The sequence below is a fragment of the Scyliorhinus torazame genome, chromosome 9 (assembly GCF_047496885.1).
Source record: "Scyliorhinus torazame isolate Kashiwa2021f chromosome 9, sScyTor2.1, whole genome shotgun sequence".
In the NCBI taxonomy this organism is placed as follows: Eukaryota; Metazoa; Chordata; class Chondrichthyes; order Carcharhiniformes; family Scyliorhinidae; genus Scyliorhinus; species Scyliorhinus torazame.
The window spans coordinates 57,853,380-58,141,737 of record NC_092715.1 but is presented as its reverse complement, the minus strand read 5'-3'; the positions used below and the strand labels follow the sequence as shown (position 1 = coordinate 58,141,737).

At 46.8% G+C, this 288,358-nt stretch overlaps 1 protein-coding gene across 8 annotated transcripts; it reads right to left on the bottom strand.

Moving 5' to 3' along the window:
* Nucleotides 1-176,538: 176,538 nt before the first annotated feature.
* Nucleotides 176,539-285,952, bottom strand: pik3r1 (phosphoinositide-3-kinase, regulatory subunit 1 (alpha)). Of its 8 annotated transcripts, none has more exons than XM_072515954.1 (17): nucleotides 285,824-285,952; nucleotides 283,517-283,765; nucleotides 283,074-283,409; nucleotides 212,802-212,894; nucleotides 211,868-211,942; nucleotides 205,991-206,122; nucleotides 203,708-203,909; nucleotides 203,431-203,525; nucleotides 189,914-190,016; nucleotides 187,435-187,533; nucleotides 187,147-187,327; nucleotides 185,661-185,786; nucleotides 185,321-185,463; nucleotides 182,152-182,328; nucleotides 181,466-181,540; nucleotides 181,204-181,374; nucleotides 176,539-180,447 (listed from the first exon to the last, which is right to left on the bottom strand). In XM_072515954.1, exons 3-17 carry the CDS (start codon nucleotides 283,402-283,404, stop codon nucleotides 180,258-180,260), a joined length of 2,193 nt encoding a protein of 730 aa, XP_072372055.1. In that variant the 5' UTR covers nucleotides 283,405-283,409; nucleotides 283,517-283,765; nucleotides 285,824-285,952; the 3' UTR covers nucleotides 176,539-180,257. The 8 variants fall into 8 exon arrangements, with proteins under 8 accessions (XP_072372055.1, XP_072372056.1, XP_072372053.1 ...); XM_072515955.1 differs by having other exon boundaries at nucleotides 283,568-283,765; XM_072515952.1 differs by having other exon boundaries at nucleotides 283,074-283,765.
* Between the last annotated feature and the right edge of the window lie 2,406 nt (nucleotides 285,953-288,358).

The following is a 288,358-nucleotide window of genomic DNA, read 5'->3' as shown; positions in this document are numbered from 1 at the left end:
CTCCAGGAATACGCCACGCCGATTATCCACTGCCTCAGCCCATTGCCTGAGACCCGCCCCGCGATGCTCCGTCACCGACCAGCCGAGTTCCCGACGGCGTGCGTTAAGTGTGCTCACACCGTCCTGGAAGCTCGCGTGGTGGCTGCGGACTCAGTCCGGAACCGCCATAGTCGGGGGATGGCCGATCGGCGGGCAGGGGGGGCTTCATTTGGGGCTGGGAACTCTGTGGGCGGGCGCCCGGGGCTGAGTCCGCCATGGGGCACGACACAGCCACTGCAGGCCACCGTCGTGCGCGGTCTCGGAACTGGTAGTGCCAAGGGCTACGAGCTCTACACTGCCTCCTTGCTAGCCCCCAGCAAAGTGGAGAATTGGTGGTCCTTTTACCTCAGTTTTCCTAGTGTAAAAGACCACGGGCGAAATTCTCCATTATCGGCGGAAAGTCCGCCGATCGGCGCAAAAAACGGCGCAAATCCCACTTGCGTCACGTCATAAAAATGGGCCGATAGCCTGCGGCCCGAAATGGGCTAGCAGCGACGTAACGGGATCCGCGCTTGCGCAGTGGTTCACGCCGTGCAGCGTCATACGCACCGCACGGCGTGACGGCTCATAAGGCCGCGCAGCTCCCCCCCACCCGACCTCAACAGCCGACCGCAACAGCCGACTTGATGGCTGGCCGTCGCTCAGCCCCGAGGTTCGAGTCACGCGATGTGGAGGCGCTCCTGGATGCGGTGGAGCAGAGGAGGGACGCCATGTATCCCGGGCACAGCCGCAGAGTTGCCCACGCCACAGCCGGCGTCTGTGGAGGGAAGTGGCAGAGGCCGTCACCGCTGTGGCCCTGACACCACGGACAGGCACCCAGTGCCACAAGAAGGTGAACGACCTCGTCAGAGCAGGCAGGGTGAGCCTCCCCATATCCCCCCTCCCCCATCTCCCCCCCTCCCCCATATCCCCCCCTCCCCCATATCCCCCCTCCCCCATATCCCCCCTCCCCCATATCCCCCCTCCCCCATATCCCCCCTCCCCCATTTCCCCCCTCCCCATATCCTCCCTCCCCCATATCCCCCCTCCCCCATATCCCCCCTCCCCCATATCCCCCCTCCCCATATCCCCCCTCCCCCATATCCCCCCTCCCCCATATCCCCCTCCCCCATATCCCCCCTCCCCCATATCCCCCCTCCCCATATCCCCCCTCCCCCATATCCCCCCTCCCCATATCCCCCCTCCCCCATATCCCCCCTCCCCCATATCCCCCTCCCCATATCCCCCCTCCCCCATATCCCCCCTCCTCCATATCCCCCCTCCCCCATATCCCCCCTCCCCATATCCCCCCTCTCCCATATCAGCCCCCATATCCCCCCCCATATCCCCCCTCCCCCATATCCCCCCTCCCCCATATCCCCCCTCCCCCATATCCCCCCTCCCCCATATCCCCCATATCCCCAAGTGAATCCAGCCCTAACCTTAACCTCTGCAATGCACGCGCAACCGATGGCGTGCATTCATATACCTGCCTAACACTGTTGCCTTTTACCCCTGCCACCACCCCCCCCCCCCCCCCCCCCACAGGAGAAGCGCGCACACAACAATAGGGAGCATGTGAGGACTGGAGGAGGGCCCGCTGATGAGAGGCCACTGACCGTACACGAGGAAAGGGCCCTGGAACTGGCTGGCGGACCTGAGGACCGGGAGGTTGCTGATGCAGAGGTCGGGGGCCCACGAGCAAGTGAGCCATCAACAGCCCGTCCCCATATCCCCCCTCCCCTATATCCCCCTCCCCCATATCACCTGATCACTGCCTGATGTCTAACCATGCATGCTTCATTGTGTATCGCAGGACCAAACGTCCAGGCACCCATCCCCGCAGATGCACACCGCCCGCAGGATGCCCCTCGGAGACCACAGGAGACGGAGAGACCCGCACCCTCCAGCATGCGACGCCCGCAGGATGCCCCTCGCACACCACGGGAGACGGAGAGACCCGGACCCTCCAGCATGCGACGCCCGCAGGATGCCCCTCGGAGACCACAGGAGACGGAGAGACCCGGACCCTCCAGCATGCGACGCCCGCAGGATGCCCCTCGGAGACCACAGGAGACGGAGAGACCCGCACCCTCCAGCATGCGACGCCCGCAGGATGCCCCTCGCACACCACGGGAGACGGAGAGACCTGGAGCAACAGGGAGACGACACCCCCGTCACGTGCGGGAGCGACCACCCAGCGACGAGGGGGGCAGCCACAGGCCCCGTCACATCCGAGCCAGGACACCACTACCCAGGACACCACTATCCAGGACACCCCTACCCGGGACACCACTACCCAGGACACCCCTACCCGGGACACCACTACCCAGGACACCCCTACCCGGGACAGCACTACCCAGGACACCCCTACCCGGGAAGACGAAATACCGGACAGTGACTCAGAGTGGATGGGTGGAGACGAACCCCCACCCCAAAGTGCCATGGAGTCAGAGTGGGACGAAGAGCACGACACAACGCCACTGCTGTCACCAACACCCTCCACCATCGCAGAAACACTCACCACGGTTGGGCACTTTAGTGATGAGGCGTCTGGTACACTCACTGGTGCGCACAACACAGCCGTCCCGGTACAGCAGGTGGAGGTAGGAGCAGCAGAGGGACCGGGTGGTCGGAGGGCAGCCCAGGCCAAGCGAACATCTGCCGCCCAGATGGATCCCGGGTTCCTGCAGTTACCACACCCACACATAGATGCGATGCAACCACCGACACGGAGACGAGCGAATAGGGTGACGGGTGGCTTGCGGCGGCTGCGGTCGCAGGTGGAGGAGTCCACCCGCGTCCAGGAGCTGGGAGAGGTCCCGGTCATGCGTGCCACCCAGGCTGACACCGCACGGGTGGCATCCGCGGTGGAGGCAATGGATGCGACGGTGTCAGACATGGGGAACGGTTTGCGAGGCCTGGGGCCTTCCGTGCAGGCGGCGTCTGTGGCCCAGGAAATGGCTGCCCTCTCACAGGAGGCCATGAGCCAGTGCCAGCGCCAGATGGCAGATGCGCTCAACGCCATAGCCCAGTCTCAGCAGGCCATGGCCCAGTCTCAGCAGGCCATAGCCCAGTCTCTGCAGGCCATGGCCCAGTCTCTGCAGGCCATGGCCCAGTCTCAGCAGGCCATGCCCCAGTCTCAGCAGGCCATCGCTGAGGGCATCGGCGCCAGTGGCCATGTGCGAGCCGGCGTCGCACTGTCACAGACAGGGTTTGACAACCCCCTGGGCTCCATGGCTCCAAACCTGCAGACCCCTGTCGATACCAGCACGGGCCTCCAGGACTGGCAGCGCCAGATGTCGGGGGCGCGTCGGATGGCCAGTCCGTTCGCATCCCCCACCCATGTAGAGGCCTGGGGGCCATCGGGCACCCCGAGGGAGGAGAAGGTGGTGTGGTCCGTCCCGGCTCCCTCTGTAGGGGAGGTCCCGGTACACCGCGACACCTCGGACTCCCCCCCTTCCGTCCCAGGTGCATCGGGTGGGCAACGGGCAGGACAGGCTGGCAGCTCGCCATCCCAGTCGCCCGGGCCGCAGCCTGGCCCATCTAGGCCAGGACGCCCCAGGAAACGGCCGCCAAAGGGATCCAGTGTCAGAGGGCAGGAATCACAGGAGTCCACCTCCAGTTCTGCTGTACCGTCTGGGGAACCACGTAGACGTAGTCAAAGGGCCCGTAAGGCCAAACAATTAGACACTGAGTAAGTTGGCACGGGTGCAGGGCACAGATGAGTTTTAGGGGCTAGGGCACGTGCATGAACTCCTTTGGTTATTAAAGTCAATGTTACACCTACCGAAGCTGCCTTTGTGCTCTGTCCAAAGTGTGCGGGCGTGTCATGTACGTTGAGCGCAAGTGTGTGTGTGACGGGTGGTCTTACCTCAGCCCCAGGTGAGTCTGCCCCCTTCCCCCTGGGCCGCCATCTACATCCCCCGGGCAGAGGACGGGACCGTGCGCTGCAGTGTCACAGCCGCATGCAGGGATGGTCCGGGTGGATGGTGGTACTGTGGCCATGGGTCAGACATAGTCCAACGATGTAGAGCCAGGAGCTCATCGGAGGCGGGTTGTCATCATCCTCCATGGCCTGCGATAGACACGCGTCCACCCGCAACTGGGTGAGCCCGGCCCGTTGTGCCGCCGGTGGATCGGCAATTGGGGGGGGGGGTGGTGTGCATGTGGGTGGGGTGTGTGGGGTTGGGGAGGGGGGTGAGGGTGCTGGGTGGGTGGATGGGTGGGGGTGTGGATGGTCGGCTGTTGCCATGGTGTGCGGTCTGTGGCCATACTACCCGATTCCCACGCCCATCTAGTCAGTGAAGCGGGCGTCTATCAGTCTGTCCCGTGCCCGCTGGGCCAGCCGGTAACGGTGGACAGCCACCCGCCTGTGTCTACCCCGTCTGCCCTGACCATTGCCCCCATCCCCCTCATCTGGGGAGGACTGGGCCTCTTCCTGCTGCTCCTCCACTCCGCCCTCCTCTGCCTGCGGCACATCGCCCCTCTGCTGGGCTATGTTGTGCAGGACGCAGCACATCACAATGATGCGGCCGACCCTATCTGACCGATACTGGAGGGCGCCCCCAGAGAGGTCCAGGCACCTGAAACGCATCTTCAGCACGCCAAAGCACCTCTCGATCACTCCCCTTGTCGCTACATGGGCATCATTGTAGCGGTTCTCCGCCTCATTGCGTGGCCTCCGTATAGGCGTCATCAGCCACGATCGCAATGGGTAGCCCCTGTCGCCCAGCAACCAGCCCCTCAGCCGGGGATGGCGTCCCTTGTACATGCCGGGGATGGATGACCGCGACAACACGAATGAGTCGTGTACACTGCCTGGGTGACGGGCGCAGACGTGCAGGATCATCATGCGGTGGTCGCAGACCACCTGTACGTTCATCGAATAGGTCCCCTTCCTATTAGTGAACACGGCCCTGTTCTCTGCAGGTGGCCGCACCGCGACGTGCATCCCATCGATCGCGCCCTGGACCATGGGGAACCCGGCAACGGCAGAGAAGCCCACGGCCCGGGCATCTTGGCTGGCCCGGTCCACGGGGAAGCGGATGTAGCGGTGTGCCATGGCATAAAGGGCATCTGTCACTGCCCGGATGCACCGATGCACCGATGTCTGCGATATGCCGGACAGGTCCCCACTCGGTGCCTGGAATGACCCCGTTGCATAAAAGTTCAGGGCCACCGTAACCTTGACGGACACGGGGAGAGTGTGTCCCCCCGCCAGTGCCACGCGGTGACAGGTGTGCCAGCAGGTGGCAGATGTGTGCCACGGTTTCCCGGCTCATCCGGAGTCTCCTCCTGCATTCCCGGTCCGTGAGGTCCTGGTATGACTGCCGGGGCCAGTACACACGGGGCGCCCTCGGGTGCCTCCGTTGCCGTGGGGCCGCGACGTCCTCCTCGTCCTGTCGGTCAGGTGTCCCTCCAGCCTGGGCGGCTGCCGCCTGTCCCTCTGCGGCAGCCTGCGCCGCCTCTCTGGCACGCTCCTCCTCCTCCTCCTCATCCAGGGCAACATAGACATGAGCGGCTGCCACCACGGCGGCCAACATCGCTGGATGGTCTGAAAACATGACGGCCTGGTGGGGGGGGAGGGGAACGACGACATGTCATCATTGCCCATATCCCCTCCTCCCCCCAGCCAGGTGGCATGGACCGCATGGGTCCAACTGTTGGAGGCTGGCACCTGGCCAGGTGGACCAACTCATTTGCCCTCCCATCACCCACCCCGGCACGGACCCCCCCCAACCTCCACCCCGGCACGGACCCCCTCCCCAACCCCCAACCTCCACCCCAGCACGGACCCACCCCCAACCTCCACCCCAGCACGGACCCCCCCCCAACCTCCACCCCAGCACGGACCACCCCCAACCCCCAACCTCCACCCCAGCACGGACCCCCCCCCCCAACCCCCAACCTCCACCCCGGCACGGACCCCCTCCCCAACCCCCAACCTCCACCCCAGCACGAACCCCCCCCCCCAAACTCCACCCCAGCACGGACCCCCCCTCCAACCTCCACCCCAGCACGGACCCCCCCAACCCCCAACCTCCACCCCAGCACGGATCCCCCCCAACCCCCAACCTCCACCCCAGCACGGACCCCCCCCCAACCTCCACCCCAGCACGGACCCCCCCCCCAACCTCCACCCCGGCACGGACCCCCTCCCCAACCCCCAACCTCCACCCCAGCACGGACCCCCCCCAACCCCCAACCTCCACCCCAGCACGGACCCCCCCCAACCCCCAACCTCCACCCCAGCACGGACCCCCCCCAACCCCCAACCTCCACCCCAGCACGGACCCCCCCCCAACCTCCACCCCACCACGGACCCCCCCCCAACCCCCAACCTCCACCCCAGCACGGACCCCCCCCCCAACCTCCACCCCAGCACGGACCCCCCCAACCCCCAACCTCCACCCCAGCACGGACCCCACCCCCAACCTCCACCCCAGCACGGACCCCCCCCAACCCCCAACCTCCACCCCAGCACGGACACCCCCAACCCCCAACCTCCACCCCAGCACGGACTCCCCCAACCCCCAACCTCCACCCCAGCACGGACCCCCCCACCAACCTCCACCCCAGCACGGACCCCCCCCCCCAACCTCCACCCCAGCACGGACCCCCCCCAACCCCCAACCTCCACCCCAGCACGGACCCCCCCCCAACCTCCACCCCAGCACGGAACCCCCCCAACCTCCACCCCAGCACGGAACCCCCCAACCCCCAACCTCCACCCCAGCACGGACCCCCCCCCCCAACCTCCACCCCAGCACGGACCCCCCCCCCAACCTCCACCCCAGCACGGACCCCCCCCAACCCCCAAACTCCACCCCAGCACGGACCCCACCGCCAACCTCCACCCCAGCACGGACCCCCCCCCCAACCTCCACCCCAGCACGGACCCCCCCCACAACCTCCACCCCAGCACGGACCCCCCCCCCAACCTCCACCCCGGCACGGACCCCACCCCCAACCTCCACCCCAGCACGGACCCCCCCCCAACCTCCACCCCAGCACGGACCCCCCCCCCAACCTCCACCCCGGCACGGACCCCCTCCCCAACCCCCAACCTCCACCCCAGCACGGACCCCCCCCCAACCCCCAACCTCCACTCCAGCACGGACCCCCCCCCCCAACCTCCACCCCGGCACGGACCCCCTCCCCAACCCCCAACCTCCACCCCAGCACGGACCCCCCCCCAACCCCCAACCTCCACCCTAGCACGGACCCCCCCCCCCAACCTCCACCCCAGCACGGACCACCCCCCAACCTCCACCCCGGCACGGACCCCCTCCCCAACCCCCAACCTCCACCCCAGCACGGACCCCCCCCAACCCCCAACCTCCACCCCAGCACGGACCCCCCCCAACCTCCACCCCGGCACGGACCCCCCCCCCCAACCTCCACCCCGGCACGGACCCCACCCCCCAACCTCCACCCCGGCACGGACCCCCTCCCCAACCCCCAACCTCCACCCCAGCACGGACCCCCCCCAACCCCCAACCTCCACCCCAGCACGGACCCCCCCCCAACCTCCACCCCCGCACGGACCCCCCCCAACCTCCACCCCAGCACGGACCCCACCCCCCAACCTCCACCCCGGCACGGACCCCCTCCCCAACCCCCAACCTCCACCCCAGCACGGACCCCCCCAACCCCCAACCTCCACCCCAGCACGGACCCCCCCCCCAACCTCCACCCCAGCACGAACCCCCCCCCCCAACCTCCACCCCAGCACGGACCCCCTCCCGGCACTCCCCCGGAGCCCAGCCTACTCTAAACACCCCCCGCCCCTGCCGCACACACACACACACACAAGCCGAGACACACCTCTCCTCACGCAATCAGTCTGCGGCAACGCCATTTCCTGCCCAGAGCCAACCCCCCAGGCCGTCACTCACCTCCTCGCTGGTCGACGTGAGCCTGGAGCACCGGGTCACGCCGATGAAAAGGAGGTTTGATTCACGTCGACGTGAACGGTCATCACGTCGACGGGACTTCGGCCCATCCGGAAGGGAGAATATCGGCAGGCCGAAAATCGGCTGCCTTGCGCAGACCCGTGACATTCTCCGCGGCAGCGGCGCCATTAACGCCCCGCCGACTTTTCTCCCTTCGGAGACTTCGGCGGGGGCGGGGGCGGGATTCACGGCGGCCAACGGCCATTCTCCGACCCGGCGGGGGGTCGGAGAATGACGCCCCACAGTCTTCACGCCGGCGTCAGCACCTAGTCTCAAAATCGGAGAATCCAGCCCTATGTTTTGAGTTTTGCAAGCACAGACTGGTTGAGTACGGTAGGTAAGTTGCTTGTTCTGAACAGCCAAAGTGATATGCTATTTGATACAATCCACCAGTCACTGGTACATAGGTGGGTGCAATTCTCCCATCGGGAGACTAAGTCACTCCGGCGTCGGAGGCTGCTCCCAGCCCCCTATTCTCCCGCCTCCGGGGGGCTAGGAGCGGCGCCGCATCATTTACGCGCGCTGGGCCTTGGCGCCGCGTAAATGCGGCGCCGCGTAAATGACGCGGCCGGCGCAGCGTAAATAGAACATAGAACAGTACAGCACTGAACAGGACCTTCGGCCCTCGATGTTGTGCTGAGCATTGTCCGAAACCAAGATCAAGCTATCCCACTCCCTGTCATTCTGGTGTGCTCCATGTGCCTATCCAATAACCGCTTGAAAGTTCCTAAAGTGTCCGACTCCACTATCACAGCAGGCAGTCTATTTCACACCCTAACCACTCTCGGAGTAAAGAACGTACCTCGGACATCCCTCCCATATCTCCCACCCTGAATCTTATAGTTATGCCCCCTTGTAACAGCTACATCCACCCGAGGAAATAGTCTCTGAACGTCCACTCTATCAATCCCCCTCATTATCTTATAAACCTCTATTAAGTCGCCTCTCATCCTCCTCCGCTCCAAAGAGAAAAGCCCTAGCTCCCTCAATCTTTCCTCATAAGACCTGTCCTGCAAACCAGGCAGCATCCTGGTAAATCTCCTTTGCACCCTTTCCAATGCTTCCACATCCTTCCTATAATGAGGTGACCAGAACTGCACACAATACTCCAAATGTGGTCTCACCAGGGTCATGTATAGTTGCAGCATAACCCCACGGCTCTTAAACTCAAGCCCCCTGTTAATAAACACTAACACACCTTAAGCCTTCTTCACGGCTCTATCCACTTGAGTGGCAACCTTCAGAGATCTGTGGACATGAACCCCAAGATCTCTCTGTTCCTCCACATTCCTCAGAACCTTGGCGTTGACCCTGTAATCTGCATTCAAATTTTTTCTACCAAAATGAATCACCTCACACTTATCAGGGTTAAACTCCATCTGCCATTTTTCAGTCCAGCTCTGCATCCTATCAACAGCCCTCCACCTCTTCCACTACTCCACCAATCTTGGTGTCATCAGCAAATTTACTGACCCACCCTTCAGCCCCCTCCTCCAAGTCATTGATAAAAATCACAAATAGCAGAGGACCCAGCACTGATCCCTGTGGTACACCGCTGGTAACTGGTCTCCAGTCTGAAAATGTTCCATCCACCACCACCCTCTGTCTTCTATGTGATACACAGTAAGAAGTCTTACAACACCAGGTTAAAGTCGAACAGGTTTGTTTCGATGTCACTAGCTTTCGGAGCGCTGCTCCTTCCTCAGGTGAATGAAGAGGTATGTTCCAGAAACACATATATATAGACAGATTCAAAGATGCCAGACAATGTTTGGAATGCGAGCGTTAGCAGGTGATTAAATCTTTACAGATCCAGAAAAGGGGTAACCCCAGGTTAAAGAGGTGTGAATTGTGTCAAGCCAGGACAGCTGGTAGCCAGTTACTTATCCAATTGGCCAAATTTCCCTCTATCCCACACCTCCTTACTTTCTTTATGAGCCGACCATGGGGAACCTTATCAAACGCCTTACTAAAATCCATGTATACGACATCAACTGCTCTACCTTCATCTACACACTTAGTTACCTCCTCAAAGAATTCAATCAAATTTGTGAGGCAAGACCTACCCTTCACAAATCCGTGTTGACTATCCCGGATTAAGCTGCATCTTTCCAAATAGTGTTAAATCCTATCCTTCAGGACCTTTTCCATTATCTTCCCGACCGCCGAAGTAAGACTAACTAGCCTATAATTACCAGGGTCACTCCTATTCCCTTTCTTGAACAGAGGAACAACATTTGCCACTCTCCAGTCCTCTGGCACTATCCCCGTGGACAGCGAGGACCCAAAGATCAAAGCCAAAGGCTCTGCAATCTCATCCCTTGCCTCCCAAAAAATGCTTGGATATATCCCATCAGGGGACTTGTCGACCCTCAGGTTTTTCAAAATTGCTAATACATCCTTCCTCAGAACATCTACTTCCTCCAGCCTACCCGCCTGAATCACGCTCTCATCCTCAAAAACATGGCCCCTCTCCTTTGTGAATACTGAAGAAAAGTATTCATTCAACGCCTCTCCTATTTCTTCTGACTCCATGCACAAGTTCCCACTACTGTCCTTGACCGGCCCTACCCTCAATGACGTCACCCGCGCATGCGCAGGTTGACCAACGCCAGCCCGCGCATGCGCGGTTGCCGTCCTCCCCGTGGCTGCCCCGCAAGAAGATGTCGGATGGATCTTGTGGGGCGGCGGAGGAAAGGATGTCCTCCTTCAGAGAGGCCGGCCCGTCGATCGGTGAGCACCGATCGCGGGCCAAACCCCTTTTGAGGCCCCCCCCCCCGGTGCAGGAACATCCCTCCCCACCTCACAGGCCACACCCCCAGCATTCCCGCGCTGTTCCTGCCGGCAGCGACCAGGTGTGGACGGTGCCGGCGGGAACCTGTCGTGTTCAGCAGGCCGCTCGGCCCATCCGGGCGGAGAATCGCCGCTCGCCTGTTACAAACGGCGAGCGGCGATTCTCCCAGCGGCCAGCCGTGATTCTCGCCATGCCGGTTTGGGGGGGTGGGAGAATCGCGTGCGAGTGCCGGGGCGGCATGGCGGGACTCGTGCAGCACCCCGGCGATTCTCCCACCCGGCGTGGGCGGGGAGAATTCCGCCCATGGCCTACATACTTGTCATCGCATTGAAACTGAAATTCATGTATCACATTACTCATTCATGTGGACAGCAGAACATCTTGATGTTGTTCCCTTTGAGATTTGGTATTCTTGCGAATCTATCCTGATGAGTCTGAGACAAAAAGCTTTGACAGCATGTCTCTTTTTTCCAGCAATACTCAAGTTCTGTACTACCAACCAATTATTTATAGTATTTTTGTTAAAGTTCCAGCTGCATGTTTGCAAAAGCTGATGGAACAGTTATCCACTTGAATTAGACCTGTGCAATCCAGGCTGATTCAAAGGGTGTATATTACTTTGTTGGGGGATGGAATACACTTTTAAAAGGAGGGAACATTGCCACAGTATTTGGCTCACTTGGATCAAGATAAGGCAGAAGGCCAAATAAGTCATCGGCAAATGTTGAGAATGTTAAATTCATTATATTTAGAATATTATTTTCCCGATCTGGTTAAGAACAGTACATGAAGTTCTCGGAATAGACATTCTTTTGAATATCTTGGGTGAGGGGGAGGTGTGTAAATTGCCAAGTTTCCCAGAATGCACTCCCAGCTTGGCATGAGACCAAAATGTATCCCTGGTTGAGCATGGTGCATTCACTTTTCAACCCTTTCATCCGATTCGTAGCACCGCACAAGAAAATCCGATTTTCACAGCAGTAACTGTACTGTTTAACTAACTGGACCATGTTAGAGGGTGAGACTGGAGTCTATGAAAGACAATAAATCACATATTACTTTCTACTACTGCTGGATTCGTGGGAATTTGAGGCAAAGGTGCTTCATGAGAGGTGGACATGCATATTTAAGTCTGGGAGTGAGGAACCTCGCCCATCAGAAAATTCCAGGAAGCACACCAATAATTAGTTTATTTCACTGGGATAAACACCTCCGTTAAACAATGTTGGCAGAAGAATTTCATACAGACTATTTCTCACCTCATGTTTTTAAGAGTTTTAGAGGCAGAAAATATTGGAAATTCAAAGCAGGATGATTGACATCTAAGAGGGAGAAAGACAGGCAAGATCTTTATCAATACTCTATTCCAAGATGTGGGGTTCACTTCTGGCCTTGAGTGACTGTGTGAAGTTTGCACATTCTCCCCGTGTCTGAGTGGATTTCCTCTGGATGCTGTGATTTCCTCCCAAAGTCGAAAGAAGTGCAGGTTAGGTGGATTGGCCATGGTAAAATTGTCCTTTAGTATCCAGGGATGTGCAGGTTAGGCAGGGTTACAGGGATGGGGCGCAGAAGTGGGCCTGGGTGGTGTTGTTCTTTCGATATCGGGTCGATTGGCCTCTTTCTGCACTGTAAGGATTCTGTGGAATCTATGGATTGTATGGAAAATGAGATCAGGATGACTTCTATCCTTATGGCATCCACCTGCCTTGGCTCCACATCCCTTGGCTTGCAAAGGTCTATCATTCTCAGATTTAAAAGGATGGTTAGGCTGGGTCTCTAATCCCCTGAAATAAAAGGCTGAGTGGTGACGTACAAGAGGATTTTAATTGATGAAAGGTTTTGATAGCGTGGATACAGAGAGAGCGTTAAATGTTGTGGTGGCAGAGCATAACTGGGGGCTATTAATGTTAGATAGTCACTGGGAAATCCAATAGGAAATTCACAAGAAACTTTCTTTGCCCAAAGAGTGGTGAGAATGTGGAACTCATTACCACAGGGGGCAGTCAAAGCAAATAGTATATGGGTCGGTCTTCCTGTTGGCAGGTGGTGCAAACGCCATTTGCATCTGATGAATGCTCATTAAAAATGCTGTCTGCGGAAATCCCGCCAGGCTTTTCAATCTTGCATCGCGCCAGTGTGAAACCTCATCGATATCAAATCCATTCTCCCCATGTGTGCCTGGGTCTCAGCCCCACACCCAAAGTAGATGGATTGGCCACACTAAATTGCCCCTTAATTGGAAAAAAAAGAATTTGGTACTCTAAATTTTTTTTTAAATCTCAGCACAGGCGGATGGAACCATCAGGCTTCATAATGGGCACGATTGGCACAGCCCAATCCATAAATTGCACGGGGCGGATGATTCCCACCTTATCCAAACAGTGTAGTTCTGCATCAACCTTTGGTTTCAAAGAGTAGGGAATGGGGAGTACCCGAAAATAACATGGTTGGACCTCTGGATCTAGTGATATTTTGGTTAGAGGCCCCCTGGATGGTACTGAGGCTGTCATGGAATACCCCCGGGAAATGTGTCAGTACCACATCCAGCTCGTCGAGGTACATCCGACACACCTGCTGCCAGTCCACCCGGAGAGGTTTTGGCCAGTCACACCCAGCAAATTTGGGCTCGTACCTTTTACCACTACCAGTGGTAAGTTCGCCAGCTGAGCCCCGTATTCCATGGTGACTTCTGAGGTGCCAGGGATCTCCAATGGCTCCTCGGTATACGTTACCAGCTTGTGTCGGTATCTTGTGACGCCAAGACACGTATCATGGAGAGGGATTTGGTCGTACATTCTGTGGCTGATCACGTCAACTGACATGGTGCTTAACAGTCTCTCAGGACAGCAGGGTGTGCTAGGCTCTGGCCAAGCACCTCAACAGCCTATTTAAGGCTCCGATATCAAGTTCCATCCATATGGGAACCCGTTGATCCGGCCTGTCACTTGGATAGGCTCCACCAGTGGGGTTGAAATACAGTAAAGGCGGTAGGCCTCCTTCGGTTTGTTGATGATGAAATGCGTCCGCTCTCTGGAATGGTCCGCAGGGTGCCGGTGGTGGATGGGTGTAATTTCTTACTGACGTCTGCTCTGCCGACTGCCTCTGATGCCAGCACATTCATTCTGCTGGGCGACTGAGGTTCACGACAGCCAATCCTCGGAAACCCTGGACATCGCATTCTGTGCCCTCCCGGGACACAGCGATCTTAGTCGCTTTCTCCAGGTCCAGATTAGTTTTACCCAACAAACGTTCTTGAGTCACCCCATCTCTGATCCCACAAACCAAACGGTCTCTGAGTGCCTCAGACAACATTGGGCCGAACTACAGAACTCAACGAGTTTTCGCAAACGGCCCAGAAATTCCGTTACAGGTTCGCCCAGGTGTTGAGAAGCTGCATGGAAATGAAAACGGCGAGCGATTAGCGGCGGTTTGGGGTCAAAATGGTTTCTGACCAATGCAACGAGCTCCGCAAACTGGCGGGTGTCAGGTGTGTCGGGAAAAGTGAAACTTTTGGTAATGTTGTAAGTTTCCTCGCCGCAAACCGCGAGGTTTGTCTGCCATCTGTCTGCCATCCCCAACTATGTTATTCAGAAGAAAAGGTAGAGTATTCGCTCTGTACTGGGTCCAATCCTCCGTCTCAGCGCAAATGCCTCTAGCTTACCAATGTGTGGCATATCAGTTTCCTGAGTGGAGGCCGCCTGAGGCATAATCGAGGAGGGCCTGATCCCGAGGAAATGGCACCTCCTGCAACTCCACTTAATCCTTGTCGCCAGTGTAAAGTCTCAGGGAAGCGACCACTCAGAAGCGATGACTGTAGAAAAGTTTTGATTTAATCTCCTTACTATTTACACCTACTACTCCCCGAAGGATGTCCCGTTCCCGGCCCACATCCAGGCTGGTGTATTTATATCCCAGCATGCCGCCCCCCTCATCTGGGCAAATCGTACTCGGGGGAGGCACAGCAACTCTGAGGTTGCATCTCCCTGGGCCTCCTGTAGTGTTATAACAACTACATCCACTGGTTCCCCCTTATCCATCTTGCTAGTTACAACATTGGTAGGTTGGTTAAACACAGCTTATCTTTCTTAAATTGGTGTTCATTCTTGCCTGTTATGATTTTTCAAAGTGTCCTGTTACCATCCCCCTAATTATAAACTCTAGCATTTTCCATACTGCAGACATCAGCCGAACTGGCTTATAGTTCCGCTATCCCTCCTTCCTTGGGTTACTTTTGCTATCTTCATTTTGTTCAGCTGCCTGGGCTGCCTTGTCCTGCCTCCTACATGCTCCTTAAATAGGCTGTTGAGGTGCTTGGCCAGAGCCGAGCACACCCTGCTGTCCTGAGAGACTGTTAAGCACCATGTCAGTTGACGCCCGTCAGTCCACTGGCCTAAGATGGGTGCTGATCAGCAGAATGGCAGACCCAATCTCACAGGGTCCGAAGGACTCCAGCTGTGAAGGAAGCATTGACCTGTCCTTACCACTCTTATGAGATAGAAGCGTGAGGATCAGCCACAAATACATTTATGTCTCCAACAAGGAAACAATTCCCTAATATAATTTCACATCTGGACAAGTGATTCCACCATGACTCTTGCCAATTGCTCCCCACCCTGGGAGAGTGACATTGGTGCCTGCACATAAATGCAACATTCTTTGAACATTCATTTTTTCATAGTACGATCCATGAGCGTCTTCTGACTTATGTTCACGTTCTAAGATAATAGGGTAATGCCGACACCAATACCCATTCTTTTTTACTTGTTCGTGGGATGTGCATGTCGCTGGCTAGGCCAGCATTTATTGTTCATCGCTAATTGCCCTTGAGAAGGTGGTGATGAGCTGCCACCTTGAACCACTGCAGTACCCGTGTTGTAGGGACACCCTCAGTGCTGTTAGGGAGTTCCAGGATTGAAAACAAAATTATGTGTGTAAACAACGCAACAAAACTATAAAAGTCATACATCGCAGTAAGCAAAGGAAAACAGCTCAACAGCTCACCACACATGAATACAGAAGGGAACGGGAGAGCAATATTATAACTGGCTCGATGCAATTGTCAGACACAGCTAGAAGCTTCAACAAGCCCCACCAGAGACCATGGGAGAAACCGGAGGAAGCTATGGAAACATAGTAAAATGGTGCACACCCTCCCACAACCCGTCTGCTCACAATTACCACGAGAGTTCAGATTTACTGAGCCATCGTGCACCAATATATATCTCCCTCAACTCTAGCAGTACCAAAGGCACCAATGACACACCACAGCCTCCTCTCCTCTGATACCCAAACCCATCTGCACTCATGCAGGAACCAATCATGGATTCTTTATATCCACCCTTACAAGAAAAATAACAAAGGAAATATATGAAACACCCAGTTCTAAAGGGGAGTTACATATATACCACACAACACAACTTAACCCCAGTCTCAGGTGCAATGCAGAACCAACATCATTCCATACAGAGAGGTGCGGCAACAACATGCACGGATTATGATCAGCGTCTTCAGGGTCTGCTGAGAAAAAACGAAAGGACGAAGAGCTAGAGCTCCAGAAATAAACCACAGGATAACAAAAGATCAGGATCCAACCCTGGCTCCACAATTTCCTGACGCACGACAATCACCCATTAATGAAGAAGAGAGCAAACTGTTCATTCAAACAAGAACGTGTCCCACCCCTTAGAGAGGCAACAGGATATCAACCATAGTATGGGACTACATTAGAAGGGGCAATAGTGGATTATATTAGAAGGAGCAATAGTGAAGCAGGAGATAAAGGATGCGATTGGGAGGATGCAGTCAGGGAAGGTGGCAGGGCCGGATGGGTTTCCGGTGGAATATTATAATAAATTCAAGGATAAGCTGGCACCCCTGATTGTGGGGATGTTTGAAGAGGCGATAGGGAAGCGGGTGTTGCCACAAACCTTGGGGCAGGCATCGATCTCACTGTTGCTAAAAAAGTTAAGGATCCGACGGAGTGAGGGTCGTATAGGCCATATCACTTCTGAATGTGGACGCAAAAGTGTTGGCGAAGGTGCTGGCGGGTAGGCTGGAGGAGTGCGTCCTGAAGGTGATAGGTGAGGATCAGACGTGGTTCGTGAGAGGGAGGCAGCTTTTGTCGAACATTAGGATGGTTTTGAACATCGTTATGGCACCGGCGGAAGGGAAGGAAACGGAGGTGGTTGTGGCATTGGACGCTGAGAAGGCGTTGGACCGGGTAGAATGGGGGTACTTGATGGCAGTTCTGGAGCGGTTTGGGATTGGACCAAGATTTGTGAACTGGGTAAAGCTATTATATAAGGAGCCGAAGGCGAGTGTCCGCACAAACAACATCAGCTCGAAATACTTTTCTCACCATCGTGGGACGAGGCAGGGATGTCCTGTGTCCCCCCTGCTGTTTGCACTTGCGATTGAGCCGTTGGCCATCACATTAAGAAGTTCGGGAGCATGGAAAGGATTAGTGGGGGGGGGGGGGATAGAGCATGGGGCGTCCTTATATGCCGACGACTTGCTGCTGTATGTGTCGGAACCGAGTGTATCGATAGGGGGAATATTGGAGCTACTGCGAGTATTTGGGTCTTTCTCGGGGTACAAGCTGAACCTGGACAAGAGTGAGTATTTTGTGGTGTCTCGGCCAGGGGTGGGGGCAGGGGTGGGGGGGCTGCCATTCCGTAGGGCATGGACTCACTTTAGGAATCTGGGGGTGCAGATTGCCCGGGAGTGGGGGAGGCTTCGCAGGTACAACATCACTAGTTTGGTGGGGAGAGTGAAAACCGACCTGGCAAGGTGGGATGGCCTTCCTCTGTCACTGGCGGGTCGGGTACAGGCGGTTAAAATGAATGTGTTGCCACGATTTCTGTTCATTTTTCAATGCCTACCGATTTTCCTGCCAAAGGCGTATTTCAGGGAGATTGAGGGAAGGATTACTTCGTTCATATGGGGAGGGAAGGTGGCCAGAGTGAGAAAGGTGCTGCTACAGAGGGGAAGACAGGCAGGGTGTTTGGGTCTCCCGAACCTGATGTATTGAACTGGGCGGCGAATGTGGAGAAGGTGCGGAGCTTGGTCAGAGGGGTTGATTCCCAGTGGGTCAGAATGGAGGAGAGTTTGTGCAGCGGGTCAGGATTGAAAGCACTAGCAACAGCGCCGCTCCCGATAGCTCCGGGGAAATATTCAGGGAGTCCGGTAATAATAGCTTCATTGAAAATCTGGAGGCAGTTTCGCCAACACTTCAGGTTGGGGGCAGGGTCAAGGGAAATGTCGATTCGGGGGAACCACAGATTTGAGCCAGGGAGGTGGGATGGAAATTTTCGGAAATGGGAAGAGAAGGGGATTAAGACACTAAAAGATTTGTTTCTTAGGGGTCGGTTTGCAGGATTGGGGGAGCTGGAAGCGAAGTATGGGCTGGAGCAGGGAGAAATGTTTAGGTACATGCAGGTTCGAGATTTTGCCAGAAAGGAGATACAGAGCTTCCCGGAGGAACCGGCCTCCACATTGCTGGAGGAGGTGCTGACGACAGGGGGACTGGAGAAGGGGGCAGTGTCAGCGGTGTACGGAGCTATTTTGGAAGAGGATAAGGCACCACTGGAAGGGATCAAAGCAAAGTGGGACGAAGAGTTGGGAGAGGTTATAGAGGAGAGGGTCTGGTGTGAGGTGCTCCGGAGAGTGAATGCCTCCACCTCGTGTGCCAGGTTGGTGCTGATACAGCTGAAGGTGGTATACAGAGCGCACCTCACGAGGGCGAGGATGAGCCGATTCTTTGAAGGAGTAGAAGATGTGTGTGAGCGTTGGGGGGGGGGGGGGGGGGGGGGGGTGGCGCTAATCACGTTTTGGTCCTGTCCAAAGCTAGAGGATTGCTGGAAGGAGGTTTTTAGGGTAATTTCCAAGGTGGTGCATGTAAAACTGGACCATATTCGGGGTGTCGGACCAGCCAGGGTTGGAAACGGGTGCGGAGGCAGACATCGTAACCTTCGCCTCATTGATCGCCTGAAGGTGGATCCTGCTGGGATGGAGAGCAGCCTCTCCACCCAGTGCCCTGGCGTGGCGGGGGGACCTGTTGGAATACTTGACTCTTGGGAAGGTTAAGTTTGAACTGAGGGGAAGGACGGAGGGGTTCTACAAGTCATGGGCATTATTCATTATGCACTTTCAAGAACTGGATAACATCGAACATTAGTTGGGGGGGAAGAGTGGGAGGGTTGGTGGGGAGGGGAGCTGTGTGTATTAAGGGTGACTATGGGTAATCCCTGATTCCTTTTTGTCATTTGTTTATGTAAACATGCGGGCCAATGTTTGGGGATTGGTGGGAGGATGGGATCGTTGTTATTGTTCTAGGGATTGACATATTTGTTGCTGATTATTGTTTATTGTTGGTGGGTGTAAATTCGGGAGAAAATGTGCAAAAGGAGAAGAATAAAAATATTTTTTTCAAAGATCCATAGTACGGGACACCGCTCAATCCCAGGCCCACATGCATCGAAAAAGCAAAACCCAGCCTCTCAGGATGTCCCTATGTTGCTAATTGTGTTTCTCTTTATTTGGCTCTGAATATGGCGGTCAATATGGTCGCCTTCCTTAATTCTAATTACGTTTGCTCTAGAGTCGCCAGGTATCTTTTGATACTGCCACAAGGTTCAAACTGAATACTGATCAAAGACTCGATACACCAGCTAGTTAGTTCAAAGTCAAATGCTTATTTATTTACACACACATTTAAATATACTCATGCACAAATACTACAGACTAAACTATCACTACTGCTAAAGCCTATACTTAGCTTCGGGCACCCACTCAGTCAGAGGAACAATGGCCGTTGTTCGGTTCTGAGGCTGCTGGGGTCGAAGTAGTGAAGGGGAACAGCTAAGGTCGTCTGTCTGGTAGCGTGCGTTGACCTTGGACTACTTGTTCTGGTGCAGCTGTTGGACAGGTCTCTCCTCAGTGAGAGCCAGAGCCAAGAGAGCGATTCTCTCTTGGGGGATCCTTCTTCTACCCAAAGGGGCTTCGCACACTTTTGGGCGGGCCTTGAACTTGGCCCCAATTAATTGTGCCGTTCCTCGATCATTCCTATCAATTTCCTCCAATAAAGGGGTGGGTGCCCTGATGGCTGGGCGTGTCCTAGGTGGCCGTTGGCCTGTTTTGTTCTGGCCTCCTCTGGCGCCGGGGTGTTTGCCTTAGTATCAGTTACTCAAAAGTTACTCTTTTGTTCCCGGAGATGGGCCACTAGTATGCTAATGGGTTTGCAGTTTTGGTCTTGTCTGGGAGCTGCGGCTCCAATATGCAGACAAACCCTGAACCTGCTTGTTTTCTCAGTATTGTCCATTTTCCCTGCATTCTTTGCAAAGGGTCCATTTTGTAATCGGGAAGTGGCCATCCCAGATGGCGACACCTAATACGTGCCTTCAAGAAGGGACACCCCAAACTCCAGGGGGTAACAGTGTGGTATTATTGTATTACGGTACCTGAGAGGCTAAAGCACCATTGGTAGAACCTGTATGCTTTCTAATGGCTAGAGTGTATAATAGCTCCGCCCTGCTAGGCGGGGTATAAGAACCCGTGCCACCCCAGCAGCCCTCATTCTGTACCTGAGCTGCTGGGGGAAACATCTAGCTTATTAAAGCCTTCAGTTGGACTACAGCCTCGCTTTAGTGGTCATTGATCGTGCATCAAACAGGATACCAGACACAGCACCAGACCGGGCCTAGCCCAGCATGAAACCCTGGTACACAGTAATCAGTAAACCCAGGACTTCCAGTATGCCCCACAATCTACAGCCCAGCCAGTCCTGCAACCCTCCAACCACATCCAGGGCAGTGCACCACCCCCATTTACACAAAAATGGAACGATTTCACCAGCCTCAGCCGGGGAGACCCCCATCATCGAAGAGAAGAAGAATCGTCAAGACGCCCAACAATCCCCCTCCCTCGTACGACCAGGGGAACCTCCCCTGAACCACAGGACTGGATCAGGATTAACAACAGCACACTGCTCACCCAGCTGAGGAGAAGAAGAAAAAACCCTAAGGGACGAATGCCCGAACTGACCTAAAAATATTAACCACCGTCTTCAATGAAGGATACTAAGAAATACGGCAGCACTGCCTGAACAGAGACACAAACACTGCTTCCGCATGGAAAACCCAACCACAGCGGGAGAATTATCAGGAAACCACCATATAAGACCATTAGGAGGAGACGCCCAACTCCCCCATCAAACCTAGCTTCACACGACAGGAAGGGTTCTGACAACGCAAAACCATGGCAAACAATCACGTCAACAGACCAGCGAAGGCCTAACCAAACTCACTTCAGCATGGTATCACTTAGTTCCTCCCATTTGATTAGCTCTAAAGATAAAAGACCCAGAGGTAAAGCTTCAACCTCAAGAAAGAGTCAGAAGGAACCTGGTCCTTCCAAGGGTACATGGTCACTCGGGCCATCGAAGGAGACAAGCCCTTCTACTTAAATTGAAAATAACAAAAGCAAAATAAAGACCCAATATGATTAGCTTTAAGTATGTGCCTATCTTCAATCTCAATGAGGACTTTACTGACCCTATCACCTAAGTCCACACCAACCAACCACCCACCACCCCGCCCTAGCTCCACTCACCTTCATTATAAATGAGATAAGGGGTATCAAAAAGGCCCTCCCCTCCCATAACACATAATGAAAAAAAGGAGTAAAACTGTGCACAGACCACATTTCACAGAATTGGCTCAAAATTTTTGCGAGAACAGGATAACAGGCGACTCTCGCCCTCGTGCTCACCCTCACCGCCCTTACCTTTGGAGTGAGCTCCAAAGATCTGCGCCATGGAGCCGAGATCCTCATCTAACCAACATTCTCATTGGCGGCCATCACCCCGATACACACAGCACCGCCGGGGCGAACAGCCACTCACCACAGCACCGCCGGGGCGAACGGCCACTCACCACAGCACCGCCGGGGCGAACGGCCACTCACCACAGCACCGCCGGGGCATATGCCCGCTCACCACAGCACCGCTGGGGCGAACGGCCACTCACCACAGCACCGCCGGGGCGAACGGCCACTCACCACAGCACTGCCAGGGCAAACGGCCACTCACCACAGCACTGCCAGGGCAAACGGCCACTCACCACAGCACTGCCAGGGCAAACGGCCACTCACCACAGCACCGCCGGGGCAAACGCCCGCTCACCACAGCACTGCCAGGGCAAACGGCCACTCACCACAGCACCGCCGGGGCGAACGCCCGCTCACCACAGCACCGCTGGGGCGAACGGCCACTCACCACAGCACTGCCAGGGCAAACGGCCACTCACCACAGCACCGCCGGGGCTAACGCCCGCTCACCACAGCACCGCTGGGGCAAACGGCCACTCACCACAGCACTGCCAGGGTGAACGGCCACTCACCACAGCACCGCCGGGGCAAACGCCACTCACCACAGCACGGCCGGGGCAAATGCCCGCTCACCACAGCACCGCCGGGGCAAATGGCCACTCACCACAGCACCGCCGGGGCAAATGGCCACTCACCACAGCACTGCCAGGGCGAACGCCCGCTCACCACAGCACAGCCGGGGCAAACGCCCGCTAACCACAGCACCGCCGGGGCAAATGGCCACTCACCACAGCACTGCCAGGGCGAACGGCCACTCACCACAGCACCGCCGGGGCAAACGGCCACTCACCACAGCACTGCCAGGGCGAATGGCCACTCACCACAGCACCGCCGGGGCAAACGCCCGCTAACCACAGCACCGCCGGGGCAAATGGCCACTCACCACAGCACTGCCAGGGCGAACGGCCACTCACCACAGCACCGCTGGGGCGAACGGCCACTCACCACAGCACTGCCAGGGCGAACGCCACTCACCACAGCACAGCCGGGGTGAACGGCCACTCACCACAGCACCGCCGGGGCAAACGCCACTCACCACAGCACCGCTGGGGCGAACGGCCACTCACCACAGCACTGCCAGGGCGTACGGCCACTCACCACAGCACCGCCGGGGTGAACCGCCACTCACCACAGCACCGCCAGGGTGGACCCCCACTCACCACAGCACAGCCGGGGCGAACGGCCACTCACCACAGCACTGCCAGGGCGAATGGCCACTCACCACAGCACCGCCGGGGCAAACGCCAGTCACCACAGCACCGCTGGGGCGAATGGCCACTCACCACAGCACTGCCAGGGCGAACGCCACTCACCACAGCACAGCCGGGGTGAACGGCCACTCACCACAGCACCGCCGGGGCAAACGCCACTCACCACAGCACCGCTGGGGCGAACGGCCACTCACCACAGCACTGCCAGGGCGTACGGCCACTCACCACAGCACCGCCAGGGTGGACCCCCACTCACCACAGCACAGCCGGGGCGAACCCCCGCTCACCCCAACACCGCCGGGGTGAATGCCTGCTCACCACAGCACCGCCGGGGTGAATGCCTGCTCACCACAGCACTGCCGGGGTGAACGCCTGCTCACCACAGCACTGCCGGGGTGAACGCCTGCTCACCACAGCACCACCAGGGCAAACGCCTGATCACCACAGTACCGCCGGATCGAATGCCCACTCACCACAGCACGGCTGGGGTGAGCACCCGGTCAACACAACAGCGCCGAGGTGAACGCCCGCTCACCACAGCACCGCCAGTGTGAACGCCTGCTCACCACAGCACCACCAGGGCAAACGCCTGCTCACCACAGCACCGCCGGAGCAAATGTCCGCTCACCACAGCACCGCTGGGGTGAACGCCCGCTCACCACAGAACCACCAGGGTGAATGCCTGCACACCACAGCACGGCCAGGGTGAACGCCCGCTCACCACAGTACGGCCGGGGTGAACGCCCGCTCATCACAGCACTGCCGCTGGGGCAAACGCTTGCTCACCGCAGCACGGCTGGGGTGAGCACCCGGTCAACACAACAGTGCCGAAGTGAACGCCCGCTCACCACAGCACCGCCAGGGTGAACGCCTGCTCACCACAGCACCACCAGGGCAAACGCCTGCTCACCTCAGCACCGCCGGAGCAAATGCCCGCTCACCACAGCACCGCCGGGGTGAACGCCCGCTCACCACAGCACTGCCGCTGGGGCGAACGCTTGCTCACCGCAGCATGGCTGGGGTGAGCACCCGGTGAACACAACAGCACCGAGGTGAATGCCCGCTCACCACAGCTCCTTCGGGGTGAAAGCGTGCTCACCACAGCATGACTGGGGCGAATGTCTTCTCACCACAGCACCGCCGGGGTGAACGCCTGCTCACCACAGCACGGCCAGGGTGAACGCCCGCTCACCACAGTACGACCGGGGTGAACGCCCGCTCACCACAGCACCGTTGGGGTGAATGCGTGCTCACTACAGCACGACTGGTGCGAATGTCTTCTCACTACAGCATGACTGGGGTGAACGCCCGCTCACCACAGCACCGCTGGAGCGAACGCCCGCTCACTACAGCACGGATGGGGCGAATGCCTGCTCACCACAGCACTGCCGGAGCGAACGCATGCTCACCACAGCACGGCTGGGGTGAATGCCCGCTCACCACAGCATGACCAGGGCGAACGTCTTCTCACCACAGCACGGCCGGAGTGAACGCCCGCTCAACACAGCACCGCCGGGTTGAATGCCCGCTCACCACAGCACCGTCGGGGTGAACGCCTGCTCACCACAGCACAACCGGGGCGAACGTCTGCTGTTCACCACAGTACCACCGGGCTGAATGTCTGCTCACCACAGCACCACCAGGACAAACGCCTGCTCACCACAGCATTGCCAGAGCGAATGCCTGCTCACCACAACATGGCTGGGGTGAACGCCCACTCACCACAGCACCGCCGGGGTGAACGCCTGCTCACCACAGCACCACCAGGGCAAATGCCTGCTTACCACAGCACGGCCGGGGTGAACACCCGCTCACCGTAGCATCGCTGGGGTGAACGCCTGCACACCACAGCACGACCGGGGCGAACGTCTGTTCACCACATCACCGCCGGAGAATATGCCTGCTCACCACAGCACAGTCGGGGTGAACGCCTGCTCACCAGAGCACTGCCGGGGTGAATGCCTGCTCAATACAGCACTACCGCTAGGGCGAATGCCTGCTCATCACAGCACGGATGGGGCGAACGCCTGCTCACCACAGCACGGCCGGGGTGAACACCTGCTCACCACAGCACCGCCGGGGCGCACGTGTGCTCACCACAGCACCGCTGGTCTGAATGCCTGCTCACCAGCAATAGCGTCACTGCAAGGTGAACCCCATCCCTATCGACTCCGACCACCAGGGTCAAAGGAGGGTTGTCTCCGATTTATCTCGGCTCCTCTTTGCAAAACACCAATCAGGATCCTCCAGGGACGTAGCGCAAGATATATCTCCCAAAAAAAGACAACTATGAAATAAAGGATTACAAGATGAGCAGAGCCTGAGCTCGCAAAAATGCAGCTGCTCCCGCGCTCACATCACATGACCCCAATATAAGTGACAATTCAGGAACGGCGCAATAGATGATATTGCATAGTAATATGTATTTTGTGAATATTGAAGTGGTAAATAACTAAAAGTAAGCATTGCTCTTAGTAAACAGGATGACATGTGGGTCCTTATACTGGTCTGAGGTTTGTGGTGATGATGCAGCAAGGTGAAATTGTTCCAACAACTACAGCCCATCTGCAAGCTGCCCTTGTGATTGATCGTTTCTGTACTTTTGCAATGATTACTCGATTAACTGCCAGTTTCTGTCACTGTAACATTTTCGTCGCCTATTTTACATTCTTAATAGCAGATAATTAATGGCTGAGAATGAAAATGTTGATCAAAATCCCAATCTAAGGTATTGCAAAGAGATAATGTCGTGGAACATGCCAAACTACACATTAAAGTGCATTATGTGGCCCTGTTCAGATCAAGTTATGTTTCTCGACTAGATCTCTGTCCAGAAGGTTGAAGGTTCACGCTATAAGCCTGAAAAATATGCTGTGGAATAATATGGGGAAGTGTGAAACCAATCATATTGGTAGGAAGAATGGAAAAGCAGAATATATCTTAAAAGGTGAGAGGTTAGTTACCGTTAATGTTCAGGGATTGGGATACATGAATTATAAAGTTGACATGTGGGTGTAGGAAACAATCAGGAAGCTGTAATTTTACTCGCTGTGGATTCCCCCTGTCGTAATTAAAGAAAGCAAATGGTATGTTAGCCTTTATTGCAAGGGGTTTGGTCGACAAGAGAAAATAAGTCTTGTTGCAATTGTACAGACTTTGGCAAGAGCACATCTGGAGTACTGTGTACAGTTTACCACAAAGGATGACAAATTTGCCTTGCGACAACTTGCAACAAAAGTTGGAAGAAGATATCTTCCTAAAAGGAGAGATTGAGTAAAATGGGCCAACATTAATGCTCTCAATTATCAGTAAAGTGATGGAAAGGGTCATCAACTGTGCTCTCAAGCGGCATTTGCGTCGCAATAGCCTGCTCACTGATGCTCAGTTTGGATTCTGGCAGGGTAACTCAGTTCTTGACCTCATTTGGCCTTGGTTTAAACATGGACAAAAGAGCTGAACTCCAGAGGTGAGGTGAGAGTGACTGCCCTTGATATCAAGGCAACATTTGACTGAGTATGGCATCAAAGAGCAAAACTCGAGTCAATGAGAATCAGGGGGAAACTCTCCGCTGGTTGGAGTCATACCTGGCACAAAGGAAGATGGCTGTGGTTGTTCAACGTCAATAACCTCAGTTCCAGGACATCACTGTAGGAGTTCCTCAGTATAGTGTCCTAGGCCCAACCATCTCCAGCTGTTTCATCAATTAACTTCCTTCCATCATAAGGTCAGAAGTGGGGATGTTCGCTGTTGACTGCACAATGATCAGCACCATTTGCAATTTCTCAAATAGTGAAGAAGTCGATCTCGAAATGCAGCTAAACCTGGACAATGGGTGGGATTCTCCGTTTCTGAGACTAGTGTTGATGCCAAAGGAGAACCCGTGGACTACTCCGACAGAAAAACCGGTGCTGCAGCTGGACCGATTCTGCTACCACTGAGGGGCTAGCACCAGTGCCGTGTAGAACACAATCGATTCCACTGAAAAATGGTGCGGGATTCGCCGGGTCTGTAATCAACACTCGGGAGGCTGACAAGCTGCAGCCGCACATACACATTCCACTCCCTACACACACTTATCCCAGCCAGTAAGATGCCACTGATTGTGCTGCAGCGCGCCCACAACTGATGGGTCGTTTGTGGCCAGGGACACCTATACGACCTGTGGCACCAGGTTCAAAGTGGGCTGTTAGCCGTGTGCGCAGCTGCATGGCTGCCTTGCCGGCTGCGGCAATGGTGCTCCGTGCCCCTCCACTCCGACCCCACAGCCCACTTCCTGGCCACCCCCCCAATACCCCCCCCAGCCCTGGCAGAAGCCTGATGGCCAGCGGCACAACTGTCAGCGACCAATGGCAATGTTGGACACCTTCCGTACCCCTCTCCCTCTCTCTCAGCAGCCGCCACAGTAGTTTCACGATTTTTATGGCACAAGGGCAGCACGGTAGCACAGTGGTTAGCACAGTTGCTTCACAGCGCCAGGGTCCCAGATTCGATTCCGGCTTGGGTCACTGTCTGTGCGGAGTCTGCACATCCTCCCCGTGTGTGCGTGGGTTTCCTCCGGGTGCTCCGGTTTCCTCCCACAGTCTAACGATGTGCAGGTTAGGGGTTTGGCCATGATAAATTGACCTTAGTGTTGGGTGGGGTTACTGGGTTAAGGGGATAGGGTGGAGGTGTTGACCTTGGGTAGGGTGCTCTTTCCAAGAACCGGTGCAGACTCGATGGGCCGAATGGCCTCCTTCTGCACTGTAAATTCTATGATAATCTATGATAAGTGAACCATACCGTCGGAAGCAGAGAATCGCAGAGGCCTCTGAGAATACCGGGCTGAGCCCGCTAATGATATGCAAACGGTGGGTACTACGTGCGGACGGAAACGCAATGGCGCCCTTTCCTGGTGACGGAGAATCACGATTTGGTGTCAAATCGGCAGCTGCTGCGATTTTGGCGTCGGAAGCTATTCTCCGCCCAATCACATTTCCCGATTTCAGCATGGCTAACAAAGAATCCTGCCCAATATCGCGCCACACAAGTGCCAGGCAATGATCATCTCCAACAAGAGAGAATCTAACCATCGCCCTTTGACATTCAATGCCATTACCATTGCTGAATCCCCTACAACATCCTGGGGACTACCATTGACCCCATTTTACTCGCCATATAAATAATGTTGTTACAAGAGCAGATCAGAGGCTAGAAATCGTATGGTGAGTAACTCATCTCCTGACCCCACAAAGCCTGTCCACCTCTACAAGGCCTCAGGTCAGGAGTGTAATGGAATCCTCTCCACTTGCCTGGATGAGTGCAACTTCAACAACACTCAAGAAGCTCGACACCATCCCAAGATTTGATTTGATTTATTGTCAAATGTACTGATGTACAGTGAAAAGTATTTTTCTGCGGCCAAGGGAATGTACACAGTACGTACATAGTAGACAAAAAAAGAATAATCGGCAGAGTACATTGATAAATGGCACATCGACAAACAGTGATTGGTTATAGTGCGGAACAAGGGGCCAAAACAAAGCAAATACATGAGCAAGATCAGCATAGGACATCGTGAATAGTCTTCTTACAGGGATCAGTCTGATGGAGAGTCATTGAGGAGTCCAGTAGCTGTGGAGAAGAAGCTGTTCCTATGTCTGGATGTACGGGTCTTCAGACTACTGTATCCTCTGCCTGATGGAAGGGTCTGGAAGAAGGCAAAGCCTGGGTGGGAGGGGTCTCTGATAATGCTGTCTGCCTTCCTGAGGTAACAGGAGGTGTAGACAGAATCAATGGGACGGTGGCAAGTTTGTGTGATGTGTTGGACTGAGTTTACCACACTCTACAGTTTCTTGCGATCTTGGGCCGAGCAGTTGCCATACCAGCCTGTGATGCAGCCGGATAGGATGCTCTCTATGGACAAAGCAGTCCGCTTGATTGGCACTCCTTCCACAAACATTCACTCCCTCCACCACCGACGAACATTGGCAGCTGTGTGTACCATCTACAAGTTGCACAGCAGGAACTCACCAAGGCTCCTTAGACAGCACCTTCCAAACCCATGACCGCTATCATCTAGAAGGACAAGGGCAGCAGATACATGGAAACACCATTACCTTCACCTGGAAATTTCCCACCAATCCAAATTTCTCTCCCATCCTGACTGGGAGATATATCGCTGTTCCTTCAATGTTGCTGGGTCAAAATCCTGGAACTCCCTCTCGAACAGCACTATGAGAGTACTTACACCACATGGACTGCAGCAGTTCAAGAAGATGTCTCACCACCACCTTTTCAAGGACAATTAGGGATGGGCACTAAATTCTGCCCGAGCCAAAGATGCCCACATCCCACAAATTAACTTTAGAAAGGTAAGGAATAGGAGCAGGAGTAGATGACATGGCCTCCCGAGCATTCTCCACTATTCAATAAGACCATGCCCAACCTTCTCCCTTAGCTCCTCTTTCCTGCCTGCTTCCCATAACCTTGATTCGTTTTGAGATCAAAAATCTATCTATCCCAACCTGAAATATATTCAATATGATCTCTGGGATAAATGAGAGGTGACCTCAATGAAACAGAGCAATGACTGGGTCAATGAGAGGATGTTCTCCTGGCTGGTGAGTTTACAACTAGGAGTCAATCCAAATCCCAATTTGGGAGAAAGTGTTGCAAATCTTTCGGTTTTTTTGTTGGGGTGGAGGGGCGGGTGTGGGCTGGGGGTGGGTGGGGGAGGGGGGGGGGGTGGCGATGTTATCAAGATTCATCTGGTCCAGCACCCCACGAAACAGTGCAGATGCAGCTACAAGGCCTGTCGGATGTGGGATGGGTTTGAGGGGAGAATTGTGGAGCAGAATTGATGTGCCGAATGGCCCAATTCTGCTCCTAGCATATGGTTTTATGGTCTTAAAAGGACCACATTGGTGCTTTTGGCTTCATTCTAGCTGTTAAAAAAGAACAACAAAAGCAAAAATAGCCCTCTAACCCTCAACCCCCACCCATTCTCCATGCTCCATCCATGCTGGCTCATGCTATCTCATGCCCCCCACCCCCAGTTCAATACTCTCCTGGCCAACCTATGCCCCTCTTCCCATTCTCCGTGGCTCTTTATAGCCCCCATGCCATCTCATGCCAACTCATGCCCCCACTCACCACCCTTTGCCCTTACACGCGCCATACTAACTCACCCTGGGCATCCTGGGCAGACCTCAGAAGGCATTGAAATGTGAAATAAAATTCATCTATTTAAAAAAATACATTCTCATTGATAAAAATCCAGTCAATACATGTAAATTCTTTCAGATACTTAATCCTTTATGAAAAACACATTTGTATTAATATTCTTTTTAAATGCATTTTATTACAAACATGTATCAAAACAGGTTACAGCGAATAAACACCCTGGGAAACATACTTCCCAACAATCAACTATACAGTCTGCACAGATTTTTCCCCCTTTTTCACCCCCCCCTCCCCGCGATGAACTGCCCCTCAAATACGGTCACAAACATCCCCCAGCTTTCTTCAAACCACCCTGAAGAGCCCCTTAACTCATACTTTATCTTCTCTAATTGCAGGAAGTCGTACAGGTCAACCAACCAAACCGCTAGCCCCGGTGGACACATTTGTATTCATATTCTCACATCAAAATCTTGGATTTGTCAATCGAACTGCAAGGTTAAAAGCCCTCCCCCAGCCCCCACTGTGATAATGATAAATTGTGGAATCAGTGAAGCAGCACTACTGTACTATTCCTATAATGATACTCAAAGGCTTATGTCAAAAAATAACTAGTGAAATTGCAAGCATTGATTTTCTACAAATGCAGAACACTTTTTTGTAAAATTTAAAAAGCTTGGGCTCAGCTCCACTGAGTCCGTTTGTACTTACATTCATGTCTACCTTTAAAAATCCCAAAAGGCACTTGACCTCACCCAAAGAGGTACCTGGTTCTCCCCAAAAGGTACCTTGCCTCTCCAAATAATTCCAGCAGCTTTAGACCTTTTACACAAACGTCTAAAGCACAAAATTGTGTTTTGGACGGTCCATTAACAAAACTTGGATCTGTTAGAAGGAAGCTGCTCTTTACATGTGCAGCTGTCTCTGTGAATCATGGATGTGCAAACTGCAACCCGCCCCCATTCGCCCCTTGGCGAAAATGGTGGGCGCTGGGTTCGGGTGCATCCGGAATTAGGGCTCCGGCACCATTTTAGCTGAGGCATGGAGCATTTTCCAACCTTTGCAAATATGAAATGAAAATGAAATGAAATGAAATGAAAATGAAAATGAAAATCGCTTATTGTCACAAGTAGGCTTCAAATGAAGTTACTGTGAAAAGCCCCTAGTCGCCACATTCCGGCGCCTGTTCGGGGAGGCTGTTATGGGAATTGAACCGTGCTGCTGGCCTGCCTTAGTCTGCTTTCAAAGCCAGCGATTTAGCCCTGTGCTAAACAGCCCCTGCTGTTTAGTCTGCATGGTCCATGATCGCAGGAAAAGGGTTGCGGTGTAGCCATTTTGGATTATGGTGAAGAGAAATTTCTTCACTGAGGGTTCTGAATCTTTGGAATTTTCCAACCCAGAGGGCTGTGGATGTTTAGTCACAGAATATATTGAAGACTGAAATTGATAGATTTTGGGACACTAAGGGAATCAAGGAATATGGGAATAGGGCACGAAAGTGGCGTTGATGAGGAAGTTCAGCCATCGTTTTGCAGAATGGCGGAGCAGGCTTGAGGAGCTACATGGTCGACTCTTGCTCCTATTTCTTATGCTCTTAAGCTCTTATTATTGTACCATGTTTAATATTTCACAGCATAATTTCAGTGGTTGCAATCCCATTCAACAGGTTAACACCTCTACTAAAATAGCGAACAAAGGCATTTATCACAAACGTGTAAAATATTGTATGATTGGGATTTTGAGGCTCAGCCTGAGACAGTTTAGAATGGTGTGGCACCGACAGACCGAATTCAAGCTGTAGACAAGGAATATCTCAATTCACTGGTGTCCAAATGTTGGTCCCATTGTTTATGTTCGAAATGGTCTGGCAGGACAGTTTGCTCTCTTCAAACATTAAGGTCATAAAAGAATTCTTTCAAAAAAAGGTTTCAAGACATTCCGGTCAAGTAGCTGAGAATTTCTTAATCTTCATTTTGCACTGAATGCGTTAGGAAGTTCAATATAACTTAGGTTTTGCTCCACGGTTTCTGTCAATATTTTTGATTTTAAATAACAAATGTTTATTTAACAACAACATTAAAAAAATAATAAAGGAAACTTGTAGTGTACTTAACTAAGGCATAGTATCACTGATATTACACAGTTCCAAACAATATTTACTTCTTTACTACCTCCTAGAGCTAACTCTTCTCAAAGGTTCCACAACACCTTATAGATTTTGAAAACTACAATATTCCAGTAACAGTTACCACACCAGGTAGTTGTGGGGTTGCTTCTGAGGTGGAACAGCTGGCTTTTCAAGACAGGATTTCTTCACAGACACTGCTTGCTGAGAGTAAAACAGCTAGTCCTGCTGTTGGCTGAGGTCTTAAGAACAGCTCCCTGGCATAGGTTAAATAATCCTTTTCTGCCAAAATAAAGAAAACCTCATTGCACGGAACACAAACGTGTGCCTTATTATTTTAATTGTTAGTTTTAACAGAAGAGCTTGTCCATGTGTATTTTTGTCACATATATTTGTCAACAGAGTCAAAATCATTTCCACTTTGCTTTCTCCATCCGCAATGTCAGTACAATCTGGGTTGCAATATTTTTAAACAATCATTCACCAGAACTAACAGGCTTTGCGCGTGTTTCTGTTTAATTCCTTGCGGAGGGATTCATGTTGACTGATGACCAACAAGGCACATTACTGGGTCTGTAATCGATGGTGTTCTAGGTGCTACGACAGCCTCATCAAATCAGCCAGCGCTTTTCAGCCTCACAAATGTTGAAACCTTAAATTGAGATTCAAGGAATAAAATGAATCGGTGGCTTCACGAGGCAGACTCGCAATCCCCGGCATCATGGGGTGGGATTAACACCGACCAAGTGCCTGATTCCAGTCATGCCTGAGTGAAGAACAGTCAAGCATCTAAGAATAGATGCTTCTCCACAGTGAAGGAGGGAAATTAGAGGGGAAACATTCCAGACCATCATCTCCTGGTGGCTGGTTTCAGACTGCCACTGGGATAGTTTCTGCCAGCCAAACTCACTTGGCCACAGAAGTAAAATTGCTGACAAAGTGATCCAGGGAGCATTTTTGTTTAAAAAGAGGCTCACCGCACAAAAAAGTACTGATAAAATTGCACTTTTGCTGGGATGGATATCTGTCAGCTCCAGCATGTAAACCAGCCGGTGTAGGCAAGAGAACATAGAACATAGAAAATACAGCACAGAACAGGCCCTTTGGCCCACAATGTTGTGCCGAACCTTTGTCCTAGATTAATCATAGATTAACATTGAATTTACAGTGCAGAAGGAGGCCATTCGGCCCTTTGAGTCTGCACCGGCTCTTGGAAAGAGCACCATACCCAAACTCAACAACTCCACCCAACACCAAGGGCAATTTGGACATTAAGGGCAATTTATCATTGGCCAATTCACCTAACCCGCACATCTTTGGACTGTGGGAGGAAACCGGAGCACCCGGAGGAAACCCACGCAGACACAGGGAGGACGTGCAGACTCCGCACAGACAATGACCCAAGCCGGAATCGAACCTGGGACCATGGAGCTGCGAAGCAATTGTGCTATCCACAATGCTACCGTGCTGCCCTTAAGAACAAATAAATCTACACTATATCATTTTACCGTCATCCATGTACCTATCCAATAGCTGCTTGAAGGTCCCTAATGTTTCCGACTCAACTACTTCCAGGGGAGATTATTGAGCATCCTGTGTGCTGATTCATGAGGAGTCGGAAAGAACATTAGCGATCCCTCAAAAGTCACTTTTGCATCTGTTTCTGAGCAGGCTTCTCAGTCCTCTTAAAGGCCACATGTTCCATCCATCAAAACTGGAAATTGCTGATGGACTTTGAAACTATGGGTAGAATTTTCAGATGGCAAGCAATCGACACTTACTAACACGGGTCGGCCCTTCCAATGCACTCTCGGACCCCCGCCTCACTTGAGCATTGATTGGGGGGATGCGGAACTTACATCTGCCCTCGGAAGTAAGTCCTGCTATGTGACATCTGTCAGCCGGTCAGATTGGACAACGATTTTTGAACCCAGCCAGGCACAACGATTCAGTGGCCAGGAGCGGTACTGCAGTGCTCTGCCTGGGACAAAGTTCCAGCACCTTTGAAAAGGTAAGTCCCGGGAGCCCTGGAATTGTGAGGAGGAGGGCGATGATGGGGTCGGCTTGGCGGGGAGGAGTGCAGAGCTTCAATGTTTCGGAGGGGCCGGATGGAGGGCGCCTCAACTCCATGCGGCCTTCAGTGTGAGGTGCTCACACCATTCCCGCCAGAGATGGGGGATAAGTGGAAATGTCGCTTTTCTACCCTCCCCACACCTACTACCGCCAGACAAAAATTGAGGCTGAGAGGGATAAGGCCTTAAGTGATATTAAATGGGCCTTAAAAGGTGATCGGGCGAGTTCTCCGCCTGAAGCCCTACCTGTCTAAGCATGAAATTGCAACTGGGTTTAGGCTGGTTCCCGGGGGTGTGGTGGAATCCTATCCCTTCAATCTTAACGCTTCCCGCCGCCCTGCCTCAGAACCCCCCTTGGGAAGACTGTAGAATTCTGCCCCATGTAACATACGCTATCACTTGTTTTGGAGGGATTGCTGGATGCCCATTCCGAGTACCACGTGAAGATTACGTTGGGCGGATGATCATTTTTTCTCACACCAATTCTCAACTGGCACTTGCCCTGTTTACACTGACACACAGGGCGAGGGGCATCTGTTGGAACTTGAACATCTTGGGGCAGCACGGTACCATAGTGGTTAGCACAATTGTTTTACAGCTCCACGGTCCCAGGTTCGATTCCCGGTTGGGTCACTGTCTGTGTGGTCTGCACGTTCTCCCCGTTTGTGTGCGTGGGTTTCCTCTGGGAGCTCCGGTTTCCTCCCACAGTCCAAAGATGTGCAGGTTAGGTGGATTGGCCATGCTAAATTGCCCTTAGTGTCCAAAATTGCCCTTAGTGTTGGTTGAATGGGGTTACTGGGTTATGGGGATAGGATGGTGTGGGCTTGGGTAGGGTGCTCTTTCCAAGAGCTGGTGCAGACTCGATGGGCCAAATGGCCTCCTTCTGCACTGTAAATTCTGTAATACTATAATCCCCCCCCCCACACACACAGAAAATATAAAGCTTGGACATAAAGTTTGGATCATTGCTCATTGCTGCCTCAGGAACATAATCTGTCCTACAACCTCTGGGAACCGGCAATAATTGTGAATTCTCATCCAGATTGACCTCAACTCAATGACTGAACTAGTCTACTTGGAGAGAAAAAAATCAAACGATGATTTGTGTTTGTAATGGCAACAAGGAGAGAGTCTTTAAGAATTATGATCAGTCTGGGCTTGTCTTCTGCCAAACATTATTCATTAACCAGTAATTGTGAAATATCTGGTCATAAATGTCCATTTGTACCATGTACTTGTAATCTGCAGCTGGCATTTCCCAATAACTTCAGAGCTGACATTATTGTACTCTGGGACAAAGTGTGGCAAATTTCTCAAGGCCTTACAACAGGCGCAGTGATTGTTTAGAAAGACACCCCATACAATGCCCTTATGGTTTCAACCATCTTATCTTTATTATATGTCTGAATTATAATCTGTTTTTTTTCTCAGAGACGTGACACTGCGTTTGAGATAAACTGCAGAAGCTTTAAAAATAAATGATCAGCCTACCTCCGGTAAGGTTCTGGCGAGGCCATGGTGAATGGGTGCCCATGTCAGCCTTAGCTCAGTGAGACCACTTTCGCCTCTGAGTCAAAAGGTTGTGCGTTTGAGTCCCATTCCAGATATCCAGAGCATTAAAATCCAGCCTGGCTCTCCAGTGCAGGGCTGAGGGAGTGCTGTAATGTGGGCAGCACAGTAGCACAGTGGGTAGCACTGTTACTTCACAGCACCAGGGTCACAGGTTCAATTCCTGGCTTGGATCACTGTCTGTGCAGAGTCTGCCAGTTCTCCCCGTGTCTGTGTGGGTTCCCCCCGGGTGCTCCAGTTTCCTCCCACAAGTCCTGAAAGATGTGCTTGTTCGGTGAGTTGGACATTTTGAATTCTCCCTCTGTGTACCCGAACAGGTACCGGAATGTGGCGACTAGGGGCTTTTCACAGTAAATTCATTGCAGTGTTATTATAGCCTACTTGTGACAATAAAGGTTATTATTTTTTTTAAATTATTATGTCGAAGGTGCCATTGCTTGCAGGAGATATGAAACTGTCCTCTCAGGTGGATATGAAAGATCCATTGGTACCAATTCATAGAAGGTTAGGGAGCTGCCCTGGCCAATACTTCTGCCCCAGCCAATATTACAAAAACAAAGCAGATTATTGTGTTGTTATCACATTGCTGCTGTGAGAGCTTCCTATTTTCAAATTGGCTACCACTTTTCCTACATTCTTCTTCTGCGATCACTCGCTAACGAATATGATTTTCCACCTAAGAAGCTCCGTGTTACTGGTCATGGGTTCTGTGGGTTCTTTGGCTGCTGAGCTCGATCCTAGAGCCGCATCTTCGACCGCATACTTGGCAGGTGTTTCCAGGGGGTGCGATCGGTCTTTGGACTCTTAAATCGCTGGAATTCCTTTCTCAGGCTCCTTTTCTGGCCCTCCACTTGCCGTCGGATGTCCTCGAACAATTATGTCTCTTCAATCAGGAGTTCCTCCAAGCAAGTCTCTTCTGAGCAAGGGCGCCCAGGCATTGACGTCTATGTTGCATTTCTTGAGGTAAGCCTTCAGGATGTCTTTGAAGCACTTCCTTTGCCCTCCGCTTGTTAAGACAGTGACCACACTTCAAAGTACTTGGGCAGCACGGTAGCATTGTGGATAGCACAATTGCTTCACAGCTCCAGGGTCCCAGGTTCGATCCCGGCTTGGGTCACTGTCTGTGCGGAGTCTGCACATCCTCCCCATGTGTGCGTGGGTTTCCTCCGGGTGCTCCGGTTTCCTCCCACAGTCCAAAGATGTGCAGGTTAGGTGGATTGGCAATGATAAATTACCCTTAGTGTCCAAAATTGCCCTTAGTGTTGGGTGGGGCAACTGGGTTATGGGGATAGGGTGGAAGTGTTGACCTTGGGTAGGGTGCTCTTTCCAAGAGCTGGTGCAGACTCAATGGGCCGAATGGCCTCCTTCTGCACTGTAAATTCTATGATAATTCTACTTCACTGGCTGTAAAGCCTGTCTGAAGTTGTGAAAGTTACTACATAAATGCAACTTTTTTTTTAACAGTTCTGCAGCATCTTATCCATGAACCATGTTTGGTCATTGGCAGTGAATCTGGGTATTATTTCCCAATGGAAGTACTTAGTAAAAGAAACTCTGGCCTTTTTCTCCTTGTTAGCTCAGTGATACCAAGAAAAATTATGATGTGGAGATGCCGGCGTTGGACTGGGGTGAGCACAGTATGAAGTCTTACAACACCAAGTTAAAGTACAACAGGTTTGTTTCGATGTCACTAGCTTTCGGAGCGCTGCTCCTTCCTCAGGTGAATGAAGAGGTATGTTCCAGAAGCATATATATAGACAAATTCAAAGATGCCAGACTTGAATGCCAGGTCTGGCATCTTTGAATTTGTCTATATATATGCTTCTGGAACATACCTCTTCATTCACCTGAGGAAGTAGCAGCGCTCCGAAAGCTAGTGACATTTAAACAAACCTGTTGTACTTTAACCTGGTGTTGTAAGAAAAATTATGGCAGTGCTACCCTTTTTATGTATTTGTTCAGTGGATGTGGGTATTGATGGCTGGGCCAACATTTGTTGTCCATCCCAAATTGCCCTTTGACTGAGTGGGTTGCTAGGCCATTTCAGAGGGTATTTAAGAATCAACCACATTGTTGTGGGTCTGGAGTCACAGGTGGGCCAGACCATGTAGGGGCAGCAGATTTCCTTCCTGACCATTAGGTTTTGATGACAATCAACAATGGTTTCATGGTCCATAAGACCATAAAAATCAGTCATCATTAGGCTTTTAATTCCAAATTTTTATTGAATTCATATATCACCATCTGCCGTGGTGGGATTTGAACTCGGGTCCGCAGTGTATTACCCTGGATCTTTGGATTACAAGTCTAGTGACAACACCACTATGGCACCGCCTGCCCTAAATTGAGTTTAGTTTCTGCCACACAGAGATAAAGTTAAGATTTCCTCCCTCTGTATTTGTTTTATATGTTTCCTACAACTCCTATTAACCAATAATTCTATCACTGCATGTTCCATTAGTGATAGGGATCTAATAATGATCCTTTAATATGGCATATTGCTCTTGAGATCACATGGGTTCACTACCATGTTCTTCTTTAATCTCTGAAAGTGTTGGACTGGATTCTGCGGTCCTCCAGCTGCATGTTTTCTCGGCGGTGCGCCGTTCGTTGGTGGTGACATTTTCTCTTCCCGCCGCTTGTCGATGAGGTTTCCCACTGAAGCCATCCCACGCCACCAGGAAACCCGTGGGCGAGGGTGCGCTGGCAGCTGGAAAAGAGAATCACATTGGCCGGAGAATTCCGGCTATTATGTACAAAGCTGTCAGATCATTGCATTCAGGCTAATACTGGTAATCATATTTCTTTTTATAAAGTAAGACAACACAGAGCAGACGTATCATACTTAAATAAGTTTAAAGTATAATATTTAAAATAACAAGCAAAAATAAGTCAATGGTCCATTAGTCCACTTCCTGCCATCTATTGTATAATGTAAACGCGGCAGCTAAGAGCAGAAACGTACGGGGCTTTAATTCAGCTCACTTCATTGCTCGTCCTATTTTCTGCTATCATTTCCAGAATCTGAGAGAAGTGACTGCCCCCAAAATGGATGGACACATGCTGATGTAATGACATACCAGCTCACATGAGAGGTGGAAACCCTCATAACATTTCAAAAGTAGTTGAAGTGCCATCACGTACAAGGCTACTTGTGGACCGAGAGCCAGAAAGTGAGATTTAGCTGGATGGCTTCTTCTTAACCAATGCGGACGCTATGGGCTGAATGACCTTCTTCAGTGTTGTAAATTCCGAGGAATCTACGATTTTCGGCTTTATTCATGGGAGTTCATGATCTCGCTGCTACCAAGTAGCATTTGAGGTTGCTGTCACAGGAGAAAAGGCAGCAGAGGTCACGTCTCACGTCCGGTGAGCCTCACGTCTGTAGTGGGTAAAGTCTTGGAGGGGATTATAAGAGACAAGATTTATAATCATCGAGATAGGAATAATATGATCAGGGATAGTCAGCATGGCTTTGTGAAGGGTAGGCCATGCCTCACAAACCTTATTGAGTTCTTTGAGAAGGTGACTGAACAGGTAGACGAGGGTAGAGCAGTTGATGTGGTGTATATGGATTTCAGCAAAGCGTTTGATAAGGTTCCCCACGGTAGGCTATTGCAAAAAATACGGAGGCTGGGGATTGAGGGTGATTTAGAGATATGGATCAGAAATTGGCTAGCTGAAAGAAGACAGAGGGTGGTGGTTGATGGGAAATGTTCAGAATGGAGTACAGTCACAAGTGGAGTACCACAAGGATCTGTTCTGGGGCCGTTGCTGTTTGTCATTTTTATCAATGACCTAGAGGAAGGCGCAGAAGGGTGGGTGAGTAAATTTGCAGACGATACTAAAGTCGGTGGTGTTGTCGATAGTGTGGAAGGATGTAGCAGGTTACAGAGGGATATAGATAAGCTGCAGAGCTGGGCTGAGAGGTGGCAAATGGAGTTTAATGTAGAGAAGTGTGAGGTGATTCACTTTGGAAGGAATAACAGGAATGCGGAATATTTGGCTAATGGTAAAGTTCTTGAAAGTGTGGATGAGCAGAGGGATCTAGGTGTCCATGTACATAGATCCCTGAAAGTTGCCACCCAGGTTGATAGGGTTGTGAAGAAGGCCTATGAAGTGTTGGCCTTTATTGGTAGAGGGATTGAGTTCCGGAGTCGGGAGGTCATGTTGCAGCTGTACAGAACTCTGGTACGGCCGCATTTGGAGTATTGCGTACAGTTCTGGTCACCGCATTATAGGAAGGACGTGGAGGCTTTGGAGCGGGTGCAGAGGAGATTTACCAGGATGTTGCCTGGTATGGAGGGAAAATCTTATGAGGAAAGGCTGATGGACTTGAGGTTGTTTTCGTTGGAGAGAAGAAGGTTAAGAGGAGACTTAATAGAGGCATACAAAATGATCAGGGGGTTGGATAGGGTGGACAGTGAGAGCCTTCTCCCGCAGATGGATATGGCTGGCACGAGGGGACATAACTTTAAACTGGGGGTAATAGATATAGGACAGAGGTCAGAGGTAGGTTCTTTACGCAAAGAGTAGTGAGGCCGTGGAATGCCCTACCTGCTACAGTAGTGAACTCGCCAACATTGAGGGCATTTAAAAGTTTATTGGATAAACATATACAAACAAACAAAGAACAAAGAAATGTACAGCACAGGAACAGGCCCTTCGGCCCTCCAAGCCCGTGCTGACCATACTGCCCGACTAAACTACAATCTTCTACACTTCCTGGGTCCATATCCTTCTATTCCCATCCTATTCATATATTTGTCAAGATGCCCCTTAAATGTCCCTATCGTCCCTGCCTCCACTACCTCCTCCGGTAGTGAGTTCCAGGCACCCACTACCCTCTGCGTAAAAAACTTGCCTCGTACATCTACTCTAAACTTTGCCCCTCTCACCTTAAACCTATGCCCCCTAGTAATTGACCCCTTTACCCTGGGGAAAAGCCTCTGACTATCCACTCTGTCTATGCCCCTCATAATTTTGTATACCTCTATCAGGTCGCCCCTCAACCTCCTTCGTTCCAGTGAGAACAAACCGAGTTTATTCAATCGCTCCTCATAGCTTATGCCCTCCATACCAGGCAACATTCTGGTAAATCTCTTCTGCACCCTCTCTAAAGCCTCCACATCCTTCTGGTAGTGTGGCGACCAGAATTGAACACTATACTCCAAGTGTGGCCTAACTAAGGTTCTATACAGCTGCAACATGACTTGCCAATTCTTATACTCAATGCCCCGGCCAATGAAGGCAAGCATGCCGTATGCCTTCTTGACTACCTTCTCCACCTGTGCAGCCCCTTTCAGTGATCTGTGGACCTGTACTCCTAGATCTCTTTGACTTTCAATACTCTTGAGGGTTCTACCATTCACTGTATATTCCCTACCTGCATTAGACCTTCCAAAATGCATTACCTCACATTTGTCCAGGTTAAACTCCATCTGCCATCTCTCCGCCCAAGTCTCCAGACAATCTAAATCCTGCTGTATCCTCAGACAGTCCTCATCGCTATCCGCAATTCCACCAACCTTTGTGTCGTCTGCAAACTTACTAATCAGACCAGTTACATTTTCCTCCAAATCATTTATATATACTACAAAGAGCAAAGGTCCCAGCACTGATCCCTGTGGAACACCACTGGTCACAGCCCTCCAATTAGAAAAGCATCCCTCCATTGCTACCCTCTGCCTTCTATGGCCTAGCCAGTTCTGTATCCACCTTGCCAGTTCACCCCTGATCCCGTGTGACTTCACCTTTTGTACTAGTCTACCATGAGGGACCTTGTCAAAGGCCTTACTGAAGTCCATATAGACAACATCTACTGCCCTACCTGCATCAATCATCTTAGTGACCTCCTCGAAAAACTCTATCAAATTAGTGAGACACGACCTCCCCTTCACAAAACCGTGCTGCCTCTCACTAATACGTCCATTTGCTTCCAAATGGGAGTAGATCCTGTCTCGAAGAATTCTCTCCAGTAATTTCCCTACCACTGAAGTAAGGCTCACCGGCCTGTAGTTCCCGGGATTATCCCTGCCACCCTTCTTAAACAGAGGAACAACATTGGCTATTCTCCAGTCCTCCGGGACATCCCCTGAAGACAGCGAGGATCCAAAGATTTCTGTCAAGGCCTCAGCAATTTCCTCTCCAGCCTCCTTCAGTATTCTGGGGTAGATCCCATCCGGCCCTGGGGACTTATCTACCTTAATATTTTTTAAGACACCCAACACCTCGTCTTTTTGGATCACAATGTGACCCAGGCTATCTACACCCCCTTCTCCAGACTCAACATCTACCAATTCCTTCTCTTTGGTGAATACTGATGCAAAGTATTCATTTAGTACCTCGCCCATTTCCTCTGGCTCCACACATAGATTCCCTTGCCTATCCTTCAGTGGGCCAACCCTTTCCCTGGCTACCCTCTTGCTTTTTATGTAAGTGTAAAAAGCCTTGGGATTTTCCTTAACCCTATTTGCCAATGACTTTTCATGACCCCTTCTAGCCCTCCTGACTCCCTGCTTAAGTTCCTTCCTACTTTCCTTATATGCCACACAGGCTTCGTCTGTTCCCAGCCTTTTAGCCCTGACAAATGCCTCCTTTTTCTTTTTGACGAGGCCTACAATATCATTCGTCATCCAAGGTTCCCGAAAATTGCCGTATTTGTCTTTCTTCCTCACAGGAACATGCCTGTCCTGTATTCCTATCAACTGACACTTGAAAGCCTCCCACATGTCAGATGTTGATTTGCCCTCAAACATCCGCCCCCAATCTATGCTCTTCAGTTCCCGCCTAATATTGTTATAATTAGCCTTCCCCCAATTTAGCACATTCATCCTCGGACCACTCTTATCCTTGTCCACCAGTACTTTAAAACTTACTGAATTGTGGTCACTGTTACCGAAATGCTCCCCTACTGAAACATCTACCACCTGGCCGGGCTCATTCCCCAATACCAGGTCCAGTACCGCCTCTTCCCTAGTTGGACTGTTTACATATTGTTTTAAGAAGCCCTCCTGGATGCTCCTTACAAACTCTGCCCCGTCTAAGCCCCTGGCACTAAGTGAGTCCCAGTCAATATTGGGGAAGTTGAAGTCTCCCATCACCACAACCCTGTTGTTTTTACTCTTTTCCAAAATCTGTCTACCTATCTGCTCCTCTATCTCCCGCTGGCTGTTGGGAGGCCTGTAGTATACCCCCAACATTGTGACTGCACCCTTCTTATTCCTGATCTCTACCCATATAGCCTCACTGCCCTCTGAGGTGTCCTCTCGCTGTATAGCTGTGATACTCTCCTGAACAAGTAGCGCAACTCCGCCTCCCCTTTTACATCCCCCTCTATCCCGCCTGAAACATCTAAAACCTGGAACGTTTAGCTGCCAATCCTGCCCTTCCCTCAACCAGGTCTCTGTAATGGCAACAACATCATAGTTCCAAGTAGTAATCCAAGCTCTAAGTTCATCTGCCTTACCCGTAATGCTCCTTGCATTAAAACATATGCACTTCAGGCCACCAGACCCGCTGTGTTCAGCAACTTCTCCCCGTCTGCTCTGCCTCAGAGCCACACTGTCCATATTCCCTAGTTCTCCCTCAACGCTCTCACCTTCTGACCTATTGCTCCCGTGCCCACCCCCCTGCCATACTAGTTTAAACCCTCCCGTGTGACACTAGCAAATTTCGCGGCCAGGATATTTATGCCTCTCCGGTTTAGATGCAACCCGTCCATCTTATACAGGTCACACCTGCCCCGGAAGAGCTCCCAGTGGTCCAGATAACCGAAACCCTCCCTCCTACACCAGCTGTTTAGCCACGTGTTTGTCTGCTCTATCTTCCTATTTCTAGCCTCACTGGCACGTGGCACAGGGAGTAATCCCGAGATTACAACCCTCGAGGTCCTGTCTTTTAACTTTCTGCCTAGCTCCCTGAACTCCTGCTGCAGGACCTCATGCCTCTTCCTGCCTATGTCGTTAGTACCAATATGTACAACGACCTCTACCTGTTTGCCCTCCCCCTTCAGGATTCCCTCTACCCGTTCGGAGACATCCTGGACCCTGGCACCAGGGAGGCAACATACCATCCTGGAGTCTCTTTCACGTCCACAGAAGCGCCTATCTGTTCCCCTGACTATAGAGTCCCCTATAACTATTACTCTTCTGCGCTTTGACCCTCCCTTCTGAACATCAGAGCCAGCCGTGGTGCCACTGCTCTGGCTGCTGCTGTTTTCCCCTGATAGGCTATCCCCCCCGACAGTATCCAAAGGGGTATATCTGTTCGAGAGGGGGACAACCACAGGGGATTCCTGCACTGACTGCCTGCCCTTTCTGGTGGTCACCCATTTCTCTGCCTGCACCTTGGGTGTGACCACACTTACATAACTGCGATCTATGACGCTTTCCGCCACCTGCATGCTCCTAAGTGCATCCAATTGCTGCTCCAACCGAACCATGCGGTCTGTGAGGAGCTGCAGTTGGGTGCACTTTCTGCAGATGAAGCCATCCAGGACGCTGGAAGCCTCCCGGACCTGCCACATCTCACAGTCAGAGCACAGCACCCCTCTAACTGACATTGCGTCAATTAATTAAAATTAAAATTTGTCTTTTTTTTTTAATAAATACTTTTTTTAAAAATTACAAAGTTACTGTCAACTATCTGTTTCCTAGCACTAGATTTCTAATAGAAATGCGATAGCTAACTATAATATCCTCCGATCTCTGGCTTAGATATCCTCTAAATTATAATTAAGTTATTATGTTTAATTAGTTCCCCAATAGTCAAAAAAATTTAGGTTAGAATCCCAACCAGCCACTCAGGTCGCAGCTTTTCTGTCCCCCCCGACACACACAATTTGAAAAAAGGTATAAAAGTAAAAATCACTTGCTTACCTTCTGAGATGTTCTCAGGTTCTCTCGCTGACAGAGACTGCTCCTCCACCTCCAATCCTTGGATGATAAAGGCATAGTGTAGGTTAGATGGCTTTTGTTTCGATGCGACATCGTGGGCCGAAGGGCCTGTACTGCGCTGTATTGTTCTATGTTCTAGGTCAGCAGCTAGACTTGTACAGAACTTTATTTATGGTTTAATTTGGGTGATTTATTTATTTCTGTCCTGGGAGAGAAAGCAATTTCATCCATGACAATTGGCAGCTGCAAGGCAAGACATTCCAATTTTACAGAGCGCCAGGATTTCACAACGTTGCTTCAGCCTTTCACACACAAAGGGCTGTATTTCACACCTGGGGCTAACAGTTGGAGACAAGCCCACCTTTCAGCACGCCCGCCCGCAGACATTTAACAGCCATCCAGACTTTGTTTGGTTTGAGTCAGGACTTCTTCCCTCGTCCAAGAGGAGGTACTGCTTTCGGGATTTGCCGGACAATCAAATGGCAGGCAGTTCGCTGGTGGCCCCCCCAACCCCGCCCCCACCATGGCCACAGGAAGTGGTGGCCACTGGGAGAAACTGGGAGCCCTGATGAAGATGAATCCGGGATCTCACCAGGGCCAGGCTGACAGGCCGCTATGCCACCCAATTTTACAGCACCCTCCACCTTTCATCCCACCCTCGGGGGTTTGTAGCATTCAGCCCCTGCTGAACTTTGAGAATGGGAATGTTCAGGGAGCCTGCTCCTCCCATTAGTTTGTAAAACGTACAATACTATTTATACATGGATGAGGCAGGATTGTTGTTCCCAGGCTTGCTCCTCTGATTTTGGAATCGCTTAGCTCTGATCTCTGCTGTTTTAGTCTGGCGCCTCATTTCAGACATGTATGATGCTGCTGACAAACTCCTTTGTTCCTCAGTGAACCACGTTTGGTAATTTGGATTAATATAATTGATGGAATTCGATTCCTGGCTTGGGTCACTGTCTGTGCGGAGTCTGCACGTTCTCCCCGTGTCTGCGTGGGTTTTCTCCGGGTGCTCCGGTTTCCTCCCCCAAGTCCCGAAAGACGTGCTTGTTAGGTAATTTGGACAGTCTGAATTCTCCCTCTGTGTACCTGAACAGAATGTGGCGACTAGGGGCTTTTCACATTAACTTCATTGCAGTGTTAATGTAAGCCTACAATAAAGATTATTATTCAACCAGAATCTATTAATGCTTTGACCAAGAACACATTTGTGGGAACCTGGGGACAAAAGCCCCTGTATCCTGATTGATTTACAGATCAGACAATCTGGTCTCTGTGACTGCGGGCCCCCTGTCACTTTTAAGATAAGTGTTTTGAGAGTGTGGTAGTCTGTGTTAGGAGGATTACGGTACCAAGTAATGCCGGAATACCATTGGTGAAGAATGTACTTGTTCCATTGGATAAGCTTGCATGTTAGCTCCGCCTTGCAAGGCGGGGTATAAGAGCCTGCGCTGCCCCAGCAGCTTCCTTCTGTACCTGCGCTGCTGGGGGAAACACCAACTTATTAAAGCCTTCAATTGTCTCCATCTTGTTTCTGAGGCTATTGATCGTGCATCAATTTAATACGCTAGATTTAAAAGAATGGAGCTCCAAATCAAGCTCGCAGTGTCTGCAATTCAGCCCCCACGTGGCAAACTCAGCGGCAACCTTCAAGCACTGGCTGGCGTGTTTTAACGGATACCTCGGAATGGCCGAAAACACACCCAGGGGAGAACAGAAACTGTAAGTCCTGCACTCGAGGGTGAGCCCACAAATTTACACACTCATCGAGGACGCGGACGACTTTGATGCAGCAATGGAGCTGCTGAAAGGACATTACCAGGTCTACGCTCGACATCTGCTAGCGACAAATCCCTGGGGAATCGCTGGAAGAATTTTACCGTGCGATCCTCGTGTTGGGGAGAAACTGCAGCTGCCCGCATGTTTCGGCGAGCGACCACATAGAACCTTTGCTCCGGGACGCTTTTGTTGCAGGTATGCTGTTCTCCCAAATCCACCAGCGATTGCTGGAGAACGACACCCTAAGCCTCAAGGAGGCACGGGCCCTTGCCGGCTCCCTGGATGTTGCCTCCCAAAACGCCCGCGCTTACGTCCCCGACCGTGCGGCAGCCCCCTGGGCAGCGTGGAACCCCCCCCCCCGTGGCCGACCCTGAGACATCTCCCATCCCCCCACAAGCTTGTGCTAAAAGACGGCCTGGCAACCCCGGGGGGCCCCGCTGCTATTTTTGCAGGCAGGCCAAGCACCCCCGGTTGCGCTGTCCGGCCCGCGCATCCACCTGCAAGGGATGCGGTAAAAAGGGCCACTTCGTGGCGGTATGCCAGGCCCGGGCGGTCGCTGCGGTCTCCGGTGGCGAATGCGGACCGCCACCACAATCCTCTCCACGGTCCGCATGCGGCCAGCGGGCACCGCCATCTTCCTCCTCCAGGGCCACGTGCGGCCTCCGGGCGCCACCATCTTGTTCCGCGGATGCCACCTGCGATGGATGGGCGCTGCCATTTTGTGCACCCCCAGCCATGTGCGACCAATGGGCGCCGCCAAAGAGTACATTCAACTGCTGCCACGAGTCGCCTCGGTGACCCTGGACCAGTCTCGGCCCCGAACACTATCGACTGCTACGACGACGGTGCTAATCAACAGGCATGAGACGTCCTGCTTAATCGACTCTGGGAGCACGGAGAGCTTCATACACCCCGACACGGTAAGGCCGGGTTCTCTCCCCGTCCACCCCGTTAATCAAAAAATCTCCCTGGCCTCCGGATCTCACTCAGTAGAGATCAAGGGGTTTTGTATAGCTTACCTCACAGTCCAAGGAAGGGAGTTCAAAAAGTACCGACTCTACGTCCCTCCCCACCTCTGCGCGGCCACACTCCTAGGATTGGATTTTCAGTGTAACCTCCAAAGTCTAACTTTCAAATTCGGTGGCCCCCCTCACTGTTTGCAGCCTCGCGACCCTCAAAGTCGATCCGCCTTCCCTGTTTGCAAACCTCAGCCTGGATTGCAAACCCGTCGCCACCAGGAGCAGACGGTATAGTGCCCAGGACTGGATTTTTATTAGATCAGAGGTCCAACATTTACTGAAGGAAGGTGTCATTGAGGCTAGCAACAGCCCCTGGAGAGCTCAAGTAGTGGTGGTAAAGACCAGGGAGAAGCATAGGATGGTCATTGACTACAGTCAGACCATCAACAGGTTTACGCAGCTGGACGCGTACCCTCTCTCCCGCATATCCGACGTGGTCAACAGGATCGCGCATTACAAGATCTTCTCCACGGTGGATCTTAAGTCCGCCTACCACCAGCTCCCCATCTGCACTAGTGACCGCAAATACACTGCCTTCGAAGCAGATGGGCGGCTCTACCACTTCTTAAGGGTTCCCTTCGGTGTGACTAATGGGGTCTCGGTCTTCCAGCGAGAGATGGACCGAATGGTTGACTGGTACGGTTTACGGGCCACATTCCAGTACCTCGATAATGTCACCATCTGCGGCCACGACCAGCAGGACCACGACACCAACCTCCGAAAATTCCTCCAAACCGCAAAAATCCTTAACCTAACGTATAACAAGGATAAATGCGGGTTTAGCACCGACCGCCGAGCCATCCTCGGCTACGTAGTGCGTAATGGAGTGATAGGCCTCGACCCTGAACGCATGCGCCCCCTTATGGAGTTCCCCCTCCTGCACTGCTCCAAGGCCCTGAAGCGCTGCCTAGGCTTTTTTTCTTACTATGCCCAGTGGGTTCCCAATTATGCGGACAAGGCCCATCCACTGATCCAATCCACAGTTTTTCCCCTGTCGATAGAGGCCCGCCAGGCCTTCAGCCGCATCAAAGCAGACATTGCAAAGGCCACGATGCACGCGTGGCCACGAGTCCCTCCCTTTCCAGGTCGAGAGCGACGCGTTCGACGTAGCTCTGGCAGCCACCCTCAACTAAGCGGGCAGACCCGTGGCCTTCTTCTCACGCACCCTCCACGCCTCCGAAATCCGCCATTTCACAGTCGAAAAGGAGGCCCAGGCCATAGTAGAAGCTGTGCGACATTGGAGGCATTACCTGGCCGGCAGGAGATTCACTCTCCTCACTGACCAACGGTCGGTTGCTTTTATGTTCGATAATGCACAGTGGGGCAAGATAAAAAACGACAAGATCCTACGGTGGAGGATCGAACTCTCCACCTACAGCTATGAAATCTTGTATCGTCCCGGGAAGCTAAATAAGCCTCCTGATGCCCTATCCCGCGGCACATGTGGACTGCCTCCGAGCCCTCCATGAGGACCTCTGCCACCCGGGGGGTCACTCGATTTTTCCACTTCATCAAGACCTGCAACCTGCCCACCTCCATCGAGGAGGTCAGGACAGCCACCAGGAATTGCCAAATCTGCGCGGAGTGCAAGCCGCACTTCTACAGGCCAGAGAAAGCGCACCTGATAAAGGTTTCCCATCCCTTTGAATGCCTCAGTATGGACTTCAAAGGCACCCTCCCCTCCACCGACCGCAACACGTACTTCCTGAACGTGATTGACGAATACTCCCGGTTCCCTTTCGCCATCCGCTGCCCCGACATGACCGCAACCACCGTCATAAAAGCCCTCCATAGTATCTTTACGCTGTTCGGTTTCCCCGCCTACATACACAGCGATAGGGAGTCCTCCTTTATGAGCGACGAACTGCGTCAATTCCTGCTCAGCAAGGGCATTGCCTTGAGCAGGATGACCAGTTACAACCCTTGGTGAAATGGACAGGTAGAGAGGGAGAACGGAACGGTCTGGAAGACCATCCTACTGGCCCTGCGGTCCAGGCATCTCCCAGTCTCCCGCTGGCAGGAAGTCCTCCCGGATGCCCTCCACTCCATCCGGTCACTGTTGTGTACCATGACCAACCAAACACCTCACGAACATCTCCTTGTCTTCCCCAGGAAGTCCTCCTCTGGGACCTCACTCCTGACCTGGCTGGCAGCTCCTGGACCCGTCCTGCTCCGAAAACACGTGCGGGCGCACAAATCGGACCCATTAGTCGAGAGGGTCCATCTCCTCCACGCTAACCCTCAGTACGCCTACGTGGCGTACCCCGACGGCCGACAGGATACCGTCTCCTTACGGGACCTGGCACCCGCTGGATCCCCACCAGCACCACCCTCCCTTCCACCCACCGGCGCACCCCACAGTCGCCCCCTTCCCAGGTGGATCGGTTCTTCCACCGGCCCCGTCTAGGCCCTGCCCATCGGCGTACCCCACAGCTGCCCCCTTCCCAGGCCAGTCGGCCATTCCGCCAGCCACGTCTAGGGGTGATGAAGCTGCCGCAGAAGCCGAAACAACGCTCCCGGAGTCACGGACACCTGAACCTCCACCGACATCACCACCAAAGCTACGATGATCGCAGAGGACGACCAGGGCCCCCGATCAACTAATTGCTTCCTTTTGAAATGTACATTACTGTTGTAAATAGTTAAAAGTTGTAATGAGGCAAAACGCTGTACGGAGGTATTATGGTACCTTCATAACTATAACTTCTACCACTTCTACCACGTTGTAGTACGGAGCCACCCCCCCCCGCCGGACTCTTTTTTAACAGGGGGTGAATGTGGTAGTCTGTGTTAGGAGGATTACGATATCTAGTAATGCCGGAATACCATTGGTGGAGAATGTACTTGTTCCATTTGATAAGCTTGCATGTTAGCTCCACCTTTCAAGGCGGGGTTTAAGAGCCTCTGCTGCCCCAGCAGCTTCCTTCTGTACCTGCGCTGCTGGGGGAAACATCAGGCGTATTAAAGCCTTCAATTGTCTCCAATCGCGTTTCTGAGGCTATTGATTGTGCATCAGAGAGCCAGCTTCATTCTGGCCTAATTTCAAACACCTTTGCCCTGTTCAACTGGAGCTATATAAATTCCCCAATTTTGGATTGAACTTGGGGCACTCGAGGACAAGTAGACAAATTACATTAATGTGTCTGACATTAGAAGTGTTAACCTTGAAATCCCTCCTTCAAAAAAGCCCCTAAACAATAAGAAAATAGGAAAATCTGTCAGATTGCATAAGAATCTGGGTAATTTAGGTGCGTAAGAACTTCAACATTAAACGTGCTCCTTAGGCTGACGAAAGCTAATCTTCCCCCATCTAAACTATGACTCAACTGCAACACTCTCGCCTCTCAGCCAGTCGATTGTGGGTTCAAGTCACATTCCTGAGATGTAAACACAGCATCGTAGCTGGCCCTCCAGAGCTGCACCGTCAGAGGTGCTAGCCTTCTGCATGAGATGTTAAACTAAGGGTCCCCCATTTGTCCTCTAAGTTGGGCTTCAAAACAAAATGATGCCACTATGTTGAAAAAGAGCAGGGGAGTTCTCCCCGCTGTCTCGTCAATATTTATCTCTCTCTCAAAAAAGCAGGTATTTGGTCATTATCAAATTGCTGTTTGTGGGGCCTTGATGGAAATCAATTGCAACGTTTCCTACAACAGTGCTACAAATTCAAAATAAAATCTTCAGAATTTTGAGTCGTTGTGAAAAGCACCACACTAGTATCATTCTTTCATTACTCACTGGCCATATGTTTTTGGCTTAGAAATACTCGTTGGGCGGAATTCTCCGTAGCCGGACGCTGAAATCGGATAGGCGATTGGGCGGAGAATAGCTTCCGACGCCGGATTCGGGGCAGGCGCCGGTTTGACACTGGTTCACAATGCTCTGCCCCCTCCAAATTGTCATCATCGATACGCGCGCACCTGCAATGTTCCACTCCCGATAGGCCGAGTACCTGACGTACGGGCCACGTGCGATCCCAGTGGGCGGGAACTTGGCGTGCCGACTGCGGACAGTGTCCATCACCGTCACACTCATCCGGGATCCATGCCGCTGACTGGGGGGCTTCTGCTAGGGCTGGGGGAAGTGGTGGGAGTGGCCAAGGGGTGGGCTGTGGGGTCGGGGTGGGCGGGTACCTGGTCCAGCAAGGCCGGCGCCATGTTTTCCGGCGTGACCGAAGCAGGCCGCCAGCCCTGCGCATGCGCAGCCCGGTACCCGGTAATTCTCCGGCCATTTTCCACCTGATCCGCGAGTGGTCCATGCGGCACCGGTGCTAGCCCCTCACCAGTAACGGAATCAGTGAGAGGTTCGCGCTGATTTTAACGTCGTGAATCACCCGCGGATTCTCCATTGTCGCCGGCACATAGCCTCAGGAACGGAGAATTCCGCCGAACCTTTTTCTTTCGGGAGGGGAGGGGTTCAGCTTCTCTGCCAGTCTGGAGATGAGCGGCTCTTTTCCCTTTTATTTGAAGCTGATTTTCCAGGTTATTTATTGTAAGCCCAGGCAGCAAACAGTGACCCTGCTTTAATGTATGCTGCATCCCTCAGCTGATCTTCCCCAAGTTCAGAAAATGATAGAATAAATACTTATGCGGACTTTGTCTTAGATCATAAGCCTCTGATTGGTCAAGGCTACATAATGTGCCTTGCATTCTGTGAATCTCAGTGTGCAGTTCCTGCATGTGCTGCTTCCGATGGCTCTCCATGATTCCAATTCCAATTCCGTGGAATTCCATGAGGTTGGCCACACTCCGAATGGAAAAGCTCATGTGCTCATAGCCTTAAGCAATGGTGACGCACAGGAGCTGGCTGCGGACTCCTCATTCCTCTGTCCAGGACCTCACTGTGTCTCAAGGAACTTCTAAATGTGGGAGCTGGTCAGGGTAGAGCCTCTTTTCCTTTGACTCCGGAGGCCATGCATCTGTGCATTCTGATTGGATGACACTGGAAGGCCGGCTTCCATTTTGTGCTCAAGTTCCTGGAATGTGACTTGAACTCAACCTTCTGAGAGGTGAGAGTGTTTCTGCTGAGTCATGGCTCAGATGGGAAACTTATAGTCAGCTGAAAGAGTATAGTTACATTTAAGGTTTTTATGAGGAAAAGTACCTAACTCACCCCGAATCTTCAGGCTGCATCTGTCTTCTCCTGCACACTCGTGACGTGGTCATCACCCAATACCACCATGAGGACAGACTGAGGTCACTTATCTGTAAGGATGGAAGGTGAGTGTGTAAGGTGTGACAGAGTCCGGTCTGAATCTTGCTCTGGTTGTGCTTGGCCCACTAACGGTGCGAGAGTCAGTCCTATCTCTTTGACATCTGTGCCGATGGGATGCACCTCAGAGGGCATGAGAACTAACCTTGGAGAACAGAAGCCCCTGCATGTGCTCAGGCTTCCTAATGCAAGTCAGTCTTTGGTATACTGTTGCATGAACGCATCACACTCATTCATGACCATCTCCATAATGGATGCCCTTCTCACATTTCCCAACTTACATCGAGACACACAGAAAATAGCAGTAGGAAGCCAGTCGGCCCATTGAGTCTGCTCCTCCATTCATTACGACCATGGCTGATCATCAAGTCCAATACCCTGATCCCTCCTTCCCCCCATATCCCTTGATCCCTTTCGCCCCAAGAGCAGTATCTAATTCCTCCTTACAATTACACAGCATTTTGGCCTCAACTTCTTTCTGTGGTCACAAATTCCATAGATTCCCCACTCCTCACCTCAGTCCTAAAAGGTTTACCCCTTATCCTCAAACTATGACCCCCAAGTTCTGGATTCCCCCACCGTCAGGAACATTCTTTCTGAATCTACTCTGTCTAATCCTGTTGGAATTTTGTAAGTTTCTATGAGAGCCCCTCTCACTCTTCTAAACTCCAATGAATATAATCCTAACCGACTTAGTCTCTCCTCATATGACAGTCCCGCCATCCCAGGAATCAGCCTGGGAAACCTTTGCTGCACTCCCTCCATAGCAAGGACATCCTTCCTCAGATAAGGACACCAAAATTGCACACAATACTCCAGATGTGGCCTCACCAATGCCCAATACAATTGCAGCAAAACATCCCTGCTCTATACTCAAATCATCTCACTATGTAGGCCAACATACCATTTGCCTTCTTTACTGCCTGCTCTACCTGTGCGCTTTTAGCGACTGATGCATGAGGACACCAAGGTCTTGTTGAGTATCCACCTCTCTCAATTTACACCTATTCAAATAATAATCTGCCTTCCTATTTGTGCTACCGAAGCGGATAGCTCACATTTATCCACATTATACTGCATCTGCCCGCTCACGCAGCCTGTCAAAATCCTGCTGAAGCATCTCTGCATCCTCCTCACAGCTCACCCGCCTCCCCAACTTTGTATCATCTGAAAATTTGGAAATACTACATTTCGTTCCCTCGTCAAAATCATTAATATATAATATGAACAGTTGGGGTCCTAGCACAAATCCCTGCGTTTCCCCACTTGCCACTGCCTGCCAATTGGAAAAATACTCATTTATTCCAATTTTTTGCTTCCTGTCTGCTAACCAGCTTTCTATCCATCTCAAGACACTATCCGCAATCCCACGCGCTTTAACTTTACACAGTAATCTGCTATGTGACCTTGTCGAAGACCTTTTGAAAGTCTAAATAAACTATATCCACGGTTCTCCCTGGTCAACTCTACTAGTTACATCTTCAAAGAATTCTACTAGATTTGTCAAGCATGATTTTCCTTTTGGAAATCCATGCTGACTTTGTCTCATTACACAACTGCTTTCCAAATGTTGTGCTATGAAATCCTTGTCAATGGGCTCTAGCAACTTCCCTACTATTGATGTTAGGCTACCTGGTCTATAGTTCCCTGTTTTCTCTCTACCTCCTTTTTTGAATAGCGGGTTATATCAGTTACCCTCCAATCTGTCGGAACCATTCCGATACCAAAGAATTTTGGAAAATGACTATGATTTCCTCATGGTTCTTCCCCATGCGAAGTCCATGGCTTCCTCTCCCATTGCGATGATGATATGCACATTCTGGAAGCCCTCCTCCCATCTGGGCACATGTTACATTACTGTTAAGGATTTCATCTGATGATTTAAGGTCTCGCTGCATCCTTTGAACAAAGTCAAGAGGTTTGTCCTTCAACTCGCCATGCTTAGTCTTTATGCCTTTGAAGTTTTGAAGGTTTAAACTCTCATTTGCCAGTACTTTCTTGCATAACAAACACATGGGGCAGGATTCCCCGTCGGCTGATGCTGGAATCGGGAAACGTGATTGGACGGAGAATTGGTTCCGATGCCAAAATCATGGGTGCCGATTTCACGCCAAATAGCAATTCTCTAACGCCTCGACAGCGGCGTCAATGCGTTCCAGAATGCACGTATATTAAACACCATTTGTATATCATTAGCGGGCCCGACCCGGTATTCTCAGGGGCCTCTGCGATCCTCCGTCTCCAATGGGCCGCATTGCCGACAGCGAGGTCCACTTGTGCTTTAAGAAATCGTGAAACCGGCATCGTGGCTGGTGAGGGAGAGAGAGGAGGTGGGACATGTGTGTGGTGCGCACCAGAGAGTGTCCCAGGCTTCTCTTCACTAACATGCCCAACCGAGGTGGGTGTCTCTGCAATGGTGGAATGTGTTGGAGACAGCTGTGACGGAAAGTCGGTGTCATCCCCGGACTGGTGCTCCGGGGTGTCTCGGGCTGGTGTTTGGGGGCTTTCTTCAATGCCATTGCCGCCTCATCGCTGGAACATTCTTGGGGTTGGGGTGGGGTGTGGGGCACACCAGAAGGGCCCGTCTCGTTGCCAGATGATCCTGCAAGACACAAGACATGACACATGATTGGATCGTAGGTTGGGGTGGGGGTGGTGACGGGGAAGTGGGGTGTGTAGCCACCTGGTTGGCCACTTCCCGACTTAAAATGGAGAACCGCAAAGACTGAAGGGAAACTCAGCCAACACAGGCAAAGACTAGCAAGTACAGAAATCATGTATATTGAAACCTGTAAAAAAACAGACAGCACTGAAACCAGCAGCATCTGCATAGTAATGAGCATTTCCAAGGCACAATTGCAACAGTTAAGGTGAATAAAGCCAAGCCAGACTCCTCGGCGCCAGCAGGAGCCAAGACAAAGGAAGGCCAACGGACATTTAGGGACCGCCCAGCGATCAGGGAACCGCTCCACTATTGGAGAAATCGATCCAAATGATCGGAACGCAGTCCAATCATTTGGAACCAGGTACGGGGTCCGCCCCAAAGGGCGGGAAGCCCCTGGGGACGATAAAGTAAAGCCCCCAAGTTCAAATCGTCCTTCTTTGGCAGGGTCACTCAGCAACTTGAATCAACCCGTGACAGTGACCTGCCTCGCTGCCGCATCAACCAAGTAAGTCTCCAGTCAACGCACGCTACGAGATAGGCGCTCCCAGCTACCAGTCCATACCAGCTTTTGAATCCTGCAGACTCAGGACCTGAACAAAAGGCCATTTGTTCCCCTGACCTGGTGGGCCAGTCCGAAGCTAAGTATAGGCCTTTTAGTGATAGGAATAGTCTAGAAAGTAGAGTTTATGCGTGAGTAGTGATTTACTGTGTATAATAAATGTGTTTTGATTTGAATCTTACTAATTGGTGTGTTGAGTTATTGATCATTACTTGAACTTGAATTTCGTGGCGGTACAAAGATACCTGGCGACTCTAGAGCAAAGGTTAAACAAACAGAGCAAATTACGATTTAAGAGCCAACCAAAAGTTAGCAACATATTACTGGTGACATCCTGACGGGACCCGACTTAGAAGTGGCTTAACCACTCCGGGAGAACCCAAAAATCTGAATTAGAAATCCAATTGGGAACAGAAAAACCACAAGTGTTCAAGCAGTTCTGATCAATCCTCATAATTCGGAAGTGTGTTAATGCATGCGTAACTAACAGGGCTATAAGGTAATACTGATAGTTTTTTGTTGCGAAAAACTGTCGGGAGTTTGTATTCCGGAAAATAGCGAAAGACGTACCCGTAATTACAGCACCGCCTTAGTACCCCTCGTTCCAAATTTAAGAGAGTATTTAGAGAGGAAAAATGGCAATGCAGGCAAAGCAACGCCTCATGAACCCCGAAGAACTTGTGGTCGCAGCAACCAGCAGCAGAGTAGGACAGTGTCCGGTTTGGGAAGAGGAAATCAGGAAATATCTCAAAGGGAAAGGATGGCCCCTTTGGAGTGAATTCTGTGACAATGAGGAAACAGGACCCAGGAGTCGGACACACTTGGTGGGAGAACCTGTCAGAGATTCATAAGAAAAGCTTGCGAAAAGCTCGCAAGCCGATGGCAATCGTGTCCTGTTTGGCACAATTGCGAGGCACAGAGGAGGTCGTTCGGACGCTCCGTAAAGAGATAGAAGGAGTACATTGCATGAGCAAGGTCGATGTAAGTAAGGTTGAGAAAGAGAGCATAGAGTTGAGAAGGAAGTTAGCAGCAAAGGACGGAGAGGTGGATGATGCCAAGGGGGCACACCAGTCTTGTCTGGCGCAACTAAGCAGCTTCCAGACACAGTACGAAAAGGCCAATCAGGACACGCAACGTGCAGTCCTGGTAAGAGAGGAAATAGAGAAACAGGTAGAGGCATTGCAAAGGCAGTGTAGCGACCTGAAAGCAGCATTACGAGCACTCCATGCTACCACCATGGAGCACAGACAGAGCTCACTAGATCATGCGAAGTACAGGAAGCAGATTGCAGAACTGCAGTCTTTGCTTTCAGTTCAGAATGGATTCCACAGCACCTTTGGATCCCAGTTAGATGCAGAAGACGGCCCGGATTGGGAAGAATTAAATGAGACCGTGAATAGATATGTTCATGGAACATGCGCGCAAGGAAAGCCCCAGAAGAGAAAAGCACCCCAACCCCCCACAGAGCAGATAGTTCAAGCACCAATGAATCCAGTAACCACCCACTGCACAGTCACATCGGACGGAGATACTGAACTTCTTTATACCACCCCCTTAACCGTGACCCAATTACGGGACGCGTGCGACAAGATCACACCGTTCCTCCCCACCTCAGACCCCCACCACTTCTTTGCTAGAGTAAAGCAGCAGGCGACCATGTACGGCCTGGACGAGTGTGAGCGCGTGAAGCTCACAGTTTTGAGTTTAGACCCTTCGGTCGTAGCAGCCCTTCCCGACCCACAGAATGTAGGAGGAGGCACCTTTGAGGAAATGCACACAGCGACCCTAGACGCGATCGGCTACAACAGAGGTGACCGGTAGAAGGCCTGAATAAGTGCAGGCAGAAAAAGACAGAACACCCCACAGCGTTTGCTGAACGCCTGTGGATTCATTTCACTGCAGTTTTTGGTAATTCAGAACGTGCCCATTTGTCCCCAGGCAACATGGCCAAATGGACCCGCACCCTTATCTCCCAGGCCACAGAGGCAGGACAAAAAGCCTGTACGAATTATGACCCCGCAGAGGAAGCGCACAATGAGAAATGGATTTTTAAAAGATTGTCCTGACCCTGGGAGCAGTCTGTACAAAACAAACCCGCCGTTAGGAAACCTGAGGAATAGCAGGCAGAAGCAGACATCCAAGCGGTGAAAATGCACCAGAACCCCGCATGGGCGAACAAAGGCAGGAACAGCCCCCCACAAAAGCCACAGGAGTGTTACAACTGTGGACAGTTAGGACACTTTGCACGAGAATGCAATGCCCCACGAAAGCCACAGAGAGCCCAGCAGGCAGGCACTCTGAATAAGAATGGGACACCTGTTCAGACCAGACGGACCTGAACGGAACGGACTGACGGTGTTCGGGCTCCCCCAGTTGGGTCTGCGACACCCTTTGGGATAGGTCCGGCCGACCAGTAGTTGCAGCAAAGATACGGGGACAGCCCATCGAGTTTCTCTGGGCCACCACAATCAATTCATCCACCATATTCCAGAAAGACACGTGGCCCACTACAGCCACCATCACCCTCAGCGGCTTCACAGGCCACTCACAACAGGGACACATCACAGCCCCTGTACCCATTCAAATCGGCAACATCACCACCAAGCGCCCCATAGTTTTAGTCGATCTACCCCACACAGCAGAACACATTTTGGGAATTGACTTTGTGAACTCCCACCACCTTTCATTCGATCTGGTAAACCAATGTGTTTGGAGAATGGCAAAATCCGCAAGAGCCCCCGCAACGCTCACAATAGGTGAATACGCAAACAAGATTAGCGCAGTCGGCGAATTTTGGTTTGACCCGACCACGATTAGCACAGACAAGCAGCTTAGGGCAGTTCTGCAAAAGAACAGGACAGCATTCGCGACCCACAAACACGACCGTGGCCGGATGACTGGTTCCGTTCAAATCACAGGACCTGACCCTAGACCCCAAAAGCAATACGGATTTCCCCAAGAGGCAGAGGGTGAAATCGCAAAAGTGATCGATAGCTTATTAGAGCAGGGCGTACTCAGATCAGTAGCCTCCACTAATAATGCCCCGATTTAGAACATAGAACATAGAACATAGAACAATACAGCGCAGTACAGGCCCTGCGGCCCACGATGTTGCACCGAAACAAAAGCCATCTAACCTACACTATGCCATTATCATCCATATGTTTATCCAATAAACTTTTAAATGCCCTCAATGTTGGCGAGTTCACTACTGTAGCAGGTAGGGCATTCCACGGCCTCACTACTCTTTGCGTAAAGAACCTACCTCTGACCTCTGTCCTATATCTATTACCCCTCAGTTTAAAGTTATGTCCCCTCGTGCCAGCCATATCCATCCACGGGAGAAGGCTCTCACTGTCCACCCTATCTAACCCCCTGATCATTTTGTATGCCTCTATTAAGTCTCCTCTTAACCTTCTTCTCTCCAACGAAAACAACCTCAAGTCCATCAGCCTTTCCTCATAAGATTTTCCCTCCATACCAGGCAACATCCTGGTAAATCTCCTCTGCACCCGCTCCAAAGCCTCCATGTCCTTCCTATAATGCGGTGACCAGAACTGTACGCAATACTCCAAATGCGGCCGTACCAGAGTTCTGTACAGCTGCAACATGACCTCCCGACTCCGGAACTCAATCCCTCTACCAATAAAGGCCAACACTCCATAGGCCTTCTTCACAACCCTATCAACCTGGGTGGCAACTTTCAGGGATCTATGTACATGGACACCTAGATCCCTCTGCTCAGCCACACTTTCAAGAACTTTACCATTAGCCAAATATTCCGCATTCCTGTTATTCCTTCCAAAGTGAATCACCTCACACTTCTCTACATTAAACTCCATTTGCCACCTCTCAGCCCAGCTCTGCAGCTTATCTATATCCCTCTGTAACCTGCTACATCCTTCCACACTATCGACAACACCACCAACTTTAGTATCGTCTGCAAATTTACTCACCCACCCTTCTGCGCCTTCCTCTAGGTCATTGATAAAAATGACAAACAGCAACGGCCCCAGAACAGATCCTTGTGGTACTCCACTTGTGACTGTACTCATTCTGAACATTTCCCATCAACCACCACCCTCTGTCTTCTTTCAGCTAGCCAATTTCTGATCCACATCTCTAAATCACCCTCAATCCCCAGCCTCCGTATTTTTTGCAATAGCCTACCGTGGGGAACCTTATCAAACGCTTTGCTGAAATCCATATACACCACATCAACTGCTCTACCCTCGTCTACCTGTTCAGTCACCTTCTCAAAGAACTCAATAAGGTTTGTGAGGCATGACCTACCCTTCACAAAGCCATGCTGACTATCCCTGATCATATTATTCCTATCTAGATGATTGTAATTCTTGTCTCTTATAATCCCCCCCAAGACTTTACCCACTACAGACGTGAGGCTCACCGGTCTATAGTTGCCGGGGTTGTCTCTGCTCCCCTTTTTGAACAAAGGGACCACATTTGCTGTCCTCCAGTCCTCTGGCACTATTCCTGTAGCCAATGATGACATAAAAATCAAAGCCAAAGATCCAGCAATCTCTTCCCTGGCCTCCCAGAGAATCCTAGGATAAATCCCATCAGGTCCCGGGGACTTATCTATTTTCAGCCTGTCCAGAATTGCCAACACCTCTTCCCTACGTACCTCAATGTCATCTATTCTATTAGCCTGGGGCTCAGCATTCTCCTCCACAACATTATCTTTTTCCTGAGTGAATACTGACGAAAAATATTCATTTAGTATCTCGCCTATCTCTTCAGACTCCACACACAATTTCCCATCCCTGTCCTTGACTGGTCCTACTCTTTCCCTAGTCATTCGCTTATTCCTGACATACCTATAGAAAGCTTTTGGGTTTTCCTTGATCCTTCCTGCCAAATACTTCTCATGTCCCCTCCTTGCTCGTCTTAGCTCTCTCTTTAGATCCTTCCTCGCTACCTTGTAACTATCCATCGCCCCAACCAAAACTTCACACTTCATCTTTACATAGGCCTCCTTCTTCCTCTTAACAAGAGATTCCACTTCCTTGGTAAACCACGGTTCCCTCGCTCGACGCCTTCCTCCCTGTCTGACCGGTACATACTTATCAAGAACACGCAGTAGCTGATCCTTGAACAAGCCCCACTTATCCAGTGTGCCCAACACTTGCAGCCTACTTCTCCACCTTATCCCCCCCAAGTCACGTCTAATGGCATCATAATTGCCCTTCCCCCAGCTATAACTCTTGCCCTGCGGTGTATACTTATCCCTTTCCATCATTAACGTAAACATCACCGAATTGTGGTCACTGTCCCCAAAGTGCTCTCCTACCTCCAAATCCAACACCTGGCCTGGTTCATTACCCAAAACCAAATCCAACGTGGCCTCGCCTCTTGTTGGCCTGTCAACATATTGTTTCAGGAAACCCTCCTGCACACAACTGTACAAAAAACGACCCATCTATTGTACTCAAACTATATATTTTCCAGTCAATATTTGGAAAGTTAAAGTCTCCCATAATAACTACCCTGTTACTTTCGCTCATATCCAGAATCATCTTCGCCATCCTTTCCTCTACATCCCTAGAACTATTAGGAGGCCTATAAAAAACTCCCAACAGGGTGACCTCTCCTTTCCTGTTTCTAACTTCAGCCCATACTACCTCGGAAGAAGAGTCCCCATCTAGCATCCTCTCCGCCACCGTAATACTGCTCTTGACTAGCAGCGCCACACCTCCCCCTCTTTTGCCTCCTTCGCTGAGCTTACTAAAACACCTAAACCCCGGAACCTGCAACATCCATTCCTGTCCCTGCTCTATCCATGTCTCCGAAATGGCCACAACATCGAAGTCCCAGGTACCAACCCATGCTGCCAGTTCCCCTACCTTGTTTCGTATACTCCTGGCATTGAAGTAGACACACTTCAAACCACCTACCTGAACACTGGCCCCCTCCTGCGACGTCAAATCTGTGCTCCTGACCTCTATACTCTCATTCTCCCTTACCCTAAAACTACAATCCAGGCTCCCATGCCCCTGCTGCATTAGTTTAAACCCCCCCAAAGAGCACTAACAAATCTCCCTCCCAGGATATTTGTGCCCCTCAGGTTCAGATGTAGACCATCCTGTCTGTAGAGGTCCCACCTTCCCCAGAAAGAGCCCCAGTTATCCAGAAATCTGAATCCCTCCCGCCTGCACCATCCCTGTAGCCACGTGTTTAAATGCTCTCTCTCCCTATTCCTCATCTCAGTATCACTATCATATTTGGCCAGTGAGAAAGCCCGATGGATCATGGCGACTGACCATCGATTACCGGGAACTCAACAAAGTCACCTCCGCAGCAGCCCCCAAGGTAGCCACAAGTCCTGAGACCATGCACAAACAGGGACTCAACTCACAATACTTTACGGTTTTGGACATCAGTAATAGATTCTGGTCCATTCCATTGGCAAAAGCGTGTTTGCCTTCACTTTTAAAAATCAGCAGTACACGTGGACATGCCTTCCACAAGGATTCCACAACTCCCCCTCCATTTTCCACCGCCAGTTGGCAAATGGATTATCAAAATGTTCTCGCCCCGAATGTCTGGTCCAGTATGTGGACGACCGATTACTGCAGACAGACACCAAGGCAGAGCACATCGAGCTTCTGTCCGAACTCCTGGAACTCCTGCAGAAAATTGGTTGCAAAGTAGACCCCAAAAAGGCCCAGATTTCGGAAAACAAAGTGATATATTTGGGTACGATTATCACGCACGGTAAACCCGAGATCGAGCACAAAAGAATTGACTCGATTGCCAAATTGCCCCTTCCCCAGAACGTTTCAGCCCTCCGGTCGTTTTTAGGGCTGGTTGGCTACTGCCGAAACCACATTGACTGTTTCACCAGCAAGGCAGCGCCCCTCTCGGACCTCCTAAAGAAAGGAGCCCCGAGGGAATGGCTTCCGCAGCATACAGATGCTGTGGATGCTTTGAAAAGAGCCCTCATTGCAGCCCCCGCACTATAGGTTCCAGACCCGCTTTCCCCCTATGCTATAGAGATAGCTAGCACAGACCGCACCCTTTTGCCCGTGCTCCCCCAGGAACGGCACGAACAATTAAGACCCGTGGCTTACGCCTCCAGACTTTTAGATCCTGTGGAGCAGGGATTTTCGGCCTGTGAAAGGCACCTGCTCGCAGTTTTCTAGGCAGTTCAGTATTTTTCCTACATAACTGGACTAAACCCCATGACAATCCTCACAGAACACACCCCCACCCAACCTTTACTTGACAGACGACTTAAGGACGGTACAGTTAGCCAAATTAGAGCAGCTAGATGGACCCTTCTTTTGCAGGGACGGGACATCACCGTTAAAAGGGCCAAGACCCACACCTTCTTAGCCGATAACCTTCAGTACCCAGGCACCCCCCCATGAATGTGAAATCATCTCACCGCACCACAACACAGGCCCCTTTATAGCGAAAACCCCCCCCAGAAAGATAGGTAGTTCACCCCAGAGCCCCCAGCCCACAGACACGTGCGCACCTTTAAGGATTTTTGTGGATGGTTCTTCCACAGTATTAGAAGGGAAGCGCATTACAGGATGCGGCATGTATGTCGAGGATGCGCAGGGACACACCCTAGAAGAGATCTCCTTAAAGCTACCAGGCCACTTAGGCGCGCGGGCGGCAGAACTGGCAGCCGTTGCGTATATTATAGATCATCCAGATTCCTTCCCCAGCCCAGCAGACATATACTTGAACAGCCTTTATGCCTTCAACAGCCTTACAGAATTCCTACCCCTGTGGAAAGCAAGAGGATTTGTTTCCGCAGACGGAAAACCCCTCCGTTCAGCCCTATTGCTCCGCCACATTTTAGAGAAAGCACAGGACAGGATCTTTGGTATTGTTAAAGTTCGCAGTCACCATCGTTCCTCCCCCCCGGAAATGTAAAAGCCGACGCACTGGCTAAAGCAGGTTCCAGGCACGGATATTTTTGGACCCCCCCCCCCCCCCCCCCCCCCAAGCGCCCCAGTAAATGCAGTTCAGGTCTCGCAGACTAATATTGAGGATTTAGTGCAGGATAGCAATCTCAGGGAGATTTTAAAAGGACAATTTACAGCACCCTATGATAGATTTTAAAATGCACTGACCACACATGACGGTGTGGTGCTAAAAGACACCCTTTATGTGGTTCCTGAACAGGACAGGAATCAACATATTTGTTTGTTCCATGACAGTCATGGGCATCAGGGAATTGATCCCACTACAGTCCACCTCAGGCAGCTCTGTTGGTGGCCAAGTTTAAAAGAAGATGTAACGCACTACGTTGAGAATAGCCTTATCTGTGCCCAGAACAATCCGGACAGATACGCAAAGAAGGCTCAGCTTAGTCACACCCGCCCCATTAATGGCCCCTGGACTAACCTCCAGATTGATTTTATAGGACCATTGCCCCCTTGCAGGAATGGTTACATGTACGTATTAGTCGTCATAGACAGTTTTACGAAATGGGTAGAGGCATTCCCATCCAGAACTAACACGGCAAAGACCACAGCAAAGATCTTAATCCACCACATCTTTACGAGATGGGGACTCCTCCGCAGCATTGAATCCGACCAAGGTTCCCATTTTACGGGACGTGTCATGAAGAACGTCCTCACGATATTTGGCATTACCCAAAAATTCCACATCGCATACCAACCCCAGTCAAGTGGTATTGTGGAACGCATGAATCGGACCCTAAAAGCTACCCTCAGAAAAATGGTCCAACAAAACAACACCACTTGGGATTCAGTCCTCCCTTTTGCGCTGATGTTTTTGAGAAATACTGTCTCAACATCCACAGGTTACACCCCACACACTCTCTTGACCGGATACCCCATGAAAGGCACAGAATTTTCATTAGGATAGGACTTGACCAGCCCCGAAGTGACGGCCCTCACACACGAGAACGCAGTCAAACAGTTGGTGGAGAATGTGAAAACGGCTCAGCCAGCAGCCGCAGTAAGATTAGGCGCAAGAAAGAAACAGAGCAAGGCCTGTTTCGACAAGACAGTACATGTGACTGAGTTTGAGGTAGGACAGCAGATCATGCTCTCCATTTACAACCCCAGCACATTCCTGTCACTGAAGTATTCGGGTCCGTACTCCATTGCGGACAAAGTAAGCCCCTCAGTCTATAAAATTAAGTACCCCAACGGAAAGACTGCGTGGTTCCATATTAACCAGCTTAAGGCATATGGCCCACAGTCCAACCACGCACATCACGTCATGCTCGTGCAGCAGACCACACCCCGCCCACAGCCAACGTATCCCTGCCCACCCCCAACACGCCCACCACATCCACGGACTCGCCCTCGACTCCACCCCCGACCTCTAGACTCCGCCCTGGAACGCCCACAGACAGCAGCAGCAGCAACAGCGACTGTGACTCAGACAATAGCCACAGCACGCCTCCCTACTATCCCCATGCAACAGGACCCACACCCAGCGAATCTGACCACGATTCGAGTGATCCCTTCCTCATCACTTTCCTCAACAAACCCCACCAAAGACCACCGCCCTACGATGGCGATTCCGTCCCCACAGAACTAGACATCACCTTTTGGCACCGCGATAATTCATTCAGACTCGACGGCAATGACGAGATGGACCCCAAATCGCACCATGCAGTCCTATCAGCCCTTATACATTCGAGAGTATGGCATCCGGGAGAAGATGACGACTTTGAGTCTGACTCCCAAAGCGAGAACCCCTTTGCGACCCTGTTCGCAACTGATAACAGAGGTGTCCAGATGATATTTTAAAAAGGAACCGCTTGGGAGAAACGGTGTCCTTTCTCATGGAACCTGCAGCATGTTGTTCAATGTTGTTTGTTACTGTTATTGTTAAATGTTGTTTGTACGGCCACATGCCATATTTGTCGGCCGAAACCTATGAAAACGTGCCTGCACACTCATCAGCAGAAACCGCTGAGAGCTTGCCAGACCCCGTTCATAACTGCTCTTCTGATTCGAAGGTAGAACCTTTACGGCAACCCCCCATGATGACTATATTTCTTGCCCGTTCTTGTCGGTTGCTCAGGCAGTGGAGAAACGACATTGGTCTCCACCCTGCCTGAGGACCCCCCCCTCTGGTCAGCTACGCTCGGGTAGAGCACACACAGCATCGGTCGCCGTCCTACCCGGGGATTCCATCCAATTCTTACCCGTCGCGGCCCATACGCACCTCATTTCGGCACTCTTGGTTCAAAAAGTTTTGTTTTGTTTTCAGGCAACCCTTAGGTTGCCATCCCTATGCTATTTACATCCTCAAACATTTGGATGGTAAATCGCACAGCCTGCGAGACGGCCCGCACTGTTTCAGTAATTTTAAGTGTGTCTTGTCCTGAATATTCGGCTTTAAAAAAAAATTAAGGGATTCACACATGGTGACAAATTGTAAAGGGAGAATTGGCACTAAAGGACAGACATACTAACGCACGAGATATTCACCAAGATAGTAACAGACACTATGCTTGATCCCACAGAACCCCAGAAGCTCCAGGAAAAGAGACAAAACGGAAAAGAAGAGAAGAGAAAGAAGAAGAACAATGAGGACATCCTCCGTGTTGATCACCACCATTATGATGTGTATTCGGTTACGCGCAAACGCGAACCCCCTGACCCCAACCCCTCCGGCGTTAATGATTCACTTCCCCATAGCACCCAGAGCCCAGTAACAGGCAACACCACACCATCATGGTGTGATAAGCTCATAACGTGGTACTCCCTTTCCTACGTAGTCAAATCCCTATTAGCGTTGGCGATACTCTGCAGCATCGTGCAGACTATCCGCATGAGAAAATGGTGAAGGAGAGCCTACCACGCTCGCACCCCGGTATACAGGATAAGATTTCCTATGTTCAGTTATCACCAGGACCCCGAACCCCTCGATCCATAATAAAGGACATTCGTTTGCGTTCTTCTTGTAAATAAAAAAAAAGTGTTTCGTTTACAATGGAAATATTGTACACCCCTGTGCTTGACTGCCAAGCCAGGCAAAATGTAAATGCTGCTCTTATTTTGTATCGTTTAGGAAGTTAATATGTCCCTGTTTTGACATAGCGCCACTTAGAATGTTAGTTAAAAATTTTCATTGCATAGTTATGGTCAGTGTAGAGGCCATGGAAGAGTGCTCGCCGGGTCAGGGAATGAAGACAACACAGTTATGTGATCCTTCACGCTTTGCGTTAGGGATCACAAGGAGGGTGTGTAGCCACCTGGGTTGGCCACTTCCCGACTTAAAATGGAGAACCGCAAAGACTGAAGGGAAACTCAGCCAACACAGGCAAAGACTAGCAAGTACAGAAATCATGTGTATTGAAACCTGTAAAAAACCAGACAGCACTGAAACCAGGAGCCATCTGCATAGTAATGAGCAATTCCAAGGCACAATTGCAACAGTTAAGGTGAATAAAGCCAAGCCAGACTCCTCGGTGCCAGCAGGAGCCAAGACAAAGGAAGGCCAACGGACTTTAGGGACCGCCCAGCGATCAGGGAACTAGTCAAGAAGTAGTCAAGAAGGCATACGGCATGCTTGCCTTCATTGGCCGGGGCATTGAGTATAAGAATTGGCAAGTCATGTTGCAGCTGTATAGAACCTGAGTTAGGCCACACTTGGAGTATAGCGTTCAATTCTGGTCGCCACACTACCAGAAGGATGTGGAGGCTTTAGAGAGGGTGCAGAAGAGATTTACTCGGATGTTGCCTGGTATGGAGGGCATTAGCTATGAGGAGCGGTTGAATAAACTCGGTTTGTTCTCACTGGAACGACGGAGGTTGAGGGGCGACCTGATAGAGGTCTACAAAATTATGAGGGGCATAGACAGAGTGGATAGTCAGAGGCTTTTCCCCAGGGTAGAGGGATCAATTACTAGGGGGCATAGGTTCAAGGTGAGAGGGGCAAGGTTTAGAATAGATGTACGAGGCAAGTTTTTTACACAGAGGGTAGTGGGTGCCTGGAACTCGCTACCGGAGGAGGTGGTGGAAGCAGGGACGATAGTGACATTTAAGGGGCATCTTGACAAATACATGAATAGGATGGGAATAGAGGGATACGGACCCAGGAAGTGTAGAAGATTGTAGTTTAGTCGGGCAGCATGGTCGGCACGGCCTTGGAGGGCCGAAGGGCCTGTTCCTGTGCTGTACATTTCTTTGTTCTTTGTTCTTTGTTAACTCCAGTATTGGAGAAATCGATCCAAATGATCGGAATGCAGTCCAATCATTTGGAACCAGGTACGGGGTCCACCCCGAAGGGCGGGAAGCCCCTGGGGACTATAAAGTAAAGCCCCCAAGTTCAAATCGTCCTTCCTTGGCAGGGTCACTCAGCAACTTGAATCAACCCGTGGGAGTGACCTGTCGAAGCTGCCGCATCAACCAAGTAAGTCTCCAGTCAACGCTCGCTACGAGATAGGCGCTCCTAGCGACCAGTCCATACCAGCTTTTGAATCCTGCAGACTCAGGACCTGAACGAAAGGCCATTTGTTCCCCTGACCTGGTGGGCCAGTCCGAAGCTAAGTATAGGCCTTTTAGTGATAGAGGATAGTCTAGAAAGTAGAGTTTATGCATGAGTAGCGATTTACTGTGTATAATAAATGTGTTTTGATTTGAATCTTACTAATTGGTGTGTTGAGTTATTGATCAGTCCTTGAACTTGAACCTCGTGGCGGTATCATAAAGATACCTGGCGACTCTAGAGCAAAGGTTAAACAAACAGAGCAAATTACGATTTAAGAGCCAACCAAAAGTTAGCAACAGGTGGTTTGGGGGTGGCGAGGGTTGTTGTGGGGGAGGTGGGGGTGATGACTGGGCGGTTGGGTGAGGGCCATGCTTAAGTATGCCATAGAGACACCGCAACTCAGCGGGGACTCACTTGGTTGCCCGATGCAGACCTCGGCGACGGCCCTCTCTGTGGGCCCACAGACCAGGTCCAGTGCCCGCTGCTCCACGGCAGTGAGGGGCTGTAGGTCCGGTGCCCGCTGCTCCACGGCAGTGAGGGGCCGCAGGTCCGGTGCCCGCTGCTCCACGGCAGTGAGGGGCCGCAGGTCCGGTGCCCGCTGCTCCACCGCAGTGAGGGACCGCAGGTCCGGTGCCCGCTGCTCCACAGCAGTGAGGGGCCGCAGGTCCGGTGCCCGCTGCTCCACCGCAGTGAGGGGCCGCAGGTCCGGTGCCCGCTGCTCCACAGCAGTGAGGGGCCGCAGGTCCGGTGCCCGCTGCTCCACGACAGTGAGGGGCCGCAGGTCCGGTGCCCGCTGCTCCACGACAGTGAGGGGCCGCAGGTCCGGTGCCCGCTGCTCCACGGCAGTGAGGGGCCGCAGGTCCGGTGCCCGCTGCTCCACGGCAGTGAGGGGCCGCAGGTCCGGTGCCCGCTGCTCCACGGCAGTGAGGGGCCGCAGGTCCGGTTGCCGCTGCTCCACCGCAGTGAGGGGCCGCAGGTCCGGTGCCCGCTGCTCCACAGCAGTGAGGGGCCGCAGGTCCGGTGCCCGCTGCTCCACCGCAGTGAGGGGCCGCAGGTCCGGTGCCCGCTGCTCCACAGCAGTGAGGGGCCGCAGGTCCGGTGCCCGCTGCTCCACGACAGTGAGGGGCTGCAGGTCCGGTGCCCGCTGCTCCACGACAGTGAGGGGCCGCAGGTCCGGTGCCCGCTGCTCCACGGCAGTGAGGGGCCGCAGGTCCGGTGCCCGCTGCTCCACGGCAGTGAGGGGCCGCAGGTCCGGTGCCCGCTGCTCCACGGCAGTGAGGGGCCGCAGGTCCGGTGCCCGCTGCTCCACGGCAGTGAGGGGCCGCAGGTCCGGTGCCCGCTGCTCCACCGCAGTGAGGGGCCGCAGGTCCGGTGCCCGCTGCTCCACCGCAGTGAGGGGCCGCAGGTCCGGTGCCCGCTGCTCCACAGCAGTGAGGGGCCGCAGGTCCGGTGCCCGCTGCTCCACCGCAGTGAGGGGCCGCAGGTCCGGTGCCCGCTGCTCCACCGCAGTGAGGGGCCGCAGGTCCGGTGCCCGCTGCTCCACGGCAGTGAGGGGCCGCAGGTCCGGTGCCCGCTGCTCCACCGCAGTGAGGGGCCGCAGGTCCGGTGCCCGCTGCTCCACGGCAGTGAGGGGCCGCAGGTCCGGTGCCCGCTGCTCCACGGCAGTGAGGGGCCGCAGGTCCGGTGCCCGCTGCTCCACCGCAGTGAGGGGCCGCAGGTCCGGTGCCCGCTGCTCCACGGCAGTGAGGGGCCGCAGGTCCGGTGCCCGCTGCTCCACGGCAGTGAGGGGCCGCAGGTCCGGTGCCCGCTGCTCCACGGCAGTGAGGGGCCGCAGGTCCGGTGCCCGCTGCTCCACGGCAGTGAGGGGCCGCAGGTCCGGTGCTCTCCCTCCAGTCTGTATCTCCCTTCAGTTATGCGCCGCCTTCTCCTGGGGTTAGGGCGGGGGAGACAGAAAGCACACAGTTGTACGCAGTCAGACGCGTGCAGTACAGAGGGTGGGCAGCTGGTGGTCTTTGTGGCCAGGGCACCCAGCCATGGTGAGTGGTATGGGTGCTGCCATGTGGGGTGCAGAGTGGGGTGCGAGCAGACTGCCAGTGGGTGGGGTTCGGCCACCCTCCGGGTGTGGGGCGGCGTTACAGGTGTGTGGGACAGGGGTTGGTGCCAGCGGCCCGGTGCTGCCTTCTCACCCTGGCCGCCCTGACGCGGTCAGGCAACTCCTACCAGCACTGCTGCCTGGTCCTGGCGGTGGGTCCCACGATGCTCAGGGCCTTTGCCACCTACGCCCAGGTCCGGTGTACCATGGTGGATGGCAGCCTCTTTCTCACTCTGGGGGAACAGGGTGGCCCACCTCTCCTCCACGGCATCCAGCAGGGACTCGAGTCCTGCGTTCGCAAATCAGGGTACCGTTCTTCGTGCTGCCATCTTGTTGGCTGGGATGTGTGTGGGGAGTGGAGTGCTTCTATCCGGCTGCAGCTTGTCAGTCTCTCGAATGGCAATCCTGACCCTGTCGAATCGATTGGAATCGATCAATGGGTGCTAGCCCATTAACCGATCATGAATTACTCCAGGACTAGCGCCAATTTAGTTAGAGTCATAGAGGTTCACAGCATGAAAACAGGCCCTTCGGCCCAACTTGTCCATGCCACCCAGTTTTTACCACTAAGCTAGTCCCAATTGCTCGCATTTGGCCCATATCCCTCTATACCTATATTTCCCAAATAACTGTCTAAATGCTTTTTAAAAGACAAAATTGTACCCGCCTCTACTACTGCCTCTGGCACTCACAACCCTCTGTGTGAAACAATTGCTCCTCTGGACCATTTTGTATCTCTCCCTTCTCACCTTAAACCTATGCCCTCTAGTTTTTGACTCCCCTACCTTTGGGAAAATATGTTGACTCTCTACCTTATCCATGCCCCTCATTATTTTATAGACCTCTATAAGATCACCCCTAAGCCTCCTTCGCAACAGGGAAAAAAGTCCCAGCCTATCCAGCCTCTCCTTATAACTCAAACAATCAAGTCCTGGTAGCATCCTAATAATCTTTCCTGCACTGTTTGAAAAACAACCCTCTACAACCACCCTTTGTCTTCCGTCATCAAGCCAATTTTGTATCCAATTGGCTACCTTGTTGTAGAAGTCCACCGATTCAGTACAGGGTTTCTGAAAATGAGAATCCCGCCCTCTGTCCTCCGGCCAGAGCTGAATTGCACCAGTTTTGCGATCCCCTTGCGGTCATAAAACAGGATACAATTCAGTGTTCCACACCATGCAGATTTATGCATGGCTTGGATTAAGAGGGATTCCCAGGGAATCCCACAATCGGGCCGCCATCTTGAGCGGGCGGCCCGATAGTAAGGTCCCTAGGTCGACCACCCTCCTCCTCCCCCCCCACCCCCCACCCCCCGGAAGCTCAAATCGGTTCCAAACTGCAACCCCCCCCCTCACTGCACAGCAGCTCCACCACACCTGGATTGCTTTGGTGTCCCCCTACTGCATAGTATAGGCTTAACCGACCCCCTCCAGGGAACACTGCAATAGGGGACCCCCCCCCTACAGGGACCCCTGCAATAGGGGGATCCCCAGGAGCCCCTATAATAGGGGGACCACACCCAAGAAAAGGGACCCCTGTCTGGAAGCTAGAGGGTAGAACAGACAGGGACCGTGGGAAGCATTATAGCTGTAATAGATTTCATAGAATTTACAATGCAGAAAGAGGCCATTCGGCCCATCGAGTCTGCACCGGCTCTTGGAAAGAGCACCCTACCAAAGCCCACACCTCCACCCTATCCCCATAACCCAGTAACCCCACCCAACACTAAGGGCAATTTTGGACACTAAGGGCAATTTAACATGGTCAATCCACCTAAACTGCACATCTCTGGACTGTGGGAGGAAACTGGAGCACCCGGAGGAAACCCACGCACACACGGGGAGAACATGCAGACTCCACACAAACAGCCACCCAAAGCCGGGAATCGAACCTGGGACTCTGGAGCTGTGAAGCAATTGTGCTAACCACTGTGCTATCGTGCTGCCCATTACTTACCTTGCAGCTCCATGTGTCCATTTCTTGAAGGAGAGCAACTGTGCGTGCGTCTGGTTCCCACAGATCCATTATCTGCAAGCCATTCATAGTTTTCCAGTAGCGGTCTGTGATTGACAGCTCGTAAAAACCACCTGCAGCTTTAATCCATTCATCAGGAGCGGAGCTGAGCGAGAGAAATCTGGAGTGCAGTCTGGGAAATTAAGTGGTACAAAAACTTACCTCAGGGATCTGCGGCCTTCACATCGGAGCTGAGAGGGAGAAATCCGGAGTGCAATCTGGGAAGGTAAGGGGTGCTTTCTGCTGTGTCTCTCTGTGTTTTCAAATTGTGGGGGGACAAAACTGAGAAATGACATCTGATTGAAAGTGATGAGGACTGTCAAAGGATGCAGCAGGATTTAGATTGGTTGGAGACTTGGGTGGAGAGATGGCAGATGGAGTTTAATCCGGACAAATGTGAGGTAATGCATTTTGGAAGGTCTAACACAGATGGGAAATATACAGTTAATGGTCGAACCCTTAAGAGTATTGACAGGCAGAGGGATCTGGGTGTACAGGCCCACAGGTCACTGAAAGTGGCAACGCAGGTGGAGAAGGCATACGGCATGCTTGCTTCATCGGCCGGAGCATTGAGTATAAGAATTGGCAAGTCATGTTGCAGCTGTATAGAACCTTATTTAGGCTACACGTGGAGTATAGTGTTCAATTCTGGTCGCCACACTACCAGAAGGATGTGGAGGCTTTGGAGAGGGTGCAGAGGAGGTTTACCAGGATATTCTTAGAATGGAGGGCATTAGCTATGAGGAGCGCTTGGATAAACTCGGTTTGTTCTCAGTGGAGCGATCGAGGTTGAGGGGCGACCTGATAGAGGTCTACAAAATTATGAGGGGCATAGACAGAGTGGATAGTCAGAAGCTTTTTCCCGGGGTGGAGGGGTCAATTACTCAGGGACATAGGTTTAAGGTGCGAGGGGCAAGGTTTAGAGATGTTCGAGGGAAGTTTTTTTACACAGAGGGTAGTGGGTGCCTGGAACTCACTGCCAGAGGAGGTGGTGGAAGCAGGGACGATGGTGACGTTTAAGGGGCATCTTGACAAATATATGAATAGGATGGGAATAGAAGGATATGGACCCTGGAAGTGTAGAAGATTTTAGTTTAAACGGGTAGCATGATTGGTGCAGGCTTGGAGGGCTGAAGGGCCTGTTCCTGTGCTGTACTTTTGTTCTTTGTCTTTGCTCTCTATACCTTCATGCTTCCGTGGTCTAAGTGGTGAAACCTCAATGTCTGTGGGTGGGGGTTGTGTGTGGGTGGTGTCTGTGGGGGGGGGGTCCTTTAGGCTAGGGGTCCCTGTGGGGGGTCCCCTTATTACTGAGGTCCCCTGTGGGGTTCCCCCTATTACAGAGGTCCCTGTGGGGGTCCCCTTATTACAGGGGTCCTGTGGGGGTCCCCTTATTACTGAGGTCCCCTGTGGGGTTCCCCCTATTACAGAGGTCCCTGTGGGGGTCCCCTTATTACAGGGGTCCTGTGGGGGGTCCCCCTATTATAGAGGTCCCTGTGCGGGTCCCCTTATTACAGGGTTCCATGTGGGGGTCCTGTTGGGGGGTCCCTTTATTACAGGGGTCCCTGTGGGGAGTCCCTCTAATACAGGGTTCGCTGTGGGGGTCCCCCTATTGTAGGGGTCTCTGTTGTGGGGGGGGGGGGCATGTGTGGGGGTCTGCTAGAAGAGTAGAAGAGGCGTTAGCAGAGGTGCATTGCTGGAGGGACGGTGGCCATCGGGTGGGCTCGGAACGTCTCTACCAGCGTGGCCCTGTCCTGGACCTTGCGGTGGGCCAAGGGAGCACCCGTTGCTGCCTTGGCCCACCATGTGGTACGCCATGTCAGCTTCACAATTGCTGAGACCACAAGTGATCCGCACCCACGTATTTCCCGCGCGGTCCAGAGAATCACGGGAGGACAAGGCATAGGGTGTGGGCCCACTAAATAGATGCAAAAGGGTCATTCAGACCCACTTGCATTTATTTACCTCCCTCCACTGGCGCGCATCATGGATTTTGTCCATCACATTCGAATCGGCGCCGACTTCCCCCGATTCCCGATTCTTCGTCCCATCGGGCACACATTCCGGGGGTCCCGGGATGGAGAATCCCACCCACTATATTTTTCTAAGTTCATTGTTAAGACTTCCCTACTAATAGGCCAGTTACAAGTTGCGATTTTACTTCTGAAGTGATTGTCCGCAGACTTTAATGCATTCTATGGTTGCGTACAATAGAACATCTGTGTCCGATACATAGCAAAATATAGAATCGGATCAGATCAGGCTATTGCCTCAGATTTTCTCATACTAGGAATTTAGAATTGTAGATTCATCTCCATTTGTTAAAAGCCATAATTAAATGCTCTTATGATACAAATGAGTGTAAAAAAGCAGTACTAATTAACATGAATATAGAGTCAGATTTGTTGTGTATACTGTGGGGGGTCGGGTAGCTTAGTTGACTAGAGTATGACACAGAATTACATCAATGGTTGATGCACGATCAACTGGACAAAGACGAGAGTTGAATACAACTGAGGCTTTATTGCTCTGAGATGTGTGGCATCCCACAGCAGCTGGCGAAATGGCTGCTGCACGGAGGACACACATATTTATACTCCGCCTACTGGGCGGAGCCAGCAAGCAGGGACTACCGCCGTTCCTGTAGTACAGGTCCTACCGTACATCACCTAATATAGGTGCAACAGTGGTTTACCACAATGGTTCAACCCCTGTACTGGCTGTGGTTCTTCATGGAGGCCCTGCCTCTTTGTTTTGGCCTGTATTTGTGGAGTGGCACCCCTCAAGCTAAGAGTTGCCAACATTGTCTTTCTCTAATGGAGTGAGATGCCTATGATCCTTTGGGAGGTATGGCAAAATGAATGAGTGTTGTATATTCATTACTTGCAGTTGGAATTTCTTGAAAATAAATACATCCAATGTCTGCCAAAGACAATTTTTATGAAGCCAAGCGAATGAGAATTGTCGCTTATTACGACTGCCAGAATAAAAACAAACATAACAATCATCTCAAGGATTTAATAATGGTTCAGTCACACAAACATCCCTGACACTATCAAGTACTGCTTGCTGGGCCTCTCTCCTGGTGGCAGTCTAGGCTCAGCAGGCAAGGAACTGGTTAACAATCTCTTCATATGGCTCTGAAATGTATTACTGTATGGGCTCGGTGCCAAACACCCTCAGCTCAGTTTATGACTCTGGTTACTATGGGATACTCTAGCACTAGAAAAGATAAGATTGTCTTTGATTGTGCCGAGGCTCATTTGAAAAGCTTTGGGAGCCTCTGCTTAATTTCTTTAATAGCTCTTAATTGATGACCCAAATTTAAGATAATGTTAACTTGAGGAGGGGGTTGGGAATGAACACTTTCCTCCTTTACAATATTTACACAGAAAACTCACTACTTGACTAAATCTATGGGCAGCTGTCATTAATGTTACTCTGACTATTTTATTAACTGCAAATAATACTGCATCCCAACTAATACTGACTAATGGAAACCTAAACCAACCTAGTTAATTACCCCCTTGCAGCTTGCCACAAACAACATGACTAAAATAACTTACCACCAGACTTGCATTTTGCTAATTATGTACCTTTTATAGTGAGCCGTTTTTATGGTTTATAGCTTTTTTAATTGAAGACACGACTTTGATGAATGTATCTCTGAGATGAAGAAAAAGAGTGATTTGCATACATTTGAATGGAAGCTGCATAAATATATGAGAGTCGAGGAATTATGCAGGTGGTGTGAGATGAAGTAAGGTGTGAGGAAGCTTGGGCGGGATTCTCCACTCCCGCGCCGAAGTGCCCACGCCGTCGTGAACGCCGTCGAGGTTCACGACGGCGCGAAACGGCCCCTCTCCCGACCAATTCAGGCCCCGACAATGGGCTAGGATCGGGGCCGCATCATCTACACGTGCCAGGCCTTGTCGCCGCGTAAAGGCGGCGCCGCATAGATGACGCGGCTGGCGCCACATAACTGGCGTCACCCGCGCATGCCGTCCTCGCCGTGTCCGCCCCGCAAGAAGATGGCGGACGGATCTTGCGGGGCCGCGGAAGGAAGCAGGTCCTCCTTCAGAGAGGACGGCCCGACGATCGGTGGGCACCGATCGCGGGCCATCCCACATTTGAGGTACCCCCCGGTGCAGGATCCCCCCCCGCAGGCCGCCCCCCCCCAGCGTTCCCGTGCTGTCCCCGACGGCAGCGACCAGGTGTGGACGGCGCCGGGGGGAACCTGCCGCTTTGGGCTGGCCGCTCGGCCCATCCGGGCCTGAGAATAGCGGGGGAGCCGGAGAATCGCCATTTTGGGTGTCTCCGGCGATTCTCCGGCCTGCGGCCCGTGGAACTCGACGGGCCCGTTCCCACCGCTTGGGAGAATCGCGGGAGGGCGTCGGACCGGCGACCCAGGAAATTTTGGCGGCCCAGGCGATTCTCCCAACCGGCGCGGGAGTGGAGAATCTTGCCCCCAGTGTGGAGGATTAACACTGCGTAGCCCCTTTAGGCTGAATCATAGAATCATAGAATCCCTACAGTGCAGAAGGAAGCCATTCAGCCTATCGAGTTGGCATCGACCCTCCGAAGGAGCACCCTAGCTATGCCCACGCCCCCACTCTATCCCCGTTACCCGAACCTAACCTTTTGGATACTAAGGGGCCAATTGATCATGGCCAATCCACCTAACCTGCTTGTGGGATTGTGAGAGGGAACCGGAGCACCCGGAGGTAACCCACACAGACACGCGGAGAACGTGCAGCCACCACACAGACACGGGGAGAACGTGCAGACACCACACTGACACTCGCCCAAGAGCGGAGTTGAACCAGATCCATAGCACTGTGAGGCAGCAGTGCTAACCACTGTGCAACCCCATAATATTCTGTCATCCTGGGTAACTTTTTTGGGGGATGATTTTCATCTACTAGTGCAAGTCAGTTGTAAATGATTAATAACGGGAAGACCTCTAAGCAGGATGGTAACTTGCTAGGAGCACTCAATTGTCAGGTTTGTATCTCCAGGTGGTGATTTGGTTGGCCGTAGGGAGCTGATCAGTTATAAGATCATAGAATTTCCCCACAAAGCAGGAAATCATTCGGCCCTTTGAGCCCCTACTAGCTCTTTGAAAGGGTTTACTGACTGTTGAGGGTCAATCATTTCAGCTCTGGCGCCTTGTTGCAGAAGTTCCTCAGAGTAGTATCCTTGGCCCAACCACCTTCAGCTGCTTCACCAATGACTTTCCCTCCATCATTAGGTGAGAGCCTATGTTTGTGGATGACTGCACAATGTTCAACACCTCCCCAGCTTGGGCTGATAAATGGAAGTAACATTCGTGCCACACAAATGTTAGGCAATGAACATCTCCAACAAGAGAGAATCTCACCCTTTCCCCTTGACGTTCAATGGCATTACCAGCACGGAACTCCCCACTATCAACATTCCGAGGGTTACCATTGACCAGAAACTGGACTAGCCATATAAATACTGTGGCTACAAAAGCAGGTCAGAGGCTGGGAATTCTGTAGTGAGTAACTCGCCTCTTCATTTCACAAAGCCTGTCCACCATCTACAAGGCACAAGTCAGGAGTGTGATGGAATACTCACCCTTTGGCTGGCTGAGTGCAGCTCCACCAATACTCAATAATCCTGACATTATCCAGGACAAAGCAGCCCGCTTGATTCACCTCATCCACCACAATAAACATTCTTTCTCTCCACCACTGATGCACAGTGGCAGCAGTGTGTTCTATGTACAACATGTACTGCAGCAACTCACCAAGGCTCCTGCGATTGCACCTTCCAAACAATCTCTGTGATCTAGAAGGTTGAGGGCAGCAGGTACATGGGAACACCACCACCTGCAAGTTCCCCACCGAATCACTCACCATTCAGACTTGGAAATATATCACCGTTCCTTCACTGTCGCTGGGTCAAAATCAGGAACTCCCTTCCTAACAGCACAGTGGGTGTACCTGCACCACATGGACTGCAGCAATTCAGGAAGGCAACTCACCACCACCTTCTTAATTAGGGATGGTCAACAAATACTTGTCTAGCCAGTGAATCTTTTTGCTTCTGCACTCAATCTTCCTATTCATAAAACTATGAGCTTGTTTTTAAAAATGGCTTGACCAATTCATGGTGGGGGTGGAAAATTGCATGTAATTGAAATTTAAAAGGATCTGATGAATGAAAGCAAAATTGGAAATTGGGGGGGGGGCCAGAAATGCAGAAATTCTTAGAATTATTGGAAATGCTCAACGCACTGCGAACCTTTGACAAGATTAAAGGAAGAGAGTAAGAAAAAAGTGACCAGCAAACTGGGACAGAAAGAAAACTCAGGAGTCTACCGGCAAGCAAGGAGGATGTTCCTGCACCCGATTTCTGCTGAAGTAGAGATGATGCTGCCTAACGCAGTTTCCAACTGGGCAGTCCTGCATGGAGCTCTACCATCTCAATAGGTAATATGATAGCATACCTGTAAGCTGCTGTAGGCATGCTTGAGGTTACAGTTGACCAATACTGTCACCTGTTGTGCCAGGCCGATGCTGTACGTGAGCAGCAGGAATCCTTGCAACAGATGGCACAGCTCTGCATTTGACTTTCTGTTGACACGGACCCTGTGAAGACAGTTCTGTATATTATTGCCAGGTGGCATTGCCTGGTTGACAGAGTTTTGGTGGGTGTGGCTTGCTGACTGATAATCACTCTGACATATCTTCTGTCAGGCAGGATCACTGAAAGGTCACCAGCGGCTCAAACCCAAACAGCAGGGCAGCACGGTGGCGCAGTGGTTAGCACTGCTGCCTCACGGCACCGAGGTCCCAGGTTCGATCCCAGCTCTGGGTCACTGCCCGTGTGGAGTTTGCACATTCTCCCCGTGTTTGCGTGGGTTACGCCCCCACAACCCAAAGATGGATTGACCACGCTAAATTGCCCCTTAATTGGAAAAAATGAATTGGATACTCTAAATTTTTTCAAAAACTGGATACTGTTATTCTCAGACAAGTTGGTGGAAGATAATTAAATTTTGTGTTCAACATGGGGCCTAAGGGTATTGCTTGAGAATGGCAGTTTGTAAGTCGCGTTCCTGTGATGAGGCAGAAATACTAAACACAATATTAGCCGAAAGGTAATCTGGCATCCAAAGCTCAATGCCAAAAAGTTCCATTGAAGCTCAACTAAATCCAGATCACGCACATGAAAATGTTAACACTTGACCTCAATATCGGAGAATCGCCCCCAATATTTCCCCCCTGCCCCCCCACGGCAGGTGTGAGAATCGCCCGGGGGGGCCGCGCGAATCGCACCACGCCGCCCTGACCCCCGCACGCGATTCTCCCACCCTCCGGATACCAGCGGCGCGCGATCCGCACCGGGCCGCTCGGAGAACCGGTGAGCGGCGATTCTCCGGCCCGGATGAGCCGAGCGGCCAACTCGACCCGACAGGTTCCCGCTGGTGCCGTCCACCCCTGGTCGCTGGCGGCGGGAAATCTGCGGGAACGCTGGGGGGGCGGCCTGTGGGGGGGGGAGGGGGGCTCCTTCACCAGGGTGGCCTCCAATGGGGTCTGGCCTGCGATCGGGGCCCATTGATCGGCGGGCCGGCCTCTCCCCCCCCCGGGCCGACCTCTTAAAGCGCCTGGCCCCAGAAACCGGCTCCATGTTGGTGAGGGGCCGGCGTGCATAAGGCGTTCCCCACACATGCGCAGGATGGGGCGGCCCAACTGCGCATGCGAAGAATTGTCATGTCCGGGCCTTGTTTGCCCCGTCGTGAAACGCAACGGCGTTCACGACGACGCGAACACTTGACCTCAATATCGGAGAATCGCCCCCAATATCTTTCAAATTTAGGTTGCAGGCCAAGGCATTCAGGACAACTTGCTTCTTGCGGACATGAGAATTCAAGTAACTTGCGTTCAACTGTCCGTCGCACCTCGTGTTGTTCTATCTCAAGGTAAGTCGATTAACATCAAAAACCATCAGTCAGGCGCTGGCATCTACCACTGTCAGTGTCCAAGCTCATTCAACCTAGAATCTGGTTGTCAAATTACTTTCAAGTCTGTCGCCTTGAAACTCGCTTTGATTCCTGATTTTCTCGACGACCAGCAAGAACTCTTGAAGGGTCCAGGAAATTATATTGTAGTGTACGATGCATAACTTTACTCTGAAGGTCACCGATGTGGCCTATCTTCAGTCAGCTGCTGAATTGGATTTGTGACTTCCTCACAGGAAGTAAATACTGGGCAGTGATAAATTGATATTTGCCCCCTTATCTCACCACCTACACAATATTGTGTAGGGTTCCTCTCGGTTCCTGTTCTTTATCAAAGTCACTTTATCAAAGTCACAATTGCTGTAATCAAAAGATATGTTTTTCCTAATGACATTTTCTTCTGCAAAATGGTTTATTTCCCCAAGTGAAAGACAGACACCAACCAGATCACTGCTGGTACCTATGTATAGAATTGCAGTGACAAATTGTTTGCTATCTTCAGAGTTGAGACCGCCAAGTCAATAATACTGTCCGTGATCTTTACCACCCAGGCCTCCTCCATGAGGCATCATGTTCTCTTCAATCATTAAGTGTTCAGTTTTCTGCTTGCCAATCATATGGGAACTATGTTAAGGTATTCAGATGCTAAAGATGGACGGAAAGGGTGGCAAAAGAATGGGGAAAATATGGTGGTATTCATGCCAGTCAGTATTTTGAAATCCAAGATTTTGTGATAACAGTGTCATAGCCCCGACTGTCAGGTTGCAAAAGAATCACATTTCCTTGTAATCAGTTTATTTCAACTGAAGGCCTGTCCAGCGCTGGATGAACTAGGCTTCTAATCCTCTGTAAAACCAGGGCTGGAAAATAATAGATGCAGTTGCATCTTATTCTGAATTAAATCAAAATGTCTATTTGAAATTCTGTTGGGAAATCTTCAAACATAATTGCTCAGATCTCTTCTGAAACTGTTGTTTATGCTCCACCTTCTCGACCTTGCCCCTCGTCTGAGGTGTGGTGACCCTCAGGTTAAAATCACCACCAGTCAGCTCTCCCCCTCAAAGGGGAAAGCAGCCTATGGTCATCTGGGCCTATGGCGCCTTTTACCTTTACATAAAACTCCAGGGGTGTGATTTTCCGGTCCTTCCTGCTGGCAGGATCCTCCGGTCCCATCGAAGGTCACATCTTGCGAAGGGTTTCCCAGCAGCATGGCCGGAGAGTAATGCAAATGACCACTGACCTTGGCAGGACTGGAGGATCACGCTGGCAGCCAATGGCGCGTTGCCTCCGCTGCTACTGGCAATCCTGCTGTATGGGCTGGGAAATAAGTATATGCAGAACGTCAAATGGAAAGTTAAAAGTCACCTGTTGAACTAAGATTACTGTAACATATAAGAAGCAAGGCCGACATCTTAGACATTTATTAAGATACTTCTTTGCTGTCATCAAGTTCAATAGTCATTTTAGTGAGGAATTAAAACAACAAGGAACAAAGAAAAGTACAGCAAAGGAACAGGCCCTTCGGCCCTCCAAGCCTGCACCGACCATGCTGCCCGTCTAAACTAAAATCTTCTACACTTCCGGGGTGCGTATCCCTCTATTCCTATCCTCTTCATGTATTTGTTAAACGTCACTATCGTCCCTGCTTCCACCACCCCCTCCGGCAGCGAGTTCCAGGCACCTACTACCCTCTGTGTAAAAGATTTGCCTCGTACATCTCCTCTAAACCTTGCCCCTCGCACCTTAAACCTATGCCCCCCAGTAGTTGACCCCTCTACCCTGGGAAAAAGCCTCTGACTATCCACTCTGTCTATGCCCCTCAATTTTGTCGACCTCTATCAGGTCGCCCCTCAACCTCCGTCGTTTCAGTGAGAACAAACTGAGTTTATTCAACCTCTCCTCATAGCTGATGCCCTCCATACCAGGCAACATCCTGGTAAATCTCTTCTGCACCCTCTCCAAAGCCTCCACATCCTTCTGGTAGTGTGGCGACCAGAATTGGACACTATACTCCAAGTGTGGCCTAACTAAGGTTCTATACAGCTGCAACATAGAACATAGAATATTACAGTGCAGTACAGGCCCTTCGGCCCTCGATGTTGCGCCGACCTTGAAACCACTCTAAAGCCCATCTACACTATTCCCTTATCGTCCATATGTCTATCCAATGACCATTTGAATGCCCTTAGTGTTGGCGAGTCCACTACTGTTGCAGGCAGGGCATTCCACGCCCTTACTACTCTCTGAGTAAAGAACCTACCTCTGACATCTGTCTTATATCTATCTCCCCTCAATTTAAAGCTATGTCCCCTCATGCTAGACATCACCATCCGTGGAAAAAGGCTCTCACTGTCCACCCTATCCAATCCTCTGATCATCTTGTATGCCTCAATTAAGTCACCTCTTAACCTTCTTCTCTCTAACGAAAACAGCCTCAGGTCCCTCAGCCTTTCCTCATAAGATCTTCTCTCCATACCAGGCAACATTCTGGTAAATCTCCTCTGCACCCTTTCCAATGCTTCCACATCCTTCCTATAATGCGGCGACCAGAATTGCACGCAATACTCCAAATGCGGCCGCACCAGAGTTTTGTACAGCTGCAACCTGACCTCATGGCTCTGAAACTCAATCCCTCTACCAATAAAAGCTAACACACCGTACGCCTTCTTAACAACCCTCTCAACCTGGGTGGCAACTTTCAGGGATCTATGTACATGGACACCGAGATCTCTCTGCTCATCCACACTGCCAAGAATCTTACCATTAGCCCAGTACTCTGTCTTCCTGTTATTCCTTCCAAAATGAATCACCTCACACTTCTCTGCATTAAACTCCATTTGCCACCTCTCAGCCCAGCGCTGCAGCTTATCTATGTCCCCCTGTAACTTGTAATATCCTTCCACAACTCCACCAACTTTAGTTTCATCTGCACATTTACTCACCCATCCTTCTACACCCTCCTCCAGGTCATTTATAAAAATGACAAACAGCAGTGGCCCCAAAACAGATCCTTGTGGTACACCACTAGTAACTGGACTCCAGTCTGAACATTTCCCATCAACCACCATCCTTTGTCTTCTTCCAGCGAGCCAACTTTGCCCCAAAACTTTATGAAAATCTATTTGCTTGCTAGCTGACCCACTTGGCTCCTGGTTACACAACACCTTGATTTTAAACTTAATTCCTGTTTTCCAATCCTTTCAGCAGCCCCAGCCCTCCCTAGCCAGACGCAAAACCCTTTCATGATTTGGCTCCTCTTGTGCATCCCTGAGTGTAATCGCCCCACCATTGGTGGCTGTACCTTCAAGTGCTGAGGCTCGAAGCTCCAGAATTTTCTCCTTACCTCTCCGCTAACACCTGTTTCTTTCCTCCTTTAAGGCACTCTTTAAAACATAACTTCTTGATTAGGATTTCTGTCATTTTCTCTAACATTCCCTTATGTGTCTCAGTGTCAAATTTGGTTTGATAATCCTGTGAAGCATCTTGGGGTATTTCACTTCATTAAAGACACTATATAAATGCAAGTCATCATGCTTGCATGAGCAAGGACTGAGAAAATCTACCGTACACATTTTAAAAAGTCTTTTGGCCACTTATTTTAACCAGCAAATGTTATCCAATTGTTCAATTAGATTTGGGCATCATCACCAAGGTCAACAACTATTGCCAAGAAGGGTTATGGAGACTGGGCAGGACAGTGGAGTTAGGGCCAGGATGAGATTAGGCATGATTGAATGACTCTATGGGCCAAATGGCCTAATTCTGCTCCTATATCTTATGAACTATCCCTAACTGCACTTGAGATGGTGGTGGTGAGCCATCTCCTTGAACTGCTGCAGTCCATGTAGTGTGTCACAACGGGGGAGCGAGGCAAACCTGAACTCCTTTCTAGTTCCTGCCATCTGCAGAGCTGCTTTAATTTTTGAAATTGGCTGCGGCACTTCCCCGACCCCTCTGTGACGTCAATTCTAAAGTGAATCGCAGCAAACTCTCTTTAGGGTCGAATCAGAAGTCTAGTTTATTCGGTAGCAGGAATCTGCCAGAGAAACATGCTTTGAGGCGGCTTAGATGCAGGCTGTTGGTCAGCCTGGACTCCCGCTGCTGTGTTTGCAGGCTGCAGTTTAAACAGCAGACTGAGTTGTGTGTCTAGAAATGTAACCTGAAAGCTTTCCAAAGGCCATGTGATGTCACCCATTAATGAGTTTGTTGCAGGCTAACAAGCAGTTACAAGCTATTGTTCACTTAGGAGATAGATGGTGGCTATTTGTGCATTTTCAAGAATAAAGAGTGGTGATGGCTCTCCCTTTATTACAGGACCAGGCTGGGGAGACAGATTGGCTGCTGGTCCCTGGTTTTACTGATTGCAATGTGTCCTCACAATTAGAGGTGTGTGATTCCATGAGGATGAGGGTTGAGCTATTGTCCTCCAACCGTTGTTGTAAATCATCGAACTTTAGTCAATTTGTGAACCACCATCCTTTGGTTCAGCAAAGTCCGCATATTAAATAGCAAAAAAGTAAGGTTTGATTTAAACAGTTTAGGATCTCTTTCATGTCTTAATGACATGACAAGTGTAAGAACACCAACAGTACTGTTAGGAATGGAGTTCCAGGAGTTTGACTCAGTGACAGTGAAGCATGTCACTGAGTCAAACACGGTAGCACAAGTGGCTCGCACTGTGGCTTCACAGTGCCAGGGTCCCAGGTTCGATTCCCCGCTGGGTCACTGTCTGTGCGGAGTTTGCACGTTCTCCCCGTGTCTGCGTGGGTTTCCTCCAGGTGCTCTGGTTTCCTCCCACAGTCCAAAGATGTGCAGGTTAGGTGGATTGGCCATGATAAATTGCCCTCAGTGACCAAAAAGGTTAGGAGGGATTATTGGGTTATGGGGATAGGATGGAAGTGAGGACTTAAATGGGTCGGTGCAGACTCGATGGGCCGAATGGCCTCCTTCTGCACTGTATGTTCTATGTATGTCCAAATCAGAATTGTGTCTTGTTTCCATTGCTCTTGTTCTTCTAGAGAGTGGAGTTCCCAGTTTGGAAGGTTCTGTTGAAGGAGAATTTTGCAGCTGATACACTGCCTGCCACTGAGTGCTGGTGGTGGAGGGTGTGAATGTTTACAGTGGTGATGGGATGCCAATCACGTGGGCTGATTTGTTCTGGATGGTGTCGAGCTTCTTAAGCATTGGTGGAGCAGTATCCTTCCAAGCAAGTGGAGAGTATTCCACCACACCCCTGACTTGTGCCTTGTAGATGGTGGACAGACTTTGGGGAGACAGGAGGTGAATTGCTCGATGTAGGATTCCTAGCCTCTGGTCTGCTCTTTTAGCCACAGTAATTCTGCAGCTGGCCCAGTTCGGTTTCTGTTCAATGGTAACCTCAGGGTGCAGATAGTGATGGTAATGCAGTTGAATGTCTTGGGAAGATGGTTAGATTCTTTCTTGATGGTGATCATGATTGCCTTGCATTTGTGTGTTGCAAATGTTATTTGATTTGTAAATACATCATGCTTCAGGTGTCAGACTCAAATACCCTATTCTTAAAACAGCAATATGCTGGACTAGAGGGGCTGGGGGCCACCCTAGTCAAAAGTGAGGAATGAAGCTCATAAAACACTGTAGATATATGGATGGAACGACTAATGCAGGAGCAGTCAGTCAACAATACAAATGAGATGGAGGACCATTATAATTACTCCAAAAAAATGTTGACTGCCAATTTAATGTTCAATAGTTGCAAATTTAATAATGCAGTAAAAGTTGATCTCAAAGTGTAATTAACTTGTGGGAATGCTGGATTCAGGAGAAGGTAATTGAGATTTATTGCTTACAACTTTTCAAGAAGGCATTAGATAAATCCCTGGAAAATAAACCGTTCATGGATAATTCCTCGTGGATTGGCCTCTCTGGGCCTTCCCAGATTACTGATGGGGTCAGGGAAGAATTGCTGCTCTTGCTAAGCTGCAGATCTGTGCATTTTCACAGAAGGCGGAGAAGGGATATGCCCAACAGTATATTTAAATCTAAACACACACACATTCAGCATATCCCTGCCTGAATCTATACAAATCACCAGAACCTAAATGCGAAGCCTGAGGAAGGACTATTATAACAATATCTAGAAATTTGGTTCTCCTAAAGCTATTTCTGAAAGGTAGAGTTTGCAGTTTTGAGGTAATGTTCCAATCGGAAAACTTTTAAAGGTGTTGGGTGTGGTTTTCACACTGCAGCGTGGGAGAGCCCCACATCGGGCTCCACGCCAAGTGCGAAAACTTATATGAGACACCCGACCTGTACCCATAGCACCCAGTGCAATCTGGATTACATCCCCACTGGGCGTGATTCATATAATGATATTTAAATGGTGCCTGGGAGTCAAAGGCTGTGCCTGCGAAACCTCAACCAGACACCGTTTAGCACTGGTTTCCACAAGTGTGGACCAGGTGTGATGGCACCTCGGGTGGGTCTTGCAGGCCATTAAAGCCCTCAGGGTGGGCAGGGCAGGGCAGGGTAGCACCCTAGCACCTCCCTGGAACCCGGGCGCCTTGGCACTGCCAGCCTAGCGCCCTGGGTGACTCGCGCCCATTGTTTATTTGCAGATTTGTGATAGAGGGCCAGATTATGTGGAGGAAGAAATAGTGTGTAAAATATGTTGTGATGGAATGCATGGTTTGTAGGACCTGTAGGAGAGCGTGTGCAAGCTATCTGAACAGATGACTTCTCCGATGTTCTGTTTGGTGCATTGCTGTTGGTTTTAAAGCTTGTATTTTGTGAGTCAGACCCTAAATGAAAGGGAAACTGAAACTTCAGGTTTCTAGAGAAACTGAAGCTGAAACTTCAGGTTTCTGGGAGAACTGAAGCTGATTGAAACCATAATAAGAAACAGAGTCACCAGAGCTCACATCACCCAGTGGTGTAGTGCAGGCAGGCTGAAGAAAGCAAAGGCTGGGTCCAGGAGCTGGCAGTCGGTAAATACAAGGTTGCTGCTGCTGCTTCTGTTACTTAAAGTAAATGACTGACCAAACCTGTCCATACGGTGCATAGCGCTGTCACTGAGGGTTCGGACGAAGGTAATTCTGGGGGATTCACAGGGTAATTCTGGGCCATCAAGACCATCATGAACACAGCTGGGGAGATTCTGCCATTTTGTTGAAGATTATACCTGTGGAACTGAGGTTGATAGGGAGCTGCTGCTAAAGAGAATCAGTGGCGAAACCTTTGAAGAAAAGGAATTGGAACTCTATCTGAGAAAGACTTTGTGGTTGAACTTGGTGCCATATATGCTGAATGAACTGCCTAGTAAATCCATGAGATCTATTTAATGTGTAATTTATAATATGCATTGACCGTGATTTGTCTGTTAATTCATGTTTAAGTTAAGTTGATTTTGGTTTGATTGTTAAAGTAAACATCTCCACGGGGATTATAAAGTGTGAATATATGAGAGTACATGTGAAAAGTAGAGGTTGCTGTAACTATAGAAAATCTATGACAAACATGATCAGACTGCAGAATTTTCATAAATCTGCCCGTGAAGATGGACATTGAGAAAAGCCGGAAAAGTGTGAGTAGATAAAATGACATGAAGAGGTCAAAATTACATTGCACTGAATCTAAGGAAAACTCCTTGGGCGGGATTCTCCACCCACACGCCGAAGTGGCCGCGCCGTCGTGAACGCCGTCGAGGTTCACGACGGCGCGGAATGGCCCCGGTCCCAGCCGATTCAGGCCCTGACAATGGGCCAGTATCGGGGCCGCGTCATCTGCCCGCGCCAGGCCTTGTCGCCCGCGTAAAAGCGGCGCCGCATAGATGACGCGGCCGGCGCCGCATAACGGACGTCATCCGCGCATGCGTGGTTGCCGTCCTCTCTAAGTCCGCCCCGCAACAAGATGGCGGACGGATCTTGCGGGGCCGCGGAAGGAAGGAGGTCCTCCTTCAGAGAGGACGGCCCGACGATCGGTGGGCACCGATCGCGGGCCACCCCACATCTGAGGTACGCCCCGGTGCAGGATCCCCCCTCGCCCCCCCGCAGGCCGCCCCCCCAGCGTTCACGCACAGCCCACGACTGCAGCGACCAGGTGTGGACGGCGCCGGGGGGGAACCCGCTGTTTTGGCCTGGCCGCTCGGCCCATCCGGGCCTCAGAATAGCGGGGGTGCCGGAGAATCACCATTTTGGGTGTCTCCGGCGATTCTCCGGCCTGCGGCCCGCGAAACTCGACCGGGCCGTTCCCGCCTCTTGGGAGAATCGCTGGAGGGCGTCGGACCGGCGTCCCCGGAAATTTTGGCGGCCCAGGCGATTCTCCCAACCAGCGTGGGGGTGGAGAATCGCGCCCCTTGTGCTGGAACAGGTACCCAATCAAAATTGGGTCTTGTGCACACACTTTCGGGCAGTTGTATTAGAATCTGTTGTTTCAAAGCTTGTATCTCTTGAGACAAATCCCAACTGAAAAGGGAAACTTGAGAAAGGAAACTGACCGTTCCAGTTCCTCAGGAAACTAAGACTAAAACAGAGATCATGGAAAGCAAAACCTCTGGGGAGATTGAAACTGGTTGAAACCATATAAAAGAACACAGAGCCATTCAAGCTCAAAAGATGATCCCAGTGGTGCAGTATAGGCAGGTTGAAGAAGATGGAGGCTTTATATATAAACTGAGAAATGACAAATATGTGAACTTGCAAAATAGGAGCAGAAGTAGGCCATTCGGCTCCTTGCACCTGCTCCGGCATTCAATAAGATGATCAGTGATCATGAGTTTTGCATTCCATATTCCCATCTACCCCCGATACCTTTTAATCCCTTAACCAACAAGAATCTACCTAGCCCCACCTTAAAAATATTTAATGACCTCGCCTCCATTACCTTCTGAGGCAGAGAGTTCCAAAGTCACACAACCCTCTGAGAGACATTTTCTTTTTCACCATCTGTGTCCTAAACAGGTAACTCCCCTAGTTCTGGACCCACCCACAAGAGGGAACATCCTTTTTCACATCCACAGTCGCTGTGGCTGTATCAATTTGTTTTACGATAACATTGGCGGATTTAGCATCCAGTTTGAGTTGAGGAGGTTCTGCAGACATGTGTGTCGTTGCTGGCGAAATTATTTTGTTGATACTGTGGAATCATGTGGCTTCATTCTTTCAGTAAATAACTGAGAATTTCGGATTTCTGCTTTGTTAAACAAAAAGGGTGCTGGTCTCAATGAAGATCATGACACAGTGCATTATAGAGCCTAACCACTCGCTACTTAAGCACGTTTTCCCTCATGTCACTGTTGTCTCTTACCAAGCACCTTAAATTGGTCTTCTTTGGTTTTTGATCCTTCCAACTGGAGGATCAGTTTTTCCCATCTACTTGTTCAGGACCTCATAATTTCCTATTCAAATCTCCTCTTAATTTTCTCTTCTCCAAGATGGACAGCTCTCGTTTCTTCAATCTATCCACAAAACTAAAGTTCCTCATCCCCGGAATCATTGTAATGAATCTTTCTCTGCTCTCTCTCTAATGCCTTCACCTTCTTCCTAAAGTGTGGTACCCAGAATTGGATGCAATACTCCAATTGAGGCCGAATCAGTATTTTATGCTGATTTATCATAATTTCCTTTTGTACTCCATCAAAAAATTAAAACAAGTTAGTTAAACATGATTTTCCCTTAACAAATCCATGCTGGCTCTCATTAATTAACCCACATTTAATAAAGTGATTGTTCATTTTGTCCTGAATTATTGTTTCCAAAACCAGAGTTAAACTGTTGCCAGGAAGAATATTGCCCCTGGCCAATCCATTGACCACCAGCCAACCAACTGAACCAAATCCCTCCTATCTCTCAGGTGCCATAAAGTCTGACTTTTTCTGTTCAAAAGCTAAAACTTCATTGTACAGTGTACAATTTTGAAACTTTTGAGTTCCTCATTTCCTCTCCTTGACTTAAAGGTATATGTCCAATAAAAATCCCTGGATCAAAAACGCTAACAACAAAATAAAGAAATAGAAATTAAGGAAATCAACAGAAAGGGCCCCTACAAAAGACAGCTACAAAGTACTCATTCAGTAACTCACCCATGCTTCTTGGCTCCACGTGAGATTCCCTTTTAGGATCCTAATCGTCTTCACTCCTCCTTTAGCACCAATTTTCCAATAGAGGAGCTGGAAATAATTTAATCAGCTTCATTTAAGTAGATTGAAATCTGTGCGACAACACATTCTTGCATGCGATACCGAGTAAAACTAGAAACAATAATCAATTTATCAGCTGGCCTGTGCAATGCCTCTTTTCAAAGACCAAACTCATTAGTGTGCTTTTTACTGTAAAGAAGGTAGGCCTGTGCCTGGTGAGCCCTCATTTAAATGTCTACAATTGCAGATGTTTCAATCAAGGTTTATATGCACCAGGTGCATTTTGTCTTCAAAATGTAAAAGTTACATATTCTCTGTGGTGTCTAATTATACCAATTTCAAAATCTTTTCACATAATCCTTTTGTTTACTGTCTGAACCACAATGATCTCAGGGTTTAGTCATCTTTGGATGTGTCAAATCAAATCCATTGTTACTAATGTCTGTGTGTACGTTGTGATGCTTGGGATTTCTAACATATTGAAGAAGGATCTGATAACTGTTCAACAATAGACAGGATAATGGAATCTCTTGCTACAGTATAATCATAGAATATGAGTAAATCCATTACATAACTACCTATTTGCAGTCCAGAATTTCCCAAATGTCTGGCAGCGATTACAGGCTGATTCTATCCTGATGCCAGTTCATAAGGTAGATTTGGATGAGGAAGGTCCTGGCCAATGTGATTTCTTCTTAAATACGTTTTTTTAAAAAATTAAGCATGACTCGCCTAATCAAACGTTCTGGCAACTCCTTCAAACAGTTAATCAGCCTCCACACTGTGGAATATCTGTCTTCAACCCGCTCTGCACAATTTTGAGACTGCACTCTTTAATTACTGGGCATATCTGAAAATATTAAGCCATAATTTTCTGTAAAAGGGCATCTAGGTACAGCATCTGCCATTAGACAGACTTGCATTTCCATAGTTAGGTTTTTACAATGTTTGAATGGCAAATTGTTGGAAGTGTGAGCGGATAATGTTGATCAAAGAAAACTGGGCTGATACCAGAGTGTTCAGAGCAAACAACTGCTTATCTCCTGAGCCAATTAAATTGAAAGATTGTGAAACAGAGGAATAACACAAGAACATGTATAGAGTGAATCCAGTTTACAGAAAGAGAGAAAAAGAGATATGAAGAGGGAATTGATTAAGAGGGACAGAAGAAAAGTGATAAAAAGGAAAAGTTCAAAATATTTAGAATTTAAAATTTAACATTTATTTAAAAATCTCCAACAACAATTAAAAGCTGAAGATTAGACTCCCTACTTTCAAGAGTTAATTTTCAGAACCAGAACAGTTTAATTGGTATTAGTGAGTGTGTATCTCATCATTACAAAAGGTACTTTTGTAGAGGCACGGTGGCACAGTGGTCATTCCATTAAATATGACAAATATACTAATACCTCACCAAGTATTAATAGTCAAGCTTAAAATAATTGCTACTTCAATGAATATCAGACAACCGAAGCCATGTAGTAAAATTAGTCAAACAGCAGGTCCTCACCCTGTTCTTCTTCAAGCAGGTTGGCTGGTGCATTGGCATGTTTTAGCCTCTGAACCTGCTGTCTCATAGCGCCAGGGACCCGGGTTCAATTCCATCCTTGGGTGGCTGTATGTGTGGAGTTTGCACATTCTCCTGTGTTTGCGTGGGTTTCCTCCAGGTGGTCCAGTTTCCTCCCACAGTCCAAAGATGCACAGGTTAGGTGCACTGGCCGTGCTAAATTAGTGTCCAGAAGGTAAGGTGTGGTTACGGGGTAGGGCAGGACGTGGGCCTAGATAGAGTGCTCCTTCGGAGGGTTGGTGCAGGCTCGATGGGCCAAATAACCTCCTTCTGCACTGTAAGGATTCTATGATACTTAGTCTTGAAATTACTTGACTTTCTGTGAAAGATTGACTGTGTATCTATCATAAAAGTATTGCAAATTCACACCACTTTGTATATTTCATTAGTCAGGTAGAGAGAAAAGTTACATTTTCTTGACAGCAGTACGACTTGGACAGCAACACTTTGAATTTTGAGTCTAACTGTGCATCTTCCCCAAGACTGAAGTTGCTGTACCGTTGGCACATGAATAAGGAAATGCACCATTATTTTGGCCATTATTTTGACAGCAAAATCCAGGGCGCTGTTCTGGGTTTACTGTCTCTACCTAATTAGGTAATGTTAAACATACCCATAAATATTCCTCTGATCGATCTTATTTCCAGGTCTGAGAAGCTCAGTTTAACCAGCTATTATTTATAGCTCACCCTCTAACGCCAATGATCAGTTTCATTGTTGTCACCTGAGCCACATCTAAAATCATATTGGCCTTCATATGTGGCAACGAGAACTGTGATCAGTACTGTTATTAAAGCCAGGAATGCTGAATAGCTTCTGGATGACTTCTAGGAAGCAGGACACAGCAGATTTGATAATATAACTCAGAACCCTGTTCATATTGTTCAGTGCAATATCTAATTAACTAATACTTCTAGGCCAGAGGTCTTGTAGGACAGTGGGTAGCGTCCCAACCTCAGGCTCAAAAGCTCTGGGTTTAAGCCACGTTCTACGACTGGATGGCCATGGAAAGTATGTTTATAATGTGGTCAAACAGGTTGGTAATCGGCCTGTAATATGCCTACGGCAGCTGGTAAGAGCAGGAACGTCTTCTGGTCAGCTATGCTTGACATGGAGTGGATTCCCAAAGCTATAACCTCTGATAGCAGGTTGGTGACCTCTTCCAGGAAAAGGTAGCCCTGGAAACAGACTTAAGCACATGCTTCATCTGCCGCATGTTCCAATAGGCAATGGAGACACCTAAGGAATGCTTCTTGGGTGTTTCTTGCATATTTTTATTAATTCTTGAGATGTGAATGTCCCTGGCTACATCAACATTTCTTGCCATCCCTAATTGTCCTTGAGAAGGTGGTGGTGAGCTCACTTCATGAACTGTTGTGCTGTTACGGAGGACGATTCAGTGACAGTAAAGGAAGAACAACATATTTCCAAGTCAGGATGTTGTGTGGCTGCCACCATTGTCTTTCCAGGTGGTAGAGGTCGTGGAAGCTTTAGTGCACGTAGCAATTCGAGGCAGAGGAATACTGAAAGGAGAGCTTGAAATCCTGGATGTGGATCATTGTTGAAGGCACCTGAGAGAAAGTGTTGTTTGGGAGAAGATTACAAGCGTTTTCTTCAAGAGCAGAGTTTGGAAACACTTGTGTGGAAGGCAGAGTTCCAGTGGAACCAGTTGGATTTGATGAGAAATCCACAGAAATTGTATTAGGTAGCATCTGTCACTTGGTTTCAGAGTGTGGTTGTCTGACCACATACATCCTATTGGTTTACATGGACTGTGCACTTACTGAGAACATTAGAGTATAAGATATCTTGTAACTTGTATTATCCTTACAAATCTGTCTATTTCTGTAAATGTGTTGCCGGGTGAAGGAATAGTGCATTATAATTAATCTTTTCTTGTTTAATAAATGTTTTATTATTTTGTTAAGAATTGATTGGCAGTCCTGTGACTCTGTTCATCCATGTATCTAAACCAAAATTATAATCTATCAATTGAGATTCCGTTCTGGGACCTGGCTGCCCAGTATAACATCAGCAGGGACCGTAACAATTCAAATTTCACAATCTGCAGTGGTGGGATTTGAACCTGGGTCCCAAGAGCATTACTGCTGGTGCAGTGACAATACCAATACCACCTCCCCTACACCTCTCCTAAATCAGATACATGCTACTTCTTTTTATAATTGGAAATCAAGGCTGGTTTAACTCGATGTGCCCAAAGAATTGTTGGTCTTCTGAATTCTCCACCGCAGAAAGCAGTGAAGGTTGTGTCATTGAATATATTTAAGGCTGAGTTGGAAATATTTCTGATCAACAAGGTAGTCGAGGGTCAGGAAAGTGGGGTTAATTCCACAATCAGATTGGCCAAGTTCTTATTGAACGGTGGAACAAGCTTGATGGGCCAAATGGCCAACTGGTGCGTCTATCTAATGGGACGATAATGTGATGACAACAAAACATAACACAGTAGACAACTGAAGCTGTTACTCTGATATAATGAAGATTAAAAATGACAAAGCAAACTGGAGGAATTACATTTTGAACAAAAAAATTATGTTAGATTTTTGAAGGAGCAGTATATCTAAACCCAAAGGAACGGACACAAACCCCATGTAAAATAACATACTGTCAATAAGAAAGGATGCTGATTGACATTGTGGCACAACTAAGTAGGCACTATTGGATTGATAAATTGAGGGATGAATGGGCATCAATGATCAATACATTAATAGAGCAGTTGGCATCGGTAACTATATAAATTGATATTGCAGCAAGTGCATAAGAAAATTAAAAAGAAATCCATCAGTGGCAGATAAATGAATATAACAATTGGTTCCAGTGAGTTAAATGGTCAGCATTGAAATAATAAATTCATACAGCAGTGGGCAACCAATAATTCAATACATTAATGTACAATGAGTGTAGCAAGAAATCAATGAACTAATGATGCAGCAGGCACGAGTGAATTAATGGAAGAGTGCGAGCAACAACAAATCAATCGGGGCCCAACAAGTCAATATGTTAATGAAGCAGTGGGTAGATCAAGAAATCAATCATTTAATGGAGTGCTGGATACCGGAAAAGTTATACATTCATGGAACAGCAGGGACACCAACAAAACAATAAAACAAATAGCTCAGGAGGCCTTCGGTGAAGTATTGAATTAAAGAAATGATGAGATCACCAAGAAATCAGTGTTCATCGTAATCATGGAAATCATAGAAAATTTACAGCACCAAAGGGGCCACTCAGCCCATTGGGTACATGCCAGTACAGTGGATACCAGTGAATTGATAAATTAATAGAGGGCAGTCAATAGATGGTGGTACATCGGACACACCACAAAATAAATAGAGTATTGAGGCATGGTCATGTGTGGCCTTATCCTACCTTTGCGAGCCCCCAGATTTGACTTATGTTGGCCGTATCAACATTCTGCTTTTCAAAATGGCTTCAAAAATGTGATTGCAAGGATTCTTGCCATTTAAAATATTCATTGTTTGGCTTAGTTACCATGAAGGAAGGTCACTGGAGGAAAGCTCCCAGAATGCTGGTCAGAGTGTTATTAAACGATCTGAGGTAGTGACTTTGAAGGTGGTCACAAGGTTGGGTGGCCAGCCATTTACACCCACAGAGAAGATACTGATAGACTGCAGGCCTCAACAGGAGAGCTGTGGAAGGGATGTCCTGGGTCTCCTCATTGAGTACAAAGCTGAAATTCCCAACTCCTGATAAACAGGTGGGGAGAACTAAAAATACCTGTGGAAAAAACAAGATGGCGGTTGGAGTTGGGGGACAAAGTTAAGCAAGTGTGTCCCTGCATCACCTACTGGTTGGTGTCAGTAACTGCATCATGATAACACTGTTGACATACAGATTGGCATTGCAATGTTCACATAGGCAGCTTCAACTTTAAATGTTGACATGTAAAGTGTTACTGAAAATAATGAAGACAAGTTAAGAAAGGTGTGTGGACAGAAAATCTGCCATACTGAAAATAATGAAGACAAGTTAAGTAAGGTGTGTGGACAGAAAATCTGCCATATGAAAAACGTTTAACAGTATTTCAAAGAACTCAATAAAGATGGTCAGACAACATGGCCTGAAGTTTCAGGATGGCAAATGCCCACCATCCTGAGAGTTGGCGCGTAACCCATCCCTGCCAACCCCGTATGGCCCACTGCCAGTTAACTCTGAAATGAGCACTGATTGGTAGCAGGTGGGATTTTCGTCCACCCTTGGAAGGATTTTCCGCCTTGGAGAGCAGTCGGCCGATCAGATTGGCTTACAGGTCTCCAGCCCCTCCAGCACAGAGCTGCAGCGGCCAGAAAAGGTACGGAAGCGCTGTGCCTGAGTCTTAGCCGTGGGAGCACACTTCAGGTGAGTACCAGGGGTTCCAGGGACGAGAGGGTAGGAGATGTACAGAAGGGGCCGGGGAGGTGAGGGGTATTGTGATCTCGGTGTTGGGGAGTAAGCCAGGGTGGGACGGTAATCCTTTCCAGGTGTCGAGGGGAAAACATCCAAATCTAAAATTGAACCCCCACCACTTCCCGCCGGAGATGGAGACTTGTGACTTTTTCAGTTTCACACTGTTCTGATTGGCGCCCACCTGCCTAAAAATTGAGACTAGGCAGGAAAATGTCTTTAAGTAGCTATTGTTGTTATACGTTTTGTTACCATTGTATGAAGAGTCAGAAGTCCTGTTCCTTTTCACCAAACACCATTTATTTCACTTCCACAGCCTCTGCACAAAACTCCAACAACACACCACCTGACAGAGGCCACCTGAAGCCCCTTTACATATCAGTGTCAATTAATGGATAATTAACATAAATGAGACAACTAATTGCAATGTCTCTTAACCATTACTTAACAGTCTCCCCTTCCTTGGAGAAAAAAAATAATTAGGTGAAACAAAATTTCAAGAAACTCAAAAACACACACTAGGGGTGGGATTCTCCGCAATCGGCGCGATGTCCGCCGACCGGCGCCAAAAACGGCGCGAATCAGTCTGGCATCGTGCCGCCCCAAAGGTGCGGAATCCTCCGCATCGTGAGGGGTCAAGCCCTAACCTTGAGGGGCTAGGCCCGTACCGGCCTGATTTCTGCCCCGCCAGCTGGCGGGAAAGGCCTTTGGTGCCCCGCCAGCTGGCGCGAAACTGACTTTGCCGTGCGGCGCATGTGCGGGAGTGTCAGCGGCCGCTCACGGCATCCCTGCGCATGCGCAGTGGAGGGGGTCTCTTCTGCCTCCGCCATAGTGGAGACCATGGCAAAGGCGGAAGGAAAAGAGTGCCCCCATGGCACAGGCCCGCCCGCGCCGCCTTGTCCCGCCGGTAAGAGAGGTGGTTGATTCTCGCCGGCGGGACAGGCATTCCAGCAGCGGGACTTCGATCCATCGCGGGCGGGAGAATCGCCAGGGGTAGCCCGCCGACCGGCGCGGCGCGATTCCCACCTCCGCCGAATATCCGGTGCCGGAGAATTCGGCAACCGCCGGGGGCGGGATTCACGCCAGCCCCCGCCGATTCTCCGACCCGGCGGGGGCTCGGAGAATCCCGCCCATGATTTCCCCCCTCCTTTTTTTTTTGTTTGGACGAGAAAGAAAAAAAAAACAGTCACAGAAACAAGCGCCCTTCATTAACAATATCCAAAAGTTTCTGTGAACTCGCCCCTCTTTTCGTAAACCAGTCTGACAGTTGATAGCTCCTGTCGACCCATTTAATTTTTGTTATTTCCCCTCTGTCCAACATCTGCTGCAAACTTGCGATGTCTATCCGTAACCTCTTTTCATTGACACTTTTTGTAGAGTGCACATTTTCCCACAGGGATTTATTGTCAATGTGACAGTCAATAGGTATATTACCCAAATCCCCTAATCCCAAAACTGTCAATATCATTCTTATCTAAAAGGCCATATCCACCGCCTCTACAAGGCTTAATGTCTCAGCAGCCAAGGTGCTTTTTACCACACTCCTTATTTTCTTTGTTTCCCAAACAAGCGGGCAACATTTACCATTGTTCCCCAAAAGGAAAATTATAAAACCTCCTGCGCTTGAAACCCCATCGCATAAATTTGCGTAGCATCACTATAAACTATGAGTTTCAAGTGCCTAAGGTCACCTAAAACCGGGAACTTCAAAACATACTCCTGCATTTTTAGTTTGGCCAACGCTTTATTTGCTCTTATTATGTCTTCCACTTTGGGATCATTCATTTTTGTACTCAACTCTAAGACATCAAAACTCACGTCCGGTCTAGCCTGTCTACCTAACCAGTTCAGTTGCCCAATTAAACTTCGCAGTTGCTCTTTTACTATCTTTGAAACCATTGCGTCTTTTTGTGAAACTCGGCCACGACTAATTGCTATTGGGCTGATGCTTTCCAAATAAGATTGCTGACGTAAAGTTGCCCCTAACTTAGTCTGTCCAATATATTTAAATGCACCGGAAGCCTGACTTCCAACCCTGAATTCTTTCCTCAAACCAGAGATTACAATAGCTTCAAAATCACTAGTTCCACCCCACAAAAAATCATCGACATGCATCAGAAAGATTTCCTTTATAGTGCCAGTAAAACATTGCAGGATCTGCTTTCAACTGGCAACAGCCTAGCTTTAACAAAACTGACCTTACCGAAAAATACCAGACTCTAGATGCATCATTTAATCCACATACACATTTGTTCAACTTCCAGAGTACCCCTTCTGTGTTAGCTGCTTCTTTAGGAGGATGGAGAAAAATGTCTCTCTGGAGCTGATGCCCCTGCAAAAAGGCAGCTTTTATATCTATAGATTTGCATTCTAATGCTTTTGTGGCTAATAGAGCCAAGAAGATCTTTAAAATAACCTTTCCTGCTATGGTTATAGCCTTAAATCCTGATCTTCTAAGTTTTCTTCAAATCCCCTTGCCACAAGCCTGGCCTTTGCCTTATAAGTTCCATCCGGAAGAACTTTTCCGTGCAAATCCATCTGTGGGATAGAGTTCTTTGTCCCCTATCCGGTACTTCCGTGTATACCCCAAATTCACTTCAACTATGCAGTTCTTGCTGTTTAGCGTCTTTGATAACTTTTCATCTAATTTATTGGAAGCCACCAAAATCTCACGTGCATGTGGGCTTCTACTCCTATTAGTATTCGTTCTCTTACTCATGTTCCGAGACCTTGATAAACTACGTCCCCTCTCCCGCCTGGTAACTTGTTCTATACTGCTACTGCTTGATCTTTCCTATCTGCTGTGGGATGTCCTTTCAAAATTCTCGACCTTTTCCTGCGGACCTGTTCACTAACCGATGTACTATCTGAACTGGCACTGCGTTTCTGTGACCTCCATTTTTGTACTTCGTGTTCCCAATCCATTGTCTTAACTCCCTCCCCTGAATGCTATACATTCAACCAATGTTTATACTTTCCAGTGGCCTTCCCTGCTCTAATAACAGTTGCATCCTTCCATTGACTAGGCCCTTCAGGCAAGTATGTCACCTTTGTACCAACCTTTGGTAGTTGTCCTTTTGGAAAAATGGCCTTATCACAGATCTTAAGGTCCACAGCCACAATGTCGTTAAAATCCCTGGCCAAAGGTAGGGCTACTATCGGTCGTGCTGGTGTCCTTCTGTACTTCCTACCTACTTCACAGCAATCACTAACCTGTTCTATCAGTTTAGTATAGTCTTCATCCCTTACCCCTGCATCATTTAATAAATTTTTCAGCCTCCGAGGAGACGGATGTACAAATTGCCTATGCAGTTTTAATACAATAAGCTTTTTATCAGCGAAAGTCCCATTTTCAACTGCCATTAACACATCCTTAACCACTCTACTTGAAATATTATTTGTCAGTAATGGAATACAATAGTGTCCCGACTGTGTAAATTGTAAGTCCACCGTCTTTCCAAAAACTGTTGCCTTATCCTGTTCCATATCCAGTTTCATGTGTGCTTTCTTCACCGATGGTCTGCTCAGAAGCAAAGGTATCTCACTTGATACAACATCCGTGCTAATGAAATGATTCACTCCGGCAATATTGCAAGGGATCACCACTCTTTTCAGCGACTTCAGAGTATTATCATCCCCAAACCTGAAACTTGTGGAACTTTCAAATTCCTTAACCTTGTTACGACTTTCAGCATTCAAGGAGTCCAGGTAACATTTTAACCAGTCAATTCCGCACACAGTAGATGTGCAGCCACTGTCCAATACAGCACAATTGAAGGATTCTGCAATCAACACCCTCATTACCGGCGTAAACTGCTTGTCAATAGGACAATGCCTTCTCTCTGAACACTATCTTTTTCCTCTTCTGACTCTTCCGTGTCATGTGTCGCTTCAAACACTCTATCATAACGTTTTGGACAGTTGAAAGCATAATGGTATTGAGAGTCACATCGAAAACATCGATTTATCTTGCCCCGTGCATTTCTGGGGTTCATCTTCCTATTGTAAGATCTAACTGGGGTTCTGTCTTCATAATTTCCTTGTCTCGATCTCCTTCTATAGTCTTGGGCCCTGTTCGTAGCCGTACAATTTTGCCATCCTGTTAGTAGTGTATCTTTCATATTCTGCTTTATAGCAAGCTGACCTATTTGGGTCATCAGAGCCATCGGAATCGAATGTTTCCCCAGAAACTTCTTTAAAGATTTTGTCATCTGATCGAATAAGGTATCCTCATCCGTAAACTGAACTCCTGTCAAAACTAGGAGCCTATGCATGTTGCTCATTCTAGCACAGTCAAGTAATTTAAAGGCCAACACAGACTGTGGAAATTCCAGGTTGTGTTTCTGTAGCCTTTTATATAGTCTGCCAAATTCCCATTATTTAGTCTTCCATGGAGATAGCCTCCATTTTCCGGAACTTATCAAATTCTGACCATGCTTCATACGCACTTAACAAGTCATCTTTCTTGTAAATCTTATCCATATATCCAGACCTTCTTCTGAGTCTATCCCTTCCAATTCCAGCTCAGAAAGCACTTTGTTTCAGATTTTACTGTCATAAGGTAGAGAAAGAGCCAATGCCATACCTTGTTTCATCTTTCCCAAGGCAGTTACCTTAGTCCACATAACTACTGCACTTCTCCATTGGTCGTACGATTCCCTTTCAGAAAGTAAGGGAGGATAGTCATATCCAGCCATCTTTATCCTGGGTTCAGCCATGTATCTTTTTTTTTTCCTTCTCACTCACTCCTTGGTTTGATCAGGAAAAGTTGTATCTTTCAAACCTTCACATTTGCACAGCAACCATTCTCTGCTACCATTGTTATACGTTTTAGTTACCATTGTATGAAGAGTCAGAAGTCCTGTTCCTTTTCACCAAACACCATTTATTTCACTTCCACAGCCTCTGCACAAAACTCCAACAACACACCACCTGACAGAGGCCACCTGAAGCCCCTTTACATATCAGTGTCAATTAATGGATACTTAACATAAATGAGACAACTAATTGCAATGTCTCTTAGCCCATTACTTGACAATTGTGACTGTTTAAGGACCTTAATAGGAGCAAGGCTGGGCTTCCCACCCAAGGCCCTGCCCGCCCTACCGTGAAATTGTATCTGGGTAGGACGGGCTAATTCCCAGAGAGAATCCTGTCCATGTAATTTTATAGGATGGCACGGTGGCACAGTGGTTAGCACTGCTGCCTCACAGCACCAGGGACCTGGGTTCAATTCCGGCCTTGGTTGACTGTGTGGAGTTTGCACGTTCTCCCCTGTCTGTGTAGGCTTCCTCTGGGTGCTCCAATTTCCTCCCACAATCCAAAGATGTGCGATTTAGGTGAATTGGCCATGGGGTTACAGGGATAAGGCAGGGGTGGGCAGGGAGCAGATCTGGGTAGACCGCTTTCGGAGAGTTGGTGCAGCCTCAATGGGCCGAATGGCCTCCTTCTGCACTGTAGTACTTCTATGATACTCCCCTCCCGCCTCAGAGGGATGGAAAGAAAATTCTGGCCCATTTGTCTTTCACAAATCTGTGCTGATTTATCTTATTTTTTTATTATTTGTTAATAATTTTCAAAATGCCAATTCATTTTGCCCCAGATTACTGTCTCCACCACTGGTGGTAAGTTGCCAGGTTTCACCCTCTCCCCATTTTGAATAACAGTGTAGTGGACTCCGTATTGTTGGAGTATGCACAAGCTGTAAGTGCTTTCAAATCTCAGACTTTTTAGAGCTAAACCTACACTAAGGAATTTGATTATAGTGGAGGAAGACTGCATGCTGTTTCCCCCACTCTCTCAGCTGCTTTTGTGTGATCCTAGAGGTGAGTAGGAGCCAAAACATCTGTGCATAGCAACTGCAGTAGATGACCAGGACAGCGTTTTCTCCCCCACTTCACATGTGTTTCCTGTTGAGTGCACCCCACCCTTCCTCAAAACCCGCGGTGGGGGTGCACCGTATGGCCTGTGTAAATGGCCAGGTAATCCTGCCCAGTGTCTCTCTGTTGTCACCACATGCGTGTAGGATTTAAAATCTTGTCCTCTGCCACCATTTCAAAGGAGGGCTTATAGATTGTGCCCAAAGTCGCTGCAATTTCAATCTTTACTTCCCTGAGAACCTTAGGGAAAGAGGGGACTTTTCAAAATTCATTCTTGGGATATCCCAAGGTCAGTGTTTTGTTGCTCACCCTTAATTGCCCTTGAGAAGGTGGTGATGAGACCATAAGACATAGGAGCAGAAATAGGCCGCTCGGCCCATCAAGTCTGCTCCGCCATTCAGTCATGGCTGATATTTTTCTCATCCCCCATTCTCCTGCCTTCTCCCCATAATCCCCGATCCCCTTATTGATCAAAAACCTATCTATCTCTGTCTCAAAGACACTCAGTGATTTGGCCTCCACAGCCTCCTGCGGCAAAGAGTTCCACAGATTGAGCTTTGACAAAGAGTCATCTGACTCGAAACGTTAGCTCTTGTCTCTCCCTACAGATGCTGCCAGATCTGCTGAGATTTTCCAGCATTTTCTCTTTCGCCACAGATTCACTACTCTCTGGCTGAAGAAATTCCTCCTCATCTCTGTTTTGAAGGATCGTCCCGTTAGTCTGAGATTGTGCCCTCTGGTTCTAGTTTTTCCTACAAGTGGAAAAATCCTCTCCACTCTACCCAGGCCTCGCAGTATCCTGTAAGTTTCAATAAGATCCTCCGTCAAGAGACAACTTCTTGAACTGCTGCAGTTCATGTAGTGTAGTCACCCTCATAAAGAAGGGTGTTCCAGGATTTTGACCCAGCGACAGTGAAAGAACATCCAAGTCAGGAGAGCATGTGACTCAAGAGGGGAGCTTAATTGCGGATAGTGATGTTCCCGTGTGTTGGATAGGCTTTGGGGAATCAAGACGTGAGTTAATTGTGCAGAATTCCCAGCCTTTCCCTGCTCATGTCACCACAATATTTATATTGCTGGTGCAGTTAAACCTCTTGTCAACTTAACCTTCAGGATATTGATTCAACAATGATAATGCCATTGAATGTCAAGGGGAAATGGTTAGATTCCTTCCTGTTGAAGATGGTTATTGCCTGGTACTTATGTGGCATAAATGTTATTTGCGACTTGGACCAAACCTGAATGTTGTTCCGGTCTTGCTGCATGTGGATACGGACTGCTTCAGTATCGATGGAGTTCTGAATGAAATGGAACTCGCTTATTGTCACAAGTCGGCTTCAAATGAAGTTACTGTGAAAAGCCCCTAGCTCAACATTGTGTAATCATCAGCAAATATCCTCACTTCTGATCTTATGATGGAAGGAAGGTCATTGATGAAGCAGCTGAAGATGTTTTAGTGCAGGACACTACCCTGAGGAACTCCTGTAATGATGCTCTGGGGCAGTGAGATAATTAGCCTACAACAACCACAACCATCTTCCTTTGCGCGAGGTGTGACCTCTGATTTCCTTTTCCTTCAAATTTGCCAGGGCTGATTAATATCAGACTATTTTTAACCTGCCCAATATCACTACTGCCTCCTCCTTTACTGTTACAGTGTTGCATCCTCTTCTCTAGTCAGAAGAGATGCAGAGTGGTCATTTAATATCCCAGTCATGATCCCTGCCTCCACAACAATATCGCCTTTTTGATCCATAATTGGCTCCATGCACCCTTCCTTTAATGACCCTTTTACTACTCACTTGTTTTTGACAATGTTTGGGTTCTTTATTGTGATACAAATGTACTCATTCTCATACTCTCAATTTGTCCCTTTTATTCCCACTTTTAGATCTCCACTGTACTTTCTATATTCAACATGTGTTCTCCGTTGTATAATGCACTTTACTTTTGTCATAAGCCTCCTTTTCCTATTTTATTTTCATATCTTTTGTCGTCCTGGGAGCTCCAGCTTTAGTTGTCATTTGGTTCAGCAGCGTGGGACTGTGTCTCTTCTGTGAACAAACCATCATCTCTTTGAAGGTCTCCCATTGGTCAATGACTGTTTTTGCCAAACAATTTTTGAATCTAATCCACCTAGACCAGATCCCTGTTCAACTCCCTCAGGTTAACCCTCCATTCGACTGTTTCCTATCCTTTTCCATGACAATTCTAAATCTTATAGCGAAGACCAAAAATCCAACACACCAAATATTTAACCTTCATAACATTAAAATTGTCTTCTATAGGTGTTACATTAATCACAAATTGTTTATAAATGATCCATGGGGGGCAGCACGGTGGCGCAGTGGGTTAGCCCTGCAGCCTCACAGCGCCGAGGTCCCAGGTTCGATCCCGGCTCTGGGTCACTGTCTATGTGGAGTTTGCACATTCTCCCTGTGCTTGCGTGGGTTTCACCCCCACAACCCAAAGATGTGCAGGTTAGGTGGATTGGCCACGCTAAATTGCCCCTAAAATTGGAAAAAATGAATTGGGTACTCTAAATTTATAATTTAAAAAAAAAATGATCCATGGGTATTTAGATCATGAAGTAGGAGTTGCCAACTTTTAATTTTTACACCTTAAAGGATAAATGACTGACAATATTCAAAGATGCTTTGTAAAATTATATCGATAGAATCCCTCCAGTGCAGAAGGAGGCCATTCAGCCTACTGACAGCGCAGCGACCTTCCAAACGAGTGTCCGACTTAGGCCCAATTGCCCGCCCTATCCATGCAACCCATGCATTGATCATAACCTGTCTAACATCACACCTAATCAGCACATTCCTGGACACCAAGGGGCCATTTGGCATGGCCAATCCACCTAACCTGCACATCTCCGGACTTTGGGAGGAAACCGGAGCACCCGGAAGAAATCTGCACAGACACAGGGAGACTGTGCAAATTCCACACAGTCACCCAAGGCTGGAATCGAACCGGGGTCTCTGGCACTGTGATGCAGCAGTGCTAACCACTGTGCCACCATGCCGCCCGTTCATTTACATATTTCACTTTTAAACTATCAACCAATTCAAAAAAGTTCCTTCCCTCATAGGTTGGCTGATTTTGTCTGCTTTCTTCTCGCAAACTATTATGCTGAAACAATACTAATATTCTGGTAATAAACTCAATTGTCAGGGTTTTTATTACTGCAGGAATATTAAATTATTAAAACAAAACACATAATCTCAATTACAACACATGTAATTCTGCTTGTCTTCTTGTTTCTTACTCCCACTCTTGCCTTTCATCGGTTCTTGTTCCTATTTTTGTTTTTAATTTGATGTTTACTTTTTAGTTTCCTTCCCCCCCAGCTTTCAGAACCTGGACGATCAATGTTGATTGGATGTGGTAAGTTTTTTTTAAATTTAGCATTATTTGGGCGAAACTGTCTTTCACAGTGATCAGTTCAATTTCTGACACATAAAACGCATCAAGGATCTAGAACCATACAGGACCGGGGAGGACAAGGGGCTCTATGTGGACCGCCCGAGCCCCGAAGAAACATCATATCCCACATTATTTATTTTATTCCTCTATCAAAGATTTAGCCAGGTGCCTACCTAACTCAAAGATTTTGATGTGGCCAATCCCCAAGATTCTCTGATTCTAGAAGTGTTAAGCAACTTTGACTTTCAGGTGCAAAGAAAGAAATAACGAACTTGCATATATAGAACATGACCGAACAAAATTCCTAAGTGCGTCACGGGCCACGAAGTGCATTTAATGTGCAATCACTGTTTTAATATAGGAAAATGTGTGCCCAAACCCACATACCAACATGAGAAATGACCAGGGCCAGGATTCTGCCCTACCCGGCGGGGCGGGGGGTCCCGGCGGGGTGGAGTGGCGGGAACCACTCCGGCGTCGGGCCGCCCCAAAGGTGCGGATTTCTTCGCACCTATAGGGGCCAAGCCATCGCCTTGAGGGGCTAGGTCCGCGCCGGAGTGGTTGGCGCACCGCCGGCCGGTGGGAAAGGCCTTTGACGCCATGCCAGCCGGGGCCGAAAGGACTTCGCCGGCCGGGGGAAGTCCGCCTTGCGCGGGAGCATCAGCGGCTGCTGACGGCATCCCCGCGCATGCGCACGGGGGTGTCTCTTACACGTCGGCCATGGTGAAGGATGTGGCTGAGTGAGGGAAAAGAGTGCCCCCATGGCACAGGCCCACCCGTGGATCGGTGGGCCCCGATAGTGTGCCAGGCCACCGTGGGGGCAGCCCCCGGGGCCAGATCGCCCCACGCGACCCCCAGGACCCCGGAGCCCACCCGCGTCTCCTAGTCCCGCCGGTAAGAGAGGTGGTTTGATTCTCGCCGGTGGGACTGGCATTCCAGCAGCGGGGCTTCGGCCCATCGCGGGCCTGAGAATCGCCGGGGGTGGGGGGGGAGGCTACTGACCGGCGCGGCGGGATTCCCGCCCCCGCCGAATATCCGGTGCCGGAGAATTCGGCAACCGGTGGGGGCGGGATTCACGCCAGCCCCCGGCGATTCTCCGACCCGGCGGGGGGTCGGAGAATCCCGCCCCAGATATTTTTTCTTTTTATCGTTCATTCAAAGGTGTAAGGCCAGCATTTAGTGTCTATTCCTGATTGTCCTTGAGAAGGTGGTGTTAAGCTGTCTTCTTGACAACTGAATGACTTGGTAGACCACGTTAATGAGCAGTTAAGAATCAACCACACTGCTGTGGAGTCAAGTACCGACAAAATCAGGTAAGGACTGCAGATTTCTATCCCTTTAAAGGATATCTTTAACCAAAATCCAATAGTTTGATGGTCACCATTACTGATACTAGCTTTTTACACCGGATTTATTAAATGAAGTGCCGTGACGGGGTGTGAACTCATAGAATTATTTTTTTTACAGTGCAGAAAGAGGCCATTCGGCCCATCGAATCTGCACCGGCGTTTGGAAAGAGCACCCTACTTAAGCCCACACTTCCACCCTTTCCCCGTAACCGAATAACCCACCTAACATTTTGGACACTAAGGGGCAATTTAGCCTGGCCAATCTCCCTAACCCGCACATCTTTGGACTGTGGGAGGAAACCTGAGCACCCGGAGGAAAGCCACGCACACACGGGGAGAACGTGCAAACTCTACGCAGTGACCCGAGGCTGGAATTGAACCCGGGACCCTGGAGCTGTGAGACTGCAGTGGTAACCAATGTGCCACCGTGCCGCCCAGTAATATCTCCAGCTCATTAGTCCGGGCTCTGGATTACTAATTGAATAAATTAACCACTGTGCTACCATGTCTTGTGTGTATTTCAGTGATGTTGATTAAGAGATAAATGTTGCGTTTTGCTGAACATTTGACCAGCAGGTGAAGTTGGCGGCCACTGTACAACAATATCACGAACAGGATGCTGCCAACAAACCAAAAAGACGTTCTTAATTATTTTAGAAATATACTTTGAAATGCTCCTGGCCACAGGTATCTGTAAAACACTAACGAAGAGTGGAATTCAACACCGTTTGTTGTTTCAGTTCATTAAATGATTTTTATCTTAACCTCTAAAAAAATTACATCACACCACAAATCATCAGCTTTCATTGTCTTTGACTAAATTTTATAGGTTTAATAATAATAAATCTATGCCTTGAAATAGTTTCTGCAGATTATATCAATCAATCAAAACTCTGCAAGCTTAAAAACTATTAATGCCACATAGCAATAACCCGAGCACTGCAGAAATCCATCTAAATCATCCATTATCACTGAAGATTCACTTTAAGAGCCTTAAGATAAAAGCTGAAGCACAGAGGTTATATTACACAGCTATTTGTGTCACTCACTCAATCATACAGTTGAGTCACTGCAATGGTCAATCTTTTGCATTATCTGGAGACTATTAGTGGTGATAATTAGGCAGCCGACACAATGTCTGCAGAACTCATTTTCCTGCTGTACTGGACAGGACAGCATATTTAGTGTAGGGGAAATGCCGGCCAATTCTATCGGCTCTGCCAGACTATTAGATTCAAACCCTGCCCACCTAATTGCCAAAAATCAAATTCTTGCACATTATATAATGCGATATACCTACCAGCCTGATTCTGAAAATCCCATGGTCAGAAGGAATAGGAAGTTTGCAAAGTGCAGCTAGGCAGAACGAGATGACATCATTGAATGACCAATCCTACTTGGGTACCACGATTTTAATTAAAATGCAATTTTAGATCTCCTGCTTTTCTCTTTAATTAATTGCATGACACCATTTTTAAAAGAGATATTAATGTTTGCATGCAGGAATCAGTTAACGCGAGTTAGCAGGTGAATTGCCTCGTCGGGAGACTGCTTTTTAAAATTTCATTCATGGCACATGGACGTCGCTGGCAAGGTCAGCATTCATTGTCCAGCCCTAATTTCTCTTTAGAAGGTGAGCCATTCTCTTGACAACTGCATGGCTTGATAGTACATTTCAGAGGGTAGTTAAGTGTCCTGCATCTAGTTATAGGTCTGAGGTTACATGTAGGCCAGACCAGGTAAGGATGTTAGATTTCCTTCCCAAAAAGGACATTAGGGAACCGGATGGGTTGTATAACAGTCCAGCATGTTAATGGTCATCATTACAAATACTACACATTTGTTTAATGAACTGAATTTAAATTCTCCGGCTGCTGTGTTGGAATTTAAGCACATGTCTCACAGATCATTAACCCAGGGCTCTGAATTAGTAATCCATTACTGTGCTGCCCTTGCTCAATTGTAGTTTCAGATACAACATACAACTAAAAGTAATGTTGAATTTTACTCAGCCACGGTCAAATCGCCATCTTTTTGAATATTAAATTGAAAACCTATTGGGGGAAAATATGTTGCGTTCAATATATAAACCTCCAGACAAATTCTGGACAAGCTCTGTAGTAAAGAGATAATAACTGAAGGAATGTTCGATGTTCAAGAAATCAAATAGGGTGTACTATAACCAATAACTTATCCTTTGGTTCCTGGATGTATTTTGGTGCTGATAGTAATATTTAATGAAGGCTGACCATAGCCTGAACTGGATTATCCATATTAACATTGTGACCACAAGGGCACATCAGAGGCTGGGAATTCTATGGAGAGTAACTCACCTCCTGACTCCGCAAAACCCGTCCATCATCTCCAAGGCATCAGTTAGCAATGTGATGGAATACTCTCCACTTGCCTAGATGAGTGCAGCTCCAACAGCACTCAAGACGCTCGACACCATCTAAGACAAAGCAGTTGGCTTGACTGGTACTCCATCCACCACCTGCGTCGTCCACTCCCTCTAATACCAACACACACACAGTGACAGCAATATGTGTCAAGTACAAGATGCACTGCAGCAAGTCACCATAGACCTCGACAGCATCTTCCAGTCCCATCTACCATCTAGAAGGACCGGAGCAGCAGATGCACAGGGACACCAGCACCTGGAAGTTCCCCTCCAAGACACGCACCATCCTGATTTGGAAATATACCGTCGTTCCGTCACTGTCGCTGGGTCAAAATTCTGGGACTCCCTCCCTAACAGCACTCTAGATGTACCTACACCACATAGACTGCAGCGGTTCAAGAAGGCAGCTGACCACCACCTTCTCAAGGGCAAATAGCGACTGCAATAAATGCTGGCCTAGCCAGCAACGCCCACATCCCCTGAAAGAACAATTTAAAACAATGCAGTGTTATCCTATGGAGAATGGGTGTTGATGATGCTGATTGTTGAGAATGGACTGTAGCTGAATGTCAAGGCGGCAGCTCACTACCACCTTCTCAAGGGCAATTATAATTACTGAGAGGGATGAACAAGAAAATGCTGGCCTTGCCAGTGACACTTACATCCCATGAAAGAATTTAAAAAACGATCCGGGCTAGCAATAGAGTGCAGCCTCCAGGTACCAATGAGGGTGATAAAATTGGTCCAGCATTTATCAGGCTTAGGTAATTTAACTGTTCAGATGGAGCCGATGCCAGGACTTATTAAACAGTAGCTGGATTCAAAGTCTGGGTAATATATTTGATGGTTGAAAGAGAAAGATACAAGTGCGTTAGCAAATTCACTAACCATGTTAACTGGTGCACAAAGAATGCTGCTTGACCAGTACATATACAATTTTCTTTCAAATGCTCCAGGCAATACTTGCTGCTTATGCTCAATTGCATAACTGAGTTTTAGGTCCACTCAGCATAATCAAAGGTACTTATGAGGAATGAAGAGTTGAGCTACGTGATGCAGTCAGGGCAGTTTGACAGTGAATGAGTGGGTTATGCAAAGTCTTTTTGCTGAGTTCACAGTTTTGTTTTGTTGCTAACTTTGGTTGGCTCTTTATTCTTAACTTGCTCTGTTTCAATAACCTTTGCTCTAGAGTCGCCAGGTACCTCTATGATACCGCCACGAGGTTCAAGTTCAAGTACTGATCAATAACTCAACACACCAATTAGTAAGATTCAAATCAAAACACATTTATTATACACAGTAAATCACTACTCATGCATAAACTCTACTTTCTAGACTATCCTCTATCACTAAAAGGCCTATAATTAGCTTCGGAATTGGCCCACCAGGTCAGGGGAACAAATGGCCTTTTGTTCGATCTGAGTCTGTAGGATTCAAAAGCTGGTATGGACTGGTAGCTAGGAGCGCCTATCTCGTAGCGTGCATTGACTGGAGACTTACTTGGTTGATGCGGCAGCTTGGGCAGTTCACTCTCAAGGGTTGATTCGCATTGCTGAGTGACCAAGAAGAACGATTTGAACTTGGGGACTTTACTTTATAGTCCCCAGGGGCTTCCCGCCCTTCGGGGCGGACCCCGTACCTGGTTCCAAGTGATTGGACTACTTTCCGATCACTGGGATCGATTTCTCCAATGCTGGAGTGGTTCCCTGATCGCTAGGCGGTCCCTAAATGTCCGTTGGCCTTCCTTTGTCTTGGCTCCTGCTGGCGCCGAGGAGTCTGGCTTGGCTTTATTCACCTTAAGTGTTTCAATTGTGTCCGGGGATCGCTCATTAATATGCAGATGGATGCTGGTTTCAGTGCTGTCTGGGCTTTTGCAAGTTCTAATACACAGGATTTCTGCACTTGCTAGATTTTGCCTGTGTTGGCTGAATTTCCCTGTAGTCTTTGCGGTTCTCCATTTTAAGTCGGGAAGTGGCCAACCCAGGTGGCTACAGTTTCACTCTTCTGAAAAGCAATGCAACCGTTTAAAACAACAATGACAAAAAGGTGGAGTCGCTCCTGGTCCCCATTACAAATCCCGTTCACTCTTCAGCTCCATTCACTTAATTGGATCTGAATTCCAGTCGGGCAGCTCAATGGGGTGGCTCATGACTTTGGATCATTCGGAAGAATGAGTGATATTTGATTTTGTCATTTTGAACAGGGAAAAAAAATGATTTTGAATGGAAAACTAGATTAAAACAGCACCAGACCTGGATGGACCAAAATTAAGGCAGAGCATGTGTCAGTAGGTTTAAAATGGAGTTAATCTCCTTGTACTAATAAACTGTGAATACTCAATAACACTGTTCCCAGGTTAAAGTTGAAATACTGGACCAAATGTGCATTTGTAAACTCTGAAGGTGTTTGATGGGGTCTCGCAGATAAGACCAATGCGCATTCAGGCAGGTGACATTAAAAGGTAATAAAGATGCATGGATCAAAGGATGATCAGACAATAGAAAACAGAATAGGAGTTAAGCCACATTTTGGGGGATTGGCAGGATATGGGCAGTGGGGTGCACCAGAGATCTGTGCGGGATGTGTTGTTTTCCCTTTCATTTAAATGATTCAGACATTATTGAAGTTTGGTCATTAAACTAAATCAACCAAGAACATGATAGGGATGGAAATGTTTTATGTACCATGTTTATGTTGCTGTTATCGTTATCATTATAAAAACTACAAATACCCGAATAAATGTTTTTTTTTAAAACTAAACCAACCATCATGGTAAATTGTGAGGAATGGAGGAAGGCAGATGGATCAGCAAAGTGTTCAATCCGCTAAAACAATCTGCATGTTGTTTCACCTTTAACATGGTGAAAAGTCCCAAGGCATTACATCAGAGTGTAATCAAACACAGAATCATTGGGTTGGATGCGCGGTGGTGGGGTGAGGGGTGGTGCCTAATAGATAGGCACAAATCATAAGTTTTAAGCAGATGTGGAGAGGACAAGAAAGGGAGAGAATTCCTGATATTAGGGCCTAGTTGGTATTTTAGTGACATCAGGAGGACCTACTGCCATATTCGGGAGAGCACTGCATAAACCCAGTGATTTCCAGCTGGGGTACCCTACTTAATGGTTACTCCATGGACCATGGGGGCTTTCCGACCTTGGCAATGGCCATCACTGTGGCTAAGGTGTCACTGCTTGAAGATGAATCCCGCCTTCTCCTCCCTCCCCCAACCACCCGGATGGCCGGGTCTACCAGGCTAGGCTTGCTGAAATAAACTCACCTGAACGTCAAGGGTGCCTGGCCATGGAGGCACCTTCTCCTTCTTGCAGCCTCAGTAGTGACAGCTTCAATCAGTGGCCAGCCAATCAGAGGGCCAGTAGCTCTGGGAGGTGGGCTGCCAACTTCATTGGGGCGGTAGTCCTGTTAATTTGCTGCCATTGGCAGAATCTTGACCCCCGTCCTGCTGGCTGCTGGAGTGGGGTTAGAACTCACATTCAATTCCGAAGGCGGGAATTCTAATGGTGAGTGTGGTATGAGTCAGGATCAGGTGACAGATTTTTGAATGGGTCTAGGTTTGCGCAGGGAGAAATATGGAAAGCTGGTCGGAAGAGCATTGGAAAGTTTTCTGCCGTAACCGATTGACTCCCCAACTACCTAGGTGACAGTCTTCTCACCCCACTTCCTGTGGTCTCTATTCCATTCTCCCAGTTTCTGTCTCTGCTGTATCTATTCATAAGACCATAAGACATAGAAGCAGAATTAGGCCATTTCGCCCATTGAATCTGCTTCGCTATTCAATCATGGCTGGTATGAATCACATCCCCATTCTCCTGCCTTTGCCCCATAATCCTTGGCCCCTTATTAATCAAGAACCTATCTATCTCTGTCTTAAAGACACTCTGTGATTTGGCCTCCACAGCCTTCTGCGGCAAAGAGTTCCACAGATTCACCAGCCTCTGGCTGAAGAAATTCCTCCTCACCTCAGTTTTAAAGGGTCGTCCCTTTAGTCTGAGACTGTGCCCTCGGTTCTAGTTTCTTCTACTAGTGGAAACGTCCAATGACACCACATTCCACACCAATGTTTCCCATATGTCCTCCCTTTCCCTTACCTGAGGATTCCCTCTACCATTCATGACAGAACTCTGCGCGCTGGGCAGCACGGTAGCAATGTGGATAGCACAATTGCTTCACAGTTCCAGGGTCCCAGGTTCGATCCCGGCTTGGGTCACTGTCTGTGTGGAGTCTGCACATCCTCCCGTGTGTGCGTGGGTTTCCTCCGGATGCTCCGGTTTCCTCCCACAGTCCAAAGATGTGCAGGTTAGGTGGATTGGCCATGATAAATTGCCCTTAGTGTCCAAAATTGCCCTTAGTGTTGGACTGGGTTATGGGGATAGGGTGAAGGTTATCATAGAATTTACAGTGCAGAAGGAGGCCACCCGGCCTCGAGTCTGCACCGGCTCCTGGAAAGAGCACCCTACCCAAGGTCAACACCTCCACCCTGTCCCCACAACCCAGCAACCCCACCCAACACTAAGGCCAATGTTGGACACTAAGGGCAATTTATCACGGCCAATCCACCTAACCTGCACATCTTTGGACTGTGGGAGGAAACCGGAGTACCCGGAGGAAACCCACGCACACACGGGGAGGACGTGCAGACTCCGCACAGACAGTGACCCAAGCCGGAATCGAACCTGGGACCCTGGAGCTGTGAAGCAATTGTGCTATCCACAATGCTACCGTGCTGCCCAAGGTGTTGACCTTGGGTAGGGTGCTCTTTCCAAGAGCCGGTGCAGACTCGATGGGCCGAATGGCCTCCTTCTGCACTGTAAATTCTATGATAATCTATGAAACTCGTGATAGTATTTGCCCATTTCCAGGCATCCTTGCATTCCTCCAAGAACCACTAGTCTCCACATTCAACACATAATCTTCCACTAAACATATGTTCTCCGCTCCTTCAGCGTTCCAAAGAGACTGTTCCCTCCGGAACACCATGGTTCACTCTTCATTCACCGACAACACCAGATGCCCTATCCATAGCACCTACCGATGCAGGAGATGCAACACTTGCTGTTCTACCTCTTTCTTTCCTACCGTCAAAGACCCCCAAGTACCACTTCTGGGGGGAACAGCAATTCACTTGTGCCTCTTTCAAATTAGAGAACCGAAATCAGCTCACATCGATCCCTCAACCTGCAACTTCCAGCTTTCCAATGTCTTCATGACATGTCACTAACAACAACAACGTTGTGCAAATTTGCATATGAGGACGATCCTGCCCTGGCGGCGTAAGTAGCCACCTTCAACGATATCAAATCCACTTTGAACAGCGACATCCACATCATGCCTGAGTGCTTCCTGAAATGGGGACCCATTAAAACCCAAACCCCCATTAAACGACATTCACCACATTTCATCTTGATAACAAAAATGCTCATGCACCCTGTATGTGACCTTTTGCTGCTAACTTTTTTTATTCAATTTTTTACAGGATGTGGGCATCACTGGCTAGGCCAGCATTTGTTGCCCATCCCTAATTGCCCTTGAGAAGGTGGTGTTGAGCTGCCTATTTGAATCACTGCAGTTATGTGGTGTAGGTAGATCCACAGTGCTGTTAGGGAGGGAGTTCCAGGATTTTGACCAGCAACAGGAAGGAACAGAAATATATTTCCCAGTCAGGATGTTGAGTGACTTCGAGGAGAACCTGCAGGTGGTGGGGTTCCCAGGTATCTGCTGCCCTTGTCCTTCTAGATGGTAGTGGTCATGGATTTGGAAGGTGCTGCCTAAGGAACCTTGGTGAATTCCTGCAGTGCATCTTGCAGATTGTGCACACGGCTGCCACTGTTTGTCGGCGGTAGGGGGAGTGAATTTTTGTGGAAGGGCAGCAATTAAGCGGGCTGCTTTGTCCTAGATGAGCTGCACTCATCAAGGCAAGTGGAGAGTATTCCATCACACTCCTGACCTGTACCTTGTAGATGGTGAACAGGGGAGTCAGGAGGTGAGTTACTCATCGCAAGACTCCTAGCCTCTGACCTACTCTTGTAGCCACAGTATTTATATAGCTAGTCCAGTTCAGTTTCTGATCAATGGTAACCCCCCAGGATGTTGATAGTAGGGGATTCAGTGATGGTAATGCCATTGAATGTCAAGGGGCGATGATTTGATTGACTCTCATTGGAGATGGTCATTGACTGGTACGACATGACCCCTGACTTACCTCGGAGTGAAGCTGGACTGCATGTTAATCTTTCATGACCACCAGAAGAAGGTAGCCACAAAGACAAAGTCAAGAGTCAACTTGATCTAGAAAGTGGCAATCAGCAGCTGGGGAGCATCAGCACCAATGCTATGGATTTCAGCATTGGCCCTTGTGTACTCAATAGCTGAGTACTGTGCGGCATTATGGACGAGAAGTAACTGCACTCGACTGGTTGATGTCCAGCTGAACTTTGCAATGAGATGAATCACGGGAACCCTCAAGTTGAATCCAACACCCTTGCCACTTATGTTGGCACACATGCCCACTCTCCACCAATCCCCCTCCCCCACTCAAATGATCCACAGCAATGCAGTGACCCTCTGTGAAGCTCGGTGAATTGAGGACAGACAAAGCAAGGGAATACATGATAAACGGCAGGATCCTGGGATGCATCGAGGATCAGAGAGAGAGACCTTGGAGTGCATGTACACCTGTCTCTTAAGGTAGGTGGATAGAGCAGTTAAGAAGACATATGGCATACTTGCCTTTATTAGCAGAGGCTTAGAGTTTTTTTAATTTATTAATTTATAAATTTAGAGTACCCAATTATTTTTTCCAATTAAGGGGCAATTTTGTGTGGCCAATCTACCTACCCTGCACATCTTTGGTTTGTGGGGGTGAAACCCACGCAGACACAGGGAGAATGTGCAAACTCCACATTCTCGGGATCGAACCCAGGTCCTCAGCACCGTGGGCAACAGTGCTAACCATGTGCCACCATGCCGCCCTAGCAGAGGCATAGAGTTTAAGAGCAGGGAGGTTATGCTGGAACTGTATAAAACATTGGTTAGGCCACAGCTGGAGTATTGTGTGCAGTTCTGGAATCCACATTACAGGAGGCATGTGATAGCATTGGAAAGCGTGCAGAGGAAATTTACACCAGGATGTTTCCTGGGTTGGAGTGTTTTAGCTATGAAGAGAAATTAGATAGACTTGGAATGCTTTCCTTGGGGCAGAGCAGACTGAAGGCGCATGGTTAAGATGTATAAAATTATGAGGGGCATAGATGGAGTAGAGAGGAACAAACTTTTCCCCTTGGTGGAAGGGCCAATGACCAGGGTGCATAGATTTAAGGTAAGGGCAGGAGGTTCAGAGGGGATGAGAGGAAAAACATTTTTACCCAGAGGGTTGTGGGAGTTTGGAACTCACCGCCTGAATGGGTGGTGGAGGCAGAGACCCTCATAACATTCAAGAAGTATTTAGATGTGCATTTACGATTCCAAGGCATACAAGGCTATGGTCTAAGTGCTGGAAAATGAGATTAGAATGGTTAGGTTGTTGTGTTTGACCGGCACAGACACAATGTGCCAAAGGGCCATTCTTGTGCTGTATGACTCTATGACTCTAAAACAAATGCCTCTACGAGGACCTCACCAATGTCGCTCACCTTCGTTGAAGTTACATAAGCCTTTTGGGACCCATGCACACAACCTCAAGCAAGAAATTTGGAAAAACGAATGTTCCTCAACAAACACCTTGCAAAAGACCCGACACAGAAGGTCCTTGGTTTCTACCTCTCACAAAGCTCCTGGGCCTCCCTAAACCACATCCATGCGAACAATGGCAGATTTGGAAGCCTGATGTACAAATGGAAAATTAAAAATCTCCTTGTGAGACTGTGGTCATCCAGAACAGACCATATGGAACGCACAACAACTCCATGCCCAACTCAGAAATACGAAGGAGGCATTCCAGCGATACACACCGCCGCTCCTGACATAACATTCTGGCTTGACCACCTTGGTGTAAAATTACAGTTGCTCTATCTCCAGCGATATGAAAGAAGGAGGAGTGTAGCAGGGGCTGGTTTAGCACAGGGCTAAATCGCTGGCTTTGAAATCAGACCAAGGCAGGCCAGCAGCACTATTCAATTCCCGTACCAGCCTCCCCAAACAGGCGCCGGAATGTGGCGACTAGGGGCGTTTCACAGTAACTTCATTTGAAGCCTACTTGTGACAATAAGCGATTTTCATTCATTTTCATACGTGTTGTTTGTAATGTGATCTCCTCTACTGTGGGGGGGGGGGGGGGGGGGGGAGGGGGGTTCAATGCAGATTGAGCATGCTGCACACCTCCACTTAGCTTGCGACGGGTGACCCTGCGCGTTTCATCATTTGCCATTTTGAATCTCCATCTCACATTCACTCTGATTTCAACCTCCTACACTATCCCAGTGAAGTTCATCAAAAACCAGCGGAGCAACACCTCACCTGTCGAGGGATGCTTTTCTAATTGGAGGGCTGTGACCAGTGGTGTTCCACAGGGATCAGTGTTGGGACCTTTGCTGTTTGTAGTATATATAAATGATTTGGAGGAAAATGTAACTGGTCTGATTAGTAAGTTTGCAGACGACACAAAGGTTGGTGGAATTGCAGATAGCGATGAGGACTGTCTGAGGATACAGCAGGATTTAGATTGTCTGGAGACTTGGGCGGAGAGATGGCAGATGGAGTTTAATCCGGACAAATGTGAGGTAATGCATTTTGGAAGGGCTAATGCAGGTAGGGAATATACAGTGAATGGTAGAACCCTCAAGAGTATTGAAAGTCAGAGAGATCTAGGAGTACAGGTCCACAGGTCATTGAAAGGGGCAACACAGGTGGAGAAGGTAGTCAAGAAGGCATACGGCATGCTTGCCTTCATTGGCCGGGGCATTGAGTATAAGAATTGGCAAGTCATGTTGCAGCTGTATAGAACCTTAGTTAGGCCACACTTGGAGTATAGTGTTCAATTCTGGTCGCCACACTACCAGAAGGATGTGGAGGCTTTAGAGAGGGTGCAGAAGAGATTTACCAGAATGTTGCCTGGTATGGAGGGCATAAGCTATGAGGAGCGATTGAATAAACTCGGTTTGTTCTCACTGGAACGAAGGAGGTTGAGGGGCGACCTGATAGAGGTATACAAAATTATGAGGGGCATAGACAGAGTGGATAGTCAGAGGCTTTTCCCCAGGGTAGAGGGGTCAATTACTAGGGGGCATAGGTTTAAGGTGAGAGGGGCAAGGTTTAGAGTAGATGTACGAGGCAAGTTTTTTACGCAGAGGGTAGTGGGTGCCTGGAACTCACTACCGGAGGAGGTAGTGGAAGCAGGGACGATAGGGACATTTAAGGGGTCCCTTGACAAATATATGAATAGGATGGGAATAGAAGGATACGGACCCAGGAAGTGTAGAAGATTGTAGTTTAGTCGGGCAGTATGGTCGGCACGGGCTTGGAGGGCCGAAGGGCCTGTTCCTGTGCTGTACATTTCTTTGTTCTTTGTTTGTTGTTTGTAGAGAATACCAAAGATTCACAACTCGGAGTGAAATTTCTTTCCCTCATCTCAATCCTAAATGGACGACACCTTAATCCGAGACTATATAACTGTAAATTCTACAACTAGGGGAAACGTTTTCTCAGCAACTACCCTGTCAAGCCCACAAGAATTTTACCTCTTTCAATTCGATCACCTCTCATTCTTCTAAAGTCCAGGGAACCTAGGCAAAATCTACCTGATCTCTCCACACAGAACAATCCCCTCATTCCAAGAACTAGTCTAATGTAAATGTGCTGTACTCTTTCTAGGACAAGTGCATCCTTCCTTTTGTAGGGAGACAACACAGTGCTCCAAGTCTGGTTTGGAATGCCCTCTATGATTATAATAAGAGTAAAGAAGTCTTATACTCCAATCCCATTGTAGCAAAAGCTAACATACCATTTGCCTCATTAATTACATGCTGTGCCTGCACGTTAACTTTCCATGATTCATTGGCAAAGGTAATTTAAAAGACAAGGATTTTCTTTTGGACGCAAGAAGCAGATTAGAGAAAACAGAGACAGTAGATGGTAGCATACTTGAATTTTCAAAAGACATTCGATAAGGTGGCACTCTACCCTAGATCAGGGCTCAGGTAGTTTGGCCGGGGTAATAAAGTAACATGGATGGAGGATTAGTTGACAGACAGGAAACAAAGAGTAGGGGTAATAGGGGCATTTTCAAGTTGGCAGGTTGTAACTACAAGGATCAGGCATGGGCCAGGATTCACTGAAATCTTAGACAAGTGTTGACGCTGGCATCAAAACCGGCGCGAGCGACGCTGGCGTCAACGGGCCTCCAGGCCCAGGCATTCACCCCTTCCTAGGGGGCTAGTACGGCGCCGGAGTGCTGTACGCTTGAAAGCCGTACGACATGGCCGGCGCGTGTCCCACACGGGAAATATGGCGGAGCCCTACAGGGGATCGGCGCGGAGGAACATAGGCCCCCCCCCGGAATTAGCACGCCCGCCAATTGGTAGGCTGCGATCCAGGGCCTGACCACCGTGGAGGCCCCCCCCAGAGTCGGATCCCCCCCACCCCCTCACCAGGACGGTCCCCGCAGCCAGAACTGCAAGGTCCCGCTGGGTAGGACCATACGTAACCCATGCTGGCGAGACTTGGTGGAACCTGGCGGGCACTTGGCCCGTCGAGCGCGGAGAATTGCTGGGGGGGGGGGGGTTTCAACGGCCCCCCGACCGGAGTGGCGGTGACCCCGTGGGCGCGATTGCCGCCGATTTTCCTTCGGCCCAACTTGTCCATGCTGCCCAGTTTCTGTCACTAAGCTAGTCCCACTTTCTCGCATTTGGCCCATATTCCTCCATACCCCCCTGCCCATGTAACTGTCTAACTGCTTTTCAAAGGACAAAATTGTACCCGCCTCTACCACTGCCTCTGGCAGCCTGTTCCATATGTTCACCACCCTCTCTGTGAAGAAATTCCCCCTCTGGTCTCTTTTATATCTCTCTCCTCTCACCTTAAACCTTTGCCCTCTAGTCTAGACCTCTCTACCTTTGGGAAAAGATGTCGGCTGTCTACCTTATCTATGATCCTCATTATTTTATAGACCTCTATATAAGATCACCCCTAAGCCTCCTACGCTCCAGGGAAAAAAGTCCCAGCGTATGGGCAGCACGGTAGCACAAGTGGATAGGACTGTGGCTTCACAGCGCCAGGGTCCCAGGTTTGATTCCCCGCTGGGTCACTGTCTGTGCAGAGTCTGCACGTTCTCCCCGTGTCTGTGTCGGTTTCCTCCGGGTGATCCGGTTTCCTCCCACAGTCCAAAGACGTGCAGGTTAGGTGGATTGGCCATGATGAATTGCCCTTAGTGACCAAAAAGGTTAGGAGGGGTTATTGGGTTACGGGGATAGGGTTGAAGTGAGGGCTTAAGTGGGTCAGTGCAGACTCGATGGGCTGAATGGCCTCCTTCTGCACTGTATGTTCTATGTTCTATCCAGCCTCTCCTTATAACTCAGACATCAAGTCCTAGTAGCATCCTTGTAAATCTCTTCTGCACTCTTTCTAGTTTAACAATGTCCTTCCTATAACAGGGAGAACTGAACACAATATTCCATGTGTGGTCTTACCAATGTCTTCTACAACTTCAACAAGATGTCCCAACTCCTGTATTCTATATTCTGACCAATAAAACCTAGCATGTTGAATGCCTTCTTCACCACCCTGTCCACCTGCGACTCCAGCTTCAAGGAGCTACAGACCTGTACTCCTAGATCTCTTTGTTCTGTAACTCGCCAAAATCCCTACCATGAACTGAGTAGGTCCTGCCCTGATTTGATCTACCAAAATGCATCACCTCACATTTATCCAATTAAACTCCATCTGCCATTCATCGACCCACTAGCCCAATTGGTCAAGATCCTGTTGCAATCTTCTATAACCTTCTTCACTATCCACTATGCCACCAATCTTGGTGTCATCTGCAAACTTACTAGCCATGCCTCCTACATTCTCATCCAAATCATTAATATAAATAACAGATAACAGTGGACCCAGTGCCGATCCCTGAGGCACACTGCTGATCACAGGCCTCCAGTTTGAAAAACAACCCTCCACAACCACACTTTGGCTTCGGTCACCAAACCAATTTTGTATCCAATTGGCTACCTCATCCTGGATTCCGTGAGATTTAACCTTTTGCAACAAGCTACCATGTGGTACCTTGTCAAAGGCCTTGCTAAAGTCCATGTAGACAACGTCGACTGCACTGCCCTCATCTACCTTCTTGGTCTCCCCTTCAGAAAACTCAATCAAATTTGTGAGAGATGACGTTCCCCTTACAAAGCCATGCTGACTTTCCCTAATTAGCCCATGCCTGTCTAAATGCCTGTAGATCCTGTCCCTCAGAGTACCTTCTAACAATTTACCCACTACAGAAGTAAGGCTCACTGGTCTATAGTTCAAAGGCTTATCCCTACAGCTCTTCTAATTCAAGGGCACAACATTTGCTACTCTCCAATCTACAGGCACCTCTCCTGTTGCAGTCGATGATTTAAATATCTCACTAGAGGGCCAGCAATTTTCCTCCCTAGCCTCCCAATACATCCTGGGATACATTTCATCAGGACCCGGGGATTTATCTCTCTTGATCCGCTTTAATACCTCCAGCACCTCCTTCTCTATAATATGTACACTCCTCAAAACATCGCATTTCATTTCCCCAGTTTCCCTAACATTCGTATCTTTCTCAACAGTTAATACTGATGAGAAATATTCATTTAGGACCTCTCCCACCCCTTGTGGATCCGCACATAGATGACATATGTGTCTCTTAGTCCCTTTGCATCCTGCTCGCTGCTTACCTTGCCACCCAACTTCATATAACCTGCAAACTCGGCCCCCTCATCCATGTCATTAATAGAGATTGTAAACAGCTGAGACCCAAATACTGATTCTTGCCAAGTATCCCACTAGTTACAGCCTGCCAAACTCAACATGTATACTCGCTGTTTTCAATTCATTAACCAATGCTCAATCCCCACTAATATATGTTTCACCAATCAAATTATATCTAATTTTGTAGAATAACCTCATGTATTGCACCTCATCGAATACTTTTTGAAGACTCAAATACATAATAATAATAATAAGCTTTATTGTCACAAGTAGGCTTACATTAACACTGCAATGAAGTTACTGTGAAAAGCCCCGAGTCACCACATTCCGTCACCTGTTCGGGTACACAGAGGGAGAATTCAGAATGTACAAATGACCTCACAACACGTCTTTTGGGACTTGTGAGAGGAAACTGGAGCACCCGGAGGAAACCCACACAGACACAGAGAGAAAGTGCAGACTCTGCACAGTGACCCAAGCCGGAATCGAACCTGGGACCCTGGCGCTGTGAAGCAACAGTGCTAACCACTGTGCTACCGTGCCACCCTATCACATTCACTTGTTCCACCCTTACCCATCCAACTAGTTCCATTCTAAAAACAAAAGAGCAAATTTGCAACAAATGATTTTACTTTCAAAAGTATGTGTTGACTCTGCTTAATCTTATTATCCTTTTCTAAGTGTCCTTTCCTTTCTGCCTATTGATAGACTTTAGCATTTTGTCTCCTACTGATGTTAGGCTAACTGGTCTTTAGCTTCTCATTTTCTCTCTTCCTCCGCCCTTAACTAATCGGGGTTATGGGTAACTGTTCTAGAATCTAAGGAATTTTGGAAGATCAAAACCAACATATCCACTATCTCTGCAGCCAGCTCTTTTAAAAGAATGGGAGTTTAGAGTTTCCAAGCAGATGGGTTAAGGCAAAGATGGAGACGGGGAAGATACAGAGGCAGTTTATATGAAGTTGGAAGTTCAGCTCAGGGTCACATAGGACACCGAGGTTGTGAACAATCTGACTCAGTTTGAGATAGACAGGGGATTTGAAATCGGTGGATAGGGAAGGGCGTTTGTGGCAGGTGTCGATCATATTGGCTTCAATCTTCCCAATGTTTAATTGGAAGTAATCACACTGGATGTTGTACGAGCAGTTGTCAATGCAATGGAGGTGACTTCAGCATACATGTGGAAGCTAAAGTCAGGGCAGGATGGTGGCGCAGTGTTTAGCAATTAAGGGGCAATTTAGCGTGGCAAATGCACCTACTCTGCACATCTATTTGCGTTGTGGGGGTGAGACCCATGCAGACACGGGGAGAATGTGCAAATTCCACACAGCCAGTGACCCGGGGCCAGGATCAAAATCATGGTCCTTGGCGCTGCGAGGCAGTAGTGCTAAACACTGCGCCACCATGGTGCCCTGACTTTAGCTTCCACATGTATGCTGAAGTCACCTCCATTACCTCGACAACTGCTCGTACAACATCCACCCTAAATGCGCCAGGTGTGAAACCTAGTGCAAAGCTCTGATTCCCTGCCCCATGACATGGAATTTGATTAATGGGCTGGAAGTCCGACTCACAACCCCCACAACGGTAAATCCTCCAGGTGGGATTCGGTGCCCCTTTGTCCAAGCGTGGCCCTGGTACAGTGGATCTCGAGTTGGGTCAAGGGGATCAGTGCACAACTGGGGTGCCCCCAAAGTCCATCAGACGTTCCCCCCCCCAACAAAACAAATCATTCCCACCCCCCTCCTGCTGACAAGTAGAGGCATCCTCCCCCACTCAACCACAGGAATAATGGGTCACTCCTCCACAGCACACATGCACTCATGAGGGTGACCCGAACATCCCCCCCACCAGCCCCCCACTGTCCGCCCCATCAGAGACCCCCAACAGTCACCCCTGCCTGAAGCTGAACAGCAGTCCTGGCAATAGAGTAATTTTCACTTATCCTTCCCTAACACCTTGTGCCTTAGACAGAAGTGTTTAAAGCAGCAGCTGTGAGAAGTGCTTTTTGCTGTGAAAAGAGGAACTGAAACCACTTAGCTGCTTTTGAGGTGGTGAAGAGCTGTCATTAATAGCAAGATTATAACATTGTGGTTAGCATCAAAGCAGGGTACTTAAGATGCATTCAAGCGTGAAAAGGGAAGGATAGATAAACAATCGACCAAGCACCTGTCCCTGGAGTAATAAAACAGTCAATCACTAGCGAATGCATTGTATTGCTATGCGAAATTGAATGGAAGATTTGCATTTCAAAATCTGTCAAGGGATTTGCAGCCCTATAAAGTGTACCTGGCTTTTAATAATAATAATAATAATCTATATTGTCACAAGTAGGCTTACATTAACACTGCAATGAAGTTACTGTGAAAAGCCCCTAGTCGTCATATTCCGGTGCCTGTTTGGGTACACAGAGGGAGAATTCAGAATGTCCAAATTACCTAACAGCACATCTTTGGACTGTGGGAGGAAACCGGAGAACCCGGAGGAAACCCACACAGACACGGGGCGAACGTGCAGACTCCACATAGACAATGACCCAAGCTGGGAATCGAACCTGGGACCCTGGAGCTGTGACGCAGCAGTGTTAACCACTGTTCTACCGTGCTGCCCACTTAGAGGATGCCTCTTACACTGTGACAAATGCTGCTTGTCTGAGACAGCAGATTTAAGGGACGAGTAAGTGAAAATGCAGTGATTTTTCACCCTACTGTCTGATGAGGGCCATCTCTGATGGGGGCGGCATCTCTGACGAGGGTGGCATCTCTGATGTGGCCGTCTCTGATGGGGGCTTATCTCTGGTGGGGGGCATCTCTGATGGTGTGCTCATATCTGATGAAGGGGGATCTGATTGATGGAGGGGGGCGTCTCCGATGGGGGTATCTCTGATGGTGGGAGCATATCTGATGGAGGGTCTCTCTGATGGAAGGGTGTCGCTGATGGAGAGCATGTCTCTGATTGTGGGGTGTCTCTGTTGAGCGGTGTCTCTGATGGGACGGCACTCTGATGGGGGTTGTCGCTGATGGAGAGCATGACTCTGATTGTGGGTTGTCTCGGTTGGATCTCAGATGGATGGGCAGTCTGATGGAGAGGGTGTCTGATGGAGGGGGGTCTCTGAAGGAGGGAGATCTCTGAAGGAGGAGCGTCTCTAAAGGAGGGAATCTCTGTTGGAGGGAATCTCTTTTGGAGGGATGTCTCTGATGGAAGGGGGTCTCTGATGGCAGGGGGGTCTCTGATGGAGGGGGTCTCTGATTGAGGGTGGTCTCTGATAGAGGGTCTCTGATAGAGGGGGGGTCTCTGATGGTGGGAGGTCTCTGATGGAGGGAGGTCAGTGATGGAGGGGGTTCTCTGATGGAGGGAGGTCTCTGATGGAGGGGGGTCTCTGATGGAGGGGGGTCTCTGATGGAGGGGGGTCTCTGATGGAGGGGGTCTCTGATGAAGGGGTCTCTGATGGAGGGGGGTCTCTGATGGAAGGGGTTCTCTGATGGAGGGGGGTCTCTGATGGAGGGGGTTCTCTGATGGAAGGGGGTCTCTGAAGGAGGGAGGTCTCTGAAGGAGGGGAGTCTGAAGGAGGGATTCTCTGTTAGAGGGAGGTCTCTGATGGTGGGGGTTCTCTGATGGCGGGAGGTCTCTGATGGCGGGAGGTCTCTGATGGAGGGAGGTATTGATGGAGGGTGGTCTCTGATGGAGGGGGGTCTCTGAAGGAGGGGAGTCTGAAGGAGGGATTCTCTGTTAGAAGGAGGTCTCTGATGGTGGGGGTTCTCTGATGGCGGGAGGTCTCTGATGGCGGGAGGTCTCTGATGGAGGGAGGTATTGATGGAGGGTGGTCTCTGATGGAGGGGGGTCTCTGATGGAGGGGGGTCTCTGATGGTTGGGGGTCACAGATGGAGGGAGGTCTCAGATGGAGGGGTTCTCTGATGGAGGGAGGTCTCTAATGGAGGGGGTCTCTGATGGAGGGAGGTCTCTGATGGAGGGGGGTCTCTGATGTAGGGAGGTCTCTGATGTAGGGAGGTCTCTGATTGAGGGGGTTCTCTGATGGAGGGGGGTCTCTGATGGAGGGGGGTCTCTGATGGAGGGGGGTCTCTGATGGAGGGGGTCTCTGATGAAGGGGTCTCTGATGGAGGGGGGTCTCTGATGGAAGGGGTTCTCTGATGGAGGGGGGTCTCTGATGGAGGGGGTTCTCTGATGGAGGGGGGTCTCTGAAGGAGGGAGGTCTCTGAAGGAGGGGAGTCTGAAGGAGGGATTCTCTGTTAGAGGGAGGTCTCTGATGGTGGGGGTTCTCTGATGGCGGGAGGTCTCTGATGGCGGGAGGTCTCTGATGGAGGGAGGTATTGATGGAGGGTGGTCTCTGATGGAGGGGGGTCTCTGATGGAGGGGGGTCTCTGATGGTCGGGGGTCTCTAATGGAGGGAGGTCTCAGATGGAGGGGTTCTCTGATGGAGGGAGGTCTCTAATGGAGGGGGTCTCTGATGAGGGGGGGTCTCTGTTGCGGTGGGGTCTCTTACGGAGGGGGTCTCTGATGGAGGGGGGTCTCTGATGGAGGGGGGTCTCTGATGGAGGGAGGTCTCTGATGGAGGGGGGTCTCTGATGTAGGTAGGTCTCTGATGTAGGGAGGTCTCTGATGGAGGGGGGTCTCTGATTGGGGCAGCACAGTAGCATTGTGGATAGCACAATTGCTTCACAGCTCCAGGGTCCCAGGTTCGATTCCGGCTTGGGTCACTGTCTGTGCGGAGTCTGCACATCCTCCCCGTGTGTGCGTGGGTTTCCTCCGGGTGCTCCGGTTTTCTCCCACAGTCCAAAGATGTGCAGGTTAGGTGGATTGGCTATGATAAATTGCACTTAGTGTCCAAAATTGCCCTTAGTGTTGGGTGGGGTTACTGGGTTATGGGGATAGAGTGGAGGTGCAGACTCGATGGGCCGAATGGCCTCCTTCTTCACTGTAAATTCTATGATTCAATGATGGTGGGGTGTCTCTGATGGAGGGGTCTCTAATGGAGGGAGGTCTCAGATGGAGGGGTTCTCTGATGGAGGGGTGTCTCTAATGGAGGGGGGTCTCTGATGGAGTGGGGTCTCTGATGCGGTGGGGTCTCTTATGAGGGGGGTCTCTGAAGGAGGTTGGTCTCTGATGGAGGGGGTCTCTGATAGAGGGATGTCTCTGATGGAGGGAGGTCTCTGATGGAGGGGGGTCTCTGATGTAGTGAGGTCTCTGATTGAGGGGGTTCTCTGATGGAGGGGGTCTCTGATAGAGGGGGGTCTCATGCAGGGAGGTCTCTGATGGAGAGATGTCTCTGATGGAGGGGGATCTCTGATGGAGGGGGTTCTCTGAAGGAGGGGGGTCTCTGATGGAGGGGAGTCTCTGATGGAGGGAGGTCTCTGATGGAAGGGAGTCTCTGATGGAGGGTGTTCTCTGATTGAGGGATGTGTCTGATGGAGGGGGGGTCTCTGATGGAGGGGGGTCTCTGTTGGAGGGAGAGCTCTGATGGAGGGGGTTCTCTGATGGAGGCGCATCTCTGATGGAGGGGGTCTCTGATCGAGGGAGGTGTCTGATGGAGGGGGTTCTCTGATGGAGGGAGGTGACTGATGGAGGGGGTCTCTGATGGAGGGCGGTCTCTGATGGAGCGGGGTCTCTGATGGAGGGAGGTGGCTGATGGAGGGGGTCTCTGATGGAGGGGGTCTCTGATGGAGGGAGATCTCTGATGGAGTGGGTTCTCTGATGGAGGGAGAGCTCTGATGGAGGGGGTTCAATGATGGTGGGAGGTCTCTGGTGGATGTGGTCTCTGATGGAGGGTGGTGTCTGATGGAGGGGTTCCCTGATGGAGGGAGGTGTCTGATGGAGGAGGGTCTCTGATGGAGGGGGTTCTCTGATGGAGGGAGATCTCTGATGGAGTGGGTTCTCTGATGGAGGGAGAGCTCTGATGGAGGGGGTTCGATGATGGAGGGAGGTCTCTGATGGATGGGGTCTCTGATGGAGGGTGGTGTCTGATGGAGGGGTTCTCTGATGGAGGGAGGTGTCTGATGGAGGGGGCCTTTGATGGAGGGGGGTCTCTGATGGTGGGGGGTCTCTGATGGAGGGAGGTGTCTGATGGAGGGGGTTCTCTGATGGAGGGCGGTGTCTGATGGAGGGCGGTCTCTGATGGAGCTGGGTCTCTGGTGGAGGGTGGTGCCTGATGGCGGGGGGTCTCAGATGGAGGGGGGTTTCTGATGGAGGGGGTTCTCTGGTGAAGGGAGGTCTCTGATGGAGGGGTTGTGTGATGGAGGGGGATTTCTGACGGGGGGGGGGGGTCTCTGATACAGTGACTCTGATGGAGGGAGATCTCTGATAGAGGGGTGTCTCTGATGGAGGGGGTTCTCTGATGGAGGGAGATCTCTGATGGAGGGGGTTCTCTGAGGAGGGTGATCTCTGATGAAGGGGGTTCTCTGATGGAGGGGGTTCTCTGATGGAGGGAGTTCTCTAATGGAGGGGGATCTCTGATGGAGGGAGGTCTCTGATGGAGGGGGTCTCTGCTGGAGGGAGGTGTCTGATGGAGGGGGTTCTCTAATGGAGGGAGGTGTCTGATGGACGGGGGTCTCTGATGGAGGGGGTCTCTGATGGAGGGAGAGGTCTGATGGAAGGGGTTCTCTGATGGAGGGGGGTCTCTGATGGTGGGGTGTCTCTAATGGAGAGAGGTGGCTGATGGAGGGGGTTCTCTGATGGAGGGAGGTGTCTGATGGAGGGGTCTCTGATGGAGGAGGGTCTCTGATGGAGGGCGGTCTCTGAAGGAGGGGGGTCTCTAATGGAGGGAGGTGTCTGATGGAGGGGGTTTTCTGATGGTGGAAGGTGCCTGATGGAGGGGGGTCTCTGATGGAGGGGGTCTCAGATGGAGGGGGGTTTCTGACGGAGGGTGTTCTCTGATGGAGGGAGGTCTCTGATGGAGGGGTTGTCTGATGGAGGGGGATTACTGACGGAGGGGGGTCTCTGATACAGTGACTCTGATGGAGGGAGATCTCTGATGGAGGGGGTCTCTGGTGGAGTGGGTTCTCTGATGGAGGGAGATCTCTGATGGAGGGGGTTCTCTGATGGAGGGAGTTCTCTGTTGGAGGGAGATCTCTGATGGAGGGGGTTCTCTGATGGAGGGAGATCTCTGATGGAGGCGGGTCTCTGATGGAGGGGGTTCTCTGATGGAGGGACATCTCTGATGGAGGGAGATCTCTGATGGAGGGGGTTCTCTGATGGAGGGGGTTCTCTGTTGGAGGGAGATCTCTGATGGAGGGGGTTCTCTGATGCAGGGGGTTCTCTGATGGAGGGGGTTCTCTGTTGGAGGGAGATCTCTGACGGAGGGGGGTCTCTGATGGAGGGATTCTCTGATGGACGGAGATCTCTGATGGAGGGGGTTCTCTGATGGAGGGGATTCTCTGATGGAGGGACATCTCTGATGGACGGAGATCTCTGACGGAGGGGGGTCTCTGTTGGAGGGAGATCTCTGATGGAGGGGGTTCTCTGATGGAGGGACATCTCTGATGGACGGAGATCTCTGACGGAGGGGGGTCTCTGATGGAGGGGATTCTCTGATGGACGGAGATCTCTGATTGAGGGGATTCTCTGATGGACGGAGATCTCTGATGGAGGGGGTTCTCTGATGGAGGGACATCTCTGATGGAGGGGGTTCTCTGATGGAGGGGGGTCTCTGATGGACGGAGATCTTTGATGGAGGGGGTTCGCTGATGGAGGGGATTCTCTGATGGAGGGGGTTCTCTGATGGAGGGGGTTCTCTGATGGAGGGGGTTCTCTGTTGGAGGGAGATCTCTGATGGAGGGGGGTCTCTGATGGAGGGGGTTCTCTGTTGGAGGGAGATCTCTGATGGAGGGAGTTCTCTGATGGAGGGGGTTCTCTGTTGGAGGGAGATCTCTGATGGAGGGGGGTCTCTGATGGAGGGGGGTCTCTGTTGGAGGGAGATCTCTGATGGAGGGGGGTCTCTAATGGAGGGAGTTCTCTGATGGACGGAGATCTCTGATGGAGGGAGATCTCTGATGGAGGGGGTTCTCTGATGGAGGGGGTTCTCTGATGGAGGGGGTTCTCTGTTGGAGGGAGATCTCTGATGGAGGGAGTTCTCTGATGGAGGGGGGTCTCTGTTGGAGGGGATTCTCTGATGGAGGGGGGTCTCTGTTGGAGGGGGTTCTCTGATGGAGGGGGGTCTCTGTTGGAGGGGATTCTCTGATGGAGGGGGGTCTCTGATGGACGGAGATCTCTGATGGAGGGGGTTCTCTGATGGAGGGGGTTCTCTGATGGAGGGGGTTCTCTGATGGAAGGGGTTCTCTGATGGAGGGAGATCTCTGATGGAGGGGGTTCTCTGATGCAGGGGGTTCTCTGATGGAGGGGGTTCTCTGATGGAGGGGGTTCTCTGATGGAGGGGGTTCTCTGATGGAGGGTGTTCTCTGTTGGAGGGAGATCTCTGATGGAGGGGGTTCTCTGTTGGAGGGGGTTCTCTGATGGAGGGGGTTCTCTGATGGAGGGGGTTCTCTGATGGACGGAGATCTCTGATGGAGGGGGTTCTCTGATGGAAGGGGTTCTCTGATGGAGGGGGTTCTCTGATGGAGGGTGTTCTCTGTTGGAGGGAGATCTCTGATGGAGGGGGTTCTCTGTTGGAGGGGGTTCTCTGATGGAGGGGGTTCTCTGATGGAGGGGGTTCTCTGATGGACGGAGATCTCTGATGGAGGGGGTTCTCTGATGGAAGGGGTTCTCTGATGGAGGGAGATCTCTGATGGAGGGGGTTCTCTGATGCAGGGGGTTCTCTGATGGAGGGGGTTCTCTGATGGAAGGGGTTCTCTGATGGAGGGGGTTCTCTGATGGAAGGGGTTCTCTGATGGAGGGAGATCTCTGATGGAGGGGGTTCTCTGATGCAGGGGGTTCTCTGATGGAGGGGGTTCTCTGTTGGAGGGAGATCTCTGATGGAGGGGGTTCTCTGATGGAGGGGGTTCTCTGAAGCAGGGGGTTCTCTGATGGAGGGGGTTCTCTGATGGAAGGGGTTCTCTGATGGAGGGAGATCTCTGATGGAGGGGGTTCTCTGATGCAGGGGGTTCTCTGATGGAGGGGGTTCTCTGATGGAAGGGGTTCTCTGATGGAGGGGGTTCTCTGATGGAAGGGGTTCTCTGATGGAGGGAGATCTCTGATGGAGGGGGTTCTCTGATGCAGGGGGTTCTCTGATGGAGGGGGTTCTCTGTTGGAGGGAGATCTCTGATGGAGGGGGTTCTCTGATGGAGGGGGTTCTCTGAAGCAGGGGGTTCTCTGATGGAGGGGGTTCTCTGATGGAAGGGGTTCTCTGATGGAGGGAGATCTCTGATGGAGGGGGTTCTCTGATGCAGGGGGTTCTCTGATGGAGGGGGTTCTCTGTTGGAGGGAGATCTCTGATGGAGGGAGTTCTCTGATGGAGGGGGTTCTCTGTTGGAGGGAGATCTCTGATGGAGGGGGGTCTCTGATGGAGGGGATTCTCTGATGGACGGAGATCTCTGATGGAGGGGGTTCTCTGATGGACGGAGATCTCTGATGGAGGGGGTTCTCTGATGGACGGAGATCTCTGATGGAGGGGGTTCTCTGATGGACGGAGATCTCTGATGGACGGAGATCTCTGATGGAGGGGGTTCTCTGATGTAGGAGGTCTTTCATGCATGGTGTAGTGGGGGGGGTGGAGGATTTCCCTACTTGACAGCGTGAGGGTGGGGATAGGATTTGTATTGTGGAATGATGAGGGCCGCAGAAAACGGCGGCCCAATGACAGGTTTCCGGCGAGCTATCCTCCATGCATAAATTAGCAGGATAAAGGAGAGACTTGCATACAGGGCCGCATACCCAGCACCAGCGGAGACTAGTAATGATTCTCCACTGGTGGGCGCACACAGGCTCCAGAATGGAGAATCCAGGCCCAAGCACTTTTCCCCTAAGGGAAGAAGGTGATTATGGTAGATTTGAAAACATAATGCAGAGAATATTGATGTTTTGGAACACGGTGAGAGGAAGCATTCTCCAAGTGGCAGGAATTTGTCCATGGAGGAAGAAGTCTAAAAGTACATATAGATAAAGCTCTTTCTGTTGGGAATGCAAGCATAAAGCCCACACGCAGGCAAATTATTTCCTGAGTTTTATATGCAGGATATAGAAGTGACAAAGCAATACTGAATTTACACAAATCTTAGGTTAGACCAATTCTACATAAGGTGGCCACTAAATGTCGACTGACCAACAAATCATATATGGTTAAAATAATGTTTTTTATTTTTAAAATGCTCCCAAGACACATGCTAGCATTTGGATTTGCTGCATTAATAGAACAGCTTTTTCAGTGAATAATTTTCCTTTTCCATTGTTGATGTACACACTGTGTATATGCAGATTGGAACAAATAAGTGAAATGCATCACCTTGCATTTATAACTACATTAAAATCCATCTGCCGTTCCTTAATTTACCCTGTTCAGATTTGTCACATTGTAATGAGGTTAGGCTTTTCACATATGCTCTCTTTAAAACTGAAAGTTTTTCCTGGAGTTAAAAAGAATTGCTCGAAGGGGAACAAAGTAGGAAAAAAATACTGTGGTGTGTCACCGCTTTTAGGAATATAGAAACAAGTCCTTAGAGTCAGTTCTGTCATTCAGCCAGACTGGGGCTTTGTACCTCAACTGCAGCTACCCAGTCTTATTTTATAGCCATTGGTGTCTGCGCCCAACAACATTCTATCAATCTCAGTCTTTGAAAATTTCAAGTGAGAAGCGACCACAGTACCTTGGGAGAACAAGTTCCAGCTTTCCACCACCCAGTCATAAAGTGCTTGCAGATTTCATTTTGAAAATTTAGTGTTATTCTCTCTTGTCCTGGATTTTTTCTACCAGAAATAATTGATGTTATCTACCCTATTTAATTACTTAATCACTTTAAATACTTCAATCATATTACCACTCACTATCTAAACGCAAGGGAATTCAAGCCAATGTTATACAAATTATACACAAGTTTAAATGCTAGTAGAATTCTGGCGAATCAGCACTGTGCCACTTCCTGTAGGTGTGATGCCCAAATCTGAAATCTACTCCAGATGGAGCGTGACCAAGGCTTTGTACAACTGGAGTATTACTTCCTTTGTCTTGAATTCCTATTCCTTTAGATAAAACTCCATCAGGCGTTTTAATTATGTTTTGTTTGTGAACTAGATTTTAGTAATTTGTTTCCATAGAAACCCAAATCCTCTTGCTCCTAGTTTCCCATCAAGAAAATATTCCAAAGTGTCTCTTTCATTTACCCCCACGTTGAACTTCATAACTTCATCTGCCATAGTTTTGTCCATTCATTTAGCGCTTTTCCATTTGTAACCTCCTCCTCCAATTATCCACACTGCATATCCAAACTTTAATGTCATCTGCAAATAATTCATTTAAAAAAAAAATGTTTAGTAGAGTTTTACATCACAATCAATGCAAACGAGAATAAAGGAATGCATAAAAGCACAAGCAAATGTACCAGTAAATAGAACCCAACACATAATTAACTTAAATCCTAAACTAAACCCCCCTAACTAGATCCTCAAAAAAGGAAATAAATGGTTGCCATCTTAAGTAGAACCTCTCCACTGACCCTCTGCAGGTGAATTTGATGTTCTCCAAGTGTAGAAATTATATTAAGTCACTCAGTGAGTGACATGGGAGGCACGGTGCCACAGTGGTTAGCACTACTGCCACACAGCTCCAGGGTCCCGGGTTCAATTCCGGCCTCGGGTAACTGCCTGTGTGGAGTTTGCATTTTCTACCCGTGCCAGTGTGGGTTTCCTCCGGGTGCTCCGGTTTCCTCCCACAGTCCAAAGATGTGCAGGTTAGGTGGATTGGCCAGGGTAAATTTACCTCTTAGTGTCTCCCCGAACAGGCGCCAGAATGTGGCGACTAGGGGCTTTTCACAGTAACTTCATTGAAGACTACTTGTGACATGCGATTATTATTATTATTATTAGTGTCCAAAGGTTTAGCTGGGGTTACTGGGTTACGGGGATAGGGTGGAGCTGTGAGCTTAAGTAGGGTGCTCTTTCCAAGGGCCGATGCAGACTTGATGGGCCGAATGGCCTCCTTCTGCACTGTAGGAATTCTATTCTACTCTATTCTAATGAAGCAGAGGCACTGGGAGTGTGGGAGACCTCCAATTAAGCAATATTCGCCTCCGGGCTCTCAGTGAGGCAAAGGCGACAGCATCCGCCTCTACCCCCGACTGAATCACCGGCGAATCAGACACCACAAAAATGGCCACCAGCAGACATGGATCCAAATTCAAATGAAGTATCTCCACCATGATGCTAAAGAAGGAGGCCCAGAAGCCTACGAGTTTGGGCCAATACCAGAACATATGTGTGTGGCTAAAGCACAGCGATCACACCTATCCTCAACATTTGGGAAATACCCACTCATCCTTGCCTAGACAACTGCGTCATGTGGAACACATTAAAGTGAAGTAAGCTTAACCGGGCACATGAGTGTGGCCACCTAAAATGGTCGCCCGCGGGGATCGATGGGAAAATTAGCCAAAGCCAGAGCACAGACAGGCTGCAGCCTGCAAATATACAAAAGCTGCAGCTCAGACTTATGCAGAAACTGACACAGGAAAAAGGCCATTAAAAGGCCATCCTTGTGGTGATATACATCGCTGTAAGTACACAAAGGGTTAATGTGCATACACTACACCTAGCTAGACACTAGAGGGAGCACCAGAGACATGACACACAGTCAACCAATAGGTCAGTAAGATAGGACACGGCCAATGGGCATTCACGATACACACAGAGGTGACACTACCACAGGAGGGCATTACACCAACCCATATATAAGAACACAGCACACATGATCTTCCTCTTTCCAGTGAAGACACTCAGTGTGTACACAGGTTGATTTGAAACACATCACACCCACCACGTGGATTGTAGCAGACTGGTTCGTCAGTCTGAGTAGCTATAGCAGGACTAACAGTAGCGTTGAATCCAAGTAGGAGAATTGTTAATAGTTTAATAAACGTGTTAAAGCTATCTCCAAGTCTGAACCTTCCTTTGTCAGAGTGCACAGCAAGGAAGCAGCATATGGGACAATGGGCTCCAGGTAGAAACTGACAATAAGGGACAGACTCAGTGGCGCCTGCTTTCCTTATTTGGGAAGGCTTTCATGCCTCAGACACTAATGGCCATGGCCGAATGGGACCGGCTCAGTCATCAAGGTGTCCACCACCAATTGGTTGAGATCGATCAGGATGATCAAAATCTGATCAATCCATTAGACCTTCACCTGGGACTGCCGGCGCGCCAAATTCCCAAAGCATAAAAGGTGCTGCGCAGCCCACCATTCGCTCTCTCGACTGCAGCTTTCAACAGCCAACAACAATGGTGAACCCTTCACCAGCCAAGAAGACGACCATCCACACCAGAGCTGAGGACACAGACGACCAGCAACAGACATCCAGCACTGTGCATCCAGACATCCAGACATAAGCCGGTGCTTATGTAGTTACATTGTATATCTTGTGTTGCCCTATTATGTATTTTCTTTTATTCCCTTTTCTTCCCATGTACTTAATGATCTGTTGAGCTGCTCGCAGAAAAATACTTTTCACTGTACCTCGGTACACGTGACAATAAACAAATCCAATCCAATCCACTGCCAGACTACAAGATTACAGATAAGGCCATATCTGCTCTGTACTTGCCAGTCACCTGGAAGTTAAGTAAAGGTCTTTCTAATGTATTAGTTTCGAGTTCAACGTGCATGTGTGTGTGATGATTAATATTAACTTTGTGTGTTTGTAATAAACGATTATTGTATTAAGCAACTTGTGTGGTCATTTATCCACCGTACACGGGTTAGATACACACTGGTTTCGAAGATACAACATGAGGATATGGAGTTGACCCTGTGAAAGGCCTCTCTCCAAACCGCACCAGTAAGTATAGGGTCCATTTTCCCATTTCCCATAGGGTGACTTTCCCATTTCCCCCTCACCCCACTAAGCGAGGAGGGACCCGACGAGAGAATATGGCCATATAGGTGCAAAATAGACCCTTCGCCAGTTTGAGCCAGGGACAGAAGCGTCTTCAGCAAGGAAGAAGGTGGTGTCAAAGGAAAGGAACGAAAATGGGCAGAGGGGGTGGGATTGCATTGTTAGTAAGGAATGAAGTTAAATCGCTAGAAAGAAGCGATACAGGACCCAAAGGCATAGAATCTCTGTGGGTAGAAGTGAGGTAAAAAGACCCTGATGGGAGTTATGTCCAGGCCCCCGAGCAGTAGTCTGGATGAAGGGCAGAAAATAAATCAGGAGATAGAAAAGGCATGTAAAAAAGGCAATATTACAATAATCATGGGGGGCTTCAATATGCAGGTGGACTGGGAAAACCAGGTTGGTAGTGGATCCCAAGAAAAGGAATTTGTGGAATGTCTAAGAAATGGTTTTTCGGAGCAGCTTGTGACAGAGCCTACTAGGGAACAGCCAATTCTGGATTTGGTGATGTGTAATGAGGCAGACTTGATTAGGGAACTTGAGGTGAAGGAACCCTTGAGGAGCAGTCACCACAGTATGATCGAATTTACTCTGCAGTTTGAGAGGGAGAAGCTGGAGTCACCTGTAGCGGTTTTACAATTAAATAAGGGTAACTACAAAGACACGAGGGAGGAGCTGGCCAGAGTTCATTGGAAAGGGAGCTCAGCAGGGAAGACAGTGGAACAGCAATGGCTGAAGTTTTGGGGGATTATTCGGGAGGCACAGCAGAAATTCATCCCAAAGAGGAGGAAACATGCTAAGGGGAGGACAAGGCATCCATGGCTGTCGAGGAAAGTCAAGGACAGCATAAAAGCAAGATAAAGCATACAAAGTGGCGAGGATTAGTGGGAAGCCAGAGGATTGGGAAGCCTTTAAAATTGAGCAGAGGACAACTAAAAAAGCAATAAGTGGGGGAGAAGATAAAATTTGAGTGCAAGCTTGCGAGTAATATAAAGGAAAATAGGAAGAGTTTTTTTCAACATTTAAAAGGTACGAAAGAGGCAAAAATAAACATTGGAACACTGCAAAATGAGGCTGGAGAAGTAATAATAGGAAACAAAGAAACGGCAGAGGAACTGAATAGTTACTTTGCCTCAGTCTTCACGGTGGAAGACACCAGTGGGACGTTAGAGCTTCAGAAAAATCAGTGGGCACAGGTGAGTGTAGTGACTATCACTAAGGAGAAAGTTCTGGGGGAACTGAATGGCCTGATGGTGGATACATTTTTTTAAGAAAATATTTTATTGAGGCATTTATAATTTTAACATTTTAAACAACAGAGAGATCCAAAACATGCAAAAACCCAACAAAAGCACACCCAACACCCCCCCAGCCCTAAACCCTAACTACCCATACATTAGATTCCCTACCCTTGATCGTCACTTCCATGCCTCCCCTTTGCCCCCCCCCCCCCCCCCCCCCCCCCCCCGCTGCTGACGCCAATTTTCCTTGAAGAAGTCGATGAATGTCTTCCACCTCTGAGTGAACCCCTGTGACGAACCCTTTAAGGCGAACTTAATTTTCTTTAGCCTAAGAAACACAGGCATGTCACTGACACAAACCCCCAACTTTGGAGGCTCCGAGTCTCCCCATCCCAGCAAAATCCATCTCCGGGCCACCAGGGAGGCAAAGGCCAAAACGTTGGCCTCTCTCCCCCCAGGACTTCTGGATCTTCCGACACTCCAATTATTGCCATTTCTGGGTTCGGAGTAACGCTCCCTTCCAAAACCTCTGACACAACATCTGAAAATCCCTGCCAGAATCCCCTCAGCCTCAGACACGCCCAAAACATATGTACATGGCATTCAAGGCCTTCTGCGAGGAGCTGTATAGATCCCAGCCCCCAGGGGGAAAAGAGGGGATGCGACAATTCTTGGACTAACTGTGGTTCCCGAGGGTGGAGGAGCAGGAGGTGGCTGGTTTGGGGGCGCAAATTGGGGTGGAGGAGCTGGTTAAAGGACTGGGGAGCATGCAGGCAGGGAAGGCCCCGGGACCGGATGGGTTCCCGGTGGAGTTCTATAGGAAGTATGTAGACCTGTTAGCCCCGTTGCTGGTAAGGACCTTCAATGAGGCAAGGGAGGGGGGGACCCTGCCCCCGACAATGTCGGAGGCGATGATCTCTTTGATCCTGAAGCGGGATAAGGACCCACTGCAATGCGGGTCGTATAGGCCGATCTCGCTCCTCAACGTAGATGCTAAGTTGCTGGCAAAAATATTGGCTACGAGGATTGAGGACTGTGTCCCGGGGGTGATTCACGAGGACCAGACGGGATTTGTAAAGGGCAGGCAGCTAAATACCAATGTGCGAAGGCTCCTAAATGTGATAATGATGCCATCGGTGGATGGAGAGGCGGAGATAGTGGCAGCTATGGACGCGGAGAAGGCCTTTGACCGAGTAGAGTGGGAGTACCTCTGGGAAGTGTTGCGGAGGTTTGGGTTCGGGGGAGGGTTTATCAGTTGGGTTAAGCTCCTATATAGAGCCCCGGTGGCGAGTGTGGTTACGAATCGGCGGAGGTCGGAGTATTTTCGGCTGCACCGAGGGACGAGGCAGGGGTGCCCCATGTCCCCCCTGTTGTTTGCATTAGCAATTGAACCTTTGGCCATGGCATTAAGGGAGTCCAGGAAATGGAGGGGTGTGGTTCGAGGGGGAGAGGAGCATCTAGTGTTGCTGTACGCAGACGACCTGTTGCTGTATATGGCGGACCCAGTGGAGGGGATGGTGGAGGTCATGCCGATCCTAAGGGAGTTTGGGGACTTCTTGGGCTACAAGCTTAACGTAAGGAAGAGTGAGCTCTTTGTGGTGCATCTGGGGGATCAGGGAAGAGGGATAGACGACCTACCATTGAGGAGGGCGGAAAGGAGCTTGCGATACTTGGGGATCCAGGTAGCTAGGAGCTGGGGGACCCTGCACAAACTTAATTTGATGCGGCTGGTGGAGCAGATGGAGGAGGACTTTAAACGGTGGGACATGTTGCCACTCTCGCTAGCGGGCAGGGTACAGTCGATTAAAATGGTGGTCCTCCCGAGGTTTCTTTTTGTATTCCAATGCCTTCCAATTGTGATCACCAAGGCCTTTTTTAAGAGGGTAGGCAGGAGCATTATGGGTTTTGTGTGGGTGAGTAAGACCCCGAGGGTAAGGAGGGGGTTCCTGGAGAGTAGTAGAGATAGAGGAGGGCTGGCGTTGCCGAATCTGGGTGGCTACTACTGGGCAGCCAACGTGGCGATGATCCATAAGTGGGTGATGGAGGGAGAGGGGGCGGCATGGAAGAGGTTGGAGATGGCGTCCTGCAAAGGAACGAGCCTGGAGGCGCTGGTGACGGCACCGCTGCCGCTCTCGCCGACAAGGTACACCACGAGTCCGGTGGTGGCGGCAACGCTAAAGATCTGGGGGCAGTGGAGACGGCACAGGGGTGTGATGGGAGCCTCGGTGTTGTCCCCGTTCAGAGATAACCATTGGTTTGTCCCAGGAAGGATGGACGGGGGGTTTCAGAGCTGGAATCGGACAGGGATTAGAACAATGGGGGACCTGTTCATCGATGAGACATTTGTGAGCTTAGGGGCGCTGGAGGAGAAGTTTGGACTACCCCCGGAAAATACTTTCAGGTACATGCAAGTGAGGGCGTTTGTGAGGCGGCAGATGAGGGAATTCCCGCTGCTCCCGGCACAGTGGATTCAAGACAGGGTGATTTCGGGCGTATGGGTCGGAGAGGGCAAGGTGTCGGCGATATACCAGGAGATGAAAGAAGAGGGGGAGGCTTTGGTAGAGGAGCTGAAGGGTAAATGGGAAGAGGAGCTGGGGGAGGAGATTGAGGAGGGTCTGTGGGCTGATGCCCTAAGTAGGTTAATTGCTCTTCCTCGTGTGCCAGGCTTAGCCTGATACAATTTAAGGTTGTTCACAGAGCGCATATGACGGGGGCGAGGCTGAGTAGGTTCTTTGGGGTGGAGGATAGATGTGGGAGGTGCTCAGGAAGCCCGGCGAACCATGCCCATATGTTTTGGTCATGACCGGCACTGGAGGGGTTCTGGAGAGGAGTTGCGAGAACTATATCTAAGGTAGTGAAAGTCCGGGTCAAGCCAAGTTGGGGGCTAGCACTATTTGGAGTAGTGGACGAGCCGGGAGGCGAAAGAGGCCGGCATTCTGGCCTTTGCGTCCCTGGTAGCCCGGCGAAGGATCTTGTTAGTGTGGAAAGATGCAAAGCCCCCCAGTGTGGAAGCCTGGATAAATGATATGGCAGGGTTTATCAAGTTGGAGAGGATAAAGTTTGCCTTGAGAGGGTCTGCGCGGGGGTTCTACAGGCGGTGGCAACCGTTCCTAGACTATCTCGCGGAGCGTTAGATGAAGTTCGGTCAGCAGCAGCAGCAACACAGGGGGTGGAGGGGGGATATCTTTCTTGCGGGGGGGGGGGGAGAGGAAGGGATGGGGAAGGTTTTTTTTTTCTGGGGGGCATCTGAGCAAGAAAATATATGAATGATCCTAAAAACTGATATGTACGGGAGGAATCCAATGTACAAAGTTCTGCATCATATTGACTTGCCATGTTTATGTCTTGCTATGCGAGCTTTCTTTTCTTTATGTTACGGGGGGGGGGTTGTTTGTATGGTTGAAAATGTTGTTAAAAAATTCTTAATAGACATATTTTTAAAAAAACACATATGTACATGGTTCACAGGACTTCCCGCACACCGCCCACACCTGTCCCCCAGCTCCTCAAAAAACCTGCTCATCCGAGCCACAGTCAAAGAACAAAGAAAAGTACAGCACAGGAACAGGCCCTTCGGCCCTCCAAGCCCGTGCCGACCATGCTGCCCGTCTAAACTAAAATCTTCTACACTTCCTGGGTCTGTATCCCTCTATTCCCATCCTATTCATGCATTTGTCAAGATGCCCCTTAAATGTCACTATCATCCCTGCTTCCACCACCTCCTCCGGCAGCGAGTTGCAGGCACCCACTACCCTCTGTGTAAAAAACTTGCCTCGTACATCTCATCTAAACCTTGCCCCTTGCACCTTAAACCTATGCCCCCTAGTAATTGACCCCTCTACCCTGGGAAAAAGCCTCTGACTATCCACTCTGTCTATGCCCCTCATAATTTTGTAGACCTCTATCAGGTCGCCCCTCAACCTCCGTCGTTCCAGTGAGAACAAACCGAGTTTATTCAACCGCTCCTCATAGCTAATGCCCTCCATACCAGGCAACATCCTAGTAAATCTCTTCTGCACCCTCGCTAAAGCCTCCACATCCTTCTGGTAGTGTGGCGACCAGAATTGAACACTATACTCCAAGTGTAGCCTAACTAAGGTTCTATACAGCTGCAACATGACTTGCCAATTCTTATATTCAATGCCCCGCCCCGGCCAATGAAGGCAAGCATGCCGTATGCCTTCTTGACTATCTTCTCCACCTGTGTTGCCCCTTTCAGTGACCTGTGGACCTGTTCACCTAGATCTCTCTGACTTTCAATACTCTTGAGGGTTCTACTATTCACTCTACATTCCCTACCTGCATTAGACCTTCCAAAATGTACTACCTCACATTTCTCCGGATTAAACTCCATCTGCCATCTCTCCGCCCAAGTCTCCAAATGATCTAAATCCTGCTGTATCCTCTGACAGTCCACATCGCTATCTGCAATTCCACCAACCTTTGGGTCGTCTGCAAACTTACTAATCAGACCAGTTACATTTTGATCCAAATCATTTATATATACTACGAACAGCAAAGGTCCCAGCACTGATCCCTGCGGAACACCACTAGTCATAGCCGTCCAATTAGAAAAGCACCCTTCCATTGCTACTCTCTGCCTTCTATGACGTAGCCAGTTCTGTATCCACCTTGCCAACTCACCCCTGATCCGGTGTAACTTCACCTTTTGTACCAGTCTACCATGAGGCACCTTGTCAAAGACCTTACTGAAGTCCAGATACACAACATCCACTGCCCTACCTGCATCAATCATCTTTGTGACATCTTCGAAAAACTCTATCAAGTTAGTGAGACATGACCTCCCCTTCACAAAACCATGCTGCCTCTCACTAATAACGTCCATTTGCTACCAAATGGGAGTAGATCCTGTCTCGAAGAATTCTCTCCAGTAATTTCCCTACCACTGAAGTAAGGCTCACTGCCCTGTAGTTCCCTGGATTATCCTTGATACCCTTCTTAATAGATTTCCTTGCCTATCCTTTAATGGGCCAACCCTTTCCCTGGCTACCCTCTTGCTTTTTATGTACGTGTAAAAAGCCTTGGGGTTTTCCTTAACCCTATTTGCCAATGACTTTTCGTGACCTCTTCTAGCCCTCCTGACTCCTTGCTTCAGTCCCTTCCTACTTTCCTTATATTCCACACAGGCTTCGTCTGTTCCCAGCCTTCCAGCCCTGACAAATGCCTCCTTTTTCTTTTTGATGAGGCCTACAATATCTCTCGTTATCCAAGGTTCCCGAAATTTGCCGTATTTATCCTTCTTCCGCACAGGAACATGCCAATCCTGAATTCCTTTCAACTGACAATTGAAAGCCTTCCACATGTCAGATATTGATTTACCCTCAAACATCTTCCCCCCAATCTAGGTTCTTCAGTTCCCGCCTAATATTGTTATAATTAACCTTCCCCCAATTTAGCACATTCACCCTAGGACCACTCTTATCCTTGTCCACCAGCACTTTAAAACTTACTGAATTGTGGTCACTGTTCCCGAAATGCTCCCCTACTGAAACTTCTACCACCTGACTGGGCTCATTCCCCAATACCAGGTACAGTACAGCCCCTTCCCTAGTTGAACTGTCTACATATTGTTTTAAGAAGCCCTCCTGCATGCTCCTTACAAACTCTGCCCCGTCCAGGCCCCTAGCACTGAGTGAGTCCCAGTCAATATTGGAGAAGTTGAAGTCTCCCATCACAACAACCCTGTTGTTTTTACTCGTTTCCAAAATCTGTCTACCTATCTGCTCCTCTATCTCCCGCTGGCTGTTGGGAGGCCTGTAGTAAACCCCCAACATTGGGACTGCACCCTTCTTATTCCTGATCTCTACCCATATAGCCTCGCTGCCCTCTGAGGTGCCTTCCCGTAGTACAGCTGTGATATTCTCCCTAACCAGTAGCGCAACTCCCCCACCCCTTCTATCCCGCCTGAAACATCTAAATCCTGGAACGTTTAGCTGCCAATCCTGTCCTTCCCTCAACCAGGTCTCTGTAATGGCAACAACATCATAGTTCCAAGTACTAATCCAAGCTCTAAGTTCATCTGCCTTACCCGTAATACTTCTTGCATTAAAACATATGCACTTCAGGCCACCAGACCCGCTGTTTTCAGCAACATCTCCCTGTCTGCTCTTCCTCAGAGCCACACTGGCCCTATTCCCTAGTTCTCCCTCAATGCTTTCACCTTCTGACCTATTGCTCCAGTACCCACCCCCCTGCCAGACTAGTTTAAACCCTCCCGTGTGACACTAGCAAACCTCGCGGCCAGGATATTTATGCCTCTCCAGTTTAGATGCAACCTGTCCTTCTTATACTGGTCACACCTGCCCCGGAAGAGCTCCCAGTGGTCCAGATAACGGAAACCCTCTCTCCTACACCAGCTGTTTAGCCATGTGTTTAGCTGCTCTATCTTCCTATTCCTAGCCTCACTGGCACGTAGCACAGGGAGTAATCTTGAGATTACAACCCTAGAGGTCTTGTCTTTTAACTTTCTGCCTAGCTCCCTGAACTCCTGCTGCAGGACTTCATGCCCCTTCCTGCCTATGTCGTTAGTACCAATATGTACAACGACCTCTGCCTGTTTGCCCTCCCCCTTCAGGATGCCCGCTACCCATTCAGAGACATTCTGGACCCTGGCACCAGGGAGGCAACATACCGTCCTGGAGTCTCTTTCATGTCCACAAAAGCTCCTATCTGTGCCCCTGACTATAGAGTCCCCTATGACTATTGCTCACCTGCGCTTTGACCCTCCCTGCTGAACATCAGAGCCAGCCGTGGTGCCACTGCTCTGGCTGCTGCTGTTTTCCCCTGATGGGCTATTCCGCCCGACAGTATCCAAAGGGGTATACCTGTTCAAGAGCGGGACAACCGCAGGGGATTCCTGAACTGACTGTCTGCCCCTTCTGGTGGTCACCCATTTCTCTGCCTGCACCTTGCGTGTGACCACATTTATACAATTGCTATCTATGACGCTTTCCGCCACCTGCATGCTCCTAAGTGCATCCAACTGCTGCTCCAACCGAACCATGTGGTCTGTGAGGAGCTCCAGTTGGGTGCACTGCAGATGAAGCCATCCGGGACGCTGGAAGCCTCCCGGACCTGCCACATCTCACAGTCAGAGCACTGCACCCCTCTAACTGACGTTGCGTCAATTAATTAGTAAATTAAATGTAAAAAAAAATTGTTTTTAAAGTTACTGTTAACTATATGTTTTCTAGCACTAGATTTCTACTATAAATGAGAAAGCTAAATACAGTACTCTCCAATCTCTGGCTTAGATACCCCTCTAAATTATAATTAAGTAATTATGTTTAATTAGTTTAATTAAAGTCATATGAGCCCTGTGGACCACCTTGAACTGGATAGGCTAAGCCTGGCACACAATGAGGATGCATTGACTCTACTCATGGCCTTCTCCCATAACTCGACTTCCAACTCCCCCAGCTCTTCCTCCCACTTCCTCTTCACCTCTCCAATTGGGACCCCTTCCCACTCCATCAGTTCCTTAGATATTTCCGAGACCCTCCCCTCCTCAATCCTGTTTTAGACAAAAGCTTATCCTGTAGTCTCCTTAGTGGGAGGCGAGGAAAGCTTGGGACCTGCCTCCGGACAAAATTCCATACCTGCCGATACCGGAACCCATTCCCACCCGGACATTTAAACTCCTCCTCTGGCTCTTCCAGGCTCGGGAAACCCTTTTCAATGAAAGATCCCCAAATCTCTCAACCCCTGCCCGCTGCCACCTTCTGAAGCCCCCGTCCAGCCCCCCCAGAGCGAACTGGTGGTTATCATAGATCGGTGACCCCCTCCAGTCTCATGTGCTGCCTCCATTGCCCCCACACTCTTAGGGCTGCCACTACCACTGTGCTTGTGGAGTACCGCACCGGCGAGAACGGCAGAGGAGCCGTTAACAAAGCCTTCAGACTCGCGCCCTTGCAAGATGCCGCCTCCACACCGCTCCCACACCGACCCCTTCCCCATTACCCATTTCCTAACCATCGCTATATTAGCCGCCCAGTAGTAATTAATAAAGTTCGGAAGGGCCGAGCCCCCTCCCCGTGCCCCCATTCAAGAAGGACCTTCTTCACTCGGGTTTTCCCGGCCCATGTAAAACCCAAGATCGCCGCATTCAACTTTCTAAATAATGCCTTGGGGGTGAAAATTGGGAGACACTGAAACACGAATAGCAATCTCGGGAGGACTGTCCTTTTCACAGTCTGTACCCCCGCCAATGACAGCGGTAGCACGCCCCACCTGCGAAAGTCCCCTTTCATTTTCCCAATCAACCTGCCAATATTTAATTTACGAAGCTGACCCCAGTCCCTTGCCACTTGAATCCCCAGGTACCTAAAACTCCCTCCCACCACTTTGAAAGACATCTCCCTCAGTCTCCTCTCCTGCCCCCTTGTCTGGATCACAAAATTCTCACTCTTACCCATATTCAGTTTGTAACCTGAGAACCGACCAAATTCCTCCAGTATCCCCATAATTCCTGCAATTCCCCCCAATGGGTCTGTTATATAAAGGAGCAATGAAAAGATACCCAAATCTCTCAATCCCTGCCCACTGTCACCTTCTGAAGCTCCCGTTCAGCACCCCCCCCCAGAGCGAGACCCCATGTTCCATCACCCCTCTCACTATCCCCTGCCAAATGTTTGATGCTCTCAGCGCCTTGGCCAAAGGCTCTATGGCCAGGGCAAACAGTAGTGGGGAGAGTGGACACCCCTGTCTCGTCCCATGGCACAGACTAAAATATTCTGATCGAACCTGGTTTGTCCTTACATTCGCCACCGGTGCCTGATAGAGTAACCAAACCCAATCCACAAATCTCTGCCCGAACCAAAACCTTCCCAGAACACCCCACTCCACTCGATCAAAGGCCTTTTCTGCATCCATGGCCACCACCATCTCGACCTCGCACCCCTCCGCAGGCATCATTATTACATTTAGGAGCCGCTTAATGTTGGACGTCAGGTGTCGACCCTTAACAAATGCCGTCTGGTCCTCCCCTATTACCCCCAGAACACAATCCTCTATGCGTGTGGCCAAGATCTTTGCCAGCAATTTTGCATCACCACTGAATAAAAACTTATAAAACTCAACTGGGTATCCGTCTGGTCCTGGGGCTTTACCCGATTGCATCGCTCCCCAACCCGTCTATAACTTCCCCAAGCCCAATTGGGGCTCCCAAATCCTCCACCAACTCCTCGTCTATCCTCGGGAACTCCAGCCCTCCCAGGAATCGCTACATCCCCTCCTCCCCGGCCGGGGGTTCTGGTTTATACAATTTACTGTAAAACTCCCGAAACACATAATTTACCCCCGTCGGATCCAAAATCACCTTCCTCCCTGTATCTCTCACTTTCCCAATCACTCTTGCCGCCTCCTGTTTCCTTAGCTGGTGCGCCAGCATCCTTCTGGCTTTTTCCCCATATTCATAAACCACCCCCATTACCCTCCTCAGCTGTCCCACTGCCTTACCTGTGGACAGGAGCCCAAATTCCAGCTGCAGTCTCTGACACTCCTTCAAAAGCCCATCACCCGGAAAATCCGCATACCTCCTGTCCACCTGTAAAATTTTGCCTACCAATCTGTCCAACTCTGCCTGCTCAGCCTTTTCCTTATGGGCCCGAATTGAGATGAATTCCCCCCTGATAACCGCCTTCAGTGCCTCTCAAGCCACCCCTGCCGAAATCTCACCCATGTCATTGATCCCTATATATCCCCGAATGGCCTCACTCACCCACTTACATACCTCCTCCTCCACTAACTAGCCCCATATCCAACCTCCATTGTGGGTGCTGGGCCTTCCCTTTGCTAACTTGCAAGTCCACCAGTGTGGGGCGTGGTCTGACACCACTATTGCTGAATATTCAGCATCTACCACCTCAGCAGCGTATTTGTGGTAGTCCCACTGTTGTATTATATTGTATATATGGGTATTACGGTAAGGCCCCTGTACTACAGTTACGGGGGTAGATCCCTGCCTGATGGCTCCGCCCAGTAGGCGGAGTATAAATGTGTGTGCTCTCCGAACAGCAGCCATTTCGGCAGCAGCTGTAGGAGGCTACACATCTCTGTGTAATAAAGCCTCGATTACACTCCACTCTCGTCTCGTCGTAATTGATAGTGCATCAATTTATTACACAGAGATTTTTCAGAGATGGACCTCCGCATCAAGCCGGATCGCCTGCAGCTGCATCCTCAAGCAGACAACGCCAAAAAGGACTTCGCACCTTGGCTAGCTTGCTTTGAAGCGTACATCGGGTCTGCGCCAGACCCAATCTCAGAAGCTCCAGATTCTGTACACGCAGCTGAGCTCCAACATTTTTCCCCTCGTCCAGGACGTGCCTACCTACGCAGAGGCCATGGCGCTACTGAAGGAGAATTACGCTCAACAGACCAAAAAGATCTATGCCAGGCACCTCCTATCCACACGGCACCAACTTCCCGGTGAGTCTGTGGAAGATTTCTGGCGTGCCCTGCTCGCACTGGTGAGAGACTGTGATTGCCAGGCCATTTCGGCCACTGAACATTCGAGCCTGCTAATGAGAGACGCGTTCGTTACGGGCATAGGGTCTGACTACATCCACCAGCACCTCTTAGAAGGGGCCACGCTTGACCTCACGGCGATCAAGAAACTAGTGCTCTCGCTCAGGGTCACCTCATGCAACGTGCAGGCTCATGCCCCCTGTAGCGCACAAAGACTCCGTGAGATGAATAGAGTGAAGTCGATGAGGCTTTATTAAGCGTGTCTGTTCCCCCGCAGCTCGATAGTAGAATGGCCTGCGGGGGAGGACTCCGGCTTCTTATACTCCGCCTTCAGGGCGGAGCTAGAGGTCAACGGCCAACCAGGACCCGGGATCTGTCAGCCAATGACATTAGGGCTTCCAGTCCCACATGACCCCTAATACATACTACCACATTCACCCCTTGTCAAAAATGAACCCGGCGGGGTGATGCTTCGCCTGGTGGTAAGGGTTTACAGGGCTGGTCCTGGGAGGAAAACATTCATATGGCAATACAGTATGTACAATTTTGTCCTGTTTCAACTATTTACAGAAGGTATCGGGAGAAAAGCAAAATGTTCTTGTGAAAAGTCCATATATTGATTTAGATCGACGCCACAAGTCGGTCGGGCGGTCTGGTCGTCCGTGTCGATCGCCTCGGCCCCGGTGGTGGTGGTGGTGCTTGTACCGGTGTTGTCGTCTCCAGGAGCCTTACGGTTTCAGCTTGGGCTTTATTCTTGGTCGGGCCTGAGGGGAGGGGAACCGATCCTCCTGGGAAGGGGGCGGCCGCGGGGTGCGGCGGTGGCAGGAAGGGGGGGGGGTTGTGTGAATGGTGTCGGGGGGGGGGTGTGTGTGTTGCCGGCGGGCGCCAGATCCCGCAGGGAGACCGTGTCCTGTCGGCCGTCGGGGTACTCCACGTAAGCGTGCTGCGGGTTCGCGTCGAGGAGGTGAACCCTTTCGACCAACGGGTCCGCCTTGTGTGCCCGCACATGCTTTCGGAGCAAGATGGGTCCTGGGGCCGCCAGCCAGGTCGGCAGCGACGTTCCAGAGGAGGACCTCCTAGGGAAGACAAGGAGACGCTCATGAGGCGTTTGATTAGTGCTCGTACATAATAGCGACCGGATGGAGTGGAGAGCGTCCTGGAGGACCTCCTGCCACCGTGAAACTGGGAGGTCCCTGGACCGTAGGGCCAGTAGGACGGTCTTCCAGACCGTGCCGTTCTCCCTCTCTACTTGCCCGTTCCCCCGGGGGTTGTAGCTGGTCGTCCTGCTTGAGGCTATGCCCTTGCTGAGCAGGAACTGGCACAGCTCGTCACTCATGAAAGAGGACCCCCGTCGCTGTGGACGTATGCGGGGCAAACGAACAGTGTGAAGATGGTGTTCAGGGCTTTAATGACTGTGGCCGCGGTCATGTCAGAGCAGGGAATGGCGAATGGGAAGCGGGAGTATTCGTCCACCACATTAAGGAAGTATGTGTTGCGGTCGGTGGAGGGGAGGGGCCCTTTGAAATCCAGACTAAGGCGTTCAAAGGGGCAGGAAGCCTTAATCAGGTGCGCACCATCCGGCCTGAAAAAATGCGGTTTGCATTCCGCGCAGATGTGGCAGTCCCTTGTGACTGTACGGACCTCCTCTAAAGAGTATGGGAGATTGCGGGACTTGATAAAGTGGAAAAACCGAGTGACCCCGGGTGGCAGAGGTCCTCGTGGAGGGTTTGGAGGCGGTTAATTTGTACGTTGGCACATGTGCCGCGGGATAGGGCATCGGACGGCTCGTTCAGCTTTCCGGGACGATACAAGATCTTGTAGTTGAAGGTGGAGAGCTCGATCCTCCACCTTAAGATCTTGTCGTTTTTGATTTTGCCCCGCAGTGCATTATCGAACATGAAGGCTACCGACCGTTGGTCGGTGAGGAGAGTGAATCTCCTGCCGGCCAGGTAATGCCTCCAATGTCGCACAGCTTCCACTATGGCTTGGGCTTCCTTTTCCACTGAGGAGTGGCGGATTTCTGAAGCGTGGAGGGTTCGGGAGAAAAAGGCCACGGGTCTGCCCGCTTGGTTAAGGGTGGCCGCTAGAGCTACGTCGGAGGCGTCGCTCTCGACCTGGAAGGGGAGGGACTCGTCGATGGCGCGCATCGTGGCCTTTGCGATATCCGCTTTGATGCGGCTGAAGGCCTGGCAAGCCTCTGTCGTCAGAGGTAAGGTCGTGGTCTGTATTATGGGGCGGGCCTTGTCTGCGTACTGGGGGACCCACTGGGCGTAGTATGAAAAAAAACCCAGGCAGCGTTTCAGGGCTTTTGAGCAGTGCGGGAGGGGAAATTCCATGAGGGCGCGCATACGTTCGGGGTCGGGGCCTATTATCCCATTGCGCACTACGTAGCCCAGAATGGCTAGCCGGTTGGTGCTAAAAACGCACTTGTCCTCGTTGTACGTGAGGTTCAAGGCTTTGGAGGTCTGGAGGAATTTTTGGAGGTTGGCGTCGTGGTCCTGCTGGTCGTGGCCGCAGATGGTTACATTGTCGAGATACGGGAACGTGGCCCGCAACCCATGTTGATCAACCATTCGGTCCATCTCCCGTTGGAAGACCGAGACCCCGTTTGTGACGCCAAATGGGACCCTTTATGCCTTCCTTTAGTAGCCGCTGGACTTCGGACTGAATGAAGGTCTGGTCCTGGGCGCTGTACCCTCTGCTCCTAGTGGCGACGGGTTTGCAATCCGGGGTGAGGTTCGCAAACAAGGACGGGGGTTGCACCTTAAGGGTTGCGAGGCCGCAGATAGTGAGTGGGGGTATTGGGCTGCCGAATTTGAATGTAAGGCTCTGTAGATTGCACTGGAAATCCAATCCCAGTAATGTGGGGGCGCAGAGTTGGGGAAGGACGTGTAGTTTGTAGTTTTTGAACTCCCTCCCCTGCACCGTTAGGGTAACTATGCAGAAACCTTGGATCTGTACGGAGTGGGATCCTGCAGCTAGGGAAATCTTTTGTGCGCTGGGATAGGTGGTCAAGGAACAGCGTCTTACCGTGTCGGGGTGGATAAAGCTCTCCGTGCTCCCGGAGTCGACTAGGCATGGTGTCTCGTGCCCGTTTATTAGCACCGTTGTCGTCGTCGTCTGGAGTGTCCGGGGCCGAGCTTGATCGAGCGTAATTGAAGCGAGACGTGGTTGTAGTAGTGGAACGTCTTCCTCGAACCCCGTGAAGCCGTCGACACTGGGGTCCGTTGTTGCCGTCCAAGATGGCGTCGGGGATGAACAAAATGGCTGCCCCATACATCGCACATGGCTGGGGGGTCACAAGATGGCGGCGGGGGTGGACAAAATGGCCGCCCCCACGCGTCGTACAGGTCTGGGGTGGTCCAAGATGGCGGCGCCCTTCCTCCCCTCGTGGTGGCCGGAACCCAAAATGGCGGCGTCTGCGGGTCGCACATGGGGCGCTCGGGGGGTTGGGGAGCGTTAGGACCGCGCGGGGCTCCCTCATCTCTGGGGACAGCGGTGGTCGGGACCCAAATTGGTAGCGCCGGCGGGTCATACGTGGGGACGGGGGGGGGGGGGTGGTTGGGGAGCGTAAGCGGTGTGCAGGGCTCCCTGTTCTCCCGGGACCGCGGTGGTCGGGACCCAGAGCGGCTGCGCCTGCGGGGCGTACATGGGGCGCTGGGGGGGTTGGGGAGAGTAAACGGCTTGCAGGGCTCCCTGTCCTCCCGGGACAGCGGCGACCTCGCGGGACCGGCACACAACCGCGAAATGGGCCTTTTTCCCGCAGCTCTTGCAGATCGCTGCGCGGGCCGGGCAGCGCTGCCGGGGGTGTTTCGCCTGGCCGCAGAAATAGCAGTGGGCGCCCCCGGTGCGACTTGGCGTTTGGACCGCGCAAGCCTGTGGGGTGTCCGGGGGGGGGTGGGTTTGTCGCGACGGGTACGTACGGAGCACAATGGGCTGCCGCGCGGTCGGGGCCGTAGGCGCGGTTATTACGCGCGGCCATGTCTAGGGAGGCTGCTAGGGCCCGTGCCTCTGAGAGTCCTAGCGACTCTCTTTCTAGAAGTCTTTGGCGGATTTGGGAGGAATTCATACCTGCCACAAAAGCATCGCGCATTAACATGTCCGTGTGTTCATTTGCGTTCACCGAAGGGCAGCTGCAGGCTCGTCCCAAAATCAGCAGCGCGGCGTAGAATTCGTCCATCGATTCTCCGGGACTTTGCCGTCTCGTCGCGAGCTGGTAGCGAGCGTAGATTTAGTTAACTGGGCGGACATAGGGACTTTTCAGTGCTGCGAACACCGTCTGGAAATCCTCCGCGTCTTCGATGAGGGAGAAAATCTCCGTGCTTAACCTCGAGTGCAGGACCTGTAGTTTTTGGTCTTCTGTGACCCGGCCGGTGGCCGTTCTGAGGTAGGCCTCAAAACAAGTCTGCCAGTGCTTGAAGGCTGCTGCCGCGTTCACTGCGTGGGGGCTGATCCTCAGGCATTCCAGGATGATCCTGAGCTCCATAGTCCTTTTTAGGCACGCTTAATAAATTGTAGCGCACAAAGACTCCGTGAGACGAATAGAGTGAAGTCGATGAGGCTTTATTAAGCGTGTCTGTTCCCCCGCAGCTCGATAGTAGAATGGCCTGCGGGGGAGGACTCCGGCTTCTTATACTCCGCCTTCAGGGCGGAGCTAGAGGTCAACGGCCAACCAGGACCCGGGATCTGTCAGCCAATGACATTAGGGCTTCCAGTCCCACATGACCCCTAATACATACTACCACACCCCCGACCGCAAGGCCCCCCCACTGTGCATTGTGCACCCCGCCAGCGGCCACCCCATCGTGGACCCCATCTGCGACTGCCCACAGCCAGCCACATGCCTGCGCCGCGCGGCTGCCAACCAACCCCAGGGGACCCAAGTGCTACTTCTGCAGACAGACAAAACACCCCCAGCAGCGCTGCCCGGCGCGGAGCGCGCTCTGCAAAGCCTGTGGCAAGAAGGGGCATTTCGCTGCAGTGTGCCAGGCCCACTCAATCGCCGCTATTGTCCCGGCAACCCCCACGTGCGGCCAGTGGGCGCCGCCATCTTCCTCTCCTCAGACCACGTGCGGCACGTGGGTGTCGCCATCTTGCTTGCCTCAGAACCAATGGGCACTGCCACCTTGCCTGCCCCAGGACACGTGTGGCCCGTGAGTGCCGCCATCCTACCCGCCTCAGGACCCCTGCCCGTCGGGCACCTCATCGGGCCGCTCATCGCCTGCAACCGCCGACGACCAGCCGCGCCTCGCCTTGGTCACGATCGACCAGTCTCGACCGCACAACCTCGCGACCGCTTCGACAAAGGTGAAGGTCGACGGGCACGAGATATCCTGCCTTCTGGACTCTGGGAGCACTGAGAGCTTCATCCACCCCGATACAGTAAGGCGCTGCTCTCTCGCGGTACATCCCATTAACCAAAGAATCTCCCTGGCCTCCGGATCACACTCCGTGGTGATCCGGGGGTACTGCATCGCCACCCTCACCATCCAGGGCATAGAGTTCAGCAGCTTCCAGCTCTACGTCCTCCCCAACCTCTGCGCTGCCTTGCTACTCGGCCTGGACTTCCAGTGTAACCTCCGGAGCCTAACCCTGAAATTTGGCGGGTCCCTACCACCCCTCACTGTGTGCGGCCTCGCAACCGTTAAGGTCGACCCGCCTTCCCTGTTTGCAAAACTCACCCCGGATTGCAAACCCGTCGCCACCCAGGAGCAGACGGTACAGCGCCCAGGACAGGACCTTCATCAGGTCTGAGGTCCTGTGGCTGCTACGGGAAGGTATTATCAAGGCCAGCAACAGCCTCTGGAAAGCCCAAGTGGTAGTGGTGAAAACCGGGGAGAAAAACAGGATGGTCGTTGACTACAGTCAGACCATCAATCGGTACACACAGCTCGACGCGTACCCCCTCCCACGCATATTGACATTGAAAACAGCGCGGGAGGTGAGTGAGCCGGGACAGTGAAAACAGCGCGGGAGCTGAGTGAGCCGGGACTTTGAAAACAGCGCGGGAGCTGAGTGAGCCGGGACTTTGGAAACAGCGCGGGAGCTGAGTGAGCCGGGACTTTGAAAACAGCGCGGGAGCTGAGTGAGCCGGGACTTTGAAAACAGCGCGGGAGCTGAGTGAGCCGGGACTTTGAAAACAGCGCGGGAGCTGAGTGAGCCGGGACTTTGAAAACAGCGCGGGAGCTGAGTGAGCCGGGACTTTGAAAACAGCGCAGGAGCTGAGGGAGCCGGGACAGTGAAAACAGCGCGGGAGCTGAGTGAGCCGGGACAGTGAAAACAGCGCGGGAGCTGAGTGAGCCGGGACTTTGAAAACAGCGCGGGAGCTGAGTGAGCCGGGACTTTGAAAACAGCGCAGGAGCTGAGGGAGCCGGGACAGTGAAAACAGCGCGGGAGCTGAGTGAGCCGGGACAGTGAAAACAGCGCGGGAGGTGAGTGAGCCGGGACAGTGAAAACAGCGCGGGAGGAGAGTGAGCCGGGACAGTGAAAACAGCGCGGGAGGTGGGTGAGCCGGGACAGTGAAAACAGCGCGGGAGCTGAGTGAGCCGGGACAGTGAAAACAGCGCGGGAGGTGGGTGAGCCGGGACAGTGAAAACAGCGCGGGAGGAGAGAGTGCCGGGACAGTGAAAACAGCGCGGGAGGAGAGTGAGCCGGGACAGTGAAAACAGCGCGGGAGCTGAGTGAGCCGGGACAGTGAAAACAGCGCGGGAGCTGCGAGTCGGAGCGGAGATTTTAAAAGATCGCGGCCTAGTTTCGGGAGCCGTTCGGAGGAGGAGGAGCAGTCTCTGTCAGGGAGAGAACCTGAGAACATCTAAGACACTCAGAGGGTAAGAAGGTAAGTGATTTTTACTCATTTTAACTTTTATACCTTTTTCAAATTGTGTGTGTCGGGGGGAAACTGAAGTGACATCACAGAAAAGCTGTGGCCTGAGTGGCTGGTTGGGAATCTACACTAAATTAAAAAAATTAAGCATTGGTAACTAATTAAACATAATTACTTAATTATAATTTAGAGGGATATCTAAGCCAGAGATCGGAGAGTACTATATTTAGCTTTCGCATTTCTATTAGAAATCTAGTGCGAGGAAACAGATAGTTAACAGTAACTTTGAAATTAAAAAAAAAATATTCTTTAAAAAAGATTTTTAATTTTAATTTTAATTAATTGACGCAATGTCAGTTAGAGGGGTGCAGTGCTCTGACTGTGGGATGTGGCAGGTCCGGGAGGCTTCCAGCGTCCCGGGTGGCTTCATCTGCAGAAAGTGCACCCAACTGGAGCTCCTCACAGACCGCATGGTTCGGTTGGAGCAGCAATTGGATGCACTTAGGAGCATGCAGGTGGCGGAAAGCATTATAGATCGCAGTTATGTAAATGTGGTCACACCCAAGGTGCAGGCAGAGAAATGGGTGACCACCAGAAAGGGCAGGTAGTCAGTGCAGGAATCCCCTGTGGTTGTCCCCCTCTCGAACAGGTATACCCCTTTGGATACTGTCGGGGGGGATAGCGTATCAGGGGAAAACAGCAGCAGCCAGAGCAGTGGCACCACGGCTGGCTCTGATGTTCAGAAGGGAGGGTCAAAGCGCAGAAGAGTAATAGTAATAGGGGACTCTATAGTCAGGGGCACAGATAGGCGCTTCTGTGGACGTGAAAGAGACTCCAGGATGGTATGTTGCCTCCCTGGTGCCAGGGTCCAGGATGTCTCTGAACGGGTAGAGGGCATCCTGAAGGTGGAGGGCAAACAGGCAGAGGTCGTTGTACATATTGGTACTAACGCCATAGGCAGGAAGGGGCATGAGGTCCTGCAGCAGGAGTTCAGGGAGCTAGGCAGAAAGTTAAAAGACAGGACCTCGAGGGTTGTAATCTCGGGATTACTCCCTGTGCCACGTGCCAGTGAGGCTAGAAATAGGAAGATAGAGCAGCTAAACACGTGGCTAAACAGCTGGTGTAGGAGGGAGGGTTTCCGTTATCTGGACCACTGGGAGCTCTTCCGGGGCAGGGGTGACCTGTATAAGAAGGACGGGTTGCATCTAAACCGGAGAGGCATAAATATCCTGGCCGCGAGGTTTGCTAGTGTCACACGGGAGGGTTTAAACTAGTATGGCAGGGGGGTGGGCACGGGAGCAATAGGTCAGAAGGTGAGAGCATTGAGGGAGAACTAGGGAATAGGGACAGTGTGGCTCTGAGGCAGAGCAGACAGGGAGAAGTTGCTGAACACAGTGGGTCTGGTGGCCTGAAGTGCATATGTTTTAATGCAAGAAGTATTACGGGTAAGGCAGATGAACTTAGAGCTTGGATTAGGACTTGGAACTATGATGTTGTTGCCATTACAGAGACCTGGTTGAGGGAAGGGCAGGATTGGCAGCTAAACGTTCCAGGATTTAGATGTTTCAGGCGGGATAGAGGGGGATGTAAAAGGGGAGGCAGAGTTGCGCTACTGGTTCGGGAGAATATCACAGCTGTACTGCGGGAGGACACCTCAGAGGGCAGTGAGGCTATATGGGTAGAGATCAGGAATAAGAAGGGTGCAGTCACAATGTTGGGGGTTTACTACAGGCCTCCCAACAGCCAGCGGGAGATAGAGGAGCAGATAGGTAGACAGATTTTGGAAAAGAGTAAAAACAACAGGGTTGTGGTGATGGGAAACTTCAACTTCCCCAATATTGACTGGGACTCACTTAGTGCCAGGGGCTTAGACGGGGCGGCGTTTGTAAGGAGCATCCAGGAGGGCTTCTTAAAACAATATGTAGACAGTCCAACTAGGGAAGGGGCGGTACTGGACCTGGTATTGGGGAATGAGCCCGGCCAGGTGGTAGATGTTTCAGTAGGGGAGCATTTCGGTAACAGTGACCACAATTCAGTAAGTTTTAAAGTACTGGTGGACAAGGATAAGAGTGGTCCTAGGATGAATGTGCTAAATTGGGGGAAGGCTAATTATAACAATATTAGGCGGGAACTGAAGAACATAGATTGGGGGCGGATGTTTGAGGGCAAATCAACATCTGACATGTGGGAGGCTTTCAAGTGTCAGTTGAAAGGAATTCAGGACCGGCATGTTCCTGTGAGGAAGAAGGATAAATACGGCAATTTTTGGGAACCTTGGATGACGAGAGATATTGTAGGCCTCGTCAAAAAGAAAAAGGAGGCATTTGTCAGGGCTAAAAGGCTGGGAACAGACGAAGCCTGCGTGGAATATAAGGAAAGTAGGAAGGAACTTAAGCAAGGAGTCAGGAGGGCTAAAAGGTGAAGTATAAGAATTGGCAAGTCATGTTGCAGCTGTATAGAACCTTAGTTAGGCCACACTTGGAGTATAGTGTTCAATTCTGGTCGCCACACTACCAGGAGGATGTGGAGGCTTTAGAGAGGGTGCAGAAGAGATTTACCAGAATGTTGCCTGGTATGGAGGGCATTAGCTATGAGGAGCGGTTGAATAAACTCGGTTTGTTCTCACTGGAACGAAGGAGGTTGAGGGGAGACCTGATAGAGGTCTACAAAATTATGAGGGGCATAGACAGAGTGGATAGTCAGAGTCTTTTCCCCAGGGTAGAGGGGTCAATTACTAGGGGGCATAGGTTTAAGGTGAGAGGGGCAAGGTTTAGAGTAGATGTACGAGGCAAGTTTTTTACGCAGAGGGTAGTGGGTGCCTGGAACTCACTACCGGAGGAGGTGGTGGAAGCAGGGACGATAGTGACATTTAAGGGGCATCTTGACAAATACATGAATAGGGTGGGAATAGAGGGATACGGACCCAGGAAGTGTAGAAGATTGTAGTTTAGTCGGGCAGCATGGTCGGCACGGGCTTGGAGGGCCGAAGGGCCTGTTCCTGTGCTGTACATTTCTTTGTTCTTTGTTGTTTGTTTGTTCATATCTGATATGGTCAATCAGATTGCACAGTACCGGGTCTTCTCGACAGTGGACCTGAAATCTGCCTACCACCAGCTCCCCATCCGTAAGGCGGACCGCCCATACACTGCGTTTGAAGCGGATGGCCGCCTTTACCATTTCCTTAGGGTTCCCTTCAGCGTCACCAACGGGGTTTCGGTCTTCCAACGGGAGATGGACCAAATGGTTGGCCGGTACGGGCTGCGGGCCACTTTCCCGTACCTAGATAACGTCACCATCTGCGGCCATGACCAGCAGGACCACAACGCTAGCCTTTCCAAATTTCTCCACACCGCCAAACTCCTCAACCTAACTTACAACAAGGAGAAGTGCGTGTTCAGCACAAACCGATTAGCCATCCTCGGTTATGTGGTTCAGAACGGAGTTCTAGGGCCCGACCCCGATCGCATGTGCCCCCTCATGGATCTCCCCTTCCCCCACTGCCCCAAGGCCCTCAAACGATGCCTGGGGTTCTTTTCGTATTACGCCCAGTGGGTCCCAAACTATGCGGACAAGGCCCGCCCACTCATCCAATCCACCGCTTTCCCACTGACGGCCGAGGCTCACCAGGCCTTCAACTGTATCAAGGCCGACATCGCCAAGGCCGCGATGCACGTGGTCAACGAGCCACTTCCCTTCCAAGTTGAGAGCGATGCATCAGACGTCGCTCTGGCCGCCACCCTCAACCAGGCGTACTTTCTCAATGTGGTCGACGAGTATTCCCGATTCCCCTTCGCCGTCCCATGCCCCGATATGACGTCTGCCACCGTCATCAAAGCCCTCAACACCATTTTCACTCTGCTCGGTTTCCCCGCCTACGTCCACAGCGACCGGGGATCCTCATTTATGAGCGAGGAGCTGCGCCAGTACCTGCTCAACAGGGGCATTGCCTCAAGCAGGACGGCCAGCTACAACTCCAGGGGAAACGGGCAGGTGGAGCGGGAGAATGGGACGGTCTGGAGGGCCGTCCAACTGGCCCTACGGTCCAGAAATCCCCCAGCCTCCCGGTGGCAGGAGGTCCTCCCCGATGCACTTCACTCCATTCGGTCGCTCCTGTGCATCGTGACCAATGAAACCCCCCATGAACTTCGCTTTGCCTTCCCCAGGAAGTCCACCTCCGGGGTTTCGCTCCCAACGTGGCTGGCAGCTCCACGACCCGTTCTTCTCCGCAAGCACGTGCGGCTCCACAAGGCGGACCCGTTGGTTGAGAGAGTGCTCCATGCGAACCCGCAGTACGCCTACGTAGCGTACCCTGACGGCCGCCAAGACACAGTCTCCCTCAGGGATCTGGCACCAGCTGGCCCCCCCCCCAACCCCGGCGCCACCCTCCCCTCCCCTGGTGCACCCCAACACAGCCCCCACTCCAGGACAATCCGTCCTCCCCCTTGCTCCCACCCGGGGATGAAGAGGATTTCGACACGCTCCCGGAGTCACCGAAGACCAAGCTGACGCCTGAGTCGCCACCAGCACTGCGGAGCTCTCAACGACAGATCAAGGCGCCCGATTGTCTAAATTTGTAACCTGCTCTGTAATTTTAAAACCAATCTGTATGTAAATAGTTTTCCACCACCCCCGCTGGACTCATTTTTAACAGGGGGTGAATGTGGTAGTCATCACTGTTGTATTATATTGTATATATGGGTATTGCGGTAAGGCCCCTGTACTACAGGTACGGGGGTAGATCCCTGCCTGCTGGCTCCGCCCAGTAGGTGGAGTATAAATGTGTGTGCTCTCCGAACAGCAGCCATTTAGGCAGCAGCTTAAGGAGGCCACACATCTCTGTGTAATAAAGCCTCAATTACTCTCTACTCTTGTCTCGTCGTAATTGATAGTGCATCAGTATTGTCCATCACAAAGAAATCTATCCAGGAATAGACCTTATGCACATGGGAGTAGAATGAAAACTCCTCACTCCTCGGCTTCCCAAATCTCCACGGAGCGACCCTCCCCATGCGCTCCATGAATCCCTGGAGCTCCCTTGCCATAGCTGATAACTTCCCAGACCTAGAACTCGACCTGTCCAGCCTTGGATCCAGAACCCTATTGAAATCCCCCCCCCATAATCAGTCAATGTGAATCTAGGTCCGGGATCTTCCCCAGTGCCTGTATCACAAACTCCACGTCATCGCAGTTCAGGGTATATATATTTACCAACACCACGGCCATTCCCTCCAGTTTCCCACTCACCATCCCATATCTACCCCCCCGGGTCCACTTCTATATTCCGCACTTCGAATGCCACCCGCTTATTAACCAAGATCGCCACCTCCCTTGTTTTAAAGTATAACCCCGAATGGAACACCTGTCCAACCCATCCCTTCCTTAACCTAATCTGATCACCCAGCTTCAGATGTGTCTCCTGCAACATGACCACGTCCGCCTTCAGTTGCCCCAAGTGCGCGAACACACGGGCCCTTTTAACTGGCCCATTCAGTCCCCGAACGTTCCACGTGACCAGTCTGGTCGGGGGGGGGCACCCAGCCCCCCTCCCCTGCCAATCAACCATAACCTCTCCTAGGCCAGTCTGCGACTCATGCCACGCACCTCCCCTGGCCCGCCATCGGGCAACTACCGTCATCAACCGTCCTCCTCTTCCACTTTGAAAGTCCCCTCCTCGCCAGCAGCATAATCCCTCCCCCGCCCAACTTCCCCTCCCATCCCCCCCCACCACATCGATCTTCAGCTCACAGGTTAGGTGGATTGGCCATGATAAATTGCCCACAGTGTCCAAAATTGCCCTTAGTGTTGGGTGGGATTATTGGGTTATGGGGATAGGGTGGAGGTGTTGACCTTGGGTAGGGTGCTCTTTCCAAGAGCTGGTGCAGACTCGATGGGCCGAATGGCTTCCTTCTGCACTGTAAATTCTATGATAATCACCCCACACTTTGCTTCCGTAAACTAGCCCGCCCAGCCAGCCTGGCAGCCCCGCCCATGGTGCCTAGCATCCTCCCTCCCACTGATTTCACTCCCCCGCCCTTAGTGCAAACAGTCAAAACAAAGGCAAGAAGTAAAAACAATTAAACAATCCCTCCCAAGACCCCTTAATAAAGCAAAGTATACCGGCCTATTGTGGGTGTGCATGTTGGGAAGATGCTGGAGAAGTAGCTCGGGAAGGTGCGTTTGACCGGCTGTTGAAGGTGGGTCAGGCGCACAGGGCACTAATGCGCAAGCTCCAGTGGGGTGAGCCACCGAGGGCGATGGTGGTACGATTGCACTGGTTCCTGGACAAGGAACGCATCATGAAGTGGGCCAGGCTGATTAGGCGATGCACTTGGGGAAGACATTGAGATTCGGGTCCTGAATGGTCCCAGAGGTTTGGAACCATTATATGGGCAGAATGGTAGCACAGTGGGTAGCACAGTTGCTTCACAGTTCCAGGGTCCCAGGTTCGATACCCGACTTGGGTCACTGTCCGTGTGGTGTCTGCACGTTCTCGCCGTGTCTGCGTGGGTTTCCTGCGGGTGCTCCGGTTTCCTTCCACAAGTCCCAAAAGACGTGCTGTTTGGTGAATTGGACATTCTGAATTCTCCCTCAGTGTACCCGAACAGGCTCCGGAACGTGGCGACTAGGGGCTTTTCACAGTAACTTCATTGCAGTGTGGTAAGCCTACTTGTGACACTAATAAAGATTATAGGATGGTTAGCCTGACTTCGGTCATTGGTGAGATTTTAGAGTCCACTATTAAAGATGAGATCACGGAGTACTTGGAAGTGCGTGATAAAATAGGGCTGAGTCAGCATGGCTTCATCAAGGGGAGGTGATGTCTGACAAATCTGTTAGAGTTCTTTGAGGAGGTAACAAGGAAGTTAGACAAAGGAGAACCAATGGACGTGATTTATTTAGATTTTCAGAAGGCCTTAGACAAAGTGCTGCATAGGAAGAGATTGTTAAATAAGCTAAGAGCCTGGCATGGATAGAGGATTGGCTGACTGGCAGAAGGCAGAGAGTGGGGATAAAGGGGTCTTTTTCAGAATGGCAGCTGGTGAATAGTGGTGTGCCTCAGGGATCGGTGCTGGGTCCACAACTTTTCACAATATACATTAACGATTTGGAAGAAGGAACTGAAGTGTCATGTGAGAGTACCTTTAAGACATGGATGTTTAAGCAATGTACCTTTAAGAAAACAGTGATGTCAGAGAGTGGGTGGAGCTGAGCCCAGGTCAGCCATTTTGAAGTTTTAATTTGGAGGAAAAGAGATTGGGGAGTGTCTGTGTTTTGCAGTGAGCTGGATTTGCTGCAATCTCTGCCATGAAAGACTATCTCTGGATCATTTGAGTGATTTAAACTCATGATAGTAAAGCCTTTAACCTGATGTGATTCTGTTTAAAGGTGTTAAGTCTCTTGGAAGTTTGAAGGAACATTTTGAGGAGTTTTTTACTGTTGTAATATTTTCGGAGTTATCTTTGAAGTAAGGGGTGTTAAGAGATCCAATGTTTATTTACGATGTTAAGTTGAGTTCATGGAATAAACATTGTTTTGTGTTTAAAAACGCACGTGTCCATAATTGTAATCCCACACCTAGGGAACAAGCCATGTGCTCGGAAAAGCAACAAATACATTAAAGGGGGAGGTTGGTTGAACTCCATGATACATTTTGGGCTTCTGAAAACGCCTCGCCCATAACAATTGGGGGCTCGTCCGGGATAAAAGTCTATCTATTGGATTGGCTTTTGTGAACTTAAAGACAGTGAAGGATTGTTGCTATTCCGGTGTGGTATTTTAGTTTAAGTGGGGAGTGTGTTGTGGACAATGGCTCTTTCAGAGGCTCAGAAGTTTTGGGTGTGGAGACTGTCACACGCAGTACTTTACAGACAAAGATGAAAAGCAGACTGTTGGGTCTGGCAAAAACATTGCAGTTAACATTACCTAACAAAATGCGAAAAGGTGAGGTAATTATGGCGGTGGTTAAGCATTTAAAGTTGCCTGAGATAGAGTTTGACTCATGGGAAATGGCAAAAATTCAGTTGCAAATTAAACAAATGGAACATGAGAAAGAATTAAAGCGGCTTGAATACGAAAGAGAGAGCGGAAAAAGAAAGAGAAAGAGATAGAGAGGAAAAAGAAAAGGAGAGAGAAGAAAGAAACAAAGAAAGAGATAGCGAGGAAAGGGAAAAAGAGAGAGAGTTTGAACTTCGGAAAATGGCTCTGAAACATGAAAATCAGTTAAAATTGGCAGACGCAAAGGGACACGTACAGTTGGAGGAGATGGATGAGGATGATGAGACAGAGCGTCACAGTCGAAGACGTGGTGGGGACCTATTTAAATATGTCCAAGCATTGCCAAGGTTTGACGAGAAGAAGGTAGAAGCCTTTTTCAATTCATTTGAGAAGGTAGCTAAACAAATGCAATGGCCACAGGACATGTGGGTATTACTGATTCAAACAAAGCTGGTAGGTAGGGCTAGTGAAGTGTTTGCATCACTACCGGAGGAGGTATCTGGAACGTATGAGGAGGTGAAGAAATCCATCTTAAGTGCATATGAGCTAGTGCCTGAAGCTTACAGACAAAGGTTTAGAAATTCAAGGAAAGAATTTGGTCAAACATACATGGAGTTTGAAAGGCTCAAACAGAGTAGTTTTGATAGGTGGATAAGGGCTTTGAAAATAGACCAAACGTATGAAGCTCTCAGAGAAATTATACTTTTGGAGGAGTTTAAAAATTCTATTCCTGATGTAGTGAGAACTCACGTGGAAGAACAGAGAGTTAAAACTGTGAGATTAGCAGCGGAAATGGCAGATGATTATGAATTAGTTCATAAATCAAAGATTGGTTTCCGACATCAGTTTCAGCCGGTGAGGGATAGAAACTGGGGACATGAGAAATACTCAAGTGGTAAAGGTAAAGGTGATCTGATGGGAGACAGTAAAGAGAGTGTACCTGAGATTAAAAAAGAAATCCAGGAGGGTGGAAAGGAAATGAAAAGTTTCAGATGTTTTCACTGGAATAAACTAGGCCATGTAAAGTCACAGTGTTGGTGGTTGAAGAAAAGCACTGGGAAGGCTGATGTGGTAAAACAGGATAAGACAGTGGGGTTTGTTGGAGTGGTAAAGGAAAGCCCAAGGGAAGCAAAGGAGGTGCAAACGATTGAACAGCCTGTTCAAGAAGTAATTGTTCAGAAGGTGCCAGATGTATTTTAATAATTTACTTGTGTGGGTAAAGTTTACTCATGTGTATCAGGAGGAGCAGGTAAAGAAGTCACAATTTTAAGAGATGCAGGGGCTAGTCAATCTGTAATGGTAAGAGATGAGAAATTATGTAGTTTGGGAAGAATGTTGCCAGAAAAGGTGGTGATATGTGGAATTCAGGGTGAGAGGACTGGCGTTCCATTATATAAGGTAAGGTTGGAAAGTCCAGTGAAGAGTGGTGAAGTGGTATTAGGAGTAATAGATAAACTATCTTGTCCAGGAATACAGTTTATCTTGGGTAATGATATAGCTGGATCGCAGGTGGGAGCGATGCCTACTGTGGTTGATAAGCCAGTGGAAAATCAGACAACTGAAGAGTTTAAGGACGAATATCCTGGGAGTTTTCCGGATTGTGTAGTAACAAGGTCGCAAAGTCACAGGTTAAGACAAGAGGAGAAATCAAAGAGTGAAGATGAAGTTGAAGTGCAATTATCAGAAATGATTTTTGATCAGATGGTTGAAAAAGAACAAGAACAGGTGGAGGATGAGGCAGATATTTTTAGTTCAGGAAAATTGGCTGAGTTACAACAAAAAAACATAGAAATAAAACGGATGTATCAGAAAGCGTACACGGAAGAGGAATCTGATTTTATTTTCAACTTCCAGACATGGAAAGAACATTTTAAACATCGTATGGACTTCTTTGATCGACTTCAGGAGGCGGGTTTGGTGATGAACCTAGCCGAAAGTGAATTTGGAGAAGCCCGAATCACTTTCCTTGAGGAGTTTCCGATACCCTCAAGACGAAGGGAAATAATGCGATCTCCTAGCATGAATGAATTTGATCGAACAGTTGTGCAAAACTTTTGTGGCGTGATTACTTCACTGATGGAATTGCTGAAGAAACGTTAAAAATTTCAATGGACAGCGAACTTTCAACAGGCATTTGACTGCCTGAAAGCTGTGGTAACCAATGTTCCTGTATTGGAGAATTGCAAGGGGCTCTGTGGTCCGATTGAACTAAATTATCTGATTCTGAAGAGAAATGCCGAGGAGTAGAGGAATGGATGGATCGTGCAGAGACTTTGTTCAAAGAGACTGACAATCGAGAAGGATTTCGGTTGGAGGAAGAAGAACAAAGAAAAATGGACTATATTATTATACCTGTTTGCGTGTGTGTTTTTTTTTAAACGAAAAGGTATATTTACTGTGTACATTTCTTAGTGGATGGTGCAAAATTGAAAAATGAAACCATCTTGAAGTTGATGGTTTATTTATTTTTCTTGGGGGGAGATGTCATGTGCGAGTACCTTTAAGACATGGATGTTTAAGCAATGTACCTTTAAGAAAACAGTGATGTCAGAGAGTGGGTGGAGTTGAGCTCAGGTCAGCCATTTTGAAGTTTCAGTTTGGAGGAAAAGAGCTTGGGGAGTGTCTGTGTTTTGCAGTGAGCTGGATTTGCTGTGATCTCTGCCATGAAAGTCTATCTCTGGATCATTTAAGTGATTTAAACTCATAATAGTAAAGCCTTTAACCTGATGTGATTCTGTTTAAAGGTGTTAAGTCACTTGGAAGTTTGAAGGAACACTTTGAGGAATTATTTACTGTTGTAATATTTTTGGAGTTATCTTTGAAGGGGTGTTAAGAGATCCAATGTTTATTTAAGATGTGAAGTTGAGTCCATGGAATAAACATTGTTTTGTGTTTAAAAACCCACGTGTCCATAATTGTAATCCCACACCTAGGGAACAAGCCGTGTGCTCAGAAAAGCAACAAATACATTAAAGGGGGAGTCACCCATAGCAGAAAGCACTGTTGCCAAGTTTGCAGACGGGCAACATGGTAGCACAGTGGTTAGCAGCGTTACTTCATAGCTGCAGGGTCCCAAGTTCGATTCTGGATTGTGTCACTGTCTGTGCGGAGTCTGCATGTTCTCACCATGTTTGCGTGGGTTTCCTCCGGGTGCTCCAGTTTACTCCCACAAGTCCCGAAAGTTGTACTGTGAGGTAATTTGGACATTCTAAATTCTCCCTCTGTGTACCCAACCAGGCGCCGGAATGTGGCGAAAAGGGGCTTTTCACAGTAACTTCATTGCAGTGTTAATGTAATCCGACTTGTGAGAATAAAGATTATTATTATTAGATGATACAAAGATATGTAGAGGATCAGAGGTAGTATTGAGGAAGCATGGGGGCTGCAGACGGACTTGGATAGGTAGGAGAGTGTGCAAAGATGTGGCAGATGAAATGAAAAAATGAAATGAAATGAAAATCGCTTATTGTCACAAGTAGGCTTCAAATGAAGTTACTGTGAAAAGCCCCTAGTTGCCACTTTCCGAACCTGTTCGGAGAGGCTGGTATGGGAATTGAACTGTGCTGCTAGCCTGCCTTGGTCTACTTTAAAATCCAGCTCTTTAGCCCTGTGCTAAACCAGCCCCTTTGGAATACAATGTGGAAAAGTGTGCGATTATGCACTTTGGAAGGAGGAATGGAGGCATAGACTATTTTCTAAATGGGGAAATGCTTAGGAAATCAGAAGCACAAAGGGACTTGGGAGTCCGTGTCCAAGATTCTCTTAAGGTTAACGTGCAGATTCAGTGAGCAGCTAGGAAGGCAAATGCAATGTTAACATTCCTGTCGAGAGGGCTAGAATATAAGAGCAGGGATGTACGTCTGAGGCTTTATCAGGCTCTGGTCAGACCCCATTTGGAATATTGTGACCAGTTTTGGGCCCTATATCTAAGGAAGGATGTGCTAGCCTTGGAAAGGGTCCAGAGGAGGTTCACAAGAATGATCCCTGGAATAAAGGGCTTTTCATATGAGGAACGGTTGAGGACTCTGGGTCTGTACTCGTTGGAATTAGAAGGATGTGTGGTGATCTTATTGAAACTTATAGGATACTGCTAGGCTTGGATAGAGTGGACGTGGAGAGGGTGTTTCCACTGGTAGGAAAAACTAGAACGAGAGGGCACAATCTCAGACTAAAGGGACGATCCTTTAAAACCGAGATGAGAATGAATTTCTTCAGCCAGTGGGTGGTGAATCTGTGGAACTCTTTGCCGCAGAAGGCTGTGAGCGTCAAATCACGGAGTGTCTTTAAGACAGAGATAAGTAGATTCTTGGTTAATAAGGTGATCGGGGGTTATGGGAAAAGGCAGGAGAATGGGGATGAGAAAAATATCAGCCATGATTGAATGGCAGAGCAGACTCGATGGGCCATGTGGCCTAATTCTGCTACCATATCTTATGGTCTCAAAAGTTATATGCAGGAAGTCGCGAACTTGAAAATAACGAAAAAGGCTGGAGTTGGGTAGCATGAAATTTATCAGCTAACTCCCTAAAACTGGCAAACCGCCCCTCCACGAACCAGTCCGTAATGTTGTGTTGGTCCTTTGTACTTCACGAAGAAATCCACCAAACAAAGCGACTTGCCCAAACCAGAATATTTTATTGAGTCTCGTGGTAAGATAGCAATCTGACTCAGAGCACGTTATCATGGAGTCTGCTAACTACTCCTCTGGAACTTGCACCTAGCACTGACCATTCACATGTTTGAATGGTCAACCCTGCTCCGCCATTCATTACCATCATGGCTAATCATCAAGTTCAACACCCTGATCCCCCTTCCCCCCTATCCCTTGATTCCTTTAGCCCCAAGAGCTATATCTAATTCCTTCTTTAAATTACACAACATTTTGGCCTCAACTACTTTCTTTGGTGGTGAATTCCACAGATGCACTCTCTGGGTGAAGAAATTACTCCTCACCTCAGTCGTAAAATGTTTACCTCTTATCCTCAAACTATGACCCCTACTTCTGGATTCCCGCATCATTGGGAACATTCTTTCTGCATATACCCTATTTAATCCTGTTGAATTTTATAAGTTTCTATGAGACCCACTCTCACTCTTCTGAACCCCAATGAATATAATCTGTAATGAAAAATGGAAAAATGTGGCATTTGTGCCATTGGTGTTGTCCTAGGAGGACTTGGGGTTTTTGTTTGGGGAACCAATGTTGGGCGAAGGGAGATGACCATCTTGAGCTGGTGTCTTTAGAGGAACGGGACGTCACCAGTCAGTGCCTTGCAGCTCACATGCCTGCCATTCAATTAAATCATGTCTAGTCTTTGACCATGTTGCGGGGAAGGAAAAATATGGTTGGCCCCTATTTTTATCTGCGGGTGTGTGCGGAGTCGACCCCAATGAGAGTTTTTGTTGTTTATGGGCTGAAAATGTTTGGTTAGAAAAGGCGAGCACTGGGACTCGCGGGGGCCGTTGCTGTTTGAAGAGAAGTGGTAGTTGGAAGCGTGAGCGGGAGGCACGCGCTGGCGCTCGCGGGAGGCACGTGCTGGCGCTCGCAGGGGCCGTAATTGCTAAAAATAACAGCAGTTGAGGCAGTTGAAAGGAGTTGGGTTGGAGAAAGGCAGCCGGAGAGGAAGGCAGCTGACGACCGGAGCAGAAGAAAAAAGCCAACGGCGTGTGGAGGCTGGGTGAACGGCTCCGACAAGCGAACAAGGTGCCAGCGGCTAAAAAGAACAAGGTCATAAAGAAAGAAAGAAATAGCAGGAGGAAGAAAGAAGAAAAAGCTGTGAATCTCGCTTTTAAAAACCAAGCAGCCCAGAAAATACATCGGAAGACCCAAGATTAAAAGAATAATGATTGACAAGGAAGACCTGAAAGTCTTACTACTGGCCCAAAGCATCTGAAGAAAAGATCTTAGATATTCTTTAAAAATATATATATATTTTTATTCTTTTAGTTTTGAAAATAAACTTAAGTTGATAACCTGAAAGAATGGTTATTAGAAAGTTTACTTATTCTACTTAAAAAGCCTTACCCGTGAGTAGAGCTATTGAGTGATAGTTAAATGAAATCTTCTAGGAAGATATGTGTTATATTGGTGATTAACTTGAAAAATTAGTTTGACCCGAATAACACCCACCCAAGTCTGTCTAGGAGTCAGGGACACAAGGTAATCCCTGTTCACCACTTAGAATTTCTTGACCCTTTATGGTTTAAGGGGAAATTTCGTCTAATTTCTTGACCCATTTTGGTTTAGGGGGAGATTTATTGACCCTTTTTGATTTAGGGGGAGATTTCTTGGTGATTTTAACTTCAAATCCTAACCGACTTAGTCTCGCCTCATATGACAGTCCCGCCTTCCCAAGTATCAGCCTGGTAAACCTTCGCTACACTCCCTCCATAGCAAGAATGTCCTTCCTCAGATAAGGACACCAATACGGCACACAATACTCCAGGTGTGGCCTCACCAATGCCTCAGACATTTAGCAGGTCTGTTTGAATATACTTGTGAGGCAAGACTCCGAGCGGAACGCCAGAACGTTAGCAAGCAGCTTGACGTCGGTATTCAAAAGCAAGATAGGACGGTATGAACCACACTCTTGAGGAACAAGGAAATAGAGGATTGAGTGAGGGTTGGAGGCAGAGACCCCTGGGATAGGGAATCATTGAACATGTCCAATAATAAATGCACAAGCTGCTCCGAGAACACCTTGTAAAATTCAATCGGAAAGCCATCCGGACCAGAATCCTTGATAGACTTCAACAGCTCAATACATTTAAAATGTTGTCGGCGAGTAATGGGGAGTCCAACTCACTGCTTTTATCCACATCGACAGTCAGAATGGGTAGACTGCCCAGAAAGTCAGACATGACTGATCTATCTGCAGTGAGTTCCAACCTATAAAGTTCGCAGCAAAAGGATTTAAAAGCCGCATTGACCTGGAGAGGGGAGGAAATGAGGTTGACGCCTGCTGCCTGGATTAAGTATCGGAGGGATCTCGCGAGAGGCCGCATGACGTTTGAGTTGGTGAGCCAGGAGATGACTACCTTTTTCCCCGTACTCATAAAAAGTGCCACTGGAACATTGCAGCTGACATGCCACCCTGGTAGTAGACAGTGGCTCGAACTCGTCTGTAATTGTTTGCTACTTGCCAATAGCTCCGGAGTAGGGTCAAGCGAGTACTGGTGAGCCACCTCCAGAATGGAATCCACTCTGCTGCTCCACCTTTGTCTTCAATATATATATGCTCTGTAAGAGAACTTCCCCCCACCTAAGGCATGCCTAAGAATATCCCACAGCATGGAAGGTGAGATTGAGTTGGACCTGCTTGACTTATATAGTTATCTGTGGAGGTGGACAAACGCTCACAAAATGTTTTATCCACCAATGTAATCTCCCGGGTAAATGTTGGGTGGGGCCAGACTCCCAGACTTAAATAATAAAGGGCGGAGCATGGTGAGAAATAACAATTGTTGAGTACTCAGCTGCCACCATTGAAGGGCGGAGAACCCTATCCAAAATTTAAAAAATCAATACAGGAATACGCATGGTGGATCCTGGCCATCCCAGGTGGAACACAAGATTTAGGTTTGGAATGGCCCAATCTAGGGTCCAAAACGCAGTTCAGGTCACCACCTAAAATAAGCTGATGTGAGTCGAGGTCGGGGAGGGAGGCTAACAGGGAGTTGATAAAATTCATATTGTCCCAGTTGGGGGCATAAACGTTAACCATGACCACCAGGGCATTCAACAGGGAGCCACAAATAATGACAGATGGACCATTGGGGTCGGCGATAATCAGAGGAGGAAGAAAACTGAACTCTTTTATTAATTAAAATCGCCGTACCCCTGGCCCTGCCATCGAAACTGGAATGAAAAATCTGCCTAACCCACCCCTCACGCAACCTGGTCTGACCCTCAAGCGGGTCTCCAACAAGAAAACAACATCGGAGTTTAAACTCTTAAGATGGCAAATGCCCTCAAACCTCTAACATTCCATGTAAACAAACGAATTGGAGATCTCTCACATACCCTTACTCTAGAGTCAGCCATTCTCACCAAGAGAAATCAACCAAGGGACACTGAAAAGGTAACACAAGAAAATCCACCCAAGATGGTCACCAAGCCAAGTCAGAAGACTGGGCAAAGCAAAACCCTCAGACACCACCAGCAGACTACCCCCAATCGCCAAACAATTCCTAATTTCTTGATTCAGGGTAATTATTTCAGAAAAAAGCCATTGGCCCTAAGCAGATTCTTAGGGAACACCATTCATCATATCCTGTCCATGAATGCAGGAATACTTTACCCCAATTCACTGTCTCCTACGTGTCAGACATAACCTACCCTCCACAAATCTATGCATGCTCTCTGTGATCAACTAACACTTGTCTGAGAGCTCACTCACTCCATTTGATGACAGATTCCAGTAAGTTCCTGCTGATTGGTGTTTGATTACTGATCTATAATACTTGGTTTCCCTTTCTCTTCCATCTTAAATAATATTTCATTTATTAAATTCAGATTATTATTCTGGCAATGTTAATCCACCCCATTCAAATTTCAGCAGAATAGGACGTGAAAACTCATGTGATTGGTTAAAGGTTTCCAAGGGGGAATCTACATGGCAATGATGATTTCCCAAGAATGTTGTGATTCAATGCCAATGGTTAATACCAATTGTAGAGTTGATTACACACAGGTTAGGCTTTTGTGCAGATAGATCGTTACTATATTGGGCGTTAGTAAGTTGCTGCTGCATTAAATATTCCTTTATCTCAAATATTGTTAGAGCCCTTTTCATAAATACATAATACATTATACAAATTGCCCATGAACATATATACATGTTTTAATAGATCCATCTATTGTTGGTTAAAAGGTTTAGATGGCTCCAAATAGTTTAATGATAGAAAAATAAAAGTATATAGAAAGATAGGGGTAGTAACATAGGAGTTACGACACTGGATGAGCAATACAGATGCTTTGACTAGTGATCTGGAGACAGGAGTTCAAATCCCATTACAGCAGTTGTAGAAATTAATTTCAGTTAATTAAATGAGGAAGAATCTAGAATTAAAAGCTAGAATCAGTAATGATGACCATGAAATTTTAGGATTGTCGTTAAAACTCATCTGATTCAGTAGTGTCCTTTAGGGAACAAAATCTGCTATACTTCCCTGGTCTAGCCTACATGTGACTCCTTCCCTACAGCAATAAGTTTGACTTTTATTTGTTTGCTGAATTGGCCGAGCAAGACATTCAGTTGTATCAAACTGTTACAAGAAGCAATAAAAAATAAAACTGGACGGACCATCCATAGAGTCCAAGTGCAGGAGGCCGCCAATGGGAGCACTCTACCTAGTTCTAGGCATTGCCTCAGGCACCAGACATGGTAAAACCTAGTCAAGTAACATAATTACATTTGTTGTTCACAATTTCAAATCACTCCACCACTATGCCTATACCTGTCCTGTACCACCAGCAGCACAGTGGTAGTCAGGAGAAAGTGTGAAGTCTCATGGCATCAGGCCAAACTGGGCAGAAAAGCTGATCATCTACTGCACTCCATTAGCTGATAAGTCACCACTCTTCCAAGACAAACACCAACTGCAAAAAGCAGAAGTTAGAAAGGGTAAAGTGTACGGTGGCTGAGACATAGCAGCCCATTAAAGATTCTTCGCAGCACCACTACTGGCTGAGCCTTGAAGAACTTTGCTGTCAAACTGGGTTTGTGGCAGTTGGCAAGAAGAAATTAGGGAAAACCTACCTGACTTCATCCTCACCAATCTACCCCTTGCAAATGAGTATCAGTAAGAGGGACCGGCACACAGTCCTTGTGGGATGAAGTTCTGCCTTTACACAGAAGCCACCCACCTTCATTAGCACCTTGTTAAAAGGGGTAGTTTCAGAACAGATCTTGCAGTTCAAAACAAGGCATACTTGGGATGGTGTAGGCCATCACCTGTAGCAGAATTCTATTTTACCACAATCTGATGGAATTTACCACCTAATGGCCTGGCATTTCCCTCACTCTACCATTACATCAAGCCAGGGACAAACCTTGATTCAATTAGGAGTGTAGAAGAGCATGCCAGGACCAACAGGAGGCATCCCTGAAAATGGGGTGTCAACCTGATGAAGCTACACCACATGTCCACATGTATGGTAAATAGTTGGAAGTCCCATGTCATAGATAAGAGCAAGTGATTCCACACTCAATAGATCAAAGCTTTGAAGTCCTGCCACATCCAGTCATGAAAGGTGATGGACAATTAAATAATAGGAGGATGCTCCATTAATATCTCCACTCAAGTTGGCAAGAAGTGCCTTTTTAAAAAAAAAAATCATTTTATGGGATGTGGGCATCACTGGTTAAGCCAGCATTTATTGCCCATCCCTAGCTACCTCCTTGAACTGCTGCAGTCTGATGTGTAGGTACGCCTACAGTGCAGTTAGGGAGGGAGTTCCAGGATTTTGCCCCAGCGACAGTGAAGGAACAGTGATATATTTCCAAGTCAGGGCGATGAGTGACCTGGAGGGGAACCTCCAGGTGGTGGTTCACAGGTATCTGCTGCGCTTGTCCTTCTAGATAGCAGTGGTTGTGGGTTTGGAAGGTGCTGTCTAAGGAACCTTGGTGAGTTACTGCAGTGCACCTTGTAGATGGTACACATGGCTGCCACGGTTTGTTGGTGGTGAAGGGTTTGAATGTTTGTGGAATGGGGAGCAATCCAGCGGGCTGCTTTGTCGCGGATGGTACTGAGCTTGAGTGTTGTTGGAGCTGCACTCATCCAGGCAAGTGGAGAGCACTCCATTACACTCCTGACTTGTGCCTTGTAGCTGGTTGAGTTTTTTTGCGGGGGGGGGGGCGGGGGTAGTGATGGTCAGGAGGTGAACTATTCGCCATAGGATTCCTAGCCTTTGACCGGCCCTGGTAGCCACAGTATCAATATGGGTCGTCCAGTTCAGTTTCTGATCAATGGTAGCCCTCAAGATGTTGATTGTACATATTCCATCCTAGCCTAATCAACATCCATGTCATCATAGAAGCCAGTCATTACACACGATAAGTGACAGTGGAATGCACTGGAATTGGCAATGGCTATGGGTTTGGACATTCAGGCAAAAGTGCTGAAAACCTAAGCCCCAAGTCAAGCTGTTCCAATGGGGCTACAACACTGGTATCTACCCAACAATGTGGAAAATTGCTCAGGTATGTAAAAAGGACAAATCAAACCTTGTCAATTACCTCCCCATCAGCCTACACTGACGTAAAGTTATAAAATGTGCCACTGTGTGTTATTAAGTGGCACCTACTCACCAATATCCTGCTCAGTTTGGAGTTGGTCTACATCACTTGACTCCAAGTTGAAACATGGGCAAATGAGCTGAATTTCAGAGGTGAATTCATCATCCTTTGACCAAGCATGAAATCAATGAACCCTTATACAAATAAAGCAATTGAAAATGGGAAATACTCCATTGGCTAGAATCATATCCGGCACAAGAGATGCTTGCAGTTGTTGAAAGGTCAATCATTTCAGTCGTAGGACATCTGGAGGAGCTCCTCAGGGTATTATCTAAGGCACGATCATCTGCAGCTGCTTCATTAATTACCTTCAGAAGAATGTTTGCCGATGATTGGAAAGTGTTGTTTCTTTTAGTACCCAATTCTTCTTTTTCCAATTAAGGGCCAATTTAACGTCCCCACCACCCTCCTTTCCCGTCTGTTGGTACAGAGGCGAGGGTATCTGGTCTCTCCAGCGCAAAATTTAGTGCTTGTACCTTTTTTTTGGTAGAAATGTGTTGTGAACTGTTTTAATAATCAGAGTATCAACCCCTCCTCCCCGTACGTTGGTACTGAGGGGAGGGTACCCTGTTTCTCCAACACAAAATTAGTGTTTGTACCGTTTGGCCTTGTTTATATTTTTTACTGTTTTAATAAAAAGAGATATGGACTACCTCCCTCCCCCCCCACCCCCTTCCTTTCCCTTCTGTTGGTACAGAGGCGAGGATATCTGGTCTCTCCAGCGCAAAGTTTAGTGCTTGGACCATTAGTTTTTTGTAGAAATGTGTTGGGAACTGTTTTAATAATCAGAGTATTCACCCCCGCCCCCCCCCCCCCCCGTACATTGGCACTGAGGGGAGGGTACCCTGTTGCTCAAACACAAAATTAGTGTTTGTACCGTTTGGCCTTGTATATATATTTTTACTGATTTAATAAAAAGATATGGCCAATTCAGCGAGCCTGTACATCTTTGGGTTGTGGGGGCGAGACCAACGGAGAATATGTAAACTCCACACGGACAGTGACCTGAGGCTGGGATCGAACCACTACGCCCCCGTACTGTCCCAGGACGGTGTTGTTACATTTGTAATTTCTGATGCCTATGTACAGCATTTTGGCATGGGTTTATTACTGGCAAATAACATTCATGCCACACAAGGTGCCAGACAATGACCATCTCCATAGTCCAACCACATCTCCTTGCAATGGCATGGTCACTGCCAAATCTCCAACATTCTGAGGCCCACCATTGACTGGAAGGTCAACTGGACCAGCCAAATAGATACTGTGGCTACTAGAGGTTGGGTATTCTGCAGAGTGTCTCATCACCTAAATCTCTAAATGACCTTGCACCATCTACAAGGAGCTAGTCAGGAGTTTGATGGTGTACATACCTGGATGAGTGCAGCTCCACAACACTTGAGCAGCTCAACACCATCCATGACAAAGCAGCCCATATTCACTCTTGCCACCACCAGGATACTTCTCAGTTTACGCCACATACAAGATGCACTGCAGTAACTCATCATTATGGCTTCTTCAACAGCATCTTTCAAACTCAGTCTCTACTAGCCGGAATGGCAAGGACAGCACATGCATAGAAACACCATCACCTGCAAGTTCCTCTCCAAATCACTCAGTTGCCTGAACAGGAAATATAACACTGTTCCTTAATTATTGCTGGGCCAAAATCCTGCAACGCCCTATAGCACTCTGGGAATACCTTCACCACATCGATTGCAGCGGTTTAAGGTGGGTTCTTTAGGGACAATCAAGGATGGGAAATAAATGCTGGCCTGGTCAGCAATACCAACAACCCATGAACAAATAAAAGAATTGGGAAAGGGGCTGTTAGCTAAATTTCAAACACAGTCTAAAATGAAAGAAAAGATAATTTTATGGTTATCCAGTCCCTGAACAATAGGGCCTTAAAAAAAAAAAAATGGGCATTTGCGTGTTCATGCATGTGCACTATTACCAAGGATTTTTCACCCAACAGATTCTGCATGTCAATATCCATGGCAACTCTACACTTCCCTCATTCATGGCAGCTTAAAATAACTACGCAGCTCATTACTAAATTCTGTAAGAATTATGTGCTGTAGTTACATGAAAACCAGCAGCAGGTCAATGACTGTTAGAAATTTCAGATAACTTTCTTTTCAGATTTTTCGTCCTCAGTTCCACACATTTTGTTTTCCAAATAAAACTTTATTCCTTATGATAGCCAAATACATGGGTTATAGCAACTTCAAACAAGACAACTATATCAAGCCTAGAGCTCAAGCATAGTTTTAAGAGGTTGTACTCAACAATAATAGCGGTCTTCTCAGACAAGCTATATATCTTTCCTGCTAACCTCTCAATATTAAAAGAAAAGAAAATAAGCAATAGGCTTTTGAAACAAAGCAATCTTGACTACTTTACAACATTATTCAACTAATGGAGTTTTTGAATTTCTAAGGATTGAAAAATAGCAGCATATTGGGCAGCAACTGCAGTCTCATGGTGATGAATCATACAATATGAATGACTTTACCGGTGAATATGCACAGCAGGGCTAATTTGTTTAAGTTGGATCCGTGTCTTTTGAAACTAGCAGGCCAAATAGAAGAAAACTGAACAGAATGTTGTCTCACGTGAGACCAAGAGTTTCAGCCTGCACACCCCTTTCCCCTTAGTGAATTTAGCCCGACCAGCACTCAAGGTACAGTCACTCTGTTGAATGCCAAGCTTAGCGACCAGTAGAATGGAGATTTGGTATAGGGTGGTGGAGTTTTTAAAACACCCAACATCAGCACAAATTCTGCAACTACATTTATTACTTCAAGAAATGAAATGGCTCATGAATAATTACAAGATTAATATCCTTTCAGATCAGTCTTGTTAAGATATGCATCTCCACGTGAAAACCCATATGAATAGCCCACAAAAAAGGAACTTCCATAGAAATGCAACACTGAACAAAAATGGCACACAATGCATTTTCTTTTTTTAAAAAAGCACAACAGCAGTAGTACCATTAAAACAAAGAAGCATTACACACATTTAAAGGAGCAAAGCTTCTTCAAAAACACAGCTACAGCAAAATAGAGAGAACATACACAAAAGACACATAGAAACAAATGAATTTCAATACAGAAGAAAATTTCTGTGCGCATAACCAGTTCTCAACATCCAAACATTTAACAGTTGAATTAAATTTATAAAGCTCATGGTACCTTTGGAAGAGCTTAAATAAAGCGTGCTAGTGGAACCATAATTATCCTGCTGCGGCTTCCTGTATTGCAATTGTTTCACACTACCAAATGCAAAAGCATTCTGAAGTTAGAAGTGTATACAAAAAGTGCAATAGGGACGGTGGTGTGCACAATAGGATAGTAAAATGAATTATCCTAAACTCTAGCTCATCTTTGATTGAAAGTCTAATACTTTACATTTAATAGCTTTATTATACTTAAGTATCATGTACTTAAGTAAACAATGATATTTTTCCGAGCATGCTGACAATAGGTGGAATAACATTTTTTTGCATAGAGGATATGCATGGTACTTAAAAATTGAACTAAAAAATGTGCACGTTGTAAGCAAATCCTCATTATTTATGAGTCATCTTAGACCAGCATTAGCATAATTGTTTGATCTGCAGAACAATTAGACAAATATTACATTTTACTTGATTGTCTTTTAGCAGGGTTGGGTTCATGTCTTCTGTAACAACTCGAGTTGCATAGTTATGGATGCCCATATTTTTAAGTAATGTGCAGATGTCATTAGAAGATTATATACTTCAAGGTACAGTACTTTATTTTAGCCTCACGAAAGATTAGCTACAAGATAATTGACTTGAAACTACTTTTGTTTTTCCTGTGATGATTATTAATTAATTCCTTCTGCGTTCCCCAACCTCCCCATCCCCAAAAAGGTTCTTGCATAAACTTCCAAATCCCATTCAATCTCTTTCAGTGGGTTGGCAGTAACGTTATCATGACCCAATTTCATGACTGTAGCCAATATTACCCTGTGGCTAGATGGTCCAAAGTGTGCTTGTAGGTGGCATGTGGCTTACAGGTACTTTACATTTTTGCTGTGGAGGTGAAGTGAAATGAGGTACCCTCTAGCTCATCAGACAAGAATAGCAATAAGTACAAGTAAATAGTAGCTCAACTAAAGTATTGACAGTCTAGGGTTTTGAATCCATGGCTATCTGATCCAGAAGGCTGGTATTTTATCCACCTTGAGTTACTGGACCACATTTTCCAGCTGAAAATTTTGCACAGTACATGGGTATTTTGGCTTCTTTTCAGGAGTCTCAAAATGAGCACCAAGTTACAAAACACTTCAGCTTTTGCTTGTGTGAAACAATAAACGGAATTAAAGCACTGCATTGAGCTCTGGAGGATGAAAGATTTTGAAATCAAGTATGTATTTTTTCCACCAGCATGGCCACTAGATGGTTACATCCATTACAAGCCTAATTTTTTTCTTTGTTTACAACTGAGGTACTAAGTTAAAGGGCCCATCAATACAGGACAATGGTAAAGTTGAAAATAAAGATGAAGAAAATTAGAAAACAGCAATTAAATTATACAAAGCTTGGGTTTTAAAAGCCTGATAATTTTAGGAACGATGAAATCTGAGGGAGATGGAGAGCTCCAGTTTTCAAGTTTTTGCAAGAAAGTGTAACATACATTAAAAATGTTAACTTATGGGAGACTGACATTTAAAAAAAATATTTTCTTTAGTGTTTTCTGGATACATCATAACAAAAATTGTTGCAATGACTAAAAGCAACATGGATAAAACATATTTTTGAACTAGATGAAAAAACCCATCAGCATTTTATGAAGAACATTTGAAACAAATTTGAAGTTTAAAAAAAAAATCTTTGGCTTAATATAGCCAAATATGCTACTCAAGGAGGCATTAAATAAAGCTTCAGATGCACCAGTATCTTGCCCCTCCCAACTTTAGAAGTTTCATTCACAGGCACGCTTAGAGTTTTGAAAACACTTAACAGAAGATTATTATAACAACTGACAACACTTTTAGGCAACAAAACAAAGCTTATATTGTGGGTATTTCTTTCTGAAAATATGCAATATGATATGCAATATGCAGCCCTGCATAGCAATGTCTGAAAAAACACATTAGCTGTAAAATAGGAAAACACAGAATGCAAAATCTGGTATAGTTAGGTTGATACCATTTTACTTGATCGACTCTCCCAGAGTGACATAATCCATACACATATTATTTACAATGCTTTCATATACTGTGTGCCACTTTTTGTTGAAGTCTTTTCCTTCAGGTTTTAAAGTTTATAAAGCAGGCTCAAATGGCCTGAACTCTCCAAATCTGGCACTTTGTTGTGAGCGTCCGATTCCTCCCCCTACCAAACAAAGCATTCCCATCCTCATCTTAATTCTGGTAGATTTTCAAAGTGCCAGTTTGCTACACATGATAAAGTCCCCGTTTGTTTCTCAAACATGTTGTTCCATCTTGACATATTTCCTTAGTCAGGATCAAAGAAACACACACCACTACTGGATATAATTAACATTTCAATGTTCGTTCTTCAGTTTTTTATATCCTTGGATTTGCAGCATCCGACATTCCAGCTGGTAAATCATTTTGAAGAATGTAAACAAGCACCAATAAAAATAGGCCCCGACATCCCCAAAAAGGAGATAGTTTAGCAGTCCTCAATAAACTTGTGCTTTCTTAAAAAGCACTTTAGGAATTTACATTCACAGCTCCACATGGTTGCCTCTCCCAGTTAATTCTGTGGAGATCTGAAGTCAACTTTGCACTTGCCTTCTGAACAGGAGTCAAACTGAATCAGAGCAAAGGAGTAAGAGCCATTTCAATGACCTTGTGTCCAGCAGTCAAAATAAAGTGTTTAGCTCTCATCTTCTCTGATTAGCATATACTGGATGGGCTAGTGTGACATTGAGGGAGTCATTATGCTGTACAAGTGATGTGTGCTGATAATGTAGCACCAGTTCTCTAAGTGAGTTGTACAAATTGTATGGCTCTGCAAATCCATATCCTGTGGGTGTTTTATTTATGACACAGTGTTTCACATCACCATCGACCCTACAAAAGAAGAAAACAGACATTACCAACACTGAGATGCATTAGAAATAATAACAAGTAAACTTTAAGAGCGTTCTTTGGAAAAATCTACTTCCAATTTTGTTTTTGATAGAAAATATCACACGATACCTTTTAGCTTTAGCAACACTGCAGGTCATGAACAGTATTTTGCTTTAGTATTTGGTGTACTAAGGGATAAAAAATATTTCCCTCCCCAGCAAAGACAAGTGATACAGCTATGAGAAAGGTTGCAACTTGAGACTAAACATTTGACCTTGGTTGAAAAGACTGCCTGAAAGTCAGTCTATGGGTTCACATACATTACTTTGGGGGACGTATTGATAGGGAGAGGACGTATTGATAGGGACAGGAGAGGAGAAAATCGGGCAGAGATGACAATGACAAAGGACAAGAAAGATATGGGGATATTAAAGACAGTATCAAAAACTGTCACAAGGGATCGGTTTACATTGTTGGTTGAAAATTGTCATCTTAGTTCTGTTGGTAGCATTCTTTCCTCTGAATCACAAAATTGTTGGTTCAGCCGCACTCCAGGCCATAACATAGGCTGACTGTCCAATGTAGCACCAAAAGAGTGCTACAATGTCAATGTTAAATTAAGGTTCCATGTCATCCAATGCCATAATCGCATTGATGTTTAGGTAATCTTGCTGTATGGATGCCAAATTGATTTATATATGCACTTCTTTGCTTTCAATTTCTAGTATATCTGCTGCAAAGGATGAATATACATACACAACAGAACAAGCATAACAGCCTGGCTTGCTGCTCTCTCGGACTAGGAATGTTCCATCCCGTTTTCCTCTCAGCAGACTCTCAGCCCGAGTCCTGTTAATACTCCCTACATTCCATGTTCGGTCATCGTGGTGAGGTAGATCTTCATCATCGTCTACCATAGAGTATTGGCTAAAAAAAATGGAATGTTTTCAATTATAAAAGCAATAAAACAAATGGAAATACGCGTACGCTTTTAGAAATATAAAATGAAGTGACTTACTCTTCAGCGTTTTCATTTTTAATACCAAGCCACTCATTGATCTTCTTTGGTCGAACACCCTTCTGTGTCAACCACCTTCAAAAAATAAAATAAATTACATTACTGAGGGGTTGAGTGTCATTGAACTTGACGGAATTTTCTGGTATTTAGGATGATACTCGAAATCTCCTTTCTGACTTTCCATGCCATGTTCCTTTACCCAAATTAGCCATGACTGCAGATATCTCCATTAACATATCCAAAAAAAATTCTGCACTAAACACCAAGAATTAAGTAGAGTTAACTTCTTGTTATTTTCCCTTTCCAGTAAAAGAAAGTGTTGTAGGGATACATTCTATTACCAAGTCAATTGCAAATGATGCAATTGAGCCATGAAGAGTTTGAAAGTTGTTGCTAAGTTTTTGACCTAAGCATTATGAATAAGAATCATATTCTTAACTGTTCTACTTATAAAGCTACCGCACCTTTGTGACCATCATTGATACTGGTTTAAAAGAAAAAAAGCAACATTTTGCAAATCTGAAATCAAAACAAAAAACGCTACAAATACTTAGCGGGTCAGGCAGCATCAGTGGAGAAAGAAGCAAAATTAATGTTTCTGTTAACTGTTTCTCCCTCAACAGATGCTGCCTGACCTGCTGAGCATTTTCAGGTTTAAACACTCTTTAACCAAGTACTTTGCTTACGTAAGATACTGGTCTCTTGTCTTTCTTAATTGAATCAGGTCAGGTTTAATGCTGTTCATCCTTTTATCAATTTCCCGATAATCAGCTGCTTGTTTCTTCAAGTCTTCTTCTAATCTCCGCTTGCTGTCAACAATTTCACTGATGCGGGACTTCAGCTTTTCATAATTTACCATAATTCTGGAGAGAAATAGTAAAACATTAGCAATGCTGAATTTGAATAAAATCAGATACGTTGATATTAAAATGGGAAAGACAAATCTGAAGACCATTCAACCTTGATAATCACAAAGAAACTGTCCCTTCATCATACCTTCGAAAACTTTTTCCACAAAAACGTGAAGAGATGTGTTAAAAAGAAAATCGAATCCAAACATAAAGGCATACACAAAGTACATAAGTAAAAGAAAGGATATCAAGGGAATGTGCTTCGTAGCACTGGACTGCGGCGCTGAGGACCCGGGTTAGAATTCCAGCCCTGCGTCACTGTCCGTGTGTAGTTTGCACATTCTCCCCACGTTTGTGTGGATTTCACCCCCACAACCCAAAGATGTGCAGGTTAGGTGGATTGGCTATGCTAAATTGCCCGTTAATTGTAAAAAAAATAATTGGGTACTGTTTTTTAAAAACAAAAGAGAATGTGCTTAGAGAAAATACAATTAGGAAAGCAAAGGGAAAGTATGAAATTAAAGTATTATATCTTAATCGTATTTTATATGATCGCAAGAACAAAAACACAGACCAGTTAGATCAGTGGTGGGCAGCCTGCAATGCAAGGGCCACATGCGACTGATCTGGGTTCAGAGTGCGGTCCACAAGACATTTTGTTGACCGTTGCCCATGCGCACGGTTTCCACATTACGCTGATTTACACCCATGTAGTTTTTCTCCTACCAGTATGACTGAAGTAATACACACATAAAGCAAGGGCAAGTGAAGAACATGCTGATTGCACACAACCCTGACTGTGAGAGCCATGTGCTCCCTCCGTGTCCAAAGTGTAATTATTTATTTTGTTTATGCCATTTGAAGTCGATGATAGTTCTATTAATGTATAAATGATTAAGTATTTTCTACAGCTCGTTATGAAATATTCAGCATGTATTAAATGTATTTAATCTTATTCATGGGGTCACGATTAGTGAACAAGCCTAATTTCAATCTTGCGGCCCACTGAGATGAAGGAGGGCCACACATGCAGCTCACTCACTAGCCGAGGTAGCCCATCAGCGAGTTCGATAAGTACAGAAGCTCATACCGAAATGGGGAAGGATATTGAACAAACACTTTGGCTCAGTTTCCATTTAAAAATCTAATAAAGAAAGATGATAACTGTAAGAGGAATATTACAACAGTGAGAGATTTAAGAGAAATTAGCAAAACTGGAGGAGATCCCGAAAGACTGTACCTGTGGCTACTCAAAAACTAGGGAATAAATGGAATGCAGATAACCCTGTAAAAATAGTAAAAGGAATAGAGGATTGGCATACAGGAATATATTTCCTATCATCAAAAAGGTGATAGAACTAATCCAGGAAATTAATATAGACCAGTTAGTTTAACAGCAGTGGTAGGAATGACACTAGAATATCTGCTAAAAGATCAGATAACAAAATAAAGATAACAAAAAAATAGTACAGATTTCTCCCAACCTTATTTAATTCTAAAAAGAGTAGACGGGGCAACGCAGTGGTGCAAAAGACATCAGTTGTAGAAGTCTTTTGATAAGGTGCCTCATAAGAGACTTGTGAACAAGGTCAGGGATTGAGGAGTTAGGAGCAAGTTAGCAGCAAGTTAGCAGAATGGGTTGGAAAGCGACTACAAAATCTAAAAAAAAATCAACGGTAGGAGTTGAGGCAAATTTCTCAGACTGGCAGACAAATGAAAGGTGTGGTCCCTCAAGGATCTGCGCTGGATGACTTAATTATGTGGGATCAAGAATTTGGTGTAACGTATCATATTTGCAGAGGATATAAAATTGAGGGGGTCAACAGTTAATAATATGGAAGACCACATCAACATACAGAGTGACAAAAATAGATTTGCATAATGGATGGCTAAATAGAAAACAATTTTCGAAACAGTGAAGCACGAAACAATTTATTTTAGTAGTGGGAGTAAGGAGTTAATTTACTCTTTGGAAAGTCAGGAAACTTAATGGACAAGAGAAACAAAGATACAGGAAAAGTACTGTTTGCAGTTCTGGTCTCCATGATACAGCAAAGACAATGAAGCACTGCAGAAGTGCAGAAAAAGATTTATAAGGGAATTAACAGAATTCTGACAATGTAATAATCAATAAATATTGCAATGGTTGGGGTTAGTTCTCTTCTCTGGGAGATATGATTTAGGAAATAATAAACAGGTTTCATAGGTTGAATTGTGGGCAAGTCTAGAACAAGGAGACAAAAATACAAATAACTACCAATGGATCAAAGGGAGAATTTAGGAGGAATCTATTTTACCGATATGATAAGAAAGTGCAATTCCCTGTCACATGGGGTGGGTAAATCAGATGTAACTATTTAAGGAGAAGTTTGATGAGAGTATGGGAGAGGGTAAGAAGAAGAAATTAACTTAAGAGGCTTGTTTGGAGTATAAATGCTGGCATAGATCAAATGCACTGTTTCTGTGATTGTTACATCAAATCACACACAGCATATAAAATAAAGACTTTCATTTTATAGAGTGTTCTTCACGGTCACCAGACATTTCAAAGTGCATTACAGCCAATGAAGTACTTTTGAAATGTAGTCAGTGTTGGAGGAAACAGCACAGAAATGGGCCATATGGTCCAACTTCCCATCCTGGCATTTATGATTCATTTGAGCCTCCTCCCATCATTCTTCATCTAACTCGATCAGCATATCCTTCTATTCCCTTCTCTATCTTATACTTATCTAGCCTTCTCTTTCTTAATCACAGTGAGTGGTTATGGTTATGAGCCCCAAATTCCTATTACTCTCTTAAGTAAGAAAGTTTTGTTTGATTCCCCTTTTGATTTTATGCAAGTGCATTATTAGTCATTTGCAGTCAGAAATATCCTAACATATTTTACAAGATCTTGGAAATTAACTGAATAGCAATAACAGTTTACAATCACTTATCAAAATAGAGATTATTTGATCCATCTACAAAACCAAATACGATTAAACCTCAACAAAATACAAACCTTTGGATCTCTTTTTCATTTCCTTCTCGCCTGAATTTTTCAATATATTCCTTGCTGTACCTTTCCTGTGTTTGACACTGCTCCTCAAATATTTTGATTGTTTCATTAAATGCTTCAATAGCTGTCCTTTTCATCTGAATTTCCTAATTGAAATAAAATGCAAGTTAGCATAAATATAAATATGATAATTTTTGGTAAAGAGCAAAATGTTGTTTTGTAATTATGAATTCAGCCAAAAACACAACCATCCATTCCAATATTTCACAACGAGATACCTTACAGAATTCGCTTGTAGGAAAAAATGCTAAATTTTAATAGAGAGGTGGCAAAAAAAACTCACTTGAGATGTTCTAGTACATTCTTCATAAAGTCTGTCGTACTCTCTACTCTTTTCCTGGTACTGAGTGTGATACTCATGCAATTTCTTGCCCACTGCATCAATGTTGTCCTCTTTTACCACCTGATCCTGAAAATAAATTGCAGGAAATGATGTGATGAAAAATTATTGGCACTGTGCAACAGTTAAAATCAGGTTGATCCTTAAAGTTATTCGATCTCAAATAGTATTATGTCTAGCATTTAATATTATACATTTAGGTTTCCGTTATAACCTAAATATAGCGCGCGATTCTCTTGCCACATTGCACTCAAGCAAGAGCACAATGCGGCCGGAGGACACCAGCAGACCTCCCGACAGCCTCCGTGCCTCCCGAGATTCATCAAAGTCCCGTGAGATGGAACCCCGCACAAAATGGGTGGGACCAAATGACGCTCGTGGAAGTAGGTCGTAAACCTACTTAAGACCTACCTGCCCATGATCCACCGGCCTCTCGATTTTCTGGCTCCCCAGGGAGGCTTCAGCAGGGCGCCGGTCACTGCCGGCCCACACAAATGTGAATCAGGGGGAACAGCACTTGGGGGCATCCCGGGTCATCAGAGACCCCTGCGTGGTCAGGGTAAGTGCAAGGTGGATCCTTGGCCCTCACCGTGGAGTGTGGGCACTTTGGCACTTCCCAGCTGGCAACTTGGCACTGCCACCCTGGCACTGCCAAGTTGCCCAGGTGGCACTGTCAAGCTGGCAGGAGCACTGCCTGTGTGCCAGTGCACAGGTGCCCAAGTGCCAGGGTGGCACTGTATTGGGCCAGGGAGGGGGGGGGGGGGGACCATGCACATGAAATTAGGCTTTTTGGGGGGGGGGGGGGGTTGGGTTTGAAGGGTGGAGTACAGGGCAGGTGGGTATGGGCTTCCGGGTGGTTGTGGAGGGGTGATGGAAAGATGGAGGGTGCTATAAGGGGATTTGGGGACGGGGGGGGGTGCTGAAGAGGGGGAACCCCCAGGGACCCCATAACAGGGTGTCCGCATTGGGGGGGGGGGGGTAGTGTCCATGTGTGTGGGGTATAACATTGCCCATGGACGGGGGGGGGGATGTGGGGGACCCACAAGCTCACTTAAGAGACCGGGGCACCCTTTTGAAAATGGCGGCCCTATCTCGGTGAGTTGAGCTCTCCAGTGCTTAAGTGTGGGCTAAACCCATGAGAGGAGTCCAAAAAAGCGACCAAGTGTCATTGAGTAGCAGTAGGGAACTCGCTGGCAGAGCAGGCGGGAAATTCTCTGAAAAACCCACCACAAAGTATTTTAGAGATTTTTTGGGGAGAATCATGGCCAGCGTAAATGTAGGCAATAAGTTGATTACAAATTTAATAGAACAGTCTTTTAGAGTACTATTACGTTCTGGACTTTTCAAAAATACACAAGGCTAATGGGCACATTTGTCTTTGACAAAATTGATTCTTCAATCATTTAGATCAAAAAATGGCAAAACATACCTGTTGGAACTTGGAGACGGGGTACAGCAGTTTAACATCTAGCTTTGGGTTGTACTGTGCCAACGATTCATGACGATAGTGATTTATAAGCTCTACAACTGAATTGAAAGTCAGTGGATCCGAAAAGCCGTATTTGCCATCTCGATGAAAAATTTTGATTAATTTATTGTTGCCTCCTTTCCTGAAAACAAGCACATTTTACAGTTTTAGGTGATAAATATTAGCATAATATTTATCAAGATTCTGCAAAAGAATGATTACTTCATGGCAAATGTTCAGGAAATTTACCTCAGGGTAAGAGTATAGTCACCATGCATTTTTGTAGAAGCATCACGGACTAAAAAGGTACCATCAGCAGTGTCTCGCAGTTTTTCATTGACCTCCTCTCTGGAGAAAAGATAGGAAGGTGGTTCAATTAGACTACCATTCTGCACAGCTCACAATTCTGCATGAAGTGGTACCCAGCAAGATCGTCATTTTCTTCTGGGATTCTCAGCCTGACGGCAGGTCCTTGGCCATTATTTGTCGCATTACGGCACCATGCCATGTTTTTTTAACTACAGATAGGGCGAGGAGCCAGGCTGAGCCTATCTCAGCTGGAACAGGGATCAAACCCAGTGTTCTTGCCGTTAATCTGATCCACATGCTTGCCGTCTAGCCAACTGAATCTAGCAAGATACTGGCTATGAATTTAGCTAGCAGGGAAATTCCATTTAGCAACATTTACATAAATCCTTCTGGGGAGAAAAATAAACCAAATGCAAAGTTGCTATTTTGAGAATTCTGCTCGAACTTCCACCCATCTTTCCTCATTTAAAGTATCATCGTTGTATCCTCTATTGCCTTCTCCTTCATCTGCATGCCTAGATGCTCTTTAAAACTGTTTGCTTCAACCATCATATGTGGTACTGAGTTCCACATTCTTATGACTATTTCTTGAAAGACATTTCCTCTGAATTCCATTGGATTTCTTAGTGGCTATCTTATTCTGATGGTCTCTAGTTATGCTCTTCTCACAAATGGAAACATCTTCTCTGTATCAGCTTGTCAAAAACTTTCATAATTTTAAATACTTTATATTTTCAAGAGAAAAGAGAATACAGCACAGTAAGTTCTTTCCTGACATGTATATCCATGCATCAGTCCAGTACTTTCTTGTTTGCTGTTAGCAGATCTTACATTAAATAATTTTCTGCCCTGCAATTCTCTGGCAAACCCAAGGTAATTTTAAGGTATTTATATTTTTATTGAGATAACTATACCTTAATTCTAATGTCGAAGTGCGTTTATTTAATGTTTGTGTGCCTGGAAGGGTAAAACCTATGCTTAGATTCATGTTGGATGAAGGTCTTTGTCTGTATGGGGGTTAGTCAGGTTCCAACTATGTTCCTAATGGGGCTTAGTCAGGCTTCAACTGTGTTCCTATCGTGCTTAGAGAAGGTGATGGTGTGAAGAATAACTAAAAGGCGTAAGCATTCTGCAAAAGAATGATTACTTCATGGCAAATGTTCAGGAAATTTACCTCAGGGTAAGAGTATAGTCACCAAGCATTTTTGTAGAAGCATTACGGACTAAAAAGGTACCACCATGCTTAGCAACTGGAGCCTGGTAAGGCAGAGAAGCTTTTAAGTTTTAGTTTAGCTAATTTGATTGCAGTTGAAGATATGAAGTGAGAGATAAGGCAACTCTCACAGCACTGCTAGAAGCAGTTGGTTTAGAAGGCTAAATAGGGAACGTCTCTGTGAGCCTTGCTCAGTAATGGAGTAATGGTTAGGAAAACAGATGCCGGTAATCTAAAGTAGTTAAGAAAACTAGAGAAATAAAGAGACGTGTCTAAGAAGTCTGGAGTTAAGTGAACAGAGATCAAGGCATGGTTCAGAAAAATTCAAGAGTAAACAGTGTCCTGAGTTGAAGAGACAATTTCAGTAACCTGATTTAAAGTGGGACAGCAGACTTCAAAAGTAAATCAAACATCTGATGCCACTTTAATACAGTTTGGGAATCGATAGTTAGCAAGTAATTGTGAGCAGTTTGCACAGCAGTCAAGACAAAGAATCCTATAGGGGTTGGCGCAAGATCCTGGACTGGATTCATTGTTAAAAGTGGAGGTTTATTTTAAAATATCATTTGGAAAGCCTGGTCTGGATTATGGTATGCCAGCCCCTAACAGAAGATTTCAAAATGCATTTTTTAGGAGGGAATTTGGAAATTCTCACGTGACAATCATCTGGGGTGGGTGGGTGGGGAGGGGGGGATTCCGAGAAGACATCCACAAACATTTATTTGGGGTTCAGTGTGGAGCGTGTATTTGCCCACAGTCATCTCATGTGCTTAAAAGCGAATGTATGTTAACGAGACCATTGTAGAGTAAGATGTATTTTATAATCCATGTTAACCTTTAAATCTGTGCGTATTTGTTAGGGGGGGGGGGGGGGGGGGAAAAAGAGAGAGAGAAATAAATGAGTTTCATATTATAATCCAATTTTTCCATGTTTAATAAATGATTTTTTTCTTGTTGATAAAATTAATTAGCAGTCCTGACTCCATTTCTCCCATGTTTTATTAAAAAAAGTAAAAAAGTAAGTCTTTTGAGCCAGGGTTCCATTCTGGGATCTTCCCAACCAGCTGCATAAACTGGGATCATAACAACTGATGCAAACCATTAACTAGGTATAACGCCCGAGTAGCTGTCTCAGGTGAACCATCATGCTTACTGTATTCCCAATATTCCAAAATAAGAATGAAACTACCAAATTTACAGACTTACCTTGAAATGTCTCCCCAGTACCATTCAGCATCCTGCAGAGACATATTACTGTTTATTCCGTTATTAGTTACAGGTGTAGGTTTTGGTGGCTTTGGAGGCAAAGCTGCATAAATTAAAAATAAAGAACGCAATTTCAGAAAATATCCAATGTTTTCATGTTTTCTCATGTACAAATCTGCTTTATAATGCTCCAATGACACTGTCAAAATGTTCTAAATGAAACATCAAGGAATCAAAAGTTATCATCCACCAGGGAGCCACAAAGAACACACATACCTTCAAATCATTGTACTCAAATGTCTAATTGCACATGCAGTAGTTAAAATACTTCAGTGCATTACAGTTGGCCCTAGTTAAAAATTAGATTCTGTTCAACTTATTTCTCATGAAATGTTATATTAACAGTACAAAACTACATATTTTAGCAGCAAGCTAAAAATCTGGTATTCTGGATTCAGTCGGTTAACCCAAGGTACAATATGAATGCAGTAGTGGAACACATTCTTTCTACAAGCAATTCAATCTTAAGGAAATGCATCTTCACACAATATGGAGAAATAATCCATCTGCAATGAGGTCAACCATTCCGCTCCTGCTCCCCCTCCCCCTCCCCCACCCTGCTTCCTCAAGTCCTTCAGATCAGAAGAATGCTTTTGCTATCCAAAAACCCTGGGCATTGATGAGAGCAAACTGAAACAGTGCAACCCCCAACACAAATATATTTTAAAATGTATGATGCTGTTGGTTGGTAATCAGCACCAATCCAAGCACCAATCTAGCATAATACTGTAATATCCTGGATGAATTTCTATGTGACAAAGTATGACATTACCAATCTAAAGACATTTTCAAGTGATGCACAAACTGGGTCAAACCACAAGCATCTTATTTTTTTAAAAAAATTAAGTATCAATAAAGTACAGAGACACCTAGATTGAAGGACCTTGTTCAAGCAAAAAGCATACTTTAACATAGCCACTTTAACTGGTATTAGAACATCAGCATGAAATAAGTTCAATTATAAAAAATTGTCAATTAGGTATTCAATTTACTGTTTTCATCAAAAGCAATGAAGCCAGAACACGTTTGACAGATATACATGGATATTTTAAAACCTGAAATGTTCAAAATGTTTCAAATATTTTCATTTTTCTTCAAAAGTCTGCTTCATAATTTAAAATTTATGAAGGTAATTTCCAAAAAGCTACTTCAACATATATTCAGGATCCATTTAAATGCTTTAGTTGTAGGGGAGAAAATGACAATGAAAGGGTTAAGCCACTGACTGCACGGAAACCTAGCTCAAAAAGCTGTTTAAATGAACCATACAGAAACAGATCCTACAGCCAATAAAAACAATACCGCAGGATTTTTTCAGCTTCAGTGGACATTAAGCCTTCAAAGATTAGTCATTAATATAGACACATTACTAAGCATAGCCCAGTTCTTTATAGGATTTTATCTGAAGCTTAAGTATGGTCACTGGGATGTATTTCACACCAACCACAATACTGGTCATTAAAAATGCACATTTAGAAAGTGATGGTGATTTCAGCTAATTTTGCTGAATGTGTGTCTACAAAAATCATCTGCAAGTTTCCATAGATCAACTATTTGCATTCATTTCTATAATTTTACATTATTTAACTCAAAGACTTATTTTATAATTTGTATTAATCAATAACAAGTAAAACTAAACACAGAAATATTCGGGCTTAGTGTTACAATATTTCATCAATGTAGCTTCAGAAATACACAGATATACTTCCTTGAAATGCACAAGTAATCCTGGATTTAAAAACTTTCCTCTTAAAATTCACTTCTACAAACAAACCACAATTTCATAGCACAGGTGAACAGCAGATGCATATTGTTTTAATAGCGTCAATCAAAACCTCCACTTGTCTCGATAAGATATCTTTATGATGCTTTATCTACTAAAGTATAATTTTTCTGTGCAATCCCAAGGGTGCCATTAGACTCAATACCAGGGACTAATAACTGTTGACTCATTATATAAATTCTTGAAAAATGCACAATTTTAATGTTGCCATTAGGAAAATGCACTTATTCCTTCCTGAATACAAGTCGCTTACTGCTAACCCCTTAGCAAGATAAAAATATAAAATATTTAAAGGAGCATTTCACTATAAGATTTTGACTTTGTTGTAGATTTCCTTCATCATCATTATTTGACAAGGATAAAAAAAGGCTAGTCCCATTTACTGTTAAATGGAGTTACAAGCAATGACTGAAGTACCCCCTCCAGCTCTGAAGTTATCGCATCCAGTACAAAAAGGGGAGATGGGGGGGTGGGGAAAAGAGAAGGGGGGGGGGAACGTTCCTCATCAACAACAAATGTGCTTTGTCTAGCCTGAAAATGTAAATATTTAACAATTCTAACCTTCAGTAATCACTTAAAAAAAGATAGTTCCGCTATTGTCAGATTGCACACACAAATACCTACATTAAAACCAGTGCTGTTTTGGCTTTACTGTAGAATTACCTGGTGGATCCATTTCTATGTAAAACATCAAATCTGTGGCACAGTGAATTTCTGTTCTACGATAGTCTAATTCTAGTTCTTCCATATTCCAAACTGTGATGCACATCAGGATTCAAACATTGCTGTTCAGGGTCAATCATAAGAAGAAATGCAGTCTTTTTATAATGGTGTCTTGGAATTCATTTTAAAACCTATGAAGGGCTGCACTATAACCTCTTACATCATACACTACAGCCAATCCAATCAAGATAATGTCACCAGACCACTCCTGCTCATTTCCTATATCCAGTGGCTTTCAGTATCAATTTATGTATCAGTTCCAAAATTCAGTAAGTGGAATAAAAATTAAATTAAAACAAAAACAGATAACAGACTAAAATCCTGCAGAATAAGTTAACACTGATAATTTTCTATTTCATATCTAGTGCTTTCAGTTTGGTACATCCCACTTCTGGCAACCTGACAAAAGCTCAACTGCAGCACGTAGGCTCCTCAATGTATCTGGCACTACACACGGCTAGTCCATTACAAGAAGTTTTAACATTTTAGGCTTATTTGAATCCTAGCCTATTATGAACAAAATCATAGCACATGTAAACACATCCACACATTGTTATAAAGAGAGTTGAAATACAAATTCCTATTAAACGAATAAAGATTTAGTCTCACAATGTTTTTAAGTGCATATCCACAATACTTTAAAGCTGCCAATCTATCAGCAATACAGGTGAAACACGTATCTAAATAGTGTAATGCCCAGCTAGAGTACATTTTTCCAATCAGTAGAAAGTTCTGTACAAAAGTGCTTAATTTAACATTGAATGGATTGAAACATTATATTTTTCCTATGTTAAAGAACTTTACAAGATCATAGAAAGCTCCAAACTAATGTGAAGCTTAAACAATAATGCGCACATTCCTTTATCTAACTCAACTCAGAAATTAGATCAGATTTTCACTTCAATACTACTATTTTGTATCTCGTGGATTAAAAGACAATACACAACAGCCCAATATACTTAAAGAACATCAATGCAAAGCCCAAATCATAACCACACAAAATTGTGGACAAGTCCTTTATAGCAATTAACAATAATTCAAATGCTTTTCTCATAAAGAATCTTTTATAGATTATTTTCAAATTTGAAAAATTCTGTCACTGATCTGCCTCTTCGCAAAATTAAACTGAACACTACCTATATACCACAGGGTGTACCTACACCACCAAGAAGGTGGCTCACCACCACTTTCTCAAAGACAATTAGGAATGCCTTGCCAGCGACACCCACATCTCTTGAACAAATAAAAAATTAAATTTGGAAGATAATTCCAATGGGAGGGAAAGGAGGCAATCTACTACTGCTTGCACAATATGCAAAACTTAAAACAAGTCTTTCACTAAATGCATAACTGAAACATTTGCTGCTTTCATACAAACATTAAAAAAGTATTTATTTTAGAATTTCAAGTTAAAAAAGCCTATGTGTAAACAACTGTTATAAGCTAATTTGGAAATGCACATAGAGGTAAAATACTATATACAAATTAAAGTTTCCTTACTTTTTACTAGGCAAGTGAAAAAAGCTTTTAAAACTCGAAAACAAAACTGGAGTTCCATAACTAGGACGCAATGTTTATGTCTTTAGGGCTTTGCCAAAGGACCCCAAACCCTAGATCCATACACTTGTACAATCAGGTTAACACTCAACTCAAACCAGTCTAGCTTGCTGCGACACCATATGCTAAGCTAGCATAGACAGAACAAGTGACGGACAGGTGATTTTCCACTGCCTCTGCATGATCGGGCCAAATGCCAGATATATGCTAAGCTAGGCACTGGAGACAATGTCCGGGGGACAAATAAAAATCACAACTCATCTAAAAATCATACTATAATTCTAGAGGATAAGTTCAAAAAGGTTTTTAAAAAGTACACATTCATAGGCAAGCTTACATCTTGTATTACGCATCACCAATGTGGCTTTTCTGCTTCATTAGGTAGCTTGATCATCTATTCTTAAGCCGATACCTCGCGCTAGCTTGTGTAACTACGTAGTCCTGAACAGCTTGATAAAACTGCAAGTTGATGGCCTTTTTCCTTCCCCAAGTGGCTTCAAGGTACGGTTTAGTGCAGAAGTACCATACTTTCAAACACAAGGGCCTGTATCTCTGAACATCGGGTTCATGAGATTAGCTAGTCAAGAAATGCATGTGATTAATAAATGAACTCTTTGAAAGGAGTGTGTAGATACCATTGCAGAGCACAAAGTTAATAATTAAAAATGAACCCAAGTTCTGTACTCGCAGCACAGTCAGTGGTCTGCATTTAACTAATGATAAAGATCTCTCTTTAAACATTAACCAGGGCAAGCTCAAATATTTGCTGAGTTAGGGATTTCTACATGGTGGTGGTGGTGTGGGGGGGTTGGTGGAAGAAGAGAAAAATGGAGAGAAGAGACTACATTAGAAATATGGCTAACTCTCATTAATAAACATCCAGCTTTTATTTAAGGGGAAATTTCTAATACTGAAAATGTCAAGGCCTATTTGAGACCGCTACAAACTTTCTTATAACAATCACTGTATTTGAACATAACATTATAGAGAGCAAACTATTTCAAGTTGCCAAATGCAGGAAGCAGCTAAGCTGGTTCAGCGAAAATAGAATCAAAGCCTTCCTTGAGCTGCTTTCCTCCACTAGCAATCCAACTCAGAACCTGACTCCCATCTATCCCCTCAGGTCAGACTACAGGTGCAGAACAAAGACGACGCTGCATTACATTAGACAGCTCATATTTCAGCCTGTGTATTTCAATAATAAAAATGCCCACGTGGCAGGCAACCTAAAATGCACAGACTGAAGAATACGTGCCAATCATAAAATGAAACAGGTCTAAGCACTTTAACATGCCACACCAGGAAGGTTTTTTTAAATTGTAGTCTTTAGTACAAATCTTCTTAATCTATTTTAAAGACAAAACAAATAGCCTGAGCATTTTACTCCCAAACAACAGCACAAGTTTCAATTCCAGGGTCTCATTAGAAAAGTTTAGTTGGGACTCAATCTGCCGGAAGATGGAGAATTAAATTGAATTTCTTAGGCCGGCAGACAGAGAACTCATCAGCTTTAGCAAAGTTTAGGATAAGTAACAAACCAGTGTTCATGATTAATTTTTTATATTAAAATGTAACTATTAGAAACCAGCATAAAAGGTTTATAGGTTCATTACTCAATATGCACCTTTTTAATTTAATTGGATTCCCACAAACTGAATTAAATATTCATCTCTCAATTTACTAGCAAAAGGTATGGCCTTTTATTCCACACAACACCACAGCTAAATGATTTTTTTAATCCAAAAAGCACTACAACTGTTTTTCACAACAATCGAGGCTCATTCACACAGGCAACTCAAATTCAACCTGAGCTTGTGGGGGTTCTTTATGTAGCGAGTTCATGGCTTCACAAAGCACGGAAATAAAAGTTTGCTCATTTAAAAAAAATCAAATGCACACTAATTATTCCAAGTACCAGTAATCAATTAAGTAGCCAGTTAAGTAACCAGCTCATGAAGAAAAAATAAATTGGACTTTTTCTCTTTAGAAAAGCAGAAATGTTGAAGTGACATACTTGGCGATTTAAGAAAATGGCAAATTTTACTGAAAGGAACTGTCAACTCCAATGAATGGCTTAAACAGAGCTTTCAGGACTCAGCTTTGGAAGGAGCCTTCAAGCATCATATCGGAGCAAAAATCAGTCTGCTTTTTCCTCTTCTTTATTCTAAGGCACCAAAGCAAATTCTAGCATTCTATTTCAATTTTTAAAAAATAATTTGGGGGTTGTGGGCATCACGGTTTAGGCCAGCATTTAATGCCCATCCCTAGTTGCCCTTCAGGTGGTGGTGAGCTGCTGTCTTGAACCGCTGCAGTCCCTGAGGTGTAGGGTCACAACCAAGTCAGGGTGATGAGTAACTTGGAAGGGAAACTACCAGGTGGTGAGGTTCCCAGGTATCTGCTACTCTTGTCCTTCTAGATAGTAGTGGCCGTGGGTTAAGAAGGTGCTGCCTAAGGAACCTTGGTGAGTTACTGCAGTGCATCTTGTAGATGATACACATGGCTGCCACAGTTCTTCGGTGCTGGAGGGTTTGAATGATTGTGGAAGGGGGAGCAATCAAGCTGGCTGCTTTGTCCTGGATGGTGTCGAGCTTCTTGAGTGTTGTTGGAGCTGCATTAATCCAGGCAAGTGGAGAGGAGTCGATTACACTCCTGACTTGTGCCTTGGTGGTTAGGCATTGGGGGGGGGTCAGGTGGTAGTTAATCGCTGTAGGATACGTAGCCTTTGACCTGCTCTGGTAGCCACAGTATTAATATGGCTAGTCCAGTTCAGTTTCTGATCAATGGCAATGCCATTGAATGTCAAGGGGCGGTGGTTAGATCCTCTCTTGTAGGAGATATTCATTGTCTGGCATTTGTGTGGCATAAATATAACGTGTTACTTATCAGCCCTAGCTTGGATATTTGTCCAGGTCTTGCTGCAGTTGTCCAGGTCTTGCTTCATTATCTGAGGAGTCATGAATAGTGCTGAACATTGTGCAGTCATCTGCAAACATCCCCACTTCTGACCTTATCTTGGAAAGAAGGTCATTGATGAAGCAGCTGAAGATGGTTGGGCCTAGGACACAGCCCGGAGGAACTCCTACAGTGATGTTCTACAACTGAAATGATTGTCTTCAACCACACAACCATTTTCCTTTGTGCCAAGCATGACTCCAACCAGCAGAGAGTTTTTCCTCCCGATTCCCATCCGACTCCAGTTTAGCTAGGGCGCCTTGACGCCATACTCTGTCAAATGCTGCCTTGATGTCAAGGGCAATCACTCTCACCTCTGGCATTCAGCTCTTTTGTCCCCATTTAAACCAACTCCACAGCTACTTTGGTAGACTAGAGATCAAACCAGGCATAATTAGAGAGCTAGGGCACGATCTAATGGCCGCATTTCACATGACTTGGGTCGTGACCAGTAAAGATTTACCTGGCTCGTTACACCTCTGGAGATCTCGCAACAATAAGGAAGGGGAGGGGGGGGTCTCCCAAGCGATCGAAGGTCAGCGAGCGGGTGGTTGGCCGCTGTGCAGGTTTATACCCTGGCACTGCCGATGTCACCTGGGCATCGCCAGCCTGGGTGCCACCTTGGCACTGCCATAGTGCCCAGGTGGCACCTTGCCCATAACAGGGATCAGGCCCGGGGATGTCCCGCCCTTGTGGAGGGGCTCGATGACCGCAAATTGGCAAGTTGGAGGGGGGGGGGGGTTACGGGGGGCGCGCGTTGGGGGGGGGGGGGGGGGTCTAGAGATTAGGCGCCCTAATAACTTCCTGCACTGACGAACGGAGCCTCGTGCGGCCTCAGTGGGAATGAAGTTAAGTGTGGCCTTCCTCGCTGAGTCCGAAAAAAAGAAGAGTCCTGTTTAATAGCGGGGTTGCTCTCAGAGCTGCCAGTGCCGGGAAACACACCGCTAAATGCGCTCGACACGGGACTCTTTTTTTTTCCCCCGTTGAATCGTGGCCCTAATTATAATTATGCTTATTTTGAAAATATGTGTTCACTAGAGAACATTCCATAACTCTTTATATCACTTCAATTTCACTTTAGTATTTCCACTAGAAAGCTTTAGAAAATAATTTTATATGATTTATAAATGCCTTAAAAGATAAATTTATCCCCTCAGTATTCAAGAACTAGGTATGATGATGCACAAATAACAATAGAAATATAAATATCGTATCTGGGGAAGAGGCTAGAAAAATAGGCCATTCGAACCTGCTCAGCCGGTTGAAGAAATAGAATTAGAATCCAAGATAGTGAAACAAATAAACACGACAGAGACAATCGCGTTCAAAGTGCTCAGAGCAAATTTCAGTTGTGCAGTTCAGAAATTATTTATTCAGTATAAATGGCCTTAGAATGTTTTTTAATGTGATAATTTAACAATTCTCTGTATCCCCCCATCCAGTTTGTATGGCTCAGACAGGACCCTACTCAGAGCTATATAAAAGTCCTGAAGACATCTCAGTCACTTGAACAACATAGCAAGAGGCATATACATCTAAACAACATAACAAAAGTTCCCAATCATTTTCCCATCATAAACACAAATGCATATGTCTGGTGAGAAGTTTAATGTGCGAGTGCGATGCCCTTTAAAGTTGAATAGCTGTTCATGGCCACTTCTAGGATCAGACATGAAAAAAGTCTGGATGGGCAAGATTTCCGATAGGCTGTTCACAGAGGCTGTTTGCGGAATTGCAACCATTACAAATCAGCACCTTCATGAGTGACGAGAAAAATCCAAAGAACAAAAAAAAGCTACATGCACATATTACTTCAAAGCCAGCACATTTTCCTGCTTTAATATTCGGAGCCCTCTTCAGGATAAATATAAAACTTCATGTAAAATACAACACGGTTAAAGCTCGTTTTTGTGCCCATAGATGTTGCCTGACCAGCATTTCCCATTTTCATTTCTGATTTGCTGCATCCAGGTTATTTAATTTTGCTCTAGATTTGTCTAGACGTTTTGGTTTTAAAGTTAAAGCTACAGGCCATTCTTGAACTACTTTTGCATTTGCACCGACTATCTCAGCACTTCTACAATAATTCAGTTGTAGGCACCAATATAGCCATGCATTTTATTTTATTATTCGTTCCCCAAGATTTTAACTGTATCTTAGAACTACAATACTAGTTAACCAGAGGCACAGTTGCAGTCACTGTACTATCACAATACTTTAAAATAGATTCCAACAGTTACTGCGCCCAAGCTCTGCACACATCAGGAAACACATCATGGGCAGCACAGTAGCATAGTGATTAGCACAATTGCTTCACAGCTCCAGGGTCCAAGGTTCGATTCCCGGCTTGGGTCACTGTCTGTGCGGAGTCGGCACGTCCTCCCCGTGTGTGCATGGGTTTCCTCCGGGTGCTCCAATTTCCTCCCACAGTCCAAAGGTGTGCAGGTTAGGTGGATTGGCCATGCTAAATTGCCCTTAAGTGTCAAAAATTGCCCTTAGTGTTGGGTGGGGTCACTGGGTTATGGGGATAGGATGGAGGTGTGCGGTTGGGTAGGGTGCTCTTTCCAAGAGCCGGTACAGACTCGATGGGCCGAATGGCCTCCTTCTACACTGTAAATTCTATGAATCTATGAAACTACATTCGCATTACATGTAAAGAGCATGCTATTTCCTCTTCAGTGTTCTTTTGTTGATGCAATATAAATAGAACATAGAAGTTCACACATAGAAATCTAAAGTTAAACCTTTGTTTGCAAGAAACCTAACCTTGTTATATATCCTTTGGAATTCCCTCAAATAATTAAAATACATCAAGCTAAGGTGTAAGTTGTTAAGAGACGGTACACTAAAAATCCTACAATGTTAAATATACTTGGATGGGTTTGTAGAAGTTGACCAAGATGATTTTCTATATTCCACAAAATAACATTTGATTTTACAAAACAACTATGTCCTTAGTACTCCTGCAAGTGCTTTACAGCCAATGGATTATTTTCTGAAGTACATTATTGTTACAAGGCAGCCAAGTTAAATACAACAGTCAGGCAGCAAATGAGTGAATGAAACTAAAAAAGGTCTATTTGAATACTGATGATAAAATATGTTCTTACTTCGCTTGGATAAATAAGATTAATACATGAAATTGCTTGAAAGCCTGGGTCTTATTGAGACCAACTATCTGACCTTCAGAGCAGTGAAGGTGGGCACAGAAAATAGTTTTACAGCTTTAAAAAATCCATCTCTGCTTGGGCATCATTCTGACCAACCAATTAAGTACTGATAACTTAACTCTAGAAAATCTTTTTTCTCCACTTAGCTAAACTGTCAAAATGAATGAGCTCTAATTATTTAGCATCCACTGTTGTTCTTTTGTTTAATGTACCATGTTAGATATCATCTCAGGAACATGACATATCATTAAATGTTATGACTTCGCATTAAGTTGACCATTGCATATCCATATCCTACAGAACTGATTTAATAGGGGTTACCTCTGTTCTATTCCAGAAACCGATTAAGTTCTTAAAGCATCTAAAATACAAACAAAGGCAGAAGAAACATTCGTTGGAACCTAACTGAGTATAACTGATGGCTCTGATCCTGGGAAGGAATCTGATCACAATTTGTACTCTTAAAATCAGCAAATATTACCTGTATAGGACTCTCCAGTTACTAATTTAGTAATCAGGAATTTCAAACAATTATTAACGAGTGCTTTAAGGAGCCAGTCACTACAAATCAACTTTGAAGCACCATATTGCCACAAACATTTATTTTTTAATGTGCTCTTTATTGCAATGACTTTACAAAAAGACTGGGTAAATTGTGAGTTAGCACACTAGTACTGTATACCATTATTATCTTGGCTGAGAGCATCACTTACAAGGCAAGCATTTGTCACTCATCCTTAATTTGTCTCAAGAAGACAGTGGTGAACCACCTTCTTGAACCCCTGAAGTCCATATGCTGCTGGTACACCCACAGTGCTTGGGAGTTCCAGCATGTTGACCCAGCAACAGTGAAGGAATTATGGCTCCAAATCAGGATGGCGAGTGGCTTGGAGGGGAGCCTGCATGTGGTTGTGCTCCCATGCAACGGCTGCCCTTGTTATTCTAAGTGGGAGTGGTTTGGAAGATGTTGTTGAAGGAACCTCGGTGAGTTGCTGAAATGTATCCTGTAGATGGTACACATTGCTAACAGTGTGCGTCAGTGGTGGAGGGAGTGGAGAGAGTGCATATATCAAGGTGGTGGATGGAATGCCAATCAAGTAGGCTGGTTTATCCTGGTGGGTGTCGAACTTTATGAGTGTTGTTGGAGCTGCAATCTTCCAGGCCATTACAGTATATTCTATCACATCCCTAACTTGTGCCTTGTAGATGGTAGACAGGTTTTGGGGAATCAGGAAGTGAGTAACTCGCCTCCGAATTCACAGCCACTAATCTGCTCTTGTAGCCACAGCATTTGGATGGGACAGAAGGGTCTTAAATTAAATTACTTAAGATGTCTTGCCCAGCACTCAGGCCAAAAGGATAACTAATATGGGAAACACGAAAGGGAACAAAAACACATCAATGCAGTGGTAAATGCTTTCCTGAGTGCCAAGAACCTAAGACCAAAGAAATAAGAGCAGCAGCAGTGTTTGGCCTCTCGAGCCTGTTCCACTATTCAATAGGATCATGGCCATAACTCCATTTCCCTGCCATCGCCACATAATCCTGGACTCACTTATAGATCAGTTATCTGAGTGATTTCTCAGCATATCCTCAAGTCTCTGGCACTGGCCTTAACAAGAAAAATATCAAATTCATAGGTACCTTCCCACCCCGGGTCAAAGATCAATACAAACAGTTGAACTTGTAAATCTCATGACTCCATGGGTGGGATTCTCCACTCCCGCGCCGAAGTGGCCGCGCCGTCGAGGTTCACGACGGCGCGAAACGGCCCCTGTCCCGACCGATTCAGGCCCTGACAATGGGCCAGGATCAGGGCCGCGTCATCTACACGCGCCAGGCCTTGTCGCCCGCGTAAAAGCGGCGCCGCATAGATGACGCGGCCGGCGCCGCATAACGGGCGTCATCCGCGCATGCGTGGTTGCCGTCCTCTCTAAGTCCGCCCCGCAAGAAGATGGCGGACGGATCTTGCGGGGCCGCGGAAGGAAGGAGGTCCTCCTTCAGAGAGGACGGCCCGACGATCGGTGGGCACCGATCGCGGGCCACCCCACATCTGAGGTGCAGGATCCCCCCCCCGCCCCCCTGGCGGCCCAGGCGATTCTCCCAACTGGCGTGGGAGTGGAGAATCGCGCCCCACGTGTTTGAATTCGGATCAGGATGCAAAACTTTATTCCTCTTGCAAAACTGAACAACTTTAAAAGAGGTCAAAGGCTTCTCCCTCTTCCATGCCTCCCCCAAAAAAAGGTAGAGAAAAAAAGGAATGGTAAAGCACTGTAACGATTGTCTATTAGAGACAAGTTGGAAAGGATTAAGCTGCATGACTGAAATTAGAATTCAACACACCAGTTGATTAAAACATCCTGATAGGAGTCTCCTCACGGAAGTAAATCATTTTTCCCTCACTTGACCAAGTTAAAAATGTTGATTAAATTGATAATAAAAGTACAAAGAGAACGTGGCATTGATATTTAGGGACTTTTGGATCTTCAAGAATTAAAACAGAGATTAAGAATGCAATATCCCATATTTTGTACATAGGAAACTGAGTTTTTTTTAAAAAGCTACATGTTGAACTGCATTTTTTACTTTATTAACATCCCATAACTGAAGAACCAGAAGGCAAAAAATGGCAGAGAGCAAATAAGTTCTGCCGGACTTGCTACTTACAAGACTGAATCTAAATAGGAAAGCAAGGGAGAGATCTAATCTTGGTGAGTCATACTGATCAATTTCACATTCAAGCCTTTATTCAAGAATACATATAAAAGTTACCTAAAACCTAATCTTACATTTAGCTTTGACAAAGGCATGAGTAGAATGTTGGACAGCACATGGGCATTAGAGTGCTGCTGCAAAACTGACGGAACCCAGTACAGCAGCGCTAAATTTGTCCAGTATCAGTTCAATGTTACTGCACATGCTTGAATATAAAACTTTTATTTTACAAAATACACCAAAACTTCCAACAGTCATCTCTCATTTGAATGATAGTTTTGAACTAAATAATTGCATACTTTAAAATTAAAAACATCTCGCTAGTACAAAGATAATTGTTCTATGTAAAAACAACGATACAAGAAGGGAAACCATTTTAGCTTGCATAAGCAGTCTATTTTCTATCAGAACTGAATAGTTTACCTTTTCTACCTCCGTTTGCTCTTAGACAAAAGGGGAAAAGTAATCCTGCCTAGAGTCTGAAACCGCTCAACCCTACATAAGCTGCAAGTTATTTTTAATATTCAGCCAAGATACATAGTTAGATCTGATCTTACCTGGTGCTGATGCTGGTGTAGGTTGCGTTTCCTGGCATTCACTGGCTATAAGTACTTCTATAATTTTAATGTGGTATTCGGGATTTGTATCTGAGCTAGATAACCAAAAGGTAAAAATTAACCCAAAATCAAAATTATAAAGTTCAACAATGCAAATCTGAACCAAAAGCATCCCATTTTAAAAAACACCTATTTTAAAATGTTAATTTTTAAATTTATGTTATGATATTTCAAGTACATTTTCCAAGGTACATGAGAAAACTGGTTGCATACATACTTTGCTGCTTGTTGTCTGAAAAGCAAAGGACTGAAAATTTCTGCCAATGTTCTTGCACTCAGGTTGTTCTTTCCAGAGCTTTGGCAAAGTTTGCAGAAATGCTTGATCAAATAATGAAGTGTAAGCCAATACTGGTGAGGCACATTATGGGACCGTATAGCTCTCCTCAGCAACTGTGCACACTCTTCTGTATTGAGTACCTCTGCATTTGAAGAAATCAAAAATCATGGCTCAAGAGTGTGGCATTAGAAATACCAACATTCAGTACTCGATCAAAATCCAGTGCAGCTCAACATGTTATTTTTAAAGAACCATTTAGACTACTGACAGTTAGCGATCGGTGTCCAACACAAGAAACCCCTTAAAAACCTATCATGGGCAGCTAGTGGAAAACTGTATGCATTGTGATGTAGACCACAAATACTTAGCATGTACTATACTATAGGTCTGCTATTTCTTGTGATGCAGATGATTGGGCAATTTATTGCTAAAGCAGATAAGAACAAAAACCACATCCTCTGTCTGCATAATGCATTCATATAAAAGGTTAATACTTTATGCAGGTTAATAGCCCTATAGATGTGCAACAAGAAGTTGCCTGCGTTTTGCAAGTTAATCACGCCCAAAATTTACAAACCACATAGTACAAATGATGGTTATGTCTCAGTACTTTGTGTGCCACATCAAGATCATGTCAGAGGTTTACACCGTTAACTGAGAATTGTTGCTTGTTATCAAATGCAATTGTGACATCTGCAGACAACCTATTGCCATCATAGAATACAACTTTTATTCCAATTTGCATGCTTAATGATTTTAACTTTAAGTTTTTGCATTCACTGGCTATAAGTACTTCTATCATTTTAATGTGCGGAGTTCAAAACATAAAGCAAAAGTCACAGATTCTAGCCACAATATGTGATGTCACTTGGACTATCTCAATATTTAAACAAAAACATTTAGTCAGAGAATAAACAAACATTAAAAGCAGATATGAAACAAACTATTTGAGTTGATGGACTGAGTGGGTGTGGTGGTGTGTGAGAGAACAAGGAATACAAAAAAAAACTATCTGAACTTTTCAAAATGCCCATCAATCAATCCTAGCATTAAATAAGACACTGGCACTTCCTTCACATTGTATCCTTTTGCTTGAACGTTCTGGTGGGTTTATTCTAAGATCATTAGAATTAGGAACAGGAGTAGGCCGTTCGGTCCCTCGAGGCAGCTCTGCCCATTCGACAGAATAAAGGCCCATCCTACATTCTCTACTTTCCTGCCCCTTCTCAATAATGCTGGATTCCCTTACTGATCAAGAATCTACCTCAGCCTTAAATATACACAAGGACTCTGCCCCACAGCTCTCTGTGGCAAGGCGTTCCAAAGATAATCGTCTGAGAGAAGAAATTCCTCCTCATCTCAGTCTTAAATTGGCACCCCTTTATTCTGAGACTATGCCCTCTGGTCCTAGACTCTCCCATGAGGGGAAACATCCACTCAACATTTACCCTGTCAGGCCCCTTGAGAATCCTATAAGTTTCAATGAGAACATCACTCATTCTTCTAAATTCCAATCAGTAGAGTCTGAACCTGTTTAACCTTTGCTCATAAGACAATCCTTTTAGACTGGGGACCATCCTAATGAACCTCCTCAGAATTGCCACCAATTAAATAATGGGCGCGATTTAATGGCCTTGTTGTGCCCGACTTGATGACGCGACGATGCCGCTGAATCTCGTGAGAAGTCTCTCACAAGATTCACAGCAATTGAAACGCCTCACAATTTGATGAAATCTCACGAGACGTTGCAATCTGGATCTCGCCCCTTACGCCCATTTAAATGTGTCTACGTCGTATTCCTCTGGATTGCGGGGACTAATGCACACGTCTGCTTCATATTCCTCTGGATTGCGGGGACTAATGCACATGTCTGGGAGACCTCGCCATGGCGCCATTTAGCACTGGCTTCCACAAACATGAACCAGGTGTAGCGGCAACGAGAGGAAGGAGGGGGTGTGGTGGTGGTCTCTCAGGTCATTAGACCCCTGCGCGGTCGAGTTCTGGGCAGGGTGGTATCCTCACACTGCTACTGATACCCAGGCACCTTGGCATGGGCAGTCTGGCACCTTGAAAGACATTCCTATTGCTGTTTGTGGGACCTTGAGACACACAAATTGGCTTCTTGGGCTCCCTACAGGGCAATAAATTATACTACCAAGTATTTTATTAGCTTCATGAGGTTGTGAAAAGTGCTATGAAATGAATGAAAATTCTCTTCCTTACCTTGAGCTATAGAAACCAGATCACTGTGGATCGATGCTGGAATGACAGGATTTGGTAGTTCCTGGAGGTATTGCCTTAACACGTCAGCCAATGACTGCAGGTCCAACTGCTCAATGTCCATTGGAGTTGCATCTAGTAAATTGAAAAATGCACCTGACTACAGATCTATTTTCAAAACAATCTGATGTGAGTTTGACTGCATTCTGATCTTTATAAAGAAGGCACAGAGTTACAAGAATGCAGAATTTTGTTTACAAAAGCAGAGGCATTGTTGTGGGACATACTTTCAGAAGAGCGATAGACAGAATTTCAAAACAACTCAAAGAAGCACATCTCAACAATAAAAAACGCATCAGGGCTCCCCAATGGTTTGGAGCCCAGGTTCAATCTCTCATCCATTGAGGTTACCAATCTCAACTGGAACAGTACTAATAGGGCTATTAATAATACTGCTCTGCCTATAAGTTGGGAAGGGAAACAGCCAGGGATCCTATTTTCCTGGGATGTGCACGTCTGTGTTTTTTTAAATGAAGGAAAGAATAAATTGTGGTAGCCATACTGGTTTACCAATGTCTACATCAGTATAGATTGGTCATTTCAGCACAAAACTAGAAAGCACCTGTGATACCAAAGCCAAGATAAGCATCTCCAGAAAAGGGGAGAAACATTTGCAGTGGAAAACGAGTTGCATAGGAATTTCTTCTATCAAACTTTGAATAGGAGCTGAATTTATAAAAAGATGATAATTGATATCATGACTTATAAGGACTACCTTTGCCTTGTAGCAGAATGTACAAATTTACACTATTCAGTGCACATGTACCGTTCATAACTAATTTACAAAGTACTGGGCAGAACTAAAATTGGGTGCAAAAAATATTAGGGCAGAACAGGTATTTTGATCTCGTTTCCTAGCGGGTATATTAGCTGTGAGAAAGATCAAGTGATTCTACTTTGTTGCCTATTATGGTGAATGTATTATGGCAGCCATTCACCACTGTATTGTATTGTACTATGTTGTTGCCCTTGTGGGCTCCACCTATGGATCATTGTATTGTATTACACCGCTTGTATCATGTTGGTGCCCTTGTGGGCTCCGCCCCCTTGGGAGGAGGTATATCGAGCTGCTGCCCTGCAGGCGGCTCTCAGTGCAGAGCAGTCGCAGGCAGGCAGAGTTCTAGCTGATTAAAGCCACTGTTCACTTCAACTCTCCGTCTCGTGTGAATTGATGGTCGCATCAATTTAATCAGTTACAACATCGCGATGGAAACAGCCCTCAAATCTGACCGACGAACTCGACCCACAGGCCGCTGAAGCCAAAGGGATTTTTTTTGCACTGGCTCCGCTGTTTTGAGGCCTACCTCACTGCTCCTCCTCCGTCACTGACGAACAGAAGCGAAGCTTCCTCCACGCCCGGGTGAGCCATCAAATCTCTGTGCAAATCGAGGAAGCGACCACATACGCAGATGCGGTCACGATCCTGAAGCGGCAATACGTGAGGCCGGTGAACGAAGTGTTCGCGCGGCATCTCCTCACCACTCGCTGCCAATGCCCCTGGGAAATCGCTGGAGGAGTACCTACGCGACCTAAAAGTACTCGCGCGAAGCTGCAACTACGAGGCCGTCACGGCCTCACAACACATGGAACTCGCCATCCGGGACGCCTATGTGGCTGGAGTCCGGTCCAACTACGCCAGACAGCGCCTGCTCGAGAAGGGCACCCTCGACCTAGAAGAGACGATAAAACCAGCCACCTCCCTAGAAGTAGCGTTTAAGACCCTCAACGCTTTTCCCCTCCGACCATGCTACCCCCTCGTGGACACCCGACCAGAGAGTACCCCAGGCCGGTGCCGCACGGCTGCCCGCCCAACCCGGGGGGGGGGGGGGGGGGGGGGGGGGGGGGGGGCTACCCTGCTATTTCTGCGGCCAGCACCAGCACCCCAGGCAGCGTTGCCCGGCTTGGAACGCGACCTGTAGCGACTGCGGCAAGAAAGGACACTTTGCCAAAGTTTGCCTGGCCAGGCCCAAGTCCTCCAAATCACAAGCCCGACTCAGACTCTCAGGCCCGTAGCGTGGCTGCGTGCCTGCCGGCTCCACCCTTTTGGACGCGTCATCCGCCTCGTGTTGTCCATGGGGGCAGCCATCTTCGACTCTACACAACACGTGCGACTCATGGGGGCCGCCATCTCCCACGCGGCCAGCCATGTGTGACTCATGGGGGCCGCCATCTTCATCGCTACCCGACACGTGCGACCGACGGGGGCCGCCATCTTCAACGCCACCCGACACATGCAACAGACAGGGTCCGCCATCTGGGGACCACCCCACCACCTCCGACCACACTGGCTATCCGCAACTCGGCGCGGTCACCCTCGACCAGTCACGCCCAAAGCACCTCAGGAACCCCATGATGACCTTCCGGGTCAATGGGCCCGAAACGCCCTGCCGGTTTGACTCCGGGAGCACGGAGAGCTTCGTACACCCAGACACGGTACGGCGCTGTTCTCTCCAAATCTCCCCCGCATCTCAAACAATCTCCCTCGCTTCTGGATCGCATTCAGTGCAGATCCGGGGGTACTGTGTCGCGAACCTCGCGATACAGGGCGTCGATTACGCAAATTTTAAACTATATGTACTCCCCGATCTCTGCGCCCCTCTCCTGTTGGGACTGGACTTCCAATGCAACCTCAGGAGCCTGACCCTGAAGTTCAGCAGGCCCCTAACCCCCCCTGAAGGTCGACCTTCCCCCACTCTTCGCGAACCTCACCGCCGACTGTAAACCCGTCGCCACCAGGAGCAGGCAGTACAGTATCCAGGACAGGACTTTTATCAAGTCCGAGGTCCAGCGGCTCTTGAGGGAAGGGATCATCGAGGCCAGTAATAGCCCATGGAGAGCTCAGGTGGTGGTCGTCAGGACCGGGGAAAAGAACCGGATGGTTGTAGACTACAGCCAAACCATAAACCGGTACATGCACCTCGATGCGTACCCTCTCCCCCGGATAGCGGACATGAAGAATCAGATTGCACACTACCGGGTGTTTTCCACGGCAGATCTGAAGTCTGCATACCACCAGCTCCCAATCCACCCGGAGGACTGCCAGTACACGGCCTTTGAGGCCATCGGCCGCCTCTTCCACTTCCTCCGGGTCCCCTTCGGCATCACCAAAGGGGTCTCGGTCTTCCAAAGAACGATGGACCAGTACGGGCTGCGGGCCACATTTCCGTACTTGGACAACGTCACCATCTGCGGCCACAACCAGCAGGACCACGACGCCAACCTTCAGAAGTTTCTCCAAACCGCCCAAGCCCTCAACCTCACTTATAACAAAGAGAAATGCATTTTCCGCACAACCCGACTAGCCATCCTCGGCTATGTCGTGGAAAACGGAGTCCTCGGGGCCCGGCCCCGACCGTATGCGCCCCCTCCTGCAACTCCCCCTCTGCCCCAAGGCTCTGAAAAGATGCCTCGGGTTCTTTTCCTATTACGCCCAGTGGGTCCCCAACTATGCGGACAAAGCCCGCCTACTGATCAAAGCTACCATCTTCCCACTGGTGGCTGAGGCCCGCCAGGCCTTCAGCCGCATCAAGGCAGATATTGCCAAAGCCACGATGCACGCGGTGGACGAGTCCACCCCCTTCCAGGTGGAGAGCGACGCGTCAGTGGTCGCCCCCGCCACTACCCTTAATCAGGCAGGCAGGCCCGTAGCCTTTTTCTCTCGTACCCTCAACGCCTCAGAGATTGGACACTCCTCAGTCGAAAAAGAAGCTCAAGCCATTGTGGAAGCTGTACGGCATTGGAGGCACTACCTCGCTGGTAGGAGGTTCACCCTCGTCACCGACCAACGGTCGGTAGCCTTCATGTTCGACAACACACAGCAGGGCAAGATCAAGAACAATAAAATCTTGAGGTGGAGGATCGAACTCTCCACCTATAATTACGATATCGTGTATCATCCTGGGAAGCTCAATGAGCCTCCACATGCCCTGTCCCGCAGCACATGCGCCAGCGCACAAGATGACCGACTCTGGGCCATCCACAATGACCTCTGCCACCCGGCTTCTCCACTACATCCACAATGACCTCTGCCACCCAGCTTCTCCACTACATCAAGGCCCGCAACCTGCCTTACTCCACCAAGGAGGTCAGGGCCACGACCAGGGACTGCCAAATCTGCGCGGAGTGTAAGCCGCACTTCTATCGACCAGATAAGGCCCATCTGGTTAAGGCATCCCGGCCCTTCGAGCGCCTCAGTATCGACTTCAAAGGGCCCCTCCACTCCCCTCCTACCGTAACGTGCATTTTCTCAACGTCGTTGACGAGTACTCCCGCTTCCCCTTTGCAATCTCTTGCTCCGACATGACCGCGGCCACTATCATTAAGGCCCTACATAGTATCTTCACCTTGTTCGGTTTCCCCACTTACGTCCACAGTGACCAGGGCTCCTCATTTAAGAGCGACAAACTGCGTTAGTACCTGCTCGGTAAGGGCATCGCCTCGAGCAGGATTACCAGTTACAACCCCTGGGGAAACGGGACAGGTGGGAGAGGGAGAACGCGACGTTATGGAAGGCCGTCCTCCTGGCCCTACGGTCCAGGAGTCTCCCAGTTTCCCACTGGCAGAGGTCCTCCCCAACGCACTCCACTCCATTAGGTCACTTCTTTGCACAGCCACGAACAAGACCCCCTCATGACCGCCTATTTGTTTTCCCTAGGAAATCCACCTCCGGGGTCTCGCTTCCGTCCTGGCTGACGACATCGAGGCCTGTATTCCTCCGAAAACAAGTGAGGAGCCATAAGTCCGACCCCCTGGTCAAGAGGGTCCAGCTCCTTCACACCAACCCTCAGTATACCTACGTAGAGCACCACGACGGCCGACAAGATAGAGTCTCCCTCCGGGACCTGGCACCCGCAGGATCCCCTATGACCATCACCTACCCCCTACCCCCCCCCCCCCCCCAGCCTACACTGAACAGCGCCCCCACCCCTACATGGCCTCCACACCCCCTCCTACAAACCTCCCCCCATCGCCGACTTACAGGGATGAAGCTCCAGAAGAGACGCTCCCGGAGTCCACACCCGTGCCCGCATCGACGGGTTCAACACCCGTGCCCGCACTGTCGAGTTCAACACCTGTGCCCGCAGCGAAACCAGAGCTCAGGCGATCGCAGCGCTCGATCAGGGCACTGGACAGACTCAACCTGTGAGCCATTTCACCTCCGCTGGACTTTAATTTTTTAACAGGGGGTGAATGTATTATGGCAGCCATTCACCACTGTATTGCATTGTACTATGTTGTTGCCCTTGTGGGCTCCACCTATGGACCACTGTATTGTATTACACCGCATTGTATCCTGCTGGTGCCCTTGTGGGCTCCACCCCCTTGGGGGGGGGGGGGGGGTTTAATATAGAGCTGCTGCCCTGCAGGCGGCTCTCAGTGCAGAGCAGTTGCAGGCAGGCAGAGTCAATGCTGATTAAAGCCACTGTTCACTTCAACACTCCATCTTGTGTGGTCGCATCACCTATGCCAATTTTTGTAATACGACCAACACAATATGCAGCATTAACAAGCCACCTAGTGGTAATGTAGCATTCATACAAAGAATTCCTGCACTAAAAACAAACCGGATGCTACCTCGATCAATGTTTCAGAAACTAAACACTGAGACTGTGCAAAAGTCAGGAATTTACAACCTGAAAATTGACAACAAATCACTCACCATCCATCCCCCCCAAATATTGCAAAGAGGGGAGATGTATAAACAGGGAAAGGAGTAAAAGTTCAGTGAAGTAGCAATACACTTAAACCACAAATAGAAAAGAACTGTGTATACATTGTACCAAGCAACTTGGAAAGGATCCAAATGCAGTTTATATTTACCATAATCCAACAGCTGTTTTAATTCAGTACTACCATATGAACCAGACGTTCGGTATAAATTGGTATTCTCGATACCTGTAAAATAGAAATCAAAATTCTTACATTAGGTGAACTACAATTTCCACATCATACAAAAACAAAGTTAGGAACTGTGAAGATGCAGTCTCCACAAGTTGACCAGCTACATCATTTAGAGGACTAGAAAAAGTGTCAAACACCACCCTTCTTTTTATTCGGTAAATGCAGTTAAGATCAAAGGTACAGTAACTTCACGAGACATGATATTTTGATTATAATACAGTGAAGATTAACTCGCTTTACAAATGAATCAGCATTATCAAAGGGATGCAGCTAAAAGTTGGACATCGTAGAATTAAACCTGATGTACAGTTTCAAAGTTACTGTGGCTTAATGTTGAAGTTTGAAAACCTGTTTTAATGCGCGCTATCTTGCCTGATAAAAGGGGGTAGAGACAGAAACATAAAACTGTGGTTGTTTTCATGCTGCCAGTAACTCTTGGATTGAAAATTGTAATCCAGAAATACAAATATTTGAAACTAGAGTAGAAAAGAACGAGTAGAACCAGAAAAATAATCAGAAACATTTGCCATTTGAGACAATGATCTCCAAATCGGTTGCATAATGGATAACCATTGAGTGCTTGCAATAAGAGCATCTATTTGACCAAATGCCATACATTTATTTCAGTACAAATTAGCATTTACCATTCTCCAGACCTGAATTATATCAATACTTGCAATCAAACAAAATTAACACTGTTACAAAAACTGTAGTCAGAAGACAAGCAATTTTAGCTATACTATGGTTATGATTGCTTTGGCAATCTTTTAAAGACAAACTCGCATGCAAACACATATCAGGACCACAAGTACCATTTGGAAACTCGTGCTATAAATTCAATGATTCACCTCACCTGTTTTTTCAATCGCCTCTACTAACTTCACGAGGAGTGTTGGCGCAATGTCTGGGGGTGAGAATTGCTCCGTTAAATCTGGTAGAACAGAAGCTGCAGAAGCAAAATGAAAATGAATTAAGTTAATGCGCTAACAGTCTAAAAATAAACGCATGACTGTTTAAATTTTAAATCCTAAATAAATGTTCTTATTGACTCTGTCAATATTGCAGACACATCCCTTTACAGGTTTGTACTCACAAGCTACCTTTATTCTGATTACCAAAACATCACGAGAAACTTTCTGGCTTAATGTTTGACTTAGTTGTAAAAGATATGGGACTTGAAGTAATTTATAACCATATATATCGAAGACCTTCAAAGGCTATTCTGATTTGTTGAACTGGTTACTCCTCCCAATTTCTACTTTAAATAACTTGCAGCTTGTAGTTTAACAAGAGTTTAAAAAATGTTTCTTGGTATCTGTTTTCTTTGAGCCTAAAATATTATTGCAAAATTAATAGTTGAACGTAGTTCTAGAGGAGCTAAACTTTGCTGCCCAATTAGCAACACCAGAATCCCCAAGTGATAGATTATAATTACCGCAGATTACAATTAGATACTGATTTTCAGACCCAACTCACCTTATACACATTTGAAAATATTAAAGGAATTGCAAATACCAACTTGGATTAGGTCTGAAATTGTGTGACAGGGTGAAAACCCACTCACAAATTAAAATGTTTCACTTGATTTCTCCTTTGCATTTCAATCCAAACAATTTGCTAAAATTCCATGATTTGTTTAAAAACTGTGCTGCTCTATTGTCACCAAACGAGGGTGCTGCTGACATACTCCTGCTCTCAGAGCGGGCAATGCTGTAGCACAGTACGGAGCAAAACTGACACTTTGCAGGTCCTCCAATTTCCGTTTAAACTGACATTTTGAACAGAGTTAAAATGAAGCCAAATTTCAGTGCATTATGTTCTGGAGGTAACAGAATTCATAGCTTTTGACCTGCATATAATAATAAAATTTAGGAACATTAGAAAATACATGACAAGAGGTTATGTAGTCTATCTGGATCCCAAAATGTAATGCTGTAGTTGCTCAATTTTTCACCCATTCTCAGGCAGTTTACTCCACATGTTCACTACTTTCAGTATAAAGTAATTAAATCAAAACTGCATGCACTAGATAAATACGGAATACAATTTAGTGGACTACAATTTTAATATTGCAGTTAGGCCTTTAACTCTTCGGAGTAAATTACCCCAAGAAAACTTCTCCATTACTGCAAGCACTAGAACAGAGACTGAAAATTGATGTGTTGCTCTATACCTACTTCTTGTATGGGTAAAAGATTTCCCTCCCAAAAATAACCAAAGAATGTGAAGGTGACCTGTCCCATATTTTATAGGATCGCACTTTGCATTATCTGCTGCATTCAGTTGCTGCCCAAAGTTTACAAGTAATAAACTTTAAAAATACAAGCATTTCCAAAGTTAAATTAGAAATGCCAGTGGGAAACAAGGGGCGGGATTCTCTGGTCTCAGACGCCAAATCGCGTTTGGCGATCGGCCGGAGAATCCATGTTGGCACCAAAATCTGGGGCAGCGCCGCTTTTGCGATGCTCCACCCCCTCCAAAATGACATACTCGCAGAATACGCCCACGGTGTATGGATGGCCTCAGGACTTTACCAGAGGTCCTCCCCGCAATGCTCCGCCTCCATTGTAATAGGCTGAGTTCCCAAAGGCGTCGGTCGTGTGTGGTATTTATTTTCAGGAACTCAGCGTCAGGGGAGAGCCTGGTCAAAGGGGGGCAGTTTTTGGCAGTCCCGATCCGTGCGCGTCAGAAACCATGTTGCACGGCACGGCCACGGACCCGGCAATTCTCCGGCCGTATCTGCAGCTAGAGCCGGGGGCTCTACGGCGCGCGCCTGCTAGCACCCCACCAGACGAAAGGTCGGGAGCCATTTTGCGCCATGTTTTTGGTCGTAAAACGTCACCGTTCCCACGCCTGTGTCAGCACTTAGTCTCAGAATCGGAGAATCCAGCCCAAGAAATGTCAAAGATCTTGCCCAAAAAAAGAAAACTCTCCACCATTGCAATTATTCCCACCCAGTCCTCAATATAGCAGGGGAAGGGGTAAAAGATGGGAAAAGCACTGCGGATGGTACAGTTTTTCAGCAAGTTTCCTTTCCAGTTCTACAATGCAAAACACTCCTAATTGGCTATGACACATACTGGGATGTCACATTCATTAATTTTTTTTGTTTCAAATGCCTTAATTATAACACTCTTGGCCTCGTGCTAACAGGATATTTACAGAGCCTGCAGAGGGAAGGAAAGCGGTACGGAAAATGTCAACTTTATTGGGCCATCTCTCAATGCAGCTTCACCTTGCTGAGAGAGCATCATGTGGCATTGCATCATATCCCGTGATATATACCATGCCTCAGCATCACAGTTAGAATTAACCCCTTTATACCATACTATTAAGTTTTAGTATTCAACTGTTCTCAGAAACTAAACTTTGCTTATTTCTATATTAAACATTCAACATTTGTTTATTATATGAGAATGGTGGAACACAACCATTTTTCATTCTTTTAAAACTTATATAAGCTTGCAGTATTCAAATTCCATGTACTTTTTCAGCAAATACCAGATTGAAGGCTTGTACCACTGAACATTTAAATTCAAATCATTCCGAAGGATTGCCTAGATAGAGAGTGTTATCCATACAGATGGTATTAGTCATAATAAAAATAAATATAGATTTGAATTTTATTCGATCTCTTGAATGCACCACTAGTACAACTATCCTGATTTTAATAGTTAAATATGGACAGCATATTTTTTTCCATACTGTTGGATTGACATTTACGAATATATTTACATTGTGTATTTTATGTTTGCCCAATGTTTTTTCTTTTCATGTATGGAATGATCGCTCTGAACTGTACGCAGAACAATACTTTTCACTGTATCTTGGTACACGTGACAATAAACAAATCCAATCTCTCCACCTACCCAGGTCCATTAATCATTTTCTGTATCCAAAGAAAACACTTTCAAAACCTTAGACTATGGCAAGAGAGTGCATTTAAAGCAAAACTGCAGATTGGTGAAAACTTCTTTACGTCAACATTGCAGTATTTGCCACTTCTGGCTGAAAATGATTGCAAATGCTTCAGCCTAGTCTTTTGCACTGTCCCCCATCATTGAGGATTGGGATATTTGTGAAGCCTTTCCTCCAGTTTGGTGTTTAATTGACCACTGCCATTCACAACTGGATATGGAAGGACTGCAGAGCTTAGATCTGACTCATTGGCTGTGGGATCACTTAGCTCCATCTATTGCTTACTGCTTCTGATGTTTGGCAGGCAAGTAGTTCTGCACCGTAGCTTCACCGGTTGACAGTGTTAGATAAGTCTGGTGCTGCTCCAGGTATTTCCTCCTCCATTCTTCATTGAACCAGGGTTGATCCCCCAGCTTGATGGCAATGGTGAAGGGGGAAGCAGGCGGATATGCTTGGCCATGAAGTTACTGATTGTGGCTGAGAAGATTTCTGCCTCATGGATGCCCAGTTTTGCTAGTTCCATTTGAAATCTATCCCATTTAGCACTGTGGAAGTGCCATACACCATGATGACGGGTATCCTCAATGTGAAGACGGAACTTTGTCACTGCAAGACTGTGACAGAATCTTTGAGACAGGATCTACTCCCATTTGGAAGAAAGTGGACATATTAGCGAGAGGCAGCATGGTTTTGTGAAGGGAAGGTCGTGTCTCACTAACTTGATAAGAGTTTTTCGAGGCGGTCACAAAGATGGTTGATGCAGGTAGGGCAGTGGATGTTGTCTATATGAACTTTAGCCTTTGAGAAGGTCCCCCATGGCAGACTGGTACAAAAGATGAAATCACACGGAATCAGAGGTGAGCTGGCAAGATGGATACAGAACTGGCTAGGTCATAGAAGGCAGAGAGTAGCAATGGAAGGGTGCTTTTTTGATTGGAGGGCTGTGACTAGTGGTGTTCCGCAGGGATCAGTGCTGGGACCTTTGCTGTTCGTAGTATATATAAATGATTTGGAGGAAAATGTAACTGGTCTGATTAGTAAGTTTGCGGACGACACAAAGGTTGGTGGAATTGCGGATAGTGATGAGGATTGTCAGAGGATACAGCAGGATTTAGATCGTTTGGAGACTTGGGCGGAGAGATGGCAGATGGAGTTTAATCCGGACAAATGTGAGGTAATGCATTTTGGAAGGTCTAATACAGGTAGTAAAATTTACAGTGAATGATAGAACCCTTAATAGTATTGACAGGCAGAGGGATCTGGGTGTACAGGTCCACAGGTCACTGAAGAGGGCAACACAGGTGGAGAAGGTAGTCAAGAAGGCATATGGTATGCTTGCCTTCATTGGCCGGGGCACGGAGTATAGAAATTGGCAAGTCATGTTGCAGCTGTATAGAACCTTAGTTAGGCCACACTTGGGAGTATAGTGTTCAATTCTGGTCGCCACTACCAGAAGGATGTGGAGGCTTTAGAGAGGGTGCAAAAGAGATTTCCCAGGATGTTGCCTGGTATGGAGCATTAGCTATGATGAGAGGTTGAATAAACTCGGTTTGTTCTCACTGGAACGACGGAGGTTGAGGGGCGACCGGATAGAGGCCTACAAAATTATGAGGGGAATAGACAGAGAGTCTTTTTCCCAGGGTAGAGGGGTCAATTACTAGGGGGCATAGGTTTAAGGTGCTAGGGGCAAGGTTTAGAGGAGATGTACGAGGTTAAGTTTTTTTTTTTTTTTTTACACTGGGGTAGTGGGTGCCTGGAACTCGCTGCCGGAGATGGTGGAAGCAGGGACGATAGTGACATTTAAGGGGCATCTTGACAAGTACACGATTAGGAAGGGAATAGAGGGATATGAACCCCGGAAGTGTAGAAGATTTTAGTTTAGACGGGCAGCATGGTCGGCGCAGGCTTGGAGGGCCGAAGGGCCTGTTCCTGTGCTGTACTTTTCTTTGTTCTTTGCTCCAAGTGGTGTTCAACACAGAGGAGTACTGATTCAACAACTGGGTCCCAGAAGCAGGAGGTGTTTGACCTGATGCCCTGAGATTCCACAAGGTCCGGAGTCAGGACAACCCCCTTTGCAGAGCTGTATGTCATTGAAACAATCTTTGGAAAATGTAGCTGAACTTTGCTCCCATATCAGTTTTTACACACATAATTTATGTCAGTTCAGAGAAAATAGGAACCTTTTATCCCCAACTACGTTTCAATCACAAATGAAACAATGAAACAAAATTATTTTCTGCTTATTTTTGGTAACCGATTTAAAATCAATGATGCAATGGTATCATGATGCAACTGTGTAGAAATGGTTCCATGCATCAATGTTCATCTGAGCACACCAGAGACAGATTGTTTGTTTGCAGGTGCTGCTTCTAATAAATTTAACTACAATACCAGGATATCCTAGTTAATGCAACTGGTGCACAGTATGCAATACTTCCTTTCGAACATTCAAGTTTATTTTTTTAATAAAAAGTATAACAGTGGAACAAAATTCAATTACAAAAGTTTAACCCCTTGCTTCAAATGTGAAAAGTTAAAATACTTTTAACACACCTGGATATTGTAATTTGTATTCATTAGCACAAGACTACGCAAACTTGAAAACCAATTAATATAAACTACAGTCAAGTTCTGAACATGTCCAGCTAAATTTTACAAGATGAAAAAAATAATATTAATTGCATTTGATGATGATTTGATGCAGATAAGTGATTTTCATCATGGTGCTCACTGCTCCAACCTACTTCCTAAAACACAGAATGAAAAGCAAATGTTACTATGAAGGTAGTAACATGTATAAAATATACTGTGCACTGGATTGATTGCAAGCCCCTTCGGATTTTCTTTCTACATAGAGTGCTTTCCAATTATAAATAATGTTATGTAATCTCATCTCAGCATGTGAATTCCTGCAGCCTATAAAAACATAGGTATAAAAATTTAAGTAATAAACTGTCCTCAGGTGCTATATGGGAATGTCATAAAACCATAATAATAATCCAGCGTTTAAACTGATCAAACTTTGCCCTCCCACACCTAATAGACCAAACACCTTGTTTTGAGTACTTCCCTGTAATGTTTTCAAGTTATACATGGATCGACATAACAAACTAAGTGTACAATTCCTACAAGTGTTATATTTTGCCACCATTTCCTTTTATGATGTATTGTTAACTTTTTAAGCATATAACCTCAAACAGGCTTTCCCTGTTCTGGTTACACAGCTGGTGCATGTCAGTCAGTCTCAAGATGATTGAAATCAAGGTAGAAATCCACCAAGCTAACCTTACTTCATGTCTCCTCTTCCAGTGTGTGGCCCTTCCTGCTCCCTGCCTCAACACCATTCACAGAATTGTTACGGAGCAGAAGGCGGTAATTTGGCCTATTGTGTCTGCAACGGCTCTCCAAACGAGTAACATTTTCAACATAACAATGCGAAAGCCATATTCTGACATGAGAGGGGACAGGTCTCAAACATTTGCATTTTCCTCATAGTTAAAGCACAGACAATTACTTAAATAACTTAAAACATGCCCCAACTTGTTTACTTATGGTGACTGGCTTCCCGAAAGGCTTTGCCACCATTGCACTGAAAAAACCTATACAAACAGTGCCTTTGCTGTAATCTACTGAAACAGAAGGCCGTGGGTCCATTCCATGACTCGGGTATACATTCTCTGGACACTTCAGTGAAGTATTAAGGAAGTGTCTTTTGGGCAAAACATTAAATCTGCCTGTCCAGATGGATGTAAAAGATTCTCATGGTTTTCTATCAAAGAAAAGCATACGTTTAACATACAGTGTCCAACATTGATCTCAAATGCACCAGTCTGGCATTCCTAAATTACCACACCAGCCATCATAATTGCTTAAATGTAAATAATTCAATGCTGTATACTAATGCTTACTCGGAATCATGCTTACACTGGCAGAATGTCCTTCACTTTTTGATCTTAATAACGACTGGAGCTAAAGGATCTACGTAACCCATCAGTCTGTTCTGGACCCTAATCAACATTTTTAAATTCAAAACTCTCCAATAACACAGCTTTGAATAGATTTAAATAAAACTAGTGTAAGTTGCTTATACTTTTTATTATTGTATCACACAGATTGTGCATACTGCAGCTCATCAACTATTTGACTGTGACAGTGCAAACCAACTGCCCGAAACTCATTTTTGTGCACAATTAGTTCAGGCCATCATCTATTGCGGTAGAGAAAATGTTTCCATTTATTAACTACTTTTAAGTATTTCACATTTCAATTTCTTTTCAATGAATGTTTAGTTTCTAACCTGATAACATAGAACTCAATTATTATAGGGATTTTCTCATCCAATCACGGGCCAACAGACCTTTTAATGATGGCACGAGCAAGCCAGGTTAATAAATTCCCTCTTTCAACCTATGATACTGAGCATACAGGATAAATTTGATTGCATTCAAATCTGTCAGTATCCAATTATTTATCCCCAAAAGATTGCAGCTAACTGATGAAAAGGTCAACTTACGTTATCAAATTCTCATGGCCTCATCCTATTTCTATTAACTTTTCTCATTTACAACCTCTATCTTGATTCAGACAAATCTTTTCTCTCTGCTCCATAATCATTAGCTCGCTTTTGCTCTTACAGCCTCATAACCATGCAACTTAAAACACACACTTGGAAGACAAATATGAAAAGGGTAAAAGAGACAAAGAAAGCCACTAAATAAGTAGAGTTCCAGGTAGAGAGCAAGAGCATGCAAGAACTGCCTGTAAAAGCTTTGTCCATAAGCACTACAATGGAAAAATCAACCAGTGCTATAATACAAAAAAGTTGTAAAATCTTTCAGCAGTACTTCTCAAACTAAATAATTGTGGGATGTTGCAGTTTGAAAAGGTATTTCCCAACTTTGTAAACTGTCAACATCTACAAGGAATAAAAATTGCAACTGATCACGGTGACTTTTCATTCAAATGATTAACAAATTAGTAACAGAATTAGAATAATCGCATTCACAGCTTTTATGAGCAACACACTATTACAAGGAAGTAATTCACAACTATTTTCAGCTAAGGATGACTTCAAAAGACATCAATTCCCAAACTTTTCCCCAATTCCACAGACATATTTTCTGTTATTAGCTTGTAACTTCAATAATACAAGCAGGAAATTATTTAGACAATGAAGCTTGTATGCTACATAAACTAGATGGTAATTTTAAACTCTTTCAGCCCTGTTGGAAAATACACAAGTATTTTGTTGCAACATTACCTCCATTTTCATGCTTTTGACAAATAATCCAAACCACTTGACAGCATAACTCAAGACAAGTATTTATCAATTATGAACAATTTAAGCGTCAAATCTAAATAACTACTGTATACCATATCTTGCTTACAATTAAGACGTTGCTTTCGTGAATACAGCAATGATGCACAAGAATGCGAAACAAATTTGTCCTTCAAGATTAGTGTAATTTTGCAGATTTCTTTACTGCTGTTTTCAATCAACTTCTCACTTAAAGTCATCATCTTTGTTGAATGCAGACAGAACTCACCAGCTACAGGATGTCAAAACACTTGTACTTATCTTGCAAAGAAATTGGTAGCCCAACTAAACGTAGTGCACATATTTATAAAACTATTCAGCTGCCTGCACTCTGGATCATGAAGTTTGCTTTGGATTTAATGTCAGTCACATCAGTACTAGGCTTCTGATGACACATCACTAGTCAGATTCCATATGTTCTATTTTTTACTACGCCGAGCAACAACCAATCATACAAATCCATCCCAAGAAAACCTTCCTATCCACAGTTCTTGGCAACAAACTTTAATCTAAGCAGAAACATGCAATACTGCCCTGCGTGACAACACTCTCAGATAGAGTAATAGTTTCCAAATCATCTAGAGTTTCAAAGGGCATTCTCAGATGGCAGCTTTTAGTAATTCTCATAAATCCACAATATCACACTAATTCTGAGTTGGCTAAAGAAAATTGTATGATGTATGGTTAATTTTGAAGTCGGATTTAGATTACAATTGATATATCTCAGCTTGTACTTAACATAGCACCCGTGCACAAGGTCCAGCATTATTCCATCAACCATATTTCAATATAGTTCTTCTAAATTATTTAAATTATCCTTGCCAAATCATCAGTTTAAACATATTATAGAAAGGCTACTTTCCAGCAAAGCTTTGAAAGACTGAGGTATAGAGAGCTTTTCATGGGATTTCTGTAGCTCAAAACAAAAAGTTAATTATTGTCATGGTACTGGAAAACACAAGTAGAAATAAAATTGTCATTAATCGGAGTTACTTAGGTCAGTTACAAAACAAACAAGTTAGTTTTCTTCATAAATTCTGCAACTCTGTGGCAAGTAAGTACAAACGGTCCTTTATTTGACCATGTCTCCATTACACATCAAACTATTCTATGGAGTCAGGCAGGAGATACAACTGTTAAAGCCGTATATTTGACAGTAATGCTCAGCTGACTGCAGCATATCTGCACATACCCAGAGAGACCAACATCCACACTACACAGAAATCTTTTGTCCATAACTGTAATTTTATATTTTCAGTGATGCTATAACTTGAATAGCCCTCAAATGTAAATTCCCACATAGAATTCTAGACTTCTTTCATTACTCACAAGTTAGTTTTTTTTGAGAACAAAAAGAGCAATCAAACAATGCGAGAGAAACTGAAAGAAACTGACCCCATGTTCTCAGATTTCAGAAGCAGAATTGGAAATGGCACCCAACATAAACCACTTCTAAATAGTAAATCCTATTAAATAGAACTATTTTCCCAGACTTCTCATGTGAGGCAATCTTCAAAAGAGCCACAGATGCTGACACAAAAACATGCAAGAAGCTAATTAAAGTGCAGACATCCTATTCCAATTGTTCAACTTACCTTTTATATTGTAATAGTTAAGCCAAAACCTGGAAGAAAAAAAAAAATCACTCATCGAACTAATTGGCCACAAAATAAAGACAAACACTTGTAGGTATACACGCATGTACGTTGTTCAAATAGATATACCTCCTTGACTAAAGTCCAACATCAGATGAAGGAATTGCTTTAAGAAACAAAACTTACAAGAGTGAGGGTACGATTCTCAAAATCAGCAAAACCCACACCTTGGAAGTTCATCGAAATGGGATTTTTTTTTTTATTAAAGTGAAATGGAGATTCTGGGGTTTTATGGGTTAATGAACCGTGAATCACACTGTGAATTTATTTTGAGCTCCCAGTAATCCATCCAATTCCTACAACATATATTCTAAGAAACGCATGCTATAAATAATGACAGATGGTTTTTGTGTGGTCTATTAGTATTTATTGCAACTCTATTGCAAGCCAAAGGTTCATCAGTATGAAAGAATTAGGAAAGAACAGCCAGTTCATTTTGTAGCTCCTTGATAATAATAATATTCTTTATTATTGTCACAAGTAGGCATACATTAACACTGCAATGAAGTTACTGTGAAAATCCCTGAGTTGCCACACTCCGGCTCCTGTTCGGGTACACTGAGGGAGAATTCAAAATGCCCAATTCACCTCACAGCACATCTTTTGGGACTTGTAGGAGGAAGAACGGAGCACCCCGGAGGAAACCCATGCAGACACGGGGAGAACGTGCATCTCCGAACAGACAGTGTCCCAAGCTGGACTCCAAACTGGGACCCTGGCGTTGTGAAGCAACAGTGCTAACCACTGTGCTACTGTACCACCCTTGAACCATACATTATTCACAAGTAACCTGGCTTTTGATAATTGCACAGCATTACTGACATAGGAACATAGGAATTAGGAGAAGTAGGCAATTCAGCCTGTTGAGCCTGCTCCGCCATTCAATCAGATCATGGCTGATCTTTTCCTGGTCTCAAAGCCACCTGTTTCCCGTATCACTTTGACTCATTTTTAAAATCAGAAATATATCTATCAGCAGCACGGTGGCGCAGTGGGTAGCCTTGCTGCCTCACAGCGCTGAGGTCCCAGGTTTGATCCTGGTTCTAGGTCACAGTCCGTGTGGTGTTTGCACATTCTCCCAGTGTTTGCTTGGATTTCACCTCCACAATCCAAAGATGTGCAGGGTAGTGAATTGGCCACGCTAAATTGCCCCTTAATTGGAAAAATGAATTGGGTACTCTAAATGTATTTTAAATATATATCTATCTCCCTCTTGAAACCATTTAATGACTCAGGCTCCACCGCACTATGGGGCAGCGAGTTCCACAAATTCACCACCATCTGCGAGAAGTGATGCCTCATCTCAGTTTTAAATCTACCGCCTCTCATCCTATATCTGTGACCTCTTGTTCTAGATTGCCCCACAAGGGGAGCATTTGGTCTACATTTGCTTTATCAATCCTTTTTAGTATTTTATATTCTTCGATCAGATCCCCCCTCATCCTTCTAAACTCCAGCGAGTATAAGCCCAAACTGTTTAATCTCTCCTCATACGTCAATACCTTCATCCCCGGAATCAATCTGGTGAACCTCCTCTGAACTACTTTCAATGCCACCACATCCTTCCTCAAATAATGAGGCCAAAACTGGACACAATACTACAGATGTGGTCTCACCTATACAATTGCAATAATACTTCTCTACTTTTATACTCCAGTCCTTTTGCAATAAACACTAACATTCCATTTGCCTTTATTATATTTTGTACCTGCATACAGATTTTCTGTGATTCAGGAACAAAGACACCCAGATCCCTCTGCCCAGACATATTTTGAATCTGCTTTCCATTTATATACTAATTTGCCTGACTATTTTTTTCAGCCAAAATGGACAACCTCATACTTATCCACATTAAACTCCATCTGCCAAATTTTGGCCCAATCTCCTAGCCTATCTATATCTGTCTGAAAAATCTGTATCTCCTCTTCACTGCCTGCTTTCCCACCTATTTGAGTATCATCCGCAAATTTTGCTATGTTACACTCTGCCCTGCTTGCATATCATTTTGTGTTTCTGATAGCTGCAGAATTCCTGACTGTAAGATTGTTTGTACCAGCACCTAAATCCATTAATAGTAATAAACAAGTGCTTTGTGGAGTAATTCTTAAGTATAAATATCCCGTACCAGCCTCCCCGAACAGGCGCCGGAATGTGGCAACTAGGGGCTTTTCTCAGTAACGTCATTTGAAGCCTACTTGTGACAATAAGCGATTTTCATTTATTTTTTCATTTTCATTAAATTCTACATTTCATTAAATGTGCCCTTAGCACTGTGATGTGTCTACATGCTGTAAAATGCCCAAGAGCATTTCTCTAATGGCAGTGACGATTAACTGGTCCATAATTACCCAATTCATATCTTCCTTTGAATAATTAGAACATTCACCTTTGTATTCCACTCCTATTGAAGCTTCCATAAAAGTAATTACAGCTTGCCCATTTTAGCTCTATGCTGAACTGTAGGAGACAGAGGGTGATGACAGATGGCTGCTTCAGTGACTGGAAGCTGGTGTCCAGTGGAGTATCATAGGGATCTGTGCTGGGTCCCTTATTGTTTATCATTTACATAAGCGACATAGATGACAGTGTGGGGTGTAGAACCACGAAGTTTGCGGATGACACAAAGATTGGCTGGGTGGTTAACAGTGAGGTTGATTGTCTTGGGTTACAGGACGATATGGATGGGATGGTCAAATGGGCGGAAGTGACAGATGGAATTTAACCCTGAAATGTGTGAGGTGATACACTTTGGAAGGAATAATGTGACAAGAAGTATTCAATGAATGGCCTGACACTGGGAAGTTCTGAGGAACAAAGGGACTTTGGGAGTATTTGTCTATAGATCTCTGAAGACAGGAGGGCAGGCATATGGGATACTTACCTTTATCAATCGAGGCATAGATTACAAAAGCATGGAGGTCATGCTGGAACTGTATGGAGCTTTGTTGAGGCTACAGCTGGAGTACTGTGTGCAATTCTGGTCATATTATAGGATTGCACTAGAGGGGATGCAGAAGAGATTCACCAGGATGTTGCCTGGAATGGAAGTTCTGAAGAGAGATTGGATAGGCCTGGTTGTTTTCGCTGGAGCAGATAACACTGAGGGGCGACCTGATTGAGGTGTACAATATTATGAGGGGCATGGACAGGGTGGATAGGGAGCAGCTGCTCCCCTTAGTTGAAGGGTTGGTTACGAAGGGACACAAGTTCAAGGTGAGTGGCAATTTGAGAAAAACCTTTACCCAGAGAGTCGTGACAGTCTGGAATGCATCTCCTGGGGGCTGGTAAAGGCAGGTTGCCTCACATACTTTTAAAAGTACCTGGACCATCAGGCGCCTGCTGAACGTGATAATGATCCCCTCCGTGGAGAGAGCACCAGAGGTGACCGCCTCCCGAGACTCAGAAAAAGGCCTTTGTCAGAGTCGAATGGAAATACCGGAGGTACTGGAGCGGTTCGGACTTGGAATAGGGTTCACCTCCTGGGTAAAGCTCCTATACAACGCTCCCATGGCGAGCATATGGACCAACAACACCAACTCCCGATACTTGCAGCTGTACAGGGGCACCAGACAAGGATGCCCACTGTCCCCGCTGCTGTTCGCTCTAGCAATCGAACCACTAGCAATCGCACTCAGAGCAGCAAAAAGTTGGAGGGGGATCCAAAGGGGCGGCAGAGAGCACAGAGTCTCACTCTATGCAGATGACCTGCTCCTCTACATTTCGGACCCACAAAGCAGCATGGACGGAATCATCGCGCTCCTGAAAGAGTTTGGCGCCTCCTCGGGCTACAAACTCAACATGTGCAAAAGCAAGAACTTCCCGGTACACCCACAAGTAGGGGGGGCAGCACTAACGGGACTGCCATGTAAACAAGCCCAATACAAATTCCACTACTGGGGATCCAAATAGCCCATGACTGGTAAGGGATCCACAAATGGAACCTCACCAGTCTGAAGGAGGAAGTAAAAAAGGACCTGCAAAGATGTAACACACTCCCACTCTCCCTCGCAGGGAGAGTCCAGACGATCAAAATGAACGTACTGCCCAGGTACCTCTTCCTACTTAGATCACGGAAGAGGCCTCCTGCATGGGGACCTCCCTCCGGGCCCTCGCCATGGCAGCACTCCCACCCCCACCGAAAAAAAAACTACAGCAGCCCAGTGGTGAAAGCCACCCTCTAAACCTGGAACCAACTACGGCAGCAATTTGGCCTGACCAAAATGTCGGACAAAGCTCCCATCTGCAACAACCATAGGTTCACACCAGCACTGACTGACGCCACCTTCAAAAGGCAGGATCGCAACACTGGACGAACTGACAGAGAAATTCCAGCTAGCCAGGGGGAATGAGCTGAGGTATCTACAACTCAAGAACTTCCTACGAAAGGGGCAAGGACGTACCCAAACCGCCATGACAGACATTACTGGAAGAGTTACTGGACCATAGCATACTAGATAAAGGAAACTGTAGCGACATGTATGACCGACTGGTAGAGAGGGCTGACACCGTACTGGATGCAACAAGAAATAAATGGGAGGAGGACCTGGGGATTGAAATAGGCTGGGACTCTGGAGCGAAGCACTGCAAGGGTCAAAACCACCTCCACGTGCGCAGGGCTCAGCCTGACGCAGCTAAAGGTGGTACATAGAGCCCACTTAATAAGAACCGTATGAGTAGGTTCCTCCCGGAGGTGGAGGATAGATGTGAACGGTGCCAAGGAGGTCCGACCAACCACACCCACATGTTCTGGTCTTGCCCCAGACTTGCGGGGTACTGGACAGCCTTCTTCGAGGCAATGTCCAAAGTGGTGGGGATGAAGGTGGAGCTATGTCCGAAAGTGGCGGTCTTCAGGGTTTCAGACCAGCCAGATCTATTCCTGGGGAGGAGGGCGGACGCTCTTGCCTTTGCCTCCCCGATTGCCCGCCGTAGAATCCTGTTCGGCTGGCGGTCAGCAGCAACACCCAAAGCTGCAGACTGGCTGTTTGACCTCTTGGAATCTCTCCATATGGAGAAAATCAAATTCGCCACCCGAGGGTCAGATGGTGGCTTCCACAGAATGTGGGAGCCATTCACCCAATTGTTTGTGGCCAACGAACAAGCAGAAGAATAGCCAGGTAGCCAAGAATTAGGGAAAAGTAGCCAAAGCATGAGAGGGATAGATAGACTGGGAGGGGGGGGGGGGGGGGGGGGGCGGCACAGCTAACCCGAAGAGGAAAGAAAGGCGAACCACAGGGGGGGGGGGGGGGGGCACAGGGAACAAGAGAGGAGAAGCAGGGAGGTCGGGGGGAGGCAGGGAAATGACAGTCGGAAGGAGGGCACGGGATATGATAACAAACTTGGCATCGCCAGGCACAGAGAACAAGGAGAATACAGGCGAAAGACGGGAGGAACGGCTGAAGCGGAGGTGAGCGCGAGACGACAACGGCAGCGAGACCCGTCTGGGAGAAGCAAGTGACAACACCAACACCAAATCCATTCGAGTATTGCCCACTGCAATTATTTCTCCAGCTCCCAAATGTATATTTACCTCCCCAGTCTCCACACCCCCTCACTCCTCCCCCACAAACAGTACTTATGTGTTGTAAATAATTTTGCCAGTTGTACAGAGTTGCTGCTGTTGAGCTGGTGCACTATACCCTACCAGTTATTCTATTTTATTTTTTATGACTTTTTTTTGTTGGTATGTTTGGGTGTGCCCGTCTCTTCTATATATATTGTGTACATAACAGTAAATATACTTTGTTCAAAAACCCAATTAAAAAATGTATTAAAAAAAAAAGTACCTGGACGAGCACTTGGCCCGTCATAACATTCAAGGCTATTAGCTGTACTACAAATGTGATTAGGTAGGCAGGTCAGGTGTTGGTACAGACCCGATGGGCTGAAGGGCCACTTCTGCACTATATTATTCAATGATTTTCTTAAAGATTATTGAACACAAGTCATCTGGTCACAAGTCATCTGGTGCATGTAACTCGCAGATATTAAATGGTGTTAATGCATTTTACATGTTTTTCCACTCGAGCGTTCATGAACTTTGATACAGGATTTGCTCCAAGCTTTCATTACGAGGAGCAACATGAAGAATGCATTTAATTCATTGACCATTTCCTGATTCCCAAAATGTTTCAACCTATCTCTTAAAAATATCCTAATATTCCATCTACTTTGAACAGTTACATAAACACTTTTTTGGATCACTCTTGGTACTTTACTTCCTCGAATATGCTTTTCATTTCCCCATTCCTTCCAATATTTACATAAGCAAAATACTCCTTCAAATATTTAATTTTTTTCAACCATCAATTGACTTAAACATCTCCAAACCTGTAAAAACATTGTTTCCTATAGAATAAAAACAAATGCCGGAAGTACTCAGCAGGTCAGGCGATTTCTGTGGAGAGAAACAGTTAATGTATCAGGTCAAGTACCTTGCACCAGTACTGAAGATAGAAAGAAATGAAAGAGTTCTTAAGTCAGTAGAAGGATACAGGGAGTGGGGTGGTGGGGAACAAAATGGAAGATTTGTTATCGGGGAGTTTAACTAAAAATGTATTTCATATGAAAAAGCCAAAAGTAATAATGGGCATAGCAAAGGGAAAGAGTTTTTGTCCAGATGAGCAGACAATGTCTATATAGCAGCTATCTGAATTCACCATGAACGACTAAAGAATCAAGCCAGCAAAAAAAAAAAGAGAACAATTTGGAGGCAGGAATTAAGATCTCAAGTTGTTCAACTCAATATTTAGTTAAAAATGCAAAGATGAACGATGCTGTTCCTGAGTTTGCGTTGAGCTTCTTTGGAACATTGTAACAAGTCATGGACAAAAAGGTCACAGTGGAAGAACCAAAATGACAAGCAACAGGAAGCTCTTGATCATGCTTGTAGACTGAACAGAGGTGTCCTGTAAAACAGTCACCCAATCTATGTTTCTCGACAAGGAAGGTAGAAGAAATCAAATCATAAACAGCAAATACAGTACATTAAATTTTAAGATGTACAAGTAATCGCTGTTTCACTTGTACAGAGCATTTGGACCATTGGATGGTGAGAAGGCAGGAGGTGAAAGGGCAGGTGTTGCATCTCCAGTGCTGGCACAGAAAGGTGCCGTAGGTAATGTAGGCGGTGTTAGGGGTAACTGAGGAGTAGACCAGCATGTCATGGAGAAAACAGTCCTTTTGGAAAGTTTAAAGGGGAAGGCAGGCAAAGGTATGTTTGGCAGTGGCATCACATGGGAGCTGGCAAAAATGGCAAGAGGACAATCTGTTGAATACAGAGGCCGGTGGGATGGAAGATATGTATGAGGGGGACCGTATCATGATTCTGGGGGGGGGAGAGGAAGGGGTGAGAGCATAAGTGTGTTAAATGGATCTGACTTTGGGCAATAAATAGTCTTTGAGGAAAAAGGAGACAAAATAGAAGTCCTGGTGTAGGAGGTTGCATCGTCAGAAGAGATGCAACAGAGATGGAGAAACTAGGAAAATGGGATGGAATCCTTACAAGAAGCAGGGTGTAAGAAAGTGTAGTGGAGATCGCTGGGAGTCGGTGGGGTTGATAGCTACTGGAGCCGGAGGGGTTGATAGCCTATCTACAGCAGTTTGTTTTTATTGCAGATTTCCAGTGCCCTCGGTTTTGTTTTTGCATTATGGTTTCATATGTCTAAGCCTTCAACTTTCTTCTTCCTTCCTTATTCTGTCATGTGATCTTGGCTCTTTTATTGTATCTCAAAGATTTATATAGTCTCTGAAAGGTAGTCTTAAGGATTACGTGGCATCCTTTTACAGCTTGTAACTTGTATGGATGCAATAACAAGTTTAGAGAAGGATAAAAATATACGTTCAGTAATTTTTGCTGTTTTTCTCTTATCTGGTGAAAGAAATTTAAGCAGCTGCCAATGTACAATATTTCTTCAACAATAGACTACAACAGAAATTAGAGTTTGTAGCCTTCAAAAATAAGACTACTTAAACATATCTGCATAAAACTGAGCACCAATTGCATGCCATGTTGCCACTGTACTATTTTAAATAATGCATCAATCAACTAACCATGAGCAACAAATGTCATCAGAGATAAAGGAAAACAGCACATAAATATTTTCAATCATCTGAATTTTGCATTCTGCATGTTGCAGCATTTAACCGCGCCCCCCCCCCCCCTTCAAATTAATTAGGTACAAATATTCAAAAGAGAATAACTACTTCTTGAGCTGAACAATTCCATTGGAATTGTTATGGGAGCAAAGACTTTACTTATATTTTTGCAGTATCATTTTCTTACTACTAGATGGCACTGTGTAGAAACCAAGAGCTTGATGCAGCAGTCAGCTTCCACACAGCACCATCTGGCCAGAGTAGAAAAACCCACAGTAAATACACATCTTTAACTTAAAGGAATGCTAGAAATACACAAAAAGGTTTGTCAGCATCCAAAAAGGAAACTAGTCCATATATAAATGTTAACCTATCCTTTCTCATTTCTGGGGCGAAATTCTCCGGTATCGGCGCGATGTCCGCCGACTGGCGCCCAAAACGGCGCAAATCAGTCGGGCATCACGCCACCCCAAAGGTGCGGAATGCTCCGCATCTTTGGGGGCCGAGCCCCAACCTTAAGGGGCTAGGCCGGCGGCGGACGAATTTCCGCCCCGCCAGCTGGCGGAAAAGGCCTTTGGCGCCCCGCCAGCTGGCGCCGAAATGACATCTCCGGGCAGCGCATGCGCGGAAGCGTTAGCGGCCGCTGACGGCATTCCCGCGCATGCGCAGTGGAGGGAGTCTCTTCCGCCTCCGCCATGGTGGAGACCGTGGCGGATGCGGCAGGGAAAGAGTGCCCCCACGGCACAGGCCCGCCCGCGGATCGGTGGGCCCCGATCGCGGGCCAGGCCACCGTGGGGGCACCCCCCCCGGGGCCAGATCGCCCTGCGCCCCCCCCCCCCCCCCCAGGAGCCCACCTGCACCGCCGGTAAGGTAGGTGGTTTAATCTACGCCGGCGGGACAGGCATTTTAGCGGCGGGACTTCGGCCCATCCGGGCCGGAGAATCGCGGGGGGGGGGGGGGGAGGGGCGCCAACCGGCGCGATTCCCGCCCCCGCCGAATATCCAGTGCCGGAGAATTCTGCAACCGGCGGGGGCGGGATTCACGCCAGCCCCCGGCGATTCTCCAACCCGGCGGGGGGGTCGGAGAATCTCGCCCCAGATTCTGGCACAATTCAGCTTTTTCCAGCTTTAAAAAAAGTAACGCCCAGCAAAAATAACTCCTGCAGCAATTATCAGCCTGTTAATCATTAAACAGGACAAACGGATCAAAAGCAGCAAAACAAAATGGGACGTAAATGCAAAAGTGGAATAGAAATAAAAGTTATACATTTATAGAGTTAACTCGTTTTTGTACCAAATAGCCATAGATGGATCACAAAGCGGAGGATGAAAACAGTCTTTTTGCTGCAATTTAGCATCAAAAGTTCACAATTTTTTCAAAACAATACCAATCAACCCCCAAAAAAAGTTAAAAATATTAACGTTGCATTGTTTTAGGCTAAATTGCTTAACCCTTTATATTTGAAAGTAAAATCTTTGAGGACTCTAAAAGTCCTCGTGAAAAGGTTGTAATATTGCATCTGATTTATCTCTGTGAGCATGCTTAAACTAATTGTCTGCTCTAGGGAACAAGCCAAACTTTCTGGCACTGAGAATTTGACTTAATACAAGTTTAAAGGCTGACTAAGTGACAGTCAGACTGATTCTACAAAGTGAAATTACTGGTTTTAATGCTACTTTTGAAATGAAAATGAAAATCGCTTATTGTCACAAGTAGGCTTCAAATGAAGTTACTGTGAAAAGCCCCTAATCGTCACATTCCGGCGCATGTTCGGGGAGGCTGGTACGGGAATTGAACCGTGCTGCTGGCCTGCCTTGGTCTGCTTTAAAAGCCAGCTATTTAGCCCAGTGTGCTAAACCAGCCCCAGTGCCAGGTCGAACTTCCAAATACTTGGTAATTTGCAGGAAAATTTAATCAAATGTCCATTTTCAAGTATGATGGAAGAAAAAGATTCTGCTGCTGGTGGAATTTTCTGAAATACAAATGTCTAAACTTGACTGCAAGTATTTCATTTTAAACTCCTGGCATGTTTGCAGCTCGTCACTTCCTGCACTAATTTCCACAGTAACTGATGTAGTTGAGATGGAGGTATTAGAGACCAAGTCTAGTAGTTCCTCAAACAAACTCAGACTAAAAGAAAAATGAAAACATGTACATTGATCTCCTGGCCCTTCTAGTTTATTTGACTTGGCGCTCACCACTTGCATAATACTTTACTTTTCTTTACAATTGCACAAGGGATCTATAAGTACCCACTCACATCATAAGTTTTTTGTATAATAAAGTTTATTTGCTTACATCAATGGTAATTGCTTTTTAATTGACTGCATCCATCATTTACTTTCCAAAAGTTGTATAACCATTAGAATTAATTAAAGACACTGTCTTATCTTTCATTGGAGATTCTGTAGACATTAAGATTTCAACTAACCACTCAAAACAGTGTCTTCTCAATTAGATTTCACCCTACCTGCTACTGCAATTAAAAACCTTAGGACATGTTCCAAGCTATTTTTAGCAGATCTGCTGCAATCATAGATCAAGCTAACATCAAAACAGGACAATGTGAAGCCTCATACTTTAGCGTGTTGCCTGGCACCCCATTTTATGAGGGATGGGGGGAAATGGATAAAGCCAGACATAAATTTTCACTGCAGGCTACAACTGAAAGTTTACCATCTACAAACCTGAGAATTCTATCCTTCTCCTCTGCTAATGGGTCTCCCTGGGCCATGTAACAAATCTTCCAAATATGTTGCTGTGAACCAATTTTTAGGTTGTGTGCATGGACAACCTAGGCTGACTCATGCTCTAGTTTTCCCCCCTCTTCTTTGGATTATGCTTGGCTGCAAGTTGGGATTTCTCCGGGGTATCACAACAAACATGTGCCATTTGGGGTAGATACTCACGGCTTGGTCCATACAAATTAAACAATACAGTCATCTAAGGCTACTGGGAACTAGATTCAGGCAAATTAAACACTACCTTGTCATCTAAGGCTACTGGGAACTAGATTCAGGCAATGTCTATAAAGCAGTAAAACACAGTCGCATTATTTATAAAAAGTACAATGATCTACATGAAATAATCCAAGTAAAATGGTTTGTTTAAACGTTACAAGTGACTCATCACCAGCAGAATTTTAGCTGCAACTAAAAACATAAAATTAAATGCACTGAGTGAGATCTGCTCACCAAGGCCCTCTGTAAAGATTTGCCTGGACCAAGAGGATCTAAAGCTTGAAGAGATTTTTTAAAAAAAGTAGCTTTGCTTAAAATTAATTACAAAGCACCCAAGGTGCCAACTGCAGAAAGCAAATTTAATTTCAGCCACCCTCAGTAAATCGAATTTAAAAAGGAAGCACTGAGAGAAAGTAAAATACAGGCAAAGGCTATTAAATGTGCTGTAGGGCAAAAATGAAGAGATGTGAAATATATTTGATCAAAAAGACATTTTGGCCTGAGAACGTATGGTACAGGAACTGACTAGTTCAGATGCAAGAATGTTATCAAGGGAACGTCCTACTCAATATGCCACAGGTTCATTAAATGATTGGCATACCATAAGTGTTAATCATCAGGAATCAGTGGTGGAGAATGGTACAACCAGGAACAGAGATGCTGTGAACAGTTGTGCATTTGGGTACACAAATAGTTAAAATTTGCAAGCTCAAGCTAAACAGATGTGGACTGTTAAACAGACTGAAAATTAAAGATGGGGGAAACAACCTTCTGCAAACGAAAGGAGATGGTGTTCACTTGGAGAAATAGAAGAACGTGCACAACATAACAATAGGGTGCTTGGATAGGCTGACGGGACCAAAGAAAAGAACTATTGCTAAAAGCATAAAATCATTCCTTTCCATTAATTTTTATCATAGCATATTGAGAGACGAGGCAAAAACCAGAGATGCAAGAGAGCGGAAATGGGGATGAGCGCAAGAAAATATATATATTCCAATTAACTGCTTACTAGTAATCATATGAACATGCTTTCCCCAAAGCTAACGCAGACAAAATTAATTACTTTAATATGAATTTGGGCAGCATGACAGCACAGTGGTTAGCACTGCTGCCTCACAGCGCCAGGGACCCGGGTTCAATTCCGACCTCGGGTGACTGTGTGGAGTTTGCACTTTCGCCCAGCATCTGCGCGTGTTTCAACCAGTTACTCCGGTTTCCTCCCACAGTCCAAAGATATGCAGGTTAAGTGGATTAGACGTGGTAAATTGCCCCTTAGTACACCCAGGGATGTACAGAGTGGGTTACGGCGATAGGGCGGGGATTGGGCCTAGGTAGGATGTGCTTATATATATTTTATTCGTTCATGGGATGTGGGCGTCGCTGGCTGGGCCACATTCGTTGCCCATCCCTGAGGATATTTAAGAGTCAACCACATTGCTGTGGGTCTGGAGTCACATGTAGGTCAGACCAGGTAAAGGCGACAGATTTCCTTCGCTAGAGGACATTAGTGAACCATATGGGTTTTTACGACAATTGACAATGGTTTCATGGTCACCTTTAAAAAAAGTCCTGATTTTTATTGAATTCAAATTTCACCATCTGCCTTGGCGGGATTCAAACCCGGGTTCCCAAAGCATGACTCTGGACGACAATACCACTACACCACTGCCTCCCCTACAGTGCCAAAGGAGACTAGGGAAATTTGTGACGCAATATCACAAGAGAGTCAATGGGTGCTGGAAGGTATCAATAGCCCAAAAACAGTAAAAGTGGTGTTCATATTTGACATGGATAAAATGAATAACTAATCAGATCGCAGCCTTGTGACATAATTAACAACAATCATAAAAAAGCCAAAAGAAAGTCATGCTATAAAGCCAATATAGCAGAATAAGGCAGAAAAGTGGTTATTAAACTATATAATGCTTCGGTCAAACAACACCTTGAATACACCAAGACACAAGACTGACATTCATGTCCTGGAAAGGAAGGCAGTCTTGCAAAACATGAGCTCAAAGGTCTGAAAAAGAGGTGGTCTTAAAGGTATACAAGATTATAAATTGTGTAGAAATGGTAGAGCTGGAAAATTACTTCACCGCACAAATAAGATAAGAGTCCATGGTGTTGGGGGGAGTATGTTAGCAGGGATAGATAATTGGCTAACTTATAGAAGAACAGAGTTGGGATAATCGTTATTCAATAATCTTTATTATCACAAGTAGGCTTACATTAACACTGCAATGAAGTTATTATGAAAAGCCCCTAGGCACCACATTCCAGCGCCTGTTTGGGTACACTGAGGGGAGAATTCAGAATGTCCAATTCACCTAACAAGCATGTCTTTAAGAACTTGTGGGAGGAAACTGGAGCATGCAGACACGGAAAGAATGTGCAGATTCCGCACAGACAGTGACCCAAGCTGGGAATCGAACCCGGGAACCTGGCGCTGTGACGCAACAGTACTAACCACTGGGCATTTTCAGGATGGCACCCTGTGAAGTGCCACAGGGATCAGAGCTGGGGCCACAATTATTTACAATATATATTAATGACTTGCACGAGGGAAGTGAATGTACTATTGCAAAGTTTGTGAGTGACACAAAAATGCATGGGAAGGCAAGCAGTGAGGATGATACATCCTCCCAAAATTGCAATCCTCCCAAAAGTGTTGGAATAGGTGAGAAAAGCTGTGTAAAACTCGCCTGCTTTACAGCCACCTTCTCTCGACTGATTAAACAGCACTCTGCATTTTCAGAGTGCTGGCGAGGCTTTCACAGCCAACTGGCGGGCCCCGAATACAATAGCAAGTTAAAAATGGTGCCCCGATCTCAAAGTTCAATTTAAGGAACCCAAAGATAAGGGGAACCCTCCTCGTCTCTCTTCCCCACCACCCCCCCTCTTCTTCAACACTACATGTCCCTTCACATATCTTTATATCATCTGAAAATTTAGCAACAATGCCCTCAGTCCCTTCTTCCAGATCGTTAATGCACATTGTGAATAGTTTTGGTCCCAACACTGACCCCTGCGGAACTCACTAGTCACTGGCTGCCATCCTGAAAAAGACCCCCTTTATCCCCACTCTCTACTTTTTGCAAATTAGCCAATCCTCTATAAGACCATAAGACATAGGAGCGGAAGTAAGGCCATTCGGCCCATCGAGTCCACTCCGCCATTCAATCATGGCTGATTTTAACTCCATTTACCCGCTCTCTCTCCATAGCCCTTAATTCCTCGAGAAATCAAGAATTGATCAACTTCTGTCTTAAAGACACTCAACGTCCCGGCCTCCACCGCCCTCTGTGGCAATGAATTCCACAGACCCACCACTCTCTGGCTGAAGAAATTTCTCCTCATCTCTGTTCTAAAGCGACTCCCTTTTATTCTAAGGCTGTGCCCCCGGGTCCTAGTCTCCCCTGCTAATGGAAACAACTTCCCTACATCCACCCTATCTAAGCCATTCATTATCTTGTAAGTTTCTATTAGATCTCCCCTCAACCTCCTAAACTCCAATGAATATAATCCCAGGATCCTCAGACGTTCATCGTATGTTAGGCCTACCATTCCTGGGATCATCCGTGTGAATCTCCGCTGGACCCGCTCCAGTATGTTCTTCCTGAGGTGTGGGGCCCAAAATTGCTCACAGTATTCTAAATGGGGCCTAACTAATGCTTTATAAAGCTTCAGAAGTACATCCCTGCTTTTATATTCCAAGCCTCTTGAGATGAATGACAACGTTGCATTTGCTTTCTTAATTACGGACTCAACCTGCAAGTTTACCTTTAGAGAATCCTGGACTAGGACTCCCAAGTCCCTTTGCACTTCAGCATTATGAATTTTGTCACCGTTTAGAAAATAGTCCATGCCTCTATTCTTTTTTCCAAAGTGCAAGACCTCGCACTTGCCCACGTTGAATTTCATCAGCCATTTCTTGGACCACTCTCCTAAACTGTCTAAATCTTTCTGCAGCCTCCCCACCTCCTCCATACTACCTGCCCCTCCACCTATCTTTGTATCATCGGCAAACTTAGCCAAAATGCCCCCAGTCCCGTCATCTAGATCGTTAATATATAAAGAGAACAGCTGTGGCCCCAACACTGAACCCTGCGGGACACCACTCATCACCGGTTGCCATTCTGAAAAAGAACCTTTTATCCCAACTCTGCCTTCTGCCTGACAGCCAATCGTCAATCCATGTTAATACCTTGCCTCGAATACCATGGGCCCTTATTTTACTCAGCAGTCTCCCGTGAGGCACCTTGTCAAAGGCCTTTTGGAAGTCAAGATAGATAACATCCATTGGCTCTCCTTGGTCTAACCTATTTGTTATCTCTTCAAAGAACTCTAACAGGTTTGTCAGGCACGACCTCCCCTTACTAAATCCATGCTGACTTGTCCTAATCTGACCCTGCACTTCCAAGAATTTAGAAATCTCATCCTTAACAATGGATTCTAGAATCTTGCCAACAACCGAGGTTAGGCTAATTGGCCTATAATTTTCCATCTTTTTCCTTGTTCCCTTCTTGAACAGGGGGGTTACAACAGCGATTTTCCAATCCTCTGGGACTTTCCAGGACTCCAGTGACTTTTGAAAGATCATAACTAACGCCTCCACTATTTCTTCAGCTATCTCCTTTAGAACTCTAGGATGTAGTCCATCTGGGCCCGAGAGATTTATCAATTTTTAGACCTCTTAGTTTCTCTAGCACTTTCTCCTTTGTGATGGCTACCATATTCAACTCTGCCCCCTGACTCTCCGGAATTGGTGGGATATTACTCATGTCTTCTACTGTGAAGACTGACGCAAAGTACTTATTTAGTTCCTCAGCTATTTCCTTGTCTCCCATCACAAAATTACCAGCGTCATTTTGGAGCGGCCCAATGTCAACTTTTGCCTCCCGTTTGTTTTTAATGTATTTAAAGAAACTTTTACTATCATTCCTAATGTTACTGGCTAGCCTACCTTCATATTTGATCCTCTCTTTCCTTATTTCTCTCTTTGTTATCCTCGGTTTGTTTTTGTAGCCTTCCCAATCTTCTGACTTCCCACTACTCTTTGGCACATTATAGGCTTTCTCTTTTGCTTTGATGCATTCCCTAACTTCCTTTGTCAGCCATGGCTGCCTAATCCCCCCTCTGATAACCTTTCTTTTCTTTGGGATGAACCTCTGCACTGTGTCCTCAATTACTCCCAGAAACTCCTGCCATTGCTGTTCTACTGTCTTTCCCACTAGGCTCTGCTCCCAGTCGATTTTCGTCAGTTCCTCCCTCATGCCCCTGTAGTTACCTTTATTTAACTGTAACACCTTTACATCTGATTCTACCTTCTTTCTTTCAAATTGGAGATTGAATTCTACCATATTATGATCACTGCCTCCTAAGTGCTCCCTTACTTTAAGGTCTTTAATCAAGTCTGGCTCATTACATAACACCAAGTCCAGAATGGCCTGTTCCCTCGTGGGCTCCATCACAAGCTGTTCCAAAAAGCCCTCCTGTAAACATTCAATGAATTCCCTTTCCTTGGGTCACTGGCAGCATTATTTACCTAGTCCACCTGCATATTGAAGTCCCCCATGATCACTGTGACCTTGCCTTTCTGACATGCACTTTCTATTTCGTGGTGCATATCCATGCCAGTACCTTGCCCCTAAAAACCATGGGCTCTTATCTTATCTTATTTAGGTGCACCTTATCAAAGGTCTTCTGGAAATCCAAATAGATCACATCCACAGGCTCTCCTTCATCTAACTTCCATGTTACCTCCTCAAAGAATTCTAACTGATTTGTCAGGCATGATCTTCCTTGATGAAGTGGTGCTGACTCAGCACTCTTTCACCATGCACTTCCAGGTTCTCCACAACCTTATCCATAATAAGGACTCTATAAAGTTTTACCAACAACCAAAGAGGCTAATTAGCCTATAATTTTCCCATCTTTTGCCTCCCCCCTTCTTAAAGAGGGATGTTACATTAGCCACTTTCCTGTCCTCTGGGACCCTCTCTGACTCCAGTGATTCCTGAAACATCACCACCAATGCCTCCACAATCTCCTCAGCTATCTCCTTTAGCACCCTAGGTGTAGTTCATCCATTCTGTATGATTTACCCACCTTCAGACCTTTCAGCTTCCCCAGCACCTTTCTCCTTTGTGATGGCCACTACACTCACCTCTGCTCCCTGACTCTCAAAAGTTTTGGTTATGCCACTGCTGTGTTCCACTATGAAGACTGATGCAAAGTGCCTAATCAATTCCTCTGCCATTTCTTTGCTCCCCATTACTACTTCTCCAGTCTCATTTGCCAGTGGTCCAATGTCCATTCTTGCCTCTCTCTAACCTTTCATATATCGAAAAAAACTCTTGCAATCTTCTTTCATATTAGCAATCTTCTTTCATTGACTAGCCAGTTTACACTCATATTGCACCTTAATTGCTTTTTTAGTTATCCTCTGCTTGCTTTTAAAGGCTTCCCACTAATCCTCCCCACATTGTACGCTTTTTCTTTTAAGTTGTCCCGGACTCCCTTGTCTGCCAGGATTGCCTCGTCCTCCCCTATTGTATGTTTCATCTTCCTTTGGATGAATTTCTGTTGTGCCTTCCAATAACCCCCAGAAACTCCTGCCATTGCTGTTCCACCGTCTTCACTGCTAAGCTCCACTTCCAATTAACTGTGGCCAGCTTCTTCCTGGTGCCTTTCTAGTTACCTTTATTCAATTGTAATACCATTACATTGGATTCCAGCTTCTCCCTCTCAAACTGCAGGGTGAATTCTACGCTATTGTGGTCACTGCCCCCTTAAGGGTTCCTTCACCATAAGTTCCCTACTCAAGTCTGCCTCATGATGCATCACCAAATCCAAAATTGCCTGTTCTCTAGTGGGCTCTACTTCGAGCTGCTCCACAAAACTACTTCGTAGGCATTCCACAAATTCCTTTTCTTGGGATCCACAATCAACCTGATCCCCAATCCACCTGCATATTGAAGCGCACCCCCCCTCCCCCTCCCAATGATTGATGGAATATTGCCTTTCTTATATGCCATTTCAATTTCCTGATTTATGTTACATAGATGCATAGAAGATAGGAGCAGAAGGAGGCTTTTTGGCCCTTCGAGCCTGCTCCGCCATTCATCACGATCATGACTGAGGTTCCAACTCAATAGCCTAATCCTGCTTTTTCCCCATAGCCTTTGATCACATTCTCCTCAAGTGCTATATCCAGCCGCCTCTTGAATATATTCAAAGTTTTAGCATCAACTACTTCCTGTGGTAATGATTTCCACAGGCTCACCATTCTGTGTGAAGAAATGTCTCCTCATCTCTGTCCGAAATGTTCTGGATGCACCCATCATTTGTAACATCCTTCCTGCATCCACCCGGCCTCGTCCTGTTAGAATTTTATACGTCTGTATGGGATCCCCTCACATTCTTCTGAACTCCAGTGAGAACAATCCCAACCTAGTCAATCTCTCCTCATGACAGTCCCGCCATCCCTGGAAATAATTTGGTAAACCTTCGCTGCACTCCCTCGAGAGCAAGAACATCCTTCCTCAGAGAAGGAGACCAAAACTGCACACAATACTCCAGGTGTGTCCTCAACAAGGCCCTGTACAATTGCAGCAACACATCCCTGTTTCTATACTCAAAACCTCTCGCAGTGAAGGCCAACGTACCATTAGCCTTCTTTACCGCCTGTTGCACCTGCATGCTTATCTTCAGCGAATGGTGCACAAGGCCACCCAGGTCCTGCTGCACACTCCCCTCTCCCAATTTACAACTATTCGAAGTAGTAATCTGTCTTCCTGTTTTTGCTTCCAAAGTGAACAACCTCACACTTATCCAAATTATACTGCATCTGCCATTGATTTGTCCACTCGCCCAACCTGACCCGATCTTGCTGTAGGATCCTGTTTTCGGGATCCTTAAGGGGAGGGGGAGCACCCCAAGTCATGGTCCACATAGGTGCCAACGACATAGGTAGGAAAAGGGATAGGGATGTAAGGCAGGAATTCAGGGAGCTAGGGTGGAAACTTAGATCTAGGACAAACTAGAGTTATTATCTCTGGGTGGTTACCCGTGCCACGTGCTAACGAGACGAGGAATAGGGAGAGAGAGGAGTTGAATACGTGGCTACAGGGATGGTGTCGGAGGGAGGGTTTCAGACTTCTGGATAATTGGGGCTCATTCTGGGGTCGGTGGGACCTCTACAAACGGGATGGTCTACACCTGGACGAGAGGGGTACCAATATCCTGGGGGGGAAAATTTGCTAATGCTCTTCGGGAGGGTTTAAACTAGTTCAGCAGGGGCTTGGGAACCTGAATTGTAGCTCCAGTATACAGGAGGTTGAGAGTTGTGAGGTCATGAGTAAGGTTTCAAAGTTGCAGGAGTGTACCGGCAGGCAGGAAGGTGGTTCAAAGTGTGTCTTCTTCAATGCCAGGAGCATCCGGGATAAGGTGGGTGAACTTGCGGCATGGGTTGGTACCTGGGACTTCGATGTTGTGGCCATTTCGGAGACATGGATAGAGCAGGGACAGGAATGGTTGTTGCAGGTGCCAGGGTTTAGATATTTCAGCAAGCTCAGGGAAGGTGGTAAAAGAGGGGGAGGGGTGGCATTGTTAGTCAAGGACAGTATTAAGGTGGCAGAAAGGACGTTTGATGAGGATTCGTCTACTGAGGTAGTATGGGCTGAGGTTAGAAACAGGAAAGAAGAGGTCACCCTGTTAGGGGTTTTCTATAGGCCTCCGAAAAGTTCCAGAGATGTAGAGGAAACGATTGCAAAGATGATTCTGGATAGGAGCGAAAGCAACAGGGTAGTTGTTAAGGGGGACTTTAACTTTCCAAATATTGACTGGAAACGCTATAGTTGGAGTACTTTAGATGGGTCCGTTTTTGTCCAATGTGTGCAGGAGGGTTTCCTGACACAGTATGTGGAAAGGCCAACGAGAGGGGAGGCCATTTTGGATTTGGTACTGGGTAATGAACCAGGACAGGTGTTAGATTTGGAGGTAGGTGAACACTTTGGTGATAGTGACCACAATTCGATTACGTTTACTTTAGTGATGGAAAGGGATAGGTATATACCGCAGGGCAAGAATTATATCTGGGGAAAAGGCAATTATGATGCGATGAGGCAAGACTTAGGATGCATCGGATGGAGAGGAAAACTGCAGGGTATGGGCACAATGGAAATGTGGAGCTTGTTCAAGGAACAGCTACTGCGTGTCCTTGATAAGTATGTACCCGTCAGACAGGGAGGAAGTGGTCGAGCAAGGGAACCATGGCTTACTAAAACAGTCGAAACACTTGTCAAGAGGAAGAAGGAGACTTATGTAAAGATGAGACATGAAGGTTCAGTTAGGGCGCTCGAGAGTTACAAGTTAGCTAGGAAGGACCTAAAGAGAGAGCTAAGAAGAGCCAGGAGGGGACATGAGAAGTCTTTGTCAGGTAGGATCAAGGATAACACTAAAGCTTTCTATAGATATGTCAGGAATAAAAGAATGACTAGGGTAAGAGTAGGGCCAGTCAAGGACAGTAGTGGGAAGTTGTGCGTGGAGTCCAAGGAGATAGGAGAGGTGCTAAACGACTATTTTTCGTCAGTATTCACACAGGAAAAAGACAATGTTGTCGAGGAGACTACGGAGATTCAGGCTATAAGACTAGAAGGGCTTGAGGTTCATAAGGAGGAAGTGTTAGCAATTCTGGAAAGTGTGAAAATAGATAAGTCCCCTGGGCCGGATGGGATTTATCCTAGGATTCTCTGGGAAGCTAGGGAGGAGATTGCTGAGCCTTTGGCTTTGATCTTTAAGTCACCTTTGTCGACAGGAATAGTGCCAGAAGACTGGAGGATAGCAAATGTTGTCCCATTGTTCAAGAAGGGAAGTAGAGACAACCCCAGTAACTATAGACCAGTGAGCCTTACTTTTGTTGTGGGCAAAATCTTGGAAAGGTTTATAAGAGATAGGATGTATAATCACTTGGAAAGGAATAATTTGATTAGAGATAGTCAACACGGTTTTGTGAAGGGTAGGTCGTGCCGCACAAACCTTATTGAGTTCTTTGAGAAGGTAACCAAACAGGTGGATGAGGGTAAAGCAGTTGATGTGGTGTATATGGATTTCAGTAAAGCGTTTGATAAGGTTCCCCACGGTAGGCTCCTGCAGAAAATACGGAGGCATGGGATTCAGGGTGATCTAGCAGTTTGGATCAGAACTTGGCTAGCTGGAAAAAAGGGTGGTGGTTGATGGGAAATGTCAAGACTGGAGTCCAGTTACTAGTGGTGTACCACAAGGATCTGTTTTGGGGCCACTGCGGTTTGTCATTTTTATAAATGACCTGGAGGAGGGCGTAGAAGGATGGGTGAGTAAATTTGCAGATGACACTAAAGTCGGTGGAGTTGTGGACAGTGCGGAAGGATGTTACAAGCTACAGAGGGACATAGATAAGCTGCAGCGCTGGGCTGAGAGGGGGCAAATGGAGTTTAATGCAGAAAAGGTGTGAGGTGATTCATTTTGGAAGGAATAACAGGAAGACAGAGTACTGGGCTAATGGTAAGATTCTTGGTAGTGTGGATGAGCAGAGAGATCTCGGTGTCCATGTACATAGATCCCTGAAAGTTGCCACCCAGGTTGAGAGGGTTGTTAAGAAAGCGTACGGTGTGTTAGCTTTTATTGGTAGAGGGATTGAGTTTCGGAGCCATGAGGTCATGTTGCAGCTGTACAAAACTCTGGTGCGGCCGCATTTGGAGTATTGCGTGCAATTCTGGTCGCTGCATTATAGAAAGGATGTGGAAGCATTGGAAAGGGTGCAGAGGAGATTTATCAGAATGATGCCTGGTATGGAGGGAAGATCTTATGAGAGAAGGCTGAGGGAGAGGCTGTTTTCGTTAGAGAGAAGGTTAAGAGGTGACTTAATTGAGGCATACAAGATGATCAGAGGATTGGATAGGGTGGACAGTGAGAGCCTTTTTCCTCAGATGGTGATGTCTAGCACGAGGGGACATAGCTTTAAATTGAGGGGAGATAGATATGACAGATGTCAGAGGTAGGTTCTTTAGTCAGAGAGTAGTAAGGGCGTGGAATGCCCTGCCTGCAACAGTAGTGGACTCGCCAACACTAAGGGCATTCAAATGGTCATTGGATAAACATATGGGCGATAAGGGAATAGTGTAGATGGGCTTTAGAGTGGTTTCACAGGTCGGCGCAACATAGAGGGCCGAAGGGCCCGTACTGCGCTGTAATGTTCTATGTTCTTCACAATTCACCATCCCACCTAATTTGGTATCATCTGCAAACTTTGAGATGTTACATTTTGTTCCCTCATCCAAATCATTAATATGTATTGTGAATAGCTGGGGTCCCAGCACCGATCCCCATGGTACCCCACTAGTTACTGCCTGCCAATTTGAAAAGGACCCATTAATCCCTACTCTTTGTTTCCTCTCTGCCAACCAATTTTTTATCCACCTCAATACATTTCCCCCAATCCCATGTGCTTCAATTTTGCACAATAATCTCTTATGCGGGACTTTGTCGAACACCTACTGAAAGTCCAAATATACATCGACTGGCTCCCCCTTGTCAACTGTACTGGTTACCTCTTCAAAGAATTCCAACAGATTTGTCAAGCATGATTTTCCCTTCATAAATCCATGCCGACTATGATTGATCCTGCCACTGCTTTCTAAATGTTCCGCTATAAAGTCCTTGAAAGGGCGGCATGTGCGCAGTGGATAGCACTGGGGCAGCGGCGCCGAGGACCCGGGTTCGAATCCCGGCTCTGGGTCACTGTCCGTGTGGAGTTTGCACATTCTCCCCATGTCTATGTGGGTTTAACCCCCCCCCCCCACAACCCAAAGATGTGCAGGTTAGGTAGATTGGCCATGCTAAATTGCCCATTAATTGGAAAAAAAATAATAATTGGGTACTCTAAATTTATAAATAAATAAATAAAGTCCTTGATAATGGATTCAAGCATTTTCCCCAAATCCAATGTTAGGCTTACTGGTCTATAATTCTGTGCTTTCTTTCTATCTCCCTTTTTGAAAGAATATCAGAGTGACGTGAGCTACCCTCCAATCTGCAGGGACAGTTCCAGAGTCGAGAGAATCCCAGAAGATGACCACCAATGCATCCACTATTTCCAGAGCCACCTCCTTAAGCACTCTGGGATGCAGATTCTCAGGCCCTGGGGATTTATCCGCCTTCAATCCCATCAATTTTCCCAGCACCATTTCTCTACTAATGTTGATCTCACTCAGTTCTTCCCTCTCGCTAAACCTTTCATTCTCCAACATTTCTGGGATCTGATTTGTGTCCTTATTTGTGAAGGCAGAACCAAAGTATGTATTCAATTGCTCAGCCATTTCTTTGTTCCTGATTATGCATTCCCCTGTTTCTGTCGGTAGGGGGGGCCTACATTTCTCTTTACCAATCTCTTTCTCTTTACATATCTATAGAAACTCTTAGTGTCATTCTTTATGCTCCCTGCAAACTTCCTTTCGTACTGTACTTTCCCTTTCTTAATCAATCCCTTTGTCCTTCTTTGCTGAATTCCAAACTGCTCCCAATCCTCAGACCTATTATTTTTCTTGGCCAATCTGTATGCTTCTTCCTTGTATCGGATACTATTTTCTGCCCCCACATTGTTACAACAGCTAGGGGCTTGTACATAACTCAAATCAGGGTCTTTTTTTCCTTTGCAATTCCTCAACTCTATCCACACAGATTCTATGCCTTCTGATCCTATATCGCTTCTTCCTATTGATTTCATTTCATTTCTTACTAACAATGCAACCCCGCCTCCTCTGTGCATCTGCCTGTCCTTTTGATAGGACACATATCCTTGGATATTTGGATTCCAGCCCTGATCCCTTGCAGCCACGTCTCTGTGATGCCCAACAAACAAAGAACAAAGAAATGTACAGCACAGGAACAGGCCCTTCGGCCCTCCAAGCCCGTGCCGACCATGCTGACCGACTAAACTACAATCTTCTACACTTCCTGGGTCCGTATCCCTCTATTCCCATCCTATTTATGTATTTGTCAAGATGCCCCTTAAATGTCCCTATCGTCCCTGCTTCCACCACCTCCTCCGGTAGCGAGTTCCAGGCATCCACTACCCTCTGCGTAAAAAACTTGCCTCGTACATCTACTCTAAACCTTGCCCCTCTCACCTTAAACCTATGCCCCCTAGTAATTGACCCCTCTACCCTGGGGAAAAGCCTCTGACTATCCACTCTGTCTATGCCCCTCATAATTTTGTAGGCCTCTATCAGGTCTCCTCTCAACCTCCTTCGTTCCAGTGAGAACAAACCGAGTTTATTCAACCGCTCCTCATAGCTAATGCCCTCCATACCAGGCAACATTCTGGTAAATCTCTTCTGCACCCTCTCTAAAGCCTTCACATCCTTCTGGTAGTGTGGCGACCAGAATTGAACACTATACTCCACGTGTAGCCTAAATAAGGTTCTATACAGCTGCAACATGACTTGCCAATTCTTATACTCAATGCCCCGGCCAATGAAGGCAAGCATGCCGTATGTCTTCTTGACTACCTTCTCCACCTGTGTTGCCCCTTTCAATGACCTGTGGACCTGTACTCCTAGATCTCTTTGACTTTCAATACTCTTGAGGGTTCTACCATTCACTGTATATTCCCTACCTGCATTAGACCTTCCAAAATGCATTACCTCACATTTGTCCGGATTAAACTCCATCTGCCATCTCTCCGCCCAAGTCTCCAAACAATCTAAATCCTGCTGTATCCTCTGACAGTGCTCATTGCCATCCGCAATTCCACCAACCTTTGTGTCGTCTGCAAACTTACGAATCAGACCAGTTACATTTTCCTCCAAATCATTTATATATACTACAAACAGCAACGGTGCCAGCACTGATCCCTGTGGAACACCACTGGTCACAGCCCTCCAATTAGAAAAGCATCCTTCCATTGCTACTCTCTGCCTTCTATGACCTAGCCAGTTCTGTATCCACCTTGCCAGCTCACCCCTGATCCCATGTGACTTCACCTTTTGTACTAGTCTACCATGAGGGACCTTGTCAAAGGCCTTACTGAAGTCCATATAGACAACATCCACTGCCCTACCTGCATCAATCATCTTAGTGACCTCCTCGAAATACTCTATCAAGTTAGTGAGACACAACCTCCCCTTCACAAAACCATGATGCCTCTCACTAATACGTCCATTTGCTTCCAAATGGGAGTAGATCCTGTCTCAAAGAATTCTCTCCAGTAATATCCCTACCACTGAAGTAAGGCTCACCGGCCTGTAGTTCCCTGGATTACCCTTGCTACCCTTCTTAAACAGAGGAACAACATTGGCTATTCTCCAGTCCTCCGGGACATCCCCTGAAGACAGTGAGGATCCAAAGATTTCTGTCAAGGCCTCAGCAATTTCCTCTCCAGCCTCCTTCAGTATTCTGGGGTAGATCCCATCAGGCCCTGGGGACTTATCTACCTTAATATTTTTTAAGACACCCAACACCTCGTCTTTTTGGATCTCAATGTGACCCAGGCTATCTACACACCCTTCTCCAGACTCAACATCTACCAATTTCTTCTCTTTGGTGAATACTGATGCAAAGTATTCATTTAGTACCTCGCCCATTTCCTCTGGCTCCACACAGATTCCCTTGCCTATCCTTCAGTGGGCCAACCCTTTCCCTGGCTACCCTCTTGCTTTTTATGTACGTGTAAAAAGCCTTAGGATTTTCCTTAACCCTATTTGCCAATGACTTTTCGTGACCCCTTCTAGCCCTCCTGACTCCTTGCTTAAGTTCCTTTCTACTTTCCTTATATTCCACGCAGGCATAGTCTGTTCCCAGCCTTTTAGCCCTGACAAATGCCTCCTTTTTCTTTTTGACGAGGCCTACAGTATCTCTCGTTATCCAAGGTTCCCGAAAATTGCCGCATTTATCCTAATCCTGACAGGAACATGCCGGTCCTGAATTCCTTTCAACTGACACTTGAAAGCCTCCCACATGTCAGATGTTGATTTGCCCTCAAACATCCGCCCCCAATCTATGTTCTTCAGATCCCGCCTAATATTGTTATAATTAGCCTTCCCCCAATTTAGCACATTCATCCTAGGACCACTCTTTTCCTTGTCCACCAGTACTTTAAAACTTACTGAATTGTGGTCACTGTTACCGAAATGCTCCCCTACTGAAACATCTACCAGCTGGCCGGGCTCATTCCCCAATACCAGGTCCAGTACCGCCCCTTCCCTAGTTGGACTGTCTACATATTGTTTTAAGAAGCCCTCCTGGATGCTCCTTACAAACTCCGCCCCATCTAAGCCCCTGGCACTAAGTGAGTCCCAGTCAATATTGGGGAAGTTGAAGTCTCCCATCACCACAACCCTGTTGTTTTTACTCTTTTCCAAAATCTGTCTACCTATCTGCTCCTCTATCTCCCGCTGGCTGTTGGGAGGCCTGTAGTAAACCCCCAACATTGTGACTGCACCCTTCTTATTCCTGATCTCTACCCATATAGCCTCACTGCCCTCGGAGGTGTCCTCCCGCAGTACAGCTGTGATATTCTCCCGAACCAGTAGCGCAACTCCGCCTCCCCTTTTACATCCCCCTCTATCCCGCCTGAAACATCTAAATCCTGGAACGTTTAGCTGCCAATCCTGCCCTTCCTTCAACCAGGTCTCTGTAATGGCAACAACATCATAGTTCCAAGTACTAATCCAAGCTCTAAGTTCATCTGCCTTACCCGTAATACTTCTTGCATTAAAACATATGCACTTCAGGCCACCAGACCCGCTGTGTTCAGCAACTTCTTCCTGTCTGCTCTGCCTCAGAGCCCCACTGTCCCTATTCCCTAGTTCTCCCTCAATGCTCTCCCTTCTGACCTATTGCTCCCGTGCCCACCCCTGTCATACTAGTTTAAACCCTCCCATGTGACACTAACAAACCTCGCAGCCAGGATATTTATGCCTCTCCGGTTTAGATGCAACCCGTCCTTATATAGGTCACACCTGCCCCGGAAGAGCTCCCAGTGGTCCAGATAACGGAAACCCTCCCTCCTACACCAGTTGTTTAGCCACGTGTTTAGCTGCTCTATCTTCCTATTTCTAGCCTCACTGGCACGTGGCACAGGGAGTAATCCCGAGATTACAACCCTAGAGGTCCTGTCTTTTAACTTTCTGCCTAGCTCCCTGAACTCCTGCTGCAGGACCTCATGCCCCTTCCTGCCTATGGCGTTAGTACCAATATGTACAACGACCTCTGCCTGTTTGCCCTCCCCCTTCAGGATGCCCTCTACCCGTTCGGAGACATCCTGGACCCTGGCACCAGGGAGGCAACATACCATCCTGGAGTCTCTTCACGTCCACAGAAGCGCCTATCTGTGCCCCTGACTATAGAGTCCCCTATTACTATTGCTCTTCTGCGCTTTGACCCTCCCTTCTGAACATCAGAGCCAGCCGTGGTGCCACTGCTCTGGCTGCTGCTGTTTTCCCCTGATAGGCTATCCCCCCAGGCTATCCCCCCAGACAGTATCCAAAGGGGTATACCTGTTCGAGAGGGGGACAACCACAGGAGATTCCTGCACTGACTGCCTGCCCTTTCTGGTGGTCATCCATTTCTCTGCCTGCACCTTGGGTGTGACCACATTTACATAACTGCGATCTATGACGCTTTCCGCCACCTGCATCGTACCTGGCAATTTCAATGTGCCCTACAAGCTCATTTACCTTGTTTTGTATACATTTAGGTACAACATCCTCAGTCCTGTGCTGACTGCCCCCTTCTCATAGTTGTCCCCTTACCTGCTGTGCCTGAAGTTAGAGCCTGAAGGGACTGGAGTACTAAAAATAGGCAAGTCTTGCTAAAACTATACACAGTACTAGTTAGGCCATACCTGCGATACGGTGGTCAGTTTTGGTCCCATTATCTAAGGAAAGATATACTGGCTTAGGAGGCAGTGAAGAAAAGATTCATTAGGTTGATGCCTGATATGGAAGGATTTTCTTATGAAGAGAGATTGAGTCGGTTGGGCCTGAATCCATTGGGAGTTTACAAGAATGAGGCAAAGTTATTAAGACATATAGGATTCTCAGGGGGCTTAACAACTCAGATGCTGTTGTCTGTAAAACCTCAGACACTTCGACTAGTTTATTACTCAAATGTTTTACCCAGGTGCCCTTTCTTATGAAATAACAGAGGACAAATGCAAGTTTATGATTCAACCAAATTTATTATTAAACACCGTAAAACAGTAACCCGCCTCCCTTAAATTATCTCAAACAATAATAATCCCAAGATTCTTAATGCTAGGAGCGAGCCTTGGTTGCCTCAGGGCCTCAGAGTCTTGCACACTGCTTTCTTCTCGTCTCTGGTTGGTTCTCCAATCTTCTCTGCCACGTCTGTGCCGAGTTTTTTGCTGGGGGGAGTCCGGGAGGGTCGAGCTTTATACTTCTCGTCGTGCCTTTCCAGAAAGTTCCCTGGCCCTCAGCCAATGAGGTCGCGAGGCGGGATCGCAAGACCCAATAGTTGCCGATTTCAACAATGCAGGACACCAGGGGGCCATCTTCTAGGTGTCATGTTTCCACGTAACCTTACTCCATGTATGGTAACTGGAAGCCAGAAAATCTAGCTTTATCTGGGCAATCCAAAACAGTCGATCCATATGAATAGGATCGATTATCACCTGATGTGTTGTTGACAAGGCAGGCCCAGACATGTCCTGGCGGTCTGAATGTGTTCAGTGTATTCGAACTTGGCCAAATTCAAATTCCCATCAGTCGTGTCTGGAGCTGGCTGCGGTATAGTTTAAAATGTCCAATTCTTAATTTAAAGTGTCGATTTTATATCGGGCCTAAAATTCACAATGCTGAGTGGTTGTATTCCACTGTGGACCCGGGTTTGAATCCATCCACAGCAGATTTTTTAAAATCTGGATTATAACCATAAAACCATTGTTGATTGTCATTTAAATCATTTATGCATTAAAGCATTTGCTGTCTTTACCTGATCTGGTCTACATGTGACTCCAGATCCACAACAATGTGGCTGACTGTAGCAAGTCAACTCAGTTCAAGGGCAAAGAAATGCTGACCTACCCAGCAACGCTTACATCCCAGGAATGAATTTTTTTAAATTGAGTGTTGAGCAGATAGCTGTTAGAATTTAAGAACTATAAATTCACACATATCAAAGCTGTAGATTACAGTAAAGATACTGCCACACATCGAAAGGAGTACTTCATAATTTAAACACGTTGGCAATTTTATTCACAAGATTTGCAATGTAAAAAGAAGCAAATGCTCAAAACTAAAGAATAAATAGTCTACATCACTAAGTCTACACATTTATTTGGGGTAACAATCATAAGAACATAAGAACTAGGATCAGGAGTAGGCCATCTGGCCATTCACGCCTGCTCCGCCATTCAATAAGATCATGGCTGATCTTTTGTGGACTCAGCTCCACTTTCCCGCCCGATCACCATAACCTTTTTTTCCTTTATTCTTCAGAAAACTATCTATCTTTATCTTGAAAACATTTAATGAAGGAGCCTCAACTGCTTCACTGAGCAGGGAATTCCATAGATTCACAACCCATTGGGTGAAGAGGTTCCTCCTAAGCTCAGTCATAAATCTACTTCCCCTTAGTTTGCTGCCAAGCCCCCTAGTTCTGCTTCCACCCCCCCCAGTGGAACCAACCTGCCCGCATCTATCCTATCTATTCCCTTCATAATTGTCTATGTTTCTACAAGATCACCCCGCATCTTTCTAAATTCCAACGAGTACAGTCCCAGTCTACTCAACCTCACCTCGTAATCCAACCCCCTCAACTTTGGGCTTAACCTAGTGAATCTCCTCTGCACACCCTCCAGCGCCAGTACGTCCTTTCTCAGGTAAGGAGACCAAAGCTGAACACAATACTCCAGGTGTGACCTCACTAACACCTTACACAGTTGCAGCATAACCTCCCTAGACTTAAATTCCATCCCTCTAGCAATGAAGGACAAAGCTCCATTTGCCTTCTTAATCACCTGTTGCACCAGTAAACCAACTTTTTGCGACTCATGCACTAGGACATCCAGGTCCCGCTGCACAGCATGTTTTAATATTTTATCATTTAAATAATAATCCCTTTTGCTGTTATTCCTACCAAAATGGATAACCTCACATTTGTCAACATTGTATTCCATCTGCCAGACCCTAGCCCATACACTTAAATCCCTCTGCAGACTTCCAGTATCCTCTGCACCTTTTGCTTTACCACTCATCTTAAGTCTCATCTGCAAACTTGGGACACATTGCACTCCGTCCCAAACTCCAAATCATCTATGTAAATTGTGAACAATTGTGTGCCCAACACCGATCCCCGAGGGACACCACTAGCTACTGATTGCCAGCCAGAGAAACACCCATTAAAGCCCACTCTTTGCTTTCTATCAATTAACTAATCCTCTATCCATGCTACTACTTTACCCTTAACGCCATTCATCTTTATCTTATGCAGCAACCTTTTGTGTGGCACCTTGTCAGAAGCTTTCTGGAAATCCAGATATACCACATCCATTGGCTCAGCGTTGTCTACTGCACTGGTATTGTCCTTAAAACATTCCACTAAATTAGTTAGGCATGACCTGCCCTTTATGAACCAATGCTGCGTCTGTCCAATTGGACAATTTCCATCCAGATGCCTCGCTATTTCCTCCTTGATAGATTCCAGCATCTTCCCTACTATCAAAGTTAAGCTAACTGGCCTATAATTACCCGCTTTCTGCCTACCTCCTTTTTAAACAGTGCTGTCACGTTTGCTAATTTCCAATCCGCCGGGACCACCCCAGAGTCTAGTGAATTTTGGTAAATTATCACTAGTACATTTGCAATTTCTCTAGTCATCTCTTTTAGTACTCTGGGATGCATTCCATCAGGGCCAGGAGACTGGTCTACCTTTAGCCCCATTAGCTTGCCCATCACTACCTCCTTAGGTGATAACAATCGTCGCAAGGTCCTCACCTGAAATAGCTTCATTTCAGTCACTGGCATGTTACTTGTGTCTTCCACTGTGAAGACTGACCCAAAAAATCTGTTCAGTTCCTCAGCCATTTCCTCATCTCCCATTATTAAATCTCCCTTGTCATCCTCTAAAGGGCCAATATTTACCTTAGCCACTCTTTTTTGTTTTATATATTTGTAGAAACTTTTACTATCTATTTTTATATTCTGAGCAAGTTTACTCTCATAATTTATCTTACACTTCTTTATAGCTTTTTTAGTAGCTTTCTGTTGCCCCCTAAATTTTCCCAATCCTCTAGTCTCCCACTAATCTTTGCAACATTGTATGGTTTTTCCTTTCAGTATTTCATTAGATATCCATGGTTGATTGTCCCTCTTTCTAGCGTCCTTCCTTTTTGTTGGTATAAACGTTTGCTGAGCACTGAAAAATCACTTGGAAGGTTCTCCACTGTTTCACCATAATCTCCTTTGTTTAAGCACAAAACACTAGTGTTTGATTTTACCGTCTCACCCTCCATCTGTATTTTAAATTCCACCATATTTTGATCACTCCTTCTGAGAGGATTCCCAATTATGAGATCATTAATCAATCCTGATTCATTACACAGGACCAGATCTAGGACCGCTTGTTCCCTCATAGATTCCATTACATACTGTCCTAGGAACCTATCGCAGATACATTCTATAAACTCCTCCTCAAGGCTGCCTTGACCGACCTGGTTAAACCAATCAACATGTAGATTAAAATCCCCCATGATAACTGCTGTACCATTTCTACATGCATCAGTTATTTCTTTGTTTATTGCCCGCCCCACCGTAATGTTACTATTTGGTGGCCTACACTCTACTCCTATCAATGACTTTTTTGCCTTACTATTCCCGATTTCCACCCAAATGGATTCAACCTTAACCTCCCTAGCACCGATGTCATCCCTCACTACTGCCCGCATGTCATCCTTAAATAACAGAACTACATCACCTCCTTTACCATCCACTCTGTCCTTCCGAATAGTTTGATAGCCTTGGATATTTAACTCCCAATCGTGACCATCCTTTAACCATGTTTCAGTAATGGCCACTAAATCAGTCATTTATGATGATTTGCACTGTCAACTCATTTACCTCATTCCGAATACCACGAGCATTCAGGTAAAGTGTTGGCTTTGATACCTCCGTTTTGGATCCTAGCAACTCTTATCAGTAACCTCTCCCAAGTTATTTTTCCTTTTAACTATTCTCCTAATTTTCCTTATCGTAGAACCCATATCTTCATGAAATAACCTGCTACATCGCTTTCCATTTATGTTTTTACTTCCCGTTTTATTCCTTTTAGTATTACTGGGCCTATTCACTGAGTTCTCCTCAGTCACTGTACCCTGCACTGTGGCCCTTTTTGATTTTTGACTGTCTTCGCTGCCTTACACTTTACCGGTTACTGCCTTTCGTTCCTGTCCCTGTTTTACTTCCCTTCCAACTTCTTGCATCGGTTCCCATCCCCCTGCCACATTAGTTTAAACCCTCCCCAACAGCACAAGCAAACACCTCCCAGGACATCTGTTCCAGTCCTGCCCAGGTGCAGACCGTCCGGTTTGTACTAGTCCCACCTCCCCCCGAACCGGTTCCAATGCCCCAGGAATTTGAATCCCTCCCTCTTGCACCATCTCTTGTGCCATGCATTCATCCCACCTATCCAGACATTCCTACTCTGACTAGCATGTGGCTCGGTGCACTCTGGAGATTACTACCTTTGAGGTCCTACTTTTTAGTTTAACTCCTAACTCCCTGAATTCAGCTTGTAGGACCTCATCCTGTTTTTTTACCTATATCATTGATGCCTATATGCACCACGACAGCAGACTGTTCACCCCCCCACCGCCCCCCGAAGTTCCTGCAGCCACACCGAGACATCCTTGACCCTTGCACCAGGGAGACAACATACCATCCTGGAGTCTCGATTGCGTCCACAGAACCGTCTGTCTATTCCCCTTATGATTGAATCCCCTATCACTATAGCCTTGCCATTCTTCTTCCTGCCCTCCTGCGCAGCAGAGCCAGCCAAGGTGCCATGAACCTGGCTGCTGCTGCTTTCTCCTGGTGAGCCATCTCCCTCAACAATATCCAAATCGTATATCTGTTTTACTGGGAGATGACCGAAGGGGACACCTGCACTGCCTTCTTACTCTTGCTCTGTCTTTTGGTCACCCATTTTCTATCTCCTTCAGCAATTTTCACCTGCGGTGTGACCAACTCTGCGAACGCGCTATCCACGACGTCCTCAGCATCACGGATGCTCCAAAGTGAGTCCACCCGCAGCTTCAGAGCAGTCAAGCAGTCAAACAAGAGCTGCAGCTGGACACACATCTTGCACGTGAAGGAGCCAGGATCAGTGGACGTGTCCCTGAGCTCCCACATCGCACACGAGGAGCACGGCATGGGTCTGGGATCTCCTGCCATGTCTTAAACCTTAGGTTAACTGATACAACTATAATGCCAAAAAACAAAACACAGAAAAAAAAATAGACTAATGAAAAGAAAAACTAATTACCAGTCACTTACCAAGGATTAAAAGCACCTCCTCTCCACACAGCTTTCTCGGTGAGTTACAAGTTGCTCTTTTAAATTGGCCTGAAATGACTCCCCCACCTGCTAAAGTAGCCTTTAGGTGACTGGCAGTTAACTGCCAATCAGTTATGTGTGTGGGTGGGGAAGCCCCTTATTAACCTTCACTGCACAATTTCTAGATTAAATTTAATTAAATTCTTGAAATTTAAAAAGGAACAGTCTTACCAGTTCAATTCCCACCTAGCTTCAAATTCCCAAACTCACTCTTCGATATGCCTCACTCTGGCTGTGCCTTTTCTGGCTCACTGGGAGAACTCATAATCACATAATTCATATCTTATCAATGATATGTAAAGTCTTTTCAAACAAAAATAATCAGAATTTCCCCTGTTGCACATGGCCCTTTCCTGGCATGCAGTTAATCCTGCCAGAAGATTAACTATGCTTCCACAATCCAACTTTGCCAATTTAGACAAAAGCCTTCTCGAGCAATAAGTAATGAAACACACATGTACACACATGCACGCACTGGAGAAACACAGCCTAGAAAGTTTACAAATTAACTTTGAAACCCTAACTTGTTACAACTAAAGAGATATTTTTAAAAAATCACTAGCTTACATTTCGAGCTTATGAGCAAACTTGACAGCAGTTAATACCTCAGGGATGGGAAATAAATGCTGGCCTAACCAGCAACGCCCACATCCCATAAATAAATATTTTAAAAATGCTTTTCTGACATATGAATAAAGGCACCATGTGAAAAGCAGTGCCCCCGGCCTCCCAGAGTCTGGAGGTTGTATCAACGAAGGGGAGACAGTGGCATTGTGGTATTGTCACTGGATTAGTAATGCTGAGACCAGGGTAATACTCTGGGAATCCAGGTTCGAGTCCACCACAGCAGATGTAAAATTTGAATTCAATAAAAATCTTGAATTAAAGTCTAATGAAACTATTGTTGATTTGTTGATTATCGTACAAAAACTATCCTAATCTTGCATCCTGACCCCAGATCCAAAGCAATGTGATTGACTTAAATGCTAGCTGAAATGGATAGCCCAACCAGCAACGCCCATGTCTGATGAATAAAAAGTGATCTGGAATCTAGTAAAACCATTGACATGATAAGCAAGCTAAAGTTAACAGTAACAGCGTTAAAATAACACCCAAAATAAACATGTCAAGGAATAGAGTAGGTTATTCAACAACTTTTGGTCTAAGTGCACAATCAGGAATCTTAATACTTCCAAATACAGATTCCTAGATTTATTTCCCTTGTTAGTTTCACAATGTTGTTGATTGCATTTTTTACAACAAAATTTTTCCCAAAAAAACAAGCATAAACCAACATGCGATGAATGAGTGCTTGTGTAGAGTGGCCCTTGGGATAAGTTACCCCTTCTTTCTCCCAGGAGATGAAAGACTAGAACAAACATTAGTACATACAAACGCTTACAAACCTGAGCTTATTGCAGCACTGCCCAACACAGTTTTCCAAAATGGGTTCCATGGGACTCATTCAGGGGTTCCGCAGTAGGTCTAACAGTTTTAAATTTGGGGGAAAAAGCTGTCCTTCCAGCTTGCCCAATTAAGAGATGGCTTTCACACTGCACTGGCTTCGAATAGGCACATTAGTCAGCCCATCAGGAGCCAATGCACTGAGAAGGCAGGCTCGGGCTTTGTCGGCATCACCAGCTCACCCAGTCAATACAGAGGGTGCAGGTGATGGCCGAGTGGGTGGGTGGGTGCGCGAGTGCAAGAGAGAAAGACCGACAGACAGACCAGAGAGAGAGGGAGAGGCGAGTGCTTGCGAGGGGGCTGAGTGCATGCGGGGGAGGGGGGGGGGGGGGGGGGGGGAGAGAGAGGAGGAGCTGAGTGCGTGCAAAGGGGCGGGTGGGTGAGTGGACGGATGAGAGAGGCACGAGTGTGCGCATGGGAGGGATGACCATGCTTGTGCTTTTGGGTGAATCAGTGTGCACATGTCTGAAATGAAAATCCAGCTCTCCAGCAGCATCAGTATTAAATGAATTTGTGAGCAAAAGACCAACATCTCTCTTCCCATTAAAAATTATAAAAAAATAAGATACAGCTTCGAAGTCTTTGTTGAAAAAGAGAACTTTTTAATTCTAAAAAATGCATACATATAAAAATAGAAAAGGCCTCATCAAATTTGTTTTATATGTTTGCACCTATTGCGTGATAATAATCTTTTTCTGGTTTAACTCAACAATATAAAAATCTTTCTCATAGGTTCAGACAGTACTATTGGGAGATCAAAAGGGTTCTGTGGCTGGAAAAGTCTGGCAAACCCCGATCCAATAGAAAGTAATAGGTACAGTGATAAAGCATGTGCACTTTAACTTTTTGTGTTGGCTAGCAAAATTGTGGAATGAAAAGAAAGAGAGTGTTTCGAGATTGTTGCGAGTGCTTTCCTCCTTTGAAGTTTAAGTCAATACATACGTAAAGAACACTTTCCTGTATTCTGTGAACGTATGCAAGATGTTTTCTGCTGAGATTAATGCAGATGGCTAAAATGGTATTTCCACAGAAACAGCTGTGGCTAGTCAGCATTTTTAAGGGACAACACTGGCATTGCGATTCCCTGTCCAAAATGTTCATGCCACTGCTGTATTGGTATTGCCCAACCCTCAATTAGAATCTTCATTAGTTTACAGGAGCAAATAGATTACTAAAAATCCCAAATCAAGTGTACTAGTACAAATTTAAAAATACACCAAAATCTAATACAAAAAATGCTGGAATTAATATCAAATTAGTCTATAAAGAAAAAATACAGGTTGATGTTGGATGTGCATCCTTCACCAGAACTGAAAAATAAAAGATAACCAAATTTTATACAAAAAGGTGCAAGAGAGAATAACAAAAGGGAAGAACAGGCTTTCCAATGTCACAGGGAATTAAGGGGTTGAATTATCTCAAAATTGGTTTAAAGAGACATGAAAATACAAAAGATCACCTCCATAAAGTGCAATTTGTTAAAATGACTTTTTCATGCTCTTAATTACTTATATATTCCTTTAATTGAATAGTGGGGTATTTTCCATCTAGTTCCTTTTCTTTTGCTATTGTTATTAATCCTGTCAGCAGAATGTCATAGAATTTACAGTGCAGGAGGACATTTGGCCCATCGAGTCTGCATCGGCCGTTGGAAAGAGCACCATGCCTCCACCCTATTCACACAATCCACCCAAACGTTTGGACACTAAGGGCAATTTAGCATGGCCAATCCACCTAGCCGGCACATCTTTGGACTGTGGAAGAAAACCGGAGTACCCGGAGGAAACCCCGCAGACATGGGGAGAGGGTGCAGGCTTCACACAGTCACCCGAGGCCGGAATTGAACCCGGGTCCCTGAAGCTGAGGCATCAGTGCTAACCACTGTGCCCCCCAATTTGATAAGAGATTATTGTGCAAAATTAAAGCGCATGGGATTGGGGGAAGTGTATTGAGGTGGATAGAAAACTGGTTGGCAGAGAGGAAACAAAGAGTAGGGATCAATGGGTCCTTTTCAAATTGGCAGGCAGTAACTCGTGGGGTGCCACATGGATCGGTGCTGGGACCCCAGCTATTCACAATATATATTAATGATTTGGATGAGGGAATAAAATGTAACATCTCAAAGTGTGCAGATGATACCAAGTTGGGTGGGAGGGTGAACTGTGATGAGGATGCAGAGATCCTACAGCATGATCTGGAAGGTTGGGCGAGTGGGCAAATCAATGGCAGATGCAGTATAATTTGGATAAGTGTGAGGATGTTCACTTTGGAAGCAAAAACAGGAAGGCAGATTATTACATTGAATGGTTGGAAATTGGGAGAGTGGAGTATGCAGCGGGACCCGAGTGTCCTTGTGCACCAGTCGCTGAAGGTAATCATGCAGGTGCAGTAGGTGGTAAAGAAGACGAATGGTATGTTGGCCTTCATTATGAGAAGGTGAGAGTACAGGAGCAGGGATGTGTTGTTGAATTATACAGGGCCTTCGTGAGGCCACACCTAAAATGGTGTGCACAGTTTTGGTCTCCTTTTTTGAAGAAGGATGCTCTGGCTCTCGAAGGAGTGCAGCAAAGGTTTACTAGACTGATTCCAGGGATGGCGGGATTGTCATATGAGGAGAGATTGACTAGGTTAGGATTGTTCTCGCTGGAGTTCAGAAGAATGATGGGGGATCTCAGAGACTTATAAAATTTTAACGGGACTAGACAGGGTAAATGCAGGGAAGATGTTCCCGATGGTGGGTGTGTCCAGAACCAGGAGTCAGTCTTGAGGATTCAGGGTAAACCATTTCAGACAGAGATGAGGAGACATTTCTTCACCCAAAGAGTGGTGAGCCTGTGGAATTCATTACCACAGGAAGTAGTTGATGCTGAAGCATTGAATATATTCAAGAGGCAGCTAGATGTAGCACTTGGGGCGAATGGGATCAAAGACTATGGGGAGAAAACAGCATTAAGCTATTGAGTTGGATGATCAGCCATGATCGTGATAAATGGCGGAGCAGGCTCAAAGGGCTAAAATGCTTCCTCCTGCTCCTATCTTCTATGTATCTATGAATTGTATATCAGTACAGAACATTCTCAATATGGGTATATTCTCTCAAATCGAATGAGATGAAGTGATTAAAGGAAAGGGAATGATTTTGTGACATGTTCTTGGTCAAAGCTGGCTTTATATGAATAATGTTGTGCATTTACTTCACAATTGCAAAGGAAAATCAATGCATTTTGCTTCCGAATCAATCAGACATGACTTAAATTTTTTAAATTCACTCTTCCTTAGTAAACACAACATAAACCACTTGGATAGATGTTTATAAAATGATAGTTACAGAAAAATTGTAACAAATGCATTGTCTCACTGCATTCCATGCAGAAGGAGGTTGAGGGGAGACCTGATAGAGGTCTACAAAATTATGAGGGGCATAGACAGAGTGGATAGTCAGAGGCTTTTCCCCAGGGTAGAGGGGTCAATTACTAGGGGGCATAGGTTTAAGGTGAAGTCACACGGGATCAGGGGTGAGCTGGCAAGGTGGATACAGAACTGGCTAGGTCATAGAAGGCAGAGAGTAGCAATGGAAGGATGCTTTTCTAATTGGAGGGCTGTGACCAGTGGTGTTCCACAGGGATCAGTGCTGGGACCTTTGCTCTTTGTAGTGTATATAAATGATTTGGAGGAAAACGTAACTGGTCTGATTAGTAAGTTTGCAGACGACACAAAGGTTGGTGGAATTGCGGATAGCGATGAGCACTGTCAGAGGATACAGCAGGATTTAGATTGTTTGGAGACTTGGGCGGAGAGATGGCAGATGGTGTTTAATCCGGACAAATGTGAGGTAATGCATTTTGGAAGGTCTAATGCAGGTAGGGAATATACAGTGAATGGTAGAACCCTCAAGAGTATTGAAAGTCAAAGAGATCTAGGAGTTCAGGTCCACAGGTCATTGAAAGGGGCAACACAGGTGGAGAAGGTAGTCAAGAAGGCATACGGCATGCTTGCCTTCATTGGCCGGGGCATTGAGTATAAGAATTGGCAAGTCATGTTGCAGCTGTATTGAACCTTAGTTAGGCCACACTTGGAGTATAGTGTTCAATTCTGGTCACCACACTACCAGAAGGGTGTGGAGGCTTTAGAGGGTGCAGAAGAGATTTACCAGAATGTTGCCTGGTATGGAGGGCATTAGCTATGAGGAGCGGTTGAATAAACTCGGTTTGTTCTCACTGGAACGAAGGAGGTTGAGGGGAGACCTGATAGAGGTCTACAAAATTATGAGGGGCATAGACAGAGTGGATAGTCAGAGGCTTTTCCCCAGGGTAGAGGGGTCAATTACTAGGGGACATAGGTTTAAGGTGAGAGGGGCAAGGTTTAGAGTAGATGTACGAGGCAAGTTTTTTTACGCAGAGGGTAGTGGGTGCCTGGAACTCGCTACCGGAGGTGGTGGTGGAAGCAGGGACGATGGTGACATTTAAGGGGCATCTTGACAAATTCACGAATAGGATGGGAATAGAGGGATACGGACCCAGGAAGTGTAGAAGATTGTAGTTTAGTCGGGCAGCATGGTCGGCACGGGCTTGGAGGGCCGAAGGGCCTGTTCCTGTGCTGTACATTTCTTTGTTCTTTGTTCTAGTACTTGGAACTATGATGTTGCCATTATAGAGACCTGGTTGAGGGAAGGACAGGGTTGGCAGCTATACGTTCCAGGATTTAGATGTTTCAGGCGGGATAGAGGGGGATGTAAAAGGGGTGGAGGAATTGCACTACTGGTTAGGGAGAATATCACAGCTGTACTGCGGGAAGACACCTCCGAGGGCAGCGAGGCTATATGGGTTGAAATCAGGAATGAGAAGGGTGCAGTCTTGGGGGTTTACTACAGGCCACCCAACAGCCAGCGGGAGATAGAGGAGCAGATAGGTAGACAGACTTTGGAAAGGAGTAAAAGCAACAGGGTTGTTGTGATGGGAGACTTCAACTTCCCCAATATTGATTGGGACTCACTTAGTGCTAGGGGCTTGGACGGGGCAGAGTTTGTAAGGAGCATCCAAGAGGGCTTCTTAAAACAATATGTAGACAGTCCAACTAGGGAAGGGGCTGTACTGGACCTGGTATTGGGGAATGAGCCCGGCCAGGTGGTAGAAGTTTCAGTTGGGGAGCATTTACTGGAGAGAATTATTCGAGACAGGGTCTACTCCCATTTGGAAGCAAATGGACGCATTAGCGAAAGGCAGCACGGTTTTGTGAAGGGGAGGTTGTGTCTCACTAACTTGATAGAGTTCTTCGAGGAGGTCACAAAGATGATTGATGCAGGCCGTTGACAAGGTCCCTCATGGCAGACTAGTACAAAAGGTTAAGTCACACAGGATCAGGGGTGAGCTGGCAAGATGGATACAGGACTGGCTAGGTCATAGAAGGCAGAGAGTAGCAATGGAAGGGTACTTTTCTGATTGGAGGGCTGTGACTAGTGGTGTTCCGCAGGGATCAGTGCTGGGACCTTTGCTGTTCATAGTGTTTATATATATATATATATATATATATATGATTTGGAGGAAAATGTAACTGGTCTGATTAGTAAGTTTGTAGACGACACAAAGGTTTGTCAGAGGATACAGCAGGATTTAGACTGTTTGGAGACTTGGGCGGAGAGATGGCAGATGGAGTTTAATCTGGACAAATACGAGGTAGATATGCATTTTGGGAGGTCTAATGCAGGTAGGGAATATAAAGTAAATGGTAGAACCCTCAAGAGTATTGAAAGTCAAAGAGATCTAGGAGTACAGGTCCACAGGTCATTGAAAGGGGCAACACAGGTGGAGAAGGTAGTCAAGAAGGCATACAGCATGCTTGCCTTCATTGGCCGGGGCATTGAGTATAAGAATTGGCAAGTCATGTTGCAGCTGTATAGAACCTTATTTAGGCTACACGTGGAGTATAGTGTTCAATTCTGGTCGCCACACTACCAGAACGACGTGGAGGCTTTAGAGAAGGTGCAGAAGAGATTTACCAGGATGTTGCCTGGTATGGGGGGGCATTAGCTACGAGGAGAGGTTGAATAAACTCTGTTTGTTCTCACTGGAACGACGGAGGATGAGGGGCAACCTGATAAAAGAGGTCTACAAAATTATGAGGGGCATAGACAGAGTGGATAGTCAGAGGCTTTTTCCCAGGGTAGAGGGTCAATTACTAGGGGGCATAGGTTTAAGGTGCGAGGGGCAAGGTTTAGAGGAGATGTACGAGGTAATTTTTTTTTTTTTTTTTTTACACAAGTGGGTGCCTGGAACTCGATACCGGAGGAGGTGGTGGAAGCAGGGACGATAATGACGTTTAAGGGGCATCTATACAAATACATGAATAGGATGGGAATAGAGGGATACAGACCCCGGAAGTGCAGAAGATTTTAGTTTAGACGGGCAGCATGGTCGGCACGGGCTTGGAGGGCCGAAGGGCCTGTTCCTGTGCTGTACTTTTCTTTGTTCTTGTTCTATGGTACAAAAGGTTAAACGGCCATGTTTCGAAAGCTGGCAAAAGCCCACTTACTCCTTAGCACCATGTGAACTGTGAATATGGAAATAAAATCCTCGAGTTAGCTAGATTTTCATTAGTGATGCACAAAGAAATTATGAGGATTAACAAAGGGAAGTATTTAAAAATCTACCAGGCAAAAATCAAGTTTATAGTATGCAAACTGCCCACAGCATAAATTAAACTTCTCATTCCTAAATACAACTGCAACACACATTTCGTAAATTCCTTGTAGTAAGCAGGGAATGAGCCACATCATCTTATTTAGTGACTGTACGCCAGTTTGCTTTATTTTATTTCCACAGCAATTAGTTGGGACCAAATATTTCTCTATTTTCCTCTGTCCCAAATTAGTCACGAAAATAAACAGGGCTGTAAAGTAAATTAAAAAATAAAAATGTGTGTGAGATGCATTAAAAAATTCAATTACGGTTACCTATATGACCTCAGTAGCTTTTCAAATACATCTCTCAATATTTTACCTCGCACATTGATAAACTTCTTGCAAGGCTATCATGGTATTGGACATTTTAATTATTGTAAATTTACACCATAATATTGACAACACAGGAGATGGCCCATTTCACCCAACCTATCAGTGTTAGATTCTTTCTTACCCTAATCAACTGATGTTTTCCCAAATCCTTTTCATATTCTTCCTCTTAAAACAATTATCCACATTCCTTTAAGTGGGATAAATCTCTGCCTCAAAAGTCAATCCTGGTAGTTTTGCCACAATGTACAAAAATGTTTTTCAAATTTCTCCCTATATTCTTTCAGCGAAAATAACAAGGATAAACCAGCTCATTACCAATTTTCTATCCAGTAGAAACACTTTTTTACTATTTACCTTCTCAAAATGTTTCATACTTTTGATCACTTCTCCGCTTCACCATTATTTAGTGAAATAGCTACAGCTCTGAGCAGAACTTCATATTCTCACACTTCTGGTACCACCCAAATTAATCTTTGCTGTAACTTTTCTATGGTTTAAAATTAATTTCTTTTACATTTAATTCAATGTAAAAAAAAAACAGAATCTTGTGGCCTTTTTACCCATATTACTACATGTAAGGATCTATATATAGCTGCACACCTAGATATTTTCTCCATGCTACAATTCATTTGTTTTCACTTTACTTCACTCCCCAAAATGTTCTATTTCACATTTTCCCTGTAATGAGCTGCATCTGATATCTCACCACTGAAGCCAAAAATTTTCATGCTCTTAATTAGGTAACAGCAAATTGCCATTATCATTTAACTTGTACCTGCACAAATAATTTTTTTATAAATGGATACCATCAATCTGGAATACACCCATGTAATGTAACTCTTATTCTCTGCTTTCTGTCTATGATCCATATCTCTACCCACGATCACAGAATCGTTACAAAGACCCTTTGGAGCATCCTGTCTGCACCAGCTCTCCTATCGCGCAACTCATCTAGTTCCATTTCCCGGTTTTCTTCCCGTTACCCAGCAAGCAACATCGCAATTTTTGGAACAAATCTCAGTGCCATCTTATCAAAGGGCTTATGAAAACCCATATTAAAAGGTTAATTAGACCATAATTTCTCATCTTAACCATTTGTCTTTTTTGAGCAATGGCGCAGCTATCAAACCTTTAACACAATTCTAATTTCCAAGCATTTATAGAAATGTATGGTTAATGCATCTGTTGTTTCCTTCTCAACCTCCATTATTCTGGGATACGTTCATTAGGGTCTACTAACTTTGTTTCTGTTTTTCGTCCCATTTCTTTCTAAATACTTACCTCTTTCATATCCTCTAGTCCTACATTCTTGAATGGATCCACCTTGCACTGTAAAAACTGATGCAGGTGTTGCTAGCAAATGCTGGCTTTGATATATACAGAGTGGTCAGAACTGAAATACAAATTTTCTTAAATACCAATAGTCTTAAATATTAGTGGTCAAAAAGGAAAGGAGCTTCTGCATTTTGCAATAAATGTTAAAAGATGTTTGCTACACAGAATTATGACAGAATTAAGTACTGCAGCATAGATGATAATTTGGTCCATCAAATCTACATCTGCTCATTTGCAGAATGATCAAGTTCTAATCCGTTTGCTCTTTCCCTCTAAGGCTACAACCTTTTCTCAGGTATTCATCCAATTTTGCTTTTGAAGGGTTTTGAATCTGTATCCATCACGCCATCCGGTGAGAGTGAGAGCCTTTTTCCTCGGATGGTGATGTCTAGCACGAGGGGACATAGCTTTAAATTGAGGGGAGATAGATATAAGACAGATGTCAAAGGTAGGTTCTTTACTCAGAGAGTAGTAAGGGCGTGGAATACCCTGCCTGCAACAGTGGTGGACTCGCCAACACTAAGGGCATTCAAATGGTCATTGGATAGACATATGGGCGATAAGGGAATAGTGTAGATGGGCTTTAGAGTGGTTTCACAGGTCGGCACAACATCGAGGGCCAAAGGGCCTGTACTGCGCTGTAATGTTCTATGTTCTAACAGGCAGAGCATTCCACATCCCTAGCACTCGCTGCATAAAAAAGATTTGCCTCATATTGCCTCTGGTTCTTCTGCCTGCATATCTGTGCATTCTAGTTATCTATCCTTCAAACATTGGGAAACAGTTGGATTCAGCGGACAGGCGCCCGCCGTTGGGGGTGGCACAGTGGTTAGCATTGCTGCCTCACGACGCTGAGGACCCGGGTTGAACCCGGCCCTGGGTCACCGTCTGTGTGGAGTTTGCACATTCTTCCCATATCTGAATGGGTCTCACCCCGACAACCCAAAGATGTCCAGGGTAGATGGATTGGCCACGCTAAATTGCCCCTTAATTAGGGGAGGGAAAAAAAAGAATTGGGTACTTTAAATTTATAAAACTAAACAAAAGTCTGCCTTTGGGCACATTTGGCTGCAGGGCTAAGAATCATGCCACTATTCAATGACACTTTTGCAGGATTTTCTCTCCCCACCGAGGCCACACTTCATTTACTGCTGGCGAACTGATCTTGCCAGCAGGAACAGCTGCTCGCCGATTGGGACACCATTTTGATCAGGTGGTCCAAATCTCTCTTTCCTCTACCCCACAGCCTTTTTGACCTCCCCCTTCCCCCTCATGATAATAATAATCTTTATTATCACAAGTAGGCTTACATTAACACTACAATAAAGTTACTGTGAAAATCCCCTAGTCGCCACACTCCGGCTCCTGTTCGGGTACAATTTGGACATCCCGAATTCGGGTAGAATTCAGAATGTCCAAGTTACCTAACAGCACGTCTTTCGGGACTCGTGGGAGGAAACCGGAGCACCCGGACGAAACCCACGCAGACACAGGGAGAACGTGCAGACTCCGCACGGTGACCCAAGACAGGAATCGAACATGTGACCCTGGCGCTGTGAAACAACTGTGCTAACCACTGTGCTCCTGTGCCACCCTCATGTCGTAAAACATGAAGCAGCGGCACAGAATTTCCTGAATTTTCCACTGAAGTATTAGCCTTCTCGCTCAATTTTTCCTTGGACTTAATGTCCCTCACACACTCAACAGGAAGGCAATTCATAAATAAAATATTTACAGCAGTAATACATGCAATGCCAGTTCAACATACACTTGGAAGATTTAACAGCAATGTAATGGAATCATAGAATTTACAGCACAGGAGGCCATTCGCGTCTGCACCGGCTCTTGGAAAGAGCACTCCACTTTAGCCCATGCCTCCACACTATCCCAGTAACCCCACCTAACCTTTTTGGACACTAAGGGCAATTTAGCATGGCCAATCCACCTAACCTGCAATTTCCTGGAATTCAATTTCCAATTTGGACTGTGGGAGGAAACCGGAGCACCCGGAGGAAACCCACGCAGACACGGGGAGAATGTGCAGATTCCACACAGACAGTGACCCAAGCCGGGAATCGAACCTGGGACCCTGGAGCTGTGAAGCAACTGTGCTAACCACTGTGCTTCCGTGCTGCCCCAAAAGAGACAATAGAAAAGATTTAAAATTAACAATGCATAAAAGTTTACAGAAATCCAAACTTAAGATTTACACCATGAAATGATTTCCAAAGTGTTAATTTGCAAGCACCCTCCAAACCTGCTGTCTTATAACACCATCCCTTCATGGTCACTGGGCCAAAATCCTGGAACGCCCTTCATAACAGCACTATGGGTGCACTGTCACAACATCAACTGCAGCAGAGGTTCACCACCACCTTCAATGGAATTGGCAGTAAATGCTGTCCTTGCCAGTAACGCCCAGATCACATGAATGGAAAAATTCATGCCAATTCACAAATTGTGTTGATTGTTTCAGTGAAGATTGTAGCTGCGCATCCTGTGGAGCAGCAATCAATTGACAGCAATTTCCAAATATCTGCAAATAACGGCATGCATGTATGGACGCTAGATGTTACTGTCAGTTTTACAGTACTGACAGTGAGTGCTGATGGTTCTGCCATTATTACAACTGTAAATTCTGGGCAAAAAGAGACAATAGAAAAAAGTGAAAGCTTGCTTTTTTTGGGATTCCCTTTCTCCCAAAACAAGGTTTGACATACCTGAATTATTTGTTCATGAAAATATTTAAAATGTACAAATATATATATATATCGTGACTCACTGGAATCTTTTTATATTTCAATTTCCACCGGATGACTCATTTTCACAGCCTAAAGGGATAGGAAGACAACTTATGTAAATGGGAGTGAAACTTCAAAATGCTTTGATGCCGAGGGATTTGGGTGCATGAATCACAGAAAGTTAGTATGCAGGTGCAGCAGATAATAAGGAAGGCAAAAAGAATTCTGGCATTCATTGTTCATGGAATGGAGCATAAAAGTAGGGAAGTGCTGTTGCAACTGCATAGGGCATTGATGAGACCGCATCTGGAGTACTGCGCAGTTTTGGTCCCCTTACTTGATGGAGGACACAAATACATGTCCACTAGAAAGCTTCACTAGATTGATTCCATGGATGAAGGACTTGTCTTATGAAGAGAGATTGGAACAGTTGATGCCTATACTCACTGAAGAATGAGAGGAGATGCAATTGAGGTTATAGAAGATGGTAAAGGGAATTGACGATAAACGTAGAGCGAATGTTTCCCTTTTGCTAGACATTCTAGAATGAGAGGCTATTGTTTTCGGCTAAGGGATAGCAGATTTAAAACAGAAATGAGGAGGAATTACTTCACTCAAAGGGTCATGAATTTGTGGAATTCTCTACCCAAGTGTGCAGTAGATGCCAGAACACTAAAGAAATTTGAGGAGCTACAAAGGTTTTTAAATTAGTAGCAGGACAAAAGGTTATGGGGAGTGGGCAGGAAGGTGGAGATGAGGCCAAGATGAGATCAGCTATGAGCATACTGAAAGGCGGAACAGAAATGAACGGCTGAAATGCCTACTCCTCCCCTTAGTTCTTCTGTTATAGTGCAAACACACAAGTTAGTTTTAACCTAAATCAAGGCAAAGGTGTCAATAAATTGTATCATCATCCCTCAATATAAGTTGCGTCCTTTAATGTTCGGTCAGTGATTATGCACTTTCGTAAAGATACTAAATTTGGGTACAGACTTTTCTAGAGAATACAATTTGTACCATCGGAAGCAGCAGACTGAAACTAAACTGTTTTGCACTATAAATTTTCATTAAATTTGAAGTCAGTCATTGTTATCTATGACTGTCTCCTGTAGAGTCATAGAATCATAGAATTTACAGTGCAGAAGGAGGCCATTCGGCCCATCGAGTCTGCAGCCCTTGGAAAGAGCACCCCACTTAAGCCCACGACTCCAGCCTATCCCCGTAACCCAGTAACCCCCACCCAACCTTTTTGGACACTAAGGGAAATTTTGCATGGCCAATCCACCTAACCTGCACATCTTTGGACTATGGAAGGAAACCGGAGCACCCGGAGGAAACCCACACAGACATGGGGAGAACGTGCAGACTCCACAATGACAGTGACCCAAGCCAGGAATCGAACCTGGGACCCTGGAGCTGTGAAGCAACTGTGCTAACCATTGTGCTGCAGTGCTCCCCCAATGAAATCAAAGACTTACCATAAGATGCATTACAATGTTACAATCCCACATTTTCATTGAAATTAAGGGAATCAACTGCATAATTACAGACTGCATGAAGCAAGGTATAATTTCTAAACTATTGCCTTCCCCTTTTGGGTCTGTTACTCTCCACCCCAAAGTGCAGAAAAAATTGCCTACTTTACAAGGTGACTTGTCACTTGCCTTACTTTCATGACAGTATTATTAATTACTAAATGCATTTAAATGAGCATCTATTAATGTAACATTGTGAGACTCATGATTAGGTCAAATTATCTCAATTACATCCAGTAAGACACAAACAATTTTAAAGTGTTCTGGTGATTGTTGCAGTACAAGTACAGGGCAGCAATTCTGCCATTCTTGTTGATATCCAACAATGCAAGTATGTGAAAATAACACTTGTTATAATATATATATATATATATAAATAAAATATATAATTAATATAATTATTTTCATTTGGAAACAAGTTGAAACAATAATGGGAGGAATTAAATTTGAACAGCTGCACAAGTCCATTTAAAAAAAAAAAATCTCTCACCAATGGCACACTACTTTTACAGCTAGTATTGTACGAAAGTACGCCAGATGTTTACCATGGCAGTATGAAGTGTTGAAAACTACATTATCTCAAACTATAAATATGCAGTGTAACGCAACAATATAGCTCAGATTTATCAAGGCAAATAAATCCCACACAGTAGAGCACTTGAGGCACTTGCAAATCTATATGTTTCACATTAAACCTAGCAGTCTATTTTATAAAGATGGAAAATTGCATAAATTGTATATTTAATAGGTGTGTAAAAGAGAAAACTGGGCTGTCTCATCCACCATGTTACTCTGTTGAAGGATCCAGTATAAAATCAACTGCAGTTTGGTACTGAACAGTACTTTCATAGGGAGAATTGTCATGGAAATGGGTACCAAGAAATTGCATTGATGCAACAGAATGCCATCCTCTGAGATCAAGACAGGCAATTTGTTGAGCTAAAGTAGTGAGTGCTTTATTTTGAATATGATCAAAATAAAGATCATATTCAGTTTTATAACTGACCAAGGATTGGTTGATAGAAACTGCTGACGTTTTCTGATGCTATCACCCATCAAAAGGTCCAAACTGTAGAAAAACTAGGTTTTGATTTTGTGTACCTGTTGTTCAAAGGAACGACTTAATCACATGAATTTTATATTTAGGAAACAGTCTAAATTGTGCAAGTCATCCCACTTGGCACTTAAGGCTGATGGTTGTTGCAAATGCTTCTTCAGCCTTATATTTTACACTGGGCTCCCCCATCATTAAAGGATGGGGATATTTGTGGAGCCTTTTACTCCAGCGAGTTGTTTAATTGTCCACCACCATTCACTGCTGGATGTGGCACGACTACAGAGCTTTGATCTGATCAGTTGTATATGGAATCATACAGCTCTCTTCATCACTTGTTGCTTACGCTGTTTGGCACACAAGTGGTCCTGATCAAAGAACACTGGAAGGCTCACGGGGGGCTGTGGCAGAGAGAAGGGAGCCTGCTGAGAAGTTGCGTGGAATGTGGGACTTAATCTACAAGACTATATGTTTGCCATAATATACAAAAGTGACAAAGTATGGGAAAATAGATTTTCTGTAGTTTGGTATGTTAGTTGCCTATTAATTACTGGTTAATCTATGTTGATTTTAGCTTGTCGGTTACAGTAAAAGTCTTAAAATTTGAAAACTTGTGCAATCTTCTTTCGGTTACTGGGAAATTTTAAAGAATTATTGGTTTCTATGGCAATCATAATATAGGGGGTATGATTGAGTAGTTTGCGGATGATACAGAAAATGGTCATGTGGTTGATAATAAGGAAGAAAGCCATCAGGAAGTTTGCCTCCACCACACTCTTCTAATCCTTCTGCCAATTCTGCCTGTACCAGTCTCCCCGAACAGGCGCCGGAATGTGGCGACTAGGGTCTTTTCACAGTAACTTCATTGAAGCCTACTTGTGACAATAAGCAATTATTAGATTATTATTAATTAGTTTGAATCAATGCTTTCTGGTTATTGGCCTCTCTGCGAAGGGAAGTTCTTCCTCTACACTTTTGTCTGGGCCCCTCAATTTTACATGCACTAATTAAATCTGCCCCCCCCCCCCAAAGAGGATAGCCTCAGCCTAACCATCTATCCTGTAAATCGCCTCGGTGCCCCCTCCAGTGCAAACACATTTTAATTCAGGAATGTCTTGGTCAGGCAAGTAGAATTTTTCAGTGTTGGCACTGTATCCCGTTTCTGTGGCCGAATACATGCGCGCGAGTGTATCCTTCCAATTGACGGTGCGGGTTTGTTGCACTAAAAGAGTTAAACCCGGTACCCGATTCTATGTTGGAGGGAAGCAGTGTACCTTGTACAGCACTGATCGGCAACTCCGAGCTGCAACTCAGAGCAGTGTCCGAGGGTCTTTGCAGTTTGGTATTCCAAAATTCCAGAATCCGAGACACTCTCGGCCCCAAGTATTTTGAATAAGGGATACTCAACCTACAATGCATTTGGGGAGGGCAAGGAATACACAATAAATGGTAGGATACCGAGAAGCACGGAGGAATAGTAGGACCTTGAAGTGCATCGTCACAGATCCCTAAAACTGGACAAGTAGACATGGTGATTCAGGCAGCATAGGGTGGCGATCAGAATTGTGCGCAATATTCCAAGTGCGGCCTTACCAAGGTTCTATACAACTGCAGCATGACTTGCTAGTTTTTATACTCGATGCCCCGTGCAATGAAGGCAAGCATTCCGTATGGTTTCTTGACTACCTTGTCCACTTGTGTTGCCACTTTCAAAGATTTGTCAACCTGCATGCCCAGCTCTCTGGCTTTCTATATTCCTAAGACTTTTGCCATTTACGGTATTTTTCTCCTCTATGTTAGACCGACCAAAATACATGACCTCACATTTGTCTGGATTAAACACCATTTGCCATTCCCCTGACCAAGTCTCCAACCTATCTATGTCCTGCTGTATCCTCTGACAATCCTCAACACTATCTGCAACTCCACCAACCTTGGTGTCATCCGCGAGGAGTCATCAAGAACATCAACTCCATGCAGTCGGGGGAAAGTACCAGATCCAGACAGATTTCCAGTGGATTTCTATATAAAAAATAAAAAAAATTTGCGGCAGCACTGGCCCCTTACCTGCAGGAGATGTTCAATGACTCGCTATCACAAGGGGTCTTCCGCCCATGTTGGCACAGGACTCGATATCACTGATCCCGAAAACAAACAAAGACCTGATGGAAAGAGGGTCAGACAGTCCCATCTCACTCCTAAACACTGACACCAAGTCCGGGCAAGGCGACTGGAGAGTAGCGTGCCAGAGGTAGTTGTGGAGGATCAGACGAGCTTTGTCAAGGACACACAACTAACGGTGAACATCAGACGCGCGCCGAACTGGATTATGACTCCACCTAGGAGGAGACACCAGAGGTGATCAGCTCCTTAGACATAGAAGACCTTCGACAGAGTCGAATGGAAGTACCTCATCGAGGGACTAGAATGGTTAGGGCCAGGGTTCACCTCATGGGTGAAACTACTGTACAGACCAAAACTGTACACAGTACTCCAAGTGCAGTCTCACAAATGCCTTGTACAGTTGCAGCAACACTTCCCTACTTTTAGATTCTAGTCCTTTAGCTATAAATGCCAAAATTCCATTTGCCTTCCTTATTACCTGCTGTACCTGCATACTAGTTTTCTGCAAGGACACCCAGATCCCTCTGCAGCGAAGCACTTCAGTTTCTTTCCATTTAGATAATAAGTCTCCTTTTTATTTTCCCCCTCAAAATGGATAACCTCTCACATATCCATCTTAAACTGTCATCTACCAACTCACCTAACCTCTCTCCATTTGTAAATTTCTTATTTCCTCATTGCAACTTACTATCCCACCTATTTTAGTGTCTTCTGCATAGTTTTTTTTAAAAATAATCTTTATTTTCACAAGTAGGCTCACATTAACATTGCAATGAAGTTACTGTGAAAAGCCCCATGTCATCATATTACGGCACCTGTTCGGGTACACGGAGGGAGAATTCAGAATGTCCAAATTACCTAACAGCACATCTTTTGGCACTTGTCGGAGTAAACCGGAGCACCTGGGAGGAAACCCACGCAGACATGCGGAGAACGTGCAGACTTCGCACAGACAATAGCCCAAGCCAGGAATCGAACCTGGGACCCTGGCGCTGTGAAGCAACAATGCTAACCACCGTGCTACCATGCTGCACCTTCAGTTATATTTAGTTGCATATTTAGTTATACCTTCTATCTCTGCATCCAAGTCATTAATATATATTGTAAATAGTTAGGGTGCTGAGGACCGAACCGTGTGGCACCTCACTAGCTACATCTTGCCAACCAGAAAAGGGCCCATTTATGCCAACTCTCTACCTCAAGCCAGTCTTCTATCCAAGCTAATAAATTACCTCTAATCCCATGTGATCTTACCTTGTGTATTAACCTTTAATGCAGTAGCTTATCAAATACCTTCTTGAAATCCAGCTATACTACATCTACAGGATCCCCATTATCCACTTAGCTTTGTTACATCTCCGAAGAACTCTAGCAAATTAGTCAAACACAATTTACCATTCCTGGGCAATTTGAGGGGGAAATGGTCTACTTATTTAGCTTTAGTTAAGACACACAATTTACAATTCCTGGACAATTTCAGAGAGCAGTTAAGAATTAACTACATTGTTGGAGATCTGGAGTCACATGTAGGCCAGGCCAGATAAGGAGGGCAGATTTCCTTCCCTAAAGGGCCATTAGTGAACCAGGTGGGTTTTTACAAAATCGATGATAGCTTCTTCACGGTCACGATTAGCAAGACTTTATTATTGAACCGGTGTGCCTGAGCTTCTGGATTACTAGTCCAGTGACATTACCACTACGCCATCACCTCCCCATGTCCTTTTGAATTTTATTCAAACTCAACACGATATTAAACATAAAGCCACACTCAAAGGGGTTTAGCAATCCCTAAACTGTTCAATAATTTGTGATGCGCAAAGACAAATAATTTTTAAAAATATATAATCTAGCCTCCAAAATAGGGATTTATCTGCAATAAGTGAAATTTGCAGCCGAAGTTTTTGAGATTCCAACATTCTGCAAAAAAATGTGATTAAGAATATAGTTCAAACAGTGTGAAATGATAGGCTGAAAGAGCAGCATTTCAGTAATATTTGAACTGAACAAAACCACTATGAGAATCTTAAATTTCATGAAACACATTGGTAGTCTCACAATCTAAAACAGTATAATAGCAGACATACCACAGTTTCAAATAGAAATTAAACAGCATTCTATATACATGCAAATGCTATTGGAAAGAACATCAACAATTCAGAATTGCATGTATGGACTAATTTACCACCAAATGACAGCTGCAATACCTATAATGGTAGCATTTCTATTGCATCTGGGAAGACTAAATTTGTCTATGCTTGAAGCTGCTCATGGAAGAAATTTGCTTCCAGGCACAGGTTCTTTAGACAAAAGAATGTGAAATCAGTCAGTCAAAAAGCAGCATATCACTTTACTACATCATGAATTCTTTCTCAAATCAGTCAGTCAAAAAGCAGCATATCACTTTACTACATCATGAATTCTTTCTCAAAGCGGGGGAATATAATTTATTACCACAGAATACAAAATGTGTGTGTCTCAACTAAAGCTAGATAAGTACACCATTAAGGATCAAAACCCATAAAATGCAGAGACAAATTGATTGATGGTAGCTTAATCCGTACAAGTAATTCTGAGTTAATCATGTACTCCTCAATGGTATTAGCATACTTTGCATATTTTGTTTATAATAATCTTTATTGTCACAAGTAGGCTTACATTAACACTGCAATGAAGTAACTGTGAAAAGCCCTTAGTCGCCACACTCCGACACCTATTCGGGTACACAGAGGGCGAATTCAGAATGTCCAAATTACCCAATAGTTTGTCTTTCAGGACTTGTGGGAGGAAAGCGGAGCACCCGGAGGAAACCCACGCAGACAGGGGGCGAACGTGCAGACTCCACACAGGCAGTGTGGCAAATACTGTTCAATGATCAATGTGGGACCCACTGTTGCTCACTATTTGCATAACGATTTAGATTCTGGGATTGTATTTACAATTCTAAAATAAGAAGACAATAGCAAACTGGGGAGAAATTAATATAGGATTGCAACAAAATACGGGATGATATTAACAAACTAATAGGTATGGAATTGGGAAAAGAGCTTGGATTAAGTGTGATGTAGTACATTCCAGCATGAAATACAAGATCACATATTCCTTGGAAAATAAGTGTCTAAATGGAGTAGAGAATAGAAGGATTTCAGGGTAGAAATACACAAATCACTTAAAGTTGCAAGAGGGAAGTCGGGCAATAAAAAAAAAGCAACAAACCAAACACTAACAGTTCTGTCTTTAGCAATGAATTGCAAAGTACAGAATTATGTTAAACTTAGTTAAATCATTGTGTGTCCATTAAATTGCTTTGTATAAACAAAATAATTTAATTACTTCCCACTGGTTATTTTAAATTATTTAATTTTATTAAAGTATTCACTGATAGGCCCACCTAAAAAAAGCTGATTAGGGGACTCTACAGACAGATAGCTAGTCTCTTTAACATGTTCAGACATATAGGTCTGCATTTTATACTAAGTCAGCAGGGACACATAAAATCCAGTGATCACCAAGGATCCTACACATCCTTGTGCCCTCTGCAAATGTACATGCATTGCCCTTGGGCCAATTCAGGTCCTTAAAGAGCCAATGCTATTCATATGCTTTACCCAACTCTTCTGGCTAACTATTATCAGGGTAACTATAACAGTTTGAATAGTCAACATATTTAAAACACAAAATTCTGGAAATACTCAACAGGTGAGGTGAGTATCTTATGGAAAAAAACTTCAAGTATAGACCATGGTAATTCAAAATACAATTAGCTCAATAAGATTTTTAAAATTAACTTGCTGGATGGGTTAATGTAGCGAAGAAAATCCAAGGACAGATATTTTGGATTTGTCCCTAATTAACAGTATTTCTGGCCATCCATATTGTGACTTGCAATGAACATTTCTATATTATTGTTCATCGAAAAGGAAAATGTAGGTTACCTCAGCAATTAATAGATATCGAGCATTTTGACTATCAGTTTTTTTCCCATAAGATGCCATCTCGCATGCTGAGTATTTCCAGAATTGTTTTAAATGTCAATTTTCAAAATGAATATAGATACTTGCAAAGTTACCCTGATATTAATTAGCCAGAGGAGGTAGGTAAAGCAGATGAGGAACCACTGGCTATTTAAACCAAGAGTTAACAAGGTAATAAAATAAAATAAAAAATCGACCTGTACAAACTTAGGGGCTATTACTACGTCTCAATATAATTTCAAACACAAAAATTACAGACATCCTATTTCATGTGATCATCGGACTCTGATATACAAGCTGGTTCAAAGATGCTGTTAATGCAATTGAGGAGTTAATCTATTCAAAGTAGCAACCCAAGCATGCGGGAAGGAATGTCATAGCCATTATGCCTTTCAGATAACCTGATCGCAACAGGGCAAACTGGTTTTGGAAGAAACTGTTTCAGTTGGAGATCCAATATTCTAATGTTGTGGTTAAATCCAGCCTCAAGTTCAAACAATCCCAGCTCTTTGCTACCTTTTCTGCCCATCTAGCAAAAGGCCTCCTTCTGCACTGTAAATTCTATGATTCTATGGTCATAATATTGGTGTTTTACTTCCTCAAGATGAGCTCTGACAAAAAAGATCACTTATACCCACTGCTAATATCACCCAACTGTGCCCTGCCCAATTGAGCAACCCCAATTTTCCTACCCCGTAAATGGTGGCCATTTCTTCAGCTGCTAAAGCCCCAAGTTCTGTAATGCCCTATCTAAATCTCTTTCCTCCTGTAAGCCTTGCGCTAAAACCTACCTCAGACCACACTTTTGATCATTTTCCCGAATATTTCCTTTCGTGGCTTGTTGTCAAATTTTGCTTTTTATGTTCCTGCAAAATGCATGAGGATGTTTAGGTGGGAAAGATGCCATATAAAGGCACACCATTGTAATATGACCTCATTTTTCATCTTTGTACAGTTGTGCCTCATTTAGCATTCCTGATCGAACGGTGTGCTAAATAAAACTCACTTGCCTGTAAGGAAACAAGTACTTTCCTGACCTGTAATTTTACATTAAAAATCTATTGGTAGCCTTGAATCTAACTGGCCCAAAAATACTGCTCCTTTACTTACTACGTACTGCTTACCTCCCAGTTGCTTTTCCTGCTTTCGGTCCCTTCCTCCTGCCGCTTCCTCTTTCCGATCCTTTACTTCCTTCTTCCTGAAATTTTCCAACCTTCTTGGTCCCTCCTGTTTGCCACTTCCTCTCCTGAACCCCTCACTCCCTTTTGTTTGCTACTTCTCTCACCACTCCTTCCCCGCTTCTTTCTCACTGCCACTTTTCCCAGCCTTGCTCACAATGTAGGAGCCAGCCATTTACTTGCTCATTTGCAAACAAAGGGGAGAAATTTAGCTAATAATCCATCGGAAAGATACAAGGAAAGTCCATGAATTGCACCAAAATAAATGCTCAATTTACTTTTTTTTTATAAAAAGAGTACAGCGACTTCCTATTACTGTGAAGAGGATAGAAACACAGCAGAAGAGACGTTCAAAAATAGAGTCCACCTGGGCACCGTGGATATAGGGCACCTTTAGTCCAAAACCTAGCTCTCAAGAGCCAAATTTGTAAGTGTTTAAACAAGGAAAATGCCCCAAAACTTCAAGGAGTCAAGATTGAGTTTTTTAAAAAAATAATAGAGCACTTTTGTAATAAAAGTGTTCTTCCAGTTAGAACTATAATAAAACCAAAAAGCTGAATGCTTTGCCAATTATTCCAACTTGGCTGCATATTATAACTTAATATATAGATAGTAAAATAATAAATCCAACACACACCCTACCCACATTATAAAGCTTTCATTTTGAACAACACTCCCTAACCTTAGCTTCAGAACTTTTGAAAAGGCATGGATCATGCAGTGATGCATTTTATTGCAATATACAGAAATCTCTGGGTCTCAGGGACCACGTTACAAAGAGAATAAAGTTAACACAAAAGAAAACACTAGATCCAAGTTTCAGGGTGAAGACTTGAGAACATTTTTTATCAATGTATATAACTTCCACCCACCCAAACAGTGCATTCATCACTGGGCAAAACAGATCTTTTCTCCCCCCTTTTTTTTCCCCCCAATTAAGGAACAATTTAGCATGGCCAATCCACCTATCCTGCACATCTTGGGTTGTGGGGTGAGACCCACGCAGACCGGGGAGAATGTGTAAACTCAACACGGACAGTGACCAGAGGCCGGGCACTGTGAGGTAGTGCTAACCACTGCGCCACCATGCCACCCATTTTACTCCCTTTCTAATGCCTATTCTCACCGCTCCAGCATGTATATAGTCTGTACAAATTAGACTGTAGAATGGGAGAGGTTTGTGAAGTCCCAAACGAATGCTCTGCATCCAGACTTACTAATTCTACAAGACTAGACCAAGTCGAAACACTCTTCTGTAGTGTATAACTGTGGCAGTTGATGTAAAACCCCTTCATCGTACAACAGCTGATCACCATGGTTTGTTTAATATCAACAGCAAAGCACAGTTCCAAACAAACTTAAGAATAATGTACTGAGCCTCGCAATTACCTTATTCGGACAATTTATTGAGCTTCATCTACACACTGGGAAGATTGAACACACTGTCTTTAGTCCGGACTCCAAACTCCGTTTCCTAGCTATCGATGTCATTTCTCGCACCAGGAACCATCAATTATGAAGAAAGTTTGTTCATAAGCTTGGTCACTCAGTTGATCTTGAGATGGGCTTTCAACCTCATATTTGTACCATTACTAAGACCACCTGTTCTCACCTCCACGACACCGCTGACTTTGCCCATCACAGCTCATCTGCTGCTGAAACCCACATCCATGCCTTTGTTATCCCTAAACTGGCCTACTCCTGTGCTCTTGGCTAGTCTCCCACATTTGACTTTCTGTAAATTGGAGGTCATCCAAGTCTTTGCTGTGCGTGTCTTAACGCGCAGCAAGTCCTGTTCCCCTGTCACTCTTGTGCTCGCTGACCTACATTATTGGCTGCTGGTCAAACCCAGTCTTGATTTTAACATTTGTGTTTTCAAATCCCTCCATGGTCTTGCCTCTCCCCATCTCTGTAACCTCCTCCAGCGCCACAACTCTTGGGGAATCTGCACTCTTCTAATTCTGGCCACTTCAGCACCCCCAATTTTAATTGCTGTATCTTTGATAACCGTGCCTACAGTTGCCTAGACCACAAGCTCTGGAACACCCTCCCTGCACTTCTGCATCTCTACTTCACTTTGCTCCTTGAAGACACTCGTTAAACCTACTTCTTTGACCAAATCTTTGGTTATCTGACCTAATTTCCATTAGTGGCTCAGTGTCATGTTTATTTCATAATGCACCTCTGAAGTGCCTTGACACATTGCATTGTTAAAGGCACTATATTTACAATTTAAGTTCTTATTGCTAATTAACTGCCAGACTGCCACCAGTTTGATTTTATTTAATGTCTCAATAACATTTGAACCTCTAGCATACTAATGCCCATCAGTCTGGAATCCATAGCCACACAACTTTCCAATTACTTTTAAAAATGCCTCTGAAGGGCACTTTCCCAAATTAACTAGTAGATTGCACATTAATATTTGACCCAGATGCAGCACTATGATCATGTGAAAAATCATATGCTCACAAAATTGTTTCAGCAGTAGGCTGAAAAGAGGTAATAATGAATTATAACACTGTCAGCAAGATAAATTTGGACATTTGCTAAAAGTTAAAACATTTCAAAGCTAGTTCCTTGCATACTTCACTATTAAAGCAAAGTAGGGAAGTTATGCTAAACCTCCATACTATGTGCAGTTCTGGTCACCATATTATAAAAAGGTGATAGAGGCACTGGAGACGGTGCAGAGAAGTATCATATCAGAAATGGATGGGTATATATATCAGGAAAGGAAAGACCATCCCGTTCTCTTCTTTCAAAAAAGGCTTGAGAGGGGAGCTTTGAAATTATGAAAAGTTTGATAGAATGGATAGAAATAATATTTCCTCTTGTAAGGAGGAGCATAACTCAAGGTCATGAATAGAAGATAGTCACCATTGAAATTCAAAAGGGAATTCAGAGAAGCCTCTTCACCCAAAAGAAGAAAACAGAACTCACTATGACAGGGAGAGGTTTAAGCACATGTATTTAAGGGGCAGCTATACAGGGGTGGGGGAGTTGGGGGACAGATCATTATGATGGCAGACTTACATGAGGAATGGAGGAAAGTTGGGAGGAGGTTCAAATGGAGCATAAACACGAGCATGGACTGACTGGGCCAAATGGCCCATTTCTGTGCCATTATTCCTATGTAATAAAATTGAATAGCTATTCTGAATCAAATTTGCATCTTTATTTTCTTCCATCTTCGTCTCTTAAGAACTGTCTTAATGAATGTATTGCCATTTTTATGAAACTAGGAGTAATTAAGAATAAAATCACAATTATAGAGTATATAATCACCTCAGGACACTCCATGTCTATGGCAATTGATTAATTGATTTTGAAGTGCAGTATCACCTTGTTATGCAAGCAAAATAAGTAAAATAGCTGAAGTGTGCGAAATGCAAAAAGTGGAAGGAATGTGGATGTAATAAAACTATTACAAGTTTTTTTCCGCTGGTGCATTTCGCTCCATTTACACAAATACCTATTGTGTGGAATTATATTTCTCAATTCTGTATGTGTAGTAAGTCAACCTATTCAATGACGTAGCAGCTGATCTCAACCATTGCATTAATTGATTTTACTGCTGGATTGATAGGAGATGGAAAAGACAAAATTAATCAATGTATCTGCTCCAGTTTTCTATTTGGTGAGATCTTCCTCCAAGTCTTCATATGTGTATGGTTGTCAATAAAGTTAAAATTCAGATACGACACCCATGACTATAAAACTTGTCGTATCAGTAGCATCTTTGGATCTAACTCATGTAACTGCACCATGGCAGTACTCAACACCTGCAGATGAGGAGCATCAAAGAACGTTGAAAACTAAATCTACACAATCAATTTTGTGTTAACTGACTTTTTTTCCAGTCCAGTTCTATAAATAGCAACAATTTGGTCACTTTTCATGAACCAGAGATTAATGTACAAATACTTTGCAAGCAAAAATAGTGTTCAAAAATATATGAATCAGCTTTTATAACTCAGTAATATGTGAAGCAAATTCTAATTACCATTTCTTCAGGTTTTTTTATTCGACAAGCACAAGAAATTAAGCAATTGTTACTTCTAAAAACATTGTCGTTCTTAACTGATGCATGCTATACTAGCCAATTGCTCCATTATTCCTGGAATCTCATCCCGAGTGTACATGAAAGAACTGACCTTGCAAGTCGGAATCTTCTGGCCTTAATGGATTTGGAGCCACAGGCAGTGGACGAGGAGGTCTAGGCTTGGGTGTCGGTGGTGAAATTTTCCTGAAACCATGAAACTCGACGTAAGTTCCTGGGAAGTCTCCCCTTTCCTGTGTTGTTTCATTTAAGCCAGTGAGCCAGCCAATTTCATCTGGTTTTGCCTCAGCTCCCTCGCTGAAACCCAGGGCTAACAAGGTATTTTTAGTGACAATCAGTATATCACCAGTATGTAAATCAATGTCTTCTTCACGCTCCTTTTTGTACTCATATAGAGCTCTATATTGATATCCATCAGCACTCATTTTCCCTAGAATAGATGCAAAACATACAAGCAGAACTTTTGTCACTTATATGCTCAGCAGGCAAGAAATTTTTCAAACTTCTGATGAGCTTTTCGCACAATAAAGCACTTGCCAATTGTGGACAGTCCTTGCTTAGTCAAAGAACTTTTGAATAGCTTTGTACCATTTCCTTCAAAATATGCAGTGTCACTCTTCAAAAATAAGGAAAAAAAAGTACTCCTGTGTTCTTCTAGATTGTGTCAGCACATTCTAAAAAATTAGATTCCACAGCTGAGCAGCTTGTCGTACTGTTCTCGTGCTTCAGCCACAAAATATCCATCAGTCAACAACAAACTATTATTGGCCTAAGAGCAGTCCCAACCTAAAAAAAAAGAGAAAATTGTTTTTTTATTTAAGCAATTAAAATCAACATTTCTAACAATAGTCAATTTGACAATAACTCGTTTGCATGCCCCATATGCAATTGGCAGCTCTAAATCCACATGCATATATAATGAAATTTCTGTTCCAGAAATATTACAATTCATAACTTCACAAATCAGTCTATTACCAAAAATCAACTTTCTACAAATGGAACTTCAAAGGTTGGCCACTTATACGAAAAAAGGGAACAAACTGGCATGCAGATATATAGACATTGCAACAGGAACCAGCTGAAACCATTGCAAAACTACTTGGTATTGGCCTCATATTACCACCATGTCTGAAGTAACTCTAAATATTATATTTTGAGACATTGTGTAAAATCTTGGTGCAATAACTGTCCACAAAGTACTATTTTGCCAGGGGCATTACTCCACCTAAAAGCTGCAAGCGTTGCACCTTTTGATACACAGAATTAAAATAACATAGAAAAGAAAGCAGTCAGATTGGAAATCTGCACTTCTCCTGACCTGCCAGAGAGAAATTTGATATTACCCCCCAAAAAACTAAGCTTAAAAGAAGTGCCATTTGGGTAGAGTAGCATGATGTGATGCTTCGTGCAAACAAGAAACAAGCGAGAACAGTCAGTGTGCGAATGAAGAGAATAACGGCTCAGTTACGACAATCCACGAGTTAAAGAAAAAATAATTCCAATCCAATACGATAACTGGAACTGGAGAATCCACCAACGTCAGATCAGGATGATGAAATCAAATTCAAACTACTGATCTTTGTCTAATAGGATGAATGATAAACTAGTGTAAATATCCATCTTACAATGAAAATATAAAGGTTACCACTGTCAAGTCCTTTTGAAAAGGACCAAGAGAGCAACTGCAACCTGGAAATGGAAGTCTAGCAAGAAAGGCAAATGTCTCCAAGAGAGCTAAAGCATGTGGATTTGATTACTCTCTCATACTGAAGCTCACAAATTCAGTGCATTATACATTTCGGGTGGGAGTAAAGAGGGACTCTTGAAATCTGGCCAAAACACTTCTCTCACCGCACGCCCCCCCCCAAATAATTTTTCAAGTGAATAAAAAGTAAACAATTTTATTATAGTTTGATTATTTAGCAAATGAGTACACAAGGGCAATGAAGTAGCATTTGTGACATGCAAACCAAAGTCAATTGCAGTCAACTGGAACTAGATATATTAAGTTTAAAAAAAAGAAATTCCAAATTCAAGTCCTCATGCTCATAACTCAGCGATCAAAGGGCTTTAAGTCCTCCCCCAACCCAAACCCCCGGGTGTACACTGCACTGCGTCCATGTTACTTTGGAAAAATATAAAGTTTGTCCAAAATAAGCAGCAAAAGCGATTTTCAGGTCAAAAGCGTCCAGTAATTTGAAGCGCCGCAGAACAATCCATATGGACTGCATTAATGTCAATACGTGGTCTGCATTTGTTCGCGGAAAGAGGCTTTCGGGTTCTCTTTTCCGTTATAATTTTCTCCCAAATAAAAATCAAATCTTTAAAAAAAACACGACCGTCGCATCAGAACGAATGTCGAAGCGAAGAAATAAACGCTGATCGAAGACGGTCTTCGATGTTTAATCCTGGACAATAAAACACGGAATGGTTTTGAAGAACCCGATAAACCAGGGGAATAAATGCGCGGCGTAGGGCTTGTTATTTTTAAAAAATGTATAACTTTATTCTCGCTTTGAATTCTCAAGAATGTGAATGTGGATGTCTCCCCCCCCCCCCCCCCCCCAAAATCAAGAAGTTGTCCCCTTCCTCCTTAGTAACTGGGAGGAGGAGGAGCAGCTCTGGCTCCGGTCACGGAAAGCAGGCCGGGGTCTTGACAAGAGGAGACGGATCCAGGCCAGGCCGCGTTTCGAGCCCGCCGCACCGAAGCGGGCTGGCTGGAGGGGGAAAAGAGATGCAGTGAATGAGGTGCAGGGGCTTCGGGCCGTGGCCGCCCTCCCCGCTTTCTGGACGTGGCCGCCTCGAGCCCCACTCCCCCTATCATTTGAACCAACCGCCGTTTACCTGATGCCAACACTCACGAGGCCAAGGTGCCAGCTCGCGCTCTCGCGCGTCAATCAGTCATCCGGCCTGCTCGCGCCCCGCACTCCACCGCCGCTAATGGCCTCTCGCCGCTCCTCCCCAGCCTCAAGATCCAGTATTGTTCCGAGCGACACGCCCCCCCTTCCGCTTTGCCGCCCGCCCATTGGCCCGCTCCCTCGCGGTGGCGGCTCTCGTGCCTGTCAATCACCGACTCCCCGAAGCGGAGTGGAACATGGCAGGGTGCTGCGCTGCCCCACCCGCCCCTCAGCGAACCTACTCGCATTGTGCCAGCCGTTAATACACAATTACGGTTAATGACTCTGTGCAGTTAGTTTCCCCACACCTACATACGGTCTGCCCTTTGACAGCCACATTACAGATTTCCACAGCGCCTTCACGGCAGCAAAACATCCCAAAGCGCTTTAGAGAGAAGGTGCGATCCCAGGGACTGGGTTGGGAAAAATATTAAGGGAAGCGCTGAAGGGCTGTGCTTTGGGGAAGTTTTGTTTTTAAAGTGAAAAGCGGAATGAGAGGTTTTACGAATTAGCTAGCAGGATGATTGAATCACAGAATGAGACCGTTCGGCCCCTCGTGGACATGCTGGCTCTCTGTAACAGCTGGACAGCGAGTCCCACTCCCCAGCCCTCCCCGTAGCCCTTCGTTTTTTCTTCTTCTTCAGGTAATTGTCCAATTCCCTTTGAAAGATACCATTGAACCTGCCTCCACCACACTCTCAGGCAGCGCATTCTGCATAGGTCCTAACTGGCTGCATAATAAAGATTTTCCCCATGTTGCCTTTGGTTCTTCTGCCATTCAGTTTAAATCAGTGTCCACTGGTTCTCAAACCTTCCACGATAGAATCTTAGAATGGGCACAGCTCAGGTGGCCATTTGGCCTGTCATATCTATGTCAGCTCTCTGCAAGAGGGGCCCAGTCCCCTGCCTTTTCCCCGGAGCCCTGCATCTTTTTTCTCTTCAGATTATTACCCATTCCTTTTTGAATCTGCCTTCACCACATCATGTCGCCTCTGGTTCTTTTGTCAATCACTTTAAATTAGCGTCCTCTGGTTTTCAACCCCTTCCACCAATATGAACAGTTTCTCTCTATTCTGTCTGACCCCCCTCATGATCTTGAACACCTCTATCAAATCTCCTCTCGAAATTATTTTCTGGAAGGTGAAAAGACCCAGATTCATCTAACTGTTCAAGTAAATGAAGCCCCCTCATCTCTAAAATCATTCCTGTAAACCTTTTTTGCACCCTCTCTTTTGATTTCACATCTTCCTAAAGTGTAGTCTCCAGAATTCAGCACAACACCAGTTGAGACTGAACTAGTGTTTTATAAAGGTTCACCGTAACTTTTTTGTTTTTATACTCTATGCCTCCATGTATAAAATGGAGTTTTTATACTCTATGCCTCCGCAAACTGCCGGCTCAAAGTGGAGAGGATCTCCAGGAATATCGCGCATATAGACACTGACATTAAGTTTCTACAAAGATGCAAGAAAGCAGACAAGAAACGGCATCTCCACTCTATGTATAAAGCCCAGGATTCCGTAAGTTTTAATATCCACTTTCCCCACCTGCCCATGATTTGTGCACATGTACCCTAAGACCCATTGCTCCTACACACCTTTTATAATTGTAACTTTCCTTTTCTATGCCCTATATTTTGTTTATTAAACAGTCATAGAAAAGAGAAAAGGATAAAACCATACAACCTATACAGCACAAGAATTAATAATCAACAGAAATACAAGAAGTGTCACACCGCGCACAAAACACAAAATGACAAAAATTACAATATTTACATCCAATTGCTCAGTTGGGTGAAACCCCCGCATAGGTCTCCCCCCCCCCCCCACCCCCACCCCACCCCTGCCCAACCACCCTCTGCAGTCTGCAGCAACAAAGTCCCAACAGTGGAAAATTGCACTGATGCGCAGCACACCATAGGAACAAGAAAGTCCTCCTTCCTCGACTCCTGCACTGGCTTCAGGACACCATCCAACCGTTCTGTCGGCACTCCAGACCGCAGAGTCAGGGGAGGTGGCAACAGGTCGACCACGACCTCCTGGCTGTGGAATTTAACCAGCCCAATGGATAACAAAGTCACCAGCAGTCCAGCAAAAATGTCCCTCCAATGCCACCGACAAACTGCACCATCGAGCCAGTCCATACCCAGCACTGGCAGCTGGTTGGCTCCCATTCTCTGGTACAAATGTTGAACTTGTGCCTTGTTCACCCAGGTCTAGGCCATTAATATAGATCAAGAAAAGCAATAGTCCTGACCCCTGGGGGCGTGGAATGGGGATACTATGTATCTTCCCCCAATTTGAAAAACAACCATTCGCCACTACTTTCTGTTTCCTGTCCGTCAACCAACCTCACACCTATGCTGCTGCTGTTGAAAGTTCAAATGGTGGACTGGAGGAAATGAAAGCCACTGAAGATGTGCCCGGGGGGGGGGGGGGGGTGCTTTCTGGGATTTGACTTCAGACATTCGTTTTCTAGGGTT

Bases quoted from the DNA above. Each gene is read 5' to 3' on its own strand.
- pik3r1 (XM_072515952.1), bottom strand. From the start codon at position 283,404: ATGAGTGCTGATGGATATCAATATAGAGCTCTATATGAGTACAAAAAG. The intron at 203,910-205,990 runs GTAAGGAAGAGA...CTTCAAATGCAG, and splicing joins TCTGGTTTCTATAGCTCAAG to AGGTACTCAATACAGAAGAG. The intron at 185,464-185,660 runs GTGAGTTTTTTT...TATTTCAATTAG, and splicing joins AATGTACTAGAACATCTCAA to GAAATTCAGATGAAAAGGAC.